At 42.6% G+C, this 255710-nt stretch overlaps 10 protein-coding genes, 1 long non-coding RNA gene and 2 pseudogenes across 16 annotated transcripts; 6 read left to right on the plus strand and 7 right to left on the minus strand.

Annotated features, from left to right (window-relative positions):
- The first annotated feature begins 5947 nt into the window (after nucleotides 1–5947).
- On the plus strand, nucleotides 5948–96788 carry LOC139368829 (solute carrier family 12 member 5-like). 2 transcript variants are annotated; one of them, XM_071108228.1, is made up of 26 exons: nucleotides 5948–6341; nucleotides 59883–59986; nucleotides 60307–60450; nucleotides 65947–66093; nucleotides 74565–74619; nucleotides 75595–75725; nucleotides 76442–76689; nucleotides 77129–77340; nucleotides 77474–77641; nucleotides 78588–78686; nucleotides 81764–81821; nucleotides 82090–82264; nucleotides 82880–82998; nucleotides 83114–83212; nucleotides 83592–83711; nucleotides 91230–91334; nucleotides 91584–91752; nucleotides 91849–92044; nucleotides 92155–92324; nucleotides 92413–92544; nucleotides 92670–92777; nucleotides 93477–93599; nucleotides 94540–94733; nucleotides 95292–95306; nucleotides 95404–95537; nucleotides 95731–96788. In XM_071108228.1, the coding sequence occupies exons 1-26, from the start codon at nucleotides 6287–6289 to the stop codon at nucleotides 95820–95822; spliced, it is 3372 nt and encodes a 1123-aa protein (XP_070964329.1). In that variant the 5' UTR covers nucleotides 5948–6286; the 3' UTR covers nucleotides 95823–96788. The 2 variants fall into 2 exon arrangements, with proteins under 2 accessions (XP_070964329.1, XP_070964330.1); XM_071108229.1 differs by having other exon boundaries at nucleotides 94567–94733.
- Nucleotides 96789–110820: 14032 nt separating this feature from the next.
- LOC139367359 (ammonium transporter Rh type B pseudogene) lies at nucleotides 110821–112248 on the plus strand (annotated as a pseudogene).
- Nucleotides 112249–113383: 1135 nt separating this feature from the next.
- On the plus strand, nucleotides 113384–124704 carry LOC139368832 (RNA-binding protein 39-like). Of its 3 annotated transcripts, none has more exons than XM_071108235.1 (17): nucleotides 113384–113788; nucleotides 114264–114320; nucleotides 115912–115964; nucleotides 116177–116377; nucleotides 117082–117147; nucleotides 117264–117317; nucleotides 117435–117552; nucleotides 117697–117849; nucleotides 117963–118100; nucleotides 119620–119685; nucleotides 119765–119969; nucleotides 120194–120295; nucleotides 121398–121430; nucleotides 121951–122065; nucleotides 122327–122432; nucleotides 123140–123218; nucleotides 123863–124704. In XM_071108235.1, exons 2-17 carry the CDS (start codon nucleotides 114270–114272, stop codon nucleotides 123961–123963), a joined length of 1641 nt encoding a protein of 546 aa, XP_070964336.1. In that variant the 5' UTR covers nucleotides 113384–113788; nucleotides 114264–114269; the 3' UTR covers nucleotides 123964–124704. The 3 variants fall into 3 exon arrangements, with proteins under 3 accessions (XP_070964336.1, XP_070964338.1, XP_070964337.1); XM_071108236.1 differs by having other exon boundaries at nucleotides 113571–113786; nucleotides 114259–114320; XM_071108237.1 differs by lacking the exon at nucleotides 121398–121430 and having other exon boundaries at nucleotides 113402–113788.
- On the plus strand, nucleotides 123971–129428 carry LOC139367360 (odorant receptor 131-2-like; annotated as a pseudogene).
- Nucleotides 129429–129935: 507 nt separating this feature from the next.
- LOC139368833 (poly(A) binding protein, cytoplasmic 1-like) lies at nucleotides 129936–135582 on the minus strand. Of its 2 annotated transcripts, XM_071108238.1 has the most exons (16): nucleotides 135461–135582; nucleotides 134147–134340; nucleotides 133671–133864; nucleotides 133475–133590; nucleotides 133143–133223; nucleotides 132634–132773; nucleotides 132337–132431; nucleotides 132050–132190; nucleotides 131880–131975; nucleotides 131486–131734; nucleotides 131323–131410; nucleotides 131061–131180; nucleotides 130834–130973; nucleotides 130579–130687; nucleotides 130325–130455; nucleotides 129936–130164 (listed from the first exon to the last, which is right to left on the minus strand). In XM_071108238.1, the coding sequence occupies exons 2-16, from the start codon at nucleotides 134337–134339 to the stop codon at nucleotides 130102–130104; spliced, it is 1956 nt and encodes a 651-aa protein (XP_070964339.1). In that variant the 5' UTR covers nucleotide 134340; nucleotides 135461–135582; the 3' UTR covers nucleotides 129936–130101. The 2 variants fall into 2 exon arrangements, with proteins under 2 accessions (XP_070964339.1, XP_070964340.1); XM_071108239.1 differs by lacking the exon at nucleotides 133143–133223.
- A 1713-nt stretch (nucleotides 135583–137295) lies between these two features.
- LOC139368834 (14-3-3 protein beta/alpha-2) lies at nucleotides 137296–141551 on the minus strand. The gene is made up of 6 exons (XM_071108240.1): nucleotides 141448–141551; nucleotides 139589–139890; nucleotides 139368–139491; nucleotides 138986–139149; nucleotides 138564–138659; nucleotides 137296–138332 (listed from the first exon to the last, which is right to left on the minus strand). The coding sequence occupies exons 2-6, from the start codon at nucleotides 139880–139882 to the stop codon at nucleotides 138276–138278; spliced, it is 735 nt and encodes a 244-aa protein (XP_070964341.1). The 5' UTR covers nucleotides 139883–139890; nucleotides 141448–141551; the 3' UTR covers nucleotides 137296–138275.
- Nucleotides 141552–145684: 4133 nt separating this feature from the next.
- On the minus strand, nucleotides 145685–151298 carry LOC139367730 (uncharacterized). 2 transcript variants are annotated; one of them, XR_011626881.1, is made up of 5 exons: nucleotides 150896–151298; nucleotides 150673–150779; nucleotides 150408–150553; nucleotides 146274–146434; nucleotides 145685–145908 (listed from the first exon to the last, which is right to left on the minus strand). It is a non-coding gene; the product is annotated as an uncharacterized lncRNA (long non-coding RNA). The 2 variants fall into 2 exon arrangements; XR_011626880.1 differs by having other exon boundaries at nucleotides 145685–146434.
- Nucleotides 151299–159217: 7919 nt separating this feature from the next.
- On the plus strand, nucleotides 159218–162098 carry LOC139368835 (protein BTG1-like). Its single transcript, XM_071108241.1, has 2 exons — nucleotides 159218–159763; nucleotides 159911–162098. The coding sequence occupies exons 1-2, from the start codon at nucleotides 159646–159648 to the stop codon at nucleotides 160255–160257; spliced, it is 465 nt and encodes a 154-aa protein (XP_070964342.1). The 5' UTR covers nucleotides 159218–159645; the 3' UTR covers nucleotides 160258–162098.
- Nucleotides 162099–163962: 1864 nt separating this feature from the next.
- On the plus strand, nucleotides 163963–166512 carry LOC139368837 (osteoglycin, paralog b). The gene is made up of 6 exons (XM_071108242.1): nucleotides 163963–164178; nucleotides 164570–164651; nucleotides 164953–165117; nucleotides 165244–165446; nucleotides 165642–165734; nucleotides 165908–166512. The coding sequence occupies exons 1-6, from the start codon at nucleotides 164080–164082 to the stop codon at nucleotides 166076–166078; spliced, it is 813 nt and encodes a 270-aa protein (XP_070964343.1). The 5' UTR covers nucleotides 163963–164079; the 3' UTR covers nucleotides 166079–166512.
- Nucleotides 166513–166538: 26 nt separating this feature from the next.
- Nucleotides 166539–167813, minus strand: LOC139368838 (ubiquinol-cytochrome c reductase complex assembly factor 5). Its single transcript, XM_071108243.1, has 2 exons — nucleotides 167481–167813; nucleotides 166539–166871 (listed from the first exon to the last, which is right to left on the minus strand). The coding sequence occupies exons 1-2, from the start codon at nucleotides 167635–167637 to the stop codon at nucleotides 166780–166782; spliced, it is 249 nt and encodes an 82-aa protein (XP_070964344.1). The 5' UTR covers nucleotides 167638–167813; the 3' UTR covers nucleotides 166539–166779.
- A 21965-nt stretch (nucleotides 167814–189778) lies between these two features.
- On the minus strand, nucleotides 189779–222204 carry LOC139368839 (coiled-coil domain-containing protein 71-like). The gene is made up of 2 exons (XM_071108244.1): nucleotides 222054–222204; nucleotides 189779–192308 (listed from the first exon to the last, which is right to left on the minus strand). Exon 2 carries the CDS (start codon nucleotides 192279–192281, stop codon nucleotides 191229–191231), a length of 1053 nt encoding a protein of 350 aa, XP_070964345.1. The 5' UTR covers nucleotides 192282–192308; nucleotides 222054–222204; the 3' UTR covers nucleotides 189779–191228.
- A 6551-nt stretch (nucleotides 222205–228755) lies between these two features.
- LOC139368840 (potassium channel tetramerization domain containing 6b) lies at nucleotides 228756–231697 on the minus strand. The gene is made up of 3 exons (XM_071108246.1): nucleotides 231543–231697; nucleotides 230571–230690; nucleotides 228756–230312 (listed from the first exon to the last, which is right to left on the minus strand). Exons 2-3 carry the CDS (start codon nucleotides 230595–230597, stop codon nucleotides 229626–229628), a joined length of 714 nt encoding a protein of 237 aa, XP_070964347.1. The 5' UTR covers nucleotides 230598–230690; nucleotides 231543–231697; the 3' UTR covers nucleotides 228756–229625.
- Nucleotides 231698–232486: 789 nt separating this feature from the next.
- On the minus strand, nucleotides 232487–237839 carry LOC139367731 (abhydrolase domain containing 6, acylglycerol lipase b). Its single transcript, XM_071106042.1, has 9 exons — nucleotides 237754–237839; nucleotides 237371–237502; nucleotides 236784–236940; nucleotides 236508–236621; nucleotides 236194–236326; nucleotides 235873–236030; nucleotides 233259–233313; nucleotides 232967–233067; nucleotides 232487–232660 (listed from the first exon to the last, which is right to left on the minus strand). Exons 2-9 carry the CDS (start codon nucleotides 237493–237495, stop codon nucleotides 232487–232489), a joined length of 1017 nt encoding a protein of 338 aa, XP_070962143.1. The 5' UTR covers nucleotides 237496–237502; nucleotides 237754–237839.
- Between the last annotated feature and the right edge of the window lie 17871 nt (nucleotides 237840–255710).

Below are 255710 nucleotides of genomic sequence, written 5' to 3' on the forward strand. Positions count from 1 at the left end.
GGCTTTGTTGTGAAATAGGAAGCTGATTCTAGATTTCATTTTGGATTGGAGATGCTTAATGTGAGTCTGGAAGGAGAGTTTACAGTCTAACCAGACACCTAGGAATTTGTAGTTGTCCATATATTCCAAGTCAGAACCGTCCAGAGTAGTGATGCTAGTTGTGCAGGAGTGTGTGGGCAGCAATCGGTTGGAGAGCATGCACTTAGTTTTACTAGCATTTACGAACTGTTGAAGGCCACAGAAGGAGTGTTGTACGGCATTGAAGCTCGTGAGAATGTGAGAATAACGTACTCCTGAATGGCTGCCAAGAAATAGAATAATCCTAACAGAGGTAGTTGCACAGGGCACTCTGACTACAATGACAAACATATAAGTGCTAATGGTTTTAAAAAGCCTGATGTAGTTTTCTCTCTCTCTCCATCTCTCTGGTACCAGGTCACATAGACAGGCAGAGTGAGTGCTATGGATTAGTGCTTTCTCCACTCCACTGCTGCACTGTGCACACCCAAGGTAGCCTCTATTCACACACATCTAAGAATCTATAATCCACGAACACAGCCACGGTCTTTAATACTCTCCCCAGTCTTTAATACTCTCCCGCTCTCAACCCTCTTTCTTCCCTCTCTCCCTTACTCCTCCACTCTTTCCCACTCTCCACTATTCTCCCCCTCTCTCCTCTCTCCCAAACTCTATCCCACCCTCCCATCTCTCCCCATCCCTCTCTACATTCTCTCTTTCTCTCTCCTCTATACTCCCCCTCTCTTCCTCTCTCCCATTCTACCCCCCTCCCATCTCACCTCTTCTCTCCACTCTCCCAGGCTCTCTCCCCTCTCTCGTCTTCTCTCCCCCTTTGTGTTGAGTGGCTTTACTCTTCCAGAGGGTAACATTTCCGCTGGCACTCAGGCTTTTTTCTGAGGTCCTTTCCCTCTCTTTCAGGAGCACTGTTTTCACATTCACCCCATCTCTGTCATTTATTTTTAGAAGGCACTCTCTTTCTCTCTTTCTCTCATGTGTATTCTATCATGGTTAAAGCATTAAGATCTTAAAGTGACCCCTCGAGTTGACTTGGAGTTCCAGTAAAAGCTCTAGCTAGTGAAAGGCTGACATCATTTTTTAATGTAGAACCACTACTGTACTTATTTTTCTCAAAGAGCTTTGCACACCTGGATTGTGTAATATTTGCACATTATTCATTTTACAATTCTTCAAGCTCTGTCAAGTTGGTTGTTGATAATCGCTAGACAGCAATTTTCAAGTCTTGCCATAGATTTTCAAGCTGATTTAAGTCAAACCTGTAACTAGGCCACTTAGGAACATTAAATGTTGGCTTGGTAAGCAACTCCAGTGTATATTTGGCCTTGTGTTTTAGGTTACTGTTCTGCTGAAAGGTGAATTTCTATCCCAGTGTCTGTTTGAAAGCAAACTGAAGCAGGTTTTTCTTTAGGATTTTGCCTGTGTTTAGCTCTATTCCGTTTCTTTTTATCCTAAAAATCTCCCTTGCCGATGACAAGCATACCCATGATGCAGCCACCATCATGCTTGAAAATATGAAGTGGTACTCAGTGATGTGTTGTGTTGGATTTGATCCAAACATAATTTGTATTCAGGACATAAAGTACATTTCTTTGCCACCTTTTTTGCAGTTTTACTTTAGTGACTTATTGCAAACAGAATGCATGTTTTAGAATATTTGTATTCTGTACAGGCTCCTTCTTTTCACTGTCAATTAGGTTAGTATTGTGGTGTAACTACATTGTTGTTGATCCATCCTAAGTTTTCTCTTATCACAGCCATTAAACTATGTAACTGTTTTAAAGTCACCATTGGCCTCATGGCGAAATCCTGAGCGGATTCCTTCCTTTCCGGCAACTGGGTTAGGAAGGACGCCTGTATCTTTGTAGTGACTGGGTGTATTGATACACCATCCAAAGTGTAATTAATAACTTTATCATGCTCAAAGGAATATTCAATGTCTGCTTTTTACATTTTTACCCATCTACCAATAGGTGCCCTTCTTTGTGTAATCGATTTGAAATGGCTAGCTAGTTAACGGGGTGCACGCTAATAGCGTTTCAATCAGTGACGTCACTCGCTCTGAGACCTTGAAGTAGTTGTTCCCCTTGCTCTGCAAGGGCTGCTGCTTTTGTGACGTGATGGGTAACGATGCTTCAAGGGTGGAAGTTGTTGATGTGTGCAGAGGGTCCCTGGTTCGGGGGGAGGAAAGGGACGGAAGCTATACTGTTACATTGATGCTGTTGACCCGGATCACTGGTTGCTGCGGAAAAGGGGGTGAGTGTAACCGATGTGAAATGGCTGGCTAGTTAGCGGGGTGCACGCTAATAGCGTTTCAATTGACGATGTCACTCGCTCTGATACCTTGAAGTAGTTGTTCCCCTTGTGGCGCGATGGGTAACGATGCTTCGAGGGTGACTGTTGTCTATGTGCAGAGGGTCCCAGGTTCGAGCCCAGGTAGGGGTGAGGAGAGGTACGGAAGCAACACTGTTATGTTTGCAAGGCATTGGAGAACCTCCCTGGTCTTTGTGGTTGAATCTGTGTTTGAAATTCACTGCTTGACTGATGGACCTTACGTCTGGTTGTGTGGGGTACACAAAGGTAGTCATTGAAAAATCATGTGAAACACTGTTATTGCACACAGAGTGAGTCCATGCAACTTTCTTCTATAGAGCTCCATTTTTATGGAATGGTCTGTCTTTAAGTCTTTATTGAAGACCCATCACTTCAGTAGGTCCTATGATTGAGTGTAGTCAAGCCCAGGGGTGTGAAAGTGAACGGAAAGGCACTGGAACGACGAACCACCCTTGCTGTCTCTGCCTGACCGGTTCACTTCTCTCCACAGGGATTCTCTGCCTTTAACCCTATTACTAAGTTACTGACTTACTAGTGCTCTTCCATGCCGTCCCTAGGAGAGGTGCGTCACTTGAGTGGGTTGAGTCTCTGATGTGATCTTCCTGTCCGGGTTGGCGCCCTCCTCGGGTTCATGCCATGGGGGAGATCTTTGTGGGCTTTACTCTGCCTTGTCTCAGAGTAGTGGTGTGAGGGCTGTGCTTTGGCAAAGTGGGTGGGGTTATATCCGGCCTCGTCTTATCCGGTGTCCTGTGTAAATTTGTGTGCTTCCCTCTAATTCCCTCTCTCTTTCTCTTTCTCTTCTCTTCTCTTGGAGGACCTCAGCCCTAGGACCATGCTTGACTACCTGGCCTGATGACTCTTTGCTGTCCCCAGTCCACCTGGTTGTGCTGCTGCTTCAGTTTCAACGGTTTTGCCTGCGGCTATGGAACCCTGACCTGTTTACCGGACGTGCTACCTTGTCCCGAGACCTTCTGTTTTCGACTCCCTTTCTCTACCGCACCTGCTGTCTCTAACTCTGAATGATCGCCTATGAAAAGTCAACTGACATTTACTCCTGAGGTGCTGACCTGTTGTACCCTCTACAACCACTGTGATTATATTAATTGACCCTGCTGGTCATCTATGAACGTTTGAACATCTTGGCCATATACGGTTTTAATCGCCACCCTGCACAGCCAGAAAAGGATCGGCCACCCCTGAGAGCCTGGTTCCTCTCTAGATTTCTTCCTAGGTTCCTGCCTTTCTAGGGAGTTTTTCCTAGCCACTGTGCTTCTACATCTGCATTGCTTGCTGTTTGGGGTTTTAGGCTGGGTTTCTGTATAGCACTTTGTGACATTGGCTCATGTAAAAAGGGCTTAATAAATACATTTGATTGATTGATTGATTGATTGACTGATTGATTATGTGACTTGTTAAGCAAATCTTTACTCCTTGCCATAACAAAGGGGTTGAATATTTCTTCACTCAAGACATTTCAACTTTTCATTTTTTATTAATTTGAAAAAGTTCCACTTTCACATTATGGGGTATTGTGTGACACAATCTCTATTTTATCCATTTTAAATTCAGTCTTTAAAATGTGGGAAGTCGATTGGTGTGAATACTTTCTGAAGGCACAGTAGATCTCTCTGTTCAATATCACTTACCTTTCAACTTCTTGACCAGTTGTCTGGGACAGGGTTGTTTCGATGTGCCAATTCGTAGGCAAGTTCTCTGCATTTAAGGCTACTAAGCACATGAAACTGGTCAGAGATTCTTGATATGTTTATCAAGCTCAGACTCCATGTCATCAGATAAGACTTTGTGTGACTCTGCTACTCTATCATAGCCTTTCACAGGTACATGTTCATTTTCTGTTTTGACAATGTACCTCCTCAGTGTCATTCAGCTTATGTTTTCATCCCTTGCTTCTATTTGATTAGACTTCTACCCTTCTCACTTCCTTGGCTGCTCTCTCAAGAACTTGAAGGGAGGCTAGACACCTTGTTTTATGTTTGTACACACAGGGTATGATGTCTGCTCTGTAACAATAAAATGCTCTATCTGGAGTTCATATGCATGACACATTGCACAAATACTATGCATAGTATGCATAAAACCTTACAACATGTAATCATTTGTATGGGGTATGGTGGCCATTGGCTCAACATACCCAATGGCCATTGGCTCAACTTATACTCCAAGGCAAACATTTTGACTATATTCGTCCACACAGCTACAAGGATGCACTACAGGATGGCAGGTAGCATAGCAGTTAGTGTTGGGCCAGTAACCAAACGGTTGCTAATTTCAAATCCCTGAGGTGACTAGGTGAAAAATATGTTGATCTGTCCTAGAGCAAGGCACTGAACCCGAGTTGCCCCATGGTCACTGTCAATAATGGCTGATCCCTAGCCATGACCCCACTCTCAGTGAGATATGAAAGAATTTCACACCACACACTTGTACAGGTTACACACTTGAGTGAATCAGGACACATATAAGCACCCCCTATTTAACTTTCATACTAGGCTCAGGACCTCCTATTGTAGTTTAAAGAGACCCCAACTGATGGGGTATTAAAACAATATACTTTGGTTGAGATACAAGCATCATAAAACCTCTAACACAAGACATTCATTTGACTTTTGTGAAAATCTGTTTTCTGGACCTAACTTGCTTACCACTTTTTCCATGTGGTTTCTTCCTTCACAGACTCCCTGAAATGATGACCTCTTCCTCAATATTTGGTCACATTATTAATTTTGTGTATGGTTTCCTAGAAACAAGGGGAGGTTCAACTAACCCTTTGCTCAACTTATCCAACTCTCCCCTACGCTGTAAGTGCTTCTTTGCCCCCTATTCATATACATAATGATTAATTTTGTATTTTTTACAACTTCGGCAGAAAATAACCCCAAAGGAAAAGTCATGAACACTTGACTGAACCTGATGGTGAACCGAGGCAGTCTTTCAACTTGACCTTGACATAGTGTAGTAGCTGTCAGACCAGTGCAACCAGTGCATGGTGACAGTGAAAGCTTTTAGTTTCAAATAATTAGGTTCAGAGAATGCTATACAAGCCCTGCAGCCTACTTCAGATAACTGGCAGTAACCATAGAGGAGAGGGAAACAAAATAGAGGAATACATAAGCAAAAATGTAATGGAACCTTGTCTTGAATCTAAAAAGAACATCAAAAGAGATGCTCAAACACAGAAGGCAACCTTACATTTGATGTGCAATCTCCCTCCCTCCCTCCCTCCCTCCCTCCCTCCCTCCCTCCCTCCCTCCCTCCCTCCCTCGCACTTGCTCTCTCTCTGTCTCTCTCTCTCTGTCTCTCCCTCTCTCTCTTTCTCTCTCTCTGTCTCTCTCTCTCTCTGTCTCTCCCTCTCTCGCTATCTCCCTCTCTCGTGAAGAGATGGTTGATGGGGATGAGTGTATGAACAAGGGAGTGAGATGGAGAGAGAGAGATAATGCCTTCTGAATGCATGATGAATTTAGTCATCAGGCTTAGGCTGACTGGGGGCCGATCGTAGCTGTGCAGTGCGCAGAGCAAGCGAGCGAACAAGCGTGCGTGTGAGTGTGTGCGAGACCTTGCTCACAGGCACTCCATCATCAGCTATACTCTGCAGCCTCTCTCACTCTCTTATCCTCCTCCTGAAGAGAGAGAGAGAAAGAGAGAATCACGCAACACGCCAGAAAGAAGAAGTGGAGAAGATAAAAAAAACTCTCTCCTCTCTGCACTGCTCTTTTGCTGAGCGTGAGAGGGAAGGGAAGAGGGAGAGAGAGGGAGGCAGTGAGCTACAGAAATAAAACAGTGCTTCTTGTCGTCCGTGCTGCTTTCTCTGCTGTGGCTCCAGCCCACAGAGCTCTGATTGCCAGTGCTAGAGCAGTAGCAGTGTCTCTCTCTCTGCAGACTGCAGCCTGAGGAAGAGAGGATGCTTAATAACATGACAGACACCGAGGAGGGAGAGGGGGGACCCAACAGCCAGGGTGAGTTATGAAATATGTCACTGAGCTGTGAGCGGGTGTGCAGGGGAGTGTGGGGGTGAATGTGCGTTTGTGCTGGGTGGTGGGAGGGGAGGGAGGTTAATAAGTGTGTTTGTGAGGGGGAGTTTAAATGTGTGTACAAGAGCAGTTTTTTGGGGGGCAGGGGGGGTGTATGTGTGTGCAAGTGCGCATAAATGTGTGCATGTGAGTACAGTGCACGTCTTTGCAAGTTACAGTATGTATGAGAGAGTGTGTGTCTGTTTCCAGGCATATGGTGTGTTTGCCTGTGTCTCTCACTTCATGACAGAGACCGAGAGAGAGAGAGAGACAGAGAAAAATGGATGGACAGAGGAATGTATCTGTATCTCTGCACTCCTCTTCCTCCACTGGCTTATACAATCCTCAGCTGTGGCTGTTACTGCAAGGCTGCTGTGACTCTGTGGCAGGAATAATAATGGTGTTTCAGTGTTAAGAAGAGAAGAGGAGCAGCAGATAAAGTCCTGTAGTGCGACAGCCAGAGGACCAGTCTGCCTCATGGCACTGTCACTTGGCTCCCAAGCAGAGTCATGTTTGGGCAAGGGGACCGCCTGGGGATGCATATGTCAACCCCCATCTGTTTGCCAAGCGTTCAGGCCATTTCCTCTTTTATCTTGACTATAAACCCTCTGGTTTTTCTGAGTAAATACAGTGGGAGGACGAATGTCCCTGGAACGCTGGGTCTTTGCGGCAGAGCGGTGCAGTAACATTTGTGTGTTTCTGCAGAGACACTTCTTTCCTTTAGATGTGGCTTGCAGTGATTTCAGCCCTTGCTTGTAGATGTATAGATCCACGTCATAGGCATCTTGTCTGGTCTGTGATAAGGCTTAGAGAGCTCCTGGAGAGCGTCTGGGGAATCAATCCTCTCTTTAGGTGTTTAGATTCAACTCCAGGGATCTACAGAACTCATTCATTCTGATGTCTCGCCCCATCAAGGATTATCTTCCCATGGGGAATGAGCCATTCACAATGGTGGAAACTATGATAGCCCGATAGCCTTTGTTTGTGTGTGTGTGTGTGTGTGTGTGTGTGTGTGTGTGTGTGTGTGTGTGTGTGTGTGTGTGTGTGTGTGTGTGTGTGTGTGTGTGTGTGTGTGTGTGTGTGTGTGTGTGTGTGTGTGTGTGGTTGAGTGTGTGTGCGCACGTGCCTGCTTGCGTGTGTGCATGTGCGTGTGCATTCACATCTTAAATCATATTGAAAAGCCATTTCTTTGATTGGGGTCGACAGTATGCGTATGTGAGCAATGCAACAAAACGACTTCCCATGACAGGCTTTTGGGTGCTCCTTCTGTGTGTGCCTGTGTATGTGCGTGCATACGTGTACAGATGTAGTATCTTAATTTGATTACCCTGTTGCAGGAGAACTTTCCTGCATCACGGGCAATTTAAAACGTGTAGTGTATTTGAAGTTTAAAAAGGTTCTGAAGTTTGTACCTTCCACTGTCACGATCATCGTAATGAGCGGATCAATGCGCAGCGTGAGTATAGTTCCACATATTTTTAATCTGCGTGAAACAAACAAAACAATAAAGAAACAACGAAACGTGAAGTCATGACGTGCACACAGGCAGCTGAACACAAACAATATCCCACAAAACACAGGTGGGGAAATGGCTACCTAAGTATGATCCCCAATCAGAGACAATGATTAACAGCTGCCTCTATTTGGGAACCATATTAGCACCAACATAGAAATAGACATACTAGTACCACCCCCAAAGGTGCGGACTCCGGCCGCAAAACCTGAAACCAAATGGGGAGGGTAGTGGGGGGTGCAGGTCGTAGCCCCCGCCCAGACCCCGGATCCGGCCATGGCGCCAGGCTGAACGCCGTGCCTGGACTGGGCATTGGCGCAAAGGAGGGCTCCGGCCATGGAGCTGTGTTGGACGCCGTGCCAGGACATCGCCGCAAAGGAGGGCTCTGGCCATGGAGCTGGGTTAGACGCCGTGCCTGGACTGGGCACTGGCGCAGAGGAAGGCTCCTGCCCTGGAGCGGGACTGGACACCGTGCCTGGACTGGGCATTGGCGCAGAGGAAGGCTCCTGCCCTGGAGCGGGACTGGACACCGTGCCTGGACTGGGCATTGGCGCAGAGGAAGGCTCCTGCCCTGGAGCGGGACTGGACCGGACCATTGACCATTGATCCGGACCATTGACCGCAGCTGGAGGATCCGGACCATTGACCGTCGCTGGAGGTTTCCAGACTGTGGACTGTCGCTGGAGGTTCCGAACTGTGAACCGTCGCCGGAAGCTCCGGACTGTGAACCGTCGCCGGAAGCTCCGGACTGTGAACCGTCGCCGGAAGCTCCGGACTGTGAACCGTCGCCGGAAGCTCCGGACTGTGAACCGTCGCCGGAAGCTCCGGACTGTGAACCGTCGCCGGAAGCTCCGGACTGTGAACCGTCGCCGGAAGCTCCGGACTGTGAACCGTCGCCGGAAGCTCCGGACTGTGAACCGTCGCCGGAAGCTCCGGACTGTGAACCGCCGCCGGAAGCTCCGGACTGTGAACCGTCGCCGGAAGCTCCGGACTGTGAACCGTCGCCGGAAGCTCTGGACTGTGAACCGTCGCCGGAAGCTCCGGACTGTGAACCGTCGCCGGAAGCTCTGGACTGTGAACCATCGCCGGAAGCTCTGGACTGTGATTGCGCACTGGAGGCCTAGTGCATGGAGCCGGTACAGGTACGAAACGTGAAGTCATGACGTGCACACAGGCAACTAATCACAAACAATATCCCACAAAACACAGGTGGGGAAATGGCTGCCTAAATATGATCCCCAATCAGAGGCAACGATAAACAGCTGCCTCTAATTGGGAACCATATTAGCACCAACATAGACATATTAGAACACCCCCTAGTCACACCCTAACCAACTACACCGTAGAGAACCAAGGGCTCTCTATGGTCAGGGCGTAACATCCACTTTGAAATTTCAGACTTTACTTTCCCTTTTGGAAAATGTATCAAACCTTACAAAAATGTCCATTAATTATAATCCACATAATAATTCACATTTCCTGTTGCTGCGGGATTATTGTCCTGCTGTAGCAAACTGGCTCAAACTGGCTCAAATTATGATCCTACATCTATCCTACATCCCATGCTCTACATGGGAGATCTCTTTCCAAATCACCTCTGCCGTAAGGCAGGATTAATTATACACTGATAAGACAAATTAATTATGAATCACAGGGATTTCCCAAAATGTATTAAACTGCTGATATTTCTGTACATTTCAATTCTGCTTTTGAACTTCCATACCCAGCCACTGCAGTCTAAACTACTTGGTGCAAGCATAAATCTTGATATTTGCACTGTCGCTGTCTGTGGTGCTGAAATTGGGCTGTTAAAATACTGTTGTTCCTGGATGCATGCCCTTATGTTTCTGTCTACTGCATTTGGTAATACAGTGACGTGCACACATTGCTCGGATTAGACTCTGTCCATGGTGCTGAAACTACACTTCAGCAGTGGCGTAGCCAGACATTTGTCACAGCTAACTTCCTACAATTTTACACATTTTGCCATGGGGCAAAGAGAAACATTTGCAGTTGTATAACTAATCTCATGCTATTCTGACTTACTAGGGGTGAGGCTTTCAGTTAGTTATTTTTGGCGACCTATCCCTTGAGAGTGAATGTCATTCCAGTTAATCTCTTCTTTTATACACTCTTAGAGAAAAAGGTGCTATCTAGAACCTAGAAAGGTTTTTCGGCTGTCAACATAGGAGAACCCTTTGAAGACTAATTTTGGTTCCAAGTAGAACCCTTTTGGGTTGCATGTAGAATATTTTCCACAGTTTTACCTGGAACCGAAAAGGGTTATCCTATGAGGACAGCAGAAAAACTTTTGGAACCTTTTTTTCTAAGTGTATATTTTATCAAATCTGAGTAACCCAGTGGACTGTGTGCTATGAATTCTATCTGATGGTGTTTGCATCTTTAGATAAAAATACCAATAATGCCCCGTTTGGAACACTGACAAGTAAAGAAATAAAATAAAACATTTTTGTTGTTGTTGCTCAATCTGATTGGGGGGGCCTGGCTCCCCAGTGACTATGCCCCTGCTTGACAGATAGCTATCTCTCATTCTCTTATCGTGTGGACAGTTGTGTGAGATTCTAGACATCAAACTTATGAAATAACACAAATGGAATCATGTGGTAATCAGAAATAGGCACAAAGAATGCCAAGAGCGTGCAAGGCTCTCATCAAGGCAAAGGGTGGCTACCTTGAAGAATCTAAAATCTAAAATATATTTTGATTTGTTTAACACTTTTTTGGTTACTCCATGATTCCATATGTGTAATTTCATAGTTTTGATGTCTTCACTATTCTACAATGTAGAAAATAGTAAAAAATAAAGAAAGAGCCTTGAATGAGTAGATGTGTCCAAACTTTCAACTGTTACTGTATATTCTTCAATTGGAATAAAGTCTAGTAACAGTTTCTATGAGCCTTCTACATTATACAGTTGAAGTCGGAAGTCATTAAAACACGTTTTTCAACCACTCCACAAATTTCTTGTTAACAAACTATAGTTTTGGCAAGTTGGTTAGAACATCTACTTTGTGCATGACACTAGTAATTTTTCCAACAATTGTTTACAGACTGATTATTTCACTTCAAATCAAATTGTATTTGTCACATACACATGGTTAGCAGATGTTAATGCGAGTGTAGCGAAATGCTTGTGCTTCTAGTTACGACAATGCAGTAATAACCAACGAGTAATCTAACCTAACAATTCCACAACTACTACCTTATACACACAAGTGTAAAGGGATAAAGAATATGTACATAAAGATATATGAATGAGTGATGGTACAGAACGGCATAGGCAAGATGCAGTGGCATGGTGGCATAAAAAGTGGCATAGTTTAAAGTGGCTAGTGAAACATGTATTACATAAAGATGGCAAGATGGCAAGATGCAGTAGATGGTATAGAGTACAGTATATAGTGTATATGTAGTGGTTCACACTTTCAGTTTTGTGCGAATGCTGCCATGAATCCACGGTTTCTGGTTTGGGAATGTTTTAATAGTTGCTGTGGGTACGACATCGCCGATGCACTTTCTAATGAACTCGCTCACCGAATCAGCGTATTCGTCATTGTTGTTGTTGGCCGCAATGCGGAACATATCCCAATCCACGTGATCGAAGCAGTCTTGAAGCGTGGAATCAGATTGGTCGGACCAACGTTGAACAGACCTGAACGCGGGAGCTTCCTTTTTTAGTTTCTGTCTATAGGCTGGAAGCAACAAAATGGAGTCGTGGTCAGCTTTTCCGAAAGGAGGGCGGGGGAGGGCCTTATATGCATCGCGGAAGTTAGAATAACAATGATCCAGGGTTTTTAAAGCCCTGGTTGCACAATCAATATGCTGACAGAATTTAGGGAGACTTGTTTTCAGATTAGCCTTGTTAAAATCCCCAGCTACAATGAATGCAGCCTCAGGATATGTGGTTTCCAGTTTACATAGAGTCAAATAAAGTTTGTTCAGGGCCATCTGCTTGGGGGGGAATATATACGGCTGTGATTATAATCGAAGAGAATTCTCCTGGTAGATAATGCGGTCGACATTTCATTGTGAGGAATTCTAAGTAAGGTGAACAGAAGGACTTGAGTTCCTGTATGTTGTTATGATCACACCACTTCTCGTTAATCATAAGGCATACCCCCCCCCCCCCCCCCCCGCCCCTCTTCTTACCAGAAAGATGCTTGTTTCTGTCGGTGTGATGCGTGAATAAACCAGCTGGCTGCACCGACTCCGTTATCGTCTCTCGAGTGAGCCATGTTTCCGTGAAGCAAAGAACGTTACAGTCTCTGATGTTTCTCTGGAATGCTACCCTTGCTCAGATTTCATCAACCTTGTTGTCAAGAGACTGGACATTGGCGAGTAGTATGGTAGGGAGTGGTGTGCGATGTGCCCATCTCCGGAGCCTGACCAGAAGACCGCTTCGTTTGCCCCTTTTACGGCGACGTTGTTTAGGTTCGCCGGCTGGGATCCGATCCATTGTCCTGGGTGGTGGGCAAAACACAGGATTCGCTTCGGGAAAGTCGTATTCCTGGTCGTAATGATGGTGAGTTGAGGTTGCTCTTATAATCAGTAGTTCCTCTATGTAATGAAACCTAAGATTACCTGGGGTACCAATGTAAGAAATAACACATAAAAAAAACTAGGAACGCGAAGCGAGGCGGCCATCTCTGTCGGCACCGGAAGTTAAAAAAAAAAAAAATTAAATTCCAGTGGGTCAGAAGTTTACATACACTAAGTTGACTAAACAGCTTGGAAAATTCCAGAAAATGATGTCATGTCTTTAGAAGCTCCTGATAGGCTAATTGATATTATTTGAGTCAATTGGAGGTGTACCTGTGGATGTATTTCAAGGCCTACCTCCAAACTCAGTGCCTTTTTGCTTGACATCATGGGAAAATCCAACAAAATAAGCCAAGACCTCAGAAAAAAAGTTATAGACCTCCACAAGTCTGGTTTATCCTTGGAAACAATTTCCATATGGCTGAAGGTACCATGTTCATCTGTACAAACAATAGTACGCAAGTATAAACACCATGGGACTACGCAGCTGTCATACCGCTCAGGAAGGAGACACGTTCTGTCTCCTACATACTTTGGTTCGAAAAGTGCAAATCAATTCCAGAACCACAGCAAAGGACCTTGTGAAGATGCTGGAGGAAGCAGGTACAGAATTATCTATATCCAGAGTAAAATGAGTCCTATATCGACATAACCTGAAAGGCCGCTCATCAAGGAAGAAGCCACTGCTCCAAAACCGCCTTAAAAATGCCAGACTATTGTTTGCAACTGCACATGGGGACAAAGGTTGTACTTTTTGGAGAAATGTCCTCTGGTCTGATGAAACAAAAATATAACTGTTTGGCCATAATGACCATCGTTATGTTTGGAGGAAAAAGGGGGAAGCTTGCAAGCCGTAGAACACCATAACAACCGCACTTCACAAAAGTGGCATCATGAGGAGGGAAAATAATGTGGATATATTGAAGCAACATCTCAAGACATCAGTCAGGAAGTTAAAGCTTGGTCGCAAATGGGTTTTCCAAATGGACAATGACCTCAAGCATACTTCCAAAGTTGTGGCAAAATGGCTTAAGGACAACAAAGTCAAGGTATTGGAGTGACTATCACAAAGCCCTGACCTCAATCCTATAGAAAATGTGTGGACAGAACTGAAAAAGCCTGTGCGAGCAAGGAGGCCTACAAACCTGACTCAGTTACACCAGCTCTGTCAGGAGGAATGGGCCAAAATTCACCCAACTTATTGTGGGAAGCTTGTGGAAGGCTACCCAAAACATTTGACCCAAGTTAAACAATTTAAAGGCAATGCTACCAAATACTAATTGAGTGTATGTAAACTTCTGACCCACTGGGAATGTGATGAAAGAAATAAAAGCTGAAATAAATAATTATCTCTACTATTATTCTGACATTTCACATTCTTAAAATAAAGTGGTGATCCTAATTGACCTAAGACAGGGAATTTTTACTCAGATAAAATATCAGGAATTGTGAAAAACTGAGTTTAAATGTGTTTGGCTAAGGTGTATGTAAACTTCTGACTTCAGCTGTATATCTATTATAACCATTTATCCGTTTCTGCTATGTTTTCGAGCATGTTTTATAATGCTGTGTGATGCGTTTTGAATGCATAGCCTAAATGATGTTAAAAGCCTTGTGACCTGTTATGAAGGCTTATAGCAACTGTTATATTCCAAAATGTGATAGAGGTCCATATAAATTAATTGAAATTGCATTATACAGGTGGTTCATAGACAGTGTTATCGTAATCCCTGTCCAACTCATGTCTTTGTCAATGAAGGGATGTGTAACGTTGGGATCGACTGCCTGACTGAGTTTTACAGGATTAAGCTTGAAATTGGATTAACAGGGAAGATGTGCTGTGTTTATTGACTTGAAATTCTGTGAGCATGCACCCTCCTGCAGTCTCCTGGAGCTGCTGAGAACACTGACACATTGACATTCATGCACACATGCACCCTCCTGCAGTCTCCTGGAGCTGCTGAGAACACTGACACATTGACATTCATGCACACATGCACCCTCCTGCAGTCTCCTGGAGCTGCTGAGAACACTGACACATTGACATTCATGCACACATGCACCCTCCTGCAGTCTCCTGGAGCTGCTGAGAACACTGACACATTGACATTCATGCACACATGCACCCGCACAAACACACGCACACACACACACTGGTCAAATCAAACCGTTATTAGCCAGTATATATACAGTCCCTTCAGAAAGGATTCACACCCCTTTTCCACATTTTGTTGTGTTACAAAGTGGGTTTGAAATGTATTTAATTGTAATTTTTTGGGTCAAAATTCTTCACAAAATATTCTGTAATGTCAAAATGGAAGAAAAATTCAAAAAACGTTTTTCAATTAATTTAGGAAAATAAAACAGTAATATATATTGATTAGATAAGTATTCAACCCCCTGAGTCATTAGATGTTAGAATCACCTTTTGCAGTGATTACAGCTGCGAGTCTTTCAGGGTAAGTCTCACTGTCATTTACGTTAGTATTGTGGAGTAACTGCAATGTTCTTGATCCACCCTCAGAAATCTCCTATCACAGCCATTAAACTCTGTAACTCATTTTAAAATCCCCAATGGCTTCATGGTGAAATCGCTGAGCGGTTTACTTTCCGGCAACTGGGTTAGGAAGGGTGTCTGTTTCTTTGTTGTGATTGGTGTAGTGTTACACCATCCAAAGTGTAATTAATAACTGCACCATGCTCAAAGGGATATTCAATGTCTGCTTTTTTTTACCCATCTACCAATAGGTGCCCTTCTTTACGAACCATTGGAAAACCTCCCTGGTCTTTGTGGTTCATTCTGTGCTTGAAATTCTACTAAACTCTAAACTAAACTCTACTAAACACCCACCTCAGGAGAGCAAACTTCATCCAAACATTTAAACTTCAAATAGAGCTTCATGAAAAATGTTGCTCATAACTTGTTGTTGGAAATGCTTATTCAAATAAACATAGGCACCTTGTATTTCAAGAAGGGAACAATAACAGGGATTATTGCACTGATCTTCTTCTGCAGGCAGCTCTGTAGAGTGGTCACTAGCTGGCACAGCCACAAAGTTATAACATCTGATTTTAAACCAAACACTAACCTTAACCCTAATCTTAACCACACCGCTAACACTAATGCCTAATTCTAATGCTTAAATGAATCTTTCACTAACTTTTACAATATCAACATTTTTTACTTTGCATCTTGCCTATTTAGGGGAAATCACTCAATTCTGCCTCTAGGACAAGACTCATGACAATAAACATCAGCATTCAATTAAACCTGCCCCATAGTATATTGCTAATAAAGGCTGAATATACAGTATTAACTTAATGAATCAAATATATAGGAAACTCCAATTATGCATCTGGCTCTGCCATCTACTTAATGGCTGTTTAAGTATATAGTCATTACTTCATTTCCAACTTATATTTATTCTAGTTGATGCACGTGGGCCCTGGTGAGGGTGACATTATTGTTTTTTTGTTTAGCAGTGATTAAAACTGTGTTTTTGTAGCTCAATGCTAATGAGGGTGAGGGACTGTGACCAGAGAGGTCCAGATCCTATTCTGAGACTTTTATTTCTCCCAATCAGACTGAGAAAGGGAAAGAGAGAGAGAGAGAGAAAGAGGGAGGGAGGGAGGGAGGGAGGGAGGGAGGGAGGGAGGGAGGGAGAGAGAGGGGGAGAGGGAGAGGGAGAGGGAGAAGGAGGGAGAGGGAGAGGGAGAGGGAGAGAGAGAGAGGGCGAGAAAGAGCATATCCATTTCCATTTGTCTTGTCATTACACTCTGTGGCTGTGCACTTACTCCGTAGCAATTTTCACAAACCTGTAAAATTAAATCTGTGTCATCTGATTTCGCTTGGCACTCACTTATTCTCTCTCTCTCTCTCTCTCTCTCTCTCTCTCTCTCTCTCTCTTTAATCCGTTTTATAATAAGGCTGTAACGTAACAAAACGTGGAAAAAGTCAAGGGGTCTGAATACTTTCCAAAGGCACTGTAGTTATCTTTTTGCTTTCTTTAATTTGGTTGGGTATAAATGTGTTTCTGTCCTGTGGCTCAGAACCACCTGGCTGAGTTGACTCTTCTGTAGGTTAATCTCTCTGTAGGTGATGTGACGTGGTGAGGTTGCACCCAGGTGCAGAGAAGAGACCAGACGAGGACTCAGTGGTTAAGGATAAACATAAAGCTTTACTTAGAAACGGTAGCCGCAGGATCCCAGTACACATGAAAAAACAACAAACACTAAGTCTTGAAAACTACCTCAGGAAACAAAAGCACACAGTTAACAATTCAAGCTTCGGCAAAGGACAACATAACAATTAAATAGGACACACCTGAGTGTCGTTAATGTCTCTAGGATGGTCTCTGGGAGAGAGAGAGAGAGAGAGAGAGAGAGAGAGAGAGAGAGAGAGAGAGAGCTGGAATGACAGAGAGAGAGACAAAGAGAGACAGGTGGAATGAGGGAGAGAGAGCATGTTTGTGAAAATTGCTATGGAGTAAGTGGACAGCCACAGAGGAGTATAATGACAAGACAAATGGAAATGGATATGCTTGATAAATAAGCTGTGTCCTGCTGTCAGACCAGCAGTCAGAATGTTATCTCTGGAGGAAAAGGATTGTTCAGCCATGTCTCCCCATGATTCAGGATCCTGTGGAGAAATACACAAGGATCAGGGGCAATTCATGTCATTATTTAGTGTTGGGTGGCTAGCAGGCGTGTAATGTCAATGGTAATGTGCCTGTAGTAAGTCATTGAAGAACATACAGATTTGGGGAGAGGGGGTTGGGGTTTAAGAATAATGGAGGCAACTGTGTTCTTGGGGACCTTCAATGCTGCAGAAATGTTTTGGTACCCTTCCCCAGATCTGTGCCCCGACAGAGTCCTGTCTCGGAGCTCTACGGACAATTCCTTCGACCTCATGGCTTGGTTTTTTCTCTGACATGCACTGTCATCTGCGGGACCTTACACATGTGTGTGCCTTTTCACATCATGTCCAGTCATTTGAATTTACCACAGGTGGACTCCAATCAAGTTGTAGAAACATCTCAATGATGATCAATGGAAACAGGATGCACCTGAGCTCAATTTCGAGTCTCATAGCAAAGGGTCTGACTACTTATGTAAATAAGGTATTTCTGTTTTTAATTTTGAATAAATGTGCAAACATTTTTAAAACCTCTTTTCACTTTGTCATTATGGGGTATTGTGTGTAGATTTCTGAGGATTTTTAAAAAATAATCAATTTTTGGATAAGGCTGCAAATTACCAAAATGTGGAAAAGGTGAAGGGGTCTGAATACTTTCCGAAGGCACTGTACTTCAGCTTGTTTAGTCAGTATTTTATACATGATCTCATAGAAAATTGTATAGTGTTTATAAAGAGAGAAACAGTGATATAGAGATAAAGTAGATAGAAAGAAAGAGACAGACACATAGATGAAAGGGATGCAGATAACTGGGAAGGAAGGAAGGAAGGAAGGAAGGAAGGAAGGAAGGAAGGAAGGAAGTAAGGAAGGAAGGAAGGAAGGAAGGAAGGAAGGAAGGAAGTAAGGAAGGAAGGAAGGAAGGAAGGAAGGAAGGAAGGAAGGAAGGAAGGAAGGAAGGAAGGAAGGAAGGAAGGAAGGGAGGGAGGGAGGGAGGGACATGAGTCACTCCTTCCTTTGCCTTCTTCCTCCACTACCTCCTCCTTTTCCTCCTCCTCTTCTTCTTCCTCCTGTACTCTAATCTATGCTCTGGTTATGTCTGGCTCCATCTGTCCCCTGTGTGTGATCTCAGATAATGACTTCTCAAATATTAGTATTCTGTACATCGAGCCAGACATCAGCACAAACGTGCCTGGTACAGACAAAGATCTCTGGCTGATACACAATCTAGACGGGCAGCAGTGAAACTGTAAGTTGAAATACCCCTCTCAGGTCCCCCTCATTTGAGGATGGTTCTTCAAGGTTGTGGTTCTATGTCCCAACACTTATGTCTGAACAATTAAAGTGCAGAATATGCATTTGAACGGACAGTGCAGAGGAAATATGTCCAACACATATTGCACCCACAACATACAGTGAAGCAGTCAGTGGACACAGTCCTAGAATCCACATGATTTCACTCTCCATCCAATATGTCTCCACACCAGAATTGGCTATTGTTGTCTATGCAGATTGGAGATTGGGAAATGCACCAAATTCTAATTATATGGGTATCAGACATGGCTCACAGGTGGAGGGTGACCTTTTGTTTTCAATCCAGCATTTGATATACATCATTATGGGATAATGAGGCAGTCTGCAGTCAACACACACACACACACACACACACACACACACACACACACACACACACACACACACACACACACACACACACACACACACACACACAAAGTAGAGTGATCATCAGCCCCATAGAGAAAGAGAACATACTAATGAAACAGGCCTTGGAGCAAACAACCCCAAAATGAAAAAGAGCCCTTCTATCCTCTTTAAAATAATACATTTTTCTGATCGTCTTCAAAGAGATACTACGTAAAAATAAGTTGGGATGTGAAAAACTGAACATTCCAATGGAAACTGTGGCTGTGGAGTCCCTAGAGCCCAGAGTTTACAGCCTACCAAGCAGCAATAAAAACTGACACATTGGGGGCTAATCAATAGTCCAGCAATGGGAGTCGTACTGAGGTGGGAGGACGGGTGGCTCACCTCTGGAGTGGGCTCGCACATCAGAAACACATTCATTCACTCCCTTTCTGTGGGAAAGAAGCATCGACTCCACCTCGTAAATAATCTCCCTTCTCCCATCCCACGCAATGGAGTTCTGATGTACCTAACCCCCCCAAGCTAGTTGCTACGTACAGTGCCTTGCGAAAGTATTCGGCCCCCTTGAACTTTGCGACCTTTTGCCACATTTCAGGCTTCAAACATAAAGATATAAAACTGTATTTTTTTGTGAAGAATCAACAACAAGTGGGACACAATCATGAAGTGGAACGACATTTATTGGATATTTCAAACTTTTTTAACAAATCAAAAACTGAAAAATTGGGCGTGCAAAATGATTCAGCCCCCTTAAGTTAATACTTTGTAGCGTCACCTTTTGCTGCGATTACAGCTGTAAGTCGCTTGGGGTATGTCTCTATCAGTTTTGCACATCGAGAGACTGAAATTTTTTCCCATTCCTCCTTGCAAAACAGCTCGAGCTCAGTGAGGTTGGATGGAGAGCATTTGTGAACAGCAGTTTTCAGTTATTTCCACAGATTCTCGATTGGATTCAGGTCTGGACTTTGAGTTGGCCATTCTAACACCTGGATATGTTTATTTTTGAACCATTCCATTGTAGATTTTGCTTTATGTTTTGGATCATTGTCTTGTTGGAAGACAAATCTCCGTCCCAGTCTCAGGTCTTTTGCAGACTCCATCAGGTTTTCTTCCAGAATGGTCCTGTATTTGGCTCCATCCATCTTCCCATCAATTTTAACCATCTTCCCTGTCCCTGCTGAAGAAAAGCAGGCCCAAACCATGATGCTGCCACCACCATGTTTGACAGTGGGGATGGTGTGTTCAGCTGTGTTGCTTGTACGCCAAACATAACATTTTGCATTGTTGCCAAAAAGTTCAATTTTGGTTTCATCTGACCAGAGCACCTTCTTCCACATGTTTGGTGTGTCTCCCAGGTGGCTTGTGGCAAACTTTAAACGACACTTTTTTATGGATATCTTTAAGAAATGGCTTTCTTCTTGCCACTCTTCCATAAAGGCCAGATTTGTGCAATATACGACTGATTGTTGTCCTATGGACAGAGTCTCCCACCTCAGCTGTAGATCTCTGCAGTTCATCCAGAGTGATCATGGGCCTCTTGGCTGCATCTCTGATCAGTCTTCTCCTTGTATGAGCTGAAAGTTTAGAGGGACGGCCAGGTCTTGGTAGATTTACAGTGGTCTGATACTCCTTCCATTTCAATATTATCGCTTGCACAGTGCTCCTTGGGATGTTTAAAGCTTGGGAAATCTTTTTGTATCCAAATCCGGCTTTAAACTTCTTCACAACAGTATCTCGGACCTGCCTGGTGTGTTCCTTGTTCTTCATGATGCTCTCTGCGCTTTTAACGGACCTCTGAGACTATCACAGTGCATGTGCATTTATATGGAGACTTGATTACACACAGGTGGATTGTATTTATCATCATTAGTCATTTAGGTCAACATTGGATCATTCAGAGATCCTCACTGAACTTCTGGAGAGAGTTTGCTGCACTGAAAGTAAAGGGGCTGAATAATTTTGCACGCCCAATTTTTCAGTTTTTGATTTGTTAAAAAAGTTTGAAATATCCAATAAATGTCGTTCCACTTCATGATTGTATCCCACTTGTTGTTGATTCTTCACAAAAAATACAGTTTTATATCTTTATGTTTGAAGCCTGAAATGTGGCAAAAGGTCGCAAAGTTCAAGGGGGCCGAATACTTTCGCAAGGCACTGTAAGGAGGTAAGGCAATAAATAGGCCAATAGTGGCGAAGTAATTACAATTTAGCAATTTACACTGGAGTGATAGGTGTGCAGATGAGAATATGCAAGTAGAAATACTGGTATGCAAAAGAGCAGAAAAACCAAAACAAATATGGGGATGAGGTAGGTAGTTGGTTGGATGGGCTATTTACAGATGTGCTGTGTTACAGCTGCAGCGATCGGTAAGCTGCTCTGACAGCTAATGATTTCAATAGATCATCATGACCAAAGTCAAATTCCACGTGACAGTTGAGTCACACTAATCTTCGCACTGTTGGTAGTACCCAACTAGTACCCAACTCGCCTAATGGTCTTGTACTCAGGGCTCTATTGTCCCTCTAACCACCATGACAGCAATGAAAGGCAATCCCATCAAACACTTATTACCAAAACAGTATCATGCTTTTAAAACCCACTGTGATTGATCAATTTGAAGGAGTTCAACCACACATTGGAACTGAGTGGAAAACATGGTCATTGTGGATGTTGTTTCAAAGCTTAGCAAAGGGAAAAAGGGGAGGGTTTGGCTGGCTAGGATTTCCTTGTCCCGTCGCTCTCTGGCGACTCATTGTGGCGAGCCGGGCGCCTGCAAACTGACGTCAGTCGCCAGTTGGACTGTGTTCCCTCTGACACATTGGTGTGGCTTGCTTCCAGATTAAGCGATCAGTGTGTCAAGAAGCAGTGCGGCTTGGCAGGGTCGTGTTTCGGAGAACGCATGGCTCTCGACCTTCGCCTCTCCCGAGTCCATAGGGGAGTTGCAGCGATGGGTAACTGTACTGTAACTACCAATTGGATATCATGAAATTAGGGAAAAAAGAGGAAAAAGGAAAAGAAACATGAAATATTACATTTCCATAAGTTTTCAGACACTTTACTCAGTACTTGTTGAAACACCTTTGGCAGCGAATACAGCCTTGAGTCTTCTTGGGTATGACTCTACAAGCTTGGCACACCAGTATTTGGGGAGTTTCACCTATTCTTCTCTGCATATCCTCTCAATCTCTGTCAGGTTGGATGTGGAACTTCGCTGCACAGCTATTTTCAGGTCTCTCCAGAGATGTTCGATCGGGTTCAAGTCCGGGCTCTGGCTGGGCCACTCAAGGATATTCAGAGACTTGTCCCGAAGCCACTCCTGCATTATCTTTACTGTGTGCTTAGGGTCGTTGTCCTCTTGGAAGGTGAACCTTCGCCACAGTCTGGAGTCCTGAGTGCTCTGGAGCAGGTTTTAATCATGGATTTCTCTGTACTTTGTTCATCTTTCCCTCGATCCTGTCACAATCGTTATAATGAATGACGGACCAAGGCGCAGCGTACGTAGAGTTCGAGCAGCAAATGGTGTGCTCACAGATAACTATCCAAAAAACAAGATCCCACAAAACACAGTGGGGGAAATGGCTGCCTAAATATGATCCCCAATCAGAGACAACGATAAACAGATCTCTGATCTCTGATTGGGAACCATACCAGGCCAACATAAACATACAATAACCTAGATAACTCACCCTAGTCACACCCCGACCTAACCAACATAGAGAATAAAAGGCTCTCTATGGTCAGGTCGTGACAGATCCTGACTAGTCTCCCAGTCCCTGCCGCTGACAAACAACTCACAGCATGATGCTGCCACCACCATGCTTCACCGTAGGGATTGTGCCAGGTTTCCTCCAGATGTGACGCTTAGCATTCAGGCCAGAGAGTTCCATCTTGATTTCATCAGACCAGAGAATCATGTTTCTTATGGTCTGAGAGTCCTTTAGGTGTGTTTTGGCAAACTCCAAGTGGGGTGTCATATGCCTTTTACTGAGGAGTGGCTTCCGTCTGGCCACTGTAACATAAAGGCCTGATTGGTGGAGTGGTGCAAAGATGGTTGTCCTTCTGGAAGGTTCTTCCATCCCTACAGAGGAACTCTAGAGCTCTGTCAGAGTGACCATTGGGATCGTGATCACCTCCCTGAGGTGATCAAGGCCCTTCTCTCACCTCCCCTCTTCCATTTAAGAATGATGGAGGCCACTATGTTATTTGAGACCTTCAATGCTGCAGAAATGGTTTGATACCCTTCTCCAGATCTGTGCCTCGACACAATCCTGTCTCAGAGCTCTACGGACCATTCCTTTGACCTCATGGCTTGGTTTTTGCTCTGACATGCACTGTCAACTGTGGGACCTTATATAGACAGGTGTGTGCCTTTCCAAATCATGTCTAATCGATTGAATTTAGCAGAGGTGGACTGTTGTAGAAACTTCTCAAGGATGATTAATGGAAACAGGATGCACCTGAGCTCAATTTCGAGTCTCATAGCAAAGGGTCTGAATAAATAAGGTATTTCAGGTTTTTATTTTTTAATACAGTTGCAAAAATGTATTAACAAATGTGGAACAAAATGTGGAAAAAGGGAAAGTGTCTGACTACTTTCAGAATGCACTGTAGCCTAATAGCTTACTGCATATTCCAAACAGTAGAAAAACATTTAAAAAAAAATATATTTAAAATGTCTTTGGTACATAAGTGGTCTTGCCTTTACTACAAAATTAAACAAATTCTAGTAATCGCCTTTGAATGTGGACTGTATTATTATGCATACTAGACGAACTGGTTACCTTACGCTCCAAAATGTATATCCATGAGTCTGGGAAAGAACGTATAGGCCTTGGCGATGCTATTAGTTCATTGATTGTGTAAGGGCGGCTTACAGTTAGCCTACAATTACAGTGAATTTGTATTTGATTTTGAATAACCTAGTAATAGGGCATTTTTTATATTTTCATAATCAATAGGCTGACACATTACCTTTAGCTACAGATTATCTCACCACCATGCATTTCCATCTCCTCTCTCTCCTTCATTCCTTTCTCGAGTGCGCAGAGAGAGGAGCTGTCAACAGTTTTAATTAAATATGTTTTCTTGTGAAAATATGTTACTATTGATGTTCCCGAACAGATTTCACTTAATAGCTGCAGGAACAGGGTTGGAGAGCCCATGGCATACCGAGTTTGGACAGAATATGACCTGTAGCGCAGCGAGAGGCTGCATGCTCCTCAAACAGTGGTTGATACATGGAGTGAAATACAGTAAGTGTTCTTATAAACCCAGACATTTCTTTTTTTTATTTTATTTTTTTACCCCCTTTTTCTCCACCATTTCGTGGTATCCAATTGTTAGTAGTTACTATCTTGTCTTATCGCTACAACTCCCATACGGGCTCGGGAGAGACGAAGGTCGAAAGCCATGCGTCCTCCGAAACACAACCCAACCAAGCCGCACTGCTTCTTAACACAGCGCGCATCCAACCCGGAAGTCAGACGCACCAATGCGTCGGAGGAAACACTGTGCACCTGGTGACCTGGTTAGCGTGCACTACACCTTGCCCGCCACAGGAGTCGCTAGTGCGCGATGAGACAAGGATATCCCTACCGGCCAAACCCTCCCTAACCCGGAATTGGCCAGGCCAATTGTGCGTAGCCCCATGGACCTCCCGGTCGCGGCCAGCTGCGACAGAGCCTGGGCTCTGGTGGCACAGCTAGCACTGCGATGCAGTGCCTTAGACCACTGCGCCACCTAGGAGGCAAGCCCAGACATTTCTATATGCAATCCTGTGTGAAAGCAGTGTTTTGACCAAAAGGTTGCTGGATCGAATCCCCGAGTTGACAAGGTAAAAATATGTTGTTCTGCCCCTGAACAAGGCAATTAACCCACTGTTCCCGGTAGGCTATCATTGTAAATAAGAATTTGTTCTTAACTGACTTACCTAGTTAAATAAAATGTTTGCCACTTAAGAGGAAGATCTCAGCTGCTACTATATTTATGTCTGAGCTGCTCATATTAAGCACATGCTCTGCAATAAAACTGGAGTAACCTACGCTGGCATGATTGAAAAACTAATTTTGTGAAAGCGGCCTCCATTCACCATTCGAGTGCATACGGATTTTATTTAAATAGGCAAGTCAGTTAAGAACAAATTCTTATTTTACAATGGCGGCCTCCTCCAGCCAAACCCTCCGAGTCCGTATGGGACTCCCAATCACGGCCGGTTGTGATACAGCCCAGGATCGAACCAGGGTCTGCAGTGACGCCTCCGTGCGCCACTCGGGAGCCACTCGGGCGGATGACATGTATTTTTCCCCCCTGTTCCTGCCCAATTGATAATGGGCCATTATAAATCCAAACTGAAGACAAGATTTAATTGAGAATAGTCTGATAGTCACAGCTTCACAGCATGTGCTGCCAGAGGCAAGGAACAGAGATTAAGCTTTTTTTTGCAACATTCTCAAATCATCAATAGTCTATAGTTGCATCATGCAGCCCATATTTGTTTTGATTTCTGAGACGCTCAAAGGTGTGTATCATTCACAACTAAAGTTGCCAAGTAACTCAAAATCTAGCGCATAGGACTTTTACGGTAAACCACTTAATTTACGATAAACCACTTCAAATCACTTCACTTCATAGTTTGTGTTTATCAATCTCACTTCTTGTAACATCTGAGATCTAATTCCCTTAAAGCACCTATCGGTCTTCATACACATTGATTTTGATCAATTACAGTCAGACGAAAAGGTTACTCTACTCTCTGTTGGCTTACTCTCTCTCGCCCTCTTTCTCGCTCCTTTTCTCCTTTTCACTCATTCTCTCAAGGCATCATGATAGGGGATGTGGACTGTATGTTCCTCTAGGTTCTTCACAGTAAAAGGGATGTGGACTGTATGTTCCTCTAGGTTCTTCACAGTAAAAGGGATGTGGACTGTATTTTCCTCTAGTTTCTTCACAGTAAAAGGGATGTGGACTGTATTTTCCTCTAGGTTCTTCACAGTAAAAGGGATGTGGACTGTATGTTCCTCTAGGTTCTTCACAGTAAAAGGGATGTGGACTGTATTTTCCTCTAGGTTCTTCACAGTAAAAGGGATGTGGACTGTATGTTCCTCTAGGTTCTTCACAGTAAAAGGGATGTGGACTGTATTTTCCTCTAGGTTCTTCACAGTAAAAGGGATGTGGACTGTATTTTCCTCTAGGTTCTTCACAGTAAAAGGGATGTGGACTGTATTTTCCTCTAGGTTCTTCACAGTAAAGGGGATGTGGACTGTATTTTCTTCTAGGTTCTTCACAGTAAAAGGGATGTGGACTGTATTTTCTTCTAGGTTCTTCACAGTAAAAGGGATGTGGACTGTATGTTCTTCTAGGTTCTTCACAGTAAAAGGGATGTGGACTGTATGTTCTTCTCGGTTGTTCACAGTATAGGGGGTGTGGACTGTATGTTATTTTAGGTTCTTCACAGTATAGGGGGTGTGGACTGTATGTTCTTCACAGTATACACCACCTTTCAATCTCATTGTGGGTTTTATTCTGTTACCAATTCATTTGTTTTATTCAGCAAATGTTTGCCTTACTTTTTGGGAATGGGCTCATAATTAAGCATTTCCCTGTAAAGCCTACACCTGTTGTATTTGGCGGATATGACCAATAATGTTTCATTTGGATTGTATCTTAATATTGCACACTACTGCATATGCCTCAGGACACTGCATTCTACCTTGTTTTCCCCAGCCCCCAACAAACACACACACAATTAATTCCTCACATGACGGTTGTTAGAGTTATTTTGTTTAATCGATGCTACTGTATGCCTGTTTCTACTGCCTGTAGCTGACAGGCCCTCTAACAGCCCCCTGTTGAGGCTGTAATCAAATCACCATAAATACCTGCATTTCCTTACTGAAGTCAAATCAGAGACACACAATGTTGTATTATTTGACTGACATCCATAGACTTGGAGATCCTTCATTTCATTTCCGTCTCTAAATATTGGGCTTATTTTCCTCCATCTTGTCCGTTTCTGTTGACAATGCTGTTATCAGTCCATTCATGTAACAACAATGATGCCAACATGTAGCCTACAGTAAACAAAAACATGATTATGGATAAAAAACATGTATATGATTATATAGTGGATTCAGAAGAACATCTTAAAGGCTTTACCTCTTAAAGCCGTGTTACACAGCATGACACAGAAAAGTTTGGTCACCACTTATGTAACAACAGCATGTACAGACAGAATGTTGGCATGCCTGAGCAAGACACAGGTCAGAGGTTAGGGTATTATTATGACGGATAGACAGACGCCTGTTAAAAATAAAGCACAAGCACAGCGCTGCCAAATCAACCGAATGCCCCGAATGTGCTTTGAGCATGTAGAATACTGTGTAATGAAAATGTAGTTGAGAAAGACAGAATATTATTATCCAAAGAAGATTACACAGGAAAGACACGTCTTGGAACTGTAGATTTGATATTCAAGTTCTGAGTTCAAGGCTGCGTCATTCTTAGCTGCGGAAACAGTAGGTAGTCACAGAACATCAATTGGGACATTCATCTTGGAGCACCAGGCAGATAGTCCAAAACGCTTGTTGGGTCTGTTTGAACTGACAGAGGTTAAGCAAGTGCTGGAACCATGGAACCATGGAATGTAGAGAAGAAGACACTATGGGGTAACATTCATTCACCCACTTAATGCTTAGTATCCCTCGTAAGCACCGTGACTCTGTGGCCATGGCATCATTGTTGTTTGGCACATTTGTGAATATGTCTGGTACAACAACTCTACCTATACAACAGCATATTGATTCATGGATTTACAATGTAACCTACAACATCTGACAACAATCTAGCTCTTATTGGCATGTACTGGCACTAATCTAGCACTTATTAGTTTGCATGTACAACATGACTTCACGACTATCAGACACAGGCATGCAATGCGTATCCTACTTACGACAGGTGTGATTTGCTGTCTCTCCATCCACGGCCATTCATTCCTTCAGAGCAGGCAACCCCCTGCCTCTTCATCATGTATTGCTTCTTTACTGAAATGTATTACTTTCGATAAGATTGCTTTAACGAAAATTCTCCCCAACACATCACCTCTGCACACTCCAAGGTAAATGATGAACGTGGCGGCATTAGGTAGTAGAGCTGCGTTGGCTAATGGAAATAAACAAAACATTTCCATCGCAAAATTAGTGGGACTGACCAGAGGCATCTGTCTTATCTTCCCTGACTTTTTACCTCTGTCCCTGACTCTCTACCCTGTCATTCTAGCCGGTCCCTGTCATTCTGTCTGTCTGTCTCTCTCAATTCAATTCAAAGTGCTTTATTGGCATGGAAACATAGGTTTACATTTCCAAAGCAAGTGAAATAAACAATAAACATTACAATACAATAAACATTACAATACAATAAACATTACAATACAATAAACATTACAATACAATAAACATTACAATACAATAAACATTACAATACAATAAACATTACAATACAATAAACATTACAATACAATAAACATTACAATACAATAAACATTACAATACAATAAACATTACAAAACAATAAACATTACAATACAATAAACATTACAATACAATAAACATTACAATACAATAAACATTACAATACAATAAACATTACAATACAATAAACATTACAATACAATAAACATTACAAAACAATAAACATTACAATACAATAAACATTACAATACAATAAACATTACAATACAATAAACATTACAATACAATAAACATTACAATACAATAAACATTACAATACAATAGACATTACAATACAATAAACATTACAATACAATAAACATTACAAAACAATAAACATTACAATACAATAAACATTACAATACAATAAACATTACAATACAATAAACATTACAATACAATAAACATTACAATACAATAAACATTACAATACAATACACATTACAATCACAAAAGTTCTAAAGGATAGAGATATTTCAAATGATAGATGTTGTCGATGTACAGTGTTGTAATGATGAGCAAATAATTTAAGTCAAAAGGGAAAATATATTAACATAAATATGGGTTGTATGTTGGTGTTTGTTCATCACTGGTTGCCCTTTTCTAGTGGCAACAGGTCACAAATCTTGCTGCTCTGATGGTACACTGGTAATTCACCCAATAGATATGGGAGTTAATCAAAATTGGATTGTGCACATAGCCTGTCTTCTCTTGAGAGCCAGGTCTGCCTACGGCAGCCTCTATCAATAGCAGGGCTATGTTCACTGAGTCTGTACATAGTAAAATTAATTTTGGGTCAGCCAAATAACATTCTAGTTAGCTCTGTCAGTTTATTAATTCTTTCCAGTGTGTCAAGTAATTATGTTTTTTCATGATTTGGTTGAGTCTAATTGTGCTGCTGTCCTGGGGCTCTCTTTGTGTTTGTGAACAGAGCCCCAGGACCAGCTTGCTTACAGGACTCTTCTCCAGATTCATCTCTGATAGCTTTGTTATGGAAGGTTTGGGAATCACTTCCTTTTATTTTTTTAAACCATTATTTAACTAGGCAAGTCAGTTAAGAACAAATTCTTATTTACAATGACAGCCTAGGAGCAGTGGGTTAACTGCCTTGCACAGGGGCAGAACGACAGATGTTTACCTTGTCAGCTCAGGGATTCAGACTAGCAACCTTTCTTTTACTGGTCCAACACTCTAACCACTAGGCTACCTGCCACCCAGATGGTTAGGTGGTTGTAGAATTTAATGTCTCTTTTCTGAAAGTCTGACAGCAAAGACATCATGACCAGATGAGGACAACCGCTGCTCCGGCCATACATATATATATATATATATATATATATATATATATAATGTCTGTGTATATATATATTGTCTGTGTATGTATATATATATATATCTATATAATGTCTGTGTATATATATAATGTCTGTGTATATATATATTGTCTGTGTATATATATATATATATATATATATATATATATAATGTCTGTGTATATATATAATGTCTGTGTATATATATATATATTGTCTGTGTATATATATATATATATATATATATATATATATATATATATATATATATATATATATATTGTCGATGTACAGTGTTGTAATGATGAGCAAATAGTTTAAGTACAAAAGGGAAAATATATTAACATAAATATGGGTTGTATCTACATTGGTGTTTGTTCATCACTGGTTGCCCTTTTCTTGTAGTAACAGGTCACAAATCTTGCTGCTCTGATGGTACACTGGTAATTCACCCAATAGATATGGGAGTTAATCAAAATTGGATTGTGCACATAGCCTGTCTTCTCTCTAGGCTATCTGCCATCTGGGTGGCAGGTAGCCTAGTGGTTAGAGTGTTGGACCAGTAAAATAAAGGTTGCTAGTTTGAATCCCTGAGTGGGGCAAAAAAGTGGGGCAAAAAAGTATTTAGTCAGCCACCAATTGTGCAAGTTCTCCTACTTAAAAATATGAGAGAGGCCTGTAATTTTCATCATAGGTACACTTCAACTATGACAGACAAAATGAGGGGGAAAAATCCAGAAAATCACATTGTAGGATTTTTAATGAATTTATTTGCAAATTATGATGGAAAATAAGTATTTGGTCAATAAACAAAAGTTTATCTCAATACTTTGTTATATACCCTTTGTTGGCAATGACAGAGGTCAAACGTTTTCTGTAAGTCTTCACAAGGTTTTTACACACTGTTGCTGGTATTTTGTCCCATTCCCCCATGCAGATCTCCTCTAGAGCAGTGATGTTTTGGGGCTGTTGCTGGACAGCACGGACTTTCAACTCCCTCCAAAGATTTTCTATGGGGTTGAGATCTGGAGACTGGCTAGGCGACTCCAGGACCTTGAAATGCTTCTTACGAAGCCACTCCTTCGTTGCCCGGGCGGTGTGTTTGGGATCATTGTCATGCTGAAAGACCCAGCCACGTTTCATCTTCAATGCCCTTGCTGATGGAAGGAGGTTTTCACTCAAAATCTCATGATACATGGCCCCATTCCTTCTTTCCTTTACACGGATCAGTCGTCCTGGTCCCTTTGCAGAAAAACAGCCCCAAAGCATGATGTTTCCACCCCCATGCTTCACAGTAGGTATGGTGTTCTTTGGATGCAACTCAGCATTCTTTGTCCTCCAAACACGACAAGTTGAGTTTTTACCAAAAAGTTATATTTTGGTTTCATCTGACCATATGACATTCTCCCAATCTTCTTCTGGATCATCCAAATGCTCTCTAGCAATCTTCAGACGGGCCTGGACATGTACTGGCTTAAGCAGGGGGACACGTCTGGCACTGCAGGATTTGAGTCCCTGGCGGCGTAGTGTGTTACTGATGGTAGGCTTTGTTACTTTGGTCCCAGCTCTCTGCAGGTCATTCACTAGGTCCCCCCATGTGGTTCTGGGATTTTTGCTCACCGTTCTTGTGATCATTTTGACTCCAAAATGATCTTGGGTGAGATCTTGCGTGGAGCCCCAGATCAAGGGAGATTATCAGTGGTCTTGTATGTCTTCCATTTCCTAATAATTGCTCCCACAGTTGATTTCTTCAAACCAAGCTGCTTACCTATTGCAGATTCAGTCTTCCCAGCCTGGTGCAGGTCTACAATTTTGTTTCTGGTGTCCTTTGACAGCTCTTTGATCTTGGCCATAGTGGAGTTTGGAGTGTGACTGTTTGAGGTTGTGGACAAGTGTCTTTTATACTGACAACAAGTTCAAACAGGTGCCATTAATACAGGTAACGAGTGGAGGACAGAGGAGCCTCTTAAATAAGAAGTTACAGGTCTGTGAGAGCCAGAAATCTTGTTTGTTTGTAGGTGACCAAATACTTATTTTCCACCATAATTTGCAAATAAATTCATTACAAATCCTACAATGTGATTTTCTGGATTTTTTTTCTCATTTTGTCTGTCATAGTTGAAGTGTACCTATGATGAAAAGTACAGGCCTCTCTGATCTTTTTAAGTGGGAGAACTTGCACAATTGGTGGCTGACCAAATACTTTTTTGCCCCACTGTGTGTGTATATATATATATATATATATATATATATATATAGAGAGAGAGAGAGAGAGAGAGAGAGAGAGAGAGAGAGAGAGATAGAGAGAGAGAGAGAGAGAGAGAGAGAGAGATCTCTCTCATGGTCTAATCTGCTTACCAGATGTCCCCACCCTGTCCCACCAGTGTTTTGGATCTGAATCAATTTGTGTAATTGCCCATACACTAATGCAGAATGAGTCCATTGTAATTTTACAAAGAGCGAGAGAGTGAGATATGTCAGGAGCAGCAGTTGTCCTCACCCTCATCTGGTCCTGATGTCTTTGCTGTCAGTCTTTTCTGTCTTGAGACTTGTTTGGCTGGTCTTTGGGAAGCAGTGAAAGTGCAACACAGTCTGTCCTTCCACTGCAATGCAGGGAGCATCTCATCTCAACTTGGCAGGGGTCACCTGTGTTCAGGTGCTTTCCCACGGATCTAGGGTCAGATTTCCCCATCCCAGCCAGCAGGGAGGCAGAAATAAAACAGATTCCAGGTCTGTGCTGTGTGTTACATTACCCTCCATCAGATGCTTCAGGTTCTCAAAGTATTTTCCTTGCATATTGTTTCCAAGTTGACTGTACAGAAAACCAGTCATGAGTGTTCTGGTGTAATATGGTGTGATGTGCTGTGGTGGTTTGGTGTGATGTGGAGTGATGTGGTGGTGTGATGTGTGTGATGTAATGTGGTGTAGTGTGTTGTAGCATGGTGTGATGTGGTGTAGTGTGGCCAACTTGGCAGGGGTCACCTGTGGTCCGGTGCTTTCCCACGGGTCTAGGGTCAGCTTTCCCCATCCCAACCAGCAGGGAGGTGTCGTGTGGTGTGATGTGTTGTGATGTAGTATGGCGTAGTCTGGTGTGATGTGATGTGGTGTGATGTGGTTTGGTTTGGTTTGATGTTGTGTGATGTGGTGTGGTGTGCTTGCAATAACAGGTTCACAGTAGATATGTGAAAATGTTTCTTCATTTTGTGGACCAAAATACCTGCAACGTATAAAAGGCAGAAAAGGGAACACATTGCAGACAGTGCAGTAATGTTTGTAAATGTACTCTCCCTTCTTTACAGTGTCTATTCATTTAATTGTTTCACTTTTTATTTTATTAATTCTATTCAATAATGGGTTCATTCATTCATTTGTGTATTCACCTGCAGGCTGTTGTGAGAGAACTGAGCAGTGTTTATATCATTGTGGAGTGTGTTAGGTATTATATCATTGTGGAGTGTGTTAGGTATTATATCATTGTGGAGTGTGTTAGGTATTATATCATTGTGGAGTGTGTTAGGTATTATATCACTGTGCAGGGTGTTAGGTATTATATCATTTCAGAAGAGCATTGCATTATGTAAGGCGTTCCTCCTCTTAATACCATATACAGTTCTTTAATATTGCTGCTGCTTGCTCGTAATTCCACTGATGTAGTCTCAGTTGATTTTTCGGCTTTGCTAAATTGTGATTGCCAGCTGTTTCTGGCTGGATTGGATGATAGGACATTGGCCATTTATCTGTGCGGTGATGATGGTGGTGGTTGTAGTGATGCAGGTTAAATATCTCAGACCTGCTTCTACATCCCAACGAGGTGAGGAGAGTAACTGATCTGATCTGAACCAAAGGAGGTCAAGGAATGTCAATAGGTTGTCTGAAGTTCATCAATCATCTTGTGCTTGCTTAGCTTAGTAGTGCCTATCTGCCCACTCTTATATTCCAGTGTCAGAAACTGTCATTAATCTACAGCGAATGAAAATGTCATAAAGGTTTGAATATCTTGTACTCATTAATGTATATAAATGATCAGATTCAAAATGGTGATTGATGTAGATTCACTCTAAAAACCAACACATGGTTGCCATCTCCTCTATTTCAAAAGCATAGTCAGAACTACAAATGAAACCTTATTCCATACAAAACAATAGTGCACATTTAGTTCTATCAGAGTTATACACACCACACCACCAGATCACGCCACACCACTACACCACGCCACAACACACCACCACATCACGCCACATCACACCACACCACATGATGCCAAGCCACACCACACCACCACACCACGCCACGGCACATCACACCACATCACACCACCACACCACACCAGATCACACCACATCACGCCACATCACCACAACACACCACCACATCACGCCACATCACACCACACGACATGATGCCAAGCCAAGCCACACCACTCCACATCACACCACATCACACCACCACACCACCACACCACACCAGATCACACCACATCACACCACACCGCTGTAGTGACGTTGTATTTATTCATGTGACGATTGCTGCTTATCGAATGATTAACGGTTTCTAAATACGTGATTAATTGAATCAGGTAATTATTAACTCATTAATAATAACTCATCAGTTTCTATTTCCCAAATTAACTCAACGAATCAGAATATTGATTTTACAACAGTCGTTAATTAATCAATTTCCTCTAAAGTCTCATTCTGAACGTTGCATAATCCGGGAATCTGCACAAACCCGAGTCCCACCAATGAGTCCGTACCACACCAATTGAGTTGATGATAAAATGATAAAATAAGATACACATACACAAACATACAGTCTAGGCTATTGATTAGAACTTAGTACAACGAAACAGCTCCCTGGCGGGCCAACACAATATGACACATGTTACACAAAATGGGGATTTCAAAAGAGAGAGAAAGAGAGAGAGAGTACACGAGAGAAAAGTATACTTGGGTGTATTTGTCAGCTATGCTTATTTTAACCATAACCTTTCCGCAAACTGCCGCCCTTATGGGTCAGAATATAATGATGTCATTACGTGTTGAAGGTCTCCGACTATGGGTCAGAATATAATGATGTCATTACGTGTTGAAGGTCTCCGACTATGGGTCAGAATATAATGATGTCATTACGTGTTGAAGGTCTCCGACTATGGGTCAGAATATAATGATGTCATTATGTGTTGAAGGTCTCCGACTATGGGTCAGAATATAATGATGTCATTACGTGTGGAAGGTCTCCGACTATGGGTCAGAATATAATGATGTCATTACGTGCTGAAGATCTCCGACTGTGGGTCAGAATATAATGATGTCATTACGTGTTGAAGGTCTCCGACTATGGGTCAGAATATAATGATGTCATTACGTGTTGAAGGTCTCCGACTATGGGTCAGAATATAATGATGTCATTACGTGTTGAAGGTCTCCGATGGGGTTCTCTGCATGGACCGTTTCGGCTTCTTTGATGACGCACTTCTCTGGTTACAGGGTGTAACTCTCTGGTTGTCCTCACGATGTCAGTGTCCTTTGTCAGTGTCCTTTGTCTCAGTGTCCTTAGTGTCTTAGTTTCCTCGCCCTTGTTCTGAAAGGGGTCTTTTGAGAACAGCCAGCCCTGTAGTGTTTCCGGTTTTAGGGCAATTCTCTGGGCGTACCAAGTTATGAGGAAAGGTCTGGATTTTACTCAGATCAAATTTAGACAACTAACCTCACATTTCATCTTTACAAAAACATTCTCTTTGATCTGGACATTTTCCACACAACGTACAATGTACAAACATCAAGCATATATTAGAAAAACTCTTAAAGGTACAATGTTTTCGTTATAACGTTGTCCTTTAACTTTTAATAACATAACAAAAACGACATCAACTTTCATATTCCATCTATCGTCATTATCACCATTGTGGTTGACCCAAAGTCCATGTATTACATGTTAATGTTCTGAGGACAAAGGAATTTTGTCTGCTGCCTTAGATTTACAATGGGCGTGAGGTGTCTCCTCCCCATCTCGATACCTCTCGATCTCTTCCCCTCTGGTGGGTGTGAGAGATCTCTCTGTAGGATTGTGGTCCACGGTAACCTGACCCGAGCAGGCCAGTCATGACATCACACCACCACATCACACCACATCACACACATCATACCACCATATCACACCACATCACACTACGCCATGTGATGCCACACCACCACACCACGCCACACTAAACCACCACATCATGCCACATCACATCACACCACACCACACCACACCACCATGCCACGCCATGCCACACCACCACATCACATCACACCACATCACACCACCACATCACACCACATCACACCACATCACATCACCACATCACATCACACCACCACATCACCACATCACCTCACACCACATCACACCACCACACCACACCACCACATCACACCACACCACGTCAGACCACCACATCACACCACGTCACACCACACCACCACATCACACCACATCACACCACACCACACCACACTACATCACATCACACCACCACATCACATCACACCACCACATCACACCACACCACACTGCATCACACCAGCTCATCCTTCTGATTGAAGCTGTGTTAACTCCCTGTTCTTTGAATGAGATCACAGGGATCATCAGGATGCCAGAAAGGCTTCTGTTGGCTTTGGTATGAGAAACCTCTAACAGATCTTTTTATAGCTAGGGCCTACCTGCCTAAATAATGGGTAGGAAATCTCTGCTACTTGTTGGGGTAGAAATACCTTTTGTCTTTAGTGTTTAGTCCTCTGTTTTATTTTGTGTTGACAGAACTTTGCACAGTGCAGAGAAAGAGATATGGGAGTGAATGAGAGAACGGGAGAAGGAGAGGGGTGGGGGAGAGAGAGGGATGGAGAGAGAGAGACCCACACTAATCCTCAAGCTAAGCTGATACATCTGATACTTTCTCTCACACCCTGTCTGCTTAGATTGGAGATTAGGAAATATAGCTATCATGTAATCCTTTCTTCCTCCTCTACCTCCTCCTCTCCCTTCTCATCACGTTTCCTCTCACAACCAGCTCACACTGTTCCAGTGTGTCACACCACACTAACTTCAGAGCAAGTGTGGAAATAAGGCTAGCTGCTTACCAACTCCCTGACACAAATTCTCATCTGCTTATTGACAATGTGCTCTCTCCACAGGCACAGGCTGCACTGTACACTATCTCTAGTTGTAGATATTCAGCATAATCAGTATTTCGTGCATCTTAGCATTTCTACATCCTTGAAAAGAGGCTGAGAGGAGATTATATAGGCTTGTACTGTTACTAGGGAGAATAAGAGAGAGGGGGAAAAAACAGGCTCCAAAAGTCTACATAGATTACTGAAGAATCCTCTGAACATGACAGGCAGCTGTGTCCAGGGGAGACGTTTATGGGAGTGTTTATGATGGGCAGAGTGAGAACAGGAGAGGATCCATGGCTGCAGCCTTTTCCCACCTTGGTATTCCCTTCCCTTCTGCCTGCAAGATGGGATCACACTTAATAAGGTCCATGAATCCATGGAAATGCAGCCATGTGAAGTCCCAGTACTGGAAGCATACACAGCAGGGAGTAACTGCCTAGTTAAATAAAGGTTCGATCAAATAAAAATAAAAACATGCCTCCTCCGTACATACAATAACATTATTACACAATAATATGCTTCCTAGTAGGATAAATCCTGTACTTAAGCAACACAAATGTGCGATGGGTGCTTAGAAATCTTAGAAATCTGATCCATTTAAAAACAGCTTAAAGAAGATTAGATTACGACAGTCTTTTTGAGTCTTTTTGTCCTTGATTGAGGGATGTGAGTGTACCCCCTTGAGGGGTCAGTCAGAGCCAACCAGGGTTGAGTTATTACATCACTGCATCAGGCTGGTGTGCTGATTGAGACTAGATGCCCACTCCTTCTGGCTCGGTCGCTGTATCTCTCTCTCTGCTGCTTTCTTTCTCTCTCTCTCTCTCTCTCTCTCTCTCTCTCTCTCTCTCTCAGTCTCTCTCTCTCTGCATCTGTCTCACTCGCATGCTCACTGTTCTACACCAGAGCATTGTACCACACGACAGAGGTAAATAGCTCCGACATGCTCAGTAGGTTCCAACGTATCTTCCCTTAGCCTTGTAAGGGCCAACACCCACCTTAGAGGCTATGTCACACACCTGTGAACACCTCAAGCAAAGTACGCACCTGGGAAGAAATTGACAGGGCTGTGGAAGGGGTAGGGGTAAAGAGGGGATGGTTGCATAATGCATGATGGCCTTGGGGTGTGACTTGTTTTCTTCCAAATAGCTCATATGACTGATCATCACACAGCCTCGGCTGGTGCTGGGTAGAGGTCGCTTTTTCACTTCATTTGTGCAAAACACATAAAGGCACAGTTATTATTAAGCATATGCATCATTGATTGTGGCTCTGAGGTCTGCCGTGTGGGACGTCTCTGGAATGCTTGGTATTGCAGACACGTCTCCTCTTAGTGTCTGCAAGGGGGTTGCGGGGCCCCCCCATTTACATTTTTTTTTTTAAATATCTAGTAAAAAAAAAATCTATTAATTAAGGAAAAAAGTCCAGCTTTCAACTTACTCTAGTTTTAATAATTGGGTAGTGCGTCATCAGTATTCCTCTTATCATTGCATACATTGGAGAGCTATTTGTAACTTGTTAGAAATGTACAGATCAACTGGCCCATGTCAGCTAAAACATTTCAGATAGGTTTTTTAGCCCATAGAGTCACTCAAATTTCACATGAATGCACATTAGACATGGACAAATATATAGAATTGCAAGAAAATGTGCATCAAAACTGCAACATTTTCTTTGCACCCCATAACAAAATGTGTAGAATTACAGGAAAGAAGCTTCAAACTGCTAAATGTTCTCTCTGCCAACAAGATGAACAGTGCTTGTGCCCATATAAATAGACATGGTACGCGCTGAGGGGGGACACGGGATGTTCCCCAATGCTGTAAGGGGGGCCTGAGTGAAAAAGTTTGGGAACCCCTGGTCTAGAACACTCCCTGATCCTGCTCTAGTCTAGAACACTATCTCATACTGCTCTAGTCTAGAACACTCTCTGATACTGCTCTAGTCTAGAACACTCTCTGATACTGCTCTAGTCTAGAACACTCCTTGGTATTGCTCTAGTCTAGAACACTCTGATACTGCTCTAGCCGAGAAGACTCCCTGATACTGCTCTTGTCTAGAACACTATCTCATACTGCTCTAGTCTAGAAAACTCTCTGATACTGCTCTAGTCTAGAACACTCTCTGATACTGCTCTAGTCTAGAACACTCTCTGATACTGCTCTAGACTAGAACACTCTCTGATACTGCTCTAGACTAGAACACTCCCTGATACTGCTCTAGTCTAAAACACTCCCTGATACTGCTCTAGTCTAGAACACTCTCTGATACTGCTCTAGTCTAGAACACTCTCTGATACTGCTCTAGTCTAGAACACTCTCTGATACTGCTCTAGTCTAGAACACTCTCTGATACTGCTCTAGTCTAGAACACTCTCTGATACTGCTCTAGACTAGAACACTCTCTGATACTGCTCTAGACTAGAACACTCCCTGATACTGCTCTAGTCTAAAACACTCCCTGATACTGCTCTAGTCTAAAACACTCTCTGATACTGCTCTAGTCTAAAACACTCCCTGATACTGCTCTAGTCTAGAACACTCTCTGATAATGCTCTATTCTAGAACACTCTCTGATAATGCTCTAGTCCAGAACACGTTCTGTAACAATCAATAAATAGTTTTGAGGTTCGGTGTTGATATTTGATTTTGAGGGGGTATAGGATCCATCATTGGAATGAGCACTTTTATCTTAATGTTGAGAAAAGCGTAAATATACTATAGCAATTAGGGGTAAATCATATAGTCAATTTGTTTTTTTGCTGAACACTGCCTCTGCCTGCAGGCAGGCAAGATACTGAGACGTCTTGAGCACTAGGCTTCCAGTTATTTGATTTGGGAAAAGAATTTGAAAGAGTTACTAAACTGTCTTTATTGTAAGCTGGAAGCAAGAACCCGCATATTTTGTAAACTGGGCTTTAAGGCTCCCGAGTGGCGCATCGGTCATAGGCACTGCATCTCAGTGCTAGAGGCGTCACTACAGACACTCTGGTTTGAATCCAGGCTGTATCACAACCGGCCATGATTGGGAGTCCCATAGGGTGGTGCACAATTGGCCCAGTGTCGGTGTAGGCTGTCATTGTAAATAAGAATTTGTTCTTAACTGACTGGCCTGGTTAAATACAATTTTTAAATACATTTAAGAGGTGTGGTTTGGCAAATGATTGCATGGCTGTAAAATCAGTCTCAGCAAAAGGTAGCTAAACTTTTAGAAAAACAGGTGCTATCTAGAAACTAAAAGTGTTCTTAGCCTGTCCCCATAGGAGAACCCTTTGAGGAACCCTTGTTGGTTCCAGGTGAAATCCTGTTGAACCCTTTGTGGAAAGGGTTCTACATGGAACCCAAAACTGTTATACTTGGAACCAAAAGGCTTCTATCTGGAACCAACAAGGGTTCTTCAAAAGGTTATCCCATGGGGACAGGCTAAGAACATTTTTAGTTTCTAGATAGCACCTTTTTTTCTAACAGTTTAACTACATTTTTTATGTGCTGATAGTAATCCTCTGTTTGTGAGTCCTAATCCAGGTCATCTAGTCCCCGGAGCACTATGTTGAAAAAGATTATTGTTCTTCCTGTTTGGGCTTAGTCAGGCCTAACAGTAGCTGGATGGCAGGACAGTGTTTCAGAGCCATGTTACTGGGCAGTTAGTAGGTGCTGCTCACACTAGAGATAAGGAGAACCATTTTGACCATGCAAAAAATGCAGTGATGTTGACAAGAATTACTATCATTTCAAGTACATGGCATGGTGTGGCACTTTGCTTTATAGTATTGTCTAACATCTTTGCATCCCAGCTTCATTTCCATCTCCTACGCAGGGTTGGGGGGTCAATTCCATTTCAGGATATTAATGTTCACCTTTTTTTTCCTGGAAATTGTTTGAGTTTAGGAGTTTAATAAAAACAGAAATGGAACCTCACCTCAGAAATCCTTCTGTCTGTGGAGGAACAAAAACACTTTGGAGGCAGGTAATGTACAGTATAACCAGCCGGTTTATTCAGTAAAACAAGAATGTTCTGCAGAGAGAGGACATTTTCACTTTCCACTAGTCAGGAATGAGACAGAACCACTGGGGGGAATTGGCCGCCTGTAACCAACAGACCTTTAATGACTGATTGGATCCCAGGAGGGTCGAAGGCCAGTTCCTGCCTACCTGAAAGAGAACATCAGGAAGGGACAAACAGGTAGCCTCGTAATTACCAGACTGATTAAAGCTGCTCTATCAATTTGTGTAGCGAAACAGAATGTACGCTTGCGAGACTTCTGGATAGTTGTACAAGGTATAGGGAAGGAGGGGAGAGAATGTTTTGGCTTTTGCACAAGGTAAAGGTAAAGATAAGAGTGTAGCGTCTCTTTTCAGGCTCTGGACATTTTGTTGCACAAAAAAAAATATGTTCTTTGAGATGGAAGTCTTCACCATCAGTCACTTAACAGGGGCAGTTGTCCTCGTATGGAGTGGATGAGCTCTGTGTAATTTGGCTGACGTGAACATGTGCCATAGGGTGAGTTCCAGAATGGCAGGAGGATTCTAAATGACATCACCGTTGCATGTCTGCCTGTATAAAGAGCAGGCCTGCTGCAGTGCGGTGGACTGAGCAAAAGGAGACAAAGTCGACAACAGTCTGAGATCAGGCCTCAGATCAGACCTTTCCCTCTCACACAGCTAGGGATGGCGTGTGTCACAGTCTGACTGTGTTTTTGCTGTGGACCATATTGAGGCTCATAGTGTGTGTGCTTTGCTTCCTCTGCAGTGTGACACACTCAACGGACAATTACCCTGCCCACACCTCAAAGGACCTTTATATCTATCATTGTCACAATTGTAAACATGTATGTATTTTTTGCTTTGTTGTTTTGCTTCATTCACACCTGCACTGTTGGAACTCAGAGCTTAGGAATTTTACTGTACACTGTAACTACACCTGCGACCCTGTGCATGTGACTAATTAATCAACCGCAAAAACATCTGTAGCACAGAGAAACGGTCTGTGGCACTCAGAGACAAACTGCAGGCAGGCAATGAGAGAGATTGAGAGAGAAAGAACAAAAGAGAGCCAGAGAGGAAGGAAAGAGAGATTACAAAGATAGAGAGCGAGTGAGAAAGAGAGAGGGGCGGGGGGTAGGCAGGCGTTTTGTGCGAGCGTGATATTAGAAGCCTGATGACATTAAAGGACATAAGATTCAACCACACACTATGCAGCGTTTGAAGGGTGGTAATGAGCTTGGCATAATGAAATAGATGCAGAGAAAGCAGAGTGTAAATGTAACCATTCTCCTGTTTGTTTAACATGCTCTTTGTGCTGCTATGGTGGTAAATATGAAAATGAAGTCTTGTTGGCTGCACTTGTCACAGGGGACAGTCTTGTACTTCAGCCCCTTTTCAGGTGTCCCAACTTTTCTTTCTACAAAAAAGGGTCCCTGTGTGAGGGTGACAGTGAGAAGGAGAGAGAGAAAGAGAAAGCATGCCTGCCTCCACAGGACCATGACTGTCATGGTTCCTTCATTCCCTCTCCCTCTCCATCAGCTGCTAACGCTCCAACAAACAGTGGGACAAAATGCTCTCGTTATCGCCTGTGCTCCCGAGTGTATTGTCACCAGGAGCTCAGCGGGTCGCTGCTACCCTCAGGGAACAGTCATGTTTTCAAGCTGCAGCATCACACGCTCGTGGAGGTGATGATTTCATGGATGTGAGAGATGATGCTGAGACGATGCCTTGGTGGTGAGAACAGTGTTTAAGATGTGAGAGATGATGCTGAGAGGATGCCTTGGTGGTGAGAACAGTGTTTAAGATGTGAGAGATGATGCTGAGAGGATGCCTTGGTGGTGAGAACAGTGTTTAAGATGTGAGAGATGATGCTGAGAGGATGCCTTGGTGGTGAGAACAGTGTTTTAGATGTGAGAGATGATGCTGAGAGGATGCCTTGGTGGTGAGAACAGTGTTTAAGATGTGAGAGATGATGCTGAGAGGATGCCTTGGTGGTGAGAACAGTGTTTTAGATGTGAGAGATGATGCTGAGAGGATGCCTTGGTGGTGAGAACAGTGTTTTAGATGTGAGAGATGATGCTGAGAGGATGCCTTGGTGGTGAGAACAGTGTTTTAGATGTGAGAGATGATGCTGAGAGGATGCCTTGGTGGTGAGAACAGTGTTTTAGATGTGAGAGATGATGCTGAGAGGATGCCTTGATGGTGAGAACAGTGTTTTAGATGTGAGAGATGATGCTGAGAGGATGCCTTGGTGGTGAGAATAGTGTTTAAGATGTGAGAGATGATGCTGAGTGGATGCCTTGGTGGTGAGAACAGTGTTTTAGATGTGAGAAAAGGGATTTTATTCCTTATTCCTACCTTATACTGTACAACAATGGGCAGATACTTGGTATTGCTACTTCTAAGGTACTCATTGTGCGCTTTATATCTTACATTTGACATCAAAAGCTCAGTTAACAGCTGATTGATGATAATCTCTGACTAGTAGCTATGCCAAAGGTGGGATAATTGACATGCTGGTGATGTGGATTCACCTGTAGACAGTAGCAGTGAATTTGAACAGTCTCTATCTGTGTCACGTCATGTACTCCTCCGCACACACAAACATGGCAGCTGCTGCCGAGGATCCGTCTCTGTGCTCTATGTTCTCTTCTCTCTCCCAGGCATGCTTTGAAGACCCTCTGCAGATGTATTTATAACCCCATCCACAGGCAGACAGCAGATACCTGGGCGGAGTGAGAATACAGAGAAAGACAGTTATATAACCAGCAACCACAGGAATCACAGCGCTCTCTCTCTCTCTTGCTCTCTCTCGCTCCCGCTCCCTCTCCCGCTCCCGCTCCCTCTCCCGCTCCCGCTCCCTCTCCCGCTCCCGATCCCGCTCCCTCTTCCTCTCCCTCTCCCGCTCCCTCTCCCGCTCTCGCTCCCTCTCCCGCTCCCGCTCCCTCTCCCGCTCTCGATCCCGCTCCCTCTCCCTCTCCCTCTCCCTTTCCCTTTCCCACTCCCTCTCCCTCTCCCTCTCCCTCTCCCTCTCCCTCTCCCTCTCCCTCTCCCACTCCCTCTCCCTCTCCCTCTCCCTCTCCCTCTCCCTCTCCCTCTCCCTCTCCCGCTCCCTCTCCCTCTCCCGCTCCCTCCCTCTCTCCCTCTCCCTCTCCCGCTCCCTCACCCGCTCCCTCTCCCTCTCCCGCTCCCGCTCCCTCTCCCGCTCCCTCTCCCGCTCCCTCTCCCTCTCCCGCTCCCTCTCCCGCTCACTCTCCCTCTTCCGCTCCCTCCCCCTCTCCCGCTCCCGCTCCCTCTCCCTCTCCCTCTCCCTCTCCCGCTCCCTCTCCCTCTCCCGCTCCCGCTCCCTCTCCCGCTCCCTCTCCCGCTCCCTCTCCCGCTCCCTCTCCCGCTCCCTCCCTCTCTCCCGCTCCCGCTACCTCTCCCGCTCCCGCTCCCGCTACCTCTCCCGCTCCCTCTCCCGCTCCCGCTTCCTCTCTCCCTCTCCTTCTCTCTCACTTCAATTCAAGGGGCTTTATTGGCATGGAAAACACGTGTTTACAAATAGATAAACAAAGTGAAATGAGCAATAAAAAACATTACACAAAAGTTCCAAAAATAATAGAGACATTTCAAATGTCATATTATGTCTATATACAGTGTCGTAACGTTGAGCAAATAACTACAAAAGGAAATATATGGTTGTATTTACAATAGTGTCACACAGTCAGTCTCTCTCTCTCACACACAGTCAGTCAGTCAGTCAGTCAGTCAGTCAGTCACTCTCTCTCTCTCTCTCTCTCTCTCTCTCTCTCTCTCTCTCTCTCTCTCTCTCTCTCTCTCTCTCTCTCTCTCTCTCTCTCTCTCTCTCTCTCTCTCTCTCTCTCTCTCTCTCTCTCTCTCTAATCCAGTAGTGTAGACTACTACAGTAGCTGGGGCAATGATGGGGTAGTGTAAGGTACTTTGAGGTTGGTGCAAATGGAAATGGGAAGTGCTGCATATGATGCACATTGTGCGATTTGTGTATTATTTATTCAACAAATGGAAGCAGACATAGAAAGATGTAAGATGTACAAACAAGAGCTCCATAACATCCTCTCCTGCGGTCCCTCTGAAGCCTCTGTATGAGAACACTGATGTGTACCCATTGGCTCCAGTGCAGATAGAGAAAGAATGAGAGTGAGCGAGAGAAAGAGAGAAAGAGATAGGTAGTGAAACAGAGAGATAAGAGAAAGGGAGAAAGAGAGTGAGAGAGTGAGAGAGAAAGAGAGAGAGAGCATGTGTGTGAGAGAGAGAGAATTAAAAACAAATCACATTTTGATAAACTCCGATAACTATTGGGTGAAATACCACAGTGTGCCATCACAACAGCAATATTTGTGACCTGTTACCACAAGAAAAGGGCAACATGTGAAGAACAAACATCATTGTAAATACAACCCATATTTATATTTGTTTATTTTCCCTTTTGTACTTTAACTATTTGCTCATCATTACAACACTGTATAGAGCCATAATATGACATGTCTCTATTCCTTTGGAACTTTTGTGAGTGTAATGTTTATTGTTCATTTTTTATTGTTTATTTCACTTTTGTTTATTATCTATTTCACTTGCTTTGGCAATGTAAAAACATGTTTCCCATGCTAATAAAGCCCTTTGAATTGAGAGAAAGAGAGGAAGAGAGATAAAGAGAGAGAGAGAGAGAGAGAGAGAGAGAGAGAGAGAGAGAGAGAGAGAGAGAGCATGTAATATGAGCGAGATCCATCCCTCTGCCAGGTGGAGCATTACTGTAAATTAAAAGCAGGGCCTGGACTATGAGTGACCACTCCTAGCACCCGTATCAGACCTGTCAGCGCCAGCCAGACAGCATATCAAACTCTTATTCCATTAATACTTGCAGCCCTGTCGATAGCTATAACTCAGACGACAACAGGGGCGTAATTTAATTTTGGACAGATCGGGTCGACCCGCCGCTCTGTCACCCTCTCTCTCTTATCTTTTGTCCCTGGGCCATCTTATCTCTCCAGCCCACAGCAGGTGCCGCTGCCTCGCCCGAGGGGGCGAGAGGAGGGGGAGGGGTTGGGGGGGAGGAGAGAGAAAGGGGGATCATTGAGGATCTGATCTGCCGATGAGTCTTCAGTGCAGTTAAATAGTGGTGTGAATGCAGTTTAATGATCTCAATCGACAATCTCCCTGAACAATCTCACAGTGGGTGTTTATGTGGAAGGAGGAGTGTGTTTAATGCTGTTATCCACAAAGCAGAGCACCTCAGGTGGCAGTTTCACCTGACAGGTTTACAAGGCACCATACCTGTCAGAGATTAAAATCAACGACGCAACGCATTCAATGACAATAGCAGTGGGTAGATGTTATTGGAAACCCAATGATTTATGCTGTTTTAATTGAAAGATAGTTTGCAATATTCACCTGTCTCCCTTGTTACATTAACTATACAGAGAGTCTACTTCAAAAAAGGGGTCAGGATTATGCAACAGAGTATTCAGGAGTATGCAATAGTTGAACATACAACTATTGCATTACAGAGTGCCAGGTTCCCCAACTTCTATGAAGGACACAGAGCTATGGCATGCAATCATTCTGCACATTGTGCTGCCATAAGCAGGTAAGCAATATGGTACCCAGTTTGGTTCATTCAACTTGATGACACTGTAATTCACCCCATGTTCACTCTGCCTGACAAGGGCACATCTCTACTGTATGACATTGAGTCCCCCCATCACAGAAAATGCAGCATCATTCCTCCTTTTGGTATTCCCTCCGCACTGCCGCTAGGGCTACTTACTTTTTACACAGCAATGAATCTAATTTGATGACAAGTGGCAATGAAATGCACATTTGACATTTAAGTTGGATGCGTTGTTTGCGGACTGAGCTACATTTGAGAGTTATCTCTGGTGGCTGGGGATGTGAGCAGCACTGCGACATCGCTGAGAAAAAGACAGACGGACAGACAGACAGGTAGACAAACAGCCAAGCAGACAGGCATGCGAGCAGACAGACAGGTAGGCAGACAGGCAGATAGGCAGGCAAGCAGACAGGCAGGTAGGCAGGCAAGCAGACAGGCAGGCAAGCAGACAGGCAGGTAGGCAGGCAAGCAGACAGGCAGGTAGGCAGACAGGCAGATAGGTAAAGCAAGCAGACAGGCAGGTAGGCAGATAGGCAGGCAAGCAGACAGGCAGGTAGGCAGACAGGCAGATAGGTAAGCAAACAGACAGGCAGGTAGGTAGGCAGACAGGCAGGTAGGCATACAAGCAGACAGGCAGGTAGGCAGGCAAGCAGACAGGCAGGTAGGCAGGAAAGCAGACAGGCAGATAGGCAGGCAGGCAAGCAGAAAGGCAGGTTGGTAGGCAGGAAAGCAGGCAGGCAAGCAGACAGGCTGACAGGCAGACAGGCAGGTAGGCAGGTAGCACACAATGCTGTCACTCTATTAGAGACAAAACACTATCCTAGAACAGAACACAGACAGATGCGTGTCTGTGTCACTCCAGTCCCGTGCGTGTGATCTGTGATCTGTGTGCATGTGTCAGATGGTCAGAGAGTGACGGAGAGGGATCTCTCTCACATGCAGATGTTAATTTCTCTCTTCCACTGTGGCCTCCAGCAGCTGTTGGATAATCCTCTTGAGCCAGCCTTCTATTAAGCTTTTAAAAGCCGGTATAAACTGTCCATTTTGAAATAACCATTTCACATCAATCTGCACTCCATCAGCTTTTCAACCTGGCTGCAGCAGCAGCTACCTTGGTCCTGCTGTTGCTGCGGCAGAACTTTATGACATCAGAGAGAGAGAGCGAGAGCAAGTATGTGTGGAAGAAAGAGAGGGGGAGAGAGAGAGTGAGTTTGATCTCTACAAAAATGGAGGCATGATACATTTGGCTGCATACTTTTTTTTGACAGATCATTATCTTGACAAGGTAGAGTCACCAGAATAATCATGCTATTGCCTCCAAATGTGCCACCAGCATGACAAGTCAATTTGTTACATTTGCAAATGAATCTGCTATGGCAATTAGGCTGGGTAGAGAATGGTAGCTTATCTGCTACGCAGAACCCCTCTCTCCTAAATGCCAAACTTTGACTGGGCCACAAAGGATTTATCCTGACAACTAATGACAATTTTAGATTCCGAGTTTAACACCCTTTGTCTGCATTTTTATGCCCTTAACCTCCAGCCCTGTACATAGACATTTGGAAGCTTAGTCATTGGATGTGGAATGTGGTTTTTGACCGTGGCGGATATGCTAGTGCGGACAGAGAGTTGTGGAGTCTCACTGTGTTTGGTGCTCTATGTCTTCGTGCTCTATGTCTGTGCTGTAAGCCATTATGTGTGTATGTGTGTGTTCTATGCCCATCTTTGAGCAGATTTTTGCCATGAGCAGGCCAAATATGGGTCAGATGAGTCTCCTCTTCCTCCTCGTGATGTCTGACCTACAAAATGAGAATCTGTGGGATAGCAGGGATTACGGTAGCTCTGTGCTCCTACACATGTCCATATTAACCCCACAAACATGGCAGGCTCACTCTGCCTCTGAAAATTAACCCACCAGGTGAGACTGGTCCCACTTCCTCGGCACTACAGTGCAGAACTCTACCTTGGATGAGGTCAATTGGTGAATATATTATGTTGCTTTAGTGCTATGTTATTATGCATCAGGTATGAATATGCAGTGATTACAGAATGCAGTGAAGAAAATAGATGGAAACAGAGGAGTAATAAAGTTGACAATTTCTTATCATTACTTCTAAACTGGGTGGTTCGAGCCCTGAATGGTGATTTGCTGACAGATGTGGTATATCAGACCGTATACCACAAGTATGAAAAAACATTTATTTTTACTGCTCTAATTACATTTGTAACCAGTTTATAATAGCAATAAGGCACCTCTGGGGTTTGTGATATATGGCTAATATACCACGACTAAGGGCTGTGTCCAGGCTCTCCGCGTTGCGTCTTGCTTAGGAACAGCCCTTAGCCGTGGTACATCGGCCATATACCACACCCCCTCGTGCCTTATTGCTTAATTATTCAACATGCCCTATCTCTTTGTAGTGTAATGAATGGTCACTAGTAGTTCTATTTCTTTACTTGCACTTCTTGGCATAACCTCGAGGCTTGGATGCATATAATTAGTGTGTAAATGAATAATTCACAGCCACACACACAGCCAAAGCAATCAATTAGTCACCATTTGTATTGGCATTGTTGTCTCCATAACTAATGTCGCCAGGTTGACTGGGGAATTTCTGATGCTTCTGATTTACACGGTATGTCAATGGTGAGATCGATACAGTCTGTCTGCTCTCTGTTAAAACAGACCATAATTTGGTGCTGATGGATGAAAGGGATTCTGTGTCTCATGTTACAGGATTGGGAGAGAGAGTGTGTGTGGCAGAGTTAGGGCAGTTGTTAGTTAGACAGACAGTGCAGAAGAAGAACAAGAACAAGAGTGAATTTAGGGATGTCAGTTGCAGGGGAGGGACTGAAAAGGGGAGTGCATCTCCAAAGCTACTCACACCTTATCCCCTCCTCACTCGAGCAGCAGAGCGGCAGTCAGGCTTAACCTCTGCACTCTGGGCAGGTAGGCTCACTGAGAGAGAAAAGACTGAGAAATTCTAATTGGGTGAAACTTACTGGGATACAGAAAAGTTTGATTGGAGCAGACTCCGAAGCAGACATTGTGGCCCTGAGCTGACTGTTACATTGCTTGTTAACTCTTTGTTCCTTTAAAACTTCTTCATGATCGGTGTCCCTTCCATGGGACGGCTGAGCTAACATAGGCGATTAGCATTAGGTTGTAAGTAACAAGAACATTTCCCAGGACATAGCCATATCTGATATTGTCAGAAAGCTTACATTTTTGTTACTCTAACTGCACTGTCCAATTGACAGTAGCTATTACAGTGAAATAAAACCATGCTATTGTTTGAGGAGAGTACACAATTTTGAACATGTAAAGATATTAATTAACAAATTAGGCACATTTGGGCAGTCTTGATACAAAATTTCGAACAGAAATACAATGGTTCATTGGATCAGCGTAAAACTTTGCAAATACACTGCTGCCATCTAGTGGCCGAAATATACATTGAACCTAGGCTGGAACAATACATTATGGCCTTTCTCTTGTATTTCAAAGATGATGGTACAAACAAATTCAAAAGAACAATTGTTTTTTTCTTTGTATTATCTTTTACCAGATCTAATGTGTTATATTCTCCTACATTACTTTCACATTTCCACAGACTTCAAAGTGTTTCCTTTCAAATGGTACCAATAAAATCTCCAATAAAATATCCTTGCTTCAGGGCCTGAGCTACAGGCAGATTTGGGTATGTAATTTTAGGCAAAAATTGAAAAAAGGGGCAGATCCTTAATTATAAACCAAAAAGGGTTATTCAAGGGATTCTCCTATGGCGACAGACAAAAAAACCTTTAGGGTTCTAGATAGCACCTTTTTTTCTAAGATTGTGTAGAGGGGACTGGGCCTAATATAGCATCGATAGAAGCAAGGGAAATCATTGTGTGTGAAGGGGACTGGGCCTGTTATAGCAGCTATAGGAACAATGGAAATCATTGTGTGTAGAGGGGACTGGGCCTGTTATAGCAGCTATAGGAACAAGGGAAATCATTGTGTGTAGAGGGGACTGGGCCTGTTATAGCAGCTATAGGAACAATGGAAATCATTGTGTGTGAAGAGGACTGGGCCTGTTATAGCAGCTATAGGAACAAGGTATATCATTGTGTGTAGAGGGGACTGGGCCTGTTATAGCAGCTATAGGAACAAGGGAAATCATTGTGTGTAGAGGGGACTGGGCCTGTTATAGCAGCTATAGGAACAAGGGAAATCATTGTGTGTAGAGGGGACTGGGCCTGTTATAGCAGTTATAGGAACAAGGGAAATCATTGTGTGTAGAGGGGACTGGGCCTGTTTTAGCAGCTATAGGAACAAGGGAAAGCATTGTGTGTAGAGGGGACTGGGCCTGTTATAGCAGCTATAGGAACAAGGGAAATCTGTGTGTTTGAGGGGACTGGGCCTGTTATAGCAGCTATAGGAACAAGGGAAATCATTGTGTGTAGAGGGGACTGTGCCTGTTATAACAGCTATAGGAACAAGGGAAATCATTGTGTGTAGAGGGGACTGGGCCTGTTATAGCAGCTATAGGAACAAGGGAAATCATTGTGTGTAGAGGGGACTGGGCCTGTTATAGCAGCTATAGGAACAAGGGAAATCATTGTGTGTAGAGGGGACTGGGCCTGTTATAGCAGCTATAGGAACAAAGGACATTGTTTCGATACCATGTGCTTTAACAACAAGCTTTGACGACTACGGTGGGATTTCACACTTGTATAATCTGCACACTTCAGAATCCATGATACAGTGCGTTTGGAAAGTATGCAGACCCCTTGACTTTTTCCAAATTGTGTTACATTACAGCCTTATTTTAAAATTTAAATTTCCCCTCATCAATCTACAGACAATAACCCAAACAGGTTTTTAGACATTTCTGCAAATGTATTAAAAATAAAAAAACTGAAACTGGCACACACACAATGTATGCCTGGGGAAAAAGAACAGCATACACACCGTTAAGTGACATCTACAAAATAACTTAAGGTTATCAGTGTGGGTTAATCAAACATCTCATTGTTACTGACAGATTGTAAAAGCTTCAATCAGTATGGAGTCAGAGTGATGTCAGAACAGGTTCAAAGGTGAGGGTTCATTGGGACGGTTCTAAGATAGTTTGGTAGATGGAATAAAGGAGAGGTAGTAGGGATGAGTATGCAGTTAAAACCCTGTGGATTGTGGTCAGGAAATACTTCATGCTCTGTAATGATTTATGAACTAGCAGGGCTTTTTTCATCTTTAAGTCTTTATGAAGGAGAAGATTACGGATGGACCAATCTGCCGGTGGGGTTGGTGATGATTTTCTGATGTCATACTATGCATGAAACCAGTGATATTGTTAGGTAGTTTTCTTCAATAGCATCTCAAGTGTTAGAGAAATAACATGCAAACTCTGCACTGATTCAGACTTATAGCAAATCTGACCTCCAGACATCCCCACCCAGGAAAATATGGCCTATTTTTGCTGTGTTAACTTGATGTCCTGTAATGGAAGATATTTACAGTGGTCCCAGGGTAATATCTTAGGGCCAATGCGAGGATACATCACTATTAATTTATAGACGTTGACAGGCCACGTCATTACAAGAGCAAGAGTGTCCACATGGTTTAGAGGCTGGAGATGGCTTAGGCTGGACGGAGAAAGAGAGAGGGAGAGAGAGAAAGAGAGAGAAAGAACGAGAGAGAGAGAATGAGAGAGAGGGGGAGAAGGAGAGAGAGAAGGAGAGAGAGAGAGAGAGAGAGAGAGAGAGAGAGAGAGAGAATGAGAGAATGAGAGAAAGAATGAGCAAGAAAGAGAGAATAACCAAGATAGAGAGCGATAGAGAGAGAGAGAGAGCTACACAGAGAGAGAGAGAGGGAGTGAGGCTTAGAGAGAGAGCGTACAGCAGTTCTACACAGTGTGTCCAGGGTTTGAAAGAGTATTGGCGGAGGTTAAATCAGCAGCCAAGCTGTGGGATGTTTGCATGCTTGACCTCGGTGTCAGGTAATCCCCCTGCCTCTGCCATCCCATCGAAGATTATACATTTCAGATACGTGGTGCTCATGTTGGGAGACTGGGGCTCAAAGTGTAGAGGGAAAATCATCACCAGAAAATATGGCATAGAGGAAAATATACACACACCCATACACATACATGGACACGCATGCATTCATACACATACATGGACACGCATGCATTCATACACATACATGGACACGCATGCATTCATACACATGCATGCACACACGTATATAAAAATATTTACAAAAACATGTTTTAGAAAACATGGAAAAGGTACAAAAAATTCATAACAGATTACATTCTAAGCCGAAGGCTAAAAATGGGGTTTAAATGCAGATTTTTAAACTGTGGTGGATTACTGTATTTTAAGGTGGTATTACAATGGGAATAAAAAGCATCAACTGCACTGATATGATGGCAGGTAGCCTAGAAGTTAAGAGCGTTGGGCCAGTAACCGAAAGGTTGCTAATACGAATCCCCAAGCAGACTAAGTGTAAATCTGTTGATGTGCTCTTGAGCAAGGCACTTAACCTTAGTTGCTTTGCATAAGAGTCTCTGCTAAATCAGTGGTTCCCAAGCAGGGGTAATAGAACCCCTGCGGGTACTTGGCCTATCCACAGGGTTACTTGAGAAGACTCATGAGACCATAGGGTTACTGGTAAAATGCACATGAGGGTGTACTTCGGGGCTACCTGGGCAGAGCAACATTCAGCTGGTGGTACAGTAAATGAAAATGGTTGAGAACTACTGTCCTGAATGACTAATATGTTCATCAAAGCAGTGAGTTTGGGGCATGTTTTTGGTCTTATTCCATGTGAAAGAGAGCACTGCTTTATATTCAGGGAGCATTAGGTTCAGGTATGGGGTGAGTGTATAGATTCAACAATGCAGCTAAATGCTGTTATCCTCTGTGCAACCTCAAATTCCATGAAAATTAAATGTTTGCTTATCCAATTTGACAGGTAATGCGTCTTTAGGGAAATGTTCCAAGTTTCAAAGGATTACTGTGCTGTGTGAGAGCAATTTGGCTGCTATTTGACTTTGTCTCCTTGGTTTTAAGATTAGAGTATAATGCCGTTGGAGCCACCGATACAGAAACACAATTGACTGTGATATTATGTCCAGCCTGTAGCTAATGCTACATGTTCATCATCAGAAATGTATTTACAAATATATCACTATTCTTCACAGTGTAGTCCATGTGCAGTCGTGGGAGCACACTTTTGGCCTTACCTTCAATTTTCTAGTAGAAATTTTGTTTTGGCTCATATCAAGAGGAAGTTAGAGAAGGTGTCAGACTCTGAAAAGGAAGTGCACATTGTCTCTGTCCCTGCTGAGGGTGCTGACTTGGCCCACAGGACACTTATTTATTTAGTGTAATTCCTGAATAGATAATCCACTGCCAGGGGAAAACTGTTAGAATAGAGCAACTTTGACAGGACTAGCCCTGGATGGCGACAAACAAGACGGAGCCCCATCCAGCTGCTCAGGGCCTAACTTGACTTGAGATGTTCTTTGTGCTCAACTAGAGTGTTCCAGTGCATGATTTACACAAAACGTTATCAGCTGTTTCAAATGTACTGTCTCTCAGTCCAAGCTGCTTTAGAATGCATGTAGCACCCGACCTTACCCCGGCCCAACTGTAGCTCATGGGTATGGATGAGCTCCACTTAACCTCTATGGCTCATTCATTCAGCACCTCCTAATATCTGAGATCAAGCTGAAGAAAAGATGCACCACTTCGGCTGCACATGAATAGTGATTCTGCAGCTGTCTGATCACATCAGTGTTGTGCACAGGTTTGACTGATAAACAGTGAGGCAGGCTTTGCATGTAAATGAAGAAGGAAGCAGACTGGTACTGAGCAGGATTTGTGATGCACCCATTCTGTTCCATGGTTCTGTTCTAGCTAATACAGTTCAAATAGATTCCTTCTGTAGCTAATTTAACTAGCAGCGTTGCAATTGTGAATGGCTGATCTTTTGGCTGGTATTTTAGTTAGTATCTCTCCACAGAGACCACCAGTGTAACTTTATGAGAGAGACAGAATATTTATTGCTGTTTTCACAGCCCTATCCCCCAGACTCCTCTCTTCTCTCTCCATCCAATCAATAAAGGGCTGTGTCTCTTCTGCTGCTTGGCACTCTCCCCACAAGTGTGTTGGCTCATCTACTCAGGTACTGTTGTGTTTCAGTGTTTTAAAACACCACAGGGATTAAGGTCTTGAGTTTGTGTGGTTTTCTGCTTGTCTCTATACTGATGTGATTATCTACACCGGATACATTACACAGATTACAACAAATGGACAATGCTGTGACGTGGTGTCACAATCGTAAGCATTTTCTACCTCTCCCTGAACCAGTCTGTAATACCTACATGTTTCAAGCAGACCACCATAGTCCCTGTGCCCAAGAACACCAAGGTAACCTTTCTAAATGACTATCGCCCCGTAGCACTCACCTCTGTAGCCATGAAATGCTTTCAAAGGCTGGTCATGGCTCACATCAACACCATTATCCCAGACAAAGGAGCTGATAGTGGACTACAAGAAACAGAGGGCCAAGCACGCCCCCATCCACATCGACGGGACTGTAGTGGAGTGGGTCGAGAGCTTTAAGTTCCTTGGTATCCACATCACTAAGGAATTAGCATGGTCCACAAACACCAACACAATTGTGAAGAAGGGATGACAATGCCTCTTCCCCCTTAGGAGGCTGAAAAGATTTGATGGGCCTCCTCAAAAAGTTATACAGCTGCACTATTAAGAGCATCTTGACTGGCTGCATTACTGCTTGGTATGGCACTGCTTGGCATCCGACCGCAAGGCACTACAGAGGGTAGTGCATAAGGCCCATTACGCAACTGGGGCCAAGATCCATGCCATCCAGGACCTCTGGATGAGGAGGAAGGTCCTCAAGAGGAAGGTCCTAAAAACTGTCAAAGACTCCAACCACCCAAGTCACAGACTGTTCTCTTTGCTACTGCAAGGCAAGCGGTACCGATCGGCCAAGTCTGGAACCGACAGGACACTGAAGAGCTTTTACTCCCAAGCCATAAGATAGCTACTGTATATACAGTAGTTAGTTAAATAGTTAACCAAGTAGCTACCTGGGCTATCTGCATTGACCCTGTTTGCACTAACTCTTTTGACTCATCACATACGCTGCTGCTACTGTTAATTATTTATCTGGTTGCCTAATCACTTTACCCCTACCTATACAGTTCATTCAGAAAGTATTCACACCCCTTGACTTTTTCAACATTTTGTTATGTTGTAGCCTGAATTTAAAATGGTTTAAATTCAGATTTTGTGTCACTGGCCTATACAGTATATCCCATAATGTCAAAGTGAAATTATATTTTTCAAAATGTTCTACAGTATTCAAACCCTTTATTATGGCAAGCCTAAATATGTTCAGGAGTATGAATTTGCTTAACAAATCACGTAAGTTGCATGGACTCACTCTGTGTGCAATAATAGTGTTTAACATGATTTTATTATGACCAGCTCCTGTCTGTACCGCACACATACAATTATCTGTTAGGTCACTCAGTCAATCAGTGAATTTCAAACACTGATTCAACCACAAAGACCTGGGAGGTTTTCAATGCCTCGCAAAGAAGGGCACCTATTGGTAGATGGGTAAAAATGTGATGGGAAAAACTAAGGATTGATCAACAACATTGTAGTTACACCACAATACTAACCTAATTGACAGAGTGAAAAGAAGGAAGCCTGTACAGAATAAAATGATGAATGCATCCTGTTTGCAACAAGGCTCTAAAGTAATACTGTAAAAGATGTGGCAAAGCAATTCACTTTTTGTCCCAAATACAAAGTGGTATGTTTGTGGCAAATCCAATACAACACATTACTGAGTACCACTCTCCATATTTTCAAACATAGTGGTGGCTGCATCATGTTATGTGTATGCTTGTAATCATTAAGGACTGGGGAGTTTTTAAGGATAAAAACATTTACAGAATGGAGCTAAGCACAGGCAAATTACTAAAGGAAAATCTGGTTCAGTCTGCTTTCCACCAGACACTGGGACATGAATTTCCCTTTCAGCAGGAAATTAACCTAAAACACAAGGCCAAATCTACACTGGAGTTGCTTACCAAGAAGACACTGAATGTTCCTGCGTGGCAGGGTTAAAGTTTTGACTGAAATCTGCTATTGAAAATGGTTGTCTAGCAATGATCAACAACCAATTTGAAAGAACTTGAAGAATTTTGAAAATAATAATGGGCAAGTGTTGCACAATCCAGGCGTGGAAAGCTCTTAAAGACTTACCCAGAAAGACTCACCGCTGTAATCAATGCCAGGCGCTTCTACAAAGTACTAACTCAGGGGTGTGAATACTTATGAAACTGTTATATTTAGCATGTGACAAATACATTTAGATTTTATTAGATTTGTTATTTGATCTGGGCGTTGATGTTTTTGATTATATTCATGTTAGCTGACGGTGAAAGTATTGGATTTGCTGTTTTGTTATTTCAGTCAGGTTGTGAATAGTTAATGCTTTAAACATCATTGGGAGATAGGACTGGATAGTGTCAGCGAGCTAGCTGAGGACCCACAACCACACTGCAGGGACCTTTAGAGGCAAAGGAAGGGAGAGTGGTCTTAAGACTGTGAAGCCTCATCCTTAATGGGAGCATTAATCAACATGAACTTGGAGACTCAGAGGACACGTTGTATGCGGGGACCTTTATCATGAGCTCACACACTGTAGTCTTAATTAAATAGAATGTATAGTCACACACACCTCTCACTAAACAGCCTCCTTCTCTAGTATTTTCTCCCTCTCTCCAAGTTCTACTGTGGAGGTAGTGAGTGATCTTTGAGCAACTTTCAGGACCAATTAGGGTTAATTGCCTTGCGCAAGGTCACATGACAATATTTTTAACCTAGTCGGCTCGGGGATTCAAACCAGCAACCTTTGTGTTACTGGCCCAATGCTCGCAATCACTAGACTACCTGCCACCCTGTTATGCAGTGCAGCAGAGCTGAGTGGGAGAATCATTTCACAACTAAAGAGTGTGGATGTCCTTCCCTGGCAAGATCAATACTGTAGGTAAAGGATGAACAGGGAGACTGTATGTAAATCTGTATCTAAATCTGAGGTCAAATTGATCTACCTCGCACCCCCCCTACACGCACACACACACACACGCGCGCGCACACCAGACACACACACGCACCCAAACACACACAGAGAGATGGAACAGGAAGGGAGACCCTTTCTAACAACACATTCTCTCTTTCTATGTAAATCCATGTAATTTACAATAATTGTATGATTAATAACTACAGCAACAATATTTTTAGAGAGCAATTTGAATGCCAAACAGAGCATGCACATAAATAAAAATCCATCTTTAAAAAGCTTTGAGATCTTATGAGAAGCACTAGCTACATACTGTAAATGCAATTCATGGCCCATTTCTATAAAGCACCAAGACAGGGACTATTCATTACATGCACTTGGATGGGTCAATATAAACTCATAAAGCAGAATCAACTGCTGTGCGCGTTCCGAGGCCATGCCTGCTGATCAAACGATCCGGGCTGTGGGTAATGATATGAGCCGCTCTATCTGCTCTCCAATGGGCATCTCTCATACTGGGTCATCCCACCAAAGGTAAATTAAGAAACTTTCATGGCGAATGTATTTTTACATACAGGACTACAGTACAGTATGCATGCCTGCCATGAATGTGATCAGAACGACGGTCAGGTGTACATACTGCATAATAAACTGAAAATGTTATCTAGCTGACATGGTGCTATCCAGATCCATAAAGTATAGGGGTTCTACAAATATAGGATACAGAAGGAAACTAATCCTGCAACAACAGGACATTTGAATTACTATGTGGATTATAGTTAATGGACATTTTTGAAAAATCAAGTCTGAAATTTCGAAGTGGAAATTACACATTTCAGAAGCCTTTTTACACCATAAATACACTATACATTTTTTTTCTGGAATGTTCTCCTGCAACAGGGTGATCAAATTAATATCCTACATCTGTACCTAGCAAGATCATAGTGTAAATGCTTAGACACGAATATGTCAATACGGGCAGTCCCATGACATGCCATGCTTTGTGAGATTACATTTCAAACCTTCGATCTCACATAACCTATTCACCTATCTTACAAACGTGCTGAATGATTGAATGTACAGTGTTGTTGCATAACATAAAACACAGCAGTAAGCTCCATGTAAAGCACATAGAATAAAATATACAGAGCAGCTTGTTACCAAAGAGCCAGAGCTATATAGGCCATAAACTGCTAATTCACTGCACTCCCTGTGCTCAGAGTAGGATGAAGATTTGTGCCTTAGGGCAACTTCTAGCCAGAGCCCCTGTACTGTTGGCTGATGTGGTTGGTTTGGCTTTAATGTAATGCAGCACACACACTGCATGTCCTGTGCTAGTTTTGGTGTGCAGCGATATGCCAGGTTGACTGTGCTGTGCTGTGTGTTCTAGTGATGGCCGGTGTGGTCGATCGTTGTGTGCTGCCTGGCTGCCTGGCGCTGATGCACTGCAGTGGATCTTTAGTATTCCTCTCCTGCCTTCTGAGAAGGGTCTCCTCTGGGACTGGAGCGAAGCCAGTGCCCATATCTACCACCGCTCCCTCTCTCTCCCTCTCCCTCTCCCCCCCCCCCCCCTCTCTCTCTCTCTCTCTCTCTCTCTCTCTCTCCCCGTCCTTACTTCCTTCCTTCCTTCCTTCCTTCCTTCCTTCCTTCCCTCCCTCCCTCCCTCCCTCCCTTAACGCTATTAATAGGCCCTGCGCACAGAGTCTGTGTCAGGCAGCTGACAGGGGCCACAATCAGAACTGCATGCCAGGCTGGAGAGGGAACAGGGCAGGCAATCCAAAAAGTATCGATTGGATGACTGGGCTTGTGTGTATGTGTGTATGAACTGCTTAAGTACCCCTCTATATTCCTGAACAGTGAAATAACACCTAATATCTAAATCACACTGATGTTTGACTTTCTATGAGGTTCTCTGTGTGATATGATGAATACACACAATTTAGAATCTCTGGTTCCATTTGTCATTCCCAGCATGAACCCTTCCCACACAAAGCCTGTACAGATTCATCTAAAGAGAGAATTTCCTGGCTCTAGCAACTACCTCATGTGTCTTAACATAATTAAATCCTGAACGATGAATCATTTCTCCAAGCTAACATAATTTATTAACAAACAACACATTCATATTAATCGAAAACCAATCATTTCACTCCTCCTGTTAAAACAACCTGGGTCTGTCACTAAAACTACATATTGAGAAAGTAATATTTCAGTGTTACCAATGTCTGTGTTTTGCAAACATTCATATTAATTAAATATTATCCCCATTTGAATCAACATCTCTCTTTTAAGGATTATTTGTGTGTGTGTGTGTGTGTGTGTGTGTGTGTGTGTGTGTGTGTGTGTGTGTGTGTGTGTGTGTGTGTGTGTGTGTGTGTTTCTCTGTTAACCCTTAGCGTGCTGTCTGTTCGTTGCAGGCGATGGGAACCCAAAGGAGAGCAGTCCCTTCATCAACAGCAGCAGTGCCAGCGACGTGGAGAAGAGCCAGCAGTACGATGGCAAGAACATGGCCCTGTTTGAGGTCTGTAACATGAGGCTCCTTCACTTGCTTACATATAATTACATAGTAATGATCTAGTAATTATCAAATTGCTTTGTTCCATTGGTTTCGATGAAACAAGCACCTACAGTATATATGAAGCCTTGCTTACTTACGTACCATCTGACAGCAGGTGGGTTGAATTCTTTGAAATAAGAACTGGCTTAATCATATAGTTTCTCAGTTGTCAATATCAGCTGAGAGGACTGTAAAATTCAATATTACCTGCATGTTTCCTACTGTGTTTTGTCCTCTGGTATAGTGATATGGTGTGTCTGTCCACCTTTCTCTCTGTCCTGCAGGAGGAGATGGACAACAGTCCTATGGTGTCGTCCATACTTAGCAGTCTGGCCAACTATTCCAACCTGCCTCAGGGCAGCAAAGAGCACGAGGAGGCCGAGAACGAGGAGGGGGCGGCACCATCCAAAAAAAAACCTGCTGTCAAGGTACTCAATCTAATCTAACTAAAGTCTTATCCTAAACATAAACATTAGCTGAAGTTTGACTTGATCTGAGGTGGCAGAGTGTATCCCTCCCAGGTCTCCATCCTGAAAAGAGGGCCTGGAAAGGATGTTATTAATGACGCTGTCTGCCATGTTTAGGCCTGGATAGGACGTTATTAATGACGCTGTCTGCCATGTTTAGGCCTGGATAGGACGTTATTAATGACGCTGTCTGCCATGTTTAGGCCTGGATAGGACGTTATTAATGACGCTGTCTGCCATGTTTAGGCCTGGATAGGACGTTATTAATGACGCTGTCTGCCATGTTTAGGCCTGGATAGGACGTTATTAATGGCGCTGTCTGCCATGTTTAGGCCTGGATAGGACGTTATTAATGACGCTGTTGGTCATGTTTAGGCCTGGACAGGACATTATTGATGGCTGTGCACGCTGTCCGTTTCCTTCCCCGCCGATTCACAGCCGTTTGGTCATTTATCGGGTCTGAGCAGGGCTGGTTGACGTTTATTGCCATGAATCTTGTCCTGGAGGCAGAACTGAGCCATTTGCCCTTAGAAAGGCCAACTGCAAATTCTAAATTGGCTATATTGTAATAAATCATAATTAGCTCTTTGGTCTTAATTAAAGTTTATGGTTAGGCATTATGGTTATCAGTGTGGTTAAGGTTAGGGTTAAGATTAGGTTGCATCACATCCGGCCGTGATTGGGTGTCCCATATGGCGGCGCACAATTGACCCAGCGTCATCTGGGTTTGGCTGGAGTAGGCCGTCATTGTAAATAAGAATTTGTTCTTAATTGACTTGCATAGTTAAATAAAGGTTACAGGTTTAAAATCTAATTTTATGACTTTGTGGCTGTGCAAACTAGTCACCACTCTGCAGAGCTGCATCTAGAACAAGATTCATGATGAAAAATGCTAACCTGCCTGAGCAGGGCCACATTAGGCCTGTTATCCAGCACATGTGCAGTGGAGCATAACCCTGATACAACAAGCTGCTCTCTCAGCCTGTCTTGTTACCCTGACACAACAAGCTGCTCTCTCAGCCTGTCTTGTTACCCTGAAACAACAAGCTGCTCTCTCAGCCTGTCTTGTTACCCTGATACACCAAGCTGCTCTCTCAGCCTGTCTTGTTACCCTGATACAACAAGATGCTCTCTTGGCCTGTCTTGTTACCCTGATACAACAAGCTGCTCTCTCGTCCTGTCGTTAGCCTGATACAACAAGCTGCTCTCTTGGTCTGTCTTGTTACCCTGATACAACAAGCTGCTCTCTTGGCCTGTCTTGTTACCCTGATACAACAAGCTGCTCTCTTGTCCTGTCTTGTTACCCTGACACAACAAGCTGCTCTCTCAGCCTGTCTTGTTACCCTGAAACAACAAGCTGCTCTCTCAGCCTGTCTTGTTACCCTGATACACCAAGCTGCTCTCTCAGCCTGTCTTGTTACCCTGATACAACAAGATGCTCTCTTGGCCTGTCTTGTTACCCTGATACAACAAGCTGCTCTCTCGTCCTGTCGTTAGCCTGATACAACAAGCTGCTCTCTTGGCCTGTCTTGTTACCCTGATACAACAAGCTGCTCTCTTGGCCTGTCTTGTTACCCTGATACAACAAGCTGCTCTCTCGTCCTGTCGTTAGCCTGATACAACAAGCTGCTCTCTTGGTCTGTCTTGTTACCCTGATACAACAAGCTGCTCTCTTGGCCTGTCTTGTTACCCTGATACAACAAGCTGCTCTCTTGTGCTGTCGTTACCCTGATACAACAAGCTGCTCTCTTGGCCTGTCGTTACCCTGATACAACAAGCTGCTCTCTCGTCCTGTCGTTACCCCGATACAACAAGCTGCTCTCTCGTCCTGTCGTTACCCTGATACAACAAGCTGCTCTCTCGTCCTGTCGTTAGCCTGATACAACAAGCTGCTCTCTTGGCCTGTCTTGTTACCCTGAAACAACAAGCTGCTCTCTTGGCCTGTCTTGTTACCCTGATACAACAAGCTGCTCTCTTGTCCTGTCGTTACCCTGATACAACAAGCTGCTCTCTCGTCTTGTCGTTACCCTGATACAACAAGCTGCTCTCTTGGCCTGTCTTGTTACCCTGATACAACAAGCTGCTCTCTCGTCTTGTCGTTACCCTGATACAACAAGCTGCTCTCTTGGCCTGTCGTTACCCTGATACAACAAGCTGCTCTCTCGTCCTGTCGTTACCCCGATACAACAAGCTGCTCTCTCGTCCTGTCGTTACCCTGATACAACAAGCTGCTCTCTCGTCCTGTCGTTACCCTGATACAACAAGCTGCTCTCTTGGCCTATCGTTACCCTGATACAACAAGCTACTTTCTTGTCCTGTCGTTACCCTGATACAACAAGCTGCTCTCTTGGCCTGTCTTGTTACCCTGATACAACAAGCTGCTTTCTCGTCCTGTCGTTACCCTGATACAACAAGCTACTCTCTTGGCCTGTCGTTACCCTGATACAACAAGATGCTCTCTCAGCCTGTCTTGTTACCCTGATACAACAAGCTGCTCTCTCGTCCTGTCGTTAGCCTGATACAACAAGCTTCTCTCTTGGCCTGTCTTGTTACCCTGATACAACAAGCTGCTCTCTTGGCCTGTCTTGTTACCCTGATACAACAAGCTGCTCTCTCGTCCTGTCGTTAGCCTGATACAACAAGCTGCTCTCTTGGTCTGTCTTGTTACCCTGATACAACAAGCTGCTCTCTTGGCCTGTCTTGTTACCCTGATACAACAAGCTGCTCTCTTGTCCTGTCGTTACCCTGATACAACAAGCTGCTCTCTCGTCTTGTCGTTACCCTGATAGAACAAGCTGCTCTCTTGGCCTGTCTTGTTACCCTGATACAACAAGCTGCTCTCTTGTGCTGTCGTTACCCGGATACAACAAGCTGCTCTCTTGGCCTGTCGTTACCCTGATACAACAAGCTGCTCTCTCGTCCTGTCGTTACCCCGATACAACAAGCTGCTCTCTCGTCCTGTCGTTACCCTGATACAACAAGCTGCTCTCTCGTCCTGTCGTTACCCTGATACAACAAGCTGCTCTCTTGGCCTATCGTTACCCTGATACAACAAGCTACTTTCTCGTCCTGTCGTTACCCTGATACAACAAGCTGCTCTCTTGGCCTGTCTTGTTACCCTGATACAACAAGCTACTCTCTTCGCCTGTCGTTACCCTGATACAACAAGATGCTCTCTCAGCCTGTCTTGTTACCCTGATAGAACAAGATGCTCTCTTGGCCTGTCTTGTTACCCTGATACAACAAGCTGCTCTCTCGTCCTGTCGTTACCCTGATACAACAAGCTGCTCTCTCATCCTGTCTTGTTACCCTGGTCTGAGGCAGGTTACTGCATCATTCCCCTCCACTCTTTTTCTTGTTATCTGCATCTTCATTTGACAGCTTCTTCCAGCCAATAAGCCAAAAGATGCTGATACAAGAGAATTCTAAACGGGTAGTAGATATTAACCTGAGAGGATGGGATAATGTTTTTATTTGATTTTTTTATCTTAAACAAGATGAGGAGTAGCATCATACCAGCCTTACTCAATCACCTGACTACAATTTCTCTCATGCTGTGAAATTGGAGCACATGATCACATGGCATGGTAATTGGTCTGACAGGTCATTTTAGAGGTGGTTTGTGTTGTCTTTAGCATCAGTCAAATTGATAGGAACGATTGTTCTGCAAAGAAAAAATATGACAGGCTACTTTTTACAATTTAATGAAGATTGATGCATCAAAATGTGCATTTATTTGTCCATTTGTAGTTTAACACTTGAGGACTCATTCAACAGGTAGAGTTTTGTGTACTGTGGACTTCAGTAGTGTTCTTTACAGCAGTGGTTCTCAACCCTCGTCCTGGGGACCTAAAGGGGAACATTATTTGGTTTTGCCCTTGCACTAACACACCTTTCAAATGACCAGCTTCAGCTTGTTCATTATTAATTATTTGAATCAGCTTTGTTTGTACATGGGCAAAAATAAAAATGTGCACCCCTTTAGGTCCCCAGGACCAGGATTGAGAAACACTGCTCTACAGTGAAATAGACAGGCTGCCGTGGAGCCTGTCACTGAATGCTAAGTAATTCCATATATGGTGTGGCGAGGCTCCTATTGTGATGAGTCACCTGGAGGATCTGAGGTCCAAGGGCAAAACCTGAGGTAGACAGTCTGTCAGAGTGGCCCTGCAGTAGGCTACCTCTCACTGGCTCTCCCCTGTGGCTCTGCAGAACCCTTGGGGCTAAGACATCTCTCTCTATATACAGATTTCAATTTCCTTCCCATGTCTCGTCTCCTCCCTGGACTCCACAGAATTTAAATGAGGAGCTTCAGACACTTATTTGGTGTAAGGAAGACAAGCAAGGACTAAGAGGACAAATAATTGCTTGTTGTCATTGTTGTCACTATTGGATATGACCAAAACCCTGTTTCATAGGCGATTGGAATTTAAACTGACTTTCCAATCTTATCCTAGAATAAATTGCATTTAAAAGTAATAACAAAGTGTGAATCCTGCACTACCATAATGTGTTATTAATGTCCCGTACGGGTATTAGTTACTGGAGGTCTGGTCACAAGTGGAGTCCTATGGCAGATCCAATCCCATTGAACTCAATAGCTGAAAGCTATGTCTAATCAAGGGTAGCGTTTGAGAACGACACTGTGGGATGACATTGTTGGGATAATTACATTTTCTCCCACATACATAGCTAGACAGATAGGCCCATGTGAAGAAATTAATGAGAGGGTCCTTCTCCCTGGCAACAGGACAACTGTGCTAGCCATTAGCTAAATGGGCTGGCAGAGCGATAGAGGACATTGGGTTTGGGCAGCTAGAGCTAGTATCCTAGAGCCACTTCCACCTGCATGAATAGAAGAGTGTGAAAGTAAGTTTCTACTACTTAACTATGATATCACATATATGGATTATTTTCTCTCTGTGTAGTGAGACACAGAGGAATTTCTGCTGCCTGAATTTCAGCTTAATTGCCTCAGAAGAAAAGCTTTCAGTCATGGACGGACAGAATCGCTCTCCAAAATAATGAAGAAAAAGAAAAGCGTTATCTTCCTGCTGCCATTCAAATAGGTTAATGGGGAGGAGATGTCTCCATTATGACTGAATAAAGTGCTTGTCATTCCCTCTTCATTTGATTACTGTCTCTTTGTGATGGGATAGAGGAGGGCCTGTGAGCTTCTGATGAGTCTGTACTGTATTTCAGTATGATGAGTGCAGAATGAGTCTGTACTATATTTCAGTATGATGAGTGCAGAATGAGTCTGTACTGTATCCACCAAACTCAGATGCAAGATTTGGTCACTGGAGGAATTTGTTTTGTTCCACTAAGGTGTTGGGTACATTACTGTACTGTAATGTATATTAATGGTTGTACTGCCGTGCCACTGTTAAATGTTCATATCGGGTGCACACACACACACACAGTATTAATCCGTTTTGCGCTGTGTTTGTTCTCCAGGCACCATCGCTGGGCACTCTGATGGGGGTGTACCTACCCTGCATTCAGAATATCTTTGGTGTGATCCTGTTCCTGCGGATGACCTGGATGGTGGGCATCGGAGGGGTCTTTGGCTCCTTCATCATCGTCTTCATGTGCTGCTCCACGGTGAGTCTGGACCATATCCTTCTCACAAACCTACTCTCCTGTTCTCCTTCTCTCATTCTTTCTTCCCCTCATCCTCTCGCTCTTTATATCACCCTCCATGTTTCCCTCTGTCGGGATAGCTCTTTTTTATCTTCCATCCACTCTCTCTATTTCCCCTTCTCCCTCTCTATCCTAATGTCCATCAGTGTTAGAATGGGCACTGTGCCTGCCAGAGCAGAGGCCAGTTTGCAGCTCTGATAAGGATATACTTAACACCAATTCCATTTTAATTCTGTTTGATGTCCAAAGCTCTCCCAGTTGAGTAAATCCTAGTTTAATCCTGTTTTGACCTGAGGTAACCCTACAAGCTTTACAGAATACATTTACAATTCATCCCTTCACTTACAGAAATAGCTATTCATTTACAGTGTTGTATACATAAGTATATTTTGGGTTTCTATACATGCTGATTCATAGAAATTTCATCATTTGTTACTAAAAATAATTATATAACCCAGAACTGAAACTTCAATTCCAGAATGCATTTGGAATATAGGATAAAAAAAAAATAATAATGGTGTTCCTTTTGATTAATTCTGTTTTGTCTCCCCAAGGGACTAAAAGCTATAGCCTTAGTAGCACTAGCCTTGAGGACTATCTCCCCCCATGAGCCAACCTCCAAACAATAGGTGACCAACCTTACCCCCGTCTATCTCAAGAACATAGACAACCCACCCAACTCACACCCTGACCATACTAAAACAAAGACATAACAAAAGAATGTGACAGATCAAAGACATCAAACCCCAACAGCTCTGATTAGGCAGTGGGCTCAGGACTCTAAAGGACTGCTACTGTACCTTGGGCCATACATAGAGGTTGTGACCTGGACTCGAGTGGGACCAGTGGGACATCTGTTCCAGTCCCACCCCAGGGATTTAAAAAAAAATGTATTTCACCTTTATTTAACCAGGTAGGCTAGTTATATATGTCATGTGCAAATGAGGTAGGATAAGGGAGATAAGGCAATAAATAGGCCATGGTGGCTAAGTAATTACAATATAGAAATTAAACAGTGGAATGGTAGAATATGCAGAAGATGAATGTGCAAGTAGAGATACTGGGGTGCAAAGGAGCAATATAAATAAATACAGTATGGGGATGAGGTAGTTGGATGGGCTATTTACAGATGGGCTATGTACAGGTGCAGTAAGCTGTCTAGTTCTGGATAGGAAAGTGTTAAATTACTAATGGACTAGTAGACCCTGAGCAGCAGAGCATTCAGAGCATTCTGCATTCTGTGGACATACATGTGGAGATCCTTCAGATAAAGGCATCTGTATTCTACGTTGGGTTTGCTCCTAGCAGAGTTCTGCTAGACGAAGGGAACTTCTGTGCCTCGCATACTCTTAAAAGACCTTTGCCTGAAAAACGAGAAAAAAACAATAATTTGTCCACCTTGAGATGCCGTAATCAGTATGTACTTCCTCGAAATGGTCAGAATTAATCTAAGATAACTTAAGATGGATTTCTTGAGCTTTGAAGTTTTTGCAGAGGAGATCTAAGTCATGCAATTTTACAAATTAAGATGTTTGGTGCCATATATCTGAAGTGAAAAAATGTGCATGAAATCGAGTCATCTCTCATTGAATGACAACAAACACTTTATTGAAGAATCCCTTCTGTTGTCCAATCACAGACGAAGGTGCGTAGACGTCGGCTACCGAACTTCGGCTTTCCTCGAGAAAAAATGTAATGCGTATGAACAGCCTAAAAAACCCTTGCCGAAGACCAAAACGAACAAAATCAGCACAAAATGTCGTAGTAATATACAGTGCCTTCGGAAAATATTCAGACTCCTTGACTTTTTCCACATTTTGTTACATCACAGCCTTATTCTAAAATGTATTAAATTAAACTATTTCCTCAGCAATCTACACCAATACCAAGTAACGACAAAGTGAAAATATTTTTTAAAACATTTTTGCACATTTAATAAAAACAGAAATACCTTTACATAAGTATTCAGACCCTTTGCTTTGAGACTCGAAATTGAGCTCAGGTCCATCCCGTTTCCATTGATCATTGTTGAGATGTTTCTACAACTTGATTGGATTCCAACTGTGGTAAATGCAATTGATTGGACATGATTTGGAAAGGCACACACCTGTATGTAAGGTCCCACAGTTGACAGTGCATGTCAGAGTAAAAACCAAGCCATGAGGTCGAAGGAATTGTCCGTAGAGCTTGAGGTTTGTGTCGAGGCATAGATCTGGGGAAGTGTACCAAAACATTTATGCAGCATTGAAGGCCCCCCGAGAACAGTGGCCTCCATCATTCTTAAATGGAAGAAGTTTGGAACCACCACCACTCTTCCTAGAGCTGGCCGCCCGGCCAAACTGAGCAATCGGGGGAGAAGGGCTGTTACGAATCCCTTTTGGCCCGACAGTCAGGGGGGATGGTAATGAGACCCGTAACATAACTCATGCAATTTATAATAGTGACAAAGTAAAAGTGAGAACGAAATAACCACGACTACTGAAATCTACCGTCAAACTTAGGGTTTATTGGAAAACACATGGTAATGGGGGGGAGCAGGAAAAGGGGCTGAGCTGGACCCAAGGAAATAAATAAGTATTCAAAAACACCCCTAAACTAGACTAGCCTATTTCAACAACAGCTAACTAACTAACTAAAAATACAGTAGGTGGTCCGCCCAGTTCTAACTAGGGTTTTCAACAAAGTTTACCTATGGGTAGTGTATGCCCATGGGCGACTTGTCTTGGTTCCCCATTTTCCCACCAGCAAACAAACACCATAACCAAAAACAATACTCACAGGTGAGGACAAAGTGATATGGAGGTGCTCAAACAAAAGATAGCTCAATACAGAGAGAGTGAAACAGAGAGATCTACAGACATGGCATTTACAGAGAGATTGCGCTCCAGCGCAAACAACTGACAGGGTTTTTAAACCAATGGAAAGGAACTGTGATTGGGTAGGAAACAGGAGGAGGTGTGTCTTCTGATTGATGATTGATTGGTGACTGATTGGGGAGTGTTGATTTTCACCTGTGAGGGGAGAAGGAGAGAAAAGAAACACACACACGGGATACACACACAGGATACTTGTATCCGTAACAAGGGCCTTGGTTAGGGAGGAGTTCTTCTGTGGAGATGGGAGAACCTTCCAGAAGCACAATCATCTCTGCAGCACTCCACCAATTTGGCCTTTATGGTAGAGGAAGACGCAAGCCACTCCTCAGTAAAAGGCACATGACAGCCCACTTGGAGTTTGCCAAAAGGCACCTAAAGACTCTCAGACAATGAGAAACAAGATTCAAGATTCTAGTCTGATGAAACCAAGATTTAACTATTTTGCCTGAATGCCAAGCGTCACATCTGGAAGAAACTTGGCACAATCCCTACGGTGAAGCATGGTGTTTGTCAGCGGCAGGGACTGGGTGACTTGTCAGGATCAAGGCAAAGATGAACGGAGCAAAGTACAGAGAGATCCTTGATGAAAACCTGCTCCAGAGCGCTCAGGAACTCAGACTGGGGTAAAGGTTTACCTTCCAACAGGACAATGACCCTAAACACACAGCCAAGACAAAGCAGGAGTGGCTTCGGGACAAGTCTCTGAATGTCCTTGAGTGGCCCAGCCAGAGCCTGGACTTGAACCCGATCGGACATCTCTGGAGAGACCTGAAAATAGCTGTGCAGCAACGCTCCCCATCCAACCTGACAGAGCTTGAGAGGATCTGCAAAGAATGGGAGAAACTCCCCAAATACAGGTGTGCCAAGGTTGTAGCATCATAAGACTTGAGGCTTTAATCGTTGTCGAAGGTGCTTCAACAAAGTATTGAGTAAAGGGTCTGAATACTTATGTACTTTAAATGTGATATTTCATATTTAATATTTTTTCTCAAATGTCTAAAAAACTGTTTTTGCTTTGTCATTATGGGGTATTGTGTGTAGATTGATGAGAGGGAAAAAAAAACAATTTAATCAATTTTAGAATAACTCTGTAACGTAACAACCTTTGGAAAAAGTCAAGGGGTCTGTTCCGAACTCTTTCGGATGGGAAGCATGCGGACGGACACCTTTAGATAGAAAAGACAGCAGGGTTTCACAGGATGGGAGAAGTGTCCAAGCTATCTCTTATAAGAGATTATAACCCAACGATGATTTGACGCTTCATGTTTTCCTGTCTTGTTCTACATTGTACCAGACATGGGTTCAAATACATGTGCATTTGAAATGACAAAATAATATTTGATTTGAAAAGTAATTTAAATACCTGAAATTGTATTTGAACCCAGGTCAGCTTTGTACATGGTTATCAGTTCACATCACTGTCAATTTACATATATCATGTGTCCTCACTTGACGAGGGGTAAGGTGATCCCTGATCTGTGTCAAAGGGCAACTTCTTCCCGGAGCTTGTCTGTCTGCCCAGGGATGCTCAAGGAGCATAATTCCCAGTAGAGCAGTCCCGGGGTCCCTTGCCTGCAGCATCAGATAACAGTAAAACAATTAGGGCTTTATCTGTGCTCCTCAGAGAGCAGGGTCACTTCATTACCAGCTGATAAGGAGTCTCATAGCAGTGCCACGTCACCAGGCCTGTTGGGCTCTGAGAGGGCCCTGTCGCCACTTAATGCACACACACACACACACACACACACACACACACACACACACACACACACACACACACACACACACACACACACACACACACACACACACACACACACACACACAGCTCCAGGCGTGCCACTGGAAACCCACACTGAAGAGGTATTGATTGAGCGCAATCATCTCTCTCTATCGTGTTCATAATGTCACTCTCTTTTTGTCTCTCCGTGACTCATTCTCTCTCCCTGTGTCCTGAGATCTATTTCCTTCATTGTCTTTCTCTATCCATCTCTTTCCTTTAATCCAGATATCTTGTTCTTTCTCCCTCTGATTCCTCCATGATCCAGTCAGTATTTTGTCTCCATCTAACCATTCTGACTAACTCTCTTTCTCTGGCCTAATTACCTCACTCGCTCTCTTTTTTTTCCAACTCTGACCGTCTCTGTCTTTCTCTCTTCTGTCTCTTTTATTTACTTCAACTCTTCCCCGCTCACCTATCCCTACCTCTCACAGACACCTGTCCCTCCCTCTCACAGACACCTGTCCCTCCCTCTCACAGACACCTGTCCCTCCCTCTCACAGACACCTGTCCCTCCCTCTCACAGACACCTGTCCCTCCCTCTCACAGACACCTGTCTCTCCCTCTCACAGACACCTATCTCTCCCTCTCACAGACACCTATCTCTCCCTCTCACAGACACCTGTCCCTACCTCTCACAGACACCTATCTCTCCCTCTCACAGACACCTGTCCCTCCCTCGCACAGACACCTGTCCCTCCCTCTCACAGACACCTGTCCCTCCCTCTCACACAGAGGTTGTGTAGAAGTTGCTTCTAACCACTGATTCAGTGGTCAGATATTTTTGATATTGATATTTTTACACCCATCAAATAAGTAAGGTTATTTACAGGTATGCTCATTTGATCCTAAATCTGTTATTAAGGTTATTTATACAATGGGTTATCTGATCCTAAATCTAAGGGAAACTTTTATCTCAAGCCTGCAGATTGTCCCCACCTTAGATATAAATACTGACACTATAGATGTCTATGATCTCTGTCTTTTATTTCTGCCAGGATGATGATTAGATTGATGAGTTGTCAGGTTAGTTCAAGGTTGCATTGTATGTTGTCATGATCAATCATCTGCCAAATACACTGAACAAAAATATAAACGCAACATGCAACAATTTCAAGTTACAATTCATATAAGGAAATCAGTCAATTGAAATCAATTCATTAGTCCATAATCTATGGATTTCACATGACTGGGAATACAGATATGCATCTGTTGGTCACAGATACCTTACAAAAAAAGGTAGGGGCGTGGATCAGAAAACCAATCAGTATCTGGTGGGACCACCATTTGCCTCACGTAGCACGACACATCTCCTTCGCATAGATCTTGATCCAGCTGTTGATTGTGGCCGTTGAAATGTTGTCCCACTTGGCGGGAACTGGAACACGCTGTTGTACAAGTTGATCCAGAGCATCCCAAACATGCTCAATGGGTGACATGTGTGGTGAGTATGCAGGCCAAGTAAGAACTGGGGCATTTTCAGCTTCCAGGAATTGTGTACATACAGATCCTTGCAACATGTGGCCGTGCATTATCATGCTGAAACATAAGCTGATGGATGAATGTCACAACAATGGGCCTCAGGATCTCGTCAAGATATCTCTGTGCATTCAAATTGCCATTGATCAAATTCAATTGTGCTCATTGTCCATAGATTATGCCTGCCCATACCATAACCCCACCGCCACCATAGGGAACTCTGTTCACAACGTTGACATCAGCAAACCACTCACCCACACAACGCCATACACGCTGTCTGCCATCTGCCCGGTACAGTTGAAACCGGGATTCATCCGTGAAGAGCACAATTCTCCAGCGTGCCATTGGCCATTGAAGGTGAGCATTTCCCCACTGAAGTCGGTTTACGACGCCAAACTGCAGTCAGTTCAAGGCCCTGGTGAGACGATGATCACGCAGATGAGCTTCCATGAGCTGGTTTCTGACAGTTTGTGCAGAAATTCTTTGGTTGTGCAAACCCAGAGTTTCATCAGCTGTCTGGGTGGCTGGTCTCAGATAATCCCGCAGGTGAAGAAGTCTGACTGGTAGGACCTGGGCTAGTGTGATTACATGTTGTCTGCGGTTGTGAGGCAGATTCTTTAAATTCTCTAAAATGACGCTGCAGTCAGCATGCCAATTACACACTTTGAGATATCTGTAGTATTGTGTTGTGTGACAAAAAGGCACATTTTAGAGTGGCCTTTTATTGTCCCCAGCACAAGGTGCATCTGTGTAATGATCATGTTGTTTCATCAGCTTCTTGATATGCCACACCTGTCAGGTGGATGGATAATCTTTGGGAAAGTACAAACGCTCACTAAAAGGGATGTAAACACATTTGTGCACAACATTTGAGAGAAATAAGCTTTTTGTGCGTATGGAACATTTCTGGGATATTTTATTTCAACTCATGAAACATTGGACCAACACTTTACATGTTGCGTTTATACACTACATGACCAAAAGTATGTGGACATCTGCTTGTCAAACATCTCATTCCAAAAACATGGTCAGTAATATGGAGTTGTTCCCCCCTTTGCGGGAAGGCTCTGAGGTCGCGCACTGATGTTGGGCGATTAGGCCTGGCTCGCAGCCAGCATTCCAATTCATCCCAAAGTTGTTCAAAGGGGGTGAGGTCAGGGCTCTGTGCCGGTGCAGTTAAGTTCTTCCACAGCGATCTCGACAAACCATTTCTGTACGTACCTCGCTTTGTGCACGAGGGCATTGTCATGCTGAAACAGGAAAAGGCCTTCCCCAAACTGTTGCCACAAAGTTGGAAGCACAGAATCGTCTAGAATGTCTTTGTATGCTGTAGCATTAAGATTTCCCTTCACTGGAACTAAGGGGCCTAGCTTGAACCAAGAAAAACAGCCCCAGACCATTATTCCTCCTCCACCAATCTTTACATTTGTCACTATGCATTCGGGTGGGCAGTGTTCTCCTGGCATCCGTCGGACTGCCAGATAGTGAAGCGTGATTCATCACTCCAGAGAACGCGTTTCCGCTGCTTCAGAGTCGAAATGTGGTGAACTTTGAACCACTCCAGCCAAAGCTTGGCATTGCGCATGGTGATCTTTGGCTTGTGTGCAGCTGCTTGACCATGGAAACCCATTTTATGAAGCTCCCGGAGAACAGTTCTTGTGACATTGCTTCCAGAGGCAGTTTGGAACTCGGTAGTGAGTGCTGCAACAGAGGACAGACGCTTTTACACGCTATGCGCTTCAGCACTCGGCAGTCTCGTTCTGTGAGCTTGTGTGGCCTACCACTTTGCAGCTGAGCCGTTGTTGCTCCTAGACGTTTCTACTCCACAATTAAAGCACTTACAGTTCACTGGGGAAGCTCTAGCAGGGCAGAAATGTAACAAACTGACTTGTTGGAAAGGTGGCATCCTATGACGGTGCCACGTTGAAAGTCACTGAGCTCTTCTATAATGCCGTTCTACTGCCAATGTTTGGATATGGAGATTGCATGTCTGTGTTCTCGATTTTATACACCAGTCAGCAATGGCTGAGTGGCTAAAATAGTCGAATTCACTCATTTGAAGGGGTGTCCACACACTTTTGTATATATAGTGTATTTTTGTTCAGTATATAACTAAGAAACTATTTTGAACCATCTTCACAATGTTCATACTGAAGTATGGCATAAGGATGGAGCATCACAAACAATATATTATTAAACTAAGAATCAGAACTCTGCAGCTGGTGAATAAAATATATTTAACTGCTCCTCCATTTTAAAAATATCGTTTTCTCTCCCCACTGACTCTCTTGTCTCAGACCATGCTGACAGCGATCTCCATGAGTGCCATCGCAACGAATGGAGTGGTGCCAGGTGAGTGCGTAACACAGTGTGTGCATGCGTGGGAGGCCTGGGTGCCGCAGGGCAATCCTGTTGTTATTTCCAAGCAATTAGGTTTTCATGTCCTCTGATATTGCTCAGGTAGCGCCTCCATGGTAGCGCCTCCATATTGCTCCTGGTAGCGCCTCCATGCTCTGGACACTACGCTGACAGACACAGCAAACCTTCTTGCCACAGCTCGCATTGATGTGCCATCCTGGATGAGCTGCACTACCTGAGCCACTTGTGTGGGTTGTAGACTCCGTCTCATGCTACCACTAGAGTGAAAGCACCGCCAGCATTCAAAAGTGACCAAAACATCAGCCAGGAAGCATAGGAACTGAGAAGTGGTCTGTGGTCCCCACCTGCAGAACCACTCCTTTATTGGGGGTGTCTTGCTAATTGCCTATAATTTCCACCTGTTGTCTATTCCATTTGCACAACAGCATGTGGAATTTATTATCAATCAGTGTTGCTTCCTAAGTGGACAGTTTGATTTCACAGAAGTGTGATTGACTTGGAGTTACATTGTGTTGTTTAAGTGTTCCCTTTATTTTTTTGAGCAGTGTAGTATATACTCATTAAGTATGTAGTATACAGTATGTTAGTATGGGTACTCGAACACAGCTTAGATAATGCTAGCATGGCTAAATCAGAACCACACTGTATTAGCGCCGCTTCCACCACCTGCACAAAGTCAGTGTGAAACTATTCTATTCAGAAACCTATAATATATGTTGTTCCTATCCATAGAACCATAGTAATGTAGAGAAAGTCTAGAACTGTATTCAAGCTCACTCTAACATGCCTAAGCAATGTCTATGCAGCACTATCTTTTTGTTTACAAACTACTGCTTTCGCAGATTCAAGCCCCAATTCTTTAGACTTTTGTGGTGGTTAATCTTTGAAGACAATGTTGCAGAAATAGAGCCAAAGAGAAATGCCAATGGTTGTGTTTGTGTGTCTCAGCCGGAGGCTCCTACTACATGATCTCCCGTTCCCTGGGACCTGAGTTTGGCGGAGCTGTCGGAATCTGCTTCTATTTGGGGACTACTTTTGCGGGTGCCATGTACATCCTTGGTGCCATCGAACTTCTGCTGGTAAGGATAGATGCTTGTTATTATTTTATTGTTTTGTTTACTATCTGTTTTGTATTCCTCTGTGCCTTTTCCAGGATTTATATTGGGGCGAGACCACAACATTGATTAATGCAAAGGGAAGATGTGCACTCACATGTCTGTGTTCTTCAGTGTAGATTGTAATGCAAGGGATGAGGATGCCGAAAGTTACCCACTAAATACAATCAATTGAAACCCATTATGTTAATATATTTTCATTTTAGACAAATATGAAAAGTTGTTGCAATTCCTGAGTGATTTTTCCTTAGAGACATAATATCTCAATTATCATAAATTCATCCAGCAAACTGTCACACTCAGAGATTTATTTAGATCTGATGCTTTTTCAAAATAATACTAAGTGCATTTCCTTTCATATGCTGGTTCATTTGTTTGTGCCTTGTCTGTTCCATCATCCACCATCATAAAAACAATACCATTTTTATTACGTTTATCTGATGTCTCCAATGTTTGAGATCATGTCTGATCTCTCTTCTCACTCCCTTCCTCCTTTTTTCCTTCATCCTCCTTTTCTGACACTTGCTCCCATTCTCTCCCTCCATCCTCATACCTCCCTCTATCATTTTTTTAACACACCCTTTCTCTCCCTCCATCCTATTCTTACTCTCTCCTCTCTTCTTCTCTCATGTTCTCTTCCCTTCCCTTTCTCTCTCTCCCTCCATATTTCCCTTCTCTAGATTTACATCCTTCCCCAGGCAGCCATTTTTAAGATGGAGGGTCTGGAAGGGGCTGATATGGAGGCAGCGATGCTGAACAACATGCGCGTGTACGGCACCATTGTGCTCAGTTTCATGGCCACGGTGGTGTTTGTGGGGGTCAAATATGTCAACAAGCTGGCTCTGGTCTTCCTGGCGTGCGTTATTCTGTCCATCCTGGCTGTTTATGCTGGGGTCATCAAGACGGCCTTTGAACCCCCTGTTTTCCCGTAAGTCTGACCTGACTGAGCCATTGTTCGCCCCAGCGCCGTTGTTATTGTTTTGATTTTGTTGATGAAAACAGAGGAGAGACGCATTTGTCAGCATGGGAGAAAAAAAATTGCACTGCATATTCTGCTGTCCTACCACGCGTGGAATAATGTCCAGGGGGAATGGTGTTTGTTGTTTGCAGTAACTTCTTTGTTGTTGTATTATACCAAACAGACATGGGAGTTCGACCAATTAAGGTTTCCAACTTTAAAGTTGTTAGAGCTTTACAAAAAAACTAAACAAATGTCATGATGACCCTGTCTCTGGTCATGTTCAATGTTTACTTCATTTACTTAGTTAAGTCATGAGACTTTCATATTTATGTTAATTTTTGTAATGTTTTCCTAACCTCTAAATAGACCGGTGACTGATGATGTCTTGTCTGTCCTCCCCCTACAGCGTGTGCATCCTGGGGAACCGCACTCTGATCTCCAAGGGATTTGACGTGTGTGCCAAGGTCATTGAGAGGGACAACGGCACGGTCACCACCAAGCTGTGGAAGATTTTCTGCGACTCGGAGTTCCTCAACGCTACCTGTGATGAGTACTTTGCCAACAACAATGTTTCTGAGATCCAGGGCATCCCAGGGGTTAGCAGTGGTATACTGGCTGGTAAGAAGTGCCCCATTCAGAACGTATTGTAAGCTAATGTAGTCTGTAACAGAGAGACATACTGGTACTCCACAAAAGGTACGTTATTATTATGATGTTTGTGCATCTCTCTGTCTCTGTCTCACTCTCACAGAGAACCTGTTTGGTTACTACCTGGAGAAGGGAGACTTCTTGGAGAAGCGGGGAATCTCAGCCATGCAGGACCCTGACGCTCCCATCACCAACTCCAACCGTTATGTCCTGGCTGACATCACCAGCTTCTTCACCCTGCTGGTGGGGATCTATTTCCCCTCTGTCACAGGTCAGTCACTGCTGGGGTCACAGGTCAATCACTGGGTCAACGGTCAGGGGTCACTGCTGGGGACGGACTAGGCCAATCATATACCAAAAGGACAGTATGGGTACATGCTTTTGTTTCAGCCAAGCACAAACCTGATCAATCTAATCACCTATATTAAGTTATTATAATTAAATTAACATTTTACCTTATGATTTCAAAGTAAATGCTACATTAAAAAAAGCACTGCTTGTATCCTTTGACTAATAATTTGCTTATACAAGGGCACCTAACGGCAGTATTGGATTTCTCACATGAGAAACATCATTCCTATTGTTATATCCACTTTGTAGTAACCTGGGAGTCTCTCCACAGTCCCAAATGCAGAGAGAGAGACAGAGAAATACTTTCCAGAACTGATGACACTAGAGGAGATGAATGAGGTGAAATTAGATCAAGTGGAATTTCTGCCAAAAACCACATCAGCAGAAAGTCTGGGGAATACATGAGTCACATTCCCACTATCATCCCAGTTTCATAACCGCTGAATAAAATGCCCATTGTGTACAAGCATTTGCTCTGTGACATTAGTATTATCATGTTTTGTGAGAGCTGCTGCTGGTGATGTAAAATGGTTTGTTGAACACTTCACCAGTTTTCTGGATTGTAAAAACAACAAACAAAAAAACACTGTTGCTATTACAAGTAAAGAATTAGTTTTTTAAAAGTTGTTAATCAAAAATTCAGATTTTTTGTTGTTGTTGTTGGGCCTCCACTTTATCACTTTCAGACAGCACTCCCTAGCTAGCACAGTAAAAATAAATAAGTAATAAACATGTGTGAAACATAGGACAAGCCATTACACATCAAGTGTGAAGGATGGGAATGGTTCCTGTTTGATCCTGTTTCCCCCCCCCCCCCCCTCCCTCCCTCTTCTGTCCCTCTACACTTCTGTCCCTCTGCCTCCCAGGCATCATGGCTGGCTCTAACCGCTCTGGAGACCTGCGCGATGCTCAGAAGTCCATCCCCATAGGCACCATAGCAGCCATTACCACTACTTCTATAGTGTGTATCCTTTACTACAGTAAATACTGACTGGAGCAGTCTATGTTTTTTGAAACTTCTCAGGGACTAATGACGAAAATACACTGGAATGTTCCATATAATATGGGTGACGTTTGAATAGACAATATGAAGCATTTGATTCTTAATTTAGTTTCAGGTTTTGTAAATGCTTGGGAGACAGTTTGTACTAAAGCCTGTAGGTACAATGTATTTATTTTTGAATTGATTAAGGATCTCTTTCAGCTGTTGCCAAGGCAGCAGATACTCTTCCTGGGGTCCAGCAACATTACGGCAGATATATACAATTAAAAATACATTTCATAACACTTTTCACAACGCATTAAGTGTGCCCCCAGGTCACTACTCCACTACCACATATCTACAATACATTAAGTGTGCCCTCAGGTCACTACTCCACTACCACATATCTACAATACATTAAGTGTGCCCTCAGGTCACTACTCCACTACCACATATCTACAATACAAAATGAATTGTGTGTAGAGTGCGTGTGTTAGCATGTGTATGTGTATGCTTGTGTCTGTGCCTGTGTGTGTGTCTCTTCACAGTCCCCGCTGTTCCAAAAGTGTATTTTTTTATATCTGATTCTACTGCTTGGATCAGTTACCTGATGTGGAATAGAGTTCCATGTAGTCATGGCTCTATGTAGTACTATGTAGTACTGTGAGCCTCCTATAGTCTTTCCTGGACTCGGGGATTGGGAAGAGACCTCTTGTGGCATGTCTTGTGGGGTATGCATGGGTGTCCGAGCTGTGTGCTTGTAGTTTAGACAGACCTCTTGTGGCATGTCTTGTGGGGTATGCATGGGTGTCCGAGCTGTGTGCTTGTAGTTTAGACAGACCTCTTGTGGCATGTCTTGTGGGGTATGAATGGGTGTCTGAGCTGTGTGTTAGTAGTAAACAGACCTCTGGTGACATGTCTTGTGGTGTATGCATGGGTGTCTGAGCTGTGTGTTAGTAGTTTAGACAGACCTCTTTTGGCATGTCTTGTGGGGTATGCATGGGTGTCCGAGCTGTGTGTTAGTAGTTTAGACAGACCTCTTGTGACATGTCTTGTGGGGTATGCATGGGTGTCTGAGCTGTGTGTTAGTAGTTTAGACAGACCTCTGGTGACATGTCTTGTGGGGTATGTATGGGTGTCCGAGCTGTGTGTTAGTAGTTTAGACAGACCTCTTGTGACATGTCTTGTGGGGTATGGATGGGTGTCTGAGCTGTGTGTTAGTAGTTTAGACAGACCTCTGGTGGCATGTCTTGTGGGGTATGCATGGGTGTCTGAGCTGTGTGTTAGTAGTTTAGACAGACCTCTGGTGGCATGTCTTGTGGGGTATGCATGGGTGTCCGAGCTGTGTGCTTGTATTTTAAACAGACAGCTCAGTGTATTCAGCATAGCAATACTTCTTACAATAACAAGTAGTGATGAAGTGAACCTCTCCTCCACTTTGAGCCATGAGAGATTGACATGCATATTATTAATGTTAGCTCTCTGTGTACATTTAAAGGCCAGCCGTGATGCCTTGTTCTGAGCCAATTGTAATTTTCCTAAATCCCTCTTTGTGGCACCTGACCACACGACTGGACAGTAGTCCAGGTGCGACAAAACTAGAGCCTGTAGGACCTGCCTTGTTGATAGTGCTGTTAAGAAGGTAGAGCAGCGCTTTATTATGGACAGACTTCTCCCCATCTTAGCTACTGTTGAATCCATTTTTTTTTGACTATGACAGTTTAAAATCCAGGGTTCTTCAAGCAGTTTAGTCACCTCAACTTGCTTAATTTCCACACTATTCATTATAAGATTTATTTTAGGTTTAGGGTTTAGTGAATGATTTGTCCCAAATACAATACTTGTTGATTTTGAAATATTTAGGACTAACTCATTTCTTGCCACCCATTCTGAAACTGACTGCAGCTCTTTGTTAAGTGTTGCAGTAATTTCACTCGCTGCAGTAGCTGACATGTATAGCATTGAGTCATCTGCATACAAAGGACACACTGGTTTTACTCAAAGCAAGTTGCATGTCATTAGTAAAGATTGAAAAAAGTAAGAGGCCTAGAAAGCTGCCCTGGGGAATTCCTGATTCTAACTGGATAATGTTGGAGAGACTTCCATTAAAGAACACCCTCTGTGTTCTGTTAGACAAGTAACTCTTTATCCACAATATAGCAGGGGGTGTAAAGCCATATCACATACGTATTTACAGCAGCAGACTATGATCAATAATGTCAAAAGCCGCATTGAAGTCTAACAAAATAGCTCCCACAATCTTGTTATCAACAATTTCTCTCAGCCAATCATCAGTAATTTGTGCCCCTGCATGTTGAATGTCTTTCCCTATAAGTGTGCTAAAAGTCTGTCTGGTCAAACACATTTTTTTCCAAAGGTTTACCTAGATTGTAGGCTTAGATTGAAGATATGGCAAATAGGAGTAGCAATATCATCCGCTGTCATTTTCCATCCAAGTTGTCAGACCCAGGTGGCTTGTCATTATTGATAGACAACAACAACAATAAACCTAGTCTTCCAAATTACAGTTCTTGTCTTTCATAATTTTGTCATGGATGTATAGTGTCAGAGTTTTATTGCTGGCATGGCCTAAGTTTGCTAACCTTTCCAATGAAAAAATCATTAAAATAGTTGGCAATATCACTGGGTTTTATGATGAAGGAGCCATCTGATTCAATAAATGATGGAGCTGAGTTTGCCTTTTGCCCAGAATTTCAGAACTATCGTTCTTCATATAATTTATCTTTGTTTCATAGTATAGTTTCTTGTTTTTTTTATTCAGTTTATTCACATCATTTCTCAATTTGCAGTATGTTTTTGTGCAGACACTTATTTGCCGTACCTTTTGCCTCATCCCTCTCAACCATACAATTTTTCCATTCCTCATCAATCCACAGGGATTTAACCGTTGTTACAGATGTTTTCTTAACGGGTGCATGCTTATTAGTAACTGGAATAAGCAATTTCATAAATGGGTCAAGTGCAGCGTATTGTTGCTCTTCATTGTGTAATGCGTGTATTGTGAGGTCTGTGTGTGCGTTCCTTCACTGCTCCTCCCAGACATGTCTGCCGTGGTCCTGTTTGGGGCCTGCATTGAAGGGGTGGTCCTGAGGGACAAGTGAGTTATTTGTATTCCACTCTACATCCACTTCCTGTATTACTATAGCTAGCATCGTTGCCTCGAGTCTTGCCCATCTCAAAATCAATACTCTCCCACTAATTGTCCATGTAATCAGATGCAACACATAGAATAACAAATAATACTTAAAGGACTTGATTGAGAATGTGTGCACTGAATTGATACTGCAATGGACAGTGGACGAGGGTAGCTGTTATAACAAAAACAAATTGAAAAAGGCAACTTAGATCTGTCTCTCTGACTTCAGGTTTGGTGAGGGGGTGGATGGTAACCTTGTAATTGGTACCCTGGCATGGCCTTCACCATGGGTGATCGTGATTGGCTCCTTCTTCTCCACCTGTGGGGCAGGGCTTCAGAGTTTGACTGGAGCGCCACGCCTCCTGCAGGCCATCTCCCGCGATAGCGTAATCCCTTTCCTTAAAGTGAGTAAACACACACACACACACACACACACACACACACACACACACACACACACACACACACATACATACATACATACATACATACATACATACATGCATACATACATATACACTAGCACTATTTACTTCGTGGAGTGGTCAATCAGCGGACATTAGTAATTTGTATCTGTATATGTTATACTGCATATTATTACCAGAACCACTATTTCTACTCTTCTAATACCATCGAGACAATTTCTCTGTTTGTTCAGAGAAATGTAGATCCACTCTACTCAAATAGCCCTCAAGTGTGTCGGGGCTAGCAGTGATTACTAATTCATGGTCCTACTATAGTCCAGGCTCAGGTTGAGTTGCTGTGACAGGAGCTGCCTGTCACCCCCACTGATTAAATGAGGAAAAGTTTCCCAGACTGAGCAGACATGTCTAACGTGTGATATAGGGACGATAGTGATTAATCATGCTGCAGCAAGGACCAGTGTGACCTGAATGAGAGGACGAGAGGGGCTGAAACTCTTGCAGTCCACTCAACTTAATACTACAATGTGCCGTGCTATAGGTTCAGGTGTGGGTGTTAATAGTTCATTGTACCTCACTGTTGTGCGTTGTCTGTAGGTTTTTGGGCATGGCAAGGCCAACGGAGAGCCTACCTGGGCCCTACTCCTCACAGCCAGTATCTGTGAGATCGGCATCATCATCGCCTCTCTGGACGCTGTTGCCCCCATCCTCTCCATGTAAGACAACCACATGTCTACTATATACTCTGCTTCTCCTGAACACACTATGGAGATGGTTATGTCTTGGTAGCAAGTATAGCTGTTCTGAGTTCTTCTTTCTCTCTCTGTGTAGGTTCTTCTTGATGTGCTACATGTTTGTCAACCTGGCCTGTGCCCTGCAAACTCTGCTGAGAACCCCCAACTGGAGGCCTCGCTTCAAGTTCTACCACTGGTGAGTTAAACAACTCAACATAGCAGACATAGCTCTAGATCTTAGCCATGGGATCATCGCCAAAGAGCGCTGCTTAGCTAATATTCTCAGGTGTGAAACAGTCTACTACAGCATTTGTGTTTTGCACTGGATATCTAGCCAGACCAGGTAGGTTCCTGTTAGGAAGCAGTTATTTACCTGAGTAGTCTGCCAGAGACACTGTGGGAATCTGGAGCCTGGCTTAGTCTATAATGATCCTCTACTGGCTTGAATATAACAACAGCAGACAGAGAGACAAGATATCCTGTCTCCAATCTGTGGCCATTATTATAATCAGTGACTGGTTTGACTATCGCAGCAACAGACTGAGGATATAACTTCCTGTCCCTCTCCCCAACAGGGCTCTCTCCTTCCTGGGCATGAGCTTGTGTCTGTCGCTCATGTTTATCTGTTCCTGGTACTACGCCATTGTTGCCATGGTGATTGCTACCTGCATCTACAAATACATTGAGTTCGCTGGGTGAGTGAGCTTCCAACCTTGGACTATAAAGCAAAGAAAAATCGCAACTAAGAAATTATATACAGTGCCTTGCGAAAGTATTCGGCCCCCTTGAACTTTGCGACCTTTTGCCACATTTCAGGCTTCAAACATAAAGATATAAAACTGTATTTTTTTGTGAAGAATCAACAACAAGTGGGACACAATCATGAAGTGGAACGACATTTATTGGATATTTCGAACTTTTTTAACAAATCAAAAACTGAAAAATTGGGCGTGCAAAATTATTCAGCCCCCTTAAGTTAATACTTTGTAGCGCCACCTTTTGCTGCGATTACAGCTGTAAGTCGCTTGGGGTATGTCTCTATCAGTTTTGCACATCGAGAGACTGACATTTTTTCCCATTCCTCCTTGCAAAACAGCTCGAGCTCAGTGAGGTTGGATGGAGAGCATTTGTGAACAGCAGTTTTCAGTTCTTTCCACAGATTCTCGATTGGATTCAGGTCTGGACTTTGACTTGGCCATTTTAACACCTGGATATGTTTATTTTTGAACCATTCCATTGTAGATTTTGCTTTATGTTTTGGATCATTGTCTTGTTGGAAGACAAATCTCCGTCCCAGTCTCAGGTCTTTTGCAGACTCCATCAGGTTTTCTTCCAGAATGGTCCTGTATTTGGCTCCATCCATCTTCCCATCAATTTTAACCATCTTCCCTGTCCCTGTTGAAGAAAAGCAGGCCCAAACCATGATGCTGCCACCATAATGTTTGACAGTGGGGATGGTGTGTTCAGCTGTGTTGCTTTTACGCCAAACATAACGTTTTGCATTGTTGCCAGAAAGTTCAATTTTGGTTTCATCTGACCAGAGCACCTTCTTCCACATGTTTGGTGTGTCTACCAGATGGCTTGTGGCAAACTTTAAACGACACTTTTTATGGATATCTTTAAGAAATGGCTTTCTTCTTGCCACTCTTCCATAAAGGCCAGATTTGTGCAATATACGACTGATTGTTGTCCTATGGACAGAGTCTCCCACCTCAGCTGTAGATCTCTGCAGTTCATCCAGAGTGATCATGGGCCTCTTGGCTGCATCTCTGATCAGTCTTCTCCTTGTATGAGCTGAAAGTTTAGAGGGACGGCCAGGTCTTGGTAGATTTGCAGTGGTCTGATACTCCTTCCATTTCAATATTATCGCTTGCACAGTGCTCCTTGGGATGTTTAAAGCTTGGGAAATCTTTTTGTATCCAAATCCGGCTTTAAACTTCTTCACAACAGTATCTCGGACCTGCCTGGTGTGTTCCTTGTTCTTCATGATGCTCTCTGCGCTTTTAACAGACCTCTGAGACTATCACAGTGCAGGTGCATTTATACGGAGACTTGATTACACACAGGTGGATTGTATTTATCATCATTAGTCATTTAGGTCAACATTGGATCATTCAGAGATCCTCACTGAACTTCTGGAGAGAGTTTGCTGCACTGAAAGTAAAGGGGCTGAATAATTTTGCACGCCCAATTGTTCAGTTTTTGATTTGTTAAAAAAGTTTGAAATATCCAATAAATGTCGTTCCACTTCATGATTGTGTCCCACTTGTTGTTGATTCTTCACAAAAAAATACAGTTTTATATCTTTATGTTTGAAGCCTGAAATGTGGCAAAAAGTCGCAAAGTTCAAGGGGGCCGAATACTTTCGCAAGGCACTGTATAATAGTCAAAATAAAGAAAAACCCTGGAATGAGTAGGTGTGTCTAAACTTTTGACTGGTACTGTATATATATTTGTATTTATTTAACCTTGAGATTAAAAATCTATTTCACAAGAGAGCCCTGTACATATTACAATAAAAACAGAATACTCATATATGTGTGTAAAACTATATAATTCAGCACACAATAACAAAATAACAAAACTCAGATTTTCCCAAATCTGTGGAGACTGAAGGGATCGCTAGTATTATCCATTCCTGAGAACAGGTTTGGTAACTTATGATTCTTAACTTAATTAATTAAGTTACATATGAGGGGAGTTTCTGTAAGATTGCTTTGTAAATAAATCAAAGAGAATGCAGCTCTCTTCTTACGGACAGAGAGGTCCATCTCACATTTTTATACAGACTACAATGATGAGTCCTAAAATTGTCCCCTGTGATAAAACGTATTGCGGAATGGTACAAAGGTTGCCGCATGCATGTAAACAATTTCACCAAAATCCAATACATGGAGAAGCGTTGTTTGAACAATTGTTCTCCTGTTTTCAATATAGAGGCATGATTTATTTCGATATGAACAGACAATCTTGAATCTTAGCTTCTTAGACATATTTTCTATATGCGTTACGAAGGACAACTTGTCATCAATCCAGACACCCAGGTACATATTGAGAAACAAGTTCAATTTGGGCTCCATTTGCTCAACTGAGGTAGAGTATCTCATGATAAGCTGTAGACCATACTATCTACCTAGAGAGTTTATCTGTATTTTTGGTAGCTGCCTACATACCACCACAGATCGATGCTGGCACTAAAACCGCACTCAATGAGCTGTATACCGCCATAAGCAAACAGGAAAACACTCATCCAGAGGCAGCGCTCCTAGTGGCCGGGGACTTTAATGCAGGGAAATTTAAATCAGTTTTACCTAATTTCTATCAGCATGTTAAATGTGCAACACATAGAGACGAGTACAAAGCTCGCCCTCCATTTGGCAAATCTAACCATAATTCTATCCTCCCGATTCCTGCTTACAAGCAAAAATTACAGCAGGAAGCACCAGTGACTTGGCCTATAAAAAAGTGGTCAGATGAAGCAGATGCTAAACTACAGGACTGTTTTGCTAGCACAGAATGGAATATGTTCCGAGATTCTTCAAATGACATTAAAGAGTACAGAACATCAGTCACTGGCTTTATCAATAAGTACATCGAGGACGTCGTCCCCACAGTGACTGTACATACATACCCCAACCAGAAGCCATGATTTACAGGCAACATTTGCACTGAGCTAAAGGGTAGAGCTGCTGCTTTCAAGGAATGGGACTCGAACCCAGAAGATTATAAGAAATCCCACTATGCCATCAGATGAACCATCAAACAAGCAAAGCTTCATTACAGGACTAAGATCGAATCGCACTACACCAACTCCGACGATCGTCGGATGTGGCAGGGCTTGCAAACTATTACAGACTACAAAGGGAAACACAGCCAAGAGCTTCCCAGTAACATGAGCCTACAAGGCGAGCTAAATAACTTCTATGCTCACTTCAAGGCAAGTAACATTGAAACATGCATGAGAGCATCAGACCTTAAAACAGGTTAACATTCACAAGGCCACAGGGCCAGGCGGATTACCAGGACGTGTACTCCGAGCATGCGCTGACCAACTGGCAAGTGTCTTCACTGACATTTTCAACCTCTCCCTGTCTGAGTCTGCAATACCAACATGTTTAAAGCAGACCACCATAGTCCTTGTGCCCAAGAACACTACGGTAACCTGCCTAAATGACTACCAACCCGTAGCACTCACGTATGTAGCCATGAAATGCTTTGAAAGGCTCACATCAACACCGTTATCCCAGAAACCCTAGACCCACTCCAATTTGCATACCACACAAACAGATCCACAGATGATGCAATCTCTATTTCACTCCACACTGCCCTTTCACACCTGGACAAAAGGCACACCTGTGTGAGAATGTGATTCATTGAATACAGCTCAGTGTTCAAACACCATAGTGCCCTCAAAGCTCATCACTAAGCTAAGGACCCTGGGACTGAACACCTCCCTCTGCAACTGGATCCTGGACTTCCTGACGAGTGTTAAGGGTAGGTAACATCACATCCGCCACGCTGATCTTCAACACAGGGGCCCCTCAGGGGTGCGTGCTCAGTCTCCTCCTGTACTCCCTGTTCACTCATGACTGCACGGCCAGGCACGACTCCAACACCATCATTAAGTTTACTGATGACATAATAGTGGTAAGCTTGATAACCGACAATGATGAGACAGCCTATAGGGAGGAGGTCAGAGACCTGACCGTGTGGTGCAAGGACAACAACGTCTCCCTCAACGTGATCAAGACAAAGGAGATGATTGTGGACTACAGGAAAAGGAGGACCAAGCATGCCCCCATTCTCATCGATGGGGCTGTAGTGGAGCAGGTTAAGAGCTTCAATTTCCTTGGCATCCACATCATCAAGAAACTAACATGGTCCAAGCACACCAAGACATTTGTGAAGAGGGCACAACAGAACCTATTCCCCCTCAGGAGACTGAAAAGATTTGGCATGGGTCCTCAGATCCTCAAAAGTCTTTACAGCTGCACTATCGAGAGCATCCTGACGGGTTGCATCACTGCCTGGTATGGCAACTGCTCGGCTTCCGACCGCAAGGCACTACAGGGGGTAGTGTGTACGGCCCAGTACATCACCGGGACCAAGCTTCCTGCCATCCAGGACCTCTATACCAGGCAGTGTCAGAGGAAGGCCCTAAAAATTGTCAAAGACTCCAGCCACTCTAATCATAGACTGTTCTCTCTGTTACCGCACGGCATGCAGTACCGGAGTGCCAAGTCTAGGTCCACGAGGCTTCTAAACAACTTCTACCCCCAAGCCATAAGACTCCTGAACAGCTAATCAAATGGCTACCCAGACTATTTGCACCCCCCCCCACGCTACTGCTACTCACTGTTATCTATGCATAGTAACTTTAATAACTCTACCTACATGTACATATTACCTCGGCACCAGGGCCCTCGCACATTGACTCTGTACAGGTACCCCATTTATATAGCCCCGCTGTTGTTATTTAATGCTGCTCTTTAATTATTTGTTATTCTTATCTCTCTTATTTTCTTAAAACTGCATTGTTGGTTAAGGGCTTGTAAAGTAAGCATTTCACTGTAAGGTCTACACCGGTTGTATTTGGCGCATATGACAAGTAAAATTTGATTTAATTTAAGATCTGTAAGTGATTTCTGAATTCATGCTAAAGTTCACGAATGGCCTGCTGCACCGAGGTGGCACAGGAATACAAAACTGTGTCATCTGCATAGAGATGAATGTTACAAGTATTAACAGTTTTTCCTATGTCATGAATGTACAAGGTGAACAACAGTAATAATAAATCAAACCCTGAGGAACACCTTTTTGAATCTCAAGGAATTCAGATTTAACCCCATCTGTGAAGATGACCTGAGTTCTGTCACTAAGATAATTCTGAAACCTTAAACGGGCTGTATATCCCAGGCCTATTTTTGATAACTTCTTCAGCAAAACAGAATGATTAACAGTGTCGAACGCCTTTGACAGGTCAATAAACAAAGCAGCACAGCTCTTTTTAGCACCCAAGGTATTGACAAGATCATTAACAACTAGCATTGTTGCTGTGGTAATATTATGCCCAGGCCTAAACCCTGATTGGTTTATATTAAAAATACAATTATCAGGTAAAAAGGAATTAAGTTGTACATTAACCAAGGATTCAGGAATCTTCACTAAAGAAGGTCGTCTTGAAATGGTGCGATAGTTGTCAAGATCCTTTGTATCCCTCCTTATGTAGTGGCAGCACATGTGGATTTCCATGGTTTGGGAATACTTCCTGATAACAATGTTAATTCAAATGTGTGCTACAGAGCCAGCAATAAAGGGAGCTGCACACTTAAGCAGACCAGGCTGCAAATGATCAGCCCCTGTGGATTTATTTTATCTAATGTTAGCAAAGCATCCAGGACCTCTTTATCGGTGAATTTCCAAAAAGAAAACTCCTGACCAGCATTTTCAGTCAATATATTTTCACCATCAACAAACTATTATTTTCAAGAGCTGGCTTTGAAATACATTCAAATACATAGCCTGCAGAGATAAAATGGCGATTAAAATTCAATCTAAATTGATTTATTGGGGGAGAGAAGAGGAGACACAACCCTTCAGTGACATAACAACTTTCCAAAATGTAGCTGGTTTCCCTGTACATTCAGATAGTGTATTAACATAATAATCCGATTTTGCTTTTCTTAACTATTTTTATACACACCGTTTTCTCAATCGCCTGAAAGACTGCCAGTCTGGGCCCGAGTCTGTGAATCTAGCTTTCGCCCAGGCAGCATCTCTGTTGTGTATGACTTCAGATAGCTCAGGACTGAACCAAGGGCAAGACCTATTTTTTAATTCTCAGTTTTTTAAAGGGAGCATGTTTATCTGCAATACAGTTGAAAACCTTTGAGAAGGGATTCAGAGCCAACTCTGGGTCAGGTATAGATGCAACACAATCAAAGTCACCAAAATAAAGATCACAAAAAAAGGCCTGTTCATTAAAAAAAAAATGATTCCTCTATGGATCTAGTCATCCGTATATCTTTGACACATACAATGGGACAGTGGTCACTAATATCAAAAGAAAATACCCCACTCCCAGCATATTACTCTGGAGTATTTGTAAATATGACGTCAATCAAAGTTTCTTAGGGTCCTTTAAGTTTGGACGAGTAGGCTTTGTCATCAGCTGGCCCAATTTAGATTAGTACAAAAATAATTTAAACAGTCAGTCAGCATCCTGCATTCCCCATGCAAGATTAAAATCTCCTGCGATCAACACCTCTGGGGTAGTAGATATTGCAATTAAATCAGTGAGTTGGTTTAGTACACACTTCTTGGTGGAGGGTGGACGATAGGTTCACATAACTGTTATTTTTTGGTTTAAACCCAACTAAAGACTTAAAGCCAAAAATTCAAATTGTTAAGGACTGGAGACAAAGAAAGAAGATTATTTGTGTAAATTGCAACACCACCACCTTTGCCTTTCCTATCAGCCCTAAACACATTTTAACCAGAGTTTTATCAGTTAACCAAGTTTCAGATCAAATAAAAATATCAGGGTCTGCCTGAGAGGTCCACATCCTGACATGATCCATTTTAGGTAATAAACTATGAATGTTAAGTTGTTAAAATGTCAAGCCTTTTCTGCATTTAAAATCACAGAGTTTCAATACAAGTCAGATTACTTTGAGATTTCAGAGCAACAGGAGACTCAAAGATTGGATTATACGTATTAGGAAAAGAAAAGAAAGTAGGAATAGCAGTTACATTTGTCCGGTTAGCACCATTTGGCATGTCACCACTTTCAGACACAACATGTGGAACTCTCACAGTGACCAAAGAGGAGATGGTAAAAACTGACTTACATGTAATGCTAATATTGTCCTCACATCTATCTCTCTCTCTCTCTATATATATATATATATATAGAAAGTATTTATTTGTACTATTTTCGACATTGTAAAATAATAGTGAAAAAAAAGTGTGAAACAAATCAAAGTAGCCACCCTTTGCCTTTATGACAGCTTTCCACACTCCTGGCATTAAAAAATATATGTGAATGAAATATAAATCAAACTGGAGATTTTGAAATACAATGGTTAAACACTGTTGGGATGTTCTCATGTTCACACTCACAGGCTATTAAACACACATACTAAGCATCAGTGAAAATGTCAGTTCATTGATGGTTAATTGGCTCTAACTCTCTGCTCGGTGTTGTGTGACAGGGCAGAGAAGGAGTGGGGAGATGGTATACGTGGCATCTCACTCAGCGCTGCTCGCTTCGCCCTCATGAGGCTGGAGGAGGGACCGCCTCACACCAAGAACTGGAGGTCAGTGAGTCACAGAGAGGGGTACTCACAACTACAAGATACACTTCCATTATTGCACAAGCTTTAGTCATCATCTATACCATACTGAACTCAAGGGAAATGTATTTGATTATATTGAGATTTGATATTGATATTTGATATTCACTAATAATAAAAAAAATACATTATCTATGGTATTTCTGCCGGTTTCCAGCTTTAGTCTCTCTGTAAATCTGAATGTGACTGATTGTTGATATTCTTGCTGGTTAGGCCTCAGATTATGGTTCTGGTGAGCATGGATTCAGAACAGAATGTGGAGCAGCCCCGTCTGCTGTCCCTGACCAATCAGCTGAAAGCAGGAAAAGGACTTACCATCGTGGGTACCTCAGTGGTGGGCACCTTCCTCAACAACCATGCAGAGGCCCAGAAGGCAGATCAGGTTTGTACTGTCTGAGAGACACACACACAGAAACAGTGATGAATCATTTATGAATCATTTATAACACCCTGGTCTCTCTTCCACTGTGTGCTCCAGTCTCTGAGGAAGCTGATGGAGACAGAGAAGGTGAAGGGTTTCTCCCAGGTGGTGATCTCCTCCAACTTGAGGGATGGGACCTCCCACCTGATCCAGGTCGGGGGGCTGGGAGGCCTGAAGCACAACACTGTGCTGGTCAGCTGGCCACGCACCTGGAAACAGGCAGAGGACAACCTGCGCTTCAGGAACTTCATCGGTGAGTTAGAGGTGGTCAGATGACAGGTTTTTCACTATGCTAAGAATGCTTTGGGAAGGTTTTGTGTGTTATCATCATCATATCCTAACTCATGTTCAACACCTCTGCAGAGGTGGTTAGGGAGACGACTGCAGCAAGCATGGCTCTGCTGGTCCCTAAAAACATCGCTGCCTACCCGTCGAACGGAGAACGCTTCACTGAAGGCCACATTGACGTGTGGTGGATCGTCCATGATGGGGGCATGCTGATGCTGCTGCCCTTCCTTCTCCGCCAGCACAAGGTGGGATCCCATTTTGGGGATTTGGAGAGAACATGTTTTTCAGTGTTTGTTATTCAGCAATCAGCCATAGACTTTCTTGTGTTGACAGGTTTGGAGGAAGTGTAAGATGCGCATCTTCACCGTGGCCCAAATGGACGACAACAGCATCCAGATGAAGAAAGACCTGATCACCTTCCTGTATCACCTGCGTATCGATGCCGAGGTCGAGGTGGTGGAAATGGTGAGAGACAAAACCATGTTATATGTTTTTAACATATGCTTCGTAAGGTGATGTATTGGTGAGAGCAATGGCAGTTCAGTCAAATAATGTGCATTGATACAGTATGTTTTAACACCCATTTTTAGCATGACAGTGACATCTCAGCCTATACATATGAGAAGACCCTGGTGATGGAGCAGCGCTCCCAGATCCTCAAACAGATGCACCTCACCAAAAATGAGATGGAGAGAGAAGTAAGCCCTGCCTCCTCTAATGTATAACTCATACATAGGGAACTGACTATGATTTAATATTACCAGTGTGGTTGTTAGCAATCACCAAACAAAGCCATAGTGGCAAAAAGAAAGCTCCTATGGTTTATCTAACCCCTTTTAGTACCACTTGTGTTGAATAAAACAATGACCTTATAGATTATCTGAAGGTTTTTTAGTTCACCTCTACCTTGTTATTTGTATTCAGCCAGCCATCATCACTCACTGATTTTGAAATGCAGGCAACAGGGCAAGGCAGCAGGGGAATGATTATAATTACTGAGCTAGGTTTAAAATGCAATCTCTGTGTCTGCACTTGCCCTGGACTGATCTATCTCATTAATCAAGAAAGCAGACTGAACAATATTAACATCAGATAAGATAAAGTGTGAGGACTTACAGAACAACCTGTGTGCTCTAACAATGACTATTCCACTTCAAAAACAAGTATTCATTCTATAATGTCATGCATGTAAAAAATTTAAAAATACAGAAAAACACATGCTACAGAACATAAGCATCAAATCTGGCTTTGCGTTGAGCTATCCACCCCTCCAGTTATAATCTGTCAACATTGCTTCTCTGTGATTTGTTGTACCAGTAACTTACATATCTCAACTCAAAGTCTCATGTTTGAACTCTGTCTTTCTTTAAAACCTCTTGCTGCTTTGATTTTCACAGATCCAGAGCATCACTGATTCATCCCGTGGTTCTATCCGTCGTAAGAACCCGTCTAACTTGCAGTCTCAGCAGAGCAGTGAGGAGCCGGCAGGAGTCAGCGTGGAGGAGAAACCAGAGGAGGAGGTACAGAAGTGTCCTCATACCTAACTCTCTGATCAACCTTTGTACTATGTGTAAAGGATGCCACACTGCTTGCTTAACGAGCACCGATTCTTCCTGATTTGGCTCACACCGAGGCTCCAACCATGGACCTGTGCCTTGTTAGCGCACGTGACCGCCCTCCTAAAGCATCTTACCATTCAGCGTCACATGAAAAGCTAGCTATTCTCTGGCATAAGTGGGGACACTTCAGGCTGAGGAGTAAGTTTCACACATTCCCATGTGCTACATTCACCCCTAGAACTTACTCAACATTGATCCCAGTGTTGAGCTGAGCGCAACTGTAGATCCGAGTCACTAGGCACCACTGTAAAGGACATCACGCTGCTTGCTTAGCTAGTACCACATCCTACTGATTCAACTCACACCGAGCCTCAAACCCAGGACCTGTGCCTTGCTTGCAGACATGACCACCCCTCCTAAAGCGTCTTACCAGTCAGCACCACATGAAAAGCTAGCTATTCTCTGGCATAATTGGGGACACTTCAGGCTGAGGAGTAAGTTTCACACATCCCCATGTGCTACTCTCTGTCCTTCATTCTGCTGTGTTTAAATGGTTCTATTTTTCACCATCTCTCTCATCCGCTGCATTTTTTTCTTTGTTCTGTCTATCCTCTGTCAACTCTAGGCCTACTGCCTTACCTCATCCTCTGTCAAAATGCCAATTCTCTCACTTTGACATTGTTCTCTGGCGTGTAGCGTTTTAAGGGGACCTTTTCCTATGCAGCATAAAGAAGGGATATGACAGAACAGCATCTTACCTAGTTTCTTTGTTACAGTGCCCCAATTGTGCTTTCAACTCACCGCCCAGTGGTGGTCTGGTGTTTTTATTGCGTCACCCCAACTGACAGATCTCTTTCTTTCCTTCACCCTGTCACGTTGTTGTGTGGTGTCCCTCTCTTAGTCTGTGGCTGTCTCCCGCCCTAAACAGGTGCAGCTGATCCACAATAAGAACCCCACGTCCCCCACCACGCCCGCAGGGAGCGCTGCCACCCCTGGGTCGGAGGTGCAGATGACCTGGACAGACAAGGCTGAGACCCAGGCTGCAGCAGGCCACCCAGAGCAGGGCGGGGTCAAAGACATCTTCAACATGAAGCCGTGAGTCTGCTGTCGCTTTCACTTTCAATCACGTGTCCGAAGGCTTGTGTGGACTATTCTCTTAGGGAAAAAAGGTGCTATCTAGAACCTTTAAAGGTTCTTCAGCTGTCCCCATAGGAGAGCCCTTTGAATAACCACTTTTGGTTTCAGATAGAACCCTTTTGGTTCCATGTAGAACCATCTCTTTCAACAGAGGGTTCTACCTGGAACCAAAAAGGGTTTTATCTGGAGACAGCCGAAGAATGCTTTTGGAACTCTTTTTTTCTGGGAGTGTATTCCTAAACCGTGTTAAATGCGGAAGACACATTTCAGTTGAATGCATTCAGTTGTACAGCTGACTAGGTATCCCCCTTTCCCTTTAAAGTAAATAGAAAATAAGGTCAAAGTATTTATAGGTTGTTACTGTTGCGGGGTGGCAGTTGTTTATAAGCTAGTTTCAGAAGTAATACCACAAAGGTTTGAAAGGCTTTGAGTGTCATCCGCACAACACAACTTCTCAATGTAAGTTCAGTGTTGTAAAGATTTCTGCATTGTCATTCTCTTCTTAACATGCTGCAGGGAGTGGGAGAGCCTGTAAGTATTATATTAGCATGATGTTTAAATGTTTTCCATGCATGTTGTGAAATAGCAGTAATGATGCAACATGCATTCTGTAACCTACTCCCGTCAGGAACCAGTCCAACGTGAGGCGCATGCACACAGCTCTGAGGCTCAATGAGGTCATCATGAAGAAGTCCAAGGAGGCCAAGCTAGTGCTGCTCAACATGCCTGGACCACCCAAGAACCGCATGGGAGAGGAAAACTGTATCCTATCATATCTTTGTCATAGATATGTTATATTATAGACTTCTGTATTTTATAATACTATAACAATACGTAGCTTCTACTGTCATAAATGTAAGTGAAACCAAAGGGCTCAACAGGATAGCTAGCATGAATAGGCTACAAAAGCCAGATGTGAAAACTTGCTTATTCCTTAACTCTAATCCTTTTTCAGATATGGAGTTCCTGGAAGTCCTCACCGAGGGTCTCAACCGGGTCCTCCTAGTACGTGGTGGTGGACGCGAGGTCATCACCATCTACTCCTGAGAGACCTCAAATCAAATCCACACCCCTTCACCTTGCATCTTAATGGTTTATGGCCCCTGCTTCCACTCCCCCTGCATCTTTACTTCAGTCACATCCCTCACATCCCACCAACACCCCTCCCCACACACACACATACCCACATACACATAAACCCGTCCCAAAACATATCACTTTGCACTACGTAGTTAGTAGCTCAATTCTCCTTTACTCTCAATCACCTCTACCAGCATCATGTCTGCTCATCTCATCATCTAGAAAGCTGTGGCATCAAACCTGTTTAGGTTCTTCAATGGCTATCAGATCACTAGATGTCAAATGGCACATGAGTTTCTTCTTATACAGAGGAGTGGACATATTCAAAAGACAAATTATTCCCCAAACTAGAGGTCAGATGTTTTTGTTGTGTTTGTCCTTGTGTTTTATTTTATCTGTCTGTCAATCTTGTTGCTTTTCTTCTTATTTTTGTAGGGATGTGGGTTACTTGCAAGAGAAGGATGGATATATTCTCATTGCTGGTCTATTTCATGTTTTACTTTTTTTTTTTAATGTATGCATTCATTTATTTAGAGAATACAGTATGTTTTTTTGTTGTGCATTTGGTTGTTTTATGTTATGTACGATACGATGTGTTGAAATCATTGAGGGAAGAGGGTGGGTCGAGAATTCATCAGTCATCAGCAACATGTCTTCCTATGGATTGTTACCTTGAGGACACCTGAGCAGCAGTGAAGTATATTACAGTCGGAAGGAAGGAGAGAGGAATAGCGTTCATACCAGTCAGTTCACAGGCGGTATTTGAAATGTACTTAATGAATTGAATACATTTAATTTGTCATTGAATTGACTCAATTATGATGGAGTTGGTGTTGATCACAACCCTGGCTTTTTATACTGTGATACTGTGAAGAAAATAGTACAATGAGATATTTGAAGTTGCTAAGAGACACATCATGACCTCAACCTTTGACACCCCCCCCCCCCCCCTCAAAAAAAGCTGATTACTGTAAATAATGTCCTTTGTCCAATCATTTAATATATATTACTACTAGCTATCCCTAGAGAGTGCTGACAAGACTTTTAGGTGGCATAAACTATTGTTATACCAGTGATAGGACTGTAAGAAGAAACCGTGAAAAATGTATTGATATAACGTAGATAGTAATTGCAAGAAACTACTGTGTTATAATCTAAAACAAAATTATATTTGTTTAATACTATCATACCAAATGACAAACATTTCAATATTTTACCATGTAGTAGTTTACATTAGAAAATGTGAATTGCTAATTTAGAGACACTCAGAAAACTATGTTTGTGATATATTTTTAGTAAATACATCTGTTTTTCTTCATCATGATTTGGTTTACACTAATTCCAGTCTAGAAATGTGAATTCTATAATTCTTGCCAAATACAAACATACAAATTGTGCCATATGAAAATAAATAACTTTTTGATACAAACCTCTTTGTAGTACCAAGGCAAAACTGTGTATTGAATTGACTATGTGTAAGGTGGAATTTAGCAGTGAAATTACAACTGGTTTGAATGGATAGTTTTGAACCCAGCATTACTGCGAATCTTCACAACTTTGTACTAGAATGGGAAGAAACATCATTTATTTTCAATGTGGCACAGCTATTTATTTGCTAAATATAATATTACTGTCAATTCCTAAGTTCTGCATATTTACAAGGTCATGTCTAAAGCATCAACCCTGAACTAATACATGAATCATATTAATTATTTTTGTAAACAAATATTATATGGAAATAGATACATATGTGTACATTCAGACCTCATATTTGCAAGCATTTCACATATTAGTTTCTGTGCTGTTGAGGGCACTGTTTACCATGTGGTAGAAACATATTATATAAAGTCTTATCTCTATAAATAACTCAATTATTTTTTGTATTATATTGCTTTCAAAAGAAAATGATTGAATTTTATTTATTGAATAGTTTATGTAAAAACTGGATATTTTGTGTGATGTGCACTGTATTTATGTGAAGGATATCGTTTATCTAACATATTATGACATTATAGAGGTTCTAACATTTCAAAAGCTGCTATACTGATCCATGTGTAAATATTGAACCAAAAACATATGGGGGAGTAGAAAGGGCATACAGGGTTGGGGTGACTTGAATAGCAAGGCAGCTAGTTAGTGGTTTTCAACACTGTCCTTGAGGTTCAACAGTCAGCTACGTTTTGCTCCAACAAATCACATAGTCAATAGAGTTGTTAACTGACTATTGATGTTGACATGACGCTGTTTTTGTGAGAAAAAAATATATATACAAAGGGATTCACAGCTGACATTAGTCAACCAACATCTCTACTGAGCATTATTTAGTTGGAGCAAATGCAGCCTACTTGAGGACCAACATTGACGAATATTGCTCAATATTAAGTTTAGATTGAAGACCTGAAACAATCATTTGAACTAGATATCTAAGGGCAGTTCTGAGGGCAGATAAAAAATATATCGAGTTTATTTGAGATATAAAATATTCAGGTGTTTCCCAAATAGATTTTAAAATATGCTGAAGTCAATGAGGGGACTGACCTTTTTAGGTGTTTGACTGGTCCCTTGGATCCCAGTAAGACACGCCAGTACGTTTTGTTGACAGCTCTTAGCTGGGGAAGAGGTGATTAGGTCTGGGGTCTTTTCTAGAAGTTAGTGGTAAATAGTTAACCTCACTCAGCACACTTAGTAAGTGTCACACAAATACTACCTACAATCAAAATAATATCATCTTGGAAATATTTAGCTATACAGTATATATAAATATCTAACTATTTAAATAAAATCTAAAATACTATAATGTATATACAGTAACTCAAAATATTAATATGATTAAAAATAATGTATTATATCCCTGTTTGCATGGTGTTTGTAACAGTAGTTTCATATGGTTTTCTTACGTTTTATTCTCGCTGAAATCTTATTTGGATTGAGTAATGCATAAAGTAAATTGTCCAAAGAGTATCTTTTGAACTCAAAATATGTAATTGTTTAGTCTCGGAAAACCCAGACACAGCTGGAACATTGTTTACAACCCGCCTGGCTAGGGAGACTAGTAATTGATTCAATATGTTTGGCCTCAGTCATCAATTAACTACAGAAAACTTTAAAAGATATGGCGATTTGGAATATGAATTTTTGTGTCAACTGGGTATCTATGCATTTCAAATCTACTGTAAAACTAAAACATAAGGCATTTCTTGGACATATATTTTGTCAGAATATGTGCAAAGTTCAGCTGTGTCCATCGCCATATCAACAGTTTGACATGGGTGAAAGATGTTATCCGGGCTTGGGAGTACACTGCTGAGCCTATTGTTGTTGCATGAAGCTGAAGTTTCAAATGCTGCAATCTTCGGAATCAAGTAGATTCATAGCTTTTTTGTGTGTGGAGTTATTGGATACATGAGATGACGAGTGTTGGAGCCATCGAACTATAGAACTAGAATATCTATGTTTTGGAAAATGGCTGTGTGTTGGCACATGGATGTCCGTTGTGCAGATCATCTGTATGTTTGGCTACAGTATGGTTCTTAGATATGTGGTTTCTATAGACACATAAAATCCTCCCTTATAACCAACCAACCTACTGATTCACCAGCAGTTTGACTGTGGTAGTTATTAATATTACAACAAAACCAGGGCTTCCACCTTTGGCAGAGGTCAGAGAGACCTTCACAGTATGGTATTATATTCACATGTTTGATAACTCCATCTTTAGTAGGGGGAAGGATGTCAGGGACAGAATTGTTGCAGTAAAACTACCATCCTTCAGGTGTTTCCCAAGTATCATGTCCCAAATATCAGGACTGTCAGAGTTAACTTGAGTTAACTTTTTGTAATTTTAGTGTACTAATTAATTGCATTGTCTGGAAATGTTCAAAATACCTAATATATAGCTAAAAACAACAATGTGATGTCAAAACAAGTTGACATTGACGATAAAGAAAATGTGCTTTAACAATGTACCTAATTTTGCTTACCATTAGTTTGGACAAAATCAAGGTGTCAATATTATTGTAATGCTTTTTCTGTACAAAAGAAATCTTAAATTACTGCTCAATTTGAGTTAATTCTGAATTTGCGATTAATCACAGCAAATCCTGCAATTTAATTCGATGAAATGTTCTTAATTGTTTGACAGCCCTAGAAATATTCACTGAGTGTACAAAACATTAGAAACACCTTCGTATTATTGAGTTGCACCCCCTTTTGCCCTCAGAAAAGCCTACATTCTTCGAAGCATGGACTACAAGGTGTTGAAGCATTCCACAGGGATGCTGAACCAAGTTGAGTCCAATGCTTCCCACAGTTGTGTCAAGTTGGTTGGATGTCCTTGGGTGGTGAACCATTCTTGATACACATGGGAAACTGTTGAGCGTGAAAAACCCAGCGTTGCAGTTCTTGACACACTGAAACCTGGGCCCCTGGCACCTAGTATACCCTGTTCAAAGTCACTTAAATATTTTGTCTTGACCATTCATCCTCTGAATGGCACACATACACAATCCATGTCTCAATTGTCTCAAGGCTTAAAAATCTTTCTTTAACCTGTCTCCTCCCCTTCATCTACACTGATTGAATTGGATTTAACGTGACATCAATAAGAGATCATATCTTTCACCTGGTCAGTCTGTCATGGAAAGAGCAATGTTTTGTACACTCAGTGTACATTAGAAACCTTCTCTTGAGTAAAACAAGATGTCAGATAATCTAAATCTTTTAACAAACAGGGTGTGATAAGGGCTCTCAAATCCATGTATCCTTACCCTGTTACATTGGACCTTTACTTGCGCAGACTACATTGAAGTTATGAAAGTGTTCATCTGGAATGCACTTCTGTTTACAACCCTGTAAAAGAACCTGAATAAACTCAGCCAATTTGTTTAGACCATTGATTTATTCATTTAGAATCCAACATGTTATATTGCTGAGAGGCTATTTGTGTCAGTCCAAAGCAGGGACAGGCTTTTCACTGTGATAGTTCTAGCGCATATGTGCACAATTGTGAATAATTGTGATTGGTTTAATGCATGCACGTAATGTATACTGCAGTGTGTTTCTGCAATTTAATATTCCGCATTTTTATATTTATTTATATTTATTTATTTTACAATTTAGGTAAATCATTTGTGGCCACAAAAAGTAAATCACAGTGGTAATATAACTGCAATGGTCTTACTGTGCACATTTGCTCAATAATTCTTGATACATGTTGATTTAGATTGAAAATGAATAATTATGTAATTATTTAACTGAATAACTGAGTTTGCCCCCAATACAAGTATGTCAGCGGCTTCCAGTGTAATCACAAGTCACAGGGGAAATACAACTCTAATCAATCATAACCCTTGTGAAGGGCTATTCAGTCCAAGGAAATCTAGACGCATCATTCTATTCGTAGAACCTTCCTCTACATCTGTGTCTCAAATGACACCCTTTATTTGCAATGTTGGGCACTTTTGGACTTTGTGCACTGTATGGATGAATTTGAAGAAGAAAAAAACTGCCATTTTATGTACAAGCTCCAACTGCTGCATTGCACTTCCACCCATATTCTTCTAAAATACCAATTGTTTTTCATACAGACCTATTCTTGATTAAGCAAGGAACTGTTTTGCTGATTTAACTGAGGACAATGCATAGTGTGAGGGGGATTGTGTAGCTTTTACTGAGAATGGACTACTGTGTGTTCTCTATTCTGGTTTCCTAAGACTTTAGAACCTAGTATATGCATGTAGATGTGCCGTTTTCATGACAGTAAAGTAAACCTCAACACATTGTATTAATGTTGAATAAGCCTCCTTTTTTTTTAGAAGGTTGAATTGTTGTGCAACCCTCATGATTCCTTCATCATCTCAAGAAGTGTGAGCACTTAACGCAAGCAGGAGAAAAAAAACTAAAGCTAGTGTTTCTAAATCGTCACGTATGATACTGTATTTATACTGGGTCCATAAGAGCATTGTAATGCATTTTTAAATGTAGACCTTTATGTAGATCTATGAATAGCTATCTTGATTAGTAATTGTTTTGTGTTCACAATTTTATGTTCCCTCTCCTAGGAACAAGAGTGATGATGTAGAAAAAAATGTAGTGGCGTGTTCAGTTATGTCAGTGTCTGCAGAGTGTGTGTGTATGTGTATGCATGTGTTCGTTTGAGAGAGGACATCGTATTTAACGAAAAGATGAAGAATTAAGATGGGACATCTGTAAATAAAACAGTAATTATCAAAGTAGAGCTTAGATGTTTAATTTGTGTGTCAATGCAAGTTTAATATTTTACAGATATAGAACTATGTATTCTCTATTGTGTTCAATAATGATATATAAACAGTTGTTTTACTGTGTTGTTTTACCATGTCAAAGGCGTATACATCAATGGCTAATGGTTTCCTCAAACCATTTTATAGATTTGTCTGCACAAAATGCAATAAACTGAAGTCATTTTATTACAACTTTGCTTGCAGGCGTATTCTTTGTTTATAGCCAAACTATTGAGGGTCTTACTAAACAGTTCAAAGCATATTAAATGCTTAAAAACACTCATGAACTTCTTTGGTCCAGTGACATTTTCTAGACAGGGAAATACTTTGGGAGTGAAACAGTAATTTTATATGTGAGGGGGGCAGGAGACCATTCCAGTCAGCTTGAGTCGTCACTACAGACCCGGGTTCGATTCCAGGCTGTGTTGCAGCCCGCTGCGACCGGGAGACACGAGGCAATGCACAATTGGCCCAGCGTCGCCCGGGTTAGGGGAGGGTTTGGTTGGCCGGGATGACCTTGTCCCATTGTGTTCTAGCGACTCCTGTGGCGGGCCGGGCGCATGCACACTAACACGGTCACCAGTTAGTTGTACGGTGTTTCCTCCGACACATTGGTGCGGCTGGCTTCCAGGTTAAGCGAGCAGTGTGTCAAGAAGCAGTGTGGCTTGGTAAGGTCATGTTTCGGAGGACGCATGGCTCTCGACCTTCGCCTCTCCAGAGTCCGTACGGGACTTGCAGGGTTGGGACAAGACTGCAACTACCAATTGGAAATCACAAAAAAGGGGTTAAGCCATTTTTTAAAATATATACATTGTTAGAGGTAAAAATATGTATATAATTTGTTGTAGATTAAATGTTTACCATAGAGCGGTTTGAAAAAATTGTGAAATACCATATGCAGGTTAGGCAGACACATCCCAATGCACTATTTAAACTCAGACTGTTATGACAAGTGTTCTTATCTCACCAAGCAAAGCTCTAAAGATTGAAGGCATATTTTTCCTATGGACAAAGTGCACCAGATGACCTTGTTTTTCATATGATACTTGCGTCATCATAGTATCATACGTCTTACTCAGTCATACAATAGCCACAGTATGAGTCATAATACCCATAAAACCTAGCGATCAAACAGGGAAATGGTTCCAATCATTTTCCCACCATTCATTTTTCCCCATAGGGGATTTTAAAAGCACGTGTAGACTTACCTTGGCGGGACGTTTTGATAACAGTGTAAATCTCTTGGACAAGGTGAATATTATCAATACAGTCGGCTGTATTTACCCCCCTAAATTAAATGCTAATTAGCTTTTAATGTGGCGATCATAAAGAACTATAAATGCCATGATGATCTGGATGAGACTGCCAAATCGAGGCAAAGGTAAGAATCTCTGGATTGATTATCTAATGTAGTAATGAATAAATTGGCAATGTTTATTTAAATGTAAAATTCTGTGAACTGTATTGTACAAGTTTAAAATTGATACAATGCCTGTCAGCAAAGGTGTCTGCTAGAGACGACGTGCAGGAGCTTGCAGGGATTTGTAATTTTGCATGATGTCAACTTGTAACGGTTGTCGTTGGTGGAAGAAGGAGAGGACCAAGGTGCAGCGTGGTATGTGTTCATGATCTTTTAATTACACTGAACACTAGAACAAAACAGAACAAACAAAACAGTCCTGTCTGGTACAGAGACAGACAGAAAACTACCCACAACTCAAGGGTGAAAACAGGCTGCCTACGTATGGTTCTCAATCAGAGACAATGATTGGGAACCATACCAGGCCAAACACATAGAAATACAAACATAACAGACATAGAATGCCCACCCCAACTCACGCCCTGACCAACCTAAAACAGAGAAATTCAAAAAGGACAGTACACCCCCCCCCCAAAACCTAAACCCATAGGGGAGGGTCTGGGTGGGCATCTGTCCGCGGTGGCGGCTCTGGCGTGGACCCCACTCCACCTTAGTCTAGGCCCACTTCGGTGGCGCCTTTGGAGCGGCGACCCTCGCCGCTGACCCCGGACTGGGCACCCTTTCAGCGGGCTCCGAATAGACGGGAGACTCTGGCAGATCCGGACTGGAGGGAGACTCTGGCAGATCCGGACTGGAGGGAGACTCTGGCAGATCCGGACTGGAGGGAGACAGGAGACTTGGTTCTTAGAACAGGCACAGTACTCACCAGGCTGGAGAGATCTACTGGAGGCCTGGTCCTTGGAAGAGGCACAGGATAAACCGGTCCATGGAGGAGCACTGGAGGTCTCGAACTAAGGGCCTGAACAACCCGTCCTGGCTGGATGTTGATTTTAGCCCAGCACTTGCGGGGTGCAGGCACAGGACGCACTGGGCTGTGCAGACCCATGGGAGACACCGTGCATAGGGCTGGTGCCATTTAACACGGACCAAGGAGAACCACTGGAGACCAGATGCGCTGAGCTTCATCCCTCCTGGCTCGATGCCCACACTAGCCCGGCCGATACGAGGAGCTGCGATGTAGCGCACCGGGCTATGTATGCGCACTGGGGACACCGTGCGCTTCACCGCATAACACGGTGCCTGCCCGGTCACTCTCTCTCCACGGTAAACACTGCGAGTTGGCTCAGGTCTCCTACCTGACTTTGCCAATCTCCCAGTGTGCCCCCCCCAATACATTTTTGGCGCTGCCTCTCGGGCTTCCTTGCCAGCCGTGTTCCCTCGTACTGCTGGTTCACCTCTCCTGGCTGCCTCCACCTGTTCCCATGGGAGGCGATCCCTTCCAGCCAGGATCTCCTCCCATGTGTAGGATCCCTTCCCGTCCAGAATGTCCTCCCATGTCCATTCCTCCTTACCACACTGCTTGGTCCTTTTGCGGTGGGTAGTTCTGTAATGGTTGTCGTTGGTGGAAGAAGGAGAGGACCAAGGTGCAGCGTGGTACGTGTTCATGATCTTTTAATTACACTAGAACAAACCGGAACAAACGAAACAGTCCTGTCTGGTACAGAGACAGAAAACAACTACCCACAACTCAAGGGCGAAAACAGGCTGCCTAAGTATGGTTCTCAATCAGAGACAACGATTGACAGCTGCCTCTGATTGGGAACAATACCAGGCCAAACACATGAAATACAAACATAGAACAAAACATAGAATGCCCACCCCAACTCACGCCCTGACCAAGCTAAAATAGAGACATAAAAAAGGAACTAAGGTCAGGACGTGACACTACTTTTATGCAAAATATAATTTTTCGAATCTGAGAGGAAATAGAGCCGACTATATTGATAAAAGTCACATTGTCTGAGAGATATTTACATGGTTATCAAAACGTCACACTAGTGTAGTCCTTACACGAAACATAGCCCTTGTTTTAAGTGTTTCTAAAAAATGTATGGTGAAAAAAAGAATTGGAACAGTTCCCTGTTTGATCAATAGGTTTTATGGGTATTATGATACGTACACTGTGGGGCTCTATAGCATACAAATTGGATGACAATTTATCATATATCTTGGAGGATGTATAGTATTATACATCTTTCTCTGAGAACAGGTTGCTTGTTGCGCTGTAACAACAAAGGAGAATTAAGGGGAGAATTAACATTGGCGGTTAGGGAAACTAACGACAAAGGTTAGGATAATTTTACGTAACTGGTTAGGAGAACTAAAACAATGGTTGTAATAAAAAATGTGTGAATTTACAAAGCAGGTTAGATGTATTGGGTTAAGTTTAGAATAAAAGTTAGCTAAAATTCTACAGTTATGCCGACATGACTCAAACACACAACCTTTGGATTGCTAGACAGTCACGGATTACACCCATCCATCCTCCTCGACCAACCTCCCTACTTTCATTGCTGTCTAAATCTTGGAGGTGCTCAAAAATGCATACATGTTTCGTATGGCTCTGGCCAGGCTGTTATTTATGGAAGTATTTTGAAGTCTGGCAAAAAAAATGCACTTTATTTTGTATTGATTTTTTATATATATATCAATACGTTTTAATAGCTTTGAATGTTTAAGTTATTTTCAAATGTTAATAGTATATTTGACAAATCCTAGTTTTTTTTGTGCAACTCATAAAGTAAATTAACTTAGTTCGTACTACATTAATTTCATCTTGCTTTTCAATTTAATGCATGGAAAAGATTGTGTAAGAACATTCAGGTAACCTTAGCGGAATTAGCTAATTATCAAGGTCAATGTTTTTATATCAAAAGTAACTAAATTACTTTTACTCTGAGTACTTAGACTGCTCGAGTGGCGCAGCAGTCTAAGACACTACATCTCAGTGCTAGAGGCATTACTACAGACACCTTGGTTCAAATCCAGGCTGTATCACAACCATTGGGCGGCGCACAATTAGCCCGGTGTTCTCTGGTTTTGGCCGGTGTAGGCCGTCATTGTAAATAAGAATTTGTTCTTAACTGACTTGCCTGGTTGAATAAAGGAAAAATACACACATATTACTCAAGTGAAAGAAAATGTAATTATAGTAACTAAAGAAAAGGACTAGGGTGGACAGTATCTTAAGCTAGGTTAAGGAGTGATATTGTCACTAGGGTGCATCTGTAAGAACGGTTTCCAGTTCAGAGTAGTTATTAACTAGAAAAGGACACAGGAGCACATTGAGGGGTAGGATGGAGATATGGTATTGCTTGTAAGGCTGGTAGGTATGATAGGTAAGGTTCTGAAATAATGTTGTGGTTTTGGAGGACACTAAAGGGTAGATACAACACAGACATGATTAACCAGTGTCATAACTAATAACATAATATAAAGTAGCCTATACAATATCAATAACAAGCTAGTATAAACTAGGATATTGAACATGCAGTACTAGACATCCCTACTCAATTGAAGTAAGACTTAAGGTTAGATCATGGTTATCATGGTTATGGTAGGGTAAGAGTAGGGGTTAAGGTTAGGGTTTTAGGGTAGGGGAGTCCCAAGGATCCTGGATAGCACTGATCGTCAGATCACACCCAAAAAAGGAAAAGAATAAAGGACTTGGGCCGCCCCATTCCACCACAAACACTGAACAACACTGAGGAAAGAACAACCTGCCTTTATACAACGATTGTCAAGTGACAGCTCTAACAATGGAAATAGATGTCTTCGGGTCTCAAAGATGGAAGGCAGGCGGGGAGGAGGTGAGGTGAGATCAGGTGGGAACATTCTAGCCAAGGAGAGGGCCGATATGAGTTTTAACAGGCCATAGAGATAGATAGAGGCCTCATCTTGACATCTGTGCCATTATAGTATATGACACAGCATGGGCAGTGACATTGAGGCTATCTCCATTTTAAATGTTCCTTTTCTTCATTGGCTAATTGCACCCAACTCATAGGAATCCCCACCCAATTGACTACTTTAAAATGATGAAAGCCCTCAACGGCAAAGTCCAAGCTAAAACGGGTTACATCGGTAAATCCTCGATCTATTGCTATGACAACAGGCACATCTTTTTTTCCAAAGTAGCCGAAATACAACTTGCGTCCACTTACATCAGTGCATTCATAACAACTTAACCATTATAAATAAGCCTCATGTAGCAAACTGACGTTGCTTCCAGAGTCCGTTTGGAACTCACATTGCTTCCAGAGGTTTTGAACTTAGTAGTGAGTGTTGCAACCAAGGAAAGATGATTTTTACACGCTTCAGCGCTCAGCGGCCCCATTCTGTGAGCTTGTGTGGCCTACCACTTAATGGCTGAGCTGTTGTTGCTCCTAGATGTTTCATTTCACAATAACAGCACATTGACTGGGGCAGCTCTAGCAGGGTGGAAATTTGATGAACTGACTTGATGGTAAGTGGCATCCTATAACGGTGCCACATTGAAAGTCACTGAGCTCTTCAATAAGGCCATTCTACTGCTAATGTGTGTCTATGGAGATTGTCTGACTGTGTGCTAAATTGTATAAACCTGTCAGCAACAGGTGTGGCTGACATAGCCAAATCCACTAATGTTAAGGGTTGTCCACATACTTTTGTATATATAGTGTATTTCAATACTCTTTCCACCCATGTAATGTACACAGAACAAAACGCAATACGTAAAGATTTGGTCCAATGTTTCATGAGCTGAAATTAAAGATCCCAGAAATGTTCCATACACACAAAAAAAACAGATTTTTCTCAAATGTTGTGCACAAATTCTGTTTACATCCCTATTAGTGAGTATTTCTCCTTTGCCAAGATTATCCATCCACCTGACAGGTGTGGCATATCAAGAAGCTGATTAAACAGCATGATCATTACACAGATGCACATTGTGCTGGGGGCAATACAAGGCCACTCTAAAATGTGCTGTTTTTTCACACAACACAATGCCACAGATGTCTCAAAGTGTGCAAATTGCATGCTGACTGCAGGAATGTCCAACAGAGCTGTTGCCATAGAATTTAATGTTCATTTCTCTACCATAACCCGCTTCATTTTAGAGAATTTGGTAGTAAGTGCAAGCGGCCTCATAACCGCAGACCACATGTAACCACACCAGCCCAGGACCTCCACATCAGGCTTCTTCACCTGCGGGATCGTCTGAGACCAGCCACCCAGACAGCTGATGAAACTCTAGGTTTGCACAACCAAAGAATTTCTGCACAAACTGTCAGAAACCATCTCAGGGAAGCTCATCTGCGTGCTCTTTGTCCTCACCAGGGTCTTGAACTGACTGCAGTTTGGTGGTGCACCTTGTGCTGGGGACAATAAAAGGCCAATAAAATGTGCAATTTTGTCACAACACAATGCCACAGATGTCTCAAGTTTTGAGGGGGCATGCTATTGGCATGCTGACTGCAGGAAGGACCACCACAGCTGTTGCCAGCTAATTGAATGTTAATTTCTCTACCATAAGCTGCCTCCAACATTGTTTTAGAGAATTTGGCAGTATGTCCAACCGGCCTCAACCGCAGACCGCATGTATTGCATCGTGTGGGCGAGCGATTTGATGACATCAATGTTGTGAACAGAGTGCCCCATGGTGTCGGTGGGGTTATGGTATAGGCAGGCATAAGCTACAAACACAACTGAATTTTATCAATGACAATTTGAATTTACAGAGATACCGTGAAGAGATCCTGAAGCCCATTGTTTCAGCATGATCATGTACGACGACATGTTGCAAGGATCTGTACACAATTCCTGGAAGGTGAAAATGTCCCAGTTCTTCCATGGCCTGCATACTCACCACACGTGTCACCCATTGAGCATGTTTGGATGCTCTGGATCGACGTGTACGACAGTGTGTTCCATTTCCCGCCAATATCCAGCAACTTCACACAGGCAGTGAAGAGGAGTGGGACGAAATTCCACAGGCCACAATCAATTGCTTGAGCAACTCTGTGCAAAGGTGATGTGTCGCGCTGCATGAGGCAAGTGGTGGTCCCACCAGATACTGTCTGGTTTTCTGATCCACACCCCTGCCTTTTTTTTTAAGGTATCTGTGACCAACAGATGCATATGTTTATTTACAGTCATGTCAAATTCATAGATTAGGGCCTAGAGAATTCATTTAAATTGACTGATTTCCTTATATGAACTGTAACTGAGTAAAAGCTTTGAAATGATTGCACATTGTGTTTATTTTTCAGTATACATGAATAATGCTAACCTCTCAGACTGATGAATTGAGGATTCAATCAATACTTTATTTTCCTGTTTACATTTAACCATTTCACGCTGCCCCAGATTTAGCACTAGAAAAACAGTCATCAAAATGTATCACATTCTTTTAGCTATATTTTTTGGGAGAATTTCCTTTAGCGGCCACACACAGTAAGAATGCATGCACAGTCCTCAATCTTTTTTAACAAAGTGATTATGCCATGTTTTTATCATGAGGGTGTTATGCTGTACTCTGTGGAAACACATCACACCCTGGCTGAGAGGGGCTGTGATGGCTAAACTCCTTTCAGTACCATTGATCCAACTACACAAGACTCAATTAGGAGCACATTGGCTGAAGCATGCACAGTACTCAAGGGTTTTCATCACACCTGTGACACACTCATTTACAATGATCATCCTCAAGTCAGGTGTATACCATCTGTGCTCATTATATAATTTTATTGAAGGTTACGTTGTGTTGTAAAATTGCGAAACAGATTCTGACTGGGAGTAGTGTTGGGGAATAGTACCACAACATGTAATTCAACTACATTTTGCAGTAGCTTGTTGGCAGTTTAACTACATTCAAATGTTGATAGTGTTTTCAGTAGTTAATGACCGCTGGGTTAGCCGACATGCTCACATTCTGTCTGTCACACAGATCTCACTACACTATTAATACTGTTTTGAAAAACTGTTAAAAGTGATGTTCCTACGGTCATGTTTCTTAACTTTGTATTTATTATATGACATTTTAGATTTAGATATAGTTTTTCACAAGGTAGTTTTGATATAGTGAACTGCTTTTTCAGAGTAACTTTAAACAAACAATAATTATCTTCAGGGTAGCATTATGTAGCTCAACTTTTTCCAGTGTGAAGTAATTGGTAACTTGGTAAACTATATTTCAGAGTAGCTTTCCACACAATGCCTGGGAGATGGTTTATTGTAAAGGCCAAAGTACAAGTAGTAACGTTGCTCTACAAAGGGGGTGTGGTCTATGCACATCAGTCTTAGTAAAAACTCCAGCAATGTTCTAGGCCTTTCTTATCGAGGGTGAGATGATATAAAGGCAGAGAAAAGCAATTCTGGTCATTTGTCTGAAAAAGCTCTCAACATGAAAAAGCATTCCACCAGTCTGAGGGTGAGACTGCCTGTCCTGGTGCTGGTCCTGGAGGTTCTCCTCCTAGCTCTCTACACTGCCTTTGTCACCTATGACAATGATGCTAATGCTAAACTGCAGAACAATGAGACCAAACCCATGGACAACGCACTGTACCGAGATTACCCATACTTTGCTGACATTCAGGTGATGATATTCATTGGATTTGGGTGCCTTCTGGCCTTCTTCCGTCTCTACGGCTTCAGTGGAATGGTCTTCAATTTCCTGACGGCCACCTTCGCCATCCAGTGGGCCATCCTGGTACAGGGCTACTTCCAGTTCAGCCATGCTGGGAAGATCCACCTGGGGGTCATCAACCTGATCAATGCTGAGTTTGCCTGTGCCGTGGTGCTCATTTCCTTCGGGGCTGTCCTGGGAAAGACCAGCCCAGTACAGCTCCTAGTCATGGCCCTGCTGGAGGTCCCAGTGTTCTCAGTCAATGAATGGGCCGTGCTCAAGTACCTGAGGATCAACGATGCAGGGGGATCCATCCTCATCCACCTGTTTGCCTGCTATTTCGGCCTGGGTGCAACATTTGTCCTGTACAGGCCACGTCTGAACGAGGGTCACGCCAAGGAGAACACCAGCTACCAGTCAGACATCCTGTCAGTTATGGGCACCCTGTTCCTCTGGGTGTTCTGGCCCTCCTTTAACTCGGCTCTAACCCTGAAGGGAGATGACCAGCACAGGGCCATCCTGCACACCTTCATAGGCCTCAGCTCCTCCACCCTCACCGCCTTCGCCCTCTCTGCCATGCTCAACAAGAATGGCAAGATTACAATGGCCGACATCCAGAACGTGACCCTGGCGGGCGGGGTGACAGTAGGGGCGTCGGTGGACATGATGATCTCCCCTGCGGCTGCGTACGCGCTGGGTGTGATGGGCTGCACCGCCTGCATGCTGGGATACAAGTACCTCAGCCCCTTCCTGGCCCGCCACCTCCGGATCCAGGACCAGTGTGGCATCCACAACCTGCATGGCCTCACAGGACTCATATCCTGTGCCGCAGGGATATGTGCCATCTTGACAGCCACTGAGGAGGTGTATGGACCCAGCATGTATGAGATCTTTAGCCACAGGGCACCTATGGAAGGAGATCCTAAGCTTCTGGAGCTCCAGGAGTTGATCCCTGGTCTGCAGCCAGGTCTGGGGCGCAGTGCCAGGGAACAGGCCCTCTACCAGGTGGCAGCTGTGTTCTCCACTATGGGAGTGGCAGCACTGGGGGGCATATTGACAGGTTTTGTGTTGAAGCTGCCGTATCTTGCATCACCCTCAGATGACCTCTGCTTTGATGATGAGCTATTTTTCAATGTTCCGCCTCATTATGATTGTCCGATGGCCCTAAATGGTCAAATCAAAACTGACGATTCGACAGCATCATAGGGTGCTAGCTATGCATTTAGTTGTATAAATAAGTTTAATGCTGAATGACGGTAAAACATTTAAATTGATTAGATAATCATGCAGTTTAGCAATAGAATAAATCCTCATTCGTGGCTAATGTAGTCTGTGATCCATTTCTCTTTCTTGCACTTTTTATTTTACAATCCCACATGAGAGGTTTTATGGACACAAACTTGGTTTTGTAACCAAATTAACCATTGGGTTTTTATTTGTACTTATTTTAAGATGTTTTAGTATACAAGTCTGTGTCTCGCTGCCTAATGAAATCCATTTGTCTATTTTTAGTGGTTTGTAAAAGTGCGTCATCTCATACTGACTACAGTAGCCTCACACACCTGACTGTTAAATGTATTGAGGTCAGAGGGCTTTTGTTTTCAAGTGTGGTACAACATTGGTAATTTTATGTCAAATGACCTGAGAATGAATACAATTTTGCGGTTAGCAAAAAAATTGAAAATGTGGGCACTCAAACCACATGATTATATCATTCATACAATGTACATTCACATAATACAGAATATTGACACTAATTTGATGACTCTATTAATAAAGAATCTCTCATTTTACAATCCCACTATTGCTTTACACTGTTCCTGCAGTCCTCCTTGCGATGTTTTATTGTGTATACTCAGATTTAGATCATGTTTAGTGGAGTGGTGAAAGGTATTTTACAGCTCCTTAAAGGGTCACAAAGTCTGATGGCCAACATGCAGTAAGCTATTATGCAACAACTAAGGTGACCCTTTAGCATGCAGAGAGGCCTTGAGTGCAAAATTCTTAGCTAGGGACTAATATTTTTCCTGGTTAGGAAATTCTCCTGATCTTGTGAATTTATTTCCTGACATCAAACAAGTGTTTGAAAATTGAAAGAGGTTGTTATACTACAGCCAAATTACAGTCGTAAAGGGCCAGACATGTTTATTCCCCACAAAAAAACACTAAATAAATAAATAAAAGGTTGGCTACATAGCTCTGTTCTATGATCATATCTGTGCAGGGGAGGAAATGCAGTCCTAGGAGGCATTTGTTTTTCACATTTTGGGTGATTTGATCTAATCTTCCGGTAGGTGGCGGTAAAGTACCATATTGAGAAGAGAGAGGCGGTGAAGTAGCCTTTCTAGATAGCTGGGACAAACAACCCCGCCTTCCTCGAGGCTTGAGTGCAGAGCGCCATTTTAGAGAGGCAAAGGAAGTTGTTTTGTGAAACAACTTCAAACGCTTGAAAGGCGAAGAAAGATAACTTATATAAAGCTAAATACTTTACGGGCTGTTACTGATAATTTCGTTGGGTAATACGTAGTCTAGAGAGAGAGCATTTTCTGGAGCGATTATTTTGAATCTGTTGTTGGCAGGAACAGCAGCAGGCGAATCCGAGGTCAAATTGGGCCTATTTTAGAAGGAGGCAACGGTAGTTCGCAGGCTAGCTCACTGGCTGATTGGTTAGCTTGCTAGCTAGGTAACTATTCATTTTCTGGTCACAGAAAAAGAAGTAGACGGGACGGTGGGACAAATCCCTGCGGTAAATTACCATTGCACATCTTCCTCAGTAGTAAACGAACGTTGGCTAGTTAGTTAGCTAACGCCAGTTACGTTACTAGTAAACATCTTGCTAGCTAAATGTCTTAGCTATAGTTCTTACATCAGCTACTGTAGCTAGCTATAACTAGTCTAGCTAACATTAGCTAGCTGCAAGCTGCAGCCTAACGTGTAGGAGTGTTGGTCAAATGCATTGGAATGTTCCACAGTTGATGCTCTGTTGTCAGCTGGGAACTATTTAGCTAGCTAGTTAGCTGCCCAGCTAAAATGTAGTTATATTGTTAGAACATTCAACTAGCTACTGGTAGCTAGCTAACAGTTTTTCTAACTAACGTTAGCTAGATTGCTAACTAACGTTATATTCTGTGGCCGCAGTAGACCTAACGAATTCTATATGAATGTAATGTTTTTATCTTGTGACTAAGCATGAGTTGATTGTATCTTGTTTTCTCTTGCAGGAGACCATGGCAGACGATTTTGACATTGAGGCTATGCTAGAGGCTCCATACAGAAAGGTGGGTAGAATTGCCAGGCTTGTATGTTTTTTTTTTTTGTGCATTCACTATTTGCTGATCTAGTATCATCTTGCTGCTCAGAGATGTATAAGTTCGCTATTATTGATAGTTAAATGATTGTGTGTGCCTCTCAATGTATGAATGTGGTGTGTGATGCAGTCAGACATAATCCAAAATTCTCAATAAACGCCCATCTATCTTTCTTTGTAGACTTGCCTAATGATATCTCACCTCTACTCCCATGAATTCACCTTTGATTCCAGTGTGAACTGTGAAAAAAGTAAGGTAGTAATTGCGCAATGTATTGATGTACTGTGATCCCCCTAGGACAAAAAGAGCCTCATCTTAGAACATCCTATCACCTGTTCGGTTGCAACAAGGTGAATGCAAATGGATGATAATCAGCGCATTTTACCTCACATGCAAAGGAGACAGTATTTAAAATTTCTGTTGACATGGTAACTAACGGCATTGTTCCACCATGTTTACACCTGTTAGTTAGATTGACCGTGATACCAGTAGTTCTGGCACATATTCTATTTATATGCATTGACATTTGTTATGGATCGTTGTCAAGTAAGTCGGACCTGAAATAGACCTTACGTGTGTTAGTACTTTTACCCTTAAATGTATTTTCGTAGATTAGTCTACTGACTCATAGTATACGTTGTTTTACAAATCATTGATATGGCTTAAATGTGTAGTCATGATTTTGCTGAGGTCAACAGAGTAAGCTATTGATAACTTTGAAATATGAATACTGTCTCCATGCCCAAGTCTATTGATTCCGATTCGTAAATCAGCATCTTGACTTTGCATGCCTTTTAACACCAGTAATATTCAGTTTATTTTCTTATTACAATTTATTTAAGATTTTCATTTCAAGATTTCATTTCCATGATACATTTAGTTATTGATTTCACCAATAAGAATAGTTTTCCCCTCATGAAATACAAGCCAAAATGGATCACCTCCATTCAGCCGGCACTAAAAGAACAAACATAGGTCATTTAACATGAGGCTGAACTAGTGGATTTTTTATTTTCAGTTTTTCTTGGGAGTCCATATTACTAAGCAGTGTGAATCCCTGTTTGCTTCAGGGCGAGATGTGTGACAGAGGTGGCATCGAACTCTTACATTCCAAGAAGGAAAATGGGTGAAGATCACTGGACTGGCACCAACCACAGGATCTCTTTTAGTGGCTGTGGGCCAAGCATGGCCTCAGTGGGCTTAGGAACAGATAGTGGTATTGGTACGACAAAGCAGGAGGGGTGGGGTTGAGATGACCAAACTGTTACCATGGCTTACTGTAGCATGCCAAAATGTTAGATACTTTCCCCATACACCTTGACTTTTGGTTGGATTGAGTACTGTACAGTATGTAGTTAAACAGTGGGTGGGGGGTGGGGGTGGAACTCTACAGGGGCTGTAGATGGACCACCTTAGATACTTCTCCAAACATATCAGTAATGTTAACAGTATTTTTACTAAATGAATATATTCTGTATTTTCTTGTTCCCTCCCCTTACCCCTGACGACTTGCAATGTTTCCTCTACGTCCTCATGATGTTCTTCTATCGACCCTGCTTAGGATGAGATCAAGTCCTCTAGCGCTAATGGACATGAGGAGCGCAGTAGTAAGAAGTAAGTACTGAGTTTTAAACTTGTGCTATTTGCTAAACCGTCTTCACATTATCTGGTCAGTTAGCTATCTACAGTTTTAGTCAGGTTTTAATCATGTCACCTTTACAAAACTACATCAGTAATGGACAGAAGATGTTGTTTCAAGTATCTGTTAACAACTGTATTATTTGATTCCGTGACTTGCACTCTGACAATCTCAACTTGTGTTCCAGGAAGAAGAGGAGCCACAGTAGGAGTAGTCGGAGCCCGAGCTCTGACAAGCGCAGAAGCAAGAGCAAAGACAGGAAGAAGAGCCGGGACAGGAAGAGGAGCAAGAGTCGGGAGAAGAAACGCAGCCGCAGTAAGGAGCGCCGCCGCAGCGGCTCCCATAGCAGGGAGCGTGCCGGGCGCTACAGAGGACGCCGCAGCCCCTTGTATGTATAGAGATCTTCCAATTTTGGCGTCCCTTATCTGTGTTGTCTACTTCCCACATTTTGGTGGGGAATAATAGTCTGCTTTCATTGTAGGTGATTTATTTTTCCCCCCTTGAAAGCTGGCAGTACCAATGTTGATGATGAAATGAAACAGGATTTAGTATTTGACAGCGGTATAGTAAAAAAAAAAAACATCTTGGGTATGGTGGTTGACTTCTGTGTGGAAGTTCAGGCATGATGTGGATAAATAATGCTGTAGCCCTGGTTTTGTCCTCAGGTCAACTCAGTTTACTTCTCCTTTCTTACTTCCTCTTTCAGCTGAGTGTCATGTGACTGGGCTGATTTAGCCTTTGTGAGAGAAGTAGAGTACACAAAGTAGGCCCAAGTGGGGGTGGAGGTTGTTGTAGGGCCCATTTTGACTGTCGCCTTTATGAATGAGAAAGTGTTCATCATTCCTACTATGCAGCTGGAGACGTTTCCTCCACAGATAGTCAGTGTATCCCTGAAACTTAAAGCCGAACACACATAAGCATGAATTGTACTCTTAGGCATATTAACCTACTCCGTTGAGGTCATTGGTAATTGAATATACACTTAACACATATTATACACTTAACACTTATTAAAAACCAACACAGTTTGAAATATAATCTTCATCAGTAGTAGGCATACATACTGAGCTGAACCTTGTTTTACACCCCTAGTTTGGGGCCGAAATTTAACGGTGGTCCAGGAGGGAAGATTGGCCCACCACATGCCAACAAACTAAGGTTTTTATGATTAAATTCTTTGTGATATGACGTGTTGGTGGTTGGCTGTCTTGTCATTAAAGTATTAATGTAAAGTCTGGATTAGAACTAACTCTTGTGATTGTTACTTTTTTCAGTCGTAGGCGCTCAAGAAGTCGTAGTCCCTTCAAGAAAGACAAGAGTCCAGTAAGGTGAGATACACAGCTGGATTGTCTAGTTAGAAGCTCTCGTGGTTTCAGATCAGTTTTGTGAACTGGAATTCTTTTCTCACCGTCCATCAAAAGTGTTTTTCTGTTTTCTTTTTCAAGGCAACCAATTGACAACCTGACCCCAGAGGAGCGGGATGCCCGTACTGTGTTCTGTATGCAGCTGGCAGCCAGAATCAGACCACGAGATCTAGAGGACTTCTTCTCTGCTGTCGGGAAAGTCAGTATTCACAGTTAACACACATTTTAAAATAGAAGCCTGAAATATGTCAAGATCAAGACTTTATTTGGACAAAGCATTTAGCTAATGGTCAATAGGAAGGTGCTCACTCTTGACACACTATTGCTATTTTATCCCCTGTAGGTGAGAGACGTGAGGATGATCTCCGATAGAAACTCCAGGAGGTCAAAGGGCATCGCCTACATTGAGTTTCTGGAGGCGAATTCGGTCCCATTGGCCATTGGCTTGACTGGACAGAGACTTCTTGGAGTGCCCATCATTGTCCAGGCCTCTCAGGTAGTTAATTTAACCATAATATTTTTAGAAATTATGGAATTAGTAAATGTGATGTCACCTTTCACAACTAACTTGGCAGATGGCATAGACTCACCATTTTTGTGTGTGTGCAGGCTGAGAAGAACAGAGCAGCAGCAATGGCCAATAACCTTCAGAAGGGTAATGCTGGCCCCATGCGGCTGTACGTGGGCTCTCTGCACTTCAACATCACAGAGGACATGCTGCGAGGCATCTTCGAGCCTTTCGGAAGGGTAAGGAGGAAACCCCATTACTTGTCATGTATGTTAATCTGTTATGGCTGCAATCCCGATACCAGGATCGATATGACAACTACCAGTGAAAATAGAGGGCGCCAAAATTCAAACCACAGAAATCTCATAATTACAATTCCTAAAACATACATGTGTCTTATCATTTTAAAGCTATTCTCATTGTTAATCCCACCAAAGTGTCTGATTTCAAATAGGCTTTTCAGTGAAAGCACTACAAACTATTATGTTAGGTCTCCACCAAACCACAATAAGCACAGCCATTTCCCAGCAAAATATAGCCTTCACAAAAAACTGAAATAAAGATAACATTAATCACTAACCTTGAATTATCTTCATCAGATGACACTCATAGGACTTCATGTTACACAATACATGCATGTTTTGTTTGATAAAGTTCATATTTATATAAAAAAAATCTGAGTTTACATTGGCGCGTTAGATTCACTAGTTCCAAAAATATTCCAAAAAGTGATTTTGCATAGCCACATCATTCAACAGAAATACTCATCATAAATGTAGATAATATAGTTATACACATGGAATTATAGATATACCACTCCTTAATGCAACCGCTGTGTCAATTTCAAAAAACCTTACGGAAAAAGAAATGCATGCAATAATCTGAGACGGCGGTCAATTTAAAAACACCACAGCCTCAAAGATGGCGTCAATATAAACAAGAAATGACATGATAAATATTCCCTTACCTTTGATCTACATCAGAAAGCACTCCAGGAATCCCAGGTCCACAAATGTTTGTTTTGTTCGAAAATGTCCGTTATTTATGTCCAAATACCTTCTTTTGTTCGAGCGTTTGGTATACATATCCAAACGCTAATTCTGGTCAGCGTTATATCGGACAAAAACTTCAAAAGGTGATATTACCGGTCGAAGAAACATTTCAAACTAAGTACAGAATCAATCATTATGTTTTTAACATATAGCTTCAATAAAGTTCCAACCGGAGTATTCTTTCTTGTCTTCGTGAGCAATGGAACGCAAGTGACTACCATGAGGAAAAAGTGAGATCACAAAATGGCTGCTTGATGGACATCTGATATATTCTGCTCTCATTCACTCCCTCAACAACATAGAAGCCTCATTTTAATTTCTATTGATGGTTGACATCTAGTGGAACCCCTAGGCAGTGCAACATCATTCATATCTCAAGGGGATTTCATTGGGGGCTCTGGTGAATACATACAAGCTCAAATTTCTGACTACCTGTTTTGATTTCAACTCAGGATTTTGCCTGCCAATATGAGTTCTGTTATACTCACAGACATCATTCAAACAGTTTTAGAAACTTCAGTGTTTTCTATCCAATACTAATAATAATATGCAAATATTAGCAACTATGACTGAGGAGCAGGCCGTTTGATATGGGCACCTTTCATCCAAGCTACTCAATACTGCCCCTGCAGCCATAAAAAGTTAAAGTTACCTCAATTTTCCACTAACTCTGTTGTATCTAACTGGATGTTGTTTTCCTTAACAGATTGAGAGCATACAGCTGATGATGGACAGTGAAACTGCACGATCCAAAGGATATGGTTTCATCTCAGTAAGTTCCTGATTCCAAAAGTGTGTGTGTGCCATGTTATTTAGCTGATTTCCTACTGGATGACTGTGTGTAATTGTAGTTTGCAGATGCAGAGTGCGCTAAGAAAGCATTGGAGCAGTTGAATGGCTTTGAGCTGGCCGGACGGCCCATGAAGGTTGGTAACGTGACAGAACGCACCGACTCCTCCACCGCCAGCTCCTTCCTGGACAACGACGAGCTGGAGAGGACGGGCATTGACCTGGGCACCACCGGGCGCCTGCAGCTCATGGCCCGGCTGGCAGAGGGTGAGCTATTAGCTGATGTTTTTGAGTGAATGTAGTTTCTTTTGTGCTCAAAATTGCCATTGGGTTTAGTATTCAATATTCAACCTGTTGTGATGAAATGTAAAACCTATTTTATCAACCAAGGTGTTACCCCAGTTGACCTCTAATCACTCCAGTATGTGTGCTCAAGTTGTTTTAAATAGCATTGAACAGACTTGATGCTAATGAATACTTGTTTCCCTCAGGTACTGGTCTTCAGATTCCTCCAGCTGCACAACAGGCTCTACAGATGAGTGGTTCCATGCACTCCTCTTCAATCCACTTCGGCAACATGGCAGCTGGTACAGGTAGTCACATGATCTATACTGTATGTAACATGTCACACTACATATTGTGGAATGAACTACTCACTGGCCTCATCTTAAGACACGGCAGACATGCCTCTCCTCAAAGGAGAAAAGTTCAAAACCTGTGATTTTGAATTTTAAGCTTTATTGATACCTCATGCTAATGTGAAATGTACTAAGTTTGCTTTGGCTGTTGATCATAACTAATTCTAGAGGTACATAGCAAACGAGAGCTGTCAGACCTCCATTGGCAGGATGGTTTCCAGTGAACGATGAATGCAAAGTGGGTTCAAATGATCTGGAGACTGCGTGGGTTCAAATGATCTGGAGACTGCGTGGGTTCAAATGATCTGGAGACTGCGGGGGTTCAAATGATCTGGAGACTGCGTGGGTTCAAATGATCTGCTTCTGTGACCACCAGTATTTGATCATCTCAAATGTACCACCATAAGACTTCTCATCTTTTCTCACTATCGTTTATCTTTTAATGATCTCTTCCACATTTATCTAATGGATCCACGCGTAACACTAAATGCCAATCTGCCATTGCCACCAATACTCCTTTATGTGGTATGTTCATCGCTTCTGACCACATCCCTGCAACAACCTGCCATGTTGTCAGCTTTTGGTGAAAGACATCTGAGACGTACTCTATCTGAAAGATGTTTTCTTCCCTCACTATGACACTGCGTGAAAAGGGCACATTGAATATAATGGGCAACTGGTGGGAAACCTATAATGAGTTAGCATCATTCAAGTCAACCTGTGTGTTTTGTCTTGCCAAAGCCAGCAATTTATTTGTCTTACTAAGTGAATGGACACTTACAACTTGCTGAAACAATATAATGTTAGATGGAATGCTGATATTGAACTAACATGCAGAAACAGGAGAACCTTAGCTTCTCTGTGTTTGCCTTATGCTATGGATGTCCACCTGTAGCAACTAGGTCTAATGGTATGATGTGCACTGCAGTGTAGTAAGTAAATGGTCTTGGCTATGCTCTTCATCTCTATTGTGCATCTTTCCATCCTCACAACCTAAATAATTTCCCCTTTCCTGCCTAAGTGCAAGTTTTTAACTTCTCTTCTTCTAATCTTTTAGACATACAAGCCAGGCTGAACCCACCCCCTGAAGGTGAATGTGAAAGATTGGAGTGCACAATTTATAAAATCTGCACACAATTAAATCTCATCTAAAATAAATCCTTTCAAGTTCTCATGTTTCAAACCAGAGTGAAATCTCCCATGGTCCTTTTTTCTTGTTGTGGTCTGAAAACATTGCTGTCATGCATACTGAATTCACAGTATGCATATAAATTATTTTCTTGTTTAAGCCAAATAAGATTCTCAAGCTCTCTGTATACATCTTCTCTGGTTTTCTTGTGTGTAACTACATTTTGTCCAACAGTGCATTGAAACAACACGGAAGAAAGACCAGTCCTGTACTTTTTACATGTATTCATTGATTGCTTGTTAAATGGGGGAGGTAGTAAATTTGATTAAGTCAACCTGATGATTAAGTCAGGTGCAGGGTTGGGGCCAATTACAGTTTGTTCAGGAGCTGATGGTCAATTCAACAGACGGGAATTCAACTGCACTTGACCCCCCCTGGTGAGAAGGACCTCTGTTAATGATGCTGTCATCTCCTTTTACAGCTGTTGCCAACCCTGCCCTGAACCTGGGTCCAAGCATGAACCAGGCCATGAACCTCCCAACTCAACCACTGGCTACACACTGCCTACAGCTGTCCAACATGTTCAGCCCACAGTCGTAAGACACTACTTTCCCCTTTTCATTTCATGATGGCAGAAACCATTGTTTTAGAACTTTGATTCAATGAACTAGGTTCACAAATGCATCACCAAATGTAAGATTAGGATACAAATGGGGAGATACTAAATAACTGTCAACTCATTGATTGTGGCTTTTTTTCTGGGAGCCAAAAGGGCTTAACTTTTCATTTCATGAAGCTTGGTTAGGCGAGTCATTAGTTTGTGATGAAGGGGTTGAAACGACCTGCCTCCTTTCCAGGGAAAATGAGCCTGGTTGGGACATCGAGATTCAAGATGACGTCATGGAGGAGTGCAACAAACATGGTGGAATTGTCCATATATATGTCGACAAGAACTCACCTCAGGTAAGACCCTTTTAAAATGCACTATAGAGGTGGATAGTTCTAAACTGGTCCAGCAAATTATGCACTAATGGCACTTATGCCCCCCAAAAATTAGGTGCTGCATGTTTTATATAATGGTAAAATTTAGAATGTTACGTTAATTTCAAGATCAATTATAGCCTTACGTCCATCATTGTCTGTTGCAGATTGCCATTTACCTCAACCCCACAATTTTATCCACTGAGTTTAGTGCAGACTATTTCTTAAAATAAAAAAATAAAATAAAAATTATGACCCCGAGTCTCTATGCAGTTGTTATTTCAAAATGTTAACCCTTGTACCTATGTTTGTACTCTGTTGCGTGTCTTTGTTTGCTGAAATCCATACTTTTTAATAAAACATTAATAAAATACAGCCACAGTGTTTCCTTGTTGAGATTCAATTGGCACATGCGCTGAGTTGCCATCTTAGAGCAACAGCAATGAGGAAAGAGTCAGTTGTATTTGATTTCAGCAAACAAAGGCACGCAACAACCGAAGCCAAACATGGGTACACGGTAAGGGTTTAAGAATTTACATTTTGAAAGCATCGACTGCATAGCAAGTTGGAGGTTCATATAAAAAAAACTCTAGTCTGCGCTTAACTCCGTGGATTTGAGGTACTTGGGCAATGTTGCAGATCGATAGATGTTTTATTGCCCTTATCTTACTGCTTCCTTTCTCTTATAGGGCAACGTGTACGTAAAATGCCCCACTATCCCAACAGCGATGGCTGCAGTGAATGCCCTACATGGACGGTGGTTTGCAGGTGTGTATCCTTGTACCAATGCATTCTATAGGGTCATTCTTTGATATTTACATGCCTTGCATTTATATCAGTTACGTTTGAGGCATGGGATAATGGGAAGTAATCGAAACAAAACTGTACTATGTTAGCACAGAGTTTCTAAACCCAGAGGCACAGCATTGCAAGACTACTGACTACTGCTTGCCAAAATTCTTAGTTGATAATTTAATAGAAATGTGAAGGCACAACCTAGATTCGAGCAAATGTCTCAAGTAGTTGAACATGTTATTACTCCAACCTTGTAAAAGTGACAAACTGGCACATTTTAGACAAAAACAACTTTTATATTGACGGAGTGCCTTTGATTTGACGTGCAGTTTGGCACGAGACCACCGTTAAACGCGTTTTCTCTTTCTACGCATGAGCTTAGTTAGCCAACATCGCCTACAAGTGTGATCGGGGATTTCTATAGGCTAACTGCTTCTCCAATCTTCCTACTGTACTGTCTTTTATTTTAGGTTCAAGTGAGTTGTGCTGCTGATTATTAAAACATTTATCTCTAGCTAGAATATATATTTTTTTATCTGCTTTCTATATTCATAAATAACTTGTTCAGATGTGTTAGACAAGTAATGATGCAAGTGTTTTTTTTTATTTTCCCGTAGGTAAAATGATCACTGCGGCGTACGTACCCCTCCCAACCTACCATAACCTTTTCCCTGATTCAGTAACGGCCACCCAGCTACTGATGCCTTCGCGGCGATAAGTCTGCCATGCATGGAGTAGATGTTGCAACGCCTGTGGGCTTCAAAATGTACATAATGTTTGCTAATATGTTGGGAACTTATTTACCAGAGTAGCAAAATACTGCACCAGTCCACCCAATCTTCATTCAGAAATACAAAAGGTTTTGAAGGATATTTGTTTTATTGTTCAATCTGACAGCCATCAGGCTGAGCTTGAGTTCTGTATCCGCACATTTCTGTTGGTGCACTTGAGCAAATTGCGTTGTGTGTTTCAACCTACATTGCGATAAGGAGTTGTTATACAGTGGAAAGTGGGTACTAAGTAGATTGAAACTGACCACAAAAGAACCCATTTTGGGGACAACCCCACCTAATTAGCCTCTGATTCTAAGTGCAGTTTGCTCTGTCCTCATCATTGTACGTTTTGTCATTCAGTTCAGCTTTAGAAATTGATTTGCCCAGTAAGTTTTTCAGTTAATGTGTTAAATGAAAAGAACAATGCCTACAAACACCCAAAAACAGATCTATTTTTTTGTTGTTAACAACTTCAAGGTATTCATTGTGTTTGAGATCACTAAGTTTTTAACATTTGTAATCAAGACTTGATTTTGTAAAAACTCTTGATTTAAATTTACTATCAAAATAAGTGATTTGGGTGGTTCAATGTGATGTGCATTTTGTCTTGTTGACATTGGATTGTTTCATCTGGAATGAAGGGGGATGTGAAATATGTGTTTGTAATAAAATCCTAGTTTACAACAGCTGGTCTTGGTTTACACTCAGACCTTTTAATAATTACTTTTAATTAGAGGTCGACCAATTATGTTTTTTTTCAATGCCGATACGGATTATTGGAGGACAAAAAGCCGACTCTGATTTTATTTATTTGTAATAATGACAATCACAACAATACTGAATGAACACTTATTTTAACTTAATATATCAATCTATTTAGCCTCAAGTAAATAATGAAACATGTTAAATTTGGTTTAAATAATGCAAAAACAAAGTGTTGGAGAAGATAGCTTTCTTACATAGTAAAAGTGAAATATGTGCTAACGTTTCAGTTCCTTGCTCAGAACATGAGAACATATGAAAGCTGGTGGTTCCTTTTAACATGAGTCTTCAATATTCCAAGGTAAGAAGTTTTAGGTTATAGGAATTATAGGACTATTTCCTTCTATACCATTTGTATCTCATTAACCTTTGACTATTAGATGTTCTTATAGGCACTTTAGTATTGCCAGTGTAACAGTATAGCTTCCGTCCCGCTCCTCCCTGGGCTCGAACCAGCAACACAATGACAACAGCCACCATCGAAGCAGCGTTACCCATGCAGAGCAAGGGGATCAACTACTAGAAGGCTCAGAGCGAGTGACGTTTGAAATGCTATTAGCGCGCGCTAACTAGCTAGCCATTTCACTTCGGTTACACCAGCCTCATCTCGGGAGTTGATAGGCTTGAAGTCATAAACAGCGCAATGCTTGAAGCACAACGAAGAGCTGTTTGAATGAATGTTTACAAGCCTGCTTCTGCCTACCACCGCACAGTCAGATATTTAGATGCTTGTATGCTCAGTCAGATTATATGTTGCATCTAAATATCTGACTGCGGTGGTAGGCAGAAGCAGGCTTGTAGATAATATCAACCATGTGTAGTTAACTAGTGATTATGATTGATTGTTTTTTTATAAGATACATTTAATGCTAGCTAGCAACTTACCTTGGCTTACTGCATTCGCGCAACAGTCTCCTTGTGGAGTGCAACAAGAGAGAGGCAGGTCGTTATTGCGTTGGACTAGTTAACTGTAAAGTTGCAAGATTGTATCCCCCGAGCTGACAAGGTGAAAATCTGTCTTCTGCCCCTGAACGAGGCAGTTAATCCACCGTTCCTAGTCCGTCATTGAAAATAATGTGTTGCCTAGTTAAATAAAGGTATAAACAAATCAACGCCCAAAAATACAGAATCCCAATTGTTATGAAAACTTGAAATCGGCCCTAATTAATCGGCCATTCCAATTAATCGGTCAACCTCTAGTTTTAATATACAGTAAAGCTTCAATTCCCAAGTGGACATTATATTCCAGTTACATATCCATATCCAGTTACACCATGGATATGGTACTGACAGAGAACTCAATACAATTGGCAGTAGAGTACTGTCAGAGTTTGAGAAGTTTTGTGCTTGGAACTTCAGATAATCTTGACCACTTTTTGCCAACTCACTATTCATTCCCTTTAGACTGCACTAACTCCCATTAATGCCAATTATGAAACTTGCATCAAATAATGCCTGACCTTTGTCAGCAGGCTCTAAAGAGAATTTCTTATGACAGTGATGCATTCTGGTAATAACCTGTTAGAGTCAGGCCCAAAAGACTTCTAAGAATGTGAAATGTCAGAGTCCCCTAAGCCCATGATAAGATGTTTGTGTAGAACTCCCCAGGTCAGCAGTGATTTGTTGAAACTTCAGACTTCAATAAACATGAACCCATAACCTCACACCCAAACTTTGGTCCCCTTACTGTACTTTGGGTCTTGACATTAGGCTGGGACCCTTGTGAGTACATTGTCTTATGCATTTATCCTATGTGCTATTGCTGTTTTCCACACCATTGACTATAAGCAAGCCTTCTAGCCCCCTTCAGAGGTGTAAGACATAAACATCCATTATTCAATAGGACACATGTTCAGTGCTCTATGTATCCACTTTCAGGGAATAGGAATGGTTAACAGTAGGCATGGGTTATTTTTGTTTTTCTTGATTAATTTCAAATCGGAGTATTTGATACATTGTCCTTTGTGTTATGGAAACAAGTACTATTGTGCCTGAGAGATGAGTAGCAGTGACAGGTTCATCATTGCTCTGTGATTCTGCACCAGAGGCCACAGGGATGACAGCAATGACTTAATTGAGGCTTTATTCAAGAACCTAACAGTGGTTCTGTTGGCCCTCATCAATGGCACCCTGTTGTACACCTTCACCAACGTGACCTTCCACAGCGACTCCAGGTACAGTGCCTTGCGAAAGTATTCGGCCCCCTTGAACTTTGCGACTTTTTGCCACATTTCAGGCTTCAAACATAAAGATATAAAACTGTATTTTTTTGTGAAGAATCAACAACAAGTGGGACACAATCATGAAGTGGAACGACATTTATTGGATATTTCAAACAAATCAAAAACTGAAAAATTGGGCGTGCAAAATGATTCAGCCCCCTTAAGTTAATACTTTGTAGCGCCACCTTTTGCTGCGATTACAGCTGTAAGTCGCTTGGGGTATGTCTCTATCAGTTTTGCACATCGAGAGACTGACATTTTTTCCCATTCCTCCTTGCAAAACAGCTCGAGCTCAGTGAGGTTGGATGGAGAGCATTTGTGAACAGCAGTTTTCAGTTCTTTCCACAGATTCTCGATTGGATTCAGGTCTGGACTTTGACTTGGCCATTCTAAGACCTGGATATGTTTATTTTTGAACCATTCCATTGTAGATTTTGCTTTATGTTTTGGATCATTGTCTTGTTGGAAGACAAATCTCTGTCCCAGTCTCAGGTCTTTTGCAGACTCCATCAGGTTTTCTTCCAGAATGGTCCTGTATTTGGCTCCATCCATCTTCCCATCAATTTTAACCATCTTCCCTGTCCCTGCTGAAGAAAAGCAGGCCCAAGCCATGATGCTGCCACCACCATGTTTGACAGTGGGGATGGTGTGTTCAGGGTGATGAGCTGTGTTGCTTTTACGCCAAACATAACGTCTTGCATTGTTGCCAAAAAGTTCAATTTTGGTTTCATCTGACCAGAGCACCTTCTTCCACATGTTTGGTGTGTCTCCCAGGTGGCTTGTGGCAAACTTTAAACGACACTTTTTATGGATATCTTTAAGAAATGGCTTTCTTCTTGCCACTCTTCCATAAAAGCCAGATTTGTGCAATATACGACAGATTGTTGTCCTATGGACAGAGTCTCCCACCTCAGCTGTAGATCTCTGCAGTTCATCCAGAGTGATCATGGGCCTCTTGGCTGCATCTCTGATCAGTCTTCTCCTTGTATGAGCTGAAAGTTTAGATGGACGGCCAGGTCTTGGTAGATTTGCAGTGGTCTGATACTCCTTCCATTTCAATATTATTGCTTGCACAGTGCTCCTTGGGATGTTTAAAGCTTGGGAAATATTTTTGTATCCAAATCCGGCTTTAAACTTCTTCACAACAGTATCTCGGACCTGCCTGGTGTGTTCCTTGTTCTTCATGATGCTCTCTGCGCTTTTAACGGACCTCTGAGACTATCACAGTGCAGGTGCATTTATACGGAGACTTGATTACACACAGGTGGATTGTATTTATCATCATTAGTCATTTAGGTCAACATTGGATCATTCAGAGATCCTCACTGAACTTCTGGAGAGAGTTTGCTGCACTGAAAGTAAAGGAAGGGGCTGAATAATTTTGCACGCCCAATTTTTCAGTTTTTGATTTGTTAAAAAAAGTTTGAAATATCCAATAAATGTCGTTCCACTTCATGATTGTGTCCCAGTTGCTGTTGATTCTTCACAAAAAAATACAGTTTTATATCTTTATGTTTGAAGCCTGAAATGTGGCAAAAGGTCGCAAAGTTCAAGGGGGCCGAATACTTTCGCAAGGCACTGTACATCCTGTACATGGAGCTAATCAATGATAGCATGTCTTTGACTGTGTTTGATTGTCTTGACCTATGTATGCCTTTTCCTATATTTGTCCGTGTGTATATTTCTCATGATAGCCAAAAACACGCCTCTGAACTTGACAGTCATGTCTATTGAATGCTTTGTAGCCATCTGTCAACCTTTACAGCATCCTCTGATCTGCACAGTGAACAGGACCTATGTGCTTATCACATGTATTTGAGTTTTAGGGGCCATCCCGGTGTTCATGTCATCATTATTGCCTTCATCCTCAAGCCTGTCATTTTTCTCTACCGGTAGGATGTGCTATCATAGGAATGTCTGACTTGGTTCACAACTAGAACACCAAATATGCCGCCAATATCCTTTACCTGTGCTTTGTGTGGATCACAATGATCTACACCTACTTCAGAGTGATGTTTTCAGCCAAAGCTGCAATCTCAGATCCCATTCCAGCCAGAAAGGCCCAGATGACTATACTACTGCATGGGGTGCAGCTGCTAATCTGTATGCTGTCATACATCACTCCGGTCATGGACAATGCCTTCATTAGCCTCTTCCCCAAGTTCCACTTTGTCATACTGTTCTACAATTACATCACAACTGACATGTTACCCCACTTGCCCAGCCCTCTCATCCATGGTCAGAGATCAAAAGTTTAAGAAGCTCATTAAGGAGTCCCTTTGTAGAAAAACAGATCCAGCGGTGAAACCTTTGAGTAGAAGTCAGATTAAAAAGTGTACTTTTTAACACCAATTGTTGCTATACTGCACACCTAAAACAATCTGCTCTGCAATGTTGTATTGCCCTTTATGAAAACACTTATTAAAATGGTGACTGGCCAGTAATGTACTGTGAATTACTTTTGAATTCAGCTCAAGAAGATTATTTTGATTGTGTCCATCACTAATAGCATGTGGCTTTTGGGACATCCAGACACTAATTCCTTTCTAAATATTGCCTCAAGCTTGTTTTCACCTCAGATCCCCTTGGTGTATTAGGCCATTATCCCACTTCGCCATGGAATTACAGTACATCACAATCCTTTCCACTATAGTCTATGGATTGGAACTGATCACTAATCTAACAGGAACATGTAAGGAGATTTCAGTCCACAGATCCATGAAGCACAACAAATGAGAAGTGATATACAGGTTCAATGCACAAAACACCAAGACTTTATTTTCTTATTTTACATTTCTTTTTTTAAACAAAAAGTAACCCATTGCAAACAGCTTTTCTTCCCCATAGATACATTTTAATTAAATTCTCAGATTTGAATCAAAAGTGCCATTTACAAAACTCCCCCCCCCCCCCCCCTTTACAAAATTTTACTATTTTTTTGTTCGTTTTAACTTTTTCCTCCTTCAGCGATTTCTTGGAGTCCTGGAATACATGTAAAATCCAAATTCAGTAACAACTGCTTTACTGTCACAAATGACATGAGTGTGGTCAATTTTGGCATAGTAACTATTAACTCATAACCTAACCTGAAAGGGTTCTCTACTTCTTAGGAGAGTTTTCCTTGGCCTGGTGGGCTTGCAGCACAGCTACTGCCTCATCCACCTGGAGAGAACAGTGAAGAGAGAGAACGCATGGGATTAGCATAACAACAACTATGACCATGATAACCCACCACCAAGAAACTCCAAACAATCATAAGTGGCTTCCTTTTTCCATGTAAAAGTTGATCTGAAAGGACAGAGGGAATGGAAGCTTGTCGTACCTTAGAATGCAGGGACTCGGGTGACTCCAGCATGTGTAGCAGCTCAGAGTTGTCAATCTCCAGCAGCATCCCAGTGATTTTACCAGCCAGGTTGGGGTGAAAGCCATGGATCAGAGGGTACAATCGCTCACCTGCAAACCAAGGGAAAGAGAACGAATTAGATTGAGGAGAGTGCCAGTGAGGCATCTCAACACCCTCCAATATAGGAACATCACAGAACATGAACACTCCCCAATAACATTCCAGTTACATACCAAGCAGCTGTTTCTGCTCCATGAGAGGGGCTGCAGCCAGCATGGAGGCAGTGAGGGGTTCCTGGCCTCTGACATGCACCGCTGGCTCCATAATCTGCTGGGTAACAACCTTACAACACAGCAGGAAAGATTAAACACAATGCAATACACATTACTACTGGGATGGACCTCTAAAAGAACAGTTGAGTAAAAAAAATTACACAGCTATATTGCATGGCATTTCTTGTGGGGAAAGGATGCAATTTACGAGATTACCTGCTGCACTGCCATTGGTGCAGGCATAGTGATGACCTGCTGTAAGTTCCTCACCCCTGATGAGTATTTATACTGGGTGCCTCGGACCATACCACCAGACATGCCTGCCCGACCTCCTGCTGTCTGTGTGCCAATGTTAGCTGGAGATGGGGGTGTCTGTTAGTTACTGTTCAATTTTTGCATCACAGCAAGTATATGTTTTGAGTAAGCTAGTGTGTATCCCTTACCCATCCTCTGTGTGTAGTTGATGATGCGTGGAGCCTGGGTGGAGGCCTGTCTGACGGTGCTGATGGGGGTGGAGGTGCGTCGGGGAACAGCAGACCTGACAAACTGGCCCGAGTAGGGTGCTGACAGCAACACAACACATGCCATGTCAATAGGGCATCAAACACATTTGTGTAACAAATAGACATTTTAGAGTAGCAGTAGTGCTTTAGTCATATACTTATTTTAGCTCCAATATCTCAAAAATATCTGCCTCCGACTCACCCTGTGGTCTGGGTGGCTGTGCAGCCCAGCGAGGAGATGTCCTCATGGTGCTTGCAGGGTTGGGGTTGTAGAAGGTGCGACTTGGGGGCTACAAAAAAACCATCTTACAGATAAAAACATCCCCTTCCAGGGCCAGCCCCCTCCCTTCAACCGTACTACAGACCTGAGGCACAGCAGACATGTAGTAGCCTGCCTGCTGGTAGGAGTCGATGACTGGGCCAGGCATGGTCCTCTGCATGTATTTGTTGGTGAGGATGGCCTTCCGCTCCTCCTTGCGCTGGGCCAGAGCCACGTACAGCGGCTTTGTGGCCACAATGCGGCCGTTCATCTCAGTTACCGCTTTGGTGGCCTCCTCGGGAGACGAGAAACAGACGAAGCCAAAGCCCTTGCTGTGGCCCCCGTCCGTCATCACCTGAGTGGAGGAAAGGGTTAGAGAAAACCATGACGTTAAGAGGTGCAGAGATATTACACGGATTCAGACATGATTCTTTCAGCCTTTGTGATACATCATTGGATAGCAGAAATGACTACTCATGAAAAACTATGGGTATTTCTACCTTGGCACTGGTGATGGTGCCATAAGGGGCAAACTCCTTCCTGAGTTTCTCGTCATCCAACCCATCATCCAAGTTCTTGACGTACAAATTGACCCCCTGAATCAACAAGAAAATAAATTATATTAAATATATTTTTCTTAAGACCACAGGTGTGCACTTCCTCACAGTACCTGATAGCGGTGGATACGTTCCTGTTTGATCAGCTCAAACTTGCGTTTCAGCTCCCCCTGTCGCTCCATCCTCTTCTGAGCACGGCCCACATACAGAACTCGGCCAGGAACGAGTTCTTTCCCATTCATCTCCTCAACTGCCTAAAAGCAGTCCATCAAAGTCAACTCAAATCCACATTTTAGATGTCATGTTCCCCATTTCACACTATGACAGCCTGCTGGTTGACAAGGAGATGGCACATATGGGAGCAACTTTAGAGTATTACCATAAAACCCCAAATACAGACCCTTTGTGCATCCTCATGGTTTTCATAGTTTACAAAGCCAAATCCACGAGACCGGCCCCTTTCGTCCATCATCACCCGCACACTGAGGGTCCTGCCTAGGAGTCCAAGAACAGAGAAGGAGCCCAGATTTCATAAAATTTCATGCCAATCCACCCAAAACATCTGATTGCATGGATGTTCCAGAATGTTCATTTAAATCAAATAGCTATAACATCAACCACCACTTTATACTAGTGCCCAAAGAAAGGAATAGAATGTCAAAGCTTGTCATATGTCCTACTTTCAGGATGTTCTTACCAAATGCAGAGAAGACCTCCTGGAGTTTCTCATCACTATAGTCGTCGCCAAAGTTCTTGATGTACACATTGGTGAACTTCATGGCTTTGGCCCCAAACTCAGCCTGTCGCTCCTTATGGGACTTAAAGTGGCCAACAAAACTGAACACCACACCCGTCACCAGGGACAGTTGAGAGAGAGAAATATAAAACTACAGTCAGTCTCGTTACAAAATATCAAACAAACTGCTCCACATCCCAGAATATCAGTGTGGAGACAATGATTTTCTCACCTTGATAAACACATCGCAACATATGAGACAAGTGGTTGATGTATACCTTTAATTTTACATTAAGCACTACTTGTAATTATTGAAATGCTGAATGATAATCTGCTGCCTAAGCTTTTTCATAGCTTAATTTAGAAAGTCTTGCAAGTCTCAACTTTGTGGTCAACAGACCAAACATTATTCAAAAAAAAAAAAAGAGAAAAAAAAAAAGACAGGAACAAATGTCTACCATTTCCCTCACCTAATCATGGACAACTGACATTTCCCCCCCAGGAAATGGGCCTTTGGGTCTGCAATGCCAGAGTCACTACCTGTCTCTAGCCTGAGCAAAGAACATGAAAATGTTATCTGCAAAAACGTGCATCATTGTCTGAGAATGATACAACGTTGACCAAATCAATAGTCCCTCCTCCTCCCTAACCATTACAGATTTCCTTTGCACTTCCCCTACTTACATCTCACTAAATTCAAGATGGTTTATATATTGTTAGAAATAAATGTAAATAAAATAGGGTAAAAAAAGGTACCTTACAGATAGAATAAACAGCTCTTGGTAGGAATTTGTTCACTCACACTTTCCGGTCATTCAATAGCATTCCATTCATGGTATCAATGGCACGATTGGCTGCCTCTTGGGTTTCAAAGTGAACAAAGCCGTAGCCTTTGGAGCCATTCTCATCACACACTACCTGAAATGAAAAGTGCATGTTAGAAATTATGTACAGATAAATTATGCCGTGACACTCAAAGACAAGAATGCAATGTCTACCTTGCAAGACAGAATATTCCCAAAGGCTGAGAATGTGTCATACAGGGCCTTGTTGTCAATGGACTCGTCCATGTTCTTGATAAAAATGTTTCCAACTCCTGACTTCCGTAGCCCTGGGTCGCGCTGAGACCACATTATTCTGATAGGCCTACCCTTGAGGACCTCATAGTTCATTGTATCCAGAGCACATTCCGCTGGGGAAAAAATGACACGTATAAAGAGAAACACAGCATCAGACATCACACGTCCATGAATAACCTAATATAGGATTTAAGTTGTGTATTCATTGGAATATTAATCCTTTAGCAGGATTATTCTTGAAATCCCCTTGATCAAAGCAAATAGCTACTTTAATGTAGTTGACCTTTGGAGTGGCTCTAATTAAGAGAACTCTCATATGGTGCGAGTTGCCATCAGCTTATCAATTTGTCCATGATTGATACAGAGTACAAATCTGATCACAAAAATAATATTACCATCAGCGGGTTGCTGGAAGTTGATGTATGCGTATCCTAGGGACCTGCGAGTGATGACATCACGGCAGACACGGATGGATGTGATGGGCCCAGCAGGAGAGAACTTCTGGTAGAGCATGGCCTCTGTGACGTCAGGATGCAGGTCCCCTACGTAGAGGGAGGCCAATGGGTATGACTGACCACTGCTGTTCATCCTGCAGACAGAGATAGTGAAGATCATAGCGGGAGGGGGTGAAACTGGCAGACAACAAAATCTAACAGCCAGTACGTTTACATGTGCAGTGATAATTCGATATTAAACTGATTACGGCAGTAGGCAGATTATGAAATAGTCATGTAAACATCTCATCTTAATCAGCGTAAGGTAAAAATCTAAGTAAGCATATGCCTATTAAAACACCTGGTTTTCATTGACTTCTGTATTATATGAAGTTGCCTACAAGCGTAGGCTAGTTAGGTTATCTGACCTTTGGCACTTGACACATGGTCTGTTTGTAGTGTGGTTTTCATATAAGCACTTGGGTTTCCAACTACACCCATTATTTATTTAGTATCTGTATTGTTGTCTATCGCTTGTTTTCTTTGGTGCAAATAAATAAAACAAACTTGGGGTGGCTGTGAGGGGAGGGGTCACATAATGGAGTTCACCAGTTGAGGATCAGGATGGCCAATCAAGGCGTTTTTAGGGCAACTCAGTTCTGTCTGAACTGGTTGTGGGGTCTATACTAACACCTGACCTTCCATAAAAACTTCACTATTGTTACACAACAATGACAACCTCACGATGACGATCACCAAAGTTCACTTTAGCTATTTAACATGATAGTATGAGTATTTCTGCTCTCACATGGCCACCACCGGGAGTGTAAAGGTTTGACATGGATTCTCCAGTTACCTAAAGTAGCGACCTATTAACTTCGCTAGTTAGTTAGATGCCAGTAAATTTGTATTATCTCGTCTTAAAACAAGTAAACCTAAAATATTGGATCATTACAACATGTGTACTCTGTCTATCCTTGACACATCACAAGCTTGCTAACTAACATTAAATGTTAGCTAGCTATTTTAGCCGGTTAGTAGTTGAAACAGACTGCTGAGTTGTAGAAGGCAGTAAGTTAACGTTAGTGAAAACCATCAGAGTTCAAAATATATTTGAAACCCAATGTGTTTGCGAACATACAATACCAGCTACTTTAGCTACTAGCCAAGAAGTTAGTAATTGCCAATCAAACCCAGCATCACTAACGTTAATGGAAATCGAAATAAATTGCAGTAAAAATACATTTATACAAATATTATTGTAGAATGTCTTACCTTATTGAATTGGCCAAGGTGGAAACAGCTCAAATTCTTTAATTTAAAAAGTTCTGGCCTAAAACTTAGTAAAAAGTTTCTGATTTAATTTGATAATTGCCGTGAAACACCTGCCTTTTCACTCCGCGACCATGAATATTCTTCAATGACCTATTTATAAACTATGATAATGACACGGCCCGACTAATCCTCCGCGTGAAAAAGTAGTCCATGTACATTGAAAAGCTACATTCTGGGATTCGAAAAACAACAAAACTTGTCCCGCCACTCAATGTTGCATACTTTTGAAGTATATGTCTAGGCTAGCGAAGTGTGAAATTGACCAAACATTTGTTTCAACAATTAAATGAAGAGCTAAAACCAATGATGTAAACAGTTTATATTCAGGTAAATGCCAAAATAAAAAACACTTAAGAAAATGAGGGATACGAAGCAGACGCTTCCACAGGTGTGGTTCCTGAGTTAATTAAGCAATTTAACATCCCATCATGCTTAGGGTCATATATAAAAATGCCCAGTGGCCCATTATTTTGGCAAATATGAATAGAAGAGATCTCAGTGACTCTGAAAGGAGGGGTTTCAGGATGGGCAGGGAGATTCTGGAGCGGCTTCTGAAACAGCATTTTCCATCAACAATACTCCAAATGATGGAATTCCGAATGGTGTCACTATAGAGATTTGATTAAATGACTAATTCTATGGGTGTGTATGAATGTATTCCAAGGCGCATTGAAGTTCTGGCGGCTCATGGTGCCACAACGCCCTATTAAGATACTATGTTGGTGTTTCCTTTATTTTGGCAGTTACCTGTACTTCATTGGCAAAACACACTTTGCTGGAGTGTCGGGTTGCCCTGACTGACAACACACATTTTGATTTTCATCTACATTCAATAATTTGGGAATTGTACAACAATGTACTTTGTAAATATTGTTAAAATAAAGATGACCTTTACCTTAAACAACTTTTCAGTTTCCTTAACATGTACAGTAAGTGAAACTAGGATGGTTTTTAAAAGACACAAATCTAGAAGAACACTGGTCAGTAAAAACAAAGCAAGAAAGGCTGTTCCACATTCACCAATTGCCTTTTTATATATTCAGAGGATTCTAACTCCCGAGTGGTCTATGGCACTGCATCTCAGTGCAAGAGGAGTCACTTATAGTAAGTACCTGATTCAAATCCAGGCTGTATCACATCTGGCTGTGATTGGGAGTCCCATAGGGCAGCGCACAATTGGCCCAATGTCGTCCGGGTTTGGCTGGAGTAGGCTGTCATTGTAAATAATAATTTGTTCTTAACTGACTTGCCTAGTTAAATATGTTATACTCAGTATGTGGTGCATCTTTAAGAAAACAGACTGACATATGTAATCGTGTCTTACTCTGTGGGATGCATGGTATTGTGACACTGCTTCTTACTTGGGTTGTGGTATGGGTTAGGTCTCCAATCTGCTGCTTCACAATGGCTGTGTTCAAGAGGATCAAAACCATAATGAATGCGTAAACTGATCTACAAATAAGTAACTTATTGATGATGCAAGTTTCTTCATAGATCAGTCTGTCAGCAGTCACCTGCACTGTCAAACAAGCCCGATAAATTGGACAGCAATTCCTTGAGGGTCATTTTCAAAGCAGTAATGTTCAGTGGCAAGTAAGCAGAAGTATGACATCATACAGTTCCTTACCTTTCTAAAATGTATGAATCAAGGTTTGTATTCTAAAACATGAGAATTGAATGAAGACTCTTGATTGGTCTAAGATTAATTTGAACATTTTGGCAGTCTGAAACAAAGTGTCCATAAGAGACAGGAGAGAAACCAAGGCACAGAAACATTGGAGAAAACAACCGCTTTAAGAGGAATATTTTGCAAGCAGGGTTGATACAGTGTGATAAGACATTTTCAATTAACGTTGAAAAAAGGTTACTGTAGGTTTTACAGAAAGATAGTCAATCTTGCAAAATACAAGGTACATTTAAGCACATCAAATTTTCATTGTACCGAGTTCAAGCAGCGCTTGATCTTGAACCGTGAGTTACACCACTAGGACAATAATCCACACTTTGTTCAAAAAGAGTTCTGCCTTTCAGAATGCCTAATATAATTCTGGTGGAATGTCTTATGGAGGAAATCTAACATGGCGAACGAAGGGGTCCCTTAATCAAACCGTTAAAATTGTGATCATGATTAGAGCAAAACACCCAGATGCCAGTGTCACAATACAGCCTGCCTCCTTTCTGTATGAGCAGACAGCAGAATTGCACTGTTAGTTAAATACAGGATTGTACTGCGTGTCAGAACTTCAAAAGCAAGCAATAGTGGAGTGGGGAAGAAAATGCAACACTTAGCATCACAGTGTTAGGTGAAAATTAACTGCCAGTTTAATAACCATAAGATAAAACCTTCAAATACCATGACGAATCACACTAAAAAAAATGACCATAAAAAAAAGAATGAAAAATGTTTAACCAGCTAGGTAGGACAAAGAAATGAAGGATGATTAGAATTCACAACCCCCCGGCCCCCAACACAAACAGTCATACACACAGGCGCACAGACATATGATCTAGCACGCGCGCACACAAACATGGACTCGCTACTCAATACAACCACATTATTTTCACAAACAAAATGACAACCTGCTAACAACTGAACATTACCCTGTCGCCTCAGTGACCTGAGAGGGGTAAACTAGTTGGTCAGGAACAATTCAGGCTGCTTGTCATACAGAAGGGGGAGGGGCTGATGGAGTGGAGGGGGATGTTTATAAGCTGTTTGTGTTAAGAGTGTAGGTGGATTAACAGTGCAATTCCATTAGTTTTCTCCTTCTCCGGTCTCTCCCTCGTCTCCCTGGTTTTCCGATGTCCACAGCTGCAAAGAGGTAAAGATTTGTTACATTATATCCCCCAAATTGCATTTGGAAGTTTCCACGTTAGAATTAACGAGAGAGAAAAAACACATTGCCATAGCAATTTACAAACAGACGCATATAACTGGAACCATCAATGAAATTACTATAGAATAAATGACAATACAAGAGGAAGATGTATCAAACGATTTACTATTTATACAAAAAAATGTGATTACATAAACAGAACTTACAGTCAGGTTGTCCCTTAGTAGTTGCATGATCAAGGTGCTGTCTTTGTAGGAATCCTCGTTTAAGGTGTCAAGTTCAGCGATGGCTTCATCAAATGCCTGTAAAGAGTAAATTACACTAAGAATAGAATGCAAAACTGCCACCAGCTATTCCAGTACACAGCTATTCCTCAACTATACACATGTACACTGCCACTAATCATTTTGGGTAAATAGTGGCATGCAGAAATAACTGAAGCAGAGGTGCCATTTTAAATCCAATTTCATTTTTTTTGCAAGCCAAGGTCCCTTCATACAAATACAGAAACTGTCAAGACAAGACATGCTACAATGGCTCTGCATGCTTTGAGTGAAGCTCTGTGCTATTGATTGTCTTGGGGGTAAAAGATGAGGCTGCATGACTTGGCACTTGAAGTCACTCTCACCGTTTTGGCCAGGGTGCAGGCCTTCTCTGGGTTGTTGAGGATTTCATAGAAGAACACAGAGAAGTTGAGGGCCAGGCCGAGCCTGATGGGGTGTGTGGGCTGCATCTCCTTCTTGCTTATGTCGAAAGCATCCTGGTATGCCTGCTGGGAGTTATCCACTGTGGCTTTAAAAAGGAACAAGGAAGAAGATGAGTTTGAGCAATGCCATGATTCCAACATGCACTTAGTGTGCGGCAGCGCATTTCATCACATCTTTAGAGAATATTTTAACATATTCCCCTATGCACACATCTGATCCATTAGGAGTTTCACGAGTCATGACGATGTGATTTGGTGCATTGTCCCATTTTATGTAACTCTAAATGAACTCTTGCTTACTTACTCTTCTTTGCGTCTCCAGCTGCTACCTCAGACAGGTATCTATAATAGTCGCCTTTCATTTTCAGGTAGAAAACCTTGCTCTCAGCTGCAGTCGCATTGGCAATTAGGTACTTGTCAAGAAGTCCCTGAAAGAAATTTGTTGTTGTTGAACTCAGCATATCTGCCTAGCGAATAATTTAAAGAGTCCCCTTTCACAGGGTAGACCACAACAGTTATTCTTACCAGCACGTCATTGCAGATGTCCTGCAGCTCGGTCTCAATCTTCTCCCGGTACTCCTTGGCCATGGCCTGCTTCTTCTCGTTGCCCTCTGTCTTCTGCTCGATGCTGGAGATGACGCGCCAGGATGAGCGGCGTGCCCCCACCACGTTCTTGTAGGCCACTGACAGCAGGTTGCGCTCCTCGTTGGAGAGTTCCCCGCCCTGCTCCGTCACAGACTTCATGGCCCCGGCCATGTCGTCATAGCGCTCTGCCTGCTCAGCGAGCTTAGCCTTTTGTACTAGGTCGTTCTTGTCCATTTTTCAGTCTGTGTGAGAGAGAAACGTAGTAAGGTGGGACTTTTTCTTTTTGTCTTATGTCTGTGCAGATGAGGGAAAGGACTATTGAGATTAAATATACCTATGTCATTAAATATACCTACGTCATATAACTGGTAAATTACAGCATTTATTCAAACTGCTGAGAGGAGACACCTGCAAGAGGGGCAGTAGGTTCCTTCTTGGTTAGTTTCGGAAAGTCTTGTAAATTCATGGCTAGTAGAGAATTATATCGCCTACTTTCATACTACCTTTTGGGCCATGATTATGCAATTTACTATGAATTCAAATACGAATGCAATTGAATGTAGCTCGTACTACTAGCTAAAACAGGAAGGTAGCCTAACGGTTAGAAGCGTTTTGCCAGTAACCGAAAGGTCTACTATGACTGCACCTATCCGGTGTGTGATTTTTTTTATTTATATATATTCTTTTTTTTTTACACTCGGCCTTCATTTTTTACTGGTGCATGGCCGCTGTTGTACGAGTCCGGATACCATACAACTTCGTCATGGTGGTGTGTTCCTGAAAATGGTCTCGCAAGTAACTTGTCTAGTACTGTGGCAGCAATGCGTGGGGCGGGTGGGCTACCTAGTTACATGTCGTCGAGTTAGATAGCTAGCTAGTTACTCCAGCTAGCCAATTCTGACAGAACAACCAATCGACCCTAAGATATCTCTTCACCCGCTCCAAATCACTAAATATGATTTAGTCTCAATAGTTAAGATATTGGTTTACTATCTGACGTTTTAGTTATTACATTATTAAAACGGTGTCTGGATGGCGGAGATTTGCCTAGCTAGCTTTAGCTAACTAACGACGTTGCGGTAAAACGCTTGATGTAGCTAACTAGCTGGCTACCAAACGCTACGGCATTTTTCAAACGGCTTAACTTTGGTTACTATTATTCTTAAACAAAAGCATAATTTAACGTAGCAGGCTAACAAATAATTGTTTTCTTATAGATGTAGCGTTGCCAACAATCTACACAATTATCCCGCTAACGTTGCAGGTCAGATTGTGACATTATTACCTAGCCGCAAAGGCCTGTGCTCAGCCTGCTAGCTAGTAGGGATGTTAGTCGAGAGATCAGCTAGTAGCAGCTAAGCACGTCAGGAGAGTGGAGGATATGTCAAATAATGGCTAGCGGGAAAGTAGCAAGCTAACTTTCGCTAGCTGAAAAATACGATGTTTTGAGGGTTATCGACTTCTCATATGTCCATTTAAATAGGGACAAGTCAATTGTTATTTTGTACTACGATGTAACGTTAACCAGCTTCTAACGAGTATCTTACAGTTAGCTAACGATTTTCAGTTGCGTACATGGCCTAGGTCAGCAAGCTTGCAAGAACAAAGTGTCATGATTGCCAGTTAGCAAGTCCTTGTTCGGCCCACTTCAGAAGAGCGCTGTCTGATTTAGCGAGCTAGCATGATGGCTAACGAATATAATTACACCGAAACGAATATACTGTGTAATATTGAACACAATAAATAAAGACCTAACACATAAATGCACTTTCATCGGGTCCCCGTTTATACAAACTCACAATATTTACGGCTCTAATTCCTGTTTTTTTTCTCTGAGAGATGCAGCCTCCGTCCTCCGTCTCGCTCCTAGAATCGTTCAGGGCAGTACCACTTCCGCTATATTGACGCTTCTGTTTCCTCCAGCTAGCTAACGACATATCAAACCGAGACTTCAACCTTTGACAGACATTACATTTATTGGTTTTAATCATGTTTATAAAGCTACCCACTATGTTTTATTATCAAAGCACTCAATGGGAATGACTCAACCTCTTATTTAAACCAGGACAGTGCAATGTGTAGCAAGAGGAACAGCTGTACACATCTCTTCAATGTTGCACTGAATTCAATGCACTTTGGACCCATTCTATGGATGCACCTGCCACTGGACATTGGAAGCAGTTATACTTCCCTATGACTAATAGTTGAAGGACAAATCTCATCACAGCTTTGAAAAATTGTTGAAAAATAAATTTGATTTAAACAATTGTAGAAAAAGAAATGCACTAGCAATTGGCCAGTGTTTTAAGATATACTACGGCCAGGTGTGTTTTTGCACTATAGATGGGCTTGCACACTCCTACATACTGTACTCTACTCATTGTAGTGTTTGTGCAATTGACATTCAGAGCATTTTACAGTGGAGCCTGTAGAGTCAATATAACTCAAAGCTAAATAGACATGCTTTGGAATGTGGATGAGCAAAGTGGCAAACAGTGTTCAGTATCTTACAATGACTTAATTTCAAATAATAAAGTTGACTCATACACGTACATTGCATAAGTGCAGTGCTGTTCATCAGTCATTTTGCTTGCTTTGGTTTTGTGCATGCCCCAAGTTATTGCATGATCAGGGGTCCAATGTAAAACCGTTTAGCACTTGGTGAAGAATGCATGACAGCCTGAAGAAATTCATCCTGTCCCCAAGGGCCCTCACAGTGTCATACAGGAGAACCATTGAGAGCATACTGTTGGGCTGCATCACAGCCTGGTACGGCAACTCCACCACCGCTGACCACAAGGAACTACAGAGGGTGGTACACTCAGCCAATCACACCATTGGGTGCATACTGACTGCCCTCTAGGACACCAACAACACCACGTGTCGCAGGAAGGCAAAGAAGATCATCAGAGACCCCGCAGACTGTTCTCCCCGCTTCCATCACTCAGGCGCAGGCAGTATAGGAGCATCATGGCAAAAACTGAAAGACGATCCAATATCTTATACCCCGAGACCGTGAGGCTGCTGAATAGCCCCCACCGGCTCCCCCTGTCACCATTCCCACCCCTTGCTGCTCCCCCTATGAACATCCCCCACCTCAACAGGCCCTGCCCCACCTAATGGACATGTATTGTGCTGAATAGCCACCACTAGTCAGCTACTTGCTCCTCCTCCCCCCAGTCTTGACCTGCACTGTTGGAGCTCAAAACTTTAGTTTCACTGTACCCTGCAACCCTGTGCATGTGACTAAAACTCTCTATAGTGTCCAAATTCCATTCATATACACAACCTATCATAAGTATTCACCCCCCCCCCCCTGTTTTTTTTCTCCACATTTTGTGTCAAAGTGTGATTAAAATATATTTACCTGTAATGTTTCTTTTAAAAATTCTTCAAGCTGTCAAGGTGTTTGGGACTAGACAGAAATGTTCAAGTCTTGCCATATATTTTCAAACAGATTTAATACAACTTGGCCACTCAGGAACATTCACTGTCTTCTTGGTAAGCAACTCCAGTGTAGATTTGACATTTTGTTGTAGGTTATTGTCTTGTAGGTTATTGTTTTGCCAGTCCTTAGCTCCATCCCATTTCTTTGTATCCTGAAAAACTCCTGTCTTTGCCGATGTCAAGCACACCCATACCATGATGCAGCCACCACCATTCTTGAAAATAAGGAGGCAGTTAATGAGTATAATGGATTTTCCCCAAGCATAAGGCTTTGCATTAAGGCCAAAAAGTGAATTACTTTGCCGTGTTCTCCCCCCTCAGTATTACTTCAGTGCTTTGTTGCATACAGGATGCATGTTTTGGATTATTTTATATTCTGTATGTGTATTCTTCTTTTCATTCTGTCATTTAGGTCATTACTATGGAGTCACTATAATGTTGATCCATCCTCAGTTTTCTCCTATCACAGCCATTGAACACGGTAGCTGTTAAAATCACCAATGGCCTCATTGTGATATCCCTGAGCAGTTTCCTTCCTGTCCTTCAGTTCAGAAGGATGACAATCTTCAATTTGTCTGGGTGGTTTAATACATCATCCACAGCATAATTATTAACATGACCATGCTTAGATATTCAATGTCTTATTTGTTATTGCTACCCATCTACCAATTACTGCCCTTATTTATGAGGCTTTTGAAAAGCTCTCTGGTCTGTGCTTGAAATTCAATACTTGACTTAGGGACCTTACAGATGTGTGTATATAGGGGACAAAGGAAGGGGTAGTCATTACACAATCATGTCAACCCCTATTATCTGACAGTTATTCCATGTAATTTATGTGATTTGTTCATCCAAATTTAACTCCTGAACAACTATATTTTAGTTATTAAATTAGTAAAATTGTAGAATTTAATTTTAACATTGAGTATTTTTTTGTATATCAAAATATATATTTCAATCCAACTAACGCAACAAAATGTGTAAAAATCCAAGGGGGTGAATACTTAGAACCATCAGGTTATAATGTAATTAATCACCCTCCCCGTCCTTACCACAAAAACAATCTGGTCATTGGAAATGCATTTTATTGATTACACATGTGTATGTTATGTATTTGCACATAAAATGTGTACAGAATGTTTGTGCGATAATAGGCCAGTTTTCCTAACACCTGTCCTATTTTGATTCAGTGCTGTCAATCATGAAGCCTGACCTCAAAAGACCTGAAAAAAAAACTTGAAATGGTTGACCCCAGTAAAAAAGAAAAAGATATACAGTTGAAGTCGGAAATTTACATGAACTAGTTTTAAATGACGCCAACCTAAGTGTATCAACCACTCCACAAACTTCTTGTTAACAAACTACAGTTTTGGCAAGTCAGTTAGGACATCTACAGTGGTGCAAAAAAGTATTTAGTCAGCCACCAATTGTGCAAGTTCTCCCACTTAAAAAGATGAGAGAGGCCTGTAATTTTCATCATAGATACACTTCAACTATGACAGACAAATGAGAGAAAAAAAATCCAGAAAATCACATTGTAGGATTTTTAATGAATTTATTTGCAAATTATGGTGGAAAATAAGTATTTGGTCACCTACAAACAAGCAAGATTTCTGGCTCTCACAGACATGTAACTTCTTCTTTAAGAGGCTCCTCTGTCCTCTACTCATTACCTGTATTAATGGCACCTGTTTGAATTTGTTATCAGTATTAAAGACACCTGTCCACAACCTCAAACAGTCACACTCCCAACTCCCTGTCCCCCTGCTTAAGCCAGTACATGTCCAGGCCCGTCTGAAGTTTGCTAGAGAGCATTTGGATGCTCCAGAAGAAGATTGGGAGAATGTCATATGGTCAGATTAAACCAAAATATAACTTTTTGGTAAAAACTCAACTCGTTGTGTTTGGAGAACAAAGAATGCTGAGTTGCATCCAAAGAACACCATACCTACTGTGGAAACATCATGCTTTGGGGCTGTTTTTCTGCAAAGGGACCAGGATGACTGATCTGTGTAAAGGAAAGAATGAATGGGGCCATGTATCGTGAGATTTTGAGTGTGAACCTCCTTCCATCAGCAAGGGCATTGAAGATGAAACGTGGCTGGGTCTTTCAGCATGACAATGATCCCAAACACACCGCCCAGGCAACGAAGGAGTGGCTTCGTAAGAAGCATTTCAAGGTCCTGGAATGGCCTAGCCAGTCTCCAGATCTCAACCCCATAGAAAATCTTTGGAGGGAGTTGAAAGTCCGTGTTGCCCAGCAACAGCCCCAAAACATCACTGCTCTAGAGGAGATCTGCATGGAGGAATGGGCCAAAATACCAGCAACAGTGTGTGAAAACCTTGTGAAGACTTACAGAAAACAAAGGGTATATAACAAAATATTGAGATAAACTTTTGTTATTGACCAAATACTTATTTTCCACCATAATTTGCAAATAAATTAATTTAAAATCCTACAATGTGATTTTCTGGATTTTTTCTCTCATTGTCTGTCATAGTTGAAGTGTACCTATGATGAAAATTACAGGCCTCTCATCTTTTTAAGTGGGAGAACTTGCACAATTGGTGGCTGACTAAATACTTTTTTGCCCCACTGTACTTTGTGCATGACACAAGTCATTTTTCCAACAATTGTTTACAGATTATTTCACTTATAATTCACTGTATCACAATTCCAGTGGGTCATGAAGTTGAGCTGTCTTATTTTGGTGGTCTGTATGCTATCTATCTTCCAGATCTTCAAAAAGTGAGCACCTGTGTCTCTTCATGTAATAGACCAATGGTACCTAGATTTCAGACCCTATGAGTAGCTGTAGAGAAAAAGAAAACATACCGTCATTGGCATCCATCACAAGTATCAACGACATTAGATAAAAAATGTATGACCTAGTTGCTCAACAAAGTAGGCAGCTTAGAGAACTATAATTGAGAGCCACACACTTTCAGTCCCATTCATTTCCTCTGATCGTGCTCAGGCCACACTGTCCACCTCAGGCAGGTGCAGACATCTTTGGCCACCTGGCTCATAGTGGCTGAGGTGCGTGTGGAGCGATGTCATCAGGAAAAAGGGTTGCCGTTGAACATGCACAGTGCATATCTAGTGGTTTTGTACAGGTGTGTGATATCCTAGTCTGATAAAGAGAATAGTAATCTACACACAATGTAGACCACTCACCATCCTCAAACTCTAGAACCTTGTTGTAAGATGGGAGGAGCCAAGCCAATGGCCTTGCCAGGGAAATAACGATTGTAGTAGAGGTCCACTCTCACTTCGACCCCTGCAGGGGGTCACAGTACCCTGTCAGTAAGGAGAACACGTAGTTCTCTCCTCCATGTCTGCAAGGAAAGCCGGAGGCAGATTGTGAATACCGCACACTCATAAGACCATTTCCTTCACAACTGTCCTTTTCCCCCCCCACCTTTATTTAACCCGGTAGGCCAGTTGAGAACAAGTTCTCAATTACAACTGCAACCTGGCCAAGATAAAGCAAAGCAGTGCGACAAAAACAACACAGAGTTACCCGTGGGATAAACAAACGTACAGTCAATAACACAATAGAAAAATCTGTATACAGTGTGTGCAAATGAAGTAAGGCAATAAATAGGCCATAGTGGCGAAGTAATTACAATTTAGCAAATAACACTGGAGTGATAGGTGTCCAGATGAGGATGTGCAAGTAGAAATACTGGAAGAGATGGTCCAGATTGTCTAGTCCAGCTGATTTGTAGGGATCCCGATCTTGTAGCTCTATCAGAACATCAGATGTTAGGATTTGGGTGAAGGAGAAGCGGTGGCTTGGGCCAGTTGCTGCAGGGGGTGCAGAGCTGTTGGCCGGGGTTGGGGTAGCCAGGTGGAAAGCATGGCCAGCCGTAGAGAAATGCTTCTTGAAATTCTTAATTATTGTGGATTTATCGGTGGTGACAGTGTTTCCTAGCCTCAGTGAATTGGGCAGCTGGGAGGAGGTGCTCTTGTTCTCCATGGACTTTAGTGTCCCAGAACTTTTTGGAATTAGTGCTGCAGGATGCAAATTTCTGTTTGAAAAAGCTAGCCTTTGCTTTCTTAACTGACTGTGTATATTGGTTCCTGGCTTCTCTGAAAAGTTGCATATCGCGGGGACTATTTGATGCTAGTGCAGTACGCCACAGGATGTTTTTGTGCTGGTCAAGGGCAGTCAAGTCTGGAGTGAACCAAGGGCTATGTCTGTTCTTAGTTCTCCATTTTTTGAAAGGGCATTCTTATTTAAGATGGTGACAAAAGCACTTTAAAGAACAACCAGGCATCCTCTACTGACGGGATGAGGTCAATATCCTTCCAGGATACCCGGGCCAGGTCGATTAGAAAGGCCTGCTCGCAGGAGTGTTTTAGGGGACCCTTGACAGTGATAAGGGGTGGTCGTTTGACCACGGACCCATAACGGACGCAGGCAATGAGGCATTGATCGCTGAGATCCTGGTTGAAAACAGCAGAGGTGTATTTAGAGGGCAAGTTGGTCAGGATCACATCTATTAGGGTGCCCATGTTTACAGATTTGGGGTTGTACCTGGTAGGTTCATTGATAATTTGTGTGAGATTAAGGTCAACTATATCCCAGTTTAGGTTACCTAACAGTACGAACTCTGCCGATAGATGGGGGGGGGGGGGGGGGGGGCAATCAATTCACATATAGGCCCCCTTTAGCAGTTCTATCTTGATGGAAAATGTAATTGGGGATGGAAATTTCTGCATTTTTGGTAGCCTTCCTAACCCAGAATTCAGACACGGCTAGGACATCAGGGTTGGCAGTGTGCTAAAGAAGTGAATAAAGCAAACTTAGGGAGGAGGTTTCTGAAGTTAACATGCATTAACCAAAGGATTTTACGGTTACAGAAGTCAACAAATGAGAGTGTCTGGGGACACGTAGGGCCTGGGTTAACCTCTACATCACCAGAGGAACAGAGGAGGAGTAGGATGAGGGTACGGCTAAAGGTTATAAGAACTGGTCGTCTAGGGCATTCAGAACAGAGAATAAAAAGGTGCAGATTTCTTGGCGTGGTAGGATTTATTCAGGGCATAGGGTATGGTAGGGTGCGAGTACAGTGGAGGTAAACCTAGGCATCGAGTGACAATGAGAAAGGTTGCATGTCTGGAGGCGCCAGTTAAGCTAGGTGCGGTCTCCGCATGTGTGGGGGCTGGGACAAAGGAGCTATCTGAGGCATGTTGAGCTGGACTAGGGGCTCCGCAGTAAAATAAAACAATGAGAGCTACCCTAAACAACAGTATACAAGGAATATTGACATTAGAGAGAGAGGCATAAAGCAAACACAGGTGTTGATTGGGAGAGCTAAGACAACAACGGGTAAATGGCGATGAATGGGCAGAGAGGGTCAGTTAGCTACACACAGACTCTGACAGATAAACAAAATTAAGTACCGTGTTAATGAACAGTCCAGCAGGCATCAGCTGTGTAGCCGAGGGTGATCATAGGGTCCAATGAGCAGCAATAGATGAAACAGGGCGCCGTTCGGTAGGCGTTACTACACTAGGCGAGCAGGAGTTCAAAAGGCTAGTGGGCCAGGGCTAGCAGATAGGTCTTCACCGACAGAGGCCGGTTGAGAGCACATAGGCTGAATTACGTCAGCAGACCAGCAGTGATGGATCGGCGGGGCTCCTTGTCAACAAACGGTCGAGGCCAATTGGCAAGAGAGGTATTGTAGTTGGTGTACATCGCTTGCTAGCTGAGAGATGGGCCTAGCTCGAGGCTAACTGGTGCTTGCTTCTGGACAAGGGCTTTAGCCACAATAGCCACTCGGTAGCAGCTAGCTAGCTGCGATGATCAGGTTTGATGGTCCAGATCTTGCGGCAGGAATCCGGTAATGTAGTGGAAAAAAGCAGCACGATATGCTCAGGGCTGATATCGCGCTGTGCAGACTGGCAGGTATTATCCGGGCTAAAGCAGCTGGTGTCTGAGCTAAAGTTAAAGACCGCCAGCAGTGGCTAACAATGACTAAATAGCTAGTAGCTAATTAGCTGGCTAACTTCTTGAGGTTCCAGTTATAAGGTCTAAAAAATATCAGATCCATACCATATTGGGTGAGGCGGGTTGCAGGAAGTTATATTTAATTCTAAAATGTAAAAAAAAAAAGAGATTTCAATATATTGAAATGCACACAGAAAACGACCCCAAAAAACAGAATATTTACACGGGACAAAAACGTCCTACTGCTATGCCATTTTGGATACGTCCTTCAGCTATTCACTTGTGCTTATAATCTATAAAGGCAGCAGAATTAGCGAAATGGGCCATAACAGGAAGGGTTAGGTGAAAGCTACAAATGTCCCTAGATTCAAAGCAAGGAACTAAACCTGTGTAAACAGTCATATGTTTGTGGGCTATACTCAGCCTTGTCTCAGGATGGTAAGTTGGTGGTTGAAGATATCCCTCTAGTGGTGTGGGGGCTGTGCTTTGGCAAAGTGGGTGGGGTTATATCCCTGTCCGGTGGGGTTGGCCCTGTCCGGGGGTATCATCGGATGGGGCCACAGTGTCTCCTGACCCCTCCTGTCTCAGCCTCCAGTATTTATGCTGCAGTAGTTTGTGTGTCAGGGGGCTAGGGTCAGTTTGTTATATCTGGAGTACTTCTCCTGTCTTATCCGGTGTCCTGTGTGAATTTAAGTATGCTCTTTCTAATTCTCTCTTTCTTTCTCTCTCTCGGAGGACCTGAGCCCTAGGACCATGCCTCAGGGCTACCTGGCATGATGACTCCTTGTTGTCCCCAGTCCACCTGGCCGTGCTGCTGCTCCAGTTTCAACTGTTCTGCCCGCGGCTATGGAACCCTGACCTGTTCACCGGACGTGCTACCTGTCCCAGACCTGCTGTTTTCAACTCTCTAGAGACAGCAGGAGCGGTAGAGATACTCCTAATGATCGGCTATGAAAAGCCAACTGACATTTACTCCTGAGGTGCTGACTTGCTGCACCCTCGACAACTACTGTGATTATTATTATTTGACCAGGCTGGTCATTTATGAACATTTGAACATCTTGGCCATGTTCTGTTATAATCTCCGCCCGGCACAGCCAGAAGAGGACTGGCCACCCTCATAGGCCAAAACCTAGAGAGGAGCCAGGCTATCTAGGGAGTTTTTCCTAGCCACCGTGCTTCTACACCTGCATTGCTTGCTGTTTGGGGTTTTAGGCTGGGTTTCTGTACAGCACTTTGCGATATCAGCTGATGTAAGAAGGGCTATATAAATACATTTGATTTTGATATGTACATTTTAGACCTTGCTTGGAGTGAACCTATTTTAAACAGCCTACAGAATCACCCATTACCTGGCATTGACTATGTAGCTGAGGTCAGGGGGTAGGGCTCCATTGTTCGACACACAAGCAGCCTCTTGTTTGGGGTATCTTGGAGAAGTAGTCCGAAGTAGTCCCTTGACGTGTCAACATCTCTACAGAGTCGTCAGGGCCATCTACTGGAAAAACATGCGTCAACATTCATTTTTTTGTATTTCTCATTAGTAGATGTTATAAAAACAGCTGATTGCTATATTTTGGAATGTATGCTTTAGTAACACAAGTCAGTTGCTCTAACCTTTTCAGCGAGCACCTTGACTTCAGCCTATGTCTGCAAGACTTCTACAAGGTTTCAGAAGGCCATGTATTCCATAGGCAGAAAACACCTGATATCCAAGTCAGATACTGTGGGACAAAACAACAGAGGCATGAGAGAATTGTGTAACCTCAACGTGTTTCTCAGGGAGCCATTTAAACATCCCCTCACATGAGTGATAATAACATAAAGGAGGTGATCTAACCTGGCATGATCAAGAGATGACAGCATGCCACTGAGTCCATGGGTAAAATGGTGGGTGAAACTCCAGATCTGATGCGTTCACCGTCTGGTGAAGCATCTGAGCAACACTGCACCTCCTGCAGTCAACACACCCAACGACGATAGGGCCATCTTTCTCCTGGACAGACTGGCAAAATACATGTTGAGTGCCTGTGGAAATGGTGAAATCAAGGTCTTCCTAGCTAGTTAGCTAGCCAGGAAACGAATGCTACCGGTGATAGATGACCTTGCTATATTCAAAACAAAATTCCATTACAAATCCAATATTACCCAATAGAGAAAGGCTGTAATTAAGATATACCTCAGATTACCAGATTAGTGATGACGAGATTATTCAGACGAGTTCTGCTGCTACAGCACACAACTGTCCCATGAACCGCAATGCTTGCACCCAGCTTTACTTTGCTCTGAAAGTTTCCTTTCCTGTGCTTAGTGCAGCGTGAGTATGTCCACCAGGTGGTGATCAAGGGGAGTTACCAAACAATCACAGTGACATAACTGTCCTTCAGCTTCATCTGTAACTGCACTGTTGCTGGTTTAAGTCTGTAATGACACGTCTGACACCCAAATCGACATTTAACATCAGAATGTATAAACAATTTGGTTTGGGTCAGTTTTAGGCTTTTGCTATTCGGTTTAAGCGTCAGCTGACCTTATATAGTTTATCCCACTGTTACTGTAACCAGCCATACATACCAATGGCTGAGACTAATATAGATCTCCGCAAACTCAAACAAGGCCGTGACAACAAAGAGAAGAGTTTAGAGCTGCGTTCAAATACTAATACTAACAGTACTATTTTTTTGTGATGTAAATTTAGTATGTAGTATGCTTATTGGTCATAGTAAGGATATAGTTAGTATGCCAAAAGTTCTCGGGTGTCGTACTTCTTTCGCGAAAATACAAAGTATATAAGCAGTGGGCCCTATTTATAATACAATTCTTCCTAAAATGGGCGTGGCTTCACTACGTTTTCAGATTTGAAAAAAATGTTGGGTATAAATGCAGCCGAAGTCCGGCAAGAGCGGATACAATTTCATTGCTTTAACTAATTATGACAAATGTTAAGAAAATGTTGAGCAATGTAATAAAGTAATTACTTTTCAAATAAGTTACGCTACATTTTATGTTGGCTATGCTGTCCTTAAAAACCGCATAGCATATCATTACAGCAGTAGGTTAGCTAGCTACCTAACGTTAATTGGCTACTAATACATCGAACTTGCCAGTATATTAACTACATGCTATCTAACGAACTACCCAACGTTTATTGACTTGATTATTCACGTCATTCTTAGCTAAGTGGAAAATAGTACATTCACTATCTACTCCAATTTCAGAGTACTCCAGTCTGTCAGAGCACAGAATATATATATATTTTTTTGTTTATAACTAGGCAAGTCACACATTTTTTATTTACCGGCCAAACCCTGATGACGCTGGGTCAATTGTGCACCACCCTATGGGACTCCCAATCACAGCTGGTTGTGATACAGCCTGGATTTGAACCACGATGTCTGTAGTGATGTCTCTATCACTGAGATGCAGTGCCTTAGACCACTGCGCCAATCGGAAGCTCTCACGCTCAACACCTGTTGAATATGGCCGGTGTTGGCAAAAAAAGCATAATTCAATTGTTGCAAGTGTAACCGACGTGAAACGGCTAGCTAGTTAGCGGTGGTGCACGCTAATAGTGTTTCAATCGGGTGACTCACTCGCTCTGAGAAGTAGTTGTTCCCCTTGCTCTGCAAGGGCCGTGTTTTTTATGGCGCGATGGGTAACGATGCTTCGTGGGTGTCAGTTGTCTGTGTGCAGAGGGTCCCTGGTTCGAGCCCGGGTAGGGGCGAGGGGACGGACTAAAGTTGAACTGTTACATTGGTGCCGTGACCCGGATCACTGGTTGCTGCGGAAAAGGAGGAGGTCAAAAGGGGGGTGAGTTTAACCGATGTGAAATGGCTAGCGGTGGTGTGCGCTAATAGCGTTTCAATCGGGTGACATCACTCGCTTTGAGACCTGAAGTAGTTGTTCCCCTTACTCTGCCGTGGCTTTTGTGGCGCGATGGGTAACGATGCTTCGTGGGTGTCAGTTGTCAGAGGGTCCCTGGTTCGAGCCCGGTGAGGGGATGGACTAAAGTTAAACTGTTACACAAGCAGCACAGTGACTGTCACCAAAGCTCTGGATAACATGAAAAAAGCCTAACCAGCTCCGCTTGGGCGAGTAAAATGGTCAGAGTGAGGCCTTCTCGCATTTGTGTCTGGAAGCTAGCTTGTGAGCTTGACTGCTGTTATGACACCTCAACCAGAGCTGCGCTCCGAAAGGGAAACGCTCTGAATTTGTAACAGACAATATGGCAACTCGCTCTGAATTTACGAACACAGCCTAAATGTATAGCTAGTCATTTGTTATGCTAACGAGCTAGCAAGAGGTTGCATAGCAATATCATCAACTTCCGATCAAATTATAAAACTAGCTAGCCAGCTATGGGTAACTGTAGCTATAGTGTCCATTATATTTACAGTCATTGGCATAAACAGAGGCAATAAAACAGAGCAAAGACTATTTTGCTGGGCTGTCTATCTCAATTAAATTTAAATTTATTGGCATGGGAAACATATGTTGAAGTGAAGTGAAATAGATAATAAACAGAAGTTAAATAAACAATAAATGTACAGTAAACATTTCACTCACAAAAGAATAAAGACATTTCAAATGTCAAATTATGTCTATGTACAGTGTTGTAATGATGTGCAAATAGTTGAAGTACAAAAAGGAAAATAAATACACATAAAAATAGGTTGTATTTATAATGGTGTTTGTTGTTCACTGGTTGCCCTTTTCTTGTGGCAACAGGTCACAAATCTTGTTGCTGTGGTATTTCACCCAATAGATATGGGAATTTATCAAAATCAGATTTAAAAAAAATGCTCTGTGGATCTGTGTAATCTGAGGGAAAAATGTGTCTCTAATATGGTCATACATTTGGCAGGAGGTTAGGAAGTGCAGCTCAGTTTCCACCTCATTTTGTGGCCAGTGTGTCTAGCGAGGTAGCGAGGTCTGCCTTTGGCGGCCTTTCTCAATAGCAAGGCTATGCTCACTGAGTCTGTACATAGTCAAATCTTTCCTTAATTATGGGTCAGTCACAGTGGTCAGGTATTATGCCACTGTGTACTCTCTGTTTAGGGGCAAATACCATTCCATTTTGCTCTGTTTTTTCGTAAATTCTTTCCAATGTGTCAAGTAATTCTCTTTTTGTTTTCTCATGATTTGGTTGGGTCTAATTGTGTTGCTGTCCTGGGGCTCTGTGGGGTCTGTTTGTGTTTGTGACCAGCTTGCTTAGGGGGCTCTTCTCCAGGTTCATTTCTCTGTAGGTGTTGGCTTTGTTATGGAAGGTTTGGGAATCGCTTCATTTTAGGTGGTTGTAGAATTTAACGTCTCTTTTCTGGATTTCGAAAATTAGCGGGTATCGGCCTAATTCTGCTCTGCATGCATTATTTGGTGTTTTACGTTGTACATTGAGGATATTTTCTTTGGTTTTTGCATTCTTCATCAAACCATTTGTCATTGTTGTTAATTTTTTTAGTTTATCTGCTTGACATTTTTAGATTTGATAGGGAAGCTGAGAGGTCAAAAATATTGTTTAGGTTTTCTACTGTCAAGTTTACTCCTTCACTATTACAGTGAAACATTTTGTCCAGAAAATGATTTAGAAGGGATTGAATTTGCTGTTGCCTAATTGTTTTTTGGTATATTTACACACTACTTTCCTTCCAGCTACAGTATTTCTTAATATTATTCAGTTCCTTTGGCTTTGATGCTTCATGATTGAGCATAGCTCTGTTCAAGTAGAGTGTGATTTTGTGTGATCTGATAGGGGTGTCAGTGGACTGACTGTGAACGCTCTAAGAGACTCTGGGTTGAGGTCAGTGATAAAGTGGGTTAGAGTGGGTTAGGTCTGCTCTAATTAGCATACCCCCTGAGTTATTTCCCTGTTTCACACCTGGTAGTTTGGTGGATGGGACTACCAGCTCTCTGTAACCTATAAGGCAAACCAGTGGGTCCGTCTCCTTTATACCATGGTTCTTGTAGGATGTCAATGTCTGTATTTCCAATTTCTTTGATGAAGTCTGGGTTCCTGTTCTTTAGGACAAAGGCAGACTACCTCAGATCTTGTATATTTCAGGATGAGATAGTAAACGATTTGTGTTCCATTGTGTCTAGTGTAGTTTTGTGTGGTTTAGGCCCGGACCATCACAGTAGGTGTGAGCAGAGCATGTTGAGCATCTGATACATACCTCTTAGGTCGCAGGATGGGGCTTGGGCGGGTGTAATAGGCTGGGCCTGTTACTCTGCTCACGGCCTAGGCATATGTCCTGTTGTCATGTTGAGGTCCTTGTCACAGGGGCGGGGGACATGGGGTGGGCAGAAGGGGAATAGGTCTGATATGGGGGGGCCTATACTGGGTGTGGCCAGGGTTTGCTTGGTGTGGTCGTAGCTGGTTGGGGTGTGGCTGGTGATGCTGTAAGTCTGGGTGTAGGTCCTCTTGGCGTGGGTTCTCTTTGTGCAGGTCCTTCGGGAGGGGGTCTCGCAGGTCTGGGAGGGTGTCTCGCTGGTCTGGGCGGGGTGTCCGTTACTCTGTTGCTCCTGTGTGAGGTGCTGGGGCTACGGTTGAGGGTGACATCCTTCAGTCCTGGCAAAAGTTGGGATTGCTGCATTGTAACGCCCGGGGTGTAGTGGGGAAAAAGTCAGGCGTAGGAAGCAGAGAGTTCAGGGTAGCGCTAACTTTTAATGCACCACAACGGTGAACAGATGCCAACCAAAACAAATGCCCCAAACACGGGGACTTAAACAGTCCAGCAAAAAACTCAAACACACGGACAACCATGACATACAGACTTGTACACATGTACATCGAATAATCCCGCACAACCAGCAGGCGGGTCCAAGATGTACCCCACCGGTACCCAGCACCTCTCCTCCGGACCGTACCCCTCCCAGTCCACGAGGTACTGCAGGCCCCTCACCCGGCGTCTCGAGTCCAGAATGGCCCGTATCGTGTACGCCGGGGACCCTTCGATGTCCAGAGGGGGCGGAGGGACCTCCGGAACCTCATCGTCCTGCAGGGGACCAGCTACCACCGGCCTGAGGAGAGACACATGAAACAGTTCTAGGTGAGTTTGGTGCTGACTCACCTGGGGTGACCGAGAAGTGTTCCGCCTGCCCTCTCGACTCCCAGAGGGGCCCCCCCAGCACCGATCGTCATGTGTGTCCTCTCCGACCACAGCTGGTGAAGGGGGAGCCTCCACCTCCGGTACCCCTCGGCACGGCCCCCCCTAACTCCATAGGAATGGGAGCGGGAGTGCTAGGTGGTGGAACGAACAGGACCCTCTCCGAACGCTCGCGGGTAGCCAGCAGATTGTCCAGCCGGATAGACATGTCTATGAGTTCATCAAGGGAGAGAGTGGTGTCCCGACATGCTAACTCCCTGCGGATGTCCTCCCGGAGACCTCACCGGTAGTGGTCTATCAGGGCCCTGTCGTTCCACCCAGCCCCAGCGGCCAAGGTCCGGTACTCCAACGCGTAATCATGTGCGCTCCTCTTCTCCTGCCTAAGGTGGAACAGTCACTCGGCCCTCTGAAGGGTGATCAAACATGGCACGAAAGCGGCGGGTGAATTCTGGGTAGTGCTCCTATGCAGAGTCTGGGCCATTCCAGACCGCGTTTGCCCACTCCAGAGCACGACCCGTCAGGCAGGAGACGAGGACACTCACCCTCTCCGCTCCCGAGGGAGTGGGCCTCACGGTCGCCAGGTACAGTTCAAGTTGGAGCAAGAACCCCTGACACCCCGCCGCCGCTCCATCATAATCCCTCGGGAGCGCAAGACGGAGAGCGCCGAAGCCGGAGGGGGAGGGAGGAGAAGGTGGATCCAGCGCTGGAGGAACCAAAGGTGCAGAGAGGAGACCACTCGTCTCCCATCGGTCCATTCTCTCCATCATCTGGTCCATCGCCGATCCTATCCGATGGAGGACGGTGGTATGATGGAGGACATGTTCCTCCATCGATGGGAGGGGGTTGGCAGCTACTCCTGCTGACTCCATATTGAAGGTGCGGGATTCTGTAACGCCCGGGGTGTAGTGGGGAAGAAGTCAGGTGCAGGAAGCAGAGAGTTCAGGGTAGCGCTAACTTTTAATGCACCACAACGGTCAACAGACACCAACCAAAACAAATGCCCCAAACACGAGGGACTTAAACAGTCCAGCAAAAAACCCAAACACATGGGAAAACCGTGACACACAGACGTGTACACATGTACATCGAACAATCCCGCACAACCAGCAACCAATCAGCCTAAACCAAACACAGGTGAAACCAATAAACAGAAAAGGGGAAAAAAGGGATCAGTGGCAGCTAGTAGGCCGATGACGACGACCGCCGAGCGCCACCCAAACAGGAAGGGGAGCCACCTTCGGTAGGAGTCGTGACATGCATTATAGGTGGACCTGGTCGTAAAGGCTGTTTAAATCCAGGATGGTGGTGGGCCAGGTAGACATTAGGGTCAGGTAGACATTAGGGTCAGGTAGACATTAGGGCCAGGTAGACATTAGGTTTTGAGGCACAGTCTTACGAAGTTCTTGCATTCACCCGCTGTATGGAGACAGGGTGAATGTTTTTTTGTGGTAGCATGTTGGAGATGTGCGTTGGGGAAAGTGAAATAAGCTTTTTCAGTCACTCCCTTGAGTGCTGTGGCCACCCTTTCCTGCTGGGCCCTCAGGTAATTTGTGCCTGTGTGAATTATGATGTGGCTGGGGGACCCTAGTCTGCCCTCTGACAACAGCGCCAGGGCATGCCTAGTGTTTGGGCACCAGAGTTTAGCCACTTTGTGTTTGGGAAAATGTTTAACCTCTTGAATGTATTTGCCGTTTGAGTCAATGAGGAGCACAATCTCTGGCTTTTGTGTGTCCTCAGTGGATGTGTGGGGGTTGTCAAGAGAGCTATCAGGGGAGCTGACAGGGGGGCTGTTAGCGGGGGGTGTCTTTTGGGTTGGTGTGTCCTGTGTTGTCTGTCCCGTTGTGGTGTTGAGGATGTGGTCCGGGTCTGAGATCAGCTGTTCTGCTGGCTTCTCTGGGGGAGTGTCTTGCTCTCTTTCACACCTCAGCTTTCTCACCTCCTTCAGTGCCATGTGTGCCTCTTTAAGTTCTCTCACCTCAGTCCGTAGAGCAGCCAGCTCTCTCAGACAGCCGTCCATCTCCACCTTCTGCCCTCCGGGTCTTGTTGGGGGCGTGTTGTTGTGCTGGTCTGTTTTGTGAGTTTGTTCTGTCTGGATTGTGTGGACTAGCTCTCTGAGCTCCACCATGTCCCTCTCCAGCTCTGTGAATTTATCCCTCTCAATGATGGAGGAGCAGTGCAGTTGTTTGACCTGGGTGTGTTTAGTACTGGGTGGGGTGACAATTCAATTTCAATTCAAGAGGCTTTATTGGCATGGGAAACATGTGTTAACATTGCCAAAGCAAGTGAGGTAGATAATATGCAAAAGTGAAATAAACAATAAAAATTAACAGTAAACATTACACATACAGAGGTTTCAAAACAATAAAGACATTACAAATGTCAAATTATATATATACAGTGTTGTAACTATGTACAAATGGTTAAAGTACACAAGGGAAAATAAATAAGCATAAATATGGGTTGTATTTACAATGGTGTTTGTTCTTCACTGGCTGCCCTTTTCTTGTGGCAACAGGTCACAAATCTTGCTGCTGTGATGGCACACTGTGGAATTTCACCCAGTAGATATGGGAGTTTATCAAAAATTGATTTGTTTTTGAAGTCTTTGTGGATCTGTGGACTATCCTCATCTGCAGGACATCATCTGCAGGACAGTTTGAAGAGGTGTGATCAGACTCACTCAGGATGGCATGGGAAACATATGTTTACATTCCCAAAGCAAGTGAAATGGATAATAAAAAATAAGATAAAAAATAAATAGATAATAGAGCTCTCTCTCTCTCCCTCTCTCTCACTATGAATGTGTAATCAGGTTGGCATAGTAAAGCTTGGCTGGGTCAGTTCAGTAGTCTGAAAAGGGTGTGCAATATTAGGTGTATGCCTTGCTTTAGTTTAGAAATATTAAAGTGCCGCAAGAAAGAGCTTTTGGCCTGAGTTGTAAAATGTGTTATTTGATGTAGTACATTTTTTAAACTCACAGGTGGCGCTGTGATTGAGTTCTTCGATTGAGGTGCTGCGTCACCATAGAGAAAGAAGCTTTGTGACGTCATTTTAACAACGTTTGGTCTGATTGGTAGATGTGGCTTTGTGACGCAAAACTAATGTTTAGCAGCTAAGGGGTGAAGTTATCATATTCTATGAACATTAAATTCATTATCTGAAAATGTTTTATATCTAAAGTTATTTCTTTATTTTCACTAGATCCAATCAAATTATCGGACGTTTGGTAGGTGCCAAATTGTAGCTCCTAACCCTACATTGTCTCAGTGAATTATTGTGGCTTCCGTTTTGCAACTGACGTTAGCTAGCTTTTACAACTGGACAAAAGAAAGACAAACGGCAACTGGTTGTCTCTGGACCTTGTTGTGTAGCCTTTGTTTCAACGGAGGAAAGTCTACATTTAGCTTGACATTTCGGATATAGAGCCAACTTGGGCTCATTGCTATTCAACGTCTGGCTGATGAGATAAATAGCATCTGCTTCGAAAATGAAAACTGAAGTCTCAACAGCGGCCAGCTTTGTTGCCAGATTGCTGAGAGCAACTGGATACTTGTCGGAAGACCTACTGAAAGAGTTCACCCATTCCTTGGAGGAAGCTTTAGCAGGTAGAGTATGTAGCTAGCTATGTAAAAGCCATTGTTGTGTTGTTGACATTTCAGAGCCTATAGACTACTAGTTAGTTACTATTAAGCAAACTAGCTTAATTACCTCTGAGTTGGGTCTAATGCTTTGCTCTCATTGCCCTCTTACAGAGCACTACCAACACCACTGGTTCCCCCAGGCTCCATGCAAAGGCTCGGGGTACAGATGTCTCAGGATCAACCACAAAATGGACCCCTTGATTGGCCAAGCAGCTTGCACCATTGGACTCACTCGAGAACAACTCTTCTCACTCCTGCCCAGTGAACTGACGATGTGGGTTGATCCGTACGAGGTGTCCTATCGGATAGGAGAGGATGGCTCCATCTGCATCCTCTACGAGTCCACTCCACCAGTGCCAACTAATGCCAACACAACAGACATGGTCAGCTGCAAGGAAGAACTGAGATTTGGAAGGCCAAGCCCATCCAATTCGTTCATGATGACCGTCTCAAGCTAATATTTTTTTTATGTTCAGAGCTTTCTCTGTACACTACTGTATCAGTTCTGCCCCACATTTTGATGTAATTAAGACATTAAAAGGGATTCTTAGGGATTTTGCCAATAAGGCCCTTTTTCTACTTCCATAGTGTCAGATTAACTCGTGGATACCGTTTTTATATATCTGTGTCAGGTATGAAGGAAGTTAAAGCTAGTTTTGCAAGCCAATGGTAACTAGTGTTGGCACAATGACTGGAAGTTTATGGGTATCTGTTAGCATGCTAGCAGATACCATAGACTTCCAGTCGTTAGCAACTTCCTTCATACTGCATGCAGAGACATAAATGGTACCCACGAGATCATCTTACTCTGGGGAAGTAGATAAAGGGTTTCATGGCCAAAACCCCAAAGTATCCCTTTAAAGATTTTAGTATTACTGCCACACCCTGTTTGTTTGTGACTCATGAAAATGCTAAATTGTTTTCCATTAGTTCCATGATCTGTAACTTAAGTACTGTCCTGAAGCAAACATTTTATAGATTTATATTACAATTAGTTGTATTTGTAATAAATTCCTCAAAAGCAACTGTTCCTCTATCAACAATGGACTCATGTTGGGCAGGATCATGGTTGTGTTCAGTAGGCATGAAAATGCATGTTCTTATTGGACATTCATTCCTCCTGTTTAGTGCCCACTGAACACAACCCAGTTGATTGAGGCGTCTGTATGTTAGAGGGTAAGGCTGCCATTGTAAGCTCAGGTGTATTCATTATGCCAATTGTTGCTAAATGTTTTGCAAAAACCGTTTGCTACAAAACAAGTTTCTATTGGATAAATTCTGATAGGTCCCTCCTTGTTTCATTCCGTTTGCAGTCGTTTGGATAGTAAACCGTTTCTGTTGAAAGAAGTAATGAATACACCCCAGGTGTTGATCAGGTTGAAGATAAGTTGTTAGATGGCGGGATATTTAGGTCACTTGGAGCCTAAGCTGCAGCTGACTGAACATACTGACTGTATTAGATTGTATTAGAGGTTCTGATCTTCCATCCCTTCACGAAAGGCAAAGGAGCAGTGACATAAGCATGTTTGACCACTCCAACTTAGGGGATCAGTATCGCACAAAGACACTCAGTTGATTTATGAATAACACAGATTTTGTAATGATAGAAGAGTGAAATGGTGGCAGGGAAATGAGCACAGGAGGAGCCCAATGGACGATGTAACCCTACACCTGCAATGAGGTTGAGAAATTGCATTTCTAGTCTGTAAAGAGCAAAAAGAATTGACTAAGATGGTCAGGAAGAAAACCAGCACACACTCAAGGAATGAAGCTTGGGAAGTAAACTGAAGCTTCAGATTCTCATCGACAAAGCAGATGTATGATAAACAGCTGCTAGCAATTGTAGAATACTTTTTAGGGGAACATATTTGCCGTTGCATACCATCAGAGATGACTTTGTCCTTTCTTTTGGTTTGGTATTTCCATCTACAGTATTTCCATCTACAGTTATTTCCATCGACTGCTCTCAATGGGAGTGAAAATATGCTTTTTGTCTAAAACAAATCATTGATCGGTAATAAGCATAATATAAAATTTAAAAAAGTATTTGTTTTGGCTGGTTTGTTGTCCCTGAAGTGAGATGATATGGACCCAAAAGGCTTGAATCTCTGCTCTTGCCAAAGTAACTTGTTTATCATTAATTTGATCTGTTACAGCAATGAACCATTTCCACATACTTACCTTTTTTCAATAAGACAGGCAGTCATAAAAGGGCAACACAGTTTCAGTGTCTAGGTACGACTTGTCCTGTGCAGCAGATTCTACAAAGACTCCCATTAAACCTCTTTTTATGTCTAAAGCAGACTTCAGTGAAAGTACACCTCTGTTTAAGTAATCAAATCATATCCACATGCTCATGGAGTCCAAGATTCTGAGTAGAAAATAAATGGGGAATAAACTATGGGGGGAAAATGGTCAGTCACACCTTACACAAAAACTATAGAAGCATGTTTGTATCTACTGTATCACATATTAACATGATATGTCTCACTCTGGGAATTCACTTCTAGGACCACACATCTACTTTATAAAAATATAGCCAAAATTCTCATCTCATCACCTTTGAATATAAGTGAGATTGCTTTGCAAAAGTGCACTGAGAGTATGATGAATATAATAATGCTAATAATAATGGAAATTACACCATATTGTTATTGCATTAAAATGATGTTAAATATCTCACATAAACCCTGCCAATTGGAAAAATGAGGCATGGAAAAACAAGAGAACAGCCAGAGGAGAACCTTGTATATCTTTTCATGGAAAATGGTGCGAAATGTAGGAAAACTGTCAAGGTACTTAGGATGAGGAATGTTTTTAATTTGTATAGAAGCAAAAGAGAGATAGTTCAATTGTTTATGTGTACAGCCTAGTTTGAGCGCAACAGTTTAAACAAGCCTTACACATACTTTTAGGTATGCATTTGTCTTAATATTGGCTGCTCCCATAGTTGGACAAGCTCTCAAGTAAAACTGTTTTTCTCACATGAACCAAGTTTGAGCAACTGGATGGACACCTGCACTCTGAAAAATTATAGGAGGGGCAGACAGTAGATGCTGACTTGTAACAAACGCTTCTACACAAAACATTTCCAAATAAAACCACGAGAGACCAGGGGAAACATTTTTGTTGGAGTTTTAAGTCAGAAAGGGAGGTGTTAGTAAGAAGAATACATTCCTTTCTTCATTGCTTGCTTTGGCATTAGATTTTATAATCACTTCATGCAAAAGAGTTCTGTCCAAAATTCCAGTAATCATATCCCACTGCTCTTTACGTTTAAGTTCTCTCTCTCTCTCTGCACTCTGTCCACACCAGTCAGTATTTTCCAGATAAATAGTTCATGTTTTTAAAAGCCAGCCTTTTTCCATTAACTTTTTCCAACTTTTTTTCCCAACATACACAGCACAGGGGTTTGCCAGTCCATCCTAAAGGGACAAAGGTCTTCTTTTTATTTCAAAGTGAACCTTTCCAACATAATGGTTGAATGTATAGGGATGCAAGGGTCTCTGACAAGTTGCATAAAAACAATAATAAGGCAAACAAGTGGGTTTTACTTGCATTTTACACTCTTGTTATACATGTTAATTTTACACTCTTGATATACATGTCAATTTTACACTCTTGATATACATGTTAATCTTTTCATCACTTTATAACACTTTCTAGTCCATAACATCCATAACAATTGGCGTAATGAATACACCTGAGCTTACAATGGCAGCCTTACCCTCTAACATACAGACGCCTCAATCAACTGGGTTGTGTTCAGTGGGCACTAAACAGGAGGAATGAATGTCCAATAAGAACATGCATTTTTCCCATTTTCGTGCCTACTGAACACAACCATGATCCTGCCCAACACGAGTCCATTGTTGATAGAGAAACCATAACATCCATAACATAGAGGTTTGTTACAAGAAAAATAAATAAAGATATGTTTGGCTTAAAACCATTAGAGTTTAATGTTTTATTTTCAAATGTTATGAACCGGTGTGGTTTAACCTGAAATGACATGCATCCAAGACCTACTGTCATATTTCACAATTTTCTAAAACATGCCAATTTCCAAAAGCTGTCAAAACTGATGAGATGAGAAGGCTACTTTGACAGCAAATATTGGGTTAAGGTTTGTTTCCTAGTCTTACTTAATACTCCACTAGCAGCTTTTCTTTAAAACTGGATGGAAAATTCTCCTGCTCACTCAGATCTCAGCCCAGTACTCACAGCCCTACCCCTCTGTCCTCAGTACAGTTCTGCTCCCATCCCAGCTGTTAGACACAATGATAGACCTGAGGACTTTGTTTTTCACCATTATTCTGGTACCGTGGATGCTCTCTTCTGCAGCAAGAAATGGATACATGGAAGCAAGGAAACCTAAGGTAATTTTTGGAAATGCATATCTTTTGTAAATGTTTTTGGGAAAATTCATGATTATTTGATTTTGTTTAGAGTTTATGAGAATGTGTTTTTGAGGCAGGATCCATACCTCTAAAAACTTAGCAGAATCTATAATACAACTATAATGCTTAAAGTTTGCATATGAGAGTTGTAAAAGTCCCACACACCAGGTGCCAAACCCTATCCCTGCCTAAATGATGACTCAACATACATTAGTCTGTGAAGACTATACATTGGTGTCTGAGATTATAAATACTTGCTTAGCAGATAATCAGACCGTTAGGAAAACTCAGTTGGTGTGAAATAAAATAGCCAGCTTATGTCTTCTCTTGTGAGGTGATCTGGGGACATTTCTTCTAAACAATTCCACAGAAAGAGGTTGTGACCATCCCAGACTATGACACCACTGGAGACTCAGATACAAGCCCAGCAGCAGCTCCGAAAGATGAGGGTGGTGAGTTTATTCTCTTGAGACACACTGGAGAAAAGGCATTCACAATCACTTATTTATTAAGGCCATGTGCTAGGTCTAATGAGCTGTTTTCCCCTTTGTGAATGCATTAAACAACCACACATTACAGCAGGAATGTTACATGTAGTGCCCCGTTGACTACTATGGCACACGTTTATGTTAGGTTTCTATAAAGAATGAAGAGAGATGAATACAGGGAGGGATTACTTGGCTGATCGATAGGAAAACTTGGAAGTCATTACTGAAGGAGAATGCATTTAAAGGACATGGCTATGGATTTCAGAGCTGCCCACGTGCCTACTGTGTGTGTGTCTGACTGGGTCAGTATACTGTGAGGAGGTCTCCCCTGAGATGACAGCAGTTCCATCCCTGCCCAAGGAAACTGCCTATCTCTACGCACGCTACAACAAAATCACAAAAATCACCAACAAAGACTTTGCAGACATTGGTTAGTGATTAGAGCAGCTTTGTAACACCGTGGACTTTAAAAAAAAACATTAAGATGTTATTCACTTATCACTCAAACTTTTTTAGTGAACATCTCTAAAGTTTATGGTCTTTTAACATTTTATAGCAACTTTGAGAAGAATCGATCTGACTGGGAACCTCATCTCTGAGATAGAAGACGGAGCTTTCTCAAAGCTTGCCCTCCTTGAAGAGCTCAATCTCTCAGAGAACAAGCTGGCCAAACTACCCATGTTACCTGCCAAACTCATATCCTTCAATGCCAATTACAACCAGCTTAAAACCAAGGGTATAAAGTCAACCGCTTTTAAGGTAAGCCAGAAAGTCAGTCCAAGATTCTGGAGCAAACACTATATATATTTTTTTACATACAGTAACATTTTAATAGTCTGAGTAATGGTTGCATTGAATGTCAATAGAATGTCAACAACAATTTCTATGCCAAACATGAATCTTACCTGAAATACCCTGTAGTATGTAAACAAAACATCAAATCTCTTTTCTCAGAAACTCACCAAGATGGCGTACCTCTACCTTGGCAATAACGAGCTGGAGGCAATCCCACAACTTCCAGAGAGTCTCCACATTGTGCACCTATATGTCTGTTTAAAACTTTGGCTCACACAGCAATAATGTTTAGACAAATATGTATCTTTCACCTAACAACACATTTTAGAGTATAAATGCAGGTGCAGGCAAATGCATATTGTAAAAAACGAAACAAAAAAGTTTTTACCAACCAACATCTGTCTTCTAATCTACTCCCCCTGCAGAACAATAAGATCACCACGCTATCGGATGAGACCTTCTGCCAAGGCAACAACACTCAGTACATCAGAGCCAACATGGAGGAGGTGAGACTGGATGGCAACCCTCTGATGCTGGCCAAGCATCCCAACAGCTTTGTTTGCCTCAGGGCCCTGCCCATTGGACCGTACCACTGAACCAGTGGGATACAGTCTAGTGAGGACCACAATACTACAGTGAGGGGTTCCCTTGTGAAAAGGGCCAAGGGCATGTAATATGAGAAGTGTGTTTGTTTTGTAAGTTACAATTTAATGTCTCTTAGGTCATCTTACCAGCCATGATTGGTTAAATTGGTGTCCTCTTAAGTAGGACAGGAGTTCTCTTACACAACATAACTATATGCACAATACTCTTTTGACCATTTTTTATCAATGTTTTATATTTCCAATAACACATCTGGAAATTGCATCCGTTGCATTCATCTACTTTAAATAATAATGGCTAATAAATGTACATAAAGTAACTACAATTTGCTAACATTTGAAACGGTTTACCTATATTTTAAATGGGTATAACATGTAATTTGACGTAAATGTTTATATTCATTTATCAGAATAAAAACAATATAAAATGATTAAAACGACACTGCGATGCCTCCACTGAGTAATGTAACCTTTATTAGACAAATATCACGTTGTCACATTTGGCTCTGAAAAATGTTTCATCCAAGCTCAGTATCACAAAGAGTACATAAATAAACATGTTTTCATTAAATAGCAGTCTTTTGAACATCCAGAAATGTTTGCCTCAAGTCCATTGCAATGCAAACACCAGTGTTTGTGTCCCAATCACATCTCAAGTGTTCTACTTCCATTATAGTGGCTACTGGTTCAGTACTTCACTTGGCTACTGGTTTAGTAAGTACAATCAATCCATCCTCGATCTTCTGCTGGTATTCCCTCTCTGACTTCTTTCTTCTGTAGACATCATCTGAGGGAGAAATGGAGATGAATGAAACAGAAGAAAGGTTAACTGATTCTATAATTAAAAATATATTCAACTCTTTACAGTAGCTCAACCATTGACTTAATTGCACAATCTTAGCTTTTTGAAGAGGACCAACAGACTTGTATTGACTGTAACCTCAGCAGTAGCCCAAGTTGTCTGAATCCAATTTATACTAGTGTCGATTTCAGAGGAACAACTGGAGCAGGGTTTGAATTAGTGACCCTTTGGTTTCAGGACAAGCACCATACAAGCCTGGGCTCTTATGGCAGAGGTAGTACTCACATTGGGAGGCCACAGGCACACTCCCTTCTATGCATCCACACATAATGTATCTCCATTAAAAGGCCTGAGATATCAAGGACTATCCCACTGTTGACACCACTGTAGTGAACAACCTGAATGTGGGTTAAAACAGAAACGTACAGGGCCAGTGCACTAACGTTAACCACCACCCCATGTTACAACAGTAGAAGTCTGGGCTCTTGGCAAAGCAGCAGTTCTACTGTACGTACATCCACATACAGTGATGCTTCAATCGTGTGCGCTAGTTTGACAGTGCAGATAAAATCAGCCAGAGGTTTGAATACTTACAGAATGTCTCCCTTCCAATCCTCACGTTGATCATAACCCATTCCATCACACCTCCAATACAGAAGAAGACGGGCAGAAATCTGTACACTCCAAAGCGACGTTTCCCTGGCACAAGACTCAGGAAGTACTTGATATTTTGACTCTTCCTCTGAAACATTATCTCTTCTGTTCCTCGTGTTTTAACACTCACAGTATTTTCAATTACCTAAGTAGCAAGCAAGGTAGCATACAGACTAAGTAAAATGGCGTTAATGATCTATGTTACTTACTTTATTGCATACCATGCATGGCGACTTTGTCCTTTACCACTGTCTTTATCACGATGCTGCATAAGAGAAGATGGCGTTGCAGACGTCATATATTTAAGCGTTTTCATTGGTTCACGTGACGTCACGCTCTTACCAAAGATATTCAACTACCAACAAGATATCCAACTTCCTACTCCCCTTACCAAAGATTATCAACCACCATCAAGACGGCTTGATGTATGAGATGAGGGGTTATACATGCTTATGACAAGTCTTAAAATGTATTATAACCACATCATAATACAATTATGGATGAATATCCTATATATCGTTTTTTAAATGTTCAAATAGTTTTCCTTCATCCTGAGTGTAATAGGTATTTATGTCATAAGGGTGTTCACAGGGGGACACCAGGTGCAGGCAGGGTATAATTTCCTCTTTATTTCAGCAATTGAGCGTATCTGATACCACCTGTTCAGGTGCGTTGGTTTGCCAATGGAGACTGTGCATCCCTCAGAGGATGCAAATTACTGGCCTTTGTGTGCAGTGTACCTCAAAGAGCATATTTGGTTAAAGCAGTTGTCAACCAGACCAACAAATGTATTTGTCTGAGAACAATTAATCCTTGCAAGCTTTCAAAAATGTATGAATTATAATAACACTGAAAACACAGGTCAGTGCACAAGTTAAAAATAAGCTTGTAGTGCAATACAAAGGCAATAAATATGCGCTGATATCAAGCTTCTGCACTACCTTCATATTATTAAAGCATCCAGATTAAAATGTGGAACAAATAATGCACACCTGGTGACTTGGCTCATTGTCTCTAATTAGATGGCACTACTAAAACAGTATTTAGCCAAATGTCAGAATATTTAATCTTCTCAAAATACCTTGTTACTTATGTGTTATATATCAAATTAATATATTTGATGTAGCTTTAGAACCTCTGATAAACCCAGAATATTTTTGAAGCATAATGAGCCTCTGTCTCTCTGGGGTACACTGGCACAGACAGGTCATCTTCCTCACATCCCCAATCTGTATCTCAGGGGTATGCTGACACAGGCAGGTTGTCTTCCTCAGATCCTCAATCTGTATTTTAGGGGTATGCTGACATAGAAAGGTTGCCTTCCTCATTTCCCAAAGGAAGATCTATAATCACCAACCTCAACACCTTAGAGAGGGATGTGCAAAAAATGTGAAAGGGTTGATATAGCCTCCTAGTGTCATAACTCATACGTGACAACTGCCCACCATGCGAAAATTAACAGCCTGGTCTCGTAGACTAGACGTAACATAGTAAATGTAAATATAGGACACTCAAAATAATATGCTATTTTACGTTTGATATGGTTACATACGACAGATGGTTACTTAAAAAACACTAAAGCAGGGTGGCTGGTCGGGGTGGATGAGTAGGGGTTGTCGTGTCTTTGGCTATGCCGGATTAAGTGATATGACATGCTATTCTATAAAATCATTTCTCTGTAATTAACATTACCTGATTAAGCTAATCAGATAAATAATTAACTAGAAAGTCGGGGCACCACGAAATAATGTTTATAGAGCTGTTATCTTCCGAATAAACTCTTAAAGACCTGGTAATCTTTTACCTCAATAGCAGTCAATATTTAATCGTCACCTTATTTAGTCTCATCTGAAAGATGTAAATTCTTGGTTATCTTCACGAACCCTGGCTAACAAGTTGAATCAGCAATACAACATTTGGTTTAATTATTTATTTACTAAATACCTAAATAATCCCACAGAATTACATCTACACAGAATGGATCATACATTGATTACAAATTATGTCATAAAGGAAAACGTCCCTAGCGGACGGAACATATATGACGGCTGGTTACACAAGAAAGGGGGTTGGGTTTGAATGAAAGAGCAGGAAGACTGAAGAACAAAAAGGGTTTTGTGTTTCTATCAAGCCGTAGGCAGCTATGCTATCGTAAATACAGTATTTTATGCATTCTAAATAACTGCCCATTTGGAAAAAGAAAACGCAATAAATATTTACTCTGAGCTGCACTTCGATCAGTTGGTCGTAGATGGAAGACCGGGTTGTCCTTTGAAGAATAGAACGGCTACTTGGTAGTACTGTCATCGTGTGGTAGAATGGATACTCTGTCCGTCCTCTCCTAGCCCACGTTTAGAGGGCGGAGTGGGTATCACTTCTGGAGTGAATAAGAGTTCAAAGTTCATACCAGGTTGCCATACTTTTAAGCTCGTGCAATATTCTGGCTGGTATAGTCGAAATTCGTCCTTTCGGCGTGTCGATCGCCACCTTCACATTGAAATTCAATACTAATTTCGTTAGGTTCTTGCTGAGGTTGGCTTAGTTCTGTAGGTGGTCTTTGTCCTTTCAACACGGGGACCGCAAGTCCTCACGTCCTTGGAACAGGAAGTTGAATTTTCATCAAAGGGTTTATACAGTGGTGAAAGAAGGGCGTGTTTCATAGTTTACAACCAAAATCTGTTCACTTGGGCAGAGTAAACTCTGCTCAGTCAATGACAACCAACTCTCTCCTTTATTAGCTAAAATTACATTTCGTCTTTTCACAAATAGTTTCATATTTATATTGCACAACAATTCCATGTGAATCTGATAACTAGAATGTGTAGAATTTACAAGATACAGTTTATGTTGTCCTATCATCAGTAATAATGTCTCAGACGCCAACTTATCTGACATCATATTCATTAAGCACCAATGCATATTTTCAACTGGTTGGATTACCGAAATATGGTTTAGTTTCCCACCTTTTGATATTACCAGACTCTCAATGTTAACAAAGGGATTTTCAATAGTCACATCGGTAGAGTAGAGAGAGGAAAAAGGGGAAAGGTATTTATGGGGGTCATAAACCTCCCCAACAGGCTAATGTCATGGCAGGGTATAACAAGAACATCTAGCAACCCAAAGGTTGCTACTACTTAGCATGTTCGCTAACCCTTAACCTTAACTCTTTTAGCTAATCTCTCTCCCTTAACCCTAACCCTTTAACCTAACTCCTAAACTTAACCCTAACTTAGCTTGCAAAAGTATGCCTACAAAGCTGAGCAAGTGACAATAAGCAGAAGCGTCCAAGTATTTTAAAGGAAAACTCCACAGAAAACTATATTTTTCTATTCGTTTCATTAGCCTAGACCATTGTTGATACAGTACCAATATATTTTGCAAGTCAGCAATAAACATTAAGATATAACTTTCAAAATACATAAATACAGCCAGTATGATGCATTTTGGCATCATAAAATGACTGACCATCTATGATATCAAAATTATAATTTCAACCATGTTGAGGCTATATAGTGTTTGTTTACATTTACTTTGTTTACAAACATTGGAGTAAAACAAGCTTATATATTGGTTTCTGATGGGGTAAGACAGTTGAAAAAACAAGTTGTTATGTTCTTCAAGAATCAATGGGTAGATATGAATTTATATGTCCAAAAATGGATGAAAAAAAACATTTAAAACTTCTTAAGGCTAGGGGGCACTATTTTCACGTCCGGATGAAAAGTGTGCCCAAAGTAATCTACCTGCTACTCAGGCCCAGAAGCTAGGATATGCATATTATTAGTAGATTTGGATAGAAAACACTAAAGTTTCTAAACCTATTTGAATGATGTCTGAGTATAACAGAACTTATTTGGCAGGTGAAACCCCGAGGACAAACCATCCAGGAATTATTTTTTTTAGGTCACTTTTAAATAGGTTTTAAAGGGGAATCTAGAATTCTAAGGCAGTTGCTTGCCGTTCCTATCGCTTCCACGGGACGTCAACAGTCTTTAGAAATTGGTTGAGGTTTTTCCTTTGAGAAATGAAGAAGTAGCCCTGTTCAGAACGAGGTTTGAGTGAAGTGTACTGAGGCGCATGACCTCAAAGCTCCCTCCACCTAGTTTTCCTATGGTATTTAACAGTTTATTCCGTCTTAAATTGTATCGATTATTTACGTTTAAAATACCTAAAGTTGGATTGGGAAAGTTGTTTGAAATGTTTGGATCAAGTTTGCAGGTAACTAATTAGATAATGTGTAGTCATGTTGCGTGAGTTGGAACCGGTGTATTTTTCTGAATCATACGCGCCAAATAAATTGACATTTTGGATATATAACGACAGAATTTATCGAACAAAATGACTATTTGTGATGTTTAATGGACATATTGGAGTGCCAACAGAAGATCTTCAAAGGTAAAGCATGCATTATATGTTATATCTGACTTTTGTGTTGTGCCTGGCGGGTTGAATTATGAATGTCATGTGTATGTTTGCTGGGGTGCTGTCCTCAGATAATAGCATGGTTTGCTTTCGCCATAAAGTATTTTTGAAATCTGACACTGGCTGGATTAAGAAGAAGTTCATCTTTAAACCCATGTTTAACACTTGTATTATTTATGAATTATTATTATTATGAGTATTTCTGTTTTTGAATTTGGCGCGCTGCTATTTCACTGGGTGTTAAATCAATCCCGTTAACGGGATTGGCGCGCGAAGGCATCACTAAGTTAACAGTCACAATATATATCCTTATAGTGACAGCTCTTGAACGACACTAGGTAAATCATTATTAGTTATTGCTGCTGTCGTGGAAATTACCACCAGGGACACCTGCAGCCAATCATAAATGAATCATTATTAACTTCTTGCTCCTACTTGAGACGCAGATGTCTCAAGTAGACACCTGGAAATGCAAATGCGCTACGCTAAATGCTAAATGTACTCGTTAAAACTCAAACGTTCATCAAAATTCACATGCAGGGTATTGAATTAAAGCTACACTCGTTGTGAACCTAGCCAACAAGTCAGATTTTTAAAATGCTTTTCGGCGAAAGCATGAGAAGCTATTATCTGATAGCATGCAACACCCCAAAATGCCTGAATGCGATGTAAACAAAGATATAGCTTAGCCGGCGCTACACAAAACGCAGAAATAAAATATAAAACATTCATTACCTTTGACGAGCTTCTTTCTTGGCACTCCTATATGCCCCATAAACATCACTATTGGGTCTTTTTTTTGTTTAAATCGGTCCATATATACCCAAAATAGCTTTCTATGGAAGCTGTGTCATTCAGAAAAAAACATCGTTTTTAAACGCTGCGTCATTTTTTAAAATTAAAAAAGTCGACGATAAACTTTCACAAAACACTTCAAAATACTTTTGTAATCCAACTTTAGGTATTAGTAAACGTTTATAATCTATCAAAATGATTACAGGGCGATGTATATTCAATAGCTCCTCGTTTTCAAATCAATGGCTGCCAATGTGCACATTCAAAACATCCTGGTGGAGACCGGAAGAAATGGAATCCAGTTAGTTGGATTTACCATGAAAATGACGACAATGGCGACATCGTGTGGAATCTGTAGGAATTGCATGCAGATCCATAATTAATTTTGTGCCCTTTTAACAACCCATGAAAGTGACGCATGGAAATTATTTTTAGCTTTCAGAGAGCAGTTTTTCTTGCGTTTTTTGATGAAACAAACGATCTGTTATAGTCACAGCCGTGATTTAACCAGTTTTAGAAACTTCAGAGTGTTTTCTATCCACACATACTAATCATATGCATATACTATATTCCTGGCATGAGTAGCAGGACGCTGAAAAGTTGCGCGATTTTTAACAGAATGTTCGAAAAAGGAGGGGGTAGACTTAAGAGGTTTTAACAGCAAGCTGGAGAGGTTCCAACAAACTCAATGCACCATAGTACACGTCAGTCAGGAGTTCCATCAGGGCAGTCCTGTTAGTTCTTATATACTGCTTACACAGACAAGTTATATTTGCATGAATGACATTATTCATAATTTATCATTAACTTTTGGTTCATACATGTGACCGACCAATACCTCGAGGCTTCTTCTCTCCTAGCTTAGACCTTGAAACAGATATCCCTTTCCCTTCTCAAAACAATGTTGCCTATACTGATAGTGAGAATTCCTCCCAGCACGATCAAATCAGTCACTTGCATGAACCCAGCCAAATTGGTTATTAGAAAAGCACAAACATTTATCTTCACATTCCCTCCTCGTAATACTCTGAAATTATCGTAACATTTTAAGGTATTATATCTTCTAATCAAAAGGAGGTTCTTCTATGAAGTAGGCGGAATTAAAACGTAAAACCAGACACCTCATGTTTTCAAACCCCTTTACTTTGGGTTGAACTATCTAAAATACACACAATCAGATTGTTTCCATAGCTCTTACAACTTTCTACTGCAATGGTTTTATAGGTAACTTAAGACCTTCTTTTCATACAGTTACACATACAGTGCATTTGGAAAGTATTCAGACCCCTTGACTATTTCCACATTTTGTTACGTGACAGCCTTATTCTAAAATGGATTAAATCATTTCCCCCCTCAATCTACACACAATACCCCATAATGGCAAAGCAAAAACTGGTTATTTATTTTTGCAAATGATTAATATATATATATATATATATATATATATATATATATATATATCACATTTACATAAATGTCCAGACCCTTTACTCTGTACTTTGTTGAAGCACCTCTGGCAGCGATTACAGCCTTGAGTCTTCTTGGGTATGATGCTACAAGCTTGGCACACCTGTATTTGGAGAGTTTCTCCCATTATTCTCTGCAGATCCCCTCAAGCTGTCAGGTTGGATGGGGAGTTTTGCTGCACAGCTATTTTCAGGTCCCTCCAGAGATGTTTGATTGGGTTCAAGTCCGGGCTCTGGCTGGGCCACTCGAGGACGTTCAGAGACTTGTCCCGAAGCCACTCCTGCTTCGTCTTGACTGTGTGCTTAGGGTCATTGTCCTGATGTAAGATTAATCTTCATCCCAGTCTGAGGTCCTGAGCGCTCTGGAGCAGGTTTTCATCAAGGATCTCTCTGTACTTTGCTCCATTCATCTTTCCCTCGATCCTGACTAGTCTCCCAGTCCCTGCCGCTGACAAACAACCCACAGCATGATGCTGCCACCACCATGCTTCACTGTAGGGATGGTGCCAGGTTTATTCCAGACGTGACGCTTCGCATTTAGACTAGAGAGTTTATTATTGGTTTCACCAGGCCAGAGAATCTTTTTTTCTCATTGTCTGAGTCTTGAGGTGCCTTTTGGCAAACTCCAAGCAGGCTGTCATGTGCCTTTTACTGAGGAGTGGTTTTCTGTCTGGCCACTCTACAAAAGGCCTGATTGGTAGAGTGCTGCAGAGATGGTTCTCCTTCTGGAAGGTTCTCCCATCTCCACAGAGGAACTCTGGAGCTCCGTCAGAGTGACCATCAGGTTCTTGTTCACCTGCCTGACCAAGGCCCTTCTCCGATTGCTCAGGTTGGCCGAGCAGCCAGCTCTGGGAAGAATCTTTTGGGTTTAAAAAACCTTCCATTTAAGAATGGAGGCAACTGTGATCTTGGGGACATTCAATTCTGCAGAATATTTTTGGTACCCTTCTCCAGATCTGTGCCTCGACCCAATCCTGTCTTGGAGATCATCGGACAATTCCTTCGACCTCATGTCTTGGTTTTTGCTCTGACATGCACTGTCAACTGTGGGACCTTATATAGACAGCTGTGTGCCTTTCCAAATCATGTCAAATCAATTTAATTTACCACAGGTGGACTCCAATCAAGTTGTAGAAACATTTCAAGGATGATCAATGGAAACAATGCACCTGAGCAATATTCTGAGTCTCATGACAAGGGGTTTGAATAGTTATTCAAATAAGGTATCTTTTTTTATATAAATTTGCAAAAATGTCTATAAACCTGTTTTGGCTTTGTCATTATGTTGTATTGTGTGTAGATTGATGAGGATTTTTAAAAAAATATCATTTTTTTAGAATAAGGCTGTAACGTAACAAAATGGGGAAAAGTGAAGGTGTCTGATTACTTTCCGAATGCACTGTATGCTTCATTACACTATTTCATTTATGGATTTTGGCAATGACATTACAACTGGAGCTTTTGACGCGAGTTGTATGTTAATGACAGATCGGTATCTCAATGCATTTTTTGTCTAAATTACTATGCAGTTTGCAGACCTCCACAATTAACCTGATACTCCAAATGAACAATTTTGGACAAGCCTAAATCAATTACGAGCATGGTTAACCCCTCCCCCAGCACTCATTCTTCTGGCGTTTCTTCATTTTCTTCTTTAGATAGTATTTCAGTTTGTCCTCCCAAAGGCACATGTTCAAAGTGGATGGCCCTTGATAATGATCTGATTTTCCCAAGCAGACAAATCACCCACCTGAGCCGCCACTGTCCTTTACAGTCCATTATGTCTTGTACATTTTCCTACCAAGTAGACAAGCAGCATGAGAGAAGTTTGGACAGGTTCTCTCTCCATGCTCCCTCCACGTGGACTCATGTCGCACTCCTGAGAGAAAAGGCATGAGAGAAAAGGCATGAGAGAAAGGTCAGTTGATAGCTTCAACTGGATGCTGTGTACAGGTTTCTGGCTTGGACTCAGGAAGAAGAGGTGAACGCCATTGTTGCTATTACTTCAGATGGTTAGAGGTGGTGAGGCTCACTTTCTTGGTTGAATTATCCCTTCCGTGCATCGAGATACCATCTGTGGTCATCTTCGCCATAACCTTGAGAGAGGAAAGAACAGAACAGTTTAGGACATTTCTGATTCAGGAAATCCAGACAAACTATTTACTGTATGACAAATTATTACTACTAGCAATATTCTTAATACAAATGTCTAAGACAAATGTTAACCTTTCTAGCGCACCAGACAACATTCCGCTGAAAAGGCAGCGCGCAAAATTCTAAAATATTTTTTTGAAATATGTAACTTTCAAATTACCATGTCCAATACAGCAAATGAAATATAAACATCTTGTTAATCTACCCATTGTGACCGATTTCAAAAAAGGTTTACAGCTAAAGCACAACATATGATTACGCTAGATCACCGCCAAGTCAAAAAAACACAGCCATTTTTCCAGCCAAAGATAGGAGTCACAAAAAGCAGAAATATAGATCAAATGTATCACTAAGCTTTGATGATCTTCATCAGATGACACTCATAGGACATCATGTTACACAATACATGTATGTTTTGTTCGATAATGTGCATATTTATATCCAAAAATCTCAGTTTACATTGGCGCCTTACGCGCAGTAATGTTTTGATTCCAAAACATCCGGTGATTTTGAAGAAATAGTCATAATAAACATTAATAAAAGATACTAGTGTTATTCACAGAATTAAAGCTATACTTCTCCTTAATGAAACCGCTGTGACAGATTTCAAAAAAACTTTACGGAAAAAGCATAATCTGAGAACGGCGCTCAGAACCCAAAACAGCCAGAGGAATAACCGCCATTTTGGAATCAACAAAGTTAGAAACAACCCCATAAATATTCACTTACCTTTGATGATCTTCATCAGAAGGCACTCATAGGAATCCCAGTTCGACAATAAATGACTGATTTGTTCCATAAAGTTCCATCCTTTATGTCCAAATAGCCACTTGTTGTTAGCGTCTTCAGCCCAGTAATCCATCTTCATGAGGCGCAGGCACTTCCTTTAGAAACATGTTATGTCACAGTCTTTTAGAAACATGTCAAACGATGTATGGAATCAATCGTTCAGATGTTTTTAACATAAAACATCAATAATGTTCCAACCGGAGAATTCCTTTGTCTTCAGAAAAGCACTGGAACAAGAAGTAACTCTGTCAGGAGCGCGCGTCATGCGACCAAGGCTCTCTGCCTTTACAGTAGAATCCTCAAACCAGTTTCTAAAGATGGTTGACATCTAGTGGAAGCCCTAGGAAGTGCAACATCATCCATATCTCAATGTGTATTCGGTAGGCCAAGCTTTGAAAAACTACAAACCTGAGATGTCCCACTTCCTGGTTGGATTTTTCTCAGGTTTTCGCCTGCCATATGAGTTCTGTTATACTCACAGACATCATTCAAACCGTTTTACTAATAATAATATGCATATATTAGCATCTGGGACAGTTTTAAACATCTCCCCAGTCAACCCACTCTTCCAAAACTCCCATATCTTCCACATCTCCAAATTCTTCCGATGTTAGGATGAAACAGTCAGAGATAACCAAGCGCAACTTAGCTTCTGCGTGTAAATCAGCTAGAAAGATGTGTCGGCATCGAGTAATTGTCTCTGGCCCCCTCCCAGTTAGGGGGAGTGATGAGCTCTACAGCAGAGTCTCACAACTCAATCGCTGGTTGAAAACTGTTTTCTGCCCCTCCCAAAAGATAGAATTTGTAGATAATTTGGCCCTCTTTCTGGGACTCACCCACAAACAGGACCAAGCCTGACCTGCTGAGGAGTGACAGATTCCATCCTAGCTGGAGGGGTGCTCTCATCTTATCTACCAACATAGACAGGGCTCTAACTCCACAATGAAATAGGGTACAGGCCAGGCAGCAGGCTGTTAGCCAGCCTGCCAGCATAGTGGAGTCTGCCACTAGCACAGTCAGTGTAGTCAGCTCAGCTATCACCATTGGGACCGTGTCTGTGCCTCGACCTAGGTTGGGCAAAACTAAACATGGCGGTGTTCGCCTTAGCAATCTCACTAGGATGAAGACCACCTCCATTCCTGTCATTATTGAAAGAGATCATGATACCTCACATCTCAAAATAGGGCTACTTAATGTTAGATCCCTTACTTCAAAGGCAATTATAGTCAATGAACTAATCACTGATCATAATCTTGATGTGATTGGCCTGACTGAAACATGGCTTAAGCCTGATGAATTTACTGTGTTAAATGAGGCCTCACCTCCTGGCTACACTAGTGACCATATCCCACGTGCACCCCGCAAAGGCGGAGGTGTTGCTAACATTTACGATAGCAAATTTAAATTTACACAAAAAAAAAGATATGTTTTTGTCTTTTGAGCTTCTAGTCATGAAATCTATGCAGCCTACTCAATCATTTTTTATAGCTACTGTTTACAGGCCTCCTGGGCCATATACAGCGTTCCTCATTGAGTTCCCTGAATTCCTATCGGACCTTGTAGTCATAGCAGATAATATTCTAATCTTTGGTGATTTTAATATTCACATGGAAAAGTCCACAGACCCACTCCAAAAGGCTTTCGGAGCCATCATCGACTCAGTGGGTTTTGTCCAACATGTCTCTGGACCCGCACACTGTCACAGTCATACTCTGGACCTAGTTTTGTCCCATAGAATAAATGTTGTGGATCTTAATGTTTTTCCTCATAATCCTGGACTATCGGACCACCATTTTATTACGTTTGCAATTGCAACAAATAATCTGCTCAGACCCCAACCAAGAAACATCAAAATTCGTGCTATAAATTCACAGACAACACAAAGATTCCTTGATGTCCTTCCAGATTCCCTCTGTCTACCCAAGGAAGCCAGAGGACAAAAATCAGTTAACCACCTAACTGAGGAACTCAATTTAACCTTGCGCAATACCCTAGATGCAGTTGCACCCCTAAAAACATTTCTCATAAGAAACTAGCTCCCTGGTACACAGAAAATACCCAAGCTCTGAAGCAAGCTCCAAGAAAATTGGAACGGAAATGGCGCCACACCAAACTGGAAGTCTTCCGACTAGCTTGGAAAGACAGTTCCATGCAGTACCGAAGAGCTCTTACTGCTGCTCGATCATTCTATTTTTCTAACTTAATTGAGGAAAATAAGAACAATACAAAATTCATTTTTGATACTGTCGCAAAGCTAACTAAAAAGCAGCATTCCCCAAGAGAGGATGGCTTTTACTTTAGCAGTGATAAATTCATGAACTTCTTTGAGGAAAAGATCATGATTATTAGAAAGCAAATTACGGACTCCTCTTTAAATCTGCGTATTCCTTCAAAGCTCAGTTGTCCTGAGTCTGCACAACTCTGCCAGGATCTAGGATCAAGAGAGACGCTCAAGTGTTTTAGTACTATATCTTGACACAATGATGAAAATAATCATGGCCTCTAAACCTTCAAGCTGCATACTGGATCCTATTCCAACTAAACTACTGAAAGAGCTGCTTCCTGTGCTTGGCCCTCCTATGTTGAACATAATAAACGGCTCTCTATCCACCGGATGTGTACCAAACTCACTAAAAGTGGCAGTAATAAAACCTCTCTTGAAAAAGTCAAACCTTGACCCAGAAAATATAAAAAACTATCGGCCTATATCGAATCTTCAATTCCTCTCAAAAATTTTAGAAAAGGCTGTTGCGCAGCAACTCACTGCCTTCCTGAAGACAAACAATGTATACGAAATGCTTCAGTCTGGTTTTAGACCCCATCATAGCACTGAGACTGCACTTGTGAAGGTGGTAAATTACCTTTTAATGGCATCAGACCGAGGCTCTGCATCTGTCCTCGTGCTCCTAGACCTTAGTGCTGCTTTTAATACCATCGATCACCACATTCTTTTGGAGAGATTGGAAACGCAAATTGGTCTACACGGACAAGTTCTGGCCTGGTTTAGATCTTATCTGTCGGAAAGATATCAGTTTGTCTCTGTGAATGGTTTGTCCTCTGACAAATCAACTGTACATTTCGGTGTTCCTCAAGGTTCTGTTTTAGGACCACTATTGTTTTCACTATATATTTTAGCTCTGGGGGATGTCATTCGAAAACATAATGTTAACTTTCACTGCTATGCGGACGACACACAGCTGTACATTTCAATGAAACATGGTGAAGCCCCAAAATTGCCCTCGCTAGAAGCATGTGTTTCAGACATAAGGAAGTGGACGTTCTACTTTTATACTCTGACAAAACAGAGATGCTTGTTCTAGGTCCCAAGAAACAAAGAGATCTTCTGTTGAATCTGACAATTAATCTTAATGGTTGTACAGTCGTCTCAAATAAAACTGAAGGACCTCGGCATTACTCTGGACCCTGATCTCTCTTTTGAAGAACATATCAAGACCATTTCAAGGACAGCTTTTTTCCATCTACGTAACATTGCAAAAATCAGAAACCTTCTGTCCAAAAATGATGCAGAAAAATTAAATCCATGCTTTTGTCACTTCTAGGTTAGACTACTGCAATGCTCTACTTTCCGGCTACCCGGATAAAGCACTAAATAAACTTCCGTTAGTGCTAAATACGGCTGCTAGAATCCTGACAAGAACCCAAAAATTTGATCATATTACTCCAGTGCTAGCCTCCCTACACTGGCTTCCTGTCAAAGCAAGGGCTGATTTCAAGGTTTTACTGCTAACCTACAAAGCATTACATGGGCTTGCTCCTACCGATCTCTCTGATTTGGTCCAGCCGTACATACCTACACGTACGCTACGGTCACAAGACGCAGGCCTCCTAATTGTCCCTAGAATTTCTAAGCAAAACAGCTGGAGGCAGGGCTTTCTCCTACAGAGCTCAATTTTTATGTAACGGTCTGCCTACCCATGTCAGAGACGCAAACTCGGTCTCAACCTTTAAGTCTTTACTGAAGACTCATCTCTTCAGTGGGTCATATGATTGAGTGTAGTCTGGCCCAGGAGTGGGAAGGTGAACGGAAAGGCTCTGGAGCAACGAACCGCCCTTGCTGTCTCTGCCTGGCCGGTTCCCCTCTTTCCACTAAGATTCTCTGCCTCTAAACCTATTACAGGGGCTGAGTCACTGGCTTACTGGGGCTCTCTCATACCGTCCCTGGGAGGGATCCGTCACCTGAGTGGGTTGAGTCACTGATGTGATCATCCTGTCTGGGTTGGCACCCCCCCTTGGGTTGTGCCTTGGCGGAGATCTTTGTGGGCTATACTCAGCCTTGTCTCAGGATGGTAAGTTGGTAGTTGAAGATATCCCTCTAGTGGTGTGGGGGCTGTGCTTTGGCAAAGTGGGTGGGGTTATATCCTTCCTGTTTGGCCCTGTCCGGGGGTGTCCTCGGATGGGGCCACAGTGTCTCCTGACCCCTCCTGTCTCAGCCTCCAGAATTTATGCTGCAGTAGTTTGTGTCGGGGGGCTAGGGTCAGTTTGTTATATCTGGAGTACTTCTCCTGTCCTATGCGGTGCCCTGTGTGAATTTAAGTGTGCTCTCTCTAATTCTCTCTTTCTTTCGCTCTCTCGGAGGACCTGAGCCCTAGGACCATGCCTCAGGACTACCTGACATGATGACTCCTTGCTGTCCCCAGTCCACCTGGCCGTGCTGCTGCTCCAGTTTCAACTGTTCTGCCTTATTATTATTGGACCATGCTGGTCATTTATGAACATTTGAACATCTTGGCCATGTTCTGTTATAATCTCCACCCGGCACAGCCAGAAGAGGACTGGCCACCCCACATAGCCTGGTTCCTCTCTAGGTTTCTTCCTAGGTTTTGGCCTTTCTAGGGAGTTTTTCCCTAGCCACCATGCTTCTTTCTACACCTGCATTGCTTGCTGTTTGGGGTTTTAGGCTGGGTTTCTGTACAGCACTTTGCGATATCAGCTGATGTATTTATATAGCCCTTTGTACATTTGATTTGATTCCCAATTCTCTATTATTCCAAAATCTCTGCAAATCTCCCAGTCTACCAGGTCTTCCAGTTTCCCCAGTCTTCCAAATGTCACCAGTCTTCCCAAATCTCCATAACCTCCCAAGTCTCACCAGTCTTCCCAAATCTCATCAGTCTCCAGTCTCCCAAATCTCCCCAGCCTTCCCAAATCTCACCAGTCTCCCAAATCTCACAGGTCTTCCAAATCAGCCAGTCTTCCAAGTCAGCCAGTCTTCCAAATCAGCCAGTCTCCCCAGTCTTCCAAATCAGCCAGTCTCCCCAGTCTTCCAAATCAGCCAGTCTCCCCAGTCTTCCAAATCAGCCAGTCTCCCCAGTCTTCCAAATCAGCCAGTCTCCCCAGTCTTCCAAATCAGCCAGTCTCCCCAGTCTTCCAAATCAGCCAGTCTCCCCAGTCTTCCAAATCAGCCAGTCTCCCCAGTCTTCCAAATCAGCCAGTCTCCCCAGTCTTCCAAATCAGCCAGTCTCCCCAGTCTTCCAAATCAGCCAGTCTCCCCAGTCTTCCAAATCAGCCAGTCTCCCCAGTCTTCCAAATCAGCCAGTCTCCCCAGTCTTCCAAATCAGCCAGTCTCCCCAGTCTTCCAAATCAGCCAGTCTCCCCAGTCTTCCAAATCAGCCAGTCTCCCCAGTCTTCCAAATCAGCCAGTCTCCCCAGTCTTCCAAATCTCCCAGTCTCCCCAGTCTTCCAAATCTCCCAGTCTCTCCAGTCTTCCTAATCTCCCAGTTTCACCAGTCATAGAAATCTCCCAAACCTTCCCAGTCTTCCAAATCAGCCAAACTCCAGTCTCCCAAATCTCCCCACTTTCCCAAGATTTCCAAATAATTCCCACACCTCCCGTTTTCCAAAATGTCCCCAGCCTTCCCGGTCTTTAAAATGTCCCCAGTCTAACCATTCCTCAAGTCTCCCAATTTCTCCAAAACCTCTCCATTCTCCCAAACGTCTCCCAAGCCTCTCCAGTCTCACAAACCTCCCCAGTCTCCCAAACCACCCCAGTCTCCCAAACCACCCCAGTCTCCCAAACCACCCCAGTCTCCCAAACCACCCCAGTCTCCCAAACCACCCCAGTCTCCCCAATCATCCAAATCTGCCTGTCTCCCCAGACTTCAAAATTTGCCAGACTCCCAGACTTCAAAATCAGCCAGTCTCCCCAGTCTCCCAAATCTCCCAGTCTCCCAAATCGCCCCACTCCCCCCAAATTTCCCAAGACTTCCAAATACTTCAAGGTAGCCTAGTGGTTAGAGTGTTGGACTAGTAACCGGAAGGTTGCAAGTTCAAACCCCCGAGCTGACAAGGTACAAATCTGTCGTTCTGCCCCTGAACAGGCAAGTTAACCCACTGTTCCTTGACTGTCATTGAAAATAAGAATTTGTTATTAACTGACTTGTCTAGTTAAATTAAAATAAAATCTCCCGTTTTCCAAATTCTTCCCAGTCTTTAAAATCTCCCCAGTCTAACCATTCCTCCAGTCTCCCAGTTACCCCAAACCTCTCCCAGTCCCCCAAACCTCTCCCAGTCTCCCAAACCTCTCCCAGTCTCCCAAACCTCTCCCAGTCTCCCAAACCTCTCCCAGTCTCCCAAACCTCTCCCAGTCTCCCAAACCTCTCCCAGTCTCCCAAACCTCTCCCAGTCTCCCAAACCTCTCCCAGTCTCCCAAACCTCTCCCAGTCTCCCAAACCTCGCCCAGTCTCCCAAACCTCTCCCAAACCTCGCCCAGTCTCCCAAACCTCGCCCAGTCTCCCAAACCTCGCCCAGTCTCCCAAAGCTCTGTTACACATCCTCCCAAATCTCTCCAGTCGCAGTTTCACTGTCCCAACTATGTGTACTTAGACTTGCATGGCTTGGTCTTTGAGACAAGCATATGCTACTGGCAGGATCAACCAGGTAGCCACTGACAACAGAGGTTGTACCTGGGCACACTAAACTGAGAAAGGCCAGGGCACATCTCCCCAATCTCCTAAATCTCCAGAATTCTCCCGTCTTCCATAATCTCCCCCGTATCCCCAGTCTATCCAGTGTTCCAAATTCTTCCCAATTATCCCATTGTCCAAAATCTCCCAAGTCTTCCCATACCTCCCATTCTTGTCTCCACAAATCTCTCCAGTCACCTAAATCTCCCTAGTGTTCCAAAATCTCCCCAATTCTCTCCAGTCTTCCCAAATATCCCAGTTACAGTTTCCCAAACCTCCCCAGTCTTCCCAAACCTCCAGTCTTCGTCTCCCAAATAACCCCAGTCGGCCCAATTCTCCGTCTCCCCAGTCTTCCAAAACCTCCCCAGTCTTTCCAAACCTCCCCAGTCTTTCCAAACCTCCCCAGTCTTTCTAAATATAATCAGTCTCCCAAGTCTTCCAAATAACCCAAATCTCCCTGTCATCCCAATCTGCAAGTCTCCCCATTCTCCCAAATCTCCCAGTTACAGTCTCCCAAATATCTCCATTCTCCCCATTCTCCTACATCTCTCCAGTGTTCCGTATTCAAAATCTCCCCAGTCATCCCAGTCTCCCCAGTCTTCCAAATCTCCCCAGTCTTCCAAATCTCCCAGTCTCCCAACTCTCCCAGTCTCATAAATATCCCAGTTACAGTCTCTCAAATATCTCCATTCTCCTACATCTCTCCAGTGTTCCAAAATCTCCCGTTCTCCCTTACTCCAATTCTCCCCAGTCAGTTAGTCTTCCCATAGCTCCCCAGTCTTCCCATAGCTCCCCAGTCTTCCCATAGCTCCCCAGTCTTCCCATAGCTCCCCAGTCTTCCCATAGCTCCCCAGTCTTCCCATAGCTCCCCAGTCTTCCCATAGCTCCCCAGTCTTCCCATAGCTCCCCAGTCTTCCCATAGCTCCCCAGTCTTCCCATAGCTCCCCAGTCTTCCCATAGCTCCCCAGTCTTCCCATAGCTCCCCAGTCTTCCCATAGCTCCCCAGTCTTCCCATAGCTCCCCAGTCTTCCCATAGCTCCCCAGTCTTCCCATAGCTCCCCAGTCTTCCCATAGCTCCCCAGTCTTCCCATAGCTCCCCAGTCTTCCCATAGCTCCCCAGTCTTCCCATAGCTCCCCAGTCTTCCCATAGCTCCCCAGTCTTCCCATAGCTCCCCAGTCTTCCCATAGCTCCCCAGTCTTCCCATAGCTCCCCAGTCTTCACATAGCTCCCCAGTCTTCACATAGCTCCCCAGTCTTCACATAGCTCCCCAGTCTTCACATAGCTCCCCAGTCTTCACATAGCTCCCCAGTCTTCACATAGCTCCCCAGTCTTCACATAGCTCCCCAGTCTTCACATAGCTCCCCAGTCTTCACATAGCTCCCCAGTCTTCACATAGCTCCCCAGTCTTCACATAGCTCCCCAGTCTTCACATAGCTCCCCAGTCTTCACATAGCTCCCCAGTCTTCACATAGCTCCCCAGTCTTCACATAGCTCCCCAGTCTTCACATAGCTCCCCAGTCTTCACATAGCTCCCCAGTCTTCACATAGCTCCCCAGTCTTCACATAGCTCCCCAGTCTTCACATAGCTCCCCAGTCTTCACATAGCTCCCCAGTCTTCACATAGCTCCCCAGTCTTCACATAGCTCCCCAGTCTTCACATAGCTCCCCAGTCTTCACATAGCTCCCCAGTCTTCACATAGCTCCCCAGTCTTCACATAGCTCCCCAGTCTTCACATAGCTCCCCAGTCTTCACATAGCTCCCCAGTCTTCACATAGCTCCCCAGTCTTCACATAGCTCCCCAGTCTTCACATAGCTCCCCAGTCTTCACATAGCTCCCCAGTCTTCACATAGCTCCCCAGTCTTCACATAGCTCCCCAGTCTTCACATATCTAGATTCGGCTTTCGATTTCGCAACAAAGCCTCCTTCACTCACACCACCAAACTTACCCTAGTAAAACTGACTATCCTACCGATCCTAGACTTCGACGATGTCAACTACAAAATAGCTTCCAATACTCTACTCAGCGAATTGGATGCAGTCTATCACAGTGCCACCCGTTTTGTTACCAAAGCGCCTCATACCACCTACCACTGCGACCTGTATGTTCTAGTCAGCTGGCCCTCGCTACATATTTGTCGCCAGACCCGCTGGCTCCAGGTCATCTACAAGTCTATGCTAGGTAAAGCTCTGCCTTATCTCAGCTCACTGGTCACGATAACACCCACCCGTAGAACGCGCTCCAGCAGGTATATCTCACTGGTCATCCCCAAAGCCAACACGTCTTTTGGCCGCCTTTCCTTCCAGTTCTCTGCTGCCAGTGACTGGAACGAATTGCAAAAATTGCTGAAGCTGGGGACTTACATTTCCCTCACTAATTTTAAACATCAGCTATCTGAGTAGCTAACCGATCACTGCAGCTGTACATAGTCCATCTGTAAATAGCCCACCCAATCTACCTACCTCATCCCCATATTGTTTTTATTTACTTTGCTGCTCTTTTGCACGCCAGTATCACTAGTTACACAGCATCTATTCATCATTTGCTCATCTATCACTCCAGTGTTATTCTGCTAAATTGTAATTACTTTGCTACTATGGCCTATTTATTGCAATACCTCATGCCATTTGCACACACTGTATATAGACTTTCTTTTTTTCTACTGTGTTGACTGTATGCTTGTATTCCATGTAACTCTGTGTTGTTGTTGTTTCGGTAGCACTGCTTTGCTTTATCGTGGCCAGGTCGCAGTTGCAAATGAGAACTTGTTCTCAACTAGCTTACCTGATTAAAGCCTTCACAAATCTCCCCAGCCTTCACAAATCTCCCCAGCCTTCACAAATCTCCAAAATGTCCAGTCTCCCAAATCTCCCCAGTCAACCAAACCTCTCCAGTCATCCAAATCATCCCAGTCATCCAAATCATTCCAGTCCTCCAAAAACTCCCAGTCTTCCAAAAACTCCCAGTCTTCCCAGTTATCTCCCAGTATCCCCAGTCTCCAAAATCTCCCAGTTACAGTCTCCCAAATACTTATTCTCACAATTCTCCCAAATCCCCCCAGTCTCTGTTATACTGTACGAACCGTGTGTACTTAGACTTCCATGGCTTGATCTTTGAGACAAGCATATGCTTTTGATTTGATGCTACTGGCAGGATCAACCAGGTAGCCACTCACAACATAGAGGATGTACCTGGGCACACTAAGCGGAGAACGGCCAGGGCACGGTCTAACAAACCTCCCAAATCTCCCCACTCTTTCCAAATCTCCCCCACTCTTTCCAAATCTCCCCAGAATCCCAAATCTCCCAGTTAGAAAGTCTCCCAAATATCTCCAGCCTTCCAAATCTCCAAACTCTCCCCAGTCTACTAAATCTACGCAGTGTTCCTAAATCTCCCCAACTCTCCCGTATTCCAAATCTCCCCAAATCTCTCCAGACTTCCCAGTCTCCCCAAATATCCCAGTAACAGTCTCACAAACAAGTCCAGTCATCCCAGATCTCCTGTCACCCAAGTATACAAAATCTCCCCAGTCTTCCAAATCTGACAGTCTCCCCAGTCTTCCAAATCTGACAGTCTCTCCAGTCTTCCCAGTCCCCCAAAATATCCTAGTTAGTCGTCCAAATCTCCCAGCCTCCCAGTCGTCCAAATCTCCCAGTCGTCCAAATCTCCCAGTCGTCCAAATCTCCCAGCCTCCCCAGTCGTCCAAATCTCCCAGCCTCCCCAGTCGTCCAAATCTCCCAGCCTCCCCAGTCGTCCAAATCTCCCCAGAATTGCTGAATCTCCCAAGTCTCCCCATCGCCCCAGTCTGCTGCTTCTATACTTAGGTATTCACATCCACACCACCAGCAATGATCACAGTGCAGCCAGCCTGAGAGGTACATATGTTTGAGGAAATCTGTGTTCGGCGTAATCAATAAACAGCACTCACCCATCTCAGCTGTTAGACTCTCAAACTTAAATGGCTTCTCCTGTCAGTGCTAACTACCTGTAGATCAACGGGCGGTGGTGGACAAAACCCCTAGATAAATGTTATAGATTGAAAACCTCAGCTCACACAGAACTGATTGGGGTATTAATTCAGAGACAACTCTTTCACACCAGAGTTAGTCCCGACAGCTCTCATTCACTCAGTACTTAACAGTAATATCTCATCTAAATTTCAATCCTGTTATTATTCCAAATGTAATTTGTTGAACTCAGCTTCTCACTTTCCCAAATTACAAATCTCTTAGAACTAATAATATAAAATAAAACGTGCTCAAAAACACCTTGTGCAATTACCAGTGGCTACAGACCACATCGACACTTATAAATGCCTAGACAGCTATCAGCGGGGCTTTTCCATGGTACCGTTACTTGCCCTCACTCTAGTCTGGTCTATGAGACAAGCTCTAGCCTTCTTAAGACTAATAGTACCTTCATTTTTGTTTAGTTTTACAAAACATTTGTATTTTTAAATCTTTTAAATTGACTTACTGAAATTCAGTTGCAGTGTCCCTCAATTGTCCACGGATGATGCGTCCCCTCCTGGGCAGCTCGCAGTAAGGGTCCTTGTCTGTTGGTCAGACAGGAATTTCCCCTCACGCTTTATAAAGTGCACCAACGGTTTTGTGATGCCAAATTGTCAGGGAAATCACCAGGGACACCTGAAGTCAATCTTAAATTAATCATTCTTTATTAACAGCAAGCTGGAGCGGTTTCAACAAACTCAATGCACCATAGTACACTACACGTCAGTCAAGAGCTCCAACAGGGCAGTCCAGTTAGTTCTTATATACTGCTTAAAACAGACAAATTATATTCGCATGAGTTACATTATTCATAAAATCACCATTAACTTTTGGTGCATGCATGTGAGCGACCAATACCTCGAGGCTTCCCTCCAAGCGTAGACCTTGAAACTGAGATATCCGTCCTCAAAACAATGTTCTGGGCGTACAAAATTGCCAATACTGATGAGGATTCTCCAAGGCGCGGTCAGTCACTTGCATGAACCCAGTCAAATTGGTTATTAGAGAAGCAAACATTTCCCTTCACACTGCTATTGACCAACTGGGTTCGAACCCACGTCTCCTGTGTGTCACAACACTATGTAGGCTTAAGTCTGTCTAGGATTTAGCTTGAACGAACGTAACTATTCAGGTTTCAGGCAAAAGTACCAGTCATTGGGCGTCCCGAGTAGCGCAGCAGTCTAAAGCACTGCAGTGCTTGAGGCATCACTACAGACCGGGGTTTGATTCGCGACCGCGAGACAAGAGGCAACACAATTGGGCCAGCGTCGCCCGGGTTAGGGGAGGGTATGGCCGGCTGGGATGTCCTTGTCCCATTTCTCTCTAGCAACTCCTGTGTTGGGCCGGGCACATGCACACTGACACGGTTGCCAGTTGTACGTTGTTTCCTCTGACACATTGGTGCGGCTGGCTTCTGGGTTAAGCAAGCAGTGTGTCAAGAAGCAATACGGCTTGGCAGGGTAGTGTTTCGGAGGACGCATGGCTCTCGACCTTCGTACAGGCGTTGCAGCGACGGGACAAGACTAACTACCAATTGGATATCACGAAATGGGGGGGGGGGGGGGGGGGTAAAAGTAAAGAAATAAAAAAGGTACTAGTCATCACACAAACATGGTTATGAGTATAATGACCCATTATTAAAATGTAAATGCCAGGTAATCCAGAGAAAGAAGTGGTCAAAATGCTTTATTTTACAGTTCAACAGTAATTCCCAACACACAATGACCATAACATGTTAACAGATGCCTTTGTTAAGAGTATCATTGTGGTTCATACAAAAAGTTTTTAAAAAAAGTTGTTTTTTAAATAGATATAAATTAAGCTACATTGAACATGAAATGTATCTCTACCTCTTCACAAACCTAAAAGTGCCTCAGACATTTTGTTCAAAGCATGTGTGATTTAGAATATGTAGCTAACAGAGACAACATTCTCAGTTGGGGGAGAAGGAGAAAAAAAAGAAAAGAAAGTGCAATTGAGAAGCACCAAAAATATAAATTTGGCACATGAAAATCAAAGCAAGCAAAATATAACCCAACGCAAAAAAAAGCTTTACTCTGCCTTCGATTGAGAATGGAAAGGTCAAGGACGGATAAAACAAATCAGTTGAACCTAACGGAGAGTTGGATACTTGAATAAAAGAAACCAACTGGCATACTTCCTCCAATTACAGAAAAAAACAAGGTCCAAATTTCAAAGCTAGAAAATGCTTTAGGAATAGTTCTAAATGTCAGATAATACACAATATAGGCTAGAGCGTTTCCTCCAGAACACTGAAAACTCATAAGGCCATGTAAATTATTCTACAAATTAAATGCAGATAATGGAATAAAATGCCTTAAACTTTGTACAAATGAGAATAAAAGCCATAAAATGTTAACATATAGCTAGGATCTCTTAACTGTCATGTCCAAGAAAGAAAAAAACTACCTTTATAACACATCAGGAAAACACACCATGTCAATTGCCCCTTTAACCCAACATACAGTAGAAATGACATGACTAAAAAGTGATGTATATAAAATATCTGTAATATTCTAGCAAATGAATGCTGCATAGTTATACATGACATGGCTTCATTATCAGATGTTTGTATCATTTATAAAACAGATTAATGAAATTTCACAGTGTCCCAAAAACACACATGTAAAGAAGGATATACTGCAGGTACAACTCATATGGGGACAGCCATTGTGCCTCACACTTCACCATTCCATCACTCAACAGTCAAGGGGCAGTCTATAGTATGTGCAGTGTAAACAAAAAACTTTAAACCATATTTTTGGATGTTTAGGCAATAACCCAGCGTCCCCTTAACTAAACATATTAACAAAGAAATAGGATTTTCCAAATCTCCAAAAATCCTCCCAAACAATCAATACTCCCAAGCTGAGCACAGCTAAAAGACAAAGCACTGCCTTGATGAGATGCAACAAACTGATGAAATTTACATGGAGGACAAAAGGACTTTAAGGCTGTGTTCACACAGACCAATTAAACATATTTTTTCCCCGCAATTATTGGTCTTTTGGCCAATCTGATCAGATCTTTGCCAATAATTGGGTTTAAAAAAACAAAAACAATTGGGCTGCCTGTGTAAACGCAGCCAAAGATATTACAGCCGGTCACATTGGGTAGGCAATAAGTGGTTGAATCTCTATGACCGGTGACAGATTAACTTGCAGTATCTTCTGGGCTTTCCTCCTCACCTCCTCATCGGTGATCGAGTCATCAACCTTGATCACCTTGAACCTCAGGTTGTTCTCACTCAGTCTAAGGTCTTCAGACTGCTCTTTGACCAGCCAGACCTCATTTCTGGGCCTCTTCACACAGAGTTTGTCTTCAGCCTCGTCAGTCCTTTTCCTTTTCTGGTCCCTCCAGCAAGGCATTCCGTTGCATTCCTTCAAAACCCGGTCGTTTTGCAGTATGGCAGGCACTCCGATGATATTGACTGGGCAGGGCAAAAAGTTCACTCTCCTCAAAGTGACAGATTTTGCTAAGTTTCCGGTACCTTCCGAAGGCTGTACTTGGGTACCTGTTAGAGATAGTGGTCGATGAGAGTTGGGCACAGTCACCTCTCCTGACCATACACCTGTGTGGAACTGCAGTCTCGCTGTGTGGCCTGTAGAGGGTCCAGTGATGTTGGTCAGTCTTATGTATGACTGCATCTGAACAGGCACAACAGCCAAGGTCGGTGGTTGAGAGAGGACAGTCTGTTTGAGAGACTCCTTTGACAGATTTGTCAAAATAATTGTGGGTTGATTCTTCAGGACAACTTTTGCTGCTGCACTTAACAAAGAATAGTTGATTTCAGTCTTCTTGCCATGGGGTTTTCTACCCTTCTTTTTGCCAGGCTTTTGAACCTTTGAGACAGCAATGTCCAGTGTGCTCTGTGTCTTTATTACAGGCCTCAGTACTGCAGTACAAGACCTGTAACCATAAACATCTTTGCTTTTAAGTACAGTAGGCTTGTGACCTTCATCTTTGAGTCCCTCAATAAAAGTGGCCAGTTCTTTCTCAGTATCGAAAAGGTCTTTTGACATAGGACTGAACGCTTTCAGAGTCTCCAGTAGAGTAGTTTGGCCAGCGGAGTGGAAACGTGACCATGACTGGACAACCTTCTCTGTGGCTTCCTTACAATTCATGGCATATACCATCTGTTCTGTAATCTGTAGCATTGGTGATATTGGCGTCCGAGATCAGCCCTGTGGGCAAAAAGAGAATAAACAGTCAAAAATGTAGACTTCATACTCAACTTCTGTAAATCATTGACATTCAAAACCCTGGATAAGGGAAATCTCAGGTTAAGGTTTCTGATCAAGTAGGCTAACCCAACATTCAACGTACCACCAAAGTGACTACAAACAAAGCTGTATTCATAATCTTGCTGGAGAGGGAGACCTACAAACTCTGAAAAACGTGTTGTTACATCAGTAAAAAAAAAATTAAAAAAAAAAGATAAAGAGCTTTGCCTATTTTAAAACAGATTCAAAACATCTACCAACCATGGGTGACTAACATTAGCTAAAATTCAGTGAGGCAATTCCCTCCATAGACTTGGACAAATGATAAATTGACAATTCCAACTGGAATTAATTTTTACAGATCGAGCATTCTTATTCAAATTAGCTCCAAAAAGCACAAGACATAACAAAATTCCTGTCATATTTCATCTGAGAAAATGTAAAAATTTGGAGAATGAGAGTTTGCCCCTCGATTGTTTTCGTTCAGATCTGATGGGCAGAGCCTCTGCCACAAAAACAGGTGTATGACCTTTGTCACATAACAAAGTAGGCTAGCTTTTGATTCAACTTACGGTGGATGCGGCATTTCAAAACGGAATGTAGAAACAGGAATAACTTTGCATTGCTTGCTGCAAGTTTGCGTCTTGTGCGGCAGCTATACCGCTGCAGTACAGACCGCTTCCATTGAAAAGGTCATTCATTAAGTAGGTTAGCAAGCCAATGCTTACTTAGCTCAGACTGGAAGTCCCCGTGATCAGCCAGCATGCTAGCTGATCCCAAAGACATCCAGTCTTTGTGTTAACTCTAGTTTACAGTGGCTCAGAACTACCTCTAAAAAGGCTTCTACAAGCTGCACTCCATTGATCTACGTGTGTGCACGTGAGTAGAGTTAGTTTTTTGGGGGGCAGCAGACTCTTTTTGTTGCATTCCACCCAGAGGTGAAGTCCACCTTGTGTAGTGTATATCCTATATCCACTAGGGGGCTTGGGAGCCAGAGTAGCTAACCAAGCAAGAGGGGCCAAGGCACTCTTTTTGACAAACCACGGAAAACGTTTGAACTTCCGGATCAAGAGTTAAAGTATATGCCCATTTACAAAATACTAGCCACCTGTCAGGCTAGACTGGTGTTCTATGCTTTACGACACTGTTTAGCCACAGAAAAAAAAATATTTTTTGGATTTGCTAGAGCTTGAACAGGAATAACTTGAACTGCTATTACTACTCAGGAGTATGGAGAAAAAGGGACTGAGAAAATGGCAAGTTTGTTACATGACAACAACGAGAGGGGATAATAAAGAACAAACGTCTCTTGTTCAACCTATGCGAAGCATTGACGAGGAACGACATGTTCAAATCAATAATTTTATTGGTCACATACACATGGTTAGCATATGTTAATGCGAGTGTAGCGAACTGCTTGTGCTTCTAGTTCTGACCGTGCAGTAGAATCTAACAATTTCACAACTACCATACACACACACACACACGTGTAAAGGAATGAATACGAATATGAACATAGAAATATATGGATGAGCGATAGCCGTGCGGCATAGGCAAGATGGTGTAGAGTACAGTATATACACATATGAGATGAGTAATGTAAACAAAGTGGCATTGTTTTAAGTGACTAGTGATACATTTATTACATCCAATTTTTTATTATTGAAGTGGCTAGAGATTTGACATACTATGTTAGTGATGGCTGTTTAACAGTCTGATGGCCTTGAGATAGCCGTTTTTCAGTCTCTCGGTCCCAGCTTTGTTGCACCTGTATTGACCTTGCCTTCTGGATGATAGCGGGGTGAACAGGCAGTGGCTCAGGTCCTTGATGATCTCTTCGGCCTTCCTGTGACGTCGGGCGGTAAGTAGTTTGCCCCCAGTGATGCTTTGTGCAGATCTCACTACCCTCTGGAGAGCCTTACGGTTGTGGGTGAAGCAGTTGCCGTGGGTGAAGCAGTTGCCGTACCAGGCGGTATTACAGCCTGACAGAATGCTCTCGATTGTGCATCTGTAAAAGTTTGAGAGTGTTTTTGGTGACAAGCCAAATTTCTCCAGCCTCCTGGAGGTTGAAAAGGTGCTGTTGCGCTTTCTTCCCCACACTGTCTGGGTGGACCATTTCAGTTTGTCCGTGACGTGTACACTGAGGAAGCTTTCCACCCTCTCCACTACGGTCCCGTCGATGTGGATAGGGGGGTGCTCCCTCTGCTGTGTCCTGAAGTCCACGATCATCTCCTTTGTGATGTTGACGTTGAGTGCGAGGTTGTTTTCCTAACACCACACTCCAAGGGCCCTCTCCCCCTTCCTGTAGGCCATCCCATCGTAGTTGGTAATCAAGCCTACCACTGTAGTGTCATCTGCAAACTTGATGACTGAGTTGGAGGCTTGCATGGCCATGTAGTCATGGGTGAACAGGGAGTACAGGAGAGGGCTGAGAACACACCCTTGCGGGGCCACAGTGTTGAGGATTAGCGGGGTGGAGATGTTACCTAGCCTCACCACCTGGGGGCGGCCCGTCAGAAAGTCCAGTACCCAATTGCACAGGGCGGGGTCGAGACCAAAGGTCTAGAGCTTAATGACGAGTTGAGGGCACTATGGTGTTAAATGCTGAGCTGTAATCGATTAACAGCATTCTTACATAGGTATTCCTCTTCTCCAGATGGGTTAGGGCAGTGTGATTACATCTTCTGTGGACCTATTGAGGCGGTAAGCAAATTGGAGTGGGTCTAGGGTGTCACTTGTTCACTGGACATGATACCTGTCCCAGACCTGCTGTTTTCAACTCTGAGAAAGCAGTAGAGACACTCTGAATGATCAACTACGAAAAGCCAACTGACATTTACTACTGAGGTGCTGCCCTGTTGCACCCTCGACAACCACTGATTATTATTGGACCCTGCTGGTCATCTAAGAACATTTTGGCCATGTTCTGTTATAATCTCCACCTGGCAAAGCCAGAAGAGGACTGGCCACACCTGTTACAGGAATTATATTCCTCTATGTTTTAATACCCAATTAAAATGAATCACTCTGTCAATTCATAAGAATCTGTAGGACTCTTATTTGTATAAAATGCACAGAGACCAGTCTTAAAGTCAATCAGCAGCTTTTATTCTCGAGAGTACTGCCCATTATACATTTTACCACAGGTTATAAACTGAAAATGACGTCATTAGTTTTAGTACTAGCCCGTCTCATCTCCGCTCCAGTACAATGGCTGTATGGTTCTCACATCGTCTCTCCCTATTAAGATAATTTATGAATAGAACCAAGGTCTGCCTGTGTAGATAAGCATTCTAGCCAGTCTGGCTATAAGTTCATTCATTTCTACCAAGGAACAGACAGTCATTGTTCTAATTCTTGATTATATTTACACACATTATATTCAGTACTAGGATTATAAAGAAAATTCATACATATACAGTAATATAATAGTATTCTGATTAGTCAGTCCTGATTTAAATGTATACATAGTCATTATTGATAAAAATTCCCTTAACAACCCCTCAGCCTGGTTCTTCTCTAGGTTTCTTCCTAGGTTCTGGCATTGTAGGCTGGGTTTCTGTACAGCATTTTGTGACATCTGTTGATGTAAGAAGGGCTTTATAAATAAATCTGATTGATAAGGTGGAGGTGACCAGCCAGCTGGTCTGCGCATGCTCTGAGGACGCGGCTAGGGATGCCGTCTGGGCCGGCAGCCTTGCGAGGGTTAACACGTTTAAATGTTTTACTCATGTTGGCTGCGGTGAAGGAGAGCCCGCAGGTTATGGTAGCGGGCCGTGTCAGTGCCACTGTATTGTCCTCAAAGCGAGCAAGGAAGTTGTTTAGTTCGTCTGGGAGCAAGACGGTGTCTGCGATGGCGCTGGTTTTCTTTTTGTAATCCGTGATTGAATGTAGACCCTGCCACATACATCTGAGCCGTTGAATTCTGACTGTCTCTATACGGACGCTTAGCTTGTTTGATTGCCACGGAGGGAATAGCTACACTGTATTCGGTCATGTTTCCGGTCGCCTTGCCATGATTTAAAAAGCAGTGGTTCGCACTTTCAGTTTAGCGCGAATGCTGCCATCAATCCAGAGTTTCTGGTTGGGGAAGGTTTTAATCGTCACCGTGGGTACAACATCACAAATGCACTTGCTTATAAACTCAATACATCAATGTTATTGTCTGAGGCTATCCGGAACATATCCACGTGATCGAAGCAATCTTGAAGGGTGGAATCAGATTGCTCAGGTCTGTTCAATGCGGGTCCGACTACGGACGTTTCCTGTTTTAGTTTCTGTCTATAGGCTGGGAGCAACAAAAAATGGAGTCTAAGATTTGACGAAAGGAGGACAAGCTTTTATATGCGTCGTGGAAGTTAGAGTAGCAATAATCCAGAATGCTGCCAGCCCGGGTCGCACATGCTGACATCATTTAGGAAGTCTTGTTATCAGATTAGCTTTGTTAAAATCCCCAGCTACAATAAATGCATCCCCAGGATGTGGTTTCCAGTTTACATAAAGTCCATTGAAGTTCTTCCAGGGCCGTCGAAGTGTCTGCTTGGGGGGGGGGGGGGGGGGGGGGGATACACACGGCTGTGGTTATAGTCTAAGAGAATTCTCTTAGTAGATAATGCGGTCGGCATTTGATTGTAAGAAATTCTAGGTCAGGTGAAAAAAAAAAAGGACTTGAGTTGCTGTATGTTATGATCACACAAAGACTAGTTAATCATAAGGCATACACCTCCGCCCTTCTTACCAGTGAGATGTTTGTTTGTTGGTGCGATGTGTGAAGAAACCAGGTGGCTGTACCGACTCTGATAACGTATCCCGAGCGAGCCATGTTTCTGTGAAACAGAGAACGTTACAATCGGATTTTGTCTACCTTGTTGTCAAGAGACTGGACGTTGGCTAGTAGTATACTCAGGAGTGGTGGGCGATGTGCCCATCTATGGAGCCTGACCAGAAGACCGCTCCGTCTGCCCTTTGAGGCGTTGTTGTTTTTGGGTCGCCTGCTGGGATCCGATCCATTGTCCTGGGTGGTGGACCAAACAGAGGATGCGCTTCGGGAAAGTCGCACCCCTGGTCGTAATGTTGGTAAGTTAACGTTGCTCTTATATCCAATAGTTCCTCCTGGCTGTATGTATTGAGACTTAAGATTTCCTGGGGTAACAGTGTAAGAAATACATTTAAAAAACAAATGCATAGTTATCTAAGAGCGCAAAGCGAGGCGACCATCTCTGCCGGTGCCATGGTGAAAGGTGTTCACAACTTTCGGATGTCTGTTGCACGATTTTACGACTTCCTTCACTGGCTTGCCCCTGTGTTGTCTGTTCACAATGCTATGCTTTATCTTGGCCAGGTCACAGTTGCAAATGAGAACTTGTTCTCAACTAGCCTACCTGGTTAAATAAAAGGTGAAATAAAAAAATAAAAACATCTTGCAGAAGAAAACTCACAGCTTACCCGTAAGGGCTGCAGAAAGTCTGTCTGTGACCTTTCGGTTTTTGGCGAGCGGCAGCACACCAAGTATTGCTGCGAGTTGTAACTCATAAGCTAGGAATGTTTCTGCCATCGTCACAGAAGTGTGCCAGGCTATCTGGCATGTCCCGAAGGAGGAGTGTGTTGCTTATCCCTCCATGGCACACTGGGCAGATTGAGGATTGTTGGACAGAAAACATGTTCGGTTCTGACATCCGGCAAACCTGGGCAGCGATTACTACAACGGCTTTTTGCCAATGGTCCTCATGGCAGTCTGCGATGCAAGGTACGAACCATATCCAGGTAGGATACGCTAAATACATGTCACTATACATGTCACTTTATGCTTCACATAAAATTGATCTGGCATCCCAATAAGAGAATGGGGGCCTATGTCCAAAGCATAGGCTACACAGTTGTTACAGTACACATATGATAGTATTGAACAGGAGGGCTATGGAAACACTTATTTTATTCAAGGTTTCATCTAGCCTTGATGCCGAGAAGATCTACAACTACCGCCACTCAAAATCCAAAAGAATTTCAGAGAACTGCTTTGGGATCCTTGCTGCAAGATGGAGGATCCTGAGACAAGCCCTTGAGGTTCCCCCGGAGAAAGCGGAGACCATTGTGAAGGCCTGCGTGGCCCTCCACAACTAACGTCGACCACAGACTGACAACAGATTCATCAACAGGGTAGATCCAGTCCACACCCACTGTGGACCTGCTTCCAGGAGAGTGATACAAGGGGACACCATCTTCCCAGACCTAAGAAACATGTCAGCATAGAGGGATAACAATTGTGCGCAACAACCTCAAGGACTACATCCTCACACCAGCAGGTCAAGAACTACCCATCCCGGATACGGGTTTCAATTCGACAACATACGGTGTTCGCCACAAACATTCCTGAAAATACAAGTCTCACACATGCTTCAAAAGCCTAGAATCTTGCTAATCCAACTGCGTTGTTATATTTAAAAAAAAGTATCAATTGCGAAAGAATACGCTGCGATTATCTGAGCACAGACCCCCATATCAAACTACTTATTCAACCAGCACTTGCGTAACAAAATCAAACTGCATTGAAATAAATCGTTTACTTTGAAGATCTTGCTCTGGTTGCAATCCCAAGGATCATTGTTACACAATGAATGGTCTTTTCGGTTAAATCAATTTTTTATAGCCTAACACAAAACATTTTGTGAACGCTTATCTCGTTGAATTTCGTGTCATTCAATTTGACGTAACATCCAAAGTAAATAGACAGACTTTCCCTGATTTTATCCAGTCATGTTTGGTTTCCTTGCAATCAACTGTTTGTAACACAACCAAACCTGATGGGTCATTTTGCGGGACATATTGACCCGGAAAAAACGATTGGAAGACAACAATTGACGAGCCCATTGTGCACCAATTATATGACCACTGTTTCGTTGATTGACTTTATTTTAACCCAATGACCACTGATCGTCTTGAAATCTAGCTGGGTAGATAGCCAATGAGCAGAGGTAAACAGCAATATCCCATGGTTCTTTGTTGTAAGACAAACCTTTCCATTGAGGACCGTTCTTTTGCCATTGCCAATTCAACCGTGAAGGAGCAAAGCTTATTACGTACAGCAGTATTTCGGTGACTTGCATCTTCAGCTGTTTATTTATCCAACAGCATGGCGAATAAGTCAAGGAAAGCTAATTCTAAGACTAGATATACGAATGTAGAAACAATTTGAGGAAATTGATCGTGGAAGTGAGACAGATCTGCTTTTTGAAGACTCCATTAGCTCCCATAGCTTTGATTTTGAAACTGAGGCATATTTTTTGAACGGAGAGGACATTGTTTTGGACTGGTAAGTTGCTCTCATGCTAATGCCGTTGTTTGAAATTAATATAAAATATTACTTGCGATTGTTTTTACATTTTATTTGCAATATATAAAGATGTAATGAAATGGGTAAGGTACACATTAGCTAGTCATTGTGAGTGAGGGTCCGTTTGTATGAGAACGACCATAGCCTATGTCTGTGTATAATATATATATATAAAAATGGTATATAAAAAAAATACACACACACACCTGTTGATACAGGGCTCATATGTGAAACTATTCTAACTGAAAATTATTTCACAGTGGCACTGACTCCGACTAGAAAGCCCTTCCTCTCACAGAAAGCCTTCAGAGAGCAGCTCATCAAGGAGCTTGCTGGCTAGCTACAGCACCACTGCACAAAGCCCTGTCCCTTCTGCTCCTGCCACAAGTGTTCATCTGCCCAAATATATTTGTGCAGGCATGGATGTGCCTAAGGGCCAAAAGGGCACAGCATGGCGGCGTTGCTGTGTTGTTTGCAAGATGAAGTCTCCCATCACATGCACAGTGACCCTCTGCTTTACATCAGAAAGAGACTGCTATAGTATCTGGCCAGAGTTTTGGCAAAGTTGGTGGGGTTATATGGCAAAGTGGGTGGGGGCTAGGGTCAGTGTGTTATATCTTGAGTACTTTCCCTGGCTTATGTGAATTTAAGTCTGCTCTCTTTCTTTCTCTTGGCAGGACCTGAGCCCTTGGACCATGCTTCAGGATTACCTGCCATGATGACTCCTTGCTGTCCCCAGTCCACCCGGCCTTGCTGCTGTTCCAGTTTCAACTGTTCTGCCTGCGGCTATGGAACCCTAAACTGTTCATATTTACTCAAGGTGCTGTCCTGTTGCACCCTCTACAACCACTGATCTCCACCCGGCACAGCCAGAAGAGGATTGGCCACCCCTCATAGCCTGGTTCCTCTCAGGTTTCTTCCTAGGTTGCTGCCTTTCTAGGGAGTTTTTCCTAGCCACCGTGCTTCTGCACCTGCATTGCTTGGGCCAATCTTGCGACAGAGCCTGGGCGCGAACCCAGGGACTCTGATGGCACAGCTGCCGCTGCAGTACAGCGCCCTTAACCACTGCGCCACCCGGGAGGCCCATCTTGTTCATTTTAAAGATGATACAAAAATAAAAAAGTGTATTTTCATTGTTTTATCTAAACCAGATCTAGTGTTATATTCTCCTATATTCAATTCACATTTACACAAACTTCAGAGTGTTTTCTTTCAAATGGTACCAAGAATAAGCATATCCTTGATTCTGTGCCTGAGCTACGGGCTGTTCGATTTGGGTATGTCTTCAGGCGGAAATTGCAAAGTAGGGGGGGGTAGTAGCTCTAAGAGTCGCAGAGATACGCTTCCCCTGGCTCAGGCCATCCCCCCACAAAACACACACAACCATAAGTTGATTGATTAATTGGAGGCAGCTTGTGTCAATTAAAAAAAAAAATCCTAGGATTTTCTACCTGTGGATAATGCTGTAAATAAAAAAAGAAAAGCAAAGTGCCTCAAAAGCACGGCACCAATTAGAGATCGACACGGTTATTTGAATATGTGAACAGACGTTAGTATTCGATGACTTGAGTTAGAGATATTTTTGGGGGGCCTATTTTAACAATGAAAAAAGCAGTCTAGATTACATTTTCCTTTTGAGCTATATATATATATATCGCGTCAAAAGTTGACGCCTACTCAGTCAAGGTTCTTTATTTTTTTTTATTCTACATTGTAGAAGACATAACATATGGAATCATGTAGTAACTAAAAAAAGTTTGACGAATCTAAAATACATTTTTATTTGTTAAAGTAGCCACCCTTTGCACGCTCTTCAAAATGTATGTCACATGCGCCAAATACAACACCTGGTGAACTGCTTACTTACAAGCCCTTACTAACAACGCAGTTAAGAAAAAGTAAAAAAATAATGAAAAGAGCAGCATTAAAATAACAGTAGTGAGGCTATATAGAAGGGTTAATGTGCAGGGGCACAGGTTAGTCAACGTAATATGTACATGTAGGTAGAGCTGAAATGACTGTGCATACATAGTGAGCAGTAGCAGCATAAGGGGGGGGGGGGGGGGTGGCAATGCAAATAGTCTGGGTAGCCATTTGATTAGATGTTCAGGAGTCTTATGTCTTGGGGGTAGAAGCTGTTGAGAAACCTCTTGGACTTAGACCTGGCACTCCGGTACCGCTTGCCCTGCATTAGAGAGAAGTTTATGACTAGGTGGCTGGTGTCTGCCTTCCTCTGACACCGCCTGGTATAGAGGTCCTGGATGGCAGGAAGCTTGGCCCCAGTGATGTACTGGGCCGTGCACACTACCTCTCTTAGTAGCTTGCGGTCGGAGGCCGAGCAGTTGCCATACCAGGCAGTGCTACAACCAGTCAGGATGCTCTCGATAGCGCAGCTGTAGAAACTTTTGAGGATCTCAAGACCCATGTCAAATCTTTTCAGTCTCCTAAGGGGGAATAGGCGGTGTCATGTGCTCTTCACGACTGTCTTGGTGTGTTTGGACCATAATATTTTGTTGGTGATGTGGACGCCAAAGAACTTGAAGCTCTCAACATGCTCCACTACAGGCCCGTCGATGAGAATCAGAACTTGCTCGGCCCTCATTTTCCTGTATTCCACGATCATCTCCTCGGTCTTGATCACATCGCGGAAGAGGTGGTCCTGGCACCACACTATCAGGTGGCTGACCTCTTCCCTATAGTTCATCGTTGTTAGTCATCAGGCCTACCACCGTTGTGTTGTCTGCAAACAAATGGTGTTAGAGTCGTGCTTGCCAACAGTCATGAGTGAACAGGGAGTACAGGAGGGGACTAAGCACGCACCCAAGGGCCTCCCCCGTGTTGAGGATCAGCATGGCAGATGTGTTGTTGCCTACCCTTACTACCTGGGGACGGCCTGTCAGGAAGTCCAAGATTCAGTTGCAGAGGGAGGTGTTCAGTCCCAGGGTCCTTAGCAATGAGCTATGAGGGCACTATGGTGTTGAAAGCTGAGCTGTAGTCAATGAATAGCTTTCTCACATAGGTGTTCCTTTTGACCAGGTGGGAAAGGGCTGTGTGGAGTGCAATAGTGATCGCATCATCTGTGGACCTGTTGGGTTGGTATACAAATTGGAGTGGGTCTAGGGTTGCTGGGATGATGGTGTTGATGTGAGCCATGAAAAGCCTTTCAAAGCACTTCATGGCTACAGACGCGAGTGCTACGGGTCTGTAGTCATTTAGGCAGGTTGCCTTAGTGTTCTTGGGCACAGGGACTACGGTGGTCTGCTTGAACCATGTAGGTATTACAGAATCATCCAGGAACAGGTTGAAAATGTCAGTGAAGACACTTGCCAGTTGGTCAGCGCATGCTCGGATTACACGTCCTGGTCATCCATCTGGCCCTGCGGCCTTGCGAATGTTGACCTGTTTAGAAGGACTTACTCACATTGGTTACAGCAAGGGTGATCACAGTCCGGGACAGCTGGTGCTCTCATGCAATCAGTGTTACTTGCATTGAAGCATGTATAGAAGTCATTTAGCTCCTCTGGTAAGCTTGTATCACTGGGAATCTCGCAGCTGGGCTTCACTTTGTAGTACATACTCTGCATGCCCTGCCACATCTAACAAGCATCAGAGCCAGTGTAGTATGATTCAATCTTAGTCCTGTATTTAGGCTTTGCCTGTTTGATGGTTTGTCTGAGGGCAAAGCAGGATTTCTTATACGCGTTCGGGTTAGCGTCCCGTTCCTTGAAATCTCTACCTTTTAGCTCAGTGTGGATGTTGCCTTTAATCCATGGCTTCTGGTTGGGGCATGTACCTAAGGTCACTGTGGGGACAACGTTATTGATGAAGCCGGTGACTGATGTGATTTACTCCTCAATGCCATCGGATAAACCCTGGGAACATATTCCAGTTTTTGCTGGAACAGCAAAAAACAGTCCTGTGGCTTAGCATCTGTCATCTGACCACTTCCATATTGAGCAAATCACTGGTACTTCCTGCTTTACTTTGGATTGTAAACTTTGAATTGTAAGGATTGTATAATTATGGTCAGATTTGTAAAATGGAGGGCGAGACCTCTTTACCCATCTCTGTGTGTGTGGCATGAAGGTGGTCTGGCGTTTTAAATGTCCCTGCATTAAAGTCCCCGGCCACTAGGAGCACTGCCTCTGGATGAGCATTTTCTTGTTTGCTTTATACAGCTCATTGAGTGCGGTCTTCGCACCACCATCGGTTTGTCGTGGTAAATGGATAGCCATGAAAAATATAGATGAACTCTTTTGGGATAGTGGGCAGCATTTTCACTTTTGGATGAATAGCGTGCCCAGAGTCAACTGCCTCCTACTCTGTCCCAGATGCTAATATATGCATATTATTAGTAGTATTTGATAGAAAACACTGAAGTTTCTAAAACTGTTTGAATGAGGTCTGCCAGTATAACAGAACTCATATGGCAGGCGAAAACCTGAGAAAAATCCAACCAGGAAGTGGGACGTCTGAGGTTTGTAGTTTTTCAAAGCTTGGCCTACCGAATACAGTTGGATATGGATAATGTTGCACTTCCTACGGCTTCCACTAGATGTCAACAGTCTTCAGAACCGCGTTTGAGGATTCTACTATAAAGGAGGGGCTCATGAGACCTCTGAGTCAGTGGTCTGGCAGAGAGCCTTGGTCTCATGACGCGCGCTCCCGACCGATGTACTTCTCTTCAGACAAAGGAATTCTCCGGTTGGAACATTGATGTTTTATGTTAAAAACATCCTAAGGATTGATTCCATACATCGTTTGACATGTTTCTAAAGGACTGTAACGGAGAGAGCTAGAAATATTTTTCATATCATTGAGAATGACAGTTCCTCAATGTGATGTAAAAAAACATACTTAAATGTGCTTGCTGTTTGAGGTGAAGAAAACATTACTTTGAGAAGCTTCGAAGGTCATTAGTGGAGGTGTTTTAAGCCAAATCAGAAATACTATATCAGATCCAAATGGGAACATTTATATGCCTACATTTGAACACATGCCAGGAAGCCTACAGGCCTACCTCAAAATGTAAATCAGGTGGGTCCTTACAACATTGACAATAGCACCTCCAAACAAAAGACAAGAACTAAACTGAATTGACAAAACTCAAATGGATTGAAATAAACTAAAACTTGTTTCTCACAAGTTTTGCATAGGTTGTGCACTCTGCAAACAATGTGTCCATTCCAACAACGGTAAAAGGAATAATATTGAATGCATTAACAGAAATTCCCATAACCAAACATTGTAGATTAGAAATAACAGGAATTAACGGTAAATGTACTACTGATGATATACAATGCATTTCGGAAAATATTCAGACCACTTTACCTCTTCCACCTTAGTCTTATTCTAAAAGATTAAATAAAACAATTAACACACAAAAACCCATAATGGAGAAAGTGAAAACAAGTTTCACAAATGTATTACAAATAAAACAGACACTTTATTTACATAAGTATTCAGACACTTTGCTATGAGACTCGAAATTGAGCTCCGGTGCATCTTGTTTCCATTAATCATCGTTGAGATGTTTCTACAACTTCGTTGGAGTCCACCTGTCGTAAATTCAATTGATTGGACGTGATTTGAAAAAAGGCACACACACACCTGTCTATACAAGAAGGACCCACCGTTGACAGTGCATGTCAGAGAAAAAAAAATATCATGCCATGAGGTCGAAGGAACAGTCTGTAGAGCTCCGAGACAGGATTGTGTTGAGGCACAGATCTGTGGAAGGGTACTAAAAAACATTTGCAGCATTTAAGTTCCAAGAACACAATTGCCTCCATCTTTCTTAAATGGAAGAAATTTTGAACCACCATGACTCTTCCTAGAGCTGGCCCGCCCGGTCAAACTGGGGGGGGAGAATGGCCTTGATCAGGGAAGTGACCAAGGACCCGATGGGCCTGAATGCCAAGCATCACATCTGGAGGAAACCTGGCACCATCACCATGGTGAAGCATGGTGGTGGCAGCATCACACTGTGGGGATGTTTTACATCAGCAGGGACTAGGAGACTAGTCAGGATTGAGAGTAAGATGAACAGAGCACATTTATATACCTACATATAAATGTATGTAGATCCTTGAAGAAGTCCTGAGTACTCTGGAGCAGGTTCTCAGACTGGGGCAAAGGTTCACCTTCCAACAGGACAACAACCCTAAGCACACAGCCAAGATAATGTAGGAGTGGCTTCGGGACAAGTCTCTGAATGTCCGTGAGTGGCCCAGCCAGAGCCTGGACTTGAACCTGATTGAACATATTGAAACCTGAAAATAACTGTGCAGCGACATTGCCCATCCAACTGGAGAGCTTGAGAGGATCTGCAGAGAAGAATAGGACAAACTCCTCAAATAAATGTGTGCCAAGCTTGTAGCGTCACACCCAAGACTGGAGGCTCCTATCACTGCCAAAGGTGCTTCAACAAAGTACTGCGTAAAGGGTCTGAATACTTATGTAAATGTTATTTTAAAAAATAAACTTGCAACTATTTCTAAACACCTGTTTTTAGTTTGAGGAAAATAAACAATTAACTCAATTTTAGAAATAAGCTGTAACGTAACATTGTGAAAAAGGTTATGGGGTTTGAATACACTATGTAATGGTGAGATGATATACACTAACAATTCACGTTGCGAAACAATATATGCACACATTGGCAGGAGAGCGCGCATTCTGGAGCAATTAGTGCATTGTGCATCTGGGCGCAGCATGGTCAATCTGATGTCTGCATTGTCTATATAGAATTTACGGTGATACGGCCTCTGCAGAAGTCAGGGAATTAATACTTCTTGCACATTGCGGAGCAGTTGTCAAGGAAGTGAGTTTATGCATCGCACCCACCTACCAATGATAATGTGGAGCTATACAAAGCCCTCCGCATGGTTACAACATTTGGGAGCCGCATGGCGATGCTTTACAGAGCTGAATTTGGCATCTGCATGCCTCCCGAGACACCGCAATTGCGTCACACCGACTAGATTTTCAGAACTAGACTAAAAGACAATGTATGCTTGGCCTCCACAATGGATTAGTTTCATCCCGGACAACAACAAAAAACCGTGTGTGTATATACAGTGCCTTGCGAAAGTATTCGGCCCCCTTGAACTTTGCGACCTTTTGCCACATTTCAGGCTTCAAACATAAAGATATAAAACTGTATTTTTTTGTGAAGAATCAACAACAAGTGGGACACAATCATGAAGTGGAACGACATTTATTGGATATTTCAAACTTTTTTAACAAATCAAAAACTGAAAAATTGGGCGTGCAAAATTATTCAGCCCCTTTACTTTCAGTGCAGCAAACTCTCCAGAAGTTCAGTGAGGATCTCTGAATGATCCAATGTTGACCTAAATGACTAATGATGATAAATACAATCCACCTGTGTGTAATCAAGTCTCCATATAAATGCACCTGCACTGTGATAGTCCGTTAAAAACGCAGAGAGCATCATGAAGAACAAGGAACACACCAGGCATGTCCGAGATACTGTTGTGAAGAAGTTTAAAGCCGGATTTGGATACAAAAAGATTTCCCAAGCTTTAAACATCCCAAGGAGCACTGTGCAAGCAATAATATTGAAATGGAAGGAGTATCAGACCACTGCAAATCTACCAAGACCTGGCCATCCCTCTAAACTTTCAGCTCATACAAGGAGAAGACTGATCAGAGATGCAGCCAAGAGGCCCATGATCACTCTGGATGAACTGCAGAGATCTACAGCTGAGATCTACAGCTGTCCATAGGACAACAATCTGTCGTATATTGCACAAATCTGGCCTTTATGGAAGAGTGGCAAGAAGAAAGCCATTTCTTAAAGATATCCATAAAAAGTGTTGTTTAAAGTTTGCCACAAGCCACCTGGGAGACACACCAAACATGTGGAAGAAGGTGCTCTGGTCAGATGAAACCAAAATTGAACTTTTTGGCAACAACGCAAAACGTTATGTTTGGCGTAAAAGCAACACAGCTGAACACACCATCCCCACTGTCAAACATGGTGGTGGCAGCATCATGGTTTGGGCCTGCTTTTCTTCAGCAGGGACAGGGAAGATGGTTAAAATTGATGGGAAGATGGATGGAGCCAAATACAGGACCATTCTGGAAGAAAACCTGATGGAGTCTGCAAAAGACCTGAGACTGGGACGGAGATTTGTCTTCCAACAAGACAATGATCCTAAACATAAAGCAAAATCTACAATGGAATGGTTCAAAAATAAACATATCCAGGTCTTAGAATGGCCAAGTCAAAGTCCAGACCTGAATCCAATCGAGAATCTGTGGAAAGAACTGAAAACTGCTGTTCACAAATGCTCTCCATCCATCCAACCTCACTGAGCTCGAGCTGTTTTGCAAGGAGGAATGGGAAAAAATGTCAGTCTCTCGATGTGCAAAACTGATAGAGACATACCCCAAGCGACTTACAGCTGTAATCGCAGCAAAAGGTGGCGCTACAAAGTATTAACTTAAGGGGGCTGAATAATTTTGCACGCCCAATTTTTCAGTTTGATTTGTTAAAAAAAGTTTGAAATATCCAATAAAATGTCGTTCCACTTCATGATTGTGTCCCACTTGTTGATTCTTCACAAAAAAAGTTTTATATCTTTATGTTTGAAGCCTGAAATGTGGCAAAGTTCAAGGGGGCCGAATACTTTCGCAAGGCACGTACGTACGTACGTACGTACGTACGTACGTACGTATATACATATACACACACACACACACACACATATACATATATATATATACACGTATATATACACATATATGTGGGGCAGAAAAGTATTTAGTCAGCCACCAATTGTGCAAGTTCTCCCACTTAAAAGATGAGAAGCCTGTAATTTTTATCAGTTGAAGTGTACCTATGACAGACAAAATTAGATAGAAAAAAAAAAAATCCAGAAACACACACATTGTAGGATTTTGAATGAATTTATTTGCAAATGGTGGAAAATAAGTATTTGCTCAATAACAAAAGTTTGTCAATACTTTGTCATTGCCAACAAAGGGTATATAACAGAAGTCAAACGTTTTCTGTAAGTCTTCACAAGGTTCACACACTGTTGCTGGTATTTTGGCCCATTCCTCCATGCAGATCTCCTCTAGAGCAGTGATGTTTTGGGGCGGTTGCTGGGCAACACGGACTTTCAACTCCCTCCAAAGATTTTCTATGGGGTTGAGACCTGGAGACTGGCTAGGCCACTCCAGGACCTTGAAATGCTTCTTACGAAGCCACTCCTTCGTTGCCCGGGCGGTGTGTTTAGGATCATTGTCATGCTGAAAGACCCAGCCACATTTCATCTTCAATGCCCTTGCTGATGGAAGGAGGTTCACACTCAAAATCTCACGATACATGGCCCCATTCATTCTTTCCTTTACACAGATCAGTCATCCTGGTCCCTTTGCAGAAAAACAGCACCAAAGCATGATGTTTCCACCCCCATGCTTCACAGTAGGTATGGTGTTCTTTGGATGCAACTCAACATTCTTTGTCCTCCAAGCACAACGAGTTGAGTTTACCAAAAAGTTATATTTTGGTTTCATCTGACCATATGACATTCTCCCAATCTTTTTCTGGAGCATCCAAATGCTCTCTAGCAAACTTCAGACGGGCCTGTACATGTACTAGCTTAAGCAGGGGGACACGTCTGGCACTGTAGGATTTGAGTCCCTGGCGGCGTAGTGTGTTACTGATGGTAGGCTTTGTTACTTGGGGTCCCAGCTCTCTGCAGGTCATTCACTAGGTCCCCCCGTGTGGTTCTGGGATTTATGCTAACCGTTCTTGTGATCATTTTGACCCCACAGGGTGAGATCTTGCGTGGAGCCCCAGATCGAGGGATATTATCAGTGGTCTTGTATGTCTTCCATTTCCTAATAATTGCTCCCACAGTTGATTTCTTCAAACCAAGCTGCTTACCTATTGCAGATTCAGTCTTCCCAGCCTGGTGCAGGTCTACAATTTTGTTTCTGGTGTCCTTTGACAGCTCTTTGATCTTGGCCATAGTGGAGTTTGGAGTGTGACTGTTTGAGGTTGTGGACAAGTGTCTTTTATACTGACAACAAGTTCAAACAGGTGCCATTAATACAGGTAACGAGTGGAGGACAGAGGAGCCTCTTAAAGAAGAAGTTACAGGTCTGTGAGAGCCAGAAATATTGCTTGTTTGTAGGTGACCAAATACTTATTTTCCACCATAATTTGCAAATAAATTAATAAAAAATCCCACAATGTGATTTTCTGGATTTTTTTTTCTGTCATAGTTGAAGTGTACCTATGAAAATTACAGGCCTCTCATCTTAAGTGGGAGAACTTGCACAATTGGTGGCAGACTAAATACTTTTTTCCCCCACTGTACACACATATATACACACTGCTCAAAAAAATTAAAAGGGAACACTAAAATAACACATCCTAGATCTGAATGAATGAAATATTCTTATTAAATACTTTTTTCTTTACATAGTTGAATGTGCTGACAACAAAATCACAAAAATGATCAATGGAAATCAAATGTATCAACCCATGGAGCTCTGGATTTGGAGTCACACTAAAAATGAAAGTGGAAAACCACACTACAGGCTGATCCAACTTTGATGTAATGTCCTTAAAACAAGTCAAAATGAGGCTCAGTAGTGTGTGTGGCCTCCACGTGCCTGTATGACCTCCCTACAATGCCTGGGCATGCTCCTGATGAGGTGGTGGATGGTCTCCTGAGGGATCTCCTCCCAGACCTGGACTAAAGCATCCGCCAACTCCTGGACAGTCTGTGGTGCAACAGACTGGTTGGTGGATGGAGCGAGACATGATGTCCCAGATGTGCTCAATTGGATTCAGGTCTGGGGAACGGGCAGGCCAGTCTATAGCATCAATGCCTTCCTCTTGCAGGAACTGCTGACACTACAGCCACATGAGGTCTAGCATTGTCTTGCATTAGGAGGAACCCAGGGCCAACCGCACCAGCATATGGTCTCACAAGGGGTCTGAGGATCTCATCTCGGTACCTAACGGCAGTCAGGCTACCTCTGGCGAGCACATGGAGGGCTGTGCGGCCCCCCAAAGAAATGCCACCCCTTAACATTACTGACCCACCGCCAAACCGGTCATGCTGGAGGATGTTGCAGGCAGCAGAACATTCTCCACGGCGTCTCCAGCCTGTCACATGTGCTCAGTGTGAACCTGCTTTCATCTGTGAAGAGCACAGGGCGCCAGTGGCGAATTTGCCAATCTTAGTCTTCTTTGGAAAATGCCAAACGTCCTGCACGGTGTTGGGCTTTAAGCACAACCCCCACCTGTGGACGTCGGGCCCTCATACCACCCTCATGGAGTCTGTTTCTGACCGTTTGAGCAGACACATGCACATTTGTGGCCTGCTGGAGGTCATTTTGCAGGGCTCTGGCAGTGCTCCTCCTGCTCCTCCTTGCACAAAGACGGAGGTAGCAGTCCTGCTGCTGGGTTGTTGCCCTCCTACGGCCTCCTCCACGTCTCCTGGTGTACTGGCCTGTCTCCTGGTAGCGCCTCCATGCTCTGGACACTACGCTGACAGACACAGCAAACCTTCTTGCCACAGCTCGCATTGATGTGCCATCCTGGATGAGCTGCACTACCTGAGCCACTTGTGTGGGTTGTAGACTCCGTCTCATGCTACCACTAGAGTGAAAGCACCAGCATTCAAAAGTGACCAAAACATCAGCCAGGAAGCATAGGAACTGAGAGGTGGTCTGTGTTTACCACCTGCAGAACCACTCCTTTATTGGGGGTGTCTTGCTAATCGACTATAATTTCCAACTGTTGTCGATTCCATTTGCACAACAGCATGTGAAATGTATTGTCAATCAGTGTTGCCTCCTAAGTGGACAGTTTGATTTCACAGAAGTGTGATTGACTTGGAGTTACATTGTGTTGTTTAAGTGATCCCTTTACTTTTTTGAGCAGTGTATATACACAGACATACGCAGTGGGGAGAACAAGTATTTGATAACCTTCAAAATCGGCAGTGTTTCCTACTTACAAAGCATGTCTGTCATTTTTATCATAGGTACACTTCAACTGTGAGAGACGGAATCTAAAACAAAAATCCAGAAAATCACATGGTAAGATTTTTAAGTAATTAATTTGCATTTTATTGCATGACATAAGTATTTGATCACCTACCAACCAGTAAGAATTCCAGCTCTCACAGACCTGTTAGTTTTTCTTTAAGAAGCCCTCCTGTTCTCCACTCATTGCCTGTATTAACTGCACCTGTTTGAACTCGTTACCTGTATAAAAGACACCTGTCCACACACTCAAAGACTCCAACCTCTCCACAATGGCCAAGACCAGGGAGCTGTGTAAGGACATCATGGATAAAATTGTAGACCTGCGCTACAGGGCAATAGGCAAGCAGCTTGGTGAGAAGGCAACAACTGTTGGTGCAATTATTAGAAAATGGAAGAAGTTCAAGTTCAAGGTCAATCACCCTCAGTCTGGGGCTCCATGCAAGATCTCACCTCGTGGGGCATCAATGATCATGAGGAAGTTGAGGGATCAGCCCAGAACTACACGGCAGGACCTGGTCAATGACTTGAAGAGAGCTGGGACCACAGTCTCAAAGAAAACCATTAGTAACACACAAATCCTGCAGAGCACGCAAGGTCCCCCTGGTCAAGCCAGCGCATGTCCAGGCCCGTCTGAAGTTTTCCAATGACCATCTGGATGATCCAGAGGAGGAATGGGAGAAGGTCATGTTGTCTGATGAGACAAAAATAGAGCTTTTTGGTCTAAACTCCACTCGCCGTGTTTGGAGGAAGAAGAAGGATGAGTACAACCCCAAGAAAACCATCCCAACCGTGAAGCATGGAGGTGGAAACATCATTCTTTGGGGATGCTTTTCTGCAAAGGGGACAGGACGACTGCACCGTATTGACGGGAGGATGGATGGGGCCATGTATCGCGAGATCTTGACCTTCCCTCAGTAAGAGCATTTAAGATGGGTCGTGGCTGGGTCTTCCAGCATGACAACGACCCGAAATACACAGCCAGGGCAACTAAGGAGTGGCATCTTAAGGTCCTGGAGTGGCCTAGCCAGTCTCCAGACCTGAACCCAATAGAAAATCTTTGGAGGGAGCTGAAAGCCCGTATTGCCCAGCGACAGCCCCGAAACCTGAAGGATCTGGAGAAGGTCTGTATGGAGGAGTAGGCCAAAATCTCTGCTGGAGTGTGTGCAAACCTGGTCAAGAACTACAGGAAACGTATGATCGCTGTAATTGCAAACAAAGGTCTCTGTACCAAATATTAAGTTCTGGTTTTCTGATATATCAAATACTTATGTCATGCAATAAAATGCAAATGAATTACTTAAAAATCATACAATGTGATTATCTGGATTTTTGTTTTAGATTCCATCTCTCATAGTTGAAGTGTACCTATGATACAAATTAGACCTCTACATGGTTTGTCTGTAGGAAAACCTGCCAAAATCAGCAGTGTATCAAATACTTGTTCTCCCCACTGAGTGAGTGAGTGAGAGATTATATATATATATATATATATATCACTCACTCACTCACTCAGTGGGGAGAACAAGTATTTGATACACTGCTGATTTTGGCCACTGCAAGTATATGATATATATGTAAGAAGCCTGCAAGTATATGATAATTTAATTTGTCATTATCTTAAATTTTGCGCACAATAATTTATAGTACTTTTCCAACCTTTCACAAATGGCAAATGTATCTTGAATAAATTAAAAAATATATACAAATAAGTGGCCACAGGGAGTAGGCAAAATAAAATAAAAAGTAAAAGAGTCGTCTTCGACTGGCAGCTGTAGTGTTACTGGCGTTGGGAGAAGGGCGGGTGGGCTATGTGAGGTTAAACAGCATGTGAATTTCACGAGCAGGACTGCCGCTTGACAAAGCGGTCTATCGCGGCAGTCCTGTGAATGAGGGACGTCGGTCTCCTCAGTGCTAACTGGGTACTAAATAAAATGAACTCTGAACAGCATGCAAACAATGTGATTTTAGAAACATTTTTAAATGTTATTTGACACATGCCACCCTTGAGTGTTCCATGATAATCTACCTGCTGAATTACCGTTAAAGTGATATCAGCCGAAGAAATCCTCACTAAGTTTGTAAGTACAGTCTCCAGTAGTAAAGGTCTGTGTCTGAAAGAAACTTGGCATTGAAGAAAGCACCGGCGCAAGCAAAATCAATGGGATCTCGAGTTTGCTACACACTTTGAAAAAGCACGCGATCAAACAAAGCTTTGGATGTCCATGATCACGTGGTTGACATTTAATACAAACGTTGGTACTTTTGTATCGGGTCACTTTGAAAATATGAAGCATACCTTGAAGCACCCAGCGCGTCACACCATTTGAGTGACGAAAGATCTGTGCTGGCAGTTGAATCCCCCCCAGATCAAATCAAATGTTATTTGTCACATGAGCCAAATACAACAGGAGTAGACCTTACCGTGCAAGGCTTACTTACAAGCCCTTGGTTATTGTTGGTTAAGAAAATATTTACTAAGTAAACAGAAAGTAACAAAACAATAATGAGGCTGTAGACCTAGACTTGGCACTCCGGTACCGCTTGCCGTGCAGTAGCTGTTCTCTCTGTCTATGACTAGGGTGGCTGGAGTCTGACAATTTTCAGGGCCTGCCTGGTATAGAGGTCCTGGATGGCAGAACACTTGGCCCCAGTGATGTACTGGGCTGTATGCACTACCCTCTATTGCGGCAGGATGCCGACCGGTTGCCATACCAGGCGGAGATGCAACCAGTCAGGATAATCTTAATGGTCCAGCTATAGAACTTTGGAGCCTGAATAAATGTCATAGCTCCTTAGATCCTCAGAGGGGGAAAAGTTGGTGTCGTGCGCTCTTCACAACAGTCTTGCTGTGTTTGGACCATGATAGTTTGTTGGTGATGTGTACATCAAGGAACTTGAAGCGCTCAACCTGCTCCACAACAGCCCTGTCAATGAGAATTGGGCGTGCTCGGCCCTCCTTGTCCTGTAGTCCACGATCATCTCCTTTGTCTTGATCATGTTGAGAGTTTGTCGTCCTGGTAACACACTGCCAGGTTTCTGACTTCCTCCCTATAGGCTGTCTCATTGTTGTTCATGATCAGGCCTACCACCGTTGTCATCAGCAAGGATCCAGTAGGAGGTGTTTAGTCCCAGGGCCCTTAGTTTAGTGATGAGCTTTGAGGGTACTATGGTGTTGAACGGTGTAAAAAGGCAGTGTGGAGTGCAATAGAGATTGCGTCATCTGTTGGCTTTGTATGTAAATTGAAGTGGGTGTCAGGTTACTGGGATGAGGGTGTTGATGTGACCCATGATCAGCCTTTCAAAGCACTTCATGGCTACAGACGTGAAAGCTAAGGGTCGGTAATCACTTAGGGAGGTTGCCTTGGCGTTCTTGGGTACAGGGAGTATGGTGGTCAGCTTGAAACATGTAGGTATTAAGACTGTCAGAGATAGGTTGAAAATGAAAGTGAAGACCCATGCTCTGAGTACACGTCTTGGTAATCTGTCTACTCCCTGTGAATGTTAATGTGTTTAAAGATCTTACTCAAGTCGGCTATGGCGAGCGTCCGCAACAGCTGGTGCTCTCATGCATGCTTCAGTGTTGCTTGCCTCGAAGTGCGCATAGAAGTAATTTAGCTCATAAGGTAGGCTCGTGTCACTGGACAGCTTGCGGCTTGTTTGCCCTTTGTAGTCCATAATAAACTCGTCCCGTTTTCAGGACCCCGTCTTTCAAAGATTATTTGGATTTTTACGAATTACTTCACAGATCTGTGTAAATGGTTTAAACACTGTTTCCTATGCATGTTCAACAAACCATAAACAATTAACGAACATGCACCTGTGGTACAATCGTTATGAAACTAACTGCTTAGACTGTAGGCAATTAAGGTCACAATTATGAAAACGTAGGACACTGAAGAGGCCTTTCTACTGACTCTGAAAAACACCAAAAGAAAGATGCCCAGATGCCCAGGGTCCCATCTGAGTGAAAGTACCTTAGGCATGCTGCAAGGAGGAATGAGGACTGCAGATGTGGCCAGGGCAATAAATTGCAATGTCCGTACTGTGAGACGCCTAAGACAGCGCTACAGGGAGACAGGACGGACAGCTGATCATCCTCGCAGTGGGAGACCACGTGTAACACCTGCACAGGATCGGTACATCCGAAAATCACACCTGCGGGACAGGTACAGGATGGCATAAACTGCCCAAGTTACACTAGGAACTCACAATCCCTCCATCAGTGCTCATACTGTCCGCAATAGGCTGAGAGAGGCTGGACTAAGGGCTTGTAGGCCTGTTGTAAGGCAGGTCCTCACCAGACGTCACCGGCAACAACGTTGCCTATGGGCACAAACCCAACATCGCTGGACCAGACAGGACTGGCAAAAAGTGCTCTTCAATGACGAGTTGCGGTTTTGTCTCACCGAATTTGTGTTTATTGCCGAAGAAATGAGCATTACACCGAGGCCTGTACTCTGGAGCGGGATCAATTTGGAGGTGGAGGGTCCATCATGGTCTGGGGCAGTGTGTCACAGCATCATCGGACTGAGCTTGTTATTGCAGGCAATTTCAACACTGAGTTACAAGGAAGACATTCTCCTCCCTCATGTGGTACCCTTCCTGCAGGCTCATCCTGACATGACCCTCCAGCATGGCAATGCCACCAGCCATACTGCTCGTTCTGTACGTGATTACCTGCAAGGACAACGAAGAGCCCGGATCTCAATCCCATTGAGCACTTCTGGGACCTTTTGGATCGGAGGGTGAGGGCTAGGGCCATTCCCCCCAGAAATGTCTGGGAACTTGCAGGTGCCATGGTGGAAGAGTGGGGTAACATCGCACAGCAAGGACTGGCAAATCTGGTGCAGTCCATGAGGAGATGCACTGCAGTACTTTATGCAGCTGGTGGCCACACCATATACTGACTTACTTTTGATTTTGTTCAGGGAGACATTATTCCATTTCTGTTAGTCACGTCTGTGGAACTTGTTCAGTTTATGTCTCAGTTGTTGAATCTTGTTAGGTTCATACAAATATTTACACAAGTTTGCTGAAAATAAAATGCAGTTGACAGTGAGGACGATTATTTTTTGGGTGAGTTTACTTTGCAAGTCCTGCCACATCCGACGAGCGTAGTCCTGTATTTACGCTTTGCCTGTGATGGTTTGTCTGAGGGCAAAACAGGATTTCTTATAAGTGTTTGAGTTAGAGTCCCGCTCCTTGAACACTCTACCCTTTAGCTCAGTGCGGATGTTGACTAATCCATTGCTTCTGGTTGGGGTATGTACTGTGGGCTCGAAGTCATCAATGCACATATTGATGAAGCCGTTGACTGATGTGGTATATTCCTAAATGCCATCGGATGAATGGTCGGTGCAAGCAAAACAATCATGTAACTTGGCATCTGCGGCATCTGGCCACTTCCGCATTGAAAGAGTCACTGGTACTTCCAGATTTGGTGTTAGTTCTGGCTAATTACAACAACTATTTTTTCTCTCTCAACAAAAAACACTTATCTCCATATCCATTACGATACTCAATTTGTCCGAGTCCTCAGCACACCCCTAGGAAGCTAACCCAGTCTGTATTTTTCCCTCAAGGTGCCCACCGGTTGTTATGGTAAACACCCCACCCGTCTGTAGCAAACAATACTCATGAGTTCATAGAGTTAAGCGTTCTGGTCTTTCTTATTGGTCAGTGAAATTAGTATTTTAGTGCTGTGAAAACACTATTATAGTGTACATTGGCAGTCAGTGCCTTTTAGGATGAGGGAGGACTTTGTTTGAGTATGGTGTGATTCCTATTACAGCATGTTGGATGACTGTCATTCATATTACATTCACCTAAACTTTGTAACATCGAAATGTTTGGTCTATTACATGATATTTTTTTTTTTTTTTTATAAAAAAAAAAAAAAAAAAAAACTGTTAACTATAACCAATATGAGGTTGCTACAACCTAGCCTACGAATGAAAGTTTACAAAGTAGGTGCCCAGTTGAGAGAATTTAGAAATCAAGGGGACTGACAGTGACACATTCAATACCGCCTTGCACACTCTTGCCTGTATCTAACGTATTAAGGGTGTAATCATTAGCCCAACAGTTTTAAACCAGAGTTTGTATTGGACAAATTAAAGTATGTTAATCCCTGTTCCGATACGTTTGCTTCCGTTTAAGATACGTTTTTCAACAAAGTCGCTGAGACGAATGAACCTTGATCTCTGCAAACAGTTCACTTTCATAGCAGCCACATACAACATGCAACAAGCATGATCATTTGCTCATGTATAATTCCTTCTCGCATCTAGACGCCCTCTTCCTCTCACCTTTTCCCTTTGCTTGTGGATCTTAGTGCACAATACAACAGCTGTCTGTGACCAGGTGAAAAACCTTTCCAAGTCAAACCTTCACACATGCTACATCGTTGTCACCATATTAGCTAACGTCATAGTCAACATAGCTAGCTTCTAGAACTAATGTGTTAATAAATGCGATACAATCATGCAGTACAGTGAACAGCAAGCAGTTTAGCAGTTACACCGGCAGGCCCCTCACCACATGTTATGCACTGCAGTGCTAGCTAGCTGTAACTTATGATTTCAGTACTAGATTAATTCTCGGATCCTTTCAGCTCTGATAGTAATTATGACAAGCTCCGTAGGACGTCTTCCAACCTGTCTAAGTCTATGGAAGGGGGTGAGAACCACGAGCCTCCTAGGTTTTGTATTGTACTCAATGAACACAGAAGAGGACGGAACACTAGCTGTCCTCCAGCTACACCATGGTGATGCCTCAACAGCAGTCTGTAGGATTACTGACATTTATTGCAAAACAGTGTGTTTTAATCAATTTGGTGACTTGAATATATTTCATAACATTTTATCTTTAAAATATCACTTTATTGTTTTACTATTTTTATGAAATTCCCTGAGAATTTGGTACCTTCCTGAGGAGCCTCCACTGACAGATCATAATTAAACATATTTCAACTTTACCATTAAGACTAGAGGTCGACTGATTAATTAGGGACGATTTCAAGTTTTCATAACAATCGGAAATCAGTATTTTTGGGCGATTTTTTTTTTTTTTACACCTTTATTTAACTAGGCAAGTCAGTTAACCTCTAGTGACACCCCATCCCGTGAACGGGACAGTTATCATCTGACACTAATTAGCATAACGCAACGGACATAAATCTTCCTAGAAAATATTCTTATTCATGAAAATCACAAGTGAAATATATTGGAACACAGCTTAGCCTTTTGTTAATCACCCTGTCATCTCAGATTTTCAAAATATGCTTTACAGCCAAAGCTAGACAAGCATTTGTGTAAGTTTATCGATAGCCTAGCATAGCAGCAGGTAACCTTGTCATGAAAATCAGAAAAGCAATCAAATTAAATAAATTTACCTTTGATGAACTTCGGATGTTTTCACTCACGAGACTTCCAGGTAGATGCCAGAGTTAATGTTTTCCCAAAATATTGTTTTTGTAGGCGAAATAGCTCCGTTTGTTCTTCAGGTTTGGCTGACAAATCGACCGGAAATTGCGGTTACCACAACACCGAAAAATATTCCAAATTAGCTCCATAATATCGACAGAAACATGGCAAACGTTGTTTATAATCAATCCTCAAGGTGTTTTTCAAATATCTATTCGATAATATATCAACCGGGACAATTGGTTTCTCAGTAGAAGCGATTGGAATAATGGCTACCTCTGTATTTTACGCGAGAATTTCTCTGGGAGCATCAGGTGACCACTTGCGCAATGAAGCCACCTACGGGTATTCTTCAACATAAATGCGTAAAACTACATCACAATGCTGTAGACACCTTGGGGAATATGTAGAAAGCGTAATCTGGTTGATAGGGCACTCACATTCGGAACGCAGGGCTTTCAAAAGATGGGTCACTTCCGGATTGGATTTTTCTCAGGCTTTCGCCTGTAACATCAGTTCTGTTATACTCAGAGAATATTTTTACAGTTTTGGAAACTTTAGAGTGTTTTCTATCCTAAGCTGTCAATTATATGCATATTCTAGCATCTTGTCCTGACAAAATATCCTGTTTAATTTGGGAACGTTATTTTTCCAAAAATGAAAATACTGCCCCCTAGTACCAACAGGTTAAGAACACATTATTTTCAATGACGGCCTGGGAACGAGGCAGAACGATAGATTTTTACCTTGTCAGCTCGGGGGATCTAATCTTGCAACCGTACAGTTAACTAGTCCAACGCTCTAACCACCTGCCTCACGAGGAGCCTGCCTGTTACGCGAATGCAGTAAGCCAAGATAAGTAGCTAGCTAGCATTAAACTTATCTTATAAAAAACAATCAACAACTGTCGTTGCTCCAATGTATACTTAACCATAAACATCAATGCCTTTCTTAAAATCAATACACAAGTATATATTGCACACAGAGTCAGGGTATACGCAACAGTTTGAGCCGCCTGGCTCTTTGCGAACTAATTTCCCAGAACGTTACGTAATTATGACATAACATTGAAGATTGTGCAGTGTAACAGGAATATTTAGACTTATGGATGCCACCCGTTAGATAAAATACGGAACGGAATAAACTTTGTTTTCGATGTGGTAGTTTCCGGATTTGACCTAAGTCTCGTATTTCTGTGTGTTTATTATAGTTAAGTCTATGATTTGATATTTGATAGAGCAGTCTGACTGAGGGCTGGTAGGCAGCAGCAGGCTCGTAAGAATCAAGGGGAGATGGTTTAGAGAGAAATAGTCGACGCGTTATAATTCCTGTAATAACTTGCGGCTGAACTTGAAAGGGGTTTGTTATTTTACCATCCATGTCCTCCGTAGAGAATGTCTTGATCTACTTCAAATAAGGTCTGTGTTTCGTGCAGGCCTAAAGCGCCTCAGCGTTTTGATACCCGTGTAAATCTCACATGGATAAGGTAACGCTTATCAAAAATATTTTAATAAATCCACTCTACAAAAAAAAAAAAAAAAACGATCTTTGCTTATATTTAGCCAATATTGATCAGAGTTATCTTGTACTATGGATATCTACACAGTTATAAAATTGGCAAGGTGGTGTAAGCCTACACGAAACAGACCTTATTTTAAGTGAATCTAAAAATATCCTATGGAATAAATGAATGAAGGAACCGCTTTTCAGATTTTGCTAGGTGTCATGGGAATTATGACTCGCACTTTGGTAGTCAATTCTTACCATGTCCATTATTAAAATAGGATTTCCTACATATAGAAATTAAAGTTTTTGTTTTCAACATTCATCACAGGGAACAGTTCAGAGTATTTGTCTCCTAAACAGACTCTTTAAGTATCATTGTCACTTCAGTGTGTGTGTGCGTTTTACAGATGGCAGAGAAAAGCAGAGCACCAGTGTGGGACTACTACATGGAATTGGCACCAGGGAAAGCAAGGTGTCTTATTTGTGATAAAGATGTAAGCATGGGGTCAGCAACGGCTAAATAAATAAAAAAATCCCACCAACCTGTGGAATCACCTTAACACCCATCCGAAAGCCCATATGTATTATATTAAGTTAAAATAAAAGTGGTCATTGTTCATTCAGTATTGTTGCAATTGTCACACACACACACACACACACACACATACATACATACATACATACATACATACATACACACACACACACACACACATTTTAAAATTGGCAGATTAATCGGTACCGGCTTTTTTTTTTGTCCTCCAATAATCGGTATCGGTGTTGAAAAATCCTAATCGGTCGACCTCTAATTATGACTGTTTATAATATAAGGCACCATTTCACTCAATACAAAAGTAGTGCTGGTTGATCGCACTAAGACATAAAAAAAAAAAAAAAATCACCTTTCTGCCTTTTCGTCTATGGAAATGTAATGGCATAACGTGCTTGATGTCATTCCGAATAATCGAAAAAGGTCGGACAGAAGAAAAATCGAACAGTAAAAACATTACTATGATAGAGTAAACACGACTCTAATTCAGTCAGAGAGCTAAGTATACGTCCCTGCCCTCGTTCGATTATTTGAGTAGCTAGTAGACACTCTAAAAGTGAGTAAAGTCATCAACATTCAAACAAGCCAAGTAGATAACGTTAGCCGGCTAGCAGCATTGTTCGGCTGGCCAGAACATTCGAAACAAGAGCCGATGTAACGTTAGCTAGCTGGCTACGTTTCTTGAGGCCAGACAGACATTCCTGAGTCGAGGAACAGGAGATAACACAATACTGTACTGACAAACCGGCGAGTAACTAACGTTACCTAGTTGTAAAGTCAGCCATTTAAACACCATGCCACCATGGCTTGCTATCATTTCCCCTACATCATAGGTCCTGAATGTGTGTAGCTACCTTTTTGTTGTGCGAACCGCTGCCTCCTTGCACCACTCAGCAGCGCCGATAACTTCAATCAAATGCGAGCAGAGACACACTTTCTTCATACAGCAATTAACGGGAAGTGCACTCTTTGGAATATTGCTTTGACAGCTACAATTGCAGTCAAGCGTTGGCCAAAGTAAAATGGCAACCGTTGGGGGTGTTTCCGTTTTGAAGACCTGAAAGAGAAGAGGGGCGGAGTTTAGAATGCAATAGGGACGGCACTTCAAGCTAAGCACGCCCATTAGACCTTATCAGTGTCCGATCCGTGCCCAGAAAAAAGGGAAAGAAGGCGTGATTTAGGCGTGGTCAGGAACAGGAAAGGGGTTGGGCAAATTTAAGGGAGGCAAACTTCCATGCCTTTTGTGAAAAAAAAGGTAAGGGGTGAGCTAGCTAGCAATCTTTGTGAGATAATGAGAGGGTTGAAAGGACAATTTAAATTATTGCATTTTCAGTGTTAATTTAGCCATTAGATTAATATGTATTTATGTTTCTAAATTCATGAATGGGATAACGATTAAACATGTTTTTTTTGTATGTATGTTAATTTTGACATACAACTAAATGGAATGTTAGCTAGCTTATTCTAAGGGTTGAAGAATTGTTTCTGACCAAAATGCACATGAATGATGCCGCGTTCAGGTTCAGATGCTAGTCAGAACTAGAAAACTCAGACAGTTCCAACTTGCTAACTGGTTAAATGCGACACGTGTATAACTACATCCAGTTAGCAAGTCGTGGTTTCCCGACGAGCACCTGAACGCGACATTAAAGGATGCAGTCTTTGAGGGGGCAATAATAAAGCATTGTATTCGTTTGTCGGCCATTTACATAAAAATTTTACTAGGTGATAGCAATAGAAAGAGGATCTCTGCATTAATAAGCAGCTCAATTTCACAATTTTATAAACCATTCAGTGTAAAATAAAATAAAAAAACTGACAATTGGACTTTGATTAAGAAATTCTGGTTTAATGTAGTCAATGTTATCACCTTATCATTTGTCTAAAGGTTATAGGAATGACTGTTACGACACTGAAAAGTTTAGAGTTATTGTGAAGCCAGGCTTTTTTAAACCTCCCCTCCCCCATTTATCGTCTCTCCACTGTGATGACAGATGTGAGCAGTATGGCACAAAATGGCTGCCAAGAATAATCAAAATGGCTGCTACAGACTGTGAATATGAGGTGTAATTACTGCATAGTACTTAAATAGTTTTGGGAAAAAAATTATGTATTTACATAAATGTCTACATATGCTACCCTGGAAAATAATATCTTAAATGAAACCAAGGAATGAGGAGAACCTTGATCCTACCACAGGCAACCAAGTGCTTGCTGCCTGGGAGGTTGTTAGAAATTGATACAAAATGAAGGTTTCTGAAATCTAATGTTGATGTCCCCCAATAAAAACATAGTCTCTCTATACATCCGGGTTGCTCCCACAATTTTCAATTGACTTAAGGTTGCTTTCAAAACAACTCGGAAAATCGGAAAACTCGGAGCTCATTCGTCTACGAGTTTTCAAGTCGGGCATTTCAGAGTTTCAGAGTTCCGAGTTGTCTTGAAAGCGGCACTGTCTGTATGTAATATAACATCAGTTTGGCATAGAAACTATGTCACTACTTTATACGCTTGAATAAAATGCAAAATAGTAGCTAGCAAAATGGAGATCACGGAGGTTATTTTTAATGACTGCGTTTCACAAGTAACTAGTTTGAGTCAAGTTCCTCACCAAAACCACTTAACGTTTTGCCTGCAAACTTTGGTTTCGAATCGCAACGTTCTCGCATGTCTGCCTCGTCATTTATTGGGAGAGTTCCATACAACCTTTTAAAGACAGAAAAGTAGAAATCGGATTTTTACAAATTAAAGACGGGCCTGATGGACACAGAAAATGTTTAGGTAGACTTTCCAAATGTCGGCAAAACACACTAGACAAGGTGGGATCATTTTGTTTCGGTAAAATTAAATATTCAAGAAATGTCGGTGACAATATTGATAGCCTAATAACCATCATATGAAAGTAATATTAAATCAATTATGAACTTTACAGGGTGGTGAAAATTCAAGGAGATAGATGAGTTTGATGCTGCTTTCCAATACATATCGAGGGTCTTATTTTGGTGACATGATCATCAATGCTTGGCTTTGACACAAATGTAATCTCATGTAGGCTGTACATGCACTCTAAACAGCAGCGCGAAAATAACAGTACCAATACCAGAGTGGGCACACTGGCTACAAAACGCTTTATTTTTTACCCGAGAAACCATCAGTAGAATTGAAAATGCGATGGAAACCCATTTAACCTGTATTCTTTATTAGGTACATGGGATTAACTGCTAAATGTATTTGTATGTGCGCTACGTGATCACGCACAGCCTGCAACAAGTCAGTTAGATGGAGACCTCTCTGGTGGTCATATTATTTTTATGTGGAGTTTAGAATATCTGCATGAAAATATGTCGCCAATTCGAAGGAAAGCTAGTTTTTTTTATTTATTGGAAAGGAGCTCATCACCGTGCTCGTTCACCACCCTGTGAATTTCGTAATTTATTTAAACTATAGCCTAAAACTGCATGCTTTCCTGAGTCGTAATGGAAGGACCACACACCATATTATCGCTTGACTCGAAGTTTACTTCGATATGGTGGTTATTATATCAATATTTTTAGCATAAAGACGTTTCCACCGCCATTTCTCGCATAATACGTTTTACTGACAGAAAGATCCCACCAGGAAGAAATTAAAAAGAATCTGTCCGCATTTATAATTGTACCAAACTCCCTTTTCCTATCATAGATGTCATGATTTAAAAATATATATTGTATGACTAGTCGCATAAAAACTGCCCGGAAAAGTGGTTAATGCCGAGGGTCGGTTTTACGAGACTTAATAAAAATATGGAGATTTTGTAAAACAATTAATAAATAAACGTCCGTAGAGAAGTTTGGAAGGTGAGCAAGATGAAATGTTGAAGAAGACCGAACACTGCAGTGGGAGGGGTTATAGACAGGTGTTAAATGGGGATGGAATAGACTGACATAAAAATACAAATTAGAATGTGAATAGTGCAGATTTGGAAATGGTAAATTAACCCAATTTGGAGACATACCCCTTGTTGTTCACGAGGTCAGCCTGGCCCTGCAACCTACATTCAGAATCCTATTCACTCATCTTTCCAAATAAGGTTTGTTTTTGGAAGTTGAGTTTGTTTATAGTCAGCTGTAGGCAGTTCCAGTATTTGCATAAAATACTAATTGAACCCTGGGTTTTAAACAAGGCATAAACCATTGGGTGTAATCAGTGTTCCGGATACAGTAAATGGAGCTGACAAGATTAAAATGTTTCCCTGTTGTTATTGCCCTGTTGCACAACATTAATGATGCATTCATAACATCTCGTAAATTCGAAAATATCAGCATATGACTGGGAAAAATCCACTTGAATGCCCCTCAAACTGGTAATTACTAGTGGGAAACTTGTCTATCATCTCTGAGCTCGGAATTCTCCCACATGTGGGGTGGCAGGTAGCCTAGTGGTTAGAGTGTTGGACTAGTAACCGGTTGCAAGATCGAATCCCAGAGCTGACAATGTAAAAATCTGCTGTTCTGCCCCTAAATAAGGCAGTTAACTGTTCCTAGGCCGTCATTGAAAATAAGAATTTGTTCTTAACTGACTTGCCTAGTTAAATAAAGGGGAAAACAACAATAATTTGTTTGCAAGTGTAACTGGTGTAAAATGGCTAGTTAGTTAGTGGTGCGCACTAGTAGTGTTTCAATTGGGCAGCTTTTGTGCAGCGATACAGTAGGTAAATGTTTGTGGGATGCAGTTGTTCAGAGGGCCCCTGGTTCGAGCCCAGGTTGGGGAAAGAAGAGGGAAGGAAGCAATACTGTTACATTGTGGTAAAAAAAAAAAGTTAAACTCTGATCGCCATTCGTGGTGAATAAAGTAACACTACCTAATACTTCAATGCATTTTTCCACAAAAGGTGGGTAAACCCTTGTGCAAAATAAAAATATATTATGTAAATGGTGTTTATTTGCATTTACCCTCCACTACACTGTTTGTGAGCATGATAGCTGTACTTTTAGGTTATGGTTGACGCAGCTTGTTTGCCATTAGCCAATTGGTGTTCTCAACAAGTTCAAAACGAGTTCAAAGTATCTCTCCTTCCAGAGAGACATCAGGGACCGAATCATGGCTCTCTCGGGATATACTGTCCCAGTCCATACAGCCAGCTGGGTTCTCAGTACAGTGCACAGGCAGGAATAAAGAACTCTCTGGGAAGAAAGGCAGAAATGTAATTATTAACTACTCATAGTCTGACCAATAATAATAGATGGCTGCATTCACACAAAGCTGAAAGCGTGAACCAGCGCACTTAACCGTGTCAAGATGACTGGGAATATGGTCAAATACAGTGTAGTTACTCCCTCCGTAAGGCAATCAAACAGCGAAAACGTCAGTACAGACAAGATTTACGTGGCAAGGTTTACAGACAATCACTGATTACAAAAGGAAAACCAACCAGGACACCAACGTCTTGCTCCCGGACAAGCTAAACACCTTAAACAATTTGAAGGCTATGCTACCAAATACTAATTGAGTGTATGTAAACTTCTGACCCACTGGGAATGTGATGAAAGAAATAAAAGTTGAAATAAATTATTCTCTCTACTATTATTCTGACATTTCACATTCTTAACATAAAGTGGTGATCCTAACTGACCTAAGACAGGGAATTTTTTACAAGGATTAAATGTCAGGAATTGTGAAAAACTGAGTATAAATGTACTTGGCTAAGGTGTATGTAAACTTCCAACTTCAACTGTATTCAATCTCTCCCTATCCCAGTCTGCTGTCCGCCATTGTTCCTGTACCCAAGAAAGCAAAGGTAACTGAACTAAATGACTCTGCAACTGGGTCCTGGACTTCCTGACGGGCCGCTCCCAGGTGGTGAAGGTAGGAAACAACACCTCCACTTTGCTGATCCTCAACACAGGGGACCCACAAGGGTGCGTGCTCAGCCCCCCCCCCCGTACTCTCTGTTCACTCATGACTGTGTGGCCACACACACCTCCAACTCAATCACCAAGTTTGCAGACGACACAACAGTAGTAGACCCGATTACCAACAATGACGAGACAGCCTACAGGGAAGAGGTGAGGGCCCTGGCAGAGGGGTGCCAGGACAATAACCTCTCCCTCAACAAAACGAAGGAGCTGATCGTGGACTTCAGGAAACAGCAGAGGGAGCATGTATCTATCCACATTAACGGGACCGCAGTGGAGAAGGTGGAAAGCTTCAAGTTCCTTGGCATACACATCATTGACAATCTGAAATGGTCCACCCACACAGACTGTGGTGAAGAAGGCACAACAACGCCTCTTCAACCACAGGAGGCTGAAGAAATTTGCCTTGGCTCCTAAGACCCTCACAAACTTTTATGGATGTACAATTGAGAGCATCCTGTCGGGCTGTATCAACGCCTGGTACGGGAACTGCACCGCCCGCAACCACAGGGCTCTCTAGAGGGTGGTGCGGTCTGCCCAACGCATTACCGGGGGTACACTGCCTGCCCTCCAAGGCACCTACAGTACCCGATGTCACAGGAAGGCCAAAAAGATCATCAAGGACATCAACCACCCAAGCCACGGCCTGTTCCCCCCGCTATCATCCAGAAGGCGAGGTCAGTACCCACCCATTTTCACCTACCTCATCCCCATACTGTTTTTATTTATTTATTTTTCTGCTCTTTTGCACACCAATATCTCTACCTTTACATCTGCATAATTGTAATTATTTGCCTACCTTCTCATGCCTTTTGCACACAATGTATATATAGACTCCCCTTTTTTCTACTGTGTTATTGACTTGTTAATTGTTTACTCCATGTGTAACTCTGTGTTGTCTGTTCACACTGCTATGCCTTATCTTGGCCAGGTCGCAGTTGCAAATGAGAACTTGTTCTCAACTAGCCTACCTGGTTAAATAAAGGTGAAATAAAAAAAATAAAAAAAAGTACAGGTGCATCAAACCTGGGACCGAAAAACAGCTTCTATCTCAAGGCCATCAAACTGTTAAATCGCATTCACTAGCCAGCTACCACCCAGTTACTCAACCTTGCACCTTAGAGGCTGCTGCCCTATATCCATAGACATGGATTACTGAATTACTAGCCATTTTAATAATGGAACACTCGTCACTTGAATTATGTTTACATACTGATTTACTCATCTCATATGTATATACTGTATTCTATTCTACTGTATTTTAGTCAATGCCACCACGGCATTGCTCGTCCTAATATTTATATATTTCTTAATTCCATTATTTTACTTTTGGATTTGTGTATTGTTGTAAATTATTAGATACTACTGCACTGTTGGAGCTAGGAACATAAGCATTTCGCTTCACCCGCAAAACATCTGCTGCTAAATGTGTATGTGACCAATAAAATGTGATTTGGTGTGAACGCACACAACTCATTGCTCCCAGTTTAAGTTCCCCACCTGTTATGAACACAGCATTACCTATCTGATTCAACTCACCAACTAATCACCAAGCCATTGATTAATTGAATCAGGTGTTTCTGACTTGATAAAAATAAATTGCTTACCCTAGATACTATTGAAGGTAGGCTAAACCAAGAATATTCCCATCTATGAAACAGATTATGACAAATGGATTTATTTGTCGGATAGACCAACCAGAGCTGGGACGATAAACCGAAAATGATCGACACCGACCACTTATCGCAAGCATTTTACTGATATCGTTCATTACAAGAAATCAAATGTGATCAAATAAGTGGCCTATACTAGAGAAATGTGACGATTGAAATGAAATAAGTTTGCTAATATGGGTGATTGTTAATGGGACAATTGATGGTTCAACCATTAAACTAGTAGTAGTAGTAGTTTAAAGGATATATTTTTAAATGGTGGTGCACATGGTTATAAACTTATCTTGCTATTTATCATTATTGCATCAATTCAGGCAATTTATTGTGATGTGTTTTTTTGTCCATATCCCCCAGCTCTAAGACCAACTACATCACTGATGACATGAGCTCTAGAATGTTGAAATATAATACTTCATATTGAACATGCAATAATGCCTGGATTCTCAATTGCACCATGCAGATATCATAACCATATGCAATTTATGCCTAAACAGACAACAATGTTAACATTCAGATAAGACAGATGTATCCATATATTTACAGAAGAACTGTTGATTATTATGCATCATTTTATTTTCATGATCAAAGTGTGTTTATAGTATTAGGGCATAAATCTATCACTTTTTATTTGCACCTTCTCTCTTCCATTGTGAAGGACGAACCTATTATAGGATATTGTCTTATACACAGTGATTTCGTATCATCATGGCAATGAAATCTCATTACAAGCAGACCAACCAACTTTTCTTTTTTTCTTTCAACAATACCATAATAATGTCAATATGTTGCCAATATGTTTGAGAGCGACGATGATGAAAACTGTATGGAAGTGACTCCATAGACTACAGCTGTGGCACAGTCAGTCTTCTACTTTGCGAGCCGGTCTGCAGAATGTCCAGTGGTGCTCCACTGTATTCTCATTGGCTCGCTCGCTCATGTGATGCACTCGAGTGTTCCGGATGGTGAAGCCCTGCTTCATGATGTAGTCCATTAGGTGAACCCTGAGGGTCACTTCCTGGTGGTAGTCACACGGTCCAAAAGTGAAGGACACCTGAAAGTCTCTTGTGTCCATCATGTGTTTGTTCCACTTGGTGAAATTTTTGCAGATGCCCTCCAGCAGGGCTTGCACCTTGGTTGTTATGGTGAGCTGTGTGATAATGACAGCCACTGGGTTTGAATACTTGGATAGTTTCCGTGTGCTGGACAGCTCCACCACCTGCTCAAAGATGTCCAGAGGGTAGAGCGGCTTGGGTTCATTGAGGCAATGGATCAACGGTTCGATCAAGTAGAAATCCGCCTCCTTCCTCAGGAGGTCAGTTTCAGTGAAGTCCACAGGGAGTGTGAGCTCGGACGTACGTAGGAAGTTCAGCACGTACCGGAAGAGCGTCCCATCGCGGTCGATGAAGTAGTTTCCCTGGGCGTCCCGCGTTGTGGGAAAATCCCCACGGAACATGGCGCCCAGCATGGAGTCTGGGTACCGCTGCAGGGTTGATAGGGAGGTGGTGTACAGGTGGCCCCCCACATTCAAGGTCACTGGGTTAGCCATCTATAGAGTGAGAAATTGACAAATAATACATTAGCATTGTGGAATTAGACAAGAACATGAATATAGCTATATGAATAAATCAAGAAACAACAACAGCAAGATATGATGAACAAAAACATCTGGCAATGCATCAAACATATTTCATTCTAACCACTGTGGTACTGGTCAACATACTCATCTCAGTAGCCACCAACATTACTCTTAATCTGCACTGCATTTTAAGGTAGCCTTGACTTCAGGTTGTCCTGTGTTACATACCCTATGGCCCCAGTCTCCATTCTCCATTTGTAAACAGAAAAGCCCACTTCAAGATCAAACCCAGAAATGCTGCTGATATGATCAGAAACTTAGTGCAGTATGTCTGGTCTTCAATATCACCTGGGAAAACAAGATAGAAATGTAATCATATTGACACGGGTGTGTTCAGCAAAGTCAGGTGAGTTGGATTGGTCAAAGACTGCAAAACAAGCTCCGAACTGCACCTGTCAATTCACAAATTGCTTAAGAATAAACATCTGTGACGAGTTTATTCATAGAATCAACGATCATGATTCACTCAACAAGAGAATCGACTTACATATTGATCAGCTTGAGGTGGGACAAATCCTGAGCAGAGTTATTGTTAGATACCCATCACAGATGCCTTTGAACCTTCGAATTAGCAGGGAATTTATAATGTTGTGATTTTCAGGCATTTCAATGTGTGGACAGACTGAGGCCAATTTAGTGATATCCCAAATTGAAGCTAAGAATGACAGACTTTGAGAATGAAAATATGTTTTGCAAAGCTAAATAACTACCTACAGTACTGTTGATGTGACCTGTTAGTACAGAGAGAAATGAGAACACAGTAATATACAATGCACCATTAACACACGTACTACAGTGTGACGCCATTGATGCAGAAAAACACGTCCAGCGCGAGCACGGGTGCAGATGCGCATCCCCACTTCATCAACTGGCTAGCTGCTAGTAGGCAGCGTAATTGGCAACGTAGACATCAAGAGCAACGATTTGGAGAGTTAGCTAACGATCTATGGCATTGTATTAAACACACTGTATTAAACACTCGTTTGAAATTGCATAGCAAAGGCTTATTTTGACATGCTCGTCTATTGTATTTTGAGACAACCAACGTGCCATTAGCTACTGTTAGCTAGCTAGTTAGCACAAATTACAGCTGTTATATTTAGCTATCTAAAGTGGTCGATAACATAAAAAAAAACATACCTGTATGTGAAAGGTTACCTTTATTATTTCATCGATTCTACATGTTCGTTTAAAAGCTATCTAGACGTATATTTTTGCTCTCATCAATGTTGGCTGCAAGGTGATGAATGGTGTCCGAACACTGTTCCCGATGCCCAGGCTACAGGGTCGTCATTAGTTACCACAGCCACAAAATCATAAACCCCGCCTATCCCTACAATTTATATTCTTAAAATCTGATTTAAAACCTAACTCTTATCGTAACCCTGATCTTAACCACACTGCTAACCTTATGCCTAACCCTGACCTTAAATTAACACCAAAAAGCACATTCTGGTTTATGATTTTTTTTTCGACATAGCCACTTTGTGGCTTTGGTAAATAGTAAAAAACAGGCTGCAGCAAAACTAGCCAGCTGAACAAATGGACAACCAAATTCTTATGCGGGGTTGACGCTAATTCACGAAAATTAAAGAGCTCTCACTTTTTTAAACATGAATGTGTACGTTTGATCAAATAAACATCAAACACACACACAAATACATCTACGGTGACTATATTAAAACAAATTTTGATTTGGTCAAATTAACAACAAACACATACATAAATACATCTAGAGTGACTAGATTAAAACACATATTTTGAGTGATGATAGAAAAGAGATAAAAGTATTCTTTATTTTATGCACATAGGCCAGCTACAAACATTCCATCAGCATAGTTTGATGAAAATCAATTCAATTAGACACAGGCAGGGTTTAATAATTTAGTCAAATGTGATCAAACATTGCAGGAAGAGGAAAACAACATATTTGACCAAGATATTACATGGGTGAAAAAAATACCTGAATCTGAAAAATTAAGAGTTTACAGTAAATAGTTGATCGTTAAACCATTTTTTTTTTTTTTACATTTCAAAAGAAAATACTTGACTAAATAATAAAACTTCCATATAGAATGTATTTCTCAGGAGCGCTTCTTAATGCTGGTGGTACCCAGGGAGATAATAAACTCCATGATGAGTTTGGCTGTCCGGCGAGGCCTCTCCATCACCACAGAGTGGCCACAGTTCTCTAACAGGTCCACCCTGCAACCGGGCAAGGCATCCGCCACTACCACAGCTCCAGAGACATCCACCACCTGGAGAAGAGAGCAGCTATAAGGTTACTCTTATTTATAGCATCCTTTCTTTTTGATACTATTATGAAAACATGGAGGGTCATATGATAATATATGCTATTTAGCAGATGCTTTTATCCAATTTTGACATATGGGTGGTCCTGGAAATTGAACCCACTATCCTGACAATGCAAGAGCCATGCTCTTCCAACTGAGCTACAGAGGATCATGGGAAGGCAGGTAACTGTCAACATCATAGATGCAAAACCCCTCTCCTAATATTGTTTAATTTGGATGCATAAGCCTTCTGGCTTTTGGTGTATTTACCTGGTCCTGTTTGCCCCAAATGACTTGCAAAGGGGCAGTAATCAGCTGCAAATTTTCCTGTAGGGCGTATCTGGAGTTCTCACCCAATATCTCCATGAAAACTGTGGAGAGATTCTAGATTTAGCAAACCTTGTCAAAATGAGCAACCCAACATCTGCGATTATGACCTATGACCTGCGACTATCTTATAATATTTAATGCATTCTTTGTCATAGATATGACAAATATTCATACAGAGAAAAATACCTCAAAACATTTGGCTATGCGACAAAGGAATAGAACAGAGACAGACCTTCTTGATAAAAATCATTGTGTGGAAGCCGAACATCCACCAGTCCTTGAAGAATCTAACATATGAAAGCAAAAAATAACAACAGTCTGATATCATTTTTCTATTTGTAGGCATATGAAAGAGGAACATTAGGTAGGCCTTAATGCTTAACGATTAATGTTTTTTGAGTTCTGTTCGGTTTTGGTTCAATTCTTTTTATTTATGATTTCAGAGCTTTTAATGCAAATTCTAAAGCCCAAAATAGTGAACATTCAATTGCCAAAACATTGAAAATATTCCATTGTCTCTGTCAGCTCCACATTGGGTAAATATCAATAGAAAATTACTATAAAATAATTAAATATTTTGGTTGTGTATATTACGTAGTTTTTATTTGATGACTTTATTATTTTTCATTCCTTAAAGTCATAATTTCATCTCTTCTCAGGCAGTAGCAGCCAGCCAGACAGATAATCTAACGTCATCTCTGTGCTCCCCATTCTATACTGTCTTTTGTCATCCTATTTAGCTAGGCTAGCCTGCCTAAGTATGCTGCAAAGCTGTCTGACAAAATAATTTGACTAGTTCTTCAAGTAGATAAGGCATACTTTCTCTATCCTTCTCCTCTTTGTGTTATGTACATTCCTCTCTGTAGTCTGTGTGTATCTAATGAAGCAGGCGTAAAAGTGTATCCGTCTGTCTGAGCCGGATAGAACAGGTGCAATGGATTATGGTCATTGTAGTTAATTAACATGTTTCTGCGCTAAACTAGGTTGAACATTTGCTTAATGAAAACTACAACTCCCTTCAGCCCAGCGTCCCACATAGTTTTTGACTTGATTCTGCTCTCGAATTAATTGATTTCTCTCCAGAGAAACAGCGTGTTGGTATCACCAAAAAACAAACTCAATTAAATTAAAATACTTGAACCGAAATCTGTCAATTAGTTGTTTAATAATCAAAAAATAATAATTACGAAATGTCAGTTAATCGCTCAGCACTAGAAGGCCTAGTTTATAGCCTTTGCATTTTTTTCTGACTGTTTTCCATTTTATTTGGTTAGTTCTCTTAAAAAGCACCCTCATAGATATGCAATAGACCTATAGCGCTTTGAAAGTGTGAGTGAAGGGTGGCAGTATTGAATTATGTTATCATAGGACTGCCCATAATTCCCTCTGGCCTACACCAATTGGTGGCCGAGGGTTTGCCTTAGGACGCAAAGGTGCGTCATGAGTCAAGGAGATGGTCTGATGTTTTTATTGACAACAGACCAAGCTAGATATGGGGGGAGGTTGTAGTGGGTGGAATATTAGGACAATTGGAGGTTTACACAGTTGCAGCAACAGTATGCTTAACAGTTCAAGTATTATGGTAAGCTATATGGACACTTAATAATCATGGTGCTTTTTAATGCTAAATTTACAAACATTGGTTGTGGTAAGTATAATTGAAACTTACTCATTATGGTAAGTGGGGAAATAAGTACGCTACTGGTCAAAAGTTTTAGAACACTTACTCATTCAAGGATTTCTATTTATTTTTACTATTTTTTACATTCTAGAATAATAGCAAAGACATCAAAACTATGAAATAACACATATGGAATCATGTAGTAACCAAAAAAGTGTTAAACAAATAAAAAATATATTTCAGATTTGAGATTCTTCAAATAGCCACCCTTTTCCTTGATGACAGCTTTGCACACTCTTGGCATTCTCTCAACCAGCTTCATATCAAATCAAATCAAATTGTATTACAAATGATTAGCAGATGTTAATGCGAGTGTAGCAAAATGCTTGTGCTTCTAGTTCCGACCATGCAGTAATATCTAACAAGTAATCTAACAATTTCACAACAACTACTTTACACACAAGTGCAAAGGAATGAATAAGAATATGTACATATAAATATATGGATGAGCGATGGCCGAACGGCATAGGCAGGATACAGTAGATGGTATAGAGTACAGTATATACATATGAGATGAGTAGGGTATGTGAACATTATATAAAGTGGCATTGTTTAAAGTGACTAGTGATACATTTATTACAACCAATTTTTTATTATTAAAGTGTCTAGAGATTTGAGTCAGTATGTTGGCAGCAGCCACTCAATGTTAGTGATGGCTGTTTAACAGTCTGATTGACTGACCAACATGTCTTAAAGTAATGATTTACTGTCGTTTCTCTTTGCTTATTTGAGCTGTTGCCGCCATAATATGGACTTGGTCTTTTACCAAATATGGCCATCTTCTGTATACCACCCCTACCTTGTCACAACACAACTGATTGGCTCAAACACATTAAGAAGGAAAGAAATTCCACAAATTAACTTTTAACAAGGTACACCTGTTAATTAAAATGCATTCCAGGTGACTACCTCATGAAACTGGTTGAGATAAATAAGTACAAATTTACCTTTATTTGACTAGGCAAGTCAGTTAAGAAAAAATGCTTATTTTACAATGACAGTCTTCCCCTACCCCCCCTTAGACTGCTGCGCCACTCGGGAATGCCAAGAGTGCACAACACTGTCATCAAGGAAAATGGTGGGGGAGGGGTAAAAAAAAAAATATATATATATTTTTTTTTAAATAAAGTAGGCCTAGACCTATGGATCAGTCTGATTACTCCACCTGTTGAGGGATCTTAAAGCGGACATGGGAGCAAAGCCTGAGCATATCCTCCATCTCCTCTGGTGTGGACGGAATCAGTGGGATGCTCAGAGTGTAATGGCTGTGCTCAAGGTCCTGCAGATGATTGTCAAATTTTGTCTCACAGGGGTATCGTATACCTAGGGGGTGAAGACATATTGATACTTTTTTTCTGATCAGAGACAGATTTTTTTCCCTGAATCTCTCTCTCACTCACACACACACACACACACACACACACACACACACACACACACACACACACACAGTGATATCGCAATATTGTGATAATGTGTGACTGACCTGCTGGACAGATAAGGGTGATGCTACAGATTTCGGAGGGGAAGCTGGCTGCGTACACTCCTGCCACATTGCCCCCCATGGAGGTCCCGACCAGATGGAAGGGCTTCCTGTTCAGTCGAACGTTCTCCACAAACTGCATAAGGAGTACAACATAGAAACTCTGATGCTACGACACGTGGTTACTTATTGTGACATAACTTAAGACAACTCTTCTTGTCCCCATTCGTGGTCACCAATGCATCTTTGATGATCTTTCATGCTGTGTATTGGGTGAGCATATGTTGTTCCGATGTGGTGACAGGACCAAGACCCACCTGATGAATCCTCTTGACCTGGCCCTGGATGGAGTAGTCCTCTGAGTTGGTACGAGTGGTTCCCTCATGGCCAGGCATATCCACGCACAGTATGTGCAGGTGTTTGGGTAGATACTGCATGCCATAGATACATGTCACAAAACTTGATATTTACCCTTTATGGGAATCAACTATACACGCTAATACTTACTATTACAGTAGTAAAGATAAACCTACATTTGTCCACAACTACTTTACCAGCCCACATCATACTAGGTGATTTATGGATTATGTTACCTTGACCATAGTGAGCCATGTGTCTTTGTGAGCAGAGAAACCATGTAGCATGAGGATGGATGGTCTGAACCCCGGCTTCCCTCTGTAAGAGTAACAGAAGCGGTATCTCCCACAGTCTGCATAGCGCACCTGTAGACCCAGGGTCCTCCTCCAGTACCTATTGAGGAATTGATAAATACTGTTTCTCTTTCTGAGTCTCTCTCTGCAACATGTAGAGAGAGATGAGTGTTCTGCTCTTTTACTGTTTCTATTTTGGATTTCCCTTTTAGCAAGAGCAAGAATGTCTTTAGAGTGTTGTTATGGCTCATGCTGCATGTTGCACCTGAGCAGGAAAAAGAGACGTGAATCTGACTGTGGTGTAGCACAGGATGTGGTTATAGGGGGACTGAAGGCTAGAATCAAGCTTTTCTACTATTATAGTGCAGTTTATTCAGTGGTGGGTGGGATCTCTTTTATGCAGATGTCTAAAGGAGGTGAAAAGGGTACAAAAAACAATCTCTCCCTTTAGCAACCTTCCTTTCTAATCCATAAAACTGTCTATAAGAATTCGACACCACACAAGAGTGAAATACGGCACTATACCTTACCAGTAATATATTTTGATGAGGGCTGAGGGCCAGAGGAGAAAAGAGGCCACAAAAGACAGAATAGGAATGGCCAACGTTGCACCAGCAAGGACCAACAAGTTCACCATATCTAAATCCGCGGCCATGGCTCCCCTGTTCGAAATCAACACACACGCTGTTATACACATTATGCCTACTGTATAAGTATGGGTTAGTACAAGTAGTTCTGATTTGACCTTCCCCGGGGGGGGGGGGGGGGGGGGGGGGGATATGTAGTATACCTAATCAATTTAATCCTAATAAAATGTCAGGGGAGGGACATGGGACAATATGTAGTAGGCCTAATCAATTTAATCCTAATAAAATGGCTATACATTGTGTAATAAATGAAGAAAGAAACTTACTTGATATGGTGATGTGTTTTTTATTCTCTTTGAATAACTGTCATGGGTCGGTTTAGTATGAGAATCTACCAGAAGAGCTGAATCAGCTTTGTTGATCTGTCTGTCTAACGACCAAGTTGACCCAGATGTGAGATGCGTGGAAATTATTTGCCTGGTTATCTTCTCTTGAATGTTGATACGTTTAACTGGAATTGAGTACGTTAACGGCAGACAGTCCTACTAGTCACTGGTTTATAGAGAACTCCTATTGATCTGTCTCTAAATAATTGTGTCAATTTTTTAAAGGGGACGTACACGTTTCCCTCTGTGATGTATTACAGTTCAAAGATGCCATGTTCATGACCTTTATTCCTTCACATTAGGGAAATAATTTGTTTTGTTGTAGTTGCATGTTTCACTTAATTTTTTACAATATGACTATATGTTTCTGTTCGCAAATAAATTCACATTATTCCAAATTACACATAATTCATTGACTGATTCTATCTTTATCCCTTTAACCCTATTCTTAACGGGCTGGTAGAGTATGTTGTCAGTGGACACAAATCTTAATTTGAACTTGATTGGTTAACTCCCCCAGCCCTCCTGCACCAATTTCCATAATTTGTATCCTTATGGGTTGCTGCAGTTCAGTGTTTGCAAATTGCCATTCTAATGTGGTATTTCTAATCCCCATCTTTTGACTTCTCAACCACCTGGTAGAGCTGAATGTTTTTCCAGAAGAGACAGTGTAAAGGAGAAACTGGGAGTCAAGAAGCAGGAGGTGAGTTTAATAATAAAAGATACAGAACGATACAAAACAGAAGTTGCGCCTGGACATGAAACACAACCAATACTGCCTGGGGAATAGAGCCAAGGGAGTGACAGATATAGGGGAGGTAATCAGTGTAGTGAGTCCAGGTGTGCCTTATAATGAGGCGCAGGTGCGCGTAATGATGATGCCAGGCATGTGTAATGGTGATTGCCAGGACCAGTGGTTAGTAAACCGCCCACGTCGAGAGCTGGAGAGGGGGAGTAGACGTGACAGACATTTAAAGGGTTAAACATTCAGTTAAATGTGTCTATAGTCTGAGTGATGTAATTTATGCAATATAAAGCAAACTAAGTCCATTCAAAGTGTTGAAATAAAATATTTAATGTAAATAAACAAGTGTTTATAGTTTACAGTATAAAAACATCTATTGACTAAGAACTCTAGTTGCCCAAATATAACAGAAGAGTGCAATGATTGCTTTACATCCAATAATCAGATTCAGAAGGATATGCACCATTTTCTCTCCATGATAAGTATTATAATTAATTGCTGTAAAAGAAGTGCTTTCATGCACTCCATTTCCCAAACTCCTCCACTCTCCTTATAATCTTTTGGCCCTGGGATTTGTGTTGTCTAGCCACAGAATGAGGCACCTTTATGAGGTGTCAGGAGTTCACCTAGGGGTCATGATAGGGGCTGTACCAAATGTTTGATGTATTATAATAATTGATTATGCTTATGTTGTATTAATAGAAGGGGAGGGGTTATAAGACCCTGCCCTCCTTACATTTATAGAGTCCTAGACTACAGATTAACTATAAATAAATAAATATATATATACACACACACACACACACACATTAATTATAGGAGGTTTAGTATTGTTCCACAGTTGTTTTCTGGTCTCTCTGCCTCTTATAAAAAGAGACCCCTCTGAGAAATGTGTGACAGACAGAACTCTGCAGGGGAGTGTAGGAGATGTCATGACTGAACTGACCAGGTCAGGTTACAGGAGACCACAACCCTACAGATTCTCTCTCAACCCCAACAGAGGAGGAGAGATCTAGGGGTCTGAAGATGTGGGGGGTTTTATGACCCCTCACGCCCCTGGTAAATCTCAGGCCACAGACAAATTCCTTTGTCCTGTCACTATGGAGAACCAGCCTCAGAACATTAAACATTAAATAAAGGGACTTCGGAAAAATGGTTTCAGTCAGCCACAATGGTGGTCATGACAATAGATGGAATATGAAAATGTCATTTTTGTTTTGTTGTTAAAAGGTTAATAGATGACATTATTACGAAAACATTGTAATGTGAAGAGTTTTCCTAGTATATGTTTGACGTTTATACATTGTACGGAAAATATACAAATCAAAGAGAATGTTTTGGGGAAGATGAAATGCTAAGTTAGTTGTGTAAAATTGGATTTGAATAAAATCTAGACCTTACCTCATTAAACTTGGTACGCCCAGAGAACTGTCCTAAAGGCGGTTACGCCCACTTCTGACCCAAGGGTATGAAACCTGTGAGTATAGAATTTACATGAACACTACGTGACCCAAGCTGCAGCAAGGTCTAAAAAGGTCAACGAACCCAGAACGCAACGCAAGGTTGAGGACAAAAAAATAATTTTCTACCCAAGCTACGGATGAGTAGCTGTGTCTAAGCGGGTGAATTCAAGTTGAATCACCTAGCCTCCATCTCCATCTATGCTGTGAGCTCTGAGCTACAGAGCCGTCTGTCCTCAGAAGACCCCTTCCAGAGCAAAGGATGAGGGAACAGACTCCTAAGCCAAAAGGACACTGACATCGGGAGGACGACCAGAGAGGTGCGCCGGAGTAGTGCGTCATCGAGCCGCCTGGACGGCCCACGCAGAGAATCCTCGGTGATCATCCCCACGTAATTACACCATTATATGCTCTAATAATAAAAACATATACATTAATACAATATGAAAAGCAAAGCATATAAAAAAAAGTCAAAGAAAAACAAAGACCGGGTATGGTAACTAAGTTATTAATGAATGACATTAGGTAAAGTCTTCGTACGAGAATTCAAAAGAACCTACTTTCAAATACAGAATGCATTGATGTGTACCGAACCTGTCAGCCGTAGTAAAGTGTAGTGCGTTTAGATAAAAGGTATCATTTTGTAAATGCATCAAACACTTGTGGCTTTCATGTGCAAGCTTCAAATAAACAACCTGTCAATCATTTATTTCACAAGGCAAGTCAGTTAAGAACAAATTCTTATTTACAATGACGGCCTAGGAACAGTGGGTTAACTGTCTTGTTCAGGGTCAAAACGACAGATTTACCTTGTCAGTTCGGGATTCAATCTAGCAACCTTCTGGTTACTGGCCCAATGCTCTAACCACTTGGCTACTGGAGAGGTTGGTTTAATTATTTACTGTACTGTCTACTTAATTATTTTGACCTTACATTCATGTGAAGTAATCGGACTTGGTTTAGTCAATTAAAAGCCTGGTTAAGTTTTTGGGCCAATTACGTGAACTCTAGGTTTGCTGTTGCAAGGAACTTTTTGGGGCTCTGGGACTCCTGCCTCTGCTCAAGCTGTGAGGAGAAGATAATAGTGTTGAGCTTAAACTTTTACATAAAGATTTTGAATTGCATTTAGCAAAAAAACTGTTTCTTAGTCTTAGATTTTTATTTCCTTATATTGTGATTGATTGTGTGACTCATAATTTAGATTTACTAGTATCCAAGTCAGATTGTATTCCGTGTGTGGTTGTATTTTCCTTGAGTCACTTTCGTATTGCATGGGAGAACTTTCTGGAAACTGTAATCTATGATATATATATATATATATATATATATATTAGTAATATAACTAGTGTCTTCTTTTTCCCCCTAACGACTACATTTTGTTAATTTACTTATGTTATTCCCATGCTGATTCATCCGAGCCTGTGGTGAGAGGGTAACACTTGCATGATCAAGGAAGTCAAAAACTGAGAGCTACAGTAGTCTGTAAAAGGAGATATTTGATCTCCATCCCCATCTTTAGCTCCATGTAGGCTCACCAGCTTTACTGCAGTCCACATTGAAGATATTTATCCTTCCCATACAGGCTTCACTCAGACCTGGCCCGCTACTGACAACCTTACAGGTATCAGACTGGAAGGAGGACCATAGAGAGGACGCAAAACAGCCATTGATTACTCTTCCTCATCAGATGACCTGTGATGGGTGATCAAATGTTAGGATATGATCCGTATGTAGTTTGTGCGCCTAATTTCCCCCTATAAATGAGATATGGAAAGACAGTAAACCTCCATAAAATAATAGAACTGATTGATACCTTTGGTCTGTCCCGACCCTGATGCATCATCTCCAGCAGAGCCATACACTGGCACCAGGTGAGCACTCTGAATGTGTCAAATGTCAGTCTTTAGTCATTGTTTCAGGCTTGTTTTCTGAAAAATGAAGAAGAATGAGACCATTCTTTCACTTTCAGTGGACTGTAGAAAGAAGCAGAGCTGGTTTGAGCGTGTGACCGATTGCGCGCCCTTCGTTATTTTTCCTTTCAATTGAAAACGCTATTGTCCGCTTGAAATATTATCGATTTAGACAATAGACAACCTGAGGATTAATTATAAGCATCATTTGACATGTTGACCAACTTTTCCGATACTATTAGGATGTATTCGTCTGCATGTCGTGACTGCCTTTGAGCCAGTGGATTACTGAACAAAACACGCCAACCAAACTGAGTTTTTGGGACATAAAGAGTGACCTTATCTAACAAAACATTTGTGTAGCTGGGACTCTTGTGACTGCAACCATATGAAGATCTTCAAAGGTAAGTGATTAATTTTAAATCGCCATTTCTGACTTTTGTAATTCCTTTACACACCTGAAGGGCACTTTTCGGCATTTGCTGTATGATCGATGAGAATCTCCATATTACAAATGTACGGTCCCTTACTAGACGTCCGCGAATATTTCTAAAATTCGCTGGCGGCGGGCTGTGCACCGGGGCCAGATCTTCTGGGAAGTCATCAAACAAAGTCTCGGACAATCGGTATCCGTTTCATAAAAATGTTCAAATTTATAATTTTTCCGCTTTCCCAGAAAATTCCACCAGATGGCGAATGGAATCTTAATGCAAATGTACAAAACATCACCAATCACGACATGGCCATTTCTCCTAAACGGAAGAGGCTTCGAAGACGAAACTTGGTGAGCATAGGTTTGGACTAATGGGCTGTTTGCCCAGAAACAAGATGGCGTCGAGGCCTCAACGCTTTTTGAGTTAAGGCCATTTTTCAGGGATTATAAAGTCAAAACGAAAATAGAGCGCTAATTTGTCCACTCCATGTCAAAGTACATGAACATACGGTGTCAGGAAAAAAGATCCAGCCATTTATCTATCGTAATTTAGGAGAAATCGTACAATGTGTGATGGTCAAAGAAAAGTTTTTTTTTTTCTCACAAAAGTTAGATCCAGTTGCGGCGTGTTCAGACGAATCCATTAAGGCAGGTTCGGAGCTCTGCGAGATTTGTGATTTCCTGAAATCTCACACTCATTCAACCCTCTGTAAATCAGTCAGTTCTTAATGTAAATACTTGAAATTCAGAATTCTGTAAGAGGATGTGTTCACTTTCAGCTTCCTGTGTCAACCGGAAGTGCTTTAACCTCTCTGGTACAAGTGGGACGCTAGCGACCAATTCAAAACAGAAATCCCATAATTAAAATTCCTCAAACAAACAAGTATTCTACACCATTTTAAAGATAAACTTCTTGTAAATCCAACCACAGTGTCCATTTTCAAAAAGGCTTTACGGCGAAAGCACACCAAACGATTATGTTAGGTCAGCGCCTAGTCACAGAAAACCATACAGCCATTTTCCAACCAAGGAGAGGTGTAAAAAAAGTCAGAAATATAATTAAAATGAATCACTTACCTTTGATGATCTTCATCTGGTGGCACTCCCAGGTCTCCATGTTAGACAATAAATGTTTGTTTTGTTCTATAATGTCCCTCTTTATGACCACAAACCTCCTTTTTGTTCACGCGTTTAGTCCAGTAATCCAAATGCACAAGGTGCGGGCACTAAGTCGAGATGAAAAGATTTTTAAAAGTACAATAAAAGTTTGTAGAAACATGTCAAACGATGTTTAAAATCAATCCTCGGGTTGTTTATGTCATATATAATATTTCAACCAGACAAAAAGCTTTGTCAATAGAAAAGGAGAAACAAGAAAGGCGGGCTCCTGATCACGCACTTGGCTCATTTCTGGAAATTTCCACTGTCCACTCATTGAATGTGCTGTATCTCCCTCATTTTTCAGAGTAAAAGCCTGAAACAATGCCTAAAGACTGGCCAAATGTAGAGGAAGCCACAGAGATCATGAACTGGGTCCTTAGTCTTGGTATGGTGGATTGTTTTCCATTGAAAGCCTGTCTTTCAAAATAATAGTACTTCCTGGTTGGATTTTCCTCAGGTTCTCACCTGCCATATCAGTTCTGTTATTCTCAGACATTATTTTAACAGTTTTGGAAACTTGTGTTTTCTATCCAAATCTACCAATTATATGCATATCCTAGCTTATGGGCCTGAGTAGCAGGCAGTTTAATTTGGGCACACTTTTCATCCGGAGGTGATAATACTGACCCCTACCCAAGAGAGGTTAAATTGGGGTGACATGGGCTGTTTTGATGAGTTAGAAAGATCACATCTTTCCAAAACTTCATGAGTGATTAGGCAACCCTCATGAACTGTAAATCAGTAATTTCTCCCAACAGATGTCAAAGAAAAAAAACACACACAAAGGATGGAGTGACAGTGCAGGGCTTAAAGACACAGAGCCTGCAATGGCATTACCATAATCTCTAGGCTGCGCAGAGTTCTAGGCTGTGCCGACATTATCTGAATGTTTGTTTTATCTTGTTCATTTTAAAGATAAAATAAAAATAAATAACGTTTGATTTTTGTCATTGTATTATCTAAACCAGATCTATTGTGTTATATTCTCCTACATTCAATTCACACAAACTTCAGAGTGTTTGCTTTCAAATGGTACGAAGAATATGCATATCCTTGCTTCTGGGCCAGAGCTACAGGCAGTTAGATTTGGGTATGTCTTCAGGCGGAAATTGCACAAAGTAGGGGGGGTAGCTCCAAGAGGTTCAGTGAAAAGAAGGTGTTTACATCAAACAGTTTGCAATGACTTCTCTCCCTGTAGGAATACATTGCTCCCCTAAATTCAACCTGAAGCCTATGTGGGTTATGAATGCCTTATGAACCTGTCTTCGATGACAATTCATCAGGCCACTATGAGGTCTACCTGTGTTGATTCTAAGCTTCCTGGGGCAACCGGAAGTGGTTAAATTCACCCTAAAGTTGTTTTGATCTACCCAACCTACAGTTTGTGAAAACACTGCATTCAACCCTGTGTAAATCAGTCAATTCTTAACATAAAGACTTAAAACTCAGGATTCTGTAGAAGCCTACCCCAATGAAGATGTGTTTACTTTCAACTTCCTGTGCCAACCGGGAAGTGCCTTAAATTGGGGTCATAGGGGCTGTTTCGAAGGGTTAAAAAGGTCAGATGTTTCCAAAACTTCATGTGTAATTAGGTAACCCTCGAACTGTAAATCAGTCATTTCTCCCAACCGATGTTAAAGAAATAAACTCACACAGCAAGGACGGAGTGACAGTGTGGGGCTTAGAGACAGAGCCTGCAATAGTTAACTTTATTCGAACTACCAAAGAACCGTTAGACCTAGAGCTCTGAAACTTTAGAAACCTGTTCTAGAGCTCAAGTCGATATTGCACGGTGAGTTGTGGCTCTAGAAGGTTCTCAGACCGAGAAACAGCCTCGTACATTTGCAATAATTCAATTCATTTTGACCATCACGAAAATGACGACATTTAGAAAAGTCACAAGACTAGGTGCATTGAAACCGCCTCAGCCCATAGAGACGGACCCTAACGTTTGTCCAATAGCTCATTCAAGGACCCCGTAGCAACACACATATTTTTTTTTATTTTCAGCACCAATTAAGGTCGCTGCTCGGGCTCCAAATGACCTAACTTGGGTTTCAGGGTCGCCTCAGCTAGGCCTACACAATGTCAACACTGGACCCGCAGCTAGAACGTTACTACGTGTTTTATGTTTTTATTGTGGTTTAAACTGAAGGTGCTGTGAATTTTGGGCCTGCTCTGAAATATGTGATAGTTGGCTTCTAAACAAGTTGGAAAAAGTGGGTGTGGTGTCAATATGATATCTAATTGACTGATGGACGGTGACTTGCTGGCTGATTTTTGTCCATTTGCAATATATTTAAACAATGATAGACAATCACCAAATTGACATGAAATCAACAACGAGCGATGGAGAGGAACCACTAGCACTGCCCGGCCATCATGCTCATCATGTCAATTTGGTTCATCGGGCCAGTCAATTTTGCATTTCTGAAGTATTTTTGAGCATGTCAAATTCGTGATGGTAAATGCCCATTGAAACATATTGCAAATGGACAGCTGTGCACCTGGTGATTGAAATGGATTACCAGGAGCACATTTAAAAAAAATGTTTTAATGCCTTTAGGGGGGAGCAAGGGGTCTACGGTTGGGTAGGGATGGCCACCCGTGCCCATCCAATAGGGGACGCTCCTGGTCATTTAAAAAAATAAATCATAAAATAAAACAGAGTTCCACTTCTCCCATCACAAATAGACCATCTTGGTTGATTCATGAATTAACATAGTGCTATATATCATTTGGGCAGTATAAATGCCATTTGAACATGGTTCACTGACTTTTGGGTTTGGAAACCGACTTCCTATGATCGTACATGGCAAATGGACATAACATCCTGATTTGGCATTTTCAATACTTTCATATTGCATTTGGACATTTATCGCATTTGGCAATGATTCACTGATTTTTGACTTCCTATGAAATCATATTGCAAATGGACAAAACATATGCCTTACTAGCATATGACTGTCACGCCCTGACCATAGTTTACTTTGTATTTTCTATGTTTTGATTGGTCAGGGTGTGATCTGAGTGGGTATTCTATGTTTCATGTCTTGTTTGTCTATTTCTATGTTCAGCCTGATATGGTTCTCAGTCAGAGGCAGGTGTTCGTCATTGTCTCTGATTGGGAACCATATTTAGGTAGCCTGGGTTTCACTGTGTGTTTGTGGGTGATTGTTCCTGTCTATGTGTTTTTTCACCAGATAGGCTGTTTAGGTTTTCGTTACGTTTTGTTTTGTAGTATTGTATTGGAGATTCGTGTTTTGTATTATTAATAAACATGGATCGTAAACCACACGCTGCATTTTGGTCCGACTCTCCTTCGTATGAAGACGAAACCCGTTACAGAATCACCCACCACCAACGGACCAAGCAGCGTGTCAACAGGCAGGAGCAGCGCGAGGAGAAGCGCAATAAGGATTTCTGGACATGGGAGGAAATCCTCGACGGGAGAGGACCCTGGGCTAAACCAGGGGAGTGTAGCCGCACTAAGGTGCAGCGGGAGAAGAAACAACAGGAACAGCCCAAGGAGGAGTACAGTATGGAGTATACTACTTGGGAGGAGATCGACAGGTGGGCGGCCGACCCAGGGAGAGTGCCGGAGCCCGCCTGGGATTCGCTGGAGCAGTGCGAGGAAGGATACCGTAGAATGGAGGCGGTGAAAGCAGAGAGGCGCTGGTATGAGAAGGCAGCACGGCGACGCGGATGGAAGCCTGAGAGGCAGCCCCAAAAATTTCTTGGGGGGGGGCTAACAGGGAGTATGGCTATGCCAGGTAGGAGACCTGAGCAGACTCCCTGTGCTTACCGGGGGGCTAGAGAGACCGGACAGGCACCGTGTTATGCAGTGGTGCGCACGGTGTCTCCAGTGCGGGTGCATAGCCCGGTGCGGTATATTCCAGCTCCGCGTGTCTGCCGGGCTAGATTGAGCGTCGAGCCTAATGCCATGAAGCCGGCTCTACGCAGCTGGTCCCCAGTGCGTCTCCTTGGGCCGGCTTACATGGCACCAGCCTCGCGCTCGGTGTCTCCGGTTCGCCTGCATAGCCCAGTGCGGGCTATTCCACCTCGCCGCACTGGCAGGGCGACCGTGAGCATTCAACCAGGTAAGGTTGGGCAGGCTCGGTGCTCAAGAGCTCCAGTGCGCCTGCACGGTCCGGTTTTTCCAGTACCACCTCCACACCCCAGCCCTCCGGTAGCAGCTCCCCGCATCAGGCTTCCTGTGCGTGTCCTTGGCCCAGTACCACCAGTGCCAGTACCACGCATCAGGCCTACAGTGCGCCTCGCCTGTCCAGCGCTGTCGGAGCCCTCCTCCTCTCCAGCGCTGTCGGAGTCTCCCGCCTGTTTAGCGCTGTCAGAGCTTTCCGCCTCTACAGCGCTGCCGGAGTCTCCCGCCTGTTCAGAACTGCCAGTTAGCATAGAGCTGCCAGTTAGCATAGAGCTGCCAGTTAGCATAGAGCTGCCAGTTAGCAAGGAGCTGCCAGTCTGCAAGGAGCTGCCAGTCTGCATGGAGCTGCCAGTCTGCAAGGAGCTACCAGTCTGCATGGAGCTGCCAGTCTGCAAGGAGCCGCCAGAGCTGCCTGTCTGCAGGATGCCGCCAGAGCTGCCAGTCTGCAAGGAGCCGCCAGAGCTGCCAGTCTGCAAGGAGCCGCCAGAGCTGCCAGTTAGCATGGAGCAGCCAGGGCCGCCAGTCAGCATGGAGCAGCCAGGGCCGCCAGTCAGCATGGAGCAGCCAGGGCCGCCAGTCAGCATGGAGCAGCCAGGGCCGCCAGTCAGCATGGAGCAGCCAGTCAGCATGGAGCAGCCAGAGCAGCCAGTCAGCATGGAGCAGCCAGAGCTGCCAGTCAGCATGGAGCAGCCAGTCAGCATGGAGCAGCCAGAGCTGCCAGTCAGCATGGAGCAGCCAGTCAGCATGGAGCAGCCAGAGCTACCAGTCATCATGGAGCAGCCAGTCAGCATGGAGCAGCCAGAGCTGCCAGTCGACCAGACTCTTCCAGATCTGCCAGTCGTCCAGACTCTTCCAGATCTGCCAGTCGTCCAGACTCTTCCAGATCTGCCAGTCGTCCAGACTCTTCCAGATCTGCCAGTCGTCCAGACTCTTCCAGATCTGCCAGTCGTCCAGACTCTTCCAGATCTGCCAGTCGTCCAGACTCTTCCAGATCTGCCAGTCGTCCAGACTCTCCCAGATCTGCCAGTCGTCCAGACTCTCCCAGATCCGCCAGTCGTCCAGATTCTCCCAGATCCGCCAGTCGACCAGATTCTCCCAGATCCGCCAGTCGACCAGATTCTCCCAGATCCGCCAGTCGACCAGATTCTCCCAGATCCGCCAGTCGACCAGATTCTCCCAGATCCGCCAGTCGACCAGATTCTCCCAGATCCGCCAGTCGACCAGATTCTCCCAGATCCGCCAGTCGACCAGATTCTCCCAGATCCGCCAGTCGACCAGATTCTCCCAGATCTGCTAGTCGACCAGGATCTGCTGAAACCGCCAGCCAGCCAGGTTCTGGTAGTTTCTACTACCTGCCTGGGCTTCCTCTCAGTGCTGAGCTTCTTCTCAGTGCTGAGCTTCCTCTCAGTGCTGAGCTACCTATCTGTCCCGAGTTACCTCTGTCCCGAGCTGTCCCTCTGTCCCATGTTATCATTGTGGTGGGTAACCTATTTAGGGACGTTTAGGAGGGGGATTAAAACTGTCATGGAGTGGGGTCCACGTCCAGCGCCAGAGCCGCCACCGCGGACAGATGCCCACCCAGACCCTCCCCTATAGGTTCAGGTTTTGCGGCCGGAGTCCGCACCTTGGGGGGGGGGGGTACTGTCACGCCCTGACCATAGTTTACTTTGTATTTTCTATGTTTTGATTGGTCAGGGTGTGATCTGAGTGGGTATTCTATGTTTCATGTCTTGTTTGTCTATTTCTATGTTCAGCCTGATATGGTTCTCAGTCAGAGGCAGGTGTTCGTCATTGTCTCTGATTGGGAACCATATTTAGGTAGCCTGGGTTTCACTGTGTGTTTGTGGGTGATTGTTCCTGTCTATGTGTTTTTTCACCAGATAGGCGGTTTAGGTTTTCGTTACGTTTTGTTTTGTAGTATTGTATTGGAGATTCGTGTTTCGTATTATTAATAAACATGGATCGTAAACCACACGCTGCATTTTGGTCCGACTCTCCTTCGTATGAAGACGAAACCCGTTACAATGACAAGATGACAAGTAAAAACAATATGACAGTAAAATGACAAAAGTATGTCCATACAGTTCTTATACATGTATAGTTGACAAAAAAAATACTCATTTCAAAAAACGGTCCAGAAAGCACATTAAGGGGGTGATACGTTTTGGAAAAAAATGTCAAATGTTCAAATTTTTACCCTTGGGTCTTGACTTGAACATTTACTGTGAGCACGCTCGCCATCTATTGGACATCTATTGGATTAGGTTAATCCCATACACGTTGCTGACACTGGCGATAGTTGCAGATCCCTGGAAGTGGGTTTTGCTGTCTCTGATATAGCCACTGGCACCTCTGCTGTAAATGGACTCCCTGGACAATACATAAGACATACTTTTGTGTATGTTGATACACCTTCAAATGAGTGGAATTGGCTATTTCAGACAAACATTGGCAGTAGAATGGCCTTACTGAAGAGCTCAGTGACTTTCTAAGCGGCACCGTCATAGGATGCCACCTTTCCAACAAGTCAGTTCAGCATCAGCACAACTGTTCATCGGGAACTTCATGAAATGGGTTTCCATGGCTAAGCAGCCATACACAAGCCTAAGATCACCCTACGCAATGCCAAGCGTCAGCTGGAGTGGTGTAAAGCTCCCCGCCATTGGAATATGGAACACTGTTTTTCATGGTTCGGGCTAGGCCCCTTAGTTCCAGTGAAGGGAAATATTAATGCTACAGTATTCAATGACATTCTAGACGATTTTGTGCTTCCAACTTTGTGGAAACAGTTTGGGAAAGGCCCTTTCCTGTTTCAGCATGACTCTGCCCCCGTGTGTAAAGCGAGGTCCATACAGAAATGGTTTGTTGAGATCGCTGTGGAAGAACTTGACTGGCCTGCACAGAGCCCTGACCTCAACCCCATCAAACACCTTTGTGATGAATTGGAGCCAGGCCTAATCAGCCAACATCAGTGCCCGACCTCACTAATGCTCGTGGCTGAACGGAAGCCCTCGTAGCAATGTTCCAACATCTCGTCAATAGCCTGTGGAGGCTGTTACAGCAGCAAAGGGGGGACCAACTCCATATTAATGCCCATGATTTTTGAATGAGATGGTCGATGAGCAGGTGTCCACATACTTTTGGTCATGTAGTGTACATTACATACGGTTTGAATACAAATACAGCTTCTCTGTTCAAACTGTTCTATTTACTAACATTTGTTCAAAGAAATAATGTAGCTACCTGGCATATGTTCTTCTATGAATTTGTCTGAGAGGGTGTAGGCCCCAGGCTCCGTGGGGCAGAAGGAGAGGACACAGAAACCATCCGCCGTCTGGACCTACACAGTACTGGGACCCTCGATGGCCAGAGTCAGTCTCCCAGAGGCTGATAAATTGTTCAGCCACAAAGTCTTAGTCGAATTTCTGAAAATATTCACATGGTGATATGTTTTTGTTTCAGGGGGAGATTTGTGACTCTGCATCTTGTATATTCACAAAGTCTGAGATCTCAAAAGATGCGCTCCCCGTCACAAGATGGCAAAATCCACATGACAGCCAAATAAAAAAATACATGAGTCAGAAATTAAATAATTCTCACTGGTATGAGTCATAACAGCAACATACTATGGGGCCTCTCCAGTCTTGCTACAATCAATTGTAAAGATCTGGGGAGTTTGGGCGCAAGTTCCTGAATCCAAGCCTGACCCTGAGACTATCAACTTGTTGGCCTGATTTGTGGGCAGCACTTGTAGTGGGAAAGACTGATATGCATTAAAGAACATGTTTACACTCCCGAGTGGCGCAGCGATCTAAGGCACTGCATCTCAATGCTAGAGGCTTCACTACAGACCATGGTTCGACTCCAGGCTGTATCACAACCGACCGTGATCGAGAGTCCATTAGGGCAGCGCACAAATCGGCCCAGCGTCGTCCAGGTTTGGCCATCATTGTAAATAAGAATGTTCTTAAATGACTTTCCTAGTTAAATAAAATCATTGTTTCCTTAAAATGGGATTTCACACTTAAAGTTTTTTTTTTTTATTGTTTTTTTTAAGTCTTACCTGCAAAACTCATCCTCATACTTGATAACCAGAGAGTGACAATCCTCCATGGAAGGGGAGTAGGCTACTGAGTATGTCCCATCCCCATTGTATGTTACCGCCACAAGCTCACCTGGTTATTTTAAATCCAAAAGAGCATAATACTTCACCCATGTAAAATTCTTAAGCTTAATTGAAACCAACTCAAGAGATGACTGCAAAACACAGATACTCACCACTAGGTGTCATAACAGTCAGACTGGGGTCTCTCCAGTCAATTGTGAATATCGGAGGGAACATTGCACAAATTCCTGACTGCAAGCCTGTCTTGATTTGTCCTAACAAAAAAGTCCCAACCTCTGCAAAAATATGGTCAGACTAGGATCCTGCATATGTACATCATAACTATATTTAAAAAAAATGTACACACTAAACATTTCCCATCTGAAAAAAATTGATCTCACCTAGAGAATGCCTCTTCATTGGCATATTTGACCACCAGAGTAAGGACCCACCATAGAAGGGGAGTAGGCCACTGAATATGTCCCATCACCATTGTCTGTCACCTCCAAAAGTTCTATCTTACCTGGTAAATCAAGCAACAACCAAAATGTCTGTATATTTGAAATAGATGAGTATCTTGATATAATTTGTACCCACCACTTGGTGTCATAACAGCCACATGTGCTAGTACTTCTCCAACCTTGCTACAGTTTATGGTGAAGGTCTGAGGAGTTTTGACACAGTCTCCAAGCTTGTCCCAGACACTTTGACATCACTGACACCAGAAGCATTCTTCACTGATACTTTGAAAGGGCTACCTGTTTGATAGATGGACTCAACCAAATCTTTACAATCAACTTCTTGTCACGTCTACTCCCACTCCTCCCCTCTGCCGGGTTACTAACCATTGATCCTGGCAACCATCATTAAGCACACCTGTCATCAATCATTACGCACACCTGCACTTCATTATGAGACACACCTGGACTCCATTACCTCACTCATTACCTCCCCTTTAACTGGCACTTCCTGAGGTCCTTTCCCCAGCCAGTATTGTGTCTGTGTTTCATGTCAAGACGCTACTCCTATGGTGTATTATTCCATGTTCTTTGTTTTATTAAATGTACCACCTGCTTCTCGACTCGCAGTGCATACATTATGCTTGTCTAATGTTCCGAATAAATATCATCCATTTTAGATTACTCAATACTAGTAGGGCTCATATATGAAGAGTATAAATTAAGTTGAAATCTTATCTGATAAACAAATATGTGTCTCTACAGTTCTCACGTTACCAACAATGGTAACAGAAAGGGCATCAATGGCACACAAACCACTAACATATTCCCAGTCTGAAAACGCTTGCCTAGAATGTGTTCTCCTCCATAGGTGATGTTGATGTCATACAGCCCCGGCACACTGGGGATGTACTCTGCAACATAGCATCCATCTTGTTTCTCTGTGATGGTGACCTGCACATCCGATGGGCCCTCCACGGTGATGGCCAAGCCACCTACTCGAGCACCCCTGTGAATTCAATATAATTTGTTAGAAACCAACTTCAATGTACAATGACAAGAGATGTCCATAATAGCATTCTGATTGTGCAGATACCTTTGAAATGGCTATTCTATCAGTGGTAATCAATTGCTTTGTAATGAAGTGTTGGCCCGAACATAAGGCTGCTTCACCTGGTTGTGATGTTGAAACTGTTACTCTGCCCTAGAAGTCCTATGCCATTTGCAAACAATCTGGCTGGGTCACATTCTCTGTCAAGGCCATTCAGACCTCTTGTCAAAAGATATACCATTCAGACCATTCAACAAAGTACGTCACAGTAACAACATTACTGAAAATATTATAGTGACATTAAAAAAATAGAGAAACTTAAGACATTTCCTATCCATTATGATGGCCTTAAGAACTCCTATCCATTGCAATAAGCTTAGTCACCAGGCTTTATGACAAATCTACTAAACCTTCCCTTTCAGCTCCAGTCCCAGACACCTTCACTTGCCTCTTGTAAAAAGTCGGATGCACAACAACCTCGGAGGCGAAATTGGCCACCACTTCCCCACCTTACTTCAGCCGTAGTGTGTACACCAGCGATGAGGAGCAGATAAACCACCTTATAGGAACTATCTTTGTACAAGTTCCATCCTTGTTATTGGAAAACACTTTATTTTGGTCGGGCTGGGGCCGTCTACTGTCACCTTGAGCCGGTGGCTGCCCGAGCTGTTTGTGTCTATGGTGAACTCTTCTGGGGTTCCCACGAAACCACCCTTGACCTAAAAAAAGGATGAAAGCATCAAATGTTATCATAAAAGTTGTTAGTAAATACATGGACAAGCACAGAATGACCCAAATACATGGACAAGCACAGAATGACCCAAATACATGGACAAGCACAGAATGACCCAAATGCTAAATAGAGCAGAAGAAATGGACCCAGTAACTGCAGGGAGGCACTCGTCTTGTGTGGGTAGCATTTATTTTTATTCAGGCGTTTGTGGGACATGAAAGGACTGTCCTCGATCTCATCTTCATCACAGGTCACATGCACAGCGTGTTGCCCCAGATTTGTCCATAGAACCTCAAAACACAAATCACCTTTGTGTAAAAACAAGGCTAGCCAGATTGCCTGTTTTGAGCGCTGATTAACATAGGAGGGGTAGAGCAGTGACAAATCTGATTGGGGATTGAGGGGGTGTCATGATATTGGCCTGGGGGATAGGTTTATGACAGTCATAAATACCTCTTCCCCCCCTTTTCCTCTCTCTACCCTACTGAGGTTACATTTGCAAAACCCTTGGTTAACATAGAGATTCTGGGAACATCAGTAGGTGGGGGGAAATCCGAACAATTGAACATATGTGGTGGTACTTAATGAATATGATCAGGTCAGTTCGGTTGTCATCTGAGACATTCTCATCAATGATAAGATGACAAAAACTCTACAGTGGAAAGTCTACACATCAGAGTTATCGGATTCACATGGAATTGTTGTTCAATTTAAATGTTTGAATATGAAATTATTCGTGATGGGATGAAATGTCACTTTAGCTTCTAAAATGTGAGATTTGGGTTTTCATAAGACATGGCTCTGCTCAATCAGTGGCCCGCCCCTGTGAAGGGACGTGGGCTATAAAACTTTTCAAACATGCCCTCCTCTCCCTTCTTATATAAGCCCTTGACGACAATATAACCTCCTGTACCGAGGATGTGAGGACGACGGTCCAATGTCAGAATGGTTCAGATAATAACTACAGAACGAAGCCAACATCAGCGTGAGCTTTGGTTGCGAATGGTATGAACTTTGAACTCTTATTCACTACAGAAGTGATACCTCCTAGCCGTTGAGTTAGCAACAGCAGATGCAACGAGGGTTATGAATGAACAGACAGAGTATCCCGTCTATCACCCAACGACGTTACTACAACGTATCCAATTGACAACCAGAGACATTCTTCAAAGGACTCTCATCTACCACCAACGTACCGAAGCGCAGCTCAGAGTAAATATTTATTGCATTTTCTTTTTCCAAATGGGCGGTAATTTAGAATGCATCAGGTACTGTATTTACGATAGCACAGCTTCGCCTTTGTTCCTGTCTTCCCCCTCCTTCACTCAAACCCAGCCCCTTATCTTTTGTGTAACAAGCTGTCATATCTGTTCCACCCGCTAGGGACATTTTCCTTTATGACGTAATTTGTAATCAAGTTATGATTTAATTATGTGTATGTGTAATTCTGTGTGATTGGTTAGGTATTTAGTAAATAAATAATTAAACCCAATTTTGTATTGCTGATTCAAATTGTTAGCCAGGGTTCGTGCAGATAACCATAAATTTGCAACTTTCAGATGAGACTGAATTAAGATGAGGATTAATATTGACTGCTATTGATGTAAAATATTACTAGGTCTTTAAGAGTTTATTCGGAAGATAACAGCTCTATAAATATTATTTTGTGGTGCCCGACT

This window comes from Oncorhynchus clarkii, chromosome 16 (genome assembly GCF_045791955.1).
Source record: "Oncorhynchus clarkii lewisi isolate Uvic-CL-2024 chromosome 16, UVic_Ocla_1.0, whole genome shotgun sequence".
Classification (NCBI taxonomy): Eukaryota; Metazoa; Chordata; class Actinopteri; order Salmoniformes; family Salmonidae; genus Oncorhynchus; species Oncorhynchus clarkii.

Excerpts from the sequence above, each read along its gene's own strand:
- LOC139368832 (XM_071108235.1), top strand. The coding sequence starts at position 114,270 with ATGGCAGACGATTTTGACATTGAGGCTATGCTAGAGGCTCCATACAGA. Across the intron at positions 117,318-117,434 it reads AAAGACAAGAGTCCAGTAAG|GCAACCAATTGACAACCTGA; the intron begins GTGAGATACACA and ends TTCTTTTTCAAG. Across the intron at positions 119,686-119,764 it reads AAGGATATGGTTTCATCTCA|TTTGCAGATGCAGAGTGCGC; the intron begins GTAAGTTCCTGA and ends GTGTAATTGTAG.
- LOC139368833 (XM_071108238.1), bottom strand. The coding sequence starts at position 134,339 with ATGAACAGCAGTGGTCAGTCATACCCATTGGCCTCCCTCTACGTAGGG. Across the intron at positions 130,974-131,060 it reads CAACTACACACAGAGGATGG|CTAACATTGGCACACAGACA; the intron begins GTAAGGGATACA and ends CCCCATCTCCAG. Across the intron at positions 130,165-130,324 it reads CCGAGTCCCTGCATTCTAAG|GTGGATGAGGCAGTAGCTGT; the intron begins GTACGACAAGCT and ends TGTTCTCTCCAG.
- LOC139368839 (XM_071108244.1), bottom strand. The coding sequence starts at position 192,281 with ATGCTACAGATTACAGAACAGATGGTATATGCCATGAATTGTAAGGAA.
- LOC139368829 (XM_071108228.1), top strand. The coding sequence starts at position 6,287 with ATGCTTAATAACATGACAGACACCGAGGAGGGAGAGGGGGGACCCAAC. Across the intron at positions 77,642-78,587 it reads CTATTTCCCCTCTGTCACAG|GCATCATGGCTGGCTCTAAC; the intron begins GTCAGTCACTGC and ends TCTGCCTCCCAG. Across the intron at positions 91,335-91,583 it reads CCTCACACCAAGAACTGGAG|GCCTCAGATTATGGTTCTGG; the intron begins GTCAGTGAGTCA and ends CTTGCTGGTTAG.
- LOC139368837 (XM_071108242.1), top strand. The coding sequence starts at position 164,080 with ATGATAGACCTGAGGACTTTGTTTTTCACCATTATTCTGGTACCGTGG. Across the intron at positions 165,118-165,243 it reads CAAAGACTTTGCAGACATTG|CAACTTTGAGAAGAATCGAT; the intron begins GTTAGTGATTAG and ends AACATTTTATAG. Across the intron at positions 165,735-165,907 it reads TCCACATTGTGCACCTATAT|AACAATAAGATCACCACGCT; the intron begins GTCTGTTTAAAA and ends CTCCCCCTGCAG.
- LOC139368840 (XM_071108246.1), bottom strand. The coding sequence starts at position 230,597 with ATGGAGAATGGAGACTGGGGCCATAGG. Across the intron at positions 230,313-230,570 it reads ATGGAGACTGGGGCCATAGG|ATGGCTAACCCAGTGACCTT; the intron begins GTATGTAACACA and ends CTCACTCTATAG.
- LOC139368835 (XM_071108241.1), top strand. The coding sequence starts at position 159,646 with ATGAAAACTGAAGTCTCAACAGCGGCCAGCTTTGTTGCCAGATTGCTG. Across the intron at positions 159,764-159,910 it reads CTTGGAGGAAGCTTTAGCAG|AGCACTACCAACACCACTGG; the intron begins GTAGAGTATGTA and ends GCCCTCTTACAG.
- LOC139367731 (XM_071106042.1), bottom strand. The coding sequence starts at position 237,495 with ATGGCCGCGGATTTAGATATGGTGAACTTGTTGGTCCTTGCTGGTGCA. Across the intron at positions 236,622-236,783 it reads CATGGCTCACTATGGTCAAG|TATCTACCCAAACACCTGCA; the intron begins GTAACATAATCC and ends TATGGCATGCAG. Across the intron at positions 233,068-233,258 it reads CAATGATTTTTATCAAGAAG|TTTTCATGGAGATATTGGGT; the intron begins GTCTGTCTCTGT and ends ATCTCTCCACAG.
- LOC139368834 (XM_071108240.1), bottom strand. The coding sequence starts at position 139,882 with ATGGACAAGAACGACCTAGTACAAAAGGCTAAGCTCGCTGAGCAGGCA. Across the intron at positions 139,492-139,588 it reads ACATCTGCAATGACGTGCTG|GGACTTCTTGACAAGTACCT; the intron begins GTAAGAATAACT and ends AATTTCTTTCAG. Across the intron at positions 138,333-138,563 it reads TACTAAGGGACAACCTGACT|CTGTGGACATCGGAAAACCA; the intron begins GTAAGTTCTGTT and ends ACCTCTTTGCAG.
- LOC139368838 (XM_071108243.1), bottom strand. The coding sequence starts at position 167,637 with ATGTTTCAGAGGAAGAGTCAAAATATCAAGTACTTCCTGAGTCTTGTG. Across the intron at positions 166,872-167,480 it reads GATTGGAAGGGAGACATTCT|ATGATGTCTACAGAAGAAAG; the intron begins GTAAGTATTCAA and ends TTTCTCCCTCAG.